Source organism: Ranitomeya imitator, chromosome 8, assembly GCF_032444005.1.
Source record: "Ranitomeya imitator isolate aRanImi1 chromosome 8, aRanImi1.pri, whole genome shotgun sequence".
NCBI lineage: Eukaryota > Metazoa > Chordata > Amphibia > Anura > Dendrobatidae > Ranitomeya > Ranitomeya imitator.
This window is the reverse complement of record NC_091289.1, coordinates 16,188,995-16,477,352: the sequence shown is the minus strand read 5'-3', so window position 1 is coordinate 16,477,352 and position 288,358 is coordinate 16,188,995. Positions and strand designations below refer to the sequence as shown.

The window sequence follows — 288,358 nt, the reverse complement described above, 5'->3', positions numbered from 1 at the left end:
ATTTTTTGAACAGTGCCAATACTTTTGTCCACCCCCTTTTTTATGTTTGGTGTGGAATTATATCCAATTTGGCTTTAGGACAATTCTTTTTGTGTTTTTTCATTTAAGACAAATTGAATGAAGATAATAATAACAAAGAATTTGTGTTTGCAATCATTTTCAGGAAGAAACTGGGTATTATCTGACAGAATTGCAGGGGTGTCAATACTTTTGGCCATGACCATAAGAATCCGAGGTGGGACAACTCTATGTCACCATTCCACCAGTAGTGGAACCACTGCGACCCGTGATTGGCAGCAGCTATCAGGTGATCGGAGAAAAACATCCCATGACGCGCTGTTCAAGTTACGTGACCGCTGCAGCCAATCATAGGTCACAATAGTCCCACTGCTGTTGGAACAGCGACATTACCTGTGCGTCAGTGCAGACTACGAAGCCTCCTGCGCTGGATCCAGGAGGGTACTTGTATCTTATTTTTTACAGATCCAAGCACCTGGGAAACTATTCTTTTTTTCCCAGACATTCCCTTTAAAGGTTTACACTACTTGGACAACTGTTTCTCATTCCCAGTAATATAATAGCACATATACTCACCTCTGGTGTCGGTACTGTTCAAGCGGTGTCAGCACTGGTTCGACTGGGGATCTCGTGACATTGGAACAACACAACACCACTGGAACAACAAGAACACCACTGATACAGCACCGACACCGCTACAACAGCACCAACACCACTGGTACAGCACCGACACCGCTGGTACAGCACCAACACCACTGGTACAGCACCGACACCACTGGTACAGCACCAACACCTCTGGAACACGACCACATCACTGGAACAGCACCAACACCACTGGTACAGCACCGACACCGCTGGAACAGCACCCACATCGCTGGAACAGCATCAACACCACTGGCGCAGCACCAACACTGCTGGAACAGCACCATCAGCACCGACACAACTGGAACAGTATCGACACCACTGGTACAGCACCAACACTGCTGGTACAGCACCAACACCACTGGTACAGTACCAACACCACTGGAACAGCACCGACACCGCTGGTACAGTACCAACACCACTGGAACAGCACCGACACCACTGGAACAGCACCAACACCGCTGGAACAGCACCAACAGCACCGACACTGCTGGAACAGTATCGACACCACTGGAACATCACCGACACCACTGGAACAGCACCAACACCACTGGTACAGCACCGACACCACTGGTACAGCACCGAAACCGCTGGAACAGCACCAACTCCACTGGTACAACACCAACACTGCTGGAACAGCACCAACACCACTGGTACAGCACCGACACCGCAGGAACAGCACCGACACCGCTGGAACATCACCGACACCAATGGAACAGCACCGACACCAATGGAACAGCACCAACGCCACTGGTACAGCACCGACACCACTGGAACAGCACCACACCACTGGTACAGCACTGACACCACTGGTACAGCACCGACATTACTGGTACTGCACCAACACCACTGGTACAGCACTGACACCACTGGTACAGCACCGACATTACTGGTACTGCACCAACACCACTGGTACAGCACTGACACCACTGGTACAGCACCGACATTACTGGTACTGCACCAACACCACTGGAACAGCACCAACACCACTGGTACAGCACCGACACTGCTGGTACAGCACCGACACCACTGGTACAGCACCAACACCGCTGGAACAGCACCATCAGCACCGACACCACTGGAACAGTATCGACACCGCTGGAACATCACCGACACCACTGGAACAGCACCAACACCGCTGGAACTGCACTGACACCGCTGGAACAGCACCAACACCGCTGGAACAGGACCAACACCGCTGGAACAGGACCAACACCAGAGGTGAGCATACAGAGGGAAAAATAAGTATTTGATTCACTTCTGATTTTGCAAGTTTTCCCACCTACAAAGAATGGAGAGATCTCTCATTTTTATCGTAGGTGCACTTCACCTGTCAGACAGAATTTAAAAATAAAATCCAAAAAATCACATTGTATGATTGTTACATAATTAATTTGCATTTTATTGCATGAAATAAGTATTTGATACAATAGAAAAACAGAACTTAATATTTGGTCCAGAAACCTTTGTTTGCAGTTACAGAGGTTGGACATTTCCTGTAGTTCTTTACCAGGTTTGCACACACCGCAGCAGGGATATTGGCCCCCTCCTCCATACAGATCTCCTCCAGATATTTCAGGTTTCTGGGCTGTCGCTGCGCAACGTTGAGTTTCATCTTCCTCCAAATATTTTCTATTGAGTTCAGGTCTGGAGACTGGTTAGGCCACTCCAGGATCTTGAGATGCTTCTTACGGAGCCGCTCCTTAGTTGCCCTGACTGTGTATTTCGGGTCATTGTCACTCTGGAAGACCCAGACACGACCCATCTTCAATGCTCTTACTGAAGGAAGGAGGTTGATGGCCAAAATCTTGCGATACATGACCCCATCCATCCTCCCTTCAATATGGTGCAGTTATCCTGTTCCCTTTGCAGAAAACCACCCCCAAAGTGTGATGTTTCCCCCACCATGCTTCACGGTTGGAACGCTGTTCTTGGGGTTGTACTCATCCTTCTTTTTTCCTCCAAACACGGCGAGTGGAATTGATACCAAAAAGTTCTATTTTGCTCTCCTCTGACCATATAAGCATCTCCCATGCCTCTTCTGGATCACTCAGATGGTCATTGGTGAACTTTAGGCAGGCCTGGACATGTGCTGGGTGAGCAGGGGGACCTTGCGGGCACTGCAGGCTGTTAATCTATGACGGTGTAATGTTTGAGACTGTGGTCCCAGCTCTCTTCAGGTCAGTGACCAGGCCCTCCTGTGTAGTTCTGGGCTGACTCCTGACCTTTCTCAGAATCATCCTTACCCCACGAGGCGACATCCTGCATGGAGCCCCAGACAGAGGAAGGTTGGCAGTCATCTTGTGTTTCTTCCATTTTCTAATAATTGTGCCAACAGTTGTTGTCTTCTCACCACGCTGCTTGCTTATTGTCCTGTAGCCCATCCCAGCCTTGTGCAGGTCTACAGTTTTGTCCCTGGTGTCCTTACAGCTCTTTGGTCCTGGCCATGGTGGAGAGGGTGGAGTGTGATTGTGTGGACAGTTGTATTTTATATAGGTAATGAAAGGGGGACCCCAGCTGTAAGTTTTCTGTCTGGAATACCCCTTTAAATTAAAGGGGCTTAGCCCATTGTGGCCCTTTTTATAGATCGTTGTACCGGATCAGATTGGAGCATCTATAGGAAAAGTCCTTTTCATGTGAGTTGGAGCGGCGAGATCCTATTTGTTTTCTCTAATTCATGGACTTTTACCACAAGTTGTGATCAATAAGATGCCGCAGTTCTGGAAACTTTGTCTCCCCCAAAACCCAATGTACAAAAAAAAAAACTTTAAGAGGGAAACTTTGCAAACTTGTACACACTGGGGGGCTTCAAGGGGGTATCACGAGTCGTACATCATCGCCCACATCCAGTCACAGATACAGCTTGTCACCCTGAATCACCTCGTGGCCCGGGAAATATTTTCTAAACCGCCTGTAATAGAAATAACGGCTCATCCCGACTGTGCCGCCATTTTTTCTCCGCTCTCCCGTCGTCCCTCCGCCGTCCCTAGTGTCACCCCGTTTCCACGCCAGGATGCGGCATCACGTGGTCATTAACGACGGCAGATTCGTCACGTAAAATATTATTCTTTCTGAAAAGAATAATCAAAATTCCTTGGTAAAAAAAAAAATTCCTGGAGGAGAATCGATGTTTTCTAACAGATACAGATTTTTTTTCGGGGGCAATTTATAATACAGGGGGAGGAGACGAATCTGCCGCGAGTGGCGCTGTGAGGGGCTGAGTTTACACGGGCAGGGCCGCTGCTCCCTGAGGAGACTCCATTGTTTCCCGCGGCTCGGAAGGAGCGTCCCGGGCTCGGTACCGGCCCCTGACTGCTCAGGACATCGTGTAGGCGGCCCCGGATAGACCTGGTGGTGCCTGAGGAGTCTATCCGCCGGAGCGGCCACACCCCACAACCGAGAGCCCAGACTCGGGGCCTAGTCGTCCGTTCCTGGCACCGGAGCCTCCCGGCAGCCCCGGTGTAGCCTTCTGCAGTGACTGGCGATGACACACAGCTGGGTAAGTGTCTGTAGCCCTTCCCCCCACGGCCGTGTAGAGATTTTACCTTTAATTAAAGGGATTGTAGTAAAATGTTATGAAATCAAATCACATAACATCCATCAGTCGTGTGACCACTGCAGCCAATCACTGACCTTACTGGTGATGTTTAGCTATTGACATGTGACCTCTCTCTACAGGGGTCTGTGATTGGCTGCAGTGGTCACGTGAACGGGTGGCTTCCCTCTACGGGGGTCTGTGATTGCATGCAGTGGTCACGTGAACGGGTGACTTCCCTCTCCGGGGGTCTGTGATTGGATGCAGCGGTCACGTGAACGGGTGACTTCCCTCTACGGGGGTCTGTGATTGGATGCAGTGGTCACGTGAACTGGTGACTTCCCTCTCCGGGGGTCTGTGATTGGATGCAGCGGTCACGTGAACGGGTGGCTTCCCTCTCCGGGGGTCTGTGATTGGATGCAGCGGTCACGTGAACGGGTGGCTTCCCTCTCCGGGGGTCTGTGATTGGATGCAGCGGTCACGTGAACGGGTGGCTTCCCTCTGCGGGGGTCTGTGATTGGATGCAGTGGTCATGTGAACGGGTGGCTTCCCTCTCCGGGGGTCTGTGATTGGATGCAGTGGTCACGTGAACGGGTGACTTCCCTCTACGGGGGGTCTGTGATTGGATTCAGTGGTCACGTGAACGGGTGACTTCCCTCTCCGGGGGTCTGTGATCGGATGCAGTGGTCACGTGAAGGGGTGACTTCCCTCTCCGGGGGTCTGTGATCGGATGCAGTGGTCACGTGAACGGGTGACTTCCCTCTCCGGGGTCTATGATTGGATGCAGTGGTCACGTGAAGGGGTGACTTCCCTCTCCGGGGGTCTGTGATTGGATGCAGTGGCCACGTGAAGGGGTGACTTCCCTCTTTGGGGGTCTGTGATTGGATGCAGTGGTCACGTGAAGGGGTGACTTCCCTCTCCGGGGGTCTGTGATTGGATGCAGTGGCCACGTGAACGGGTGGCTTCCCTCTTTGGGAGTCTGTGATTGGATGCAGTGGTCGTGTGAACGGGTGACTTCCCTCTCCGGGGGTCTGTGATTGGATTCAGTGGCCACGTGAACGGGTGACTTCCCTCTCCGGGGGTCTATGATTGGATGCAGTGGTCACGTGAACTGGTGACTTCCCTCTCCGGGGGTCTGTGATCGGATGCAGTGGTCATGTGAAGGGGTGACTTCCCTGTCCGGGGGTCTGTGATCAGATGCAGTGGTCACGTGAACGGGTGACTTCCCTCTCCGGGGTCTGTGATTGGATGCAGTGGTCACGTGAAGGGGTGACTTCCCTCTCCGGGGGTCTGTGATTGGATGCAGTGGCCACGTGAAGGGGTGACTTCCCTCTTTGGGGGTCTGCGATTGGCTGCAGTGGTCATGTGAACGGGTGGCTTCCCTCTTTGGGAGTCTGTGATTGGATGCAGTGGTCGTGTGAACCGGTGACTTCCTTCTCCCGGGGTCTTTGATTGGATGTAGTGGTCACGTGAAGGGGTGACTTCCCTCTTCGGGGGTCTGTGATTGGATGCAGTGGTCATGTGAACGGGTGGCTTCCCTCTCCGGAGGGTCTGTGATTGGATGCAGTGGTCACGTGAAGGGGTGACTTCCCTCTCCGGGGGTCTGTGATTGGATGCAGTGGTCACGTGAAGGGGTGACTTCCCTCTCCGGGGGTCTGTGATTGGATGCATCGGTCACATGACCGGGTGACCTCCCTCTCTGGGGGGTGTCTGTGATTGGATGCATCGGTCACAAAACTGGGTGACCTCGCTCTGGGGGGTCTGCGATTGGCTGCAGTGGTTACGTGACTAGTGGACGTGACGTCATTGCCGCAGGACTGAAAGAGAAAGGAGTCATCCACTTTCACAAAGCTTTCACCTCCCCAACATGAAAAAAAAATAAAGCTTTCCTCACCCTTACCAGGTTCCGTTGCTGCTCCCGATCTCCATTACTTGGCGTCACGTCATCGCTGTTGTCAGGTACTGAGCTCAGTATCTTGTGCCATCTACAAGGGCTGAACTCAGTGATTGGCTGCAGCAAGGTGACAGACGGGTACTAGCGCTGGACCTGGGGTGGGTGAGTAAAGGACAGTCATTAGTGTGGGTGTTGCAATGAGTTGTATTGCAAATATATATATATATATATATTGTGTCCTGATGTGTGGTAATGTTTGTTGGGGCTAACACCTATGACCATGCAGGTGGGGTGAGGGACCCTACGGTTGAAGGATGACCCTGTGCACTGACATAGACCACAGTGGGTCCCGACATTAAAGGGTTATTCTCATAAATGGATATTTGATACAAGCAGTTTACCAATTATTCACATTTTAGCTCTTCTTTAGATAGTAACACTTTTGTTTGCAGTTCATTTCCTTGGAAACCGGCCACTGCTGGTGGACAGCACACTACGCACAGTGCTTAAAAGCTCTTTTTTCCTACTGCGCTTTAAGCACTAATTTAAATTTTAAAACCCTGAAGAACTTTTTTTCCATCATCAGACGATGACCGCTTCAAATCTGCAAGGAAAAACTAAACAACGTGAGATTTCCGAAATCACATTCACTTGACTGGTACTGTCAAATGCTGCTTTTTTCCCCTCAACAAATTGGGGGGGGGGGGGGATCGCGCAACCTGTGAACATGCCCTTTTGGTCCTTTGTGACCTATTGCTCCAATATTTTGGGTCTGGAGATGTTACCAAGTATTGAATTTGCATTTGCTAGTGACAGTGGTCTATATAAATGTCTAATAGGAGTGGGCTCCATCACTAGGACCCTCATCTGTCTGTGATATAGAGCGGTACCTGCACATGTTGCTGTCTCTAAGGCCATGTGCACACGTTGTGGATTTTGCCGCGGATTTTTCTGCAGCGGATTTGGAGAAACCGCAGTGCAAAATCACTGCGGTTTTCACTGTGGATTTTCATGCGGTTTCTTCTGCGGATTCCTCTGCGGGTTTTCAACTGCACTTTCCTATTGGTGCATGTTGAAAACCGCTGCGGAATCCGCAGAAAGAAGTGACATGCTACTTCTTTTTTTCCGCAGCGTTTCCGCGCGGCTTTTTCCGCAGCGTGTGCACAGCGGTTTTTGTTTTCCATAGGCTTACATGGTACTGTACACCGCATGGAAAACTGCTGCGGATCCGCAGCGTCAAAACCGCTGCGGATCCGCAGCAAAAACCGCAACGTGTGCACACAGCCTAAAGGTGCAGATGGCCGTATTACTCGCGCAAAGATCACAGTCCTCCTCGGACTGTCTGCTTTCCTGACCTGAGTGTGACCGCTGAGGTCAAGAGAGCCGATGGCCAGTCCGAGGATTGTGATGCGATCCTTGGATGAGCAATATGACCGTTTGATTGCTCCCTAATTCTTATTTTGGGAGCTCCGAAAATTACCGAGTGTCCTTGTTTGGCAAATTTTGTAGCGTCCTTATAAAATGAAAGGAGAGATGCACCGTCCCTCCGTTCACATGAACGTGTAACTGGGCTCCCTTGTCAAGATGTCTTCAGGATTTGCATCTCTTGGATATTATGGCATATCCTGCCTATGATGCCATACATGTCCCAGATGAGACACAGGGTGCCTACGTTAGATCAATGGGCGTCCATGTCCTGAGATCCCCACCGATCAAGAAAAATACTACAAGGGAAGAAGTCCTCCAGCATGAGTGTGCACACATAGAAAGTAGGAGCCCTTACACCACTATCTGCTCGCTCATGCAGGTGTTGTCTGATGCCAATGTTAACTCCGCTATTTATTGGTCCCACCTATATGAAAACTGGGGGTCACTTGCTAAGATAGCTGCCGCCTCCAGGGGAGCAATGCAAAAGTTAGGGTTATCTGTGCGAGTGCTTGTATTCCTCAGTAACTTCTATGGACGTTGCGCAGATGGCAGAGCGCATTTTCTTGCTTGTTTCTGCAGGGTGACCCCTTCGCCTCTGAGACCCTCGCCTATCAGACATTAATGCATTTATCTTGTTCTATTTTTCATTGCAGATGTAACATAATGGGTATGGACTTCGATGTCAAGACATTTTGCCACAACTTGAGGGCCACTAAGCCTCCTTATGAATGTCCAGTGGAAACCTGCAGAAGGATCTATAAAAGCTACAGTGGCATTGAGTACCACCTGTACCATTACGACCATGACAACCCACCACTCCAACAGCAGACCCCCATCAGAAGATCCAAAAAGAAAGGCCGGCAGCCTCGCTCTGCCAACAAGCAGTCACCTACTCACTCCGAACTGTCCCAGTCGCCCAACCGAGAGGTGATGACGTACGCGCAGGCCCAGCGGCTGGTTGAAGTGGAGCTCCATGGACGGGTGCATCGGATAAGTATCATGGACAATCTGGATGTGGTTTCAGAAGATGATGATGTTCCAGAGGAGGCGCCAGAGAATGGAAGCAATAAGGAAAACAACGAGACTCCAACAGCAACTCCGAAATCTGGAAAGCATAAGAATAAGGACAAAAGAAAGGACTTCAATCATCACCACAGCTCGTCCACGGGTACCACCCCAAAACTTCCTGAGGTCGTCTACCGGGAACTGGAACAGGAGACGCCAGATGCTCCTGCTCGTCCTTCCTCTTATTACAGGTAAGCTGCAGCAAAACCTTCATTATTCCCAAGACTTTAAGTTGATGTCTTGGTTTCTTCATTAATTTCTAAGCATTGTTTCGCTAAGATATTACCGTACATTCTCGCCACTACTTCATTTCTTCTCTATGGGCCTGCACTGTACTCGACGATGTTCAGCAGGTCCATAGAGGATGAATGGAGCAGTATGGATCATGCACGTCCACCGCCTCATTCTAAGGGGGCATTAGAGCCCTGTTCTTGGGATTGGTAGGAGTTGGGGGGCCCTCACTGATCCACAAGTTATGACCGCTCCGTTAGATAGACAATAACGGTCATTGATGGCTACTACTCTTTAATGAGGGTTTCCCACCAATGACATCTGTGGCATTTCCATAGGATTTTCTCAACCCTTGATCCACCATGTGAGGTGACTGCTACATCTGTGCAGAGGTTGAATGGACTGGTGGCTCCATGTGTTTAGTGGTTTCTTACTCTAGTCTATGGAAGTTGAAGGAATTGATGCAACCATTTCCATAACTGCACTAGTTTTGCTTGCGCTGCCATTTTTTTTGGATCATTTCTCAACTCTTGTGTACAGATTTTACTCTTGCAGGTTCATTGGCTCATCTAAATATTTTAAGATCCTCGTTGCATCCTACTAATATTAAAATGTATTTCTTTATCGCCTCTCATTGGGGGACACAGGAACCATGGGTGTATGCTGCTGCCACTAGGAGGCTGACACTATGCAAATAAAAAAGTTAGCTCCTCCTCTGCAGTGTACACCCCACCGACTGGCATTAAACTCTTCAGTTTAGCTTAGTGTCAGTAGGAGGTGGACACGGGTCTTTCATTAGACCCTTATCTACCTCAATGTGCGTCGTTTCCTTTACAGGTTTCCCTCCGGGAAACAGGGTGAGCAGTCACACCTGTAGTCCCAAAAAACGGACTATGAGTACGGCGTGTACTGCCACCCCGTATCCTCATAGATCCCTTTCCAGGACCAAGATCCTAGCACAGAAGCGTGCTCAGAAGTCCGGTCCTGGTTCCGTCCCCCACCCACTCGCCCACCAGAGCCTGTCGGTCGGCGGAGACGAGGACGTCCATTAGCCCCTGGACGTCTCACCCCCTTTTAAGGTTAGTACCGGCGTGGGATGTTTTTAGGTGAGTATTCTCCCTTCCCATCCCAGATCTTTGTTAGGGGGGTTCTTGTTAGAGGCTCCCTGTCGTTTTCTTACCCGGTCATTGACTGTATCTTCCAGTGACGGCCGGTATTCTTTCTCCCTTTCTGACAGGGGCCTTCTGTCTCACGGGGCCCCTTTTAGGCCACCGCGCTCTTATCCCCTGTGGCCGGATCCCTAGACCGGAGGGGACACATCCTCAGCAGCCCTGCAGGCGGTCGCGCCGCTTCTCGCTGCGGCGCATTGTTCTGGCGCCGCAGGGGGTTGTTATCTGCGGCCCCTTCTGCGGCGCAGCTCTGCAGGCGCTCGTGCCGCTTTCCCCTGCGGCGCATCGCTCTGGAGGGTGTTTTTCTGCGGCGCCCTTCAGCGGCGCAGCCTAGCTGGCCGCGGCGCCTGCGGCTCAGCCTTCCTCTCGCCGCATCGTTCCGGTGCGCTATTTCGGCGCCGCGGCTTCTTTTCTCGGCCGCCGGTGCCTAATTTAGGCCCCGGCTTCGGCCGGGGCCTACTTCCGGTTTGTCGGCCTCTCCATTTCCGCCTTCCTGCAGGCGGGTTTTTTCCCGCCCGACATTCTGCGCCCTGCCCACCGGCGCCTCTGCGTCTGGCTCCACCCCCTTCCTCGTGGATCTCTCGGCCGGTGTGCACCGCTTCTCTCAGCCCTCGCAGTGCCTCACACAGCGCGCCACGCTCCTTCACTCGCATCTTCTGTGACTCAGCATCGCAGAATCAGCACCTCAGGGAAGTCCTCCGCCGAGGACAAGTGGGACATCTTCCAGGACCGGGTCCGTGAGTAGCTGCACTGCAGACTGACACCCTTCTCTGCCCCACTGTCCCCTAACCCACTGGCATCTTCAGGGATCTCTCAAAATGTCTTCTAAAGGGGGCCGCTCTCGTCCCCCTACTTCTTCATCTTCTACCTTAGTAACGTACTTTGCATGTTCGTCCTGTAACAGCAAACTTCCCTCAGGTCAGTCCTCCCCGCTGTGTCAGTCCTGCAGCAACCCAATTGTTCCCACCGCCCAGGATCCTCCGGCTGTTCCGCCCGAGAGTGATCCCCCCATCCCAGGCTGGGCCGCCTCTCTGTCCCAATCGGTGGCCGATTTAACACGGGTATCTCAAACCCTGGTGTCCGCGCTGGATCGGTTACCCCTGCAGACCCCTGCCGTGGCCAGCGGGTCGCAGAAACCGCCGCCCGAGACCTCCTTGCTAAGCTACAAAAGGTCCAGACAGGAACGTCGGTCTGAGTCCTCTTCGCGTTCCATCTCGCCGCACGGCCCTCCCCCGCGGTTGGTGTCCCACCGATCCTCCTCCCCTGAGTCAGGCGAGGCATTATCTGATGCGCCCTCAGAGGATATTTCGGAGCTGGATCCTAACCAGATCGCCACCATGAGTGAGACGGTCCAGAACCTCATTCGGGCTATAAACCAAACCTGTGGCATTCAGGATCCCGCTACGGAACCCGCAGATCAGGCGGTTTCGTTTAGACGGGCCAAACCACCTTCAAAATTTTTCGCTCCTCATCCTGAATTCGAGGAAATCCTGGCCAGAGAGAGAGAGAATCCAACCAGACGTTTTCAGAGGGGAAAACGCTTGGGGGTGTTATATCCGTTTTCACCAGAACTTACCGCCAATTGGACGGTCTCTCCCTCGGTGGATCCCCCTGTTTCCAGGCTGTCCACCAACACGGTGCTTCCACTGTCCGGCGGAGCATCTCTGAAGGATTCTAACGACAGAGTTATAGAATCCTTCGCGAAATCTGCCTTTGAAGCGGCTTCAGCAGCGCTATGCCCAGCCTTTGCTTCCACCTGGGCTTCAAAATCCATCTCAAAATGGGCCAAGGATCTACGGCGAGGTATCCTTGACGGGGCACCTCCCGCGCAATTGGCGGAACTTGCCAACCAGATTTCCCACGCTGGTGAATACCTGGTTTCCGCCTCCCTGGATGTCGCGTCGTGTGCGGCTCAGGCTTCCAGCAATGCCGTTGCCATCCGCCGGACCGTTTGGCTCAAGGCCTGGCAGGCGGACTTGTCCTCCAAAAAGTCCCTCACTAGTCTGCCCTTCCAGGGCTCTCGTCTCTTTGGTTCCCAGCTGGACCAAATCATTAAGGACGCCACCGGGGGTACAAGTTCTCTTCTCCCCCAGGCTAAACCTCGTCGCCCTCCTCCTAGACGGCAGTTTCGCTCCTTTCGGCCTTTTCGGCGTTTCGCTGCGTCGAACTCCTTTTCCCAGCAGCAACAGAGGCCACAGGCACGTCAAGAGAGGAAGGCGGTGTCCTTCAGGCCCACTCCGTCCTGGCGTCCTCGCTTTTCCCAGGGTAGATCGTCCAGGCCCAGGACTGGAAGATCCACCTCCGCATGACTCTTGGCAAGACTCCAGCCCAACTCCCAAGTTGGGGGGCCGTCTTCTCCGTTTCAGGGACGTCTGGATTTCCGCAGTAGAGGATGCATGGGTCAGGGAAGTTGTATCCTCGGGATACAAAATAGAGTTCGCCTCCCGACCCAGGGATCGTTTCTTCCAATCCCGTCCTCCAAAAGATCCCGCTCTGGTTCCGGGCTTCTTCGCAGCCATCGCTTCTCTGCTCAAATCCGGGGTAATCGTTCCCGTCCCAGAAAAGGAACGGTACACGGGTTTCTACTCGAACCTCTTTGTGGTACCGAAAAAAGACGGCAAGGTTCGTCCCATTCTGGACCTCAAATTGTTGAACAGGAGGGTTCGCCTGAGACACTTCAGGATGGAATCCCTTCGTTCAGTAATTGCTTCCATGGAGGCTCAGGAATTTCTATGCTCTATAGATATCCAGGACGCCTACCTACATGTTCCAATATTTCCCGGACATCACCGTTTCCTGCGCTTCGCAGTGCAACAAGATCATTTTCAGTTCGTCGCCCTGCCGTTCGGTCTCGCAACCGCGCCAAGGGTGTTCACGAAAATCATGGCGGCGCTGATGGCCATTTTGAGAGTCAGAGGTTTGGTTCTGTTTCCATACCTCGACGACATCCTCATCAAGGCTCCGTCCTTCGCTCAGGCCCACGAAAGCTTGTCCATTGTTCTCGACACCTTATCCCGTTTCGGATGGCTGGTCAACCGGAAGAAGTCCTGCCTTATTCCTTCTCAGCGCATCATCTTTCTGGGCATGCTCTTCGACACTCGTCAGTCCAGAGTCTTCCTTCCCAAGGACAAGAGATCCACCCTTTGTCGGGACATTCTCTTGCTCCAGGGTCCTCGGCCTCCCTCCCTCCGATCGGCCATGAAGGTTCTGGGGAGGATGGTAGCTACCTTGGAAGCGATTCCCTTCGCCCAATTCCATTCTCGACCCCTTCAGCAAGCCATTCTGTCTCAGTGGGACAGGTCGGTCTTCTCCCTGGATCGGCCGATCAGACTCTCCTTTCGGGTCAAGCGGTCTCTCAACTGGTGGCTGACGTCTCCTCTCATCTCCCAGGGCAGGTCCTTCCTTCCGGTTCACTGGCAGGTGGTGACAACGGATGCCAGCCTGATCAGCTGGGGTGCGGTTTTTCGCCACCTGACGGTTCAGGGCCGTTGGTCGCTGCAGGAGTCCGCGCTGCCGATCAACGTCCTCGAAATTCGGGCCATCTTTCTGTCCCTCCGCCATTGGGAAAGGATTCTCAGGGGCCTTCCAGTCCGGATCCAGACGGACAATGCCACGGCTGTGGCATATGTCAACCATCAGGGGGGGACTCGGAGCTCCTTGGCCCTTGCCGAGGTGTCCAAGATCCTCCTTTGGGCAGAGGCAACGGTTCCGGTGATATCCGCGGTGCATATCCCCGGCGTAGAAAACTGGGCCGCCGACTTCCTCAGCCGCGAGGGTCTCGCGGCAGGGGAATGGTCCCTGCATCCGGAGGTCTTCCATCAGATTTGTCTTCGATGGGGAACTCCGGATGTGGATCTCACGGCGTCTCGGATCAACAGGAAGGTTCCACAATTCGTCTCCAGGTCACGCGATCCTCTCGCAGTGGGCGTCGATGCTCTGGCCATTCCTTGGTCACAGTTCGAGCTGCCCTATCTGTTCCCACCCCTTCCATTACTTCCCAAACTGTTGAAGAAGATCAAAGCGGAAGGGGTGCCGGTCATCCTGATCGCCCCGGATTGGCCCAGGAGAGCTTGGTTCGCGGAGCTCGTCAACCTTCTCGCGGACGCTCCCTGGTGCCTTCCAGACAGGCCCGATCTGCTGTCCCAGGGTCCGATCTGCCACCCGAATTCTCGGTCGCTCAGTTTAACGGCGTGGCTGTTGAGACCGCGGTTCTAAGAGCGTCCGGCCTTTCGGACCGGGTCATTCACACCATGATTCAGGCTCGGAAGCCTTCGTCTTCCAGGATCTACTACCGCACCTGGAAGGCCTACTTCCGTTGGTGCGAGTCCAACCGCGTGCCGCCTATGGTTTTTTCCCTGCCTTCTCTTTTGGCCTTCCTTCAGGCAGGACTGGATTCGGGCCTGGCTCTTAGTTCCCTGAAGGGTCAGGTCTCTGCGCTTTCCATCCTCTTTCAGAAGACCTTGGCCTCTCGGCCACAGATTAAGACCTTCTTTCAGGGGGTAGCCCACGCCGTCCCGCCGTACAGGGCCCCTGTGGAGGCATGGGACCTAAACCTGGTACTGGACGTTTTGAAGGTTTCTCCCTTTGAACCTCTTAGGGAGATTCCTCTATCAGTTTTATCTTGGAAGGTGGCCTTTCTTGTGGCCATCACGTCCATTCGCCGCGTTTCCGAGCTGGCGGCACTGTCTTGCCGCCCTCCGTTTTTGGTCATTCACCAGGACAAGGTGGTCTTCCGACCTCCACCTTCTTTTCTTCCTAAGGTGGTTTCCACCTTCCACCTCAACGAGGACATCGTTCTACCTTCCTTTTGTCCAGCTCCGACTCATCCTCTGGAGCGATCGTTGAACAAGCTGGACCTAGTCAGGGCAGTGAGGATTTATCTGGATAGAACATCCTCTTTCCGGAAGACGGATTCATTTTTCGTCATTCCTGATGGCACGCGCAGAGGCCAGCCGGCTTCTAAAGCGACTATTGCTCGCTGGATCAGAACGGCAATTTTGGAGGCTTACCGGGTCAAGAACAGAGTGCCCCCACCTGGGATTAAGGCTCACTCTACCCGGGCAGTCGGCGCCTCCTGGGCGGTGCACCACAGGGCTTCCGCCCTACAGCTTTGCAAAGCGGCAACTTGGTCTTCCATCCACACGTTCGCCAAATTTTACAAGGTCCATACCTACGCATCGGCGGACGCCAGCCTAGGCAGAAGGATCCTGCAGGCGGCAGTGGTGAGTCCTCTGACCTGATGGAAGTCTGTTTTCCCGCCCTTGGGACTGCTTTGGGACGTCCCATGGTTCCTGTGTCCCCCAATGAGAGGCGATAAAGAAAACAGGATTTTTGGTTGCTTACCGTAAAATCTGTTTCTTGAAGCCTCCATTGGGGGACACAGCACCCTCCCAATGTTTTTGTTATATGTTCTCTGACTGTTCTCACGTTTACAGTTCTCAAGTTTGTGGTTATGGTTTTTCAACCTTGTTCTTTCTCCTACTGCTTTCTCACTAACTGAAGAGTTTAATGCCAGTCGGTGGGGTGTACACTGCAGAGGAGGAGCTAACTTTTTTATTTGCATAGTGTCAGCCTCCTAGTGGCAGCAGCATACACCCATGGTTCCTGTGTCCCCCAATGGAGGCTTCAAGAAACAGATTTTACGGTAAGCAACCAAAAATCCTGTTTTTAATGTGCAATAACTATATTGTAAGTCTTTTAGTGCATTTATATTTTGCTGTAGTTTTTATCCTGGTTGGCGAACACCTGATCTTTTGATTTTTAGCAATTTATTTTTGTTATCGCCTTTTTAAGGTACATCGAGAAGTCTGCAGAGGAGCTGGATGAGGAAGTGGAGTACGACATGGACGAAGAAGATTACATCTGGCTCGATATCATGAACGAACGTCGAAAGGCCGAAGGAGTCAACTTCATCCCACAGGAGATCTTTGAGTACCTAATGGACCGACTGGAAAAGGAGTCTTATTTTGAGAGCCATAACAAAGGAGACCCAAACGCGTTAATAGACGAGGACGCCGTGTGCTGCATCTGCAATGATGGGGAATGTCAGAACAGCAATGTGATATTATTTTGTGACATGTGTAACTTGGCGGTGCACCAGGAGTGCTATGGGGTGCCTTACATCCCGGAGGGACAGTGGCTTTGCAGGAGGTGTCTCCAGTCGCCATCCAGAGCCGTGGATTGTGCGCTGTGCCCCAACAAGGGAGGTGCATTTAAGCAGACAGATGACAGTCGCTGGGCCCATGTGGTCTGCGCCCTCTGGATCCCTGAGGTTTGTTTTGCAAACACGGTCTTCCTTGAACCAATAGACAGCATTGAACATATCCCACCGGCCCGCTGGAAGCTAACGTGCTATATCTGCAAACAGCGTGGCTCGGGAGCCTGTATACAGTGTCACAAGGCGAACTGTTACACGGCCTTTCATGTTACGTGTGCGCAGCAGGCTGGACTCTACATGAAGATGGAACCTGTGCGGGAAACAGGGGCCAACGGCACATCCTTCAGCGTACGCAAAACGGCCTACTGCGATATCCACACACCCCCCGGCTCCGTCTGTAAGCTTCCTGCTCTCTCCCATAGTGAAGGGGAGGAGGAAGACGATGAGGAAGAAGAAGAGGGGAAAGTTTGGAGTTCAGAAAAAGTGAAAAAGGCAAAAGCCAAATCAAGGATTAAAATGAAAAAAGCTCGGAAAATCCTTGCTGAAAAAAGAGCTGCGGCCCCGGTTGTCTCCGTTCCTTGCATTCCCCCACACAGGTAAATGAGTTATTACAAGCTAAACTTGGCGTTTGCCAGTCAGGTGTAATTTCTGTAATCCATGTCCCTTTGGCTTTTCTCCTGCACAGCAGCGTTCCCCCGACACCCGCAGTGCAGGGTCCCACCAACCGTCATGTACTATGATGGGGGAACACCGTTAATTATGGATTTCCAGATTAGTTTTCGTTCTTCATCCAGTGTATGCAATGTTTGAATCTAGAATTTTATTATTTTTTTTTTATTTTTTTTTCCTTCTTTTTTTCCTCTTTCCTTTTTTTCGTCTTTCTTTTTGTCTATGTTTTTCGTCTTTCTTTTTCGTCTTTTTCTTTTTCGTCTTTTTTTTTTTCTCCCTCCTGTTTAATTTACTCCAAATAACCGGTCTGTTTCCATAGCAATCTAACTCCAGAAATGCAGCTTTACTACAGTAATGGCTCGCTGTAGTGATTTGTCGTAACGACCATTACTGAAAATGTCATTTAACTATTTACTGCCAGGCGTCTTTTCTCTATACTTCCGGAAAACTGTTTTTCATTATTCATGGATTGTGCAGTGACATTTCTCGCTCTGCGGCGGGTCCTCTTTGCCACCTGCATCATTTATTTATAAAGCCTTCATTAATATTTTTTTTTCTTTTATGATAATAAAAATAAATAAATTATTCTTTTAGAAAGAGCAGCTACATGGCTTTACATGTGCATCTCCCTGCAAAAAAAAAATTATTTTAGACACCTATTTCACCGTAGAGACTCTACTTTATCTGATATAATACAATATAACTTTTAATAGTGAATTAAAAAGAAAGCACATATGTGAACAATACATAAATAGAGCCACCCCCATAAAATGCTGTGGAGTCGGAGCCCGTTTTGGTGGAGTCGGAGGTTTGGCTTACCGACTCCACAGCCCTGTCGAACAATGGCAAAAACTATCCACACCTGGAGGGCAGTTCCTCGCCCTATTCTATCACTGTCATATACCTGCCTTGCCGCTGGGGTTGGCACCCTACAACATAGCAAATGGAGCCATCAGACACCCCGCTCAGCGATGGCTGACCATTCTGGCCCTATTCGGCCCTGATGGGCGTGACCAAGACCACAATGGTCAAACGCTGCAAAAGAATAGGTAAAGTGCCAAGTGCATCCATATACATCAATTAATTCTATATACTTTATAAATGCTGGAACAAAAGGAAAATACAGAAGCAATGACGTGTTCATTCAGCCAGAATCTGTCTGGCCAGGACAAAGCAAATTGGCACTGACAAATAATTCACATCCAACACAAATTAAGGTATTTTTTTCAAGAGTAATTAATGTTAGAAGCTTTTTTTTTTATCATAACACTAAATTGCTATAATAACACTCAACGTATTTCCTCTTTCTTTAAAAGGTTCATCAGGAGTAATGCAGAAATGGTAATTTGGTATGAAAAAAATACTAAATTACTTATCTGCTAGTTGTCGTTATTTATCGCAAAACGATGTGATTTGTATGGCTGGTGTAATAAGGTCCTGAGCGCACGAGGTCCGTATCCTTCCGATAATGTGCACATTTCTGTATCACTCCTGATGAACCTTTTAAAGAACGGGGGAAAGTGTTGAGGGTTATGGTAATAGTGAGATGATAAAAAACCTTCTAACATTCTGCCTAATTGAAGACATCATTGTTTCTGTATTTTCTTTTTGTTCCAGCATTTATACAGTATATAGAATTAATTAATGTATATGGATGCACCTGGCGCTTAATCTATTATTTTGGAGTGTATCATCTAGCAGTTTGACCCATCAGGGCCGAATAGGGCCAGAAGGGTCAGCCATCATTGAGCGGGGGTGCCCGACAGGCCATTTGCGCTGATGGGTGCCGACCTCCACGGCATGGCAAAGATATGACAGTGATGGAATAGGCCGAGGCGCTGTCCCCCAGGTGTGTATAGTTTTTGCTGTTACTTCTGCATTTTTTGGTGGTGGTTCTATTTATGTATTGTTCACATATGTCTTTTCTTCTTAATTGACTACTAAAAGGTATATTTTATTATATCTGATAAAGTGCAGTGTCTCTACGGTGAAATATATCTCCCTGCAAACTGGCTAAGCGACATAGTAAGGAGCGAACGGCTCTGACAGATTTTGCTTGGAGCCAAACGGCTGTCACGACATGTGATTTGTCCGCCTGTATATAATGGCTGCCTCCTTGTACAATGTCCCCGACGAGTTCATGGAGGGCCTGAGTGGATGGATTGGAACATGGCCTGCCCGGGACTAATCAAAGAGCTAAACAGAGTCTATCAATATTGGACCATGGGGGCCTGGCACCACCATATATCAGTTGGCTGGTCTCCATACACTATACATCGGACCGTGGGGGTCCGGGACCACCATAGATAGTCTGGCAGGGCTCTGTACACTGTACATCAGACGTGGGGGTCCGGCACCACCAGAGATCATCTCACAAGGCTCTGCTCTTATTTGCTTCAATAAGAGCAGAGCTCATTGCTCGGGAACGGTGGGTAAAAAGTTTACAGAGTTATGGTGTGAACAGGGTATATGCAGCCGCCATGGGATCTGGTCACACTGAATCGGGGGCGTCTGTTTTCTGCGTCCAATAGAGACCACATCTGTAGAACGGCTCTGAGATTGTACCGTGGGTTTGTGTCAATGTGTCTGGTTCTTGTAGTCCTTCACCCGCCTACTGATGGATCTTTGGTTCCTGCTCGATCTCTAACATCTCCGCATGTTTTTCCCCTACAGACTCAGTAAGATCACGAATTGCCTGACCATCCAGAGGAAGAGCCAGTTCATGCAGAGGCTGCACAGCTACTGGACATTAAAGCGACAATCCCGCAACGGTGTGCCCTTGTTACGCCGCTTACAGACGCACTTACAGTCACAAAGGAACTGTGAACAGGTCAGAAAGCAGTGTGGGGTTTTTATTACAATTTGCAGCAGTTGACCGGAATCAGAAAAGCGGGACCCCGCAAGGGACGTGTAGAGCGACTGATTGTAATTGTGTCTTAACGCCCCCCGTTGTCCTTCTGCAGCAGTGTCTGGTAGGCAGCCGCTTTCCGGGCTCGCAGTGACCAAAGTCTGTTTTGTTTTGTGGTTTTTTTTTTTTGTCATTTCCAAGTTTAAAGTTGCAAATTCTCCCTTTTATTTTCCTGCTCATGTTGTAGCACCTGCAGGGGCAATTTTAATTACATTTTTATATTTATTTATTTTTTTAACTTGCCAATAAAATCACCAGTAAGTATAAGTCATGGAGTCGTCCTCTTCTGTTGGATTGTTGCGTATTAGATCTAGCTGCTCGCTGGCTATATCTGTTCCCAAGAAAGCTGAGTGTCACTTGGATTTCCTAGTTTTCTGAAAAAGTAAAAGTAGTTATTCAATTTCTGAAAAATATATAGCGGAAAAAAATATACGCTGGCGTTTTGTTTTCTGCGGCGATCCAATGAGGACTCTCGCAGCCAGTCGGGGGACCCCAGGGAACTACTGGTATCACGGCTCCACACCTGGGGAAACTGAGTGAGAACCCCAGGGGCAGATATAACGCCAGTCAAATAGATGGCTACTAAAAAATGTTTATTTACTGGGATATTTTTTTTTTTTTTTAATTTTAGGGGGAAAGGCTCATCCCAAGTATTATGGCCCATGCATATAATAAACTCTAATGGCTGCCTCTCTGGAGGAACCGGGGTTATGGCAGCCACGCTTGTCATAGATTTTAAAGGGGTGTTCCCATCTTGTACACTTATGGCGTATCAACCGGATATTTGAATAAACGTCAGCGGAGAGGTGGCCACAAATGCACAGCTCTCTCCATTCAGTGGCCCTGGCATTGTGCTCACCTCTCCGCTGACCACACTCCTGGGGGTATATCTGCTTACATGTCACCATGCAGCTCGTCCATTAAATTCTATGAGATTTCCGGAAGGAGACCGTTATGCCATAAATATTAGGATGGGGATAGAGCCTAGAAATGAGAACACAAAAGTGTGTTATGGTTGTCGGGGCAGATAAAGGCGACGGGCGCCGTGCATCCATTATAGTGTCTGCATATTACCAGGAGTGTACATCCCACCTGTAGGTAGAGTGAAACGGGGGAGTTTTCATGGACCGACCGACCAAGAGTAGATAATAAAAGCGTTTACTCTCCCAATAGGAGATGAAGTGGAAAATACCGAAGCCAGACGATCTCTCTGTTCACCCAGGGGCAGTGCCTAAAGCAAACGACGAGAAGGGGGACCAGACATTGAAGGTGATTATAAGGTGGCTGCACCGCAGTGATGGCTGCACTGACCCCTCCTATATGTGCTTTATGTACAGTACAGGTCAGGGATCGGCGGCCCTGACAGCCAGGAATGCTGGGAGTTGTAGTTTTTCCACAGCTGGAGAGACCATGGTTGCGCACTTCTGCCAAAAATGTCTATTGATCATGTGTCTCGACTGTCTGGCCAGTCCTATCAATGCCGTATTCCGTCCTCCATTTGTGCGCACTGCATCCAGTGAATGAGATTATTCTTGTTTTGTATACAATGGCTGAGAAGCCAAAGAAAATATGAAGCTGCCGTCAGGACAGGGTGTCAGTCTCTCCGTGTAAACGATATTTTTATTCCCTGACAGCAAGCAGAGATCTTGTAAGTGGTGAGTAGAGAGTTGCACAACCTCTCATTACCTTTCGCCTCGTGAGGCGTTTCCTGAAGACCCTTGTAGAAAATCGAAGTGCAGTGAAGGAGGAGAATGAAACAGGAAACCAATAGAGATTGGATATTTGATAAGATAGGGAGAAGTTACTGACAGATGAGCGTTCAACCATCGGGACCCCCAACGATCCCGAAAACGGGGCTCTGCAGAGGTGGAGTAGATGCATCTCTGCGCCATTCAGTCTCTGTGCTCTCTCCCATGGAGAAAGTATAGAGAAGAGACCCGTACTCTGCAGTGCCATTTAGCGGGGTCTCTGGGGGTTGAAGTAGATGCACACCCCCTCTAGCGATCCTGAGTTATCCCTAATCTATAATGGACGACTTTAAAATTTCGCCCAAGCCAGGAGAGGCTGCGATGGATCTCTGTGTGTGGATATAGGAAATCAAATATATAATATCTGACTAGTTAACCTTAAAGGGGTTGTCCATTACTAATGTAAATATGTAAAGAAACAAAATACTGGTCTCCTTCCCCGAGGTCGTGTGACCTTTTTATGCAGCCGGCATTGAGCTGCCGCGCTCTCAATTCCTTCGGAAAAACATTGGACGTCCAGGCAAGGTGTGAGCGCTGCAGACCATTAGCGACCATGATTGACTGCAGCATTCACGTGGTACAACCACATCACACACGTAAGCTTCAGCAGACCCAGCACTGAGATCTCTGAAAAGGCGCCTGTACAGGATGTGGTGGTTTTATTTTACTTTTAGGAAATATAGCGTTTAAGGAAGAGGGTTGTCTGAGGTGTAAATCCCATTTTGTAGCTCTTATTGACAACCAAGAAAAATACATTTGGCCCCATCAAGGCTTTGCCCACATTTCAACTTTTTTTTTCTTGCTCCATTAAACCCCAAAATAAAAACAAAACTTGCTTGCAAGCAATAGCAATGGGATACAAACTTTTCTCTTTCCTGGGGTGTATGTTAGGAAATTGCTGCTTGTGCTATCCCCGTTTAGGAATATAGACATGCTTGCAGTTTTCTTTTTTTAACTCCGTTTATCTCTCAACAGAAAGACTCCACGGATAAAAACTGGATGCTGAAAGAACAATTAAAATCTTGGCAGCGGCTCCGGCACGACCTGGAGCGGGCGCGTCTTCTGGTGGAATTAATACGCAAGCGAGAGAAGATGAAGAGAGAAACGGTAACGATCCGACGTCTCGATCGCAAGATCCGTGTCGCCTTGCCTTCGACTTTTTTATTTCTTTTTCTTGTCTCCATTACAGATTAAGATGCAGCAGTTGGCCCTCGAGGTCCAGCTAACGCCGTTTCTTATTCTCCTGAGAAAGACGCTAGAGGTATTACAGGAGAAAGACGCCAGCAATAGATTTACCAAGCCGGTCCCTCTGTCTGAGGTAACAGAACTGTACGAAGTAAGAAGCCGATCTCCCACCACATCTTGTGTGCCTCTCGTAACCATTGTGTCTGTACGCACTCGACTGTACCGGGTGTGGGAGATTGCATTTAGGAATATTAAAGACTCCCGTATGTATGTGCGGATGTAATGCATGTGTTCAGTTGTACAAAAAGAGGTCGTCCACCCTTTGGGGACACTTTTTGCTTAAATGCATTTATTTGGGGCCGAAAATAATCTTTACTATTTTGGGTTTCATTAAAAAAAATGTTGCACCGTTCTGGAATTTACCTGCAACATTTTACTTTGTTGTAGTAGCGATGAGCTAACGTGCTGGGATAAGGTGTTATCTGAGCATGCTCGGGTGCGAAGAGTGTCTTCGGCGTGCTCAAATAATATGTTCGTCTCCAATTGCTCGTTGAGGCGGGACACCACTGCAGCTGATGATTGAGTGTAGTGGGACCTGAGAGGAAAAAATACTGCAATGCTCGTTGATTCAGGTGGAGTCTTTATATTTATAGTCGACATATAGGGGTTAAACTGCAAGCAATCATTTACTGATCGAAGGTAGAGGAGGAAATTTAGAAAAAATATTGAAGCAAAAAAATGTAGTCAGTTCTGTACTAATATCCCATATCCTGGTATTTATGGTCCCCTCATCCCCATCCTTGTATGCATGTCCCCTCATCTCTATCCTGGTATGCATGGCCCCCTCATCCTTATCCTGGTATGCATGTCCCCCTTATCCTGAGCCTGGAAGCACAGACCCCTCATCCCTATCCTGGTATGCATGTCCCCCTTATCCAGAGCCTCGTAGGCATGGCCCCCTTATCCCTAGCCTGGAAGGCATGTCACTGTTATCCCGAGCCTGGTAGTTATAGCCCCCTCATCCCTATCCTGGTAGGCATAGCCCCCTCATCCCTATACTGGTAGGCATGGTGCCCCTCATCCCTATCCTGGTATGCAGAGCCCCCATCTCAGTCCTGGTATGCATGGCCCCCATCCCTATTCTGGTATACATGGCCCCATCAGAGAAATATAAAAAAAAAAAATCCACAACCATTATACTTACCTTCCCGCACTCCCTCGCAGCGTCTTGTTCCTATGCCAGCAGCTTCCTTATGCTTGTAAGCAGCACGTGGCAGTGACGTCATGTGCTGCTTACAAGCCGAGGACAGCTGCCAGAATACTCACTGCTCTCCACGCCGGGACTATGTGCGTGGAGAGAAGTGAATATTCATTGCTCTTTAATAGCGGGCACAGTGTTAGCCTTAGCTGCCGGTTTCCTGCAGCTGCCGGGTGTTCACGTGTGTCCGCTACTAAAGGGAACGAATATTCCCTGCCCTCCATGGGCGTGGAATGCAGTGAATATTACTTTCTCTTTAGCATCGGGCACAGGAGTTAGCCGCAGCAGCTGTCTCCTGTGACCTGCTGCTCCGCCGCTGCCGTTCCCCCACAGGCAGAGCAAGTACATCTGGACTATAGGACGCCACTCCCATTTTCTTCAATATTTTTGAAGGAAAAAAGTGCATCTTATAATCCAAAAAACAGGGTATATACTCTGCCATCAGCACAATCTAACCGAGTATTTATATCAAACTGATGGTATAATCCAATTTATGTCATTCATCCCAGTAATGCAGGAATCGGCATTAAGTTGTGTAATGTTATCGTGCTCTTGGCAGCTCTTTTACTTTTAGCCTTTGGCTTTTTTTTTTCTTTTCTTCTTCAAAGGTCCCGGACTACCTTGAACATATCAAAAAGCCCATGGATTTTCAGACGATGAAAGCCAACCTTGAAGCGCTCCGCTACCAAAACTTTGATCAGTTCGAGGACGACTTCAACCTCATCGTCAACAACAGCATCAAGTATAACGCTAAAGACACCAGCTTCTACCGGTCCGCCGTCCGGCTGCGGGAGCAGGGAGCGGCGGTCATCAGACAGGCTCGACGCCAGGCAGAAAAGATTGGCATCGACTTTGAGACTGGAATGCACTTGCCCCAGGTCGGCATGGGAAATGAGCTCCCACGTCACAGCAAAGAGGCCGGTGAGTTGTGCCACCAAAATGGGGATCAGTATCAGGATTTCAGAAAAAAAAAAATGAAGAGCAAAGCCTTGGTTGGGGTCTGTGCAAGGTTTTTTTTCTCTCTTTTAAGGGGGCTCGAATAGCTTTTGGTTCATCAATAATTTGGTTTATGTTACGTCTTCACTAGATATTGAAAGAACGCCTCCCTCTGACAACCGCAAACCTCTCTCTCTGGAAGAGCAGCTTAAAATCCAGCTGGCCCGTCTGGACGAGGTCAATACTGGCAAGCAGAGCATCGGAAGAGCGCGCCGGGCCAAGACGATCCGAAAAGAGATTACATCCATCCGTCGCAAGATGGCTTACCAGCAAGAGTCCAGAAGGGACGGAGCCACGGAGCGCCACAGCTCATCTGGGAGAGGCAACTTGCCATTACGTGGCCCTTCCGAGAAGGATGGACAGACGGACAGTGCTGCAGAAGAGAGCAGCAGTCAGGAGACGGGGAAAGGTACTAACCTGTGTTAGTTCACTGCTTTCTGATTGCAGCATGGGCCTCTTCTGCAGCTCTGTATGGTTTCCACATCTGTTTACAATCGTTTGTGTGTGGTGTTATGCTGCGGCACTTTATTTTATGTTTTTACAGATTTTTTTTATTTCCTAGGCTAGCCAACATAGCTATGCCGCCTTCTTTTTATGCTGCTATATATGTTGAATTGGGCAGATCATGCAATGTAAAATGCTGTGACCTTCTCACGCTAGTCAGGCCTTTTCGAGGGCTTCAGCACTATTTACCAGGGTCCGATATCTTTTCATAAAATCACCTCTTCGCCTTGACGTTGCAACGGTTGTCAATGCTTGCAGCCAGCACAATACAAAAAACTGCTTTTATTGGGAGGTTATCCACGGAGCGTGACTCCTGTGTCCGGTTTTCACGCTCGGACCTTCAGGATCTGCACTGTGGGTTCCAGTTTTACTTAAGGCACCATCACATTTAGCGACGCTGCAGCGATCTAGACAAGGATGCCGATCGCTGCAGCGTCGCTGTGTGGTCGCTGGAGAGCGGTCACACAGACAGCTCTCCAGCGACCAACTATGCGAAGTCCCCTGGTAACCAGGGTAAACATCGGGTTACTAAGCGCAGGGCCGCGCTGAGTAACCCGATGTTTACCCTGGTTACCAGTGTAAATGTAAAAAAAAAAAACACTACATACTTAAATTCCGGTGTCTGTCCCCCGGCGCTCTGCTTCCTGCACTGACTGTGAGCGCCGGCCGGCCGTAAAGCAGAGCGGTGACGTCACCGCTGTGCTTTACGGCCGGCCGGCGCTGACAGTGCAGGGAAGCAGAGCGCCGGGGGACAGACACCGGAATTTAAGTATCAAAAATAGCACACCCTCATAGAAATAAATGAGATCCCTTCATATGTTATATAGTTAAACCAATAGAGAACCCATGAAGACACTGGATCAATGATAAAAACACCAAACACTTTATTAGAACAAATCGATAAAAAATACATATAAGACAATATAACAAACTGGTGAGATATGATATACCATAGATACAGGGTCATAGCAGAAGCACAAGACTGATCCGACTCCCTAACATAATGACTTATATAAAATAGCTACCACAGATGTGTAGGTATCATGTAAACAGAAAGGCTCATAAATAGTACTGGGAGTATGACTAATCTGCAATATATATGCAATATATATGTGACCAATTCCACATCAGATAACAAAATCACATGAAGGTAACGATATAGCAGTCACACATACCTGTAGACATAATGGAGCCCAAAAGAAGGGAGTCGTACAGACTAGGCACACCTCGACGCGCGTTTCGCTGCAACGGCAGCTTCGTCAGGAGGTACAGTGGCCTGTCTGCTGAAGCCCTTATATATATAGTCCCCCTCATGTGTGGATGTAAACCACCTGTGACGCGGCGCATCGGCGTCATGATGCGGCATCACCGCGGGGACGGCGCTCAGTGTGCACGTCATCCGGTCACGTGCTCCGGTCACATGACCGGGCACGTAACCAGGACGACTGAGCATCACAAGAGGCACCTCCCCACAGCAGCGCCGCAGCGCATGCGCGCCGTGCGCACTATGACACTTGTAACCCGGCGCATCGGTGCCATGATGCGGCCACACCGCGGGGACGGCGCTCAGTGTGCACGCCGCCCGGTCACGTGCTCCGGTCACGAGACCGGGCACGCAACCAGGACGACGGGACACCACCAAAGACACCTCCCCACAGCGGCGCCGCAGCGCATGCGCACCGTGCGCACCCAAGTGTAAACTGGAAAATGGGATATAACAGTGCTCCCATAGTAGATAACCTAACCAGAATAGAATACCCATCCTTAACCCCCCCATACCCATACAAAGGATCTAGCTAGCCATGGCGGCAGGTAAGTAAACAGGGCCACGACTGGCCGTACACAATCCAAGCAGATAATATACAAATAAATTAACAAATCTAAGTCCTGCCAGTAGACTAGACCTGAATATCCGACACAGTGGCACATGATATACAGAATCTAAGAGTATACACAACTATTATGGTGATACAGCGGTGATAGAACAATAATGAGAGTAAGAGATACTAGAATCATGAATAATTTCTCTGTTCTCTGCTTGACATGCCACTGGTGTTTCCAGGAACCGCCGTGTCCTCCGTACATCCAAGAGGCAATCTATTATAAAGGTGGGCATCGAAACAGGATCCAAAGATGTTGTTACTAACTGTAGCTAGAATGGGGGTAAAAAGAAAAAGGGTAAATATATAATACAGAGTGGCGTCCTAAGACTCCATCAGCCGTAAGACTATAAATACACCATCATGGGCCAACAGGTAGAATAAGGAGGACATAAGACTAAAGGGAACAGAAGAAAACCTAAAGGATAGGCAATAAAACCAAAGTAGTATATGAGCACAAGGACAACAGACAAACAACAATGAATAAAATTCGCGCTAGTCCAAGAAAGATTTAAAGCTAATATATTCGTTAAGCCCATTGGGGGCCATCGTGTCCAGATCCACCGTCCATCTAGTTTCCTTTTTTAAAAGCTCTTTTTTATAGTTACCACCTCTGATACCTAACTGCACCCGATCGATCCCTCTAACTTTAAATGTTCTGGGATCACTATTATGGTGTTGCCTGAAATGCCTAGGTATCGTTTTTAATGTATCGATATCCACTGCCATGGCCGCATTCTTGATGTCTCGTACGTGCTCCAACACCCGCACACGTAGCTCCCGCGTGGTCATGCCGATGTATATCAAATTGCACTCGCATTTGGCATAATATACCACATTGTCTGTTCTACAATTAATAAAGTGGGTAATAGAAAAACTTCTATTACCACTACTATTGGCAAATGTGGAAGTTCTCTCCAGGAAACGGCATGCAGAACAGCTACCACATTGAAACGATCCCCACCTAGGGCCAGTTCTCTCAGTAAAGTATGTTCTCTGGGGTGCAACATAGTGGCTCTTTGTCAGTATATCTTTTAAATTTCTAGACCTACGCCAGGTTACAGATGGATAGGTCGAAATGTGTGGTGCCACATCCTCATCTGCCAAGAGCACCGGCCAATATTTACGTAAGGTACTCGATAGCCCCTTCCATTCGGAATTGAAGGAGGTAATAAAGCGGACCAGTGAGTTCTCTCTACCTTCCATTGGAGTCTTATGTCTGGATTGGGCCAGGAGTGCGTCACGTGAATTTAAGTATGTAGTGTTTTTTTTTTTTTACGTTTACGCTGGTAACCAGGGTAAACATCGGGTTACTAAGCGCGGCCCTGTGCTTAGTAACCCGATGTTTACCCTGGTTACCAGGGGACTTCGCATAGTTGGCCCTGGAGAGCTGTCTGTGTGACCGCTCTCCAGCGACCACACAGCGACGCTGCAGCGATCGGGATCGTTTTCTATATCGCTGCAGCGTCGCTAAATGTGACGGTACCTTTAGACTGTTTTTTTGTTGTGTTTTTTTTTTTAAGCTGCAAATTAGCTCCTGTGAATGGGGAGAAATACCAGTTTTTCCTGTTGTGGGAGAGGAAGACCTAAATCTCTGCCGTAAATTACTGTGAAGGGTATATACACTGAACTCTGGGCACCTTATATGATGCTCATTGAATGTATAGAATTAATCCCATTTTTTTGGTTTTTATTTTATATGCTCCCGGAGATGAGGAGTGTACTTTTTTTTTTTCCCTTTCTTGTATTAAAGTGTGTGGTGGTCACATCTGATTTACTGATGTAAAACTGTTCACCTACGACTAGTGCTCCCTACTGCCCCAAGTCCCACATGACTGGGGCAGAACCGATATCTTTCCTATGGTGTAGCCGCTGATTTGTAGGTTTTGCATGCAGCTCTGGAGGGAAAAAAAAAAGTTTACTCAGTCGTGGGTGAAATTATGTCTTCCAGTTTTATATGAATTTTACATTTTGCCTTTCGCTGATGAAACGTTTTGCAACTTTCTTATCCTTGCAGTCAGTGAATATAAATATTTTTTCATTTAACTATCCACAACCTGGATCAAGTAGTCCAGGTTAATGGTAGCAAATTATGAGTTAGGTCAGATCGGTTTTCCATCCTTTTGTATGCCAGTGAAAAAGGCAAACCAACAAATGTTTCCACTTACTGGCAGCAAGCGGAGATGGTAAAGAATAAAAGCCTAGTTTATTGAAAAGTTGCTGAATTTTTTTATTTTATTTTATTTTTTCTTTCAAATGGGAAGATCCCTTTGGTTTACAGCAGTGACTATTTGTCGGCACTGAATTGTACTTGTCTGTGTGTTGGGTACTGCAGTTACGGCCCTGCTGTGCTGAGCGCTGGGGTCCCATCTGGTAAAGTGATTGCCTGTTATTGGGATAGGCCATCACTTTGTTGGTAGGGGGTCCGACACATGGAAGCCCAACTGATCCTGAGAATGGAGAGGCAGCTACTCCAGTTTAGCGCTGCGTCCCCTTGACTGTTTCTTCCTGCACAGCGGCGCCCGGACCCCACTGCGCAGGGTGCTGCATTCACTTGATGGGATCCACTGCAGTTCCCTGACACCTGGGCGCTGCCATATACTGAAAGCTTCAAAGAGCGCACAGTGTGGCATACCCTTTATTCCTGGACTGTGGGTCCCATGCTGCATTATATATATATATATATATATATATATATATATATATATATATATATATATATATATATATATATATATATATATATATATATATATATATATATATATATATTATAAAATATATATGAATTGGCTTTCCCCAGGATCGTCTCCATACATAATGAACATGTCATGTCTGCTCGTTTTTTCATCATCTTTGTTTCGCTGTTTTTGCGCAGTTTTTTTATCATTGTATTGAGCACTGTACTTTTTGGAACTTTTTTTATTTTTTCTTTTTCTTTTTTTTTTCAATAAAGCGTGTTTATCTAAAACTCCCGATTTTGGCGTTTTTGTGTTTAGTGTGCAGGAAGAGTTCTGTCTCTGTGCTTCATCGGTGAACGACTTTCCTGATTTTTATGTTATTTATTTTTCCTTTTATTAGGCTGTTCTTATTGTATTGTCCAGAGAAAATAAACACTTTTCCTTCCTTCTCCTCCTCCTATTTGTCTCGTCCTTTTTCCGTTCTTCTCCACCTTTTTGAACGTGCCCCGCTCTCTCTTTTCCTTCGCTATCTCTACCTGTCTCTTTTTATCCTTCTCTCAGGACTTGGCCCAAACACTTCTTCCACTCCTGCACATGAAGTTGGTAGAAGGACCTCTGTTCTTTTCTCAAAGAAGAATCCCAAAACTGCGGGACCTCCAAAGAGACCAGGGAGGCCTCCCAAGAACAGGGATAACCAACTGGCGTCAGGGAAAATCAGCAGTCCCATTGGACCCCCTCAGCTCTCCATTATGGGGGGTTCCCAGAGGCAGCGGAAAAGGGTCCGGAGTCCCCGTCCTACCTCTAGCTCCGACAGTGAGAGCGACAGCGACAAGTCTGCAGACGACGCGTCTCTAGGTGAGTAGTCGGAGGGGCTGTAGCTCCTGCAGAATGGGGGTCTCTTCCATTTTGTCTACCAGGAAATAAAATGCTGAAATAGGACACAGGAGAAAACTACATGAGGGGGTTACCACTTACTACAAAGGGTGCTAAAGGGAAGAGGTTGTTTTTGGGGGATATATAATATGAAGTTCGCTCTGTTGCTTTCAATGCATCTTTCTTTTCTTTTTATTTTATTTTATTTTGTTTACTTTTAAGATTTACCCACAAATGGCTTCAGCAACCAACAGGTGAAGAAAAGTTTTTTAATCTACCGCACTGACTGTAATCTTCCCCGCAGCAGCTCAGACTCTGAATCCAGCACGACCAGCAGCAGCAGCGCCGCCTCCGACAGGACCAGGTAATGCATAATTCGCAACTGTTAAACGCCAAAACGTTTGATTAAAGGGGTTACACAGAACCTTTATAAAATAAACTCGCTGTGACTTGCCACTTAAATCCCTCGTGAACTCTGCCAGGACCAGAATTGATCACATCCTGACCCAGCGCTGAGTCCACTGATTGACCAGGATGTCCTCACTTCGGGTGGTCCTGGTAATCAATCCCCTGACCCTTCCAGCCTCCTCAATCAGGAGAAAAAAAAAAGACTTGCAAAAAGTCTCTACTTTATATATGCCGCTTTTGCACAAACTTATGTTACAGACCTGTGTGTAGTCTTCTTCATACCCCACAGACGATGGAAAGCGGCCGCCGGAACGGGGATTGTACTCAGCAGTTGTATTAACCTTTCTTATTTTTCTCTCTCTCCTAGCACAACTCCCTCTAAGCAAGGACGGGGAAAGTCATCGTTCTCCAGAGAGAATTACCACGACTATAGCAGCGAGGACACGTCGGGCACAGAAAACGAATCGTATTCCATAGGAAGCAGAGTAGGACATGGCTGTAAGTGACTGACCGCAAATCTTACATACGGGGAAAGAACATGTTACCCTCTAGTGACCAGGGGTATAGCCGCTGCCCGATATTTTATTGTATTTACATACCAAATTTTGAGCTTCGTAGAAGCACTTGGCCCACCCAGTCTGGTCTCTAACACGCACATCTTGGGGTATAAGTCGCCTGATAAAGTGAAAGGGGAAACGCACAGTTGATTCGTCATGTTTTGCTCAGAGATGGCCGGTTTCTAATATTGGCTGTTGGGGGTCTGCATTTACACCGTGCAGATCAATAATTAAAGTTTCTCAGCTTTTATCTCTACGTTAAGAGATGAACATTTCCTCTTTTCGTTAGAGTGAAAGAAATAATAAAATTCTTCATTCTTTAAAACTTTTTAAAATTTTAAGTTTCTTTTTCTCATATTACATTTTAAAGTTGCCTCACACCAAAATGTAAGCAGCCATTAAATGAACCGAGTCGCTATTCACGAGAATTCAGCGTCTGATCAGGACGATGCTTTTCTTTATGATTTTAGCTCTGAGCGCTCGCGTTCTCATGAATACACCGTGTTCCAAATTATTATGTAAATCGGATTTAAGTGTCATAAAGATTTAATTGTTTTGTTTTTCAAATAAACTCGTGGATGGTGTTCTGTCTCAGGGCTCAATAGATAGCTGAAATCAGTCTTAAACACATGTGATAATTAGTTTTCCAGTTGATTCTAATTAAAGGAAAAACTACTTAAAAATGATGTTCCACATTATTAAGCGGGCCACAGTTTTCAAGTAACATGGGAAAGAAAAAGGATCTCTCATCTGCTGAAAAGCATCAAATAGTGCAATGCCTTGGTCAAAGGATGAAAACATTAGATATTTCACGAAAACTTAAGAGTGATCATCATACTGTGAGGAGATTTGTGACTGAAACAGAGCACGGACAGAGTTCATGCAGATAAAGGCATAATGAGGAAGGTTTATGTCAGACAAATTCATTGCATTAGGAGAGCAGCTGCCAAAAAGCCATTACAAAGCAGCAAACAGATATTTGAAGCTGCTGGTGCCTCTGGAGTCCCTCGAACCTCAAGGTGTAGGATCCTTCAAAGACTTGCTGTGGTGAATAAACCTACTATTCGGCCACCCCTAAACAGTGTTCACAAGCAGACACGGTTGCAGTGGGCCCAGACATACATGAAGACTAATTTCCAAACAGTCTTGTTTACTGATGAGTGTCGAGCAACCCTGGATGGTCCAGATGGATGGAGTAGTGGATGGTTGGGGGATGGCCACCATGTGCCAACAAGGCTGCGACGTCAGCAAGGAGGTGGACAAGTCATGTTTTGGGCCGGAATCATGTGGAAACAGCTGGTGGGGCCCTTTAAGGTTCCTGAAGATGTGAAAATGACCTCTGCAAAGTAAATAGAGTTTCTGACTGACAACTTTCTTCCATGGTCTAAAAGCAGAAACCAGGAGCAAAATCATCTTCATGCTGACAATGCCCCATCTCATGCTGCAAATAATACCTCTGAGTCATTGGCTGCTATGGGCATAAAAGGAGATAAACTCATGGTGCGGCCACCATCTTCCCCTGACCTAAACCCTATAGAGAACCTTTGGAGGATCATCCAGCACTAGATCTATGAGGGTGGGAGGCCGTTCACATCAAAACAGCAGCTCTGGGAGGCTATTCTGACTTCATGCAAAGAAATACAAAAACTCACAAGTTCAATGGATGCAAGAATTGTGAAGATGATATCAAAGAAGGGTCCTATGTTACATGTAACATGGCCTGTTAGGAGGTTTTGGAGTTAAATAGCGTTTTTGTTCAGTGAATGTGACCTCCTAATGCTGCAAATTCCACAAATGAGCATCTTCAGTTCTTTATATCAAATGTTTAGAAATTCTACTGTGCCTAATAATTTGGAACAGCGCATTGTGAGTTTTTACTCATTTTTGAGATTATACTGTTATCATTGGGAGGTTTCTTCAATAAAATTCGATGTATAATCTAACGGGTGATGACTTTTATTAGACTGACTCATTTGCACCGATCGTTTAGGAAAATCCGAGAAAAATGTAATTTGCATAATAATTTGGAGCACGGTGTATTGTCCACGTTATATGGCTGCCGACGTCGCTGTATCAGACGCTAGGATCTGTGCCGAACTGTATGTCAGGCCTGTGACTTGTGACCTTTTCTGTTGTTTGATAGTGGTACGCAAAGGAATGGAGGGACGAGGGGCGGGGTGGCTGTCCGAAGACGAAGACTCCACTCTAGAAGCCTTAGACTTGGTGTGGGCCAAGTGTCGGGGATATCCCTCCTATCCGGCTCTGGTAGACATCAGTTCCTCCCCTGTTATATTTTTCCATGTTGTCTTAGCTGTTTTGGATTTAATTGTAATCTGCACATGATCACGATGGGTCCAAATAAAACCTGGTAGAGACGAATCATCTGTGTGTCTAAAAGTAAATGTCACTGATGACCACAAAGAGCGGCACAAACTTCATTGCATCTCTCCTTTCTTTTAGATTATCGATCCAAAGATGCCCCGAGACGGAGTGTTTCACCACGGCGTTCCAATTCCTGTGCCCCCCGTAGATGTACTCAAGCTGGGAGAGCAAATGACGCAAGAAGCACAAGAACATCTCTACCTCGTACTGTTTTTTGATAATAAACGTACATGGTAAGTAACCGCCTGTGGGGGTGGGCAAAGGTGTAGGATGGGTGATGACACAGTGACTGCACCAGCAGAATAGTGAGTGCAGCTCTGGAGTATAATACAGGATGTAACTCAGGATCAGTAATGTAATGTATGTACACAGTGAGTGCACCAGCAGAATAGTGAGTGCAGCTCTGGAGTATAATACAGGAGGAAACTCAGGATCAGTAATGTATGTACACAGTGACTGCACCAGCAGAATAGAGAGTGCAGCTCTGGGGTATAATACAGGCTGTAACTCAGGATCAGTAATGTAATGTATGTACACAGTGACTGCACCAGCAGAATAGTGAGTGCAGCTCTGGGGTATAATACAGGATGTAACTCAGGATCAGTAATGTAATGTATGTACACAGTGACTGCACCAGCAGAATAGTGAGTGCAGCTCTGGGGTATAATACAGGATGTAACTCAGGATCAGTAATGTAATGTATGTACACAGTGACTGCACCAGCAGAATAGTGATTGCAGCTCTAGGGTATAATACAGCATGTAACTCAGGATCAGTAATGTATGTACACAGTGACTGCACCAGCAGAATAGTGAGTGCAGCTCTGGAGTATAATACAGGAGGAAACTCAGGATCAGTAATGTAATGTATGTACACAGTGAGTGCACCAGCAGAATAGTGAGTGCAGCTCTGGAGTATAATACAGGAGGTAACTCAGGATCAGTAATGTAATGTATGTACACAGTGACTGCACCAGCAGAATAGTGAGTGCAGCTCTGGAGTATAATACAGGATGTAACTCAGGATCAGTAATGTAATGTATGTACACAGTGAGTGCACCAGCAGAATAGTGAGTGCAGCTCTGGAGTATAATACAGGAGGAAACTCAGGATCAGTAATGTATGTACACAGTGACTCCACCAGCAGAATAGAGAGTGCAGCTCTGGGGTATAATACAGGCTGTAACTCAGGATCAGTAATGTAATGTATGTACACAGTGACTGCACCAGCAGAATAGTGAGTGCAGCTCTGGGGTATAATACAGGAGGTAACTCAGGATCAGTAATGTAATGTAAGTACACAGTGACTGCACCAGCAGAATAGTGAGTGCAGCTCTGGGGTATAATACAGGATGTAACTCAGGATCAGTAATGTAATGTATGTACACAGTGACCGCACCAGCAGAATAGTGATTGCAGCTCTAGGGTATAATACAGGATGTAACTCAGGATCAGTAATGTAATGTATGTACACAGTGACTGCACCAGCAGAATAGTGAGTGCAGCTCTGGAGTATAAATCAGGATGTAACTCAGGATCAGTAATGTATGTACACAGTGACTGCACCAGCAGAACAGTGAGTGCAGCTCTGGAGTATAATACAGGATATAACTCAGGATCAGTAATGTAATGTATGTACACAGTGACTGCACCAGCAGAATAGTGATCGCAGCTCTGGGATATAATACAGGATGTAACTCAGGATCAGTAATGTAATGTATGTACACAGTGACTGCACCATCAGAATAGTGAGTGCAGCTCTGGGGTATAATACAGGATATAACTCAGGATCAGTAATGTAATGTATGTACACAGTGACTACACCAGCAGAATAGTGAGTGCAGCTCTGGGGTATAATACAGGATGTAACTCAGGATCAGTAATGTAATGTATGTACACAGTGACTGCACCATCAGAATAGTGAGTGCAGCTCTGGGGTATAATACAGGATATAACTCAGGATCAGTAATGTAATGTATGTACACAGTGACTGCACCAGCAGAATAGTGAGTGCAGCTCTGGGGTATAATACAGGATATAACTCAGGATCAGTAATGTAATGTATGTACACAGTGACTGCACCAGCAGAATAGTGAGTGCAGCTCTGGGGTATAATACAGGATATAACTCAGGATCAGTAATGTAATGTATGTACACAGTTACTGCACCAGCAGAATAGTGATTGCAGCTCTGAGGATGTGACTCCCTAGAAGTGACTTTTCCTGTAGGTGATGTGGATATCACTAGTAAATTCTGGTTATTCTGTGTTTTCCATCCTACATATGGCACACTGGTATCGTTTCCGTCCTGCCATCTTGGTGCTGATACATTCGCTCTTTGTCTTCAGGCAGTGGCTTCCCAGAACAAAGCTGGTTCCTCTGGGGATGAATCGGGAGCTGGATAAGGAAAAGATGCTGGAAGGAAGGAAGTCCAACATTCGGAAGTCTGTGCAGATCGCCTACGACCGCGCCGTGCAGCATCGCAACAAGGTTCAGGGGGCTCCGAGCAGCGACACCAGCGAGAGCGATTAGCCGCTGCTCTTCCCCCAGCGGCCGCGTTCTTATCGATTTTTCTATTTTGCTGCTATTACCATGAGCAAAAAAGGAAGAAATAATGGTAATTACAGAAGTTTCCTTCACATCTGTCGCCTTTTATTCAAGGAACATAATGGAGGGGCTCAAGGAAGGATGCTGAAGCCCCTTCTGCCTCTGGTGGGACCCTCAGTGGATGGGCGTCATGGTCGCTGGCTGACCATCTGAACACGAGCCGTCTGCTGCCGACCTGCTCATACGGATGAGGTTTTTTTTTTATGGCTGACTGCTGTATGTGAACTGTGACTTCCTTTCTTCTCACCGAGGCATTAAATCTACTTCCCGTCTCGTGGAAGGATGACGATGTGGCCAGTTTAATCACCTCGGGGTTTTTTTTTTACCATCGGCCATTTGTACAAGAAAACAAAAACAGAGTGAATTTGGAGGTCGGGGAACGCTCGTTAGGGCGGCCATATCTCATGGATGTCTGGCGTGTGGCACCGGCCTTACTATGGGTATTTAAAGGAGACGTGTGTGTTTTACTAAATTCTTGTATTCCCTGTCAAATACAAATTCTGCTTTGTTTTTTTCTTCATTCCTCTGTTATTCCTCCTGTAATTGATGAATGATGGAACTTAGTGTTACAAGTTCCCTTAGTCAGTGTCAGTTTGCAGGGACAACACAATTCATATGTTTCCAAGAGGAACAACAGAGGGATGGCCGAACTCAAAAGGGGGGGGAAAAAATGGCTACAGAATTATTAGGAATTTATTAAAGCAGACGCGTCAAAGAGTGACTATACGGTTCAAGTTAAAGGGGCGTTCCAGGGCTTATAGCTGAGTTACGCTTTGAATTAGTTTGGAGGGGATCGGACACCCGGCGCCCCCCACCAGTCCAGCCATCATGGGTGCACGCTTCCCGTAAAGGGCACCTGCCCCTAGCACTATCAGAGCCATATTGTGAACTGCGTCAGGACCCACAAGTCCCAGTGATGTGGTTCAGTTTTGGGGGGCACACGAATATACGTTACTATGTAAATGATGTACATGGAGGAGAATGTAAATGATTCTCATTTGTAAACTTTTTGCCACTGTTTCATTATGAGGGTTCTTTTTTTTTTCTTCCTTTTTTACTTTATATCTTGACAGTTTTACACAGTAGAATTAGGAAGGGAAGTATCGTAATCCAGATATCATGTACCGACACGCGGGCGCCACCCCGACACGGGGGCGCCGCCGCCACCTCCTGGAAAATGTTCTCCTTTATTCTTTTTACCCTATTTCTTTTCTTTGTTGTTTCTTTTTTTTATGACTTACGTCCTGCGTCTCGTGTATTTCTGTTTTGTATTTATTTCGCAAGGAAAATTTTATTGTTCTTAGAAAATAAATCCGTCTATACGGAGCGGCCGACTCTCGCCGACTGGTTTTCTTCACTTTCGCCTTCCCGACACGTTTCAGTAAATGATTTTATTCCCTGTGAAGTACCGATTGCGGATGCAGCTTTTGCGGTTGGATGTTCCTCTGTTATTGATCCTGGAAATGTATGACGACGTTCATCTAATGTGTATGGGATCCTTTAGGACAATGGAGGGGACACGTTCTACCGACAAAAGCGGATGATCATGTTCATCGACTAATCTATTCATGTATTTCCAGGAGGTATAACGGAGGAACAATAACGAGTTCTAAGGTAAGATGCTCCCAAAATTGTGATTTCATTGGAAATAAAAGTAAAATGGACCCAACAGGCGAGGTGGCTGATCCCTTGCTAAGTAATGTATGTATGAGCTGCTGAAAAGGAGCGGGGGAAGGGAAGTGACAACTGTTCTCAGCACATATCTGGCTCAGGAGAATGGTTGTCACTCTTCACACCCACAGAGCAGAGTTGGGACTACTACACTGCCCCCCAGTGGTCATAGAGGGAATTCACATCTCATTAGAAATGAATGGATTTTGTAGTTCATTGGATCCGTTTTAACCTTGTTGATTACGGTGCCAGTGCGCAGCATAAAGCCACGTTCACACGATGCAATTGTGTTGCGATTTTCCTAGCAACTGCAGAAAATCACATTAAAAAATAAGACAGAGTGCAATTGCAACTTGTGGGATTTTTTGCTTTGTGCCAGGAACCCCTTATTTGCTCGTGGAGAAAATACCAACATTGACATTAGGACTATGGTCTGCAGTGATAAATGAATGTAGAACAACCACCTGATGGGCAATGTCCTAAATATTACATTTCTAACCATGACCCGCTCTCGGGTGTTATCTATGGCTACATTTGTTGGACTGAATGGAGAAAAACACCAAGGAGGATGCGGCCGCTGCTTCTTTATCAGTGGTCATACTGAGCTCTGGCACCAGGGGGCGCTGAGGACAATGGAATACGGAATACTGACTGTTGGCTCTGTGCCCGGCGGTCACTGGTCCGGCTCTGCACACTTGATGCTGTTGTGTTTTTTTTTTTTTTTTTTTTTGCAAACTCTCTTGACCTGATTGCAACATATTGAACTGGTAGGATGTGTTGCATTGAGGTTAGTCGGATTTCGCTGTGGATGGCTTCAGTATGCAGCTGCTGCCCAGCTTTCAGGGTTCCTGTATGGCAAATGGGTCTTCAGCAGCGCTCCGTTCATTACCGGCGTCGTTTTCCATCTGCTGCTGTTTCGCTCCTGATTCACACAAATATATTTTACCCATCCATCTGGCGGCATCCGCCATGTGCTTCCGTGCGCACTCTGTGCTCGTCTGTTTCATACCCTGTCAGGACATTTAAAAGGGTTGTCCGTTACTTAGACATTGAGGTCTGGCACCTATTATTCCCACAAATCAGCTGTCTGTATCTCCTGTGGCGGCCAGACGGGCACAGTGACCGTTCTCAGATACTGCAGCATGGCTCCTATTAAGTAAATGAGGGCTAAACTGCAGTACCTGAAAACGACCACTATGCTGTGCTGTTGTTTGATTACATCCGCCAGCCCCTCCAAAGCTCAAAATGGCTTATCGGTGCTGTTTACTTAAAGCTGGACCACCACCGATCTGTTGTTTATGACCTATCCTAAGGATAACCCATGGTGGACAATCCCTTTAAATGATTATCCCACTATTAAATATCACTTGCTGTTTACATAGTGAAAAAAAATCAACACTTGTTCGCCTTTTACACGCTGTTAAATGATCCAGTGAAGAGTTAAAACGTTTAGGTATAGTATGGCGCCACCTGGTGTTTACAGCGGGCAGCAACGTACAGTCCACTTAATGAGATCAGAGCTGATGGATGCACGCGCTCAGTCACAGCCAGGTGTCTGCAGAGAGAGGGCGCTACAGGTAAGGAGCGGAGAGTGCAATATATGGCGGTGTAGGAAAGAGGTCGTCTCCTGCGGGGGCAGTAAGAACGGCACTGACAACAGGTTCATGGCGCAGTGTTGGCCGCTTCTCCCTATGTGCGCTGTCAGCGAGTATCACTGCAGTCCTGTACTGTCTGTATTGATGTGCAGACACCTTCAGCACCTCTCGTTCCAGCACCTCGCGTCACTCCAACACCTCTTGTTCCAGCACCTCCATCACTCCAGTGCCTCCCGTCACTCCAACACCTGTCGTTCCAGCTCCTCTGTCGTTCCAGTGCCTCTGTGTCGTTCCAGTGCCTCTGTGTCGTTCCAGCACCTCCGTCGTTCCAGCGCCTCTGTCGTTCCAGTGCCTCTGTGTCGTTCCAGCACCTCCGTCGTTCCAGCGCCTCTGTGTCGTTCCAGCACCTCTGTCAATCCAGCGCCTCTGTCACTCCAGTGCCTCCCGTCACTCCAACACCTGTCGTTCCAGCACCTGTCATTCCAGTGCCTCTGTGTCGTTCCAGCACCTCCGTCGTTCCAGCACCTCCGTCGTTCCAGCACCTCCGTCGTTCCAGCACCTCTGTCAATCCAGCGCCTCTGTCACTCCAGTGCCTCCCGTCACTCCAACACCTGTCGTTCCAGCGCCTCCGTCACTCCCACGCGTTTTTAAAAATCATTAAGGATTTATAGAAGGTGCACGTATTTCCAGAGCGTCCTTTGAAGTCAGTCACACTCTGGAGCCTCCTACTCAGTTTTTTTTTTTTATATATATGTTTCTTTGATATATTTTGGGCATAATTTGGAGAAAAACCCTCTGGGGAAACGTTGCAGGAGAATTTGTGTGTTCCACAAGAGATGAGACACTGCGGTCAGGTTCTGTGTATATTCTCCCCCCCACCCAATTATTTTTTCTGATCACCTTTTGCATGGGGAGAATAATAAAAAAAAGGGTGTGTATACTTTTGGGATCACCAATGTGCATCTGAAAAGACTTGAAAACGCTAAAAGTATCTGGCCGTTTTATGTATACAGCTTCTGTGCAATCAGATTTCTGTAGTTTGATTCCACAGTCATGTACTACATTAAATAATTATTTTATATATATATATATATATATATTTTTTTTTTTTTTTTGTCAATCACGAGACTGTGCCACCATTTGTTCTAATCCTCTACAGGCATGCGTACTGGATCAGGCTATATTGCACTCGGAGCCAGTTTAAACTCGTCACTGCATTTATAAAGAGTTGCAAAAGTCTGCACGCCTATTTTTTTATATACCGTAATATTTATGAAAAAAAAAATGTCTCTTTCCTTAATGACAGAAAGTTGTCTAGTGTGCACCCGTGGCCAAAAATAATAGGTATTTGGTTGGTCATAAGTTTGGGGAATGGTTCGGAGGATCTCGCAGTGATCTACTAGGTTGACGCTGCAGATCTTATTAGTCACAAGACGTGTCTTCCAGTCATGTGTTTCTGTAGTTTCCATCCGTCATTCTGGTGTCACTAATTAGTGTTCCACAGTCATTGTCATCATCGCGTGACATTCGGGCCCTTTCATTCCCTAAAGGAGGAGGGCAGTGAACTATGGGGTAATTAATATTGGGGGGGCTAATTAAAAGTTTGCTATGGGGTCAAGTGTTTTCTGGTTATACCTGCAGAATCGGTGCACGCCAGCCGCTCCCATTGGTCGTACAGCAGAGCGATGTCTACCTGGCCCATAGGGAGGATAAGTCCGATGGGTTCTCTGTTGCCCGATGCTCCATCTTCTGTGTCGTCTTTACACGGCGTTAATCCATTTCCACAAGTCCTGACTTGCACAGGAACCAAAGTCAAACCTTTAACAAATACGTCTCCCATTAATCCCTGCGATAATCAATAATAGATCCGGTGAGTGGACGCGCGGCCGGATGCGACCGCAGTGGAGTCCTATGTTGGACCTTGCGCCCGCTGCATTTATAGGACGTGTGCTGATTATGTTATTGCTGCAGTTCATCGAAAAGAAAAGGATGCATTGTATTAAAAAAAAAAACAACAACTTTTGTTTTGGGTATTCAGTTTCCCTTCCAAAAAAAGTTAGAACCTTGTAAAATAGCATTGGGGGACCTATATATAGAGGATGCATATAATTCCATAAATTATATTAATATAGAGGCTTCTTATTAAATGGACTCCTTTATCAAAACAGCTCCTCATCTGTTTATGGCTTTTGTTTCATATTGCAAGGAATCTCCAGCTTTGACCATCGAAATCTCCTCTATAGACAGAGCTGAATGATTGCGTTCTCTCTGCTAGTAGTCACCACTAGGGGGAGCTCTCTGCATGCAGATTATACACAGTCTGCAGTGAGCTCCCCCTAGTGGTGACTGTTATATATTTATCTGGATTTAAACAATTGTTTCATTCATTGACAGCAAGCAAGAAAGTAACACAGAATACATAAAAAAATGGTTGTAAGCTTTATTCACAAACCCTGTCCATACTAACTTAAAGGGGTTGTGATGATTAAGAAAAACATGGCTGCTTCTTTCCAGCGCCACATCTGCCCCCCAGATTGTGTCTGGTACTGCAGTACAGCTCCATTAAGGTATATAGAACTGAAATGCAATATTTCTGTGGTTAGGCGCGGTGCATGTAATTGTATTTTTTTAAGTGCAAAGGCGATGCATGATGAAAAAAACTATTGAACCCCTATGTGTCCTCTGTGGTTGTAGTGACTGTCACATGCTGTGTCTTCAGGGGTTGCGTTCTTTAGGTAATGGACCTCTAATGTTTACCTGTCATTGACCTATAATTACATTTTTTTTTTTTTGTTTGTGTCGGGAGTCAACAAGTTCGACCTGTTCCTAAATCAGACAATGTGTATATGGTGGATGGGTTGCCAAGAGATGGATAACGAGGAGCCTGACCCAACTGCACCACCCTTGTCTCATCCAATCACGAGGATACTGTCACTATGGGCACCGCTCGAGCTTCCCATACACGGCCGTACGTCCACAAGAGAAAAAAATAAATGCCCACCCTTCACCAAAATCTTGGGATGTCCCATACATGCCATGGTGGGTACCCAAGCTGCCAAGTTTAGGTTTGGCTTGCCCATAAGGAGGATGCAAAGGTAACACACAACCCCCAGACTATCTGGAGATAATGGAAATGGCCTTCACCATGTCCAACCATCAATATGGGACACGATAATGCCGACACTGGTGCGGCCCCGATGAGTGGCAATGTATAGTCAGAGATTAGGCATTAGCGTTGTGAGGACAGTCTTCATGTCTAGGAGAATCTTCGGACAGACCCGGCTTTCTGACCCCCGGGAAGATCTGCTGACGTAGGTTTTAGGCCACTGAGAATTTGACCCCTTGCCTAAGACAATGCTGGTGTTGAGCGCACCTTCTAGCAGACCAGTAATTTGCACGACCTTAGGTAATAATGGGTCTTTCAGAAAATCTTTCCTCAAGAGTTTGGTGTAGATTCCCTCAGGGCTAGAAGTATTTCTCCATGGGGAGGACACCAGGTCTTCTGGTTCGGTACTAAGGCTTTGTAAAACTCTGGTAGGGCTCATTCAGATGAGCGTATAATGGGAGCTGTCCATCTGCAAAATCAATAGCAAAATAGTTTTTCTGGATTAAAAGTTGATTTTGCTCATATTTGAGCCCTTTGGCAAAAATGAGGGACAAAACTCGTCAGTCTTGGCTCCTTCTCTTTGATCTGGCTCTCTTGGGCCGTATATGTCGGCTCAGGTGGCGGGATGCCACTTGAGTATTCAGGTAGTTGCCATTCTTGCCTGCACTTGTATTGAGATCGATTACATACCCATCTTTGCTTCTCTTTTCTCACATTACTGGGTAACTCTTATCGCTGGGCCTGCTGGTTACTAGGACTCTGTTACCAGCTAAGTTCTGCTGCCTTCATTGCTGAGGCAACTCTGCTACTTCACTGTGCCAGCTCTGCAATATTGGACTCGCCTTTGCTACATCACAGCGTCAACTCTGCTCTATATTCTGTCTCTGAACTTTCTCTGCAGATCAGCAGATTTGCTACTTTGGCTCCTCATCGCCGAGTCTACTCTGCTTCCTTGTGGATCACAAATCTACGTCTAAGACTACTTTCACACTAGCGTCAGACTCGGCCCGTCGCAGTGCGTCGGGCCGAGGTTCCGACGCTAGCAGTGAAACGGAGGCACAACGGAGGCAGCGGATGCATTATTCCTGCGCATCCGCTGCCCCATTGTAAGGTGCGGGGAGGTGGGGGCGGAGTTCCGGCCGCGCATGCGCGGTCGGAAAAAGCGGTCCGTCGGTAGCAAAAAACATTACATGTAAGGCTACTTTCACACTGGCGTTTTTTGCAATACGTCGCAATGCGTTGTTTAGGGGAAAAAACGCATCCTGCAAAGTTTTTTGCAGGATGCGTTTTTGCTCCATAGATTAACATTAAAGACGCATTGCGACGTATTGACACACGTTGCAACCATCGTGCGACGGTTGCGCCGTGTAGTGGCGGACCGCCGGGAGCAAAAAACGTTACATGTAACGTCTTTTGCTGCCGACGGACCGCTTTTTCCGACCGCGCATGCGCGGCCGGAACTCTGCCCCCACCTCCCCGCACCTCACAATGGGGCAGCGGATGCGCAGGAAAAATGCATCCGCTGCCTCCGTTTCACTGCTAGCGTCGGAACCTCGGCCCGATGCACTGCGACGGGCCGAGTCTGACGCTAGTGTGAAAGTAGCCTAACGTTTTTTGCTCCCGGCGGTCCGCCACAACACGGCGCAACCGTCGCATGACGGTTGCAACGTGTGTCAATGCATTGCTAATGTTAATCTATGGGGCAAAAACGCATCCTGCAAAAAAACTTTGAAAGTAGCCAATGTGAAAGTAGCCAAAGTTGCTAAGCTTCATCTCTGCTTCCTCATTTTCCGTTGTGCCCCCTCCAGTTGCCGTCTTTCCATATCTGCCTCTGCTGTTCCAACTGGATCATCCCATTGCACCAACCCTATCTGTCCGCCCTGCAAGACAGCCGCATGTCTGGACCAAGACCTTGGAGCATCCACCTTGAGACATATTCGCTTTCATCTGTTTCCTACTTCTGGCTGACATCCCGATTAGTGTAAAGGTTCATGTACGCGGATTTATTACAGTTCTGGACAAGAACCCTAATATGGAGTCCATACTTGTACGTGGGACTTTACATCCCCTCCGTATGCCGCTGACAACACACAAAATTACACAAAATCAGACAAGGGGATACCTTGTACAATGATATCCTCTGCTATACAGCAGTGCATGGTGCCATAGGGGTCCGTATGAAGGAGTTGTGCATGAGACCTTAGAATGCAGGATCAGACTACAGGTGGTTTGTTTGTAGTCTGTTACCAATGGAGACACATTTTCTCATTTTATCACAATTTCAGACACACTAGGTCAATAAAAGAAATTGCAAAACTATACAGCGTTTTATCGTTTGAAGTCTGGGTCGGTATAATCCTCCGTAGTTGGATTCTTATCTCGGACTCCGACCTGCATTATGTGAATCCTAGTCTCAGGGCAACAAGAAGTTATGTATGTCAATAGTTTTATCTGTCTGCACCTCAAGCAAATATGGGGTGAAGGTAATCGGCAGAAGAACATGTACGACTGTGGACTGAAGGGAGGATGTTGTTTGTGTTTGCAGCTAGTTATTTTCTACCCTTGTGACAAGCATGTACCTAATCAATGGGACATCATGGTCTCCATTGTTTTCAGGCATGACTGACTTATTCATAGCCGAGCAGATTAGTCTTTTTGAAAGGTACAGATTATCTCCTTGAACCTGTTCCAATACCTCCTCTCCAAAGATGACTCAAGATTACGCAGAGTATTTAAGGGCAGGATGACCAGGACGAGCTCATACCTGCAGACTCTCCTCCAACGAGACACGAAAGGCAAGAAAAAAAGACTACGTTGGATATGGTCAATGACCGGGGGACTAAAGCCTCTGGTTCCTTCTTTTCCACATTCGTTTCCGGTTTGGTACTCATGCAAAGAACCAGCCAGGAAAAAGGAAGACCATCTGCATGGCAGAAGACCAATGTCAACATGACTTCCAAAACTGCATCAACAGGGGCAAAAAATTCTGGAAAAAGTCCTAAAAAGGCTGAAGATTCTGGAAAACATAATTTCAGATTTCCTTCTCTACCAATGGTGAGTTCCTCCACCCCAAGAAGGGCAAAAGTTTCCTTCCCACCTTCCCAACAGATGGTGGTTCCCAGAAGACGCCTCTCCGTCCCGGAGGAGTCCATAAACAGACTGCCCAAGTCCATCTTAAAGCAAAGGCATTCAGTTTCGGTGGAATATCTACCACCAGCTCCTCAAAGTGACCACGTGAACTTGTCGGTGTTTTCGAGACTTCCTTGGGAAAGAGAGTTGTATTTCCCACCCATCACCCAAGACGGGATGTTGGTTTATCTCGAAGAGGATGGGTCCCTTCCACCGATGCTTCGCCGACTCAGTAACACCGACACCTACAGTTACAGCCAAGAGTTCCTACAAGCACTCAACGATTTATAGGCGGACAGTTCTGGAGAAGTCACGGACAAAAAGTCAGGACAGGTCCTCCAAGATGGACTTGTGAAGTGGTGACGCTCTGGAGGAATCTCATCCTTGTTCCTTTATTTGATTTTACCGTAAAGGACTAAAAATGCTTCTAAAAGAGGCGCCACACATCTCCGACAGACTCCCAAGTGGCAAATCCACCTATTCATGCGACAACTTGGAAGCAGAAGGAGTGAATCCCTTCATAACTGAAACGTGTAATACCTCATTTCTCCTGCGGAGGAGCTGCAGGGAAATTAAACACTTGCAGCAAGGTTGCTCTGTTTTATAGGTGATTTTTGAAGGTTCCAAGTATTGGACACCCTATAATCGATGTTCTTTCAGGTGACCCTTTAAGAAGACAAACCCTTTAAGCACTGTGATTTATTAGCATGCCTTTTCTGATCAGTTTGGGGTCCATCCTCTAATCCTGAGAATGGAGGGGGTAAGAGTACTGTACTGATTCAGCTTCGTACCCCCTTATTTAGCATAGCTGTCCCTCCATTCTCACGATCTGGTTGCCGGATCACCACTGATTATAAATATATATATTTTTTTGCATTGCTCTAATACATATTTTTCATAATATTATTTATTTATGATAATGAAAGTGCTATGTAAATTAATTAAGGCTTTATTAAGAAAAAGAGCGGGGAAGTTTCCTACAGTAACCAATCAGGACCTTACTTTCATTTTGCAACCTGAGCTAGAAAAATGAAAGCTGTTATTTGATTGGTCCACATCACTAAGCAACAACAACAACCAATCAGAGTTAACCTTTCATTTTTCTTTTGTGGTTCAGTGCAATCTCTGGTTGCTCATAGCGACCTATCAGACTTCAGCTCTTATTTTTCAGAGGGCCTTTGGAAAATGAGAGCTGCCACCTTATTGGTTGCCGTGGGTGATGGCTCCATTTTTTTTCCCCTTGCACTTGTTTTGTAACCCTTCTTTGTGTGATTGACACCTGTATGTGGATAACTATGTTAGGATGAATTTAATGTTGACTTGGGTGGGCCGTCCGCCATTTCAAGCCTAAATGTATGTAAATTTTATTATCTAGTTTGAACTAATGTCACACTTCATTTCATGAATTTCGGATAATTTTCTATATTCATCATGTATTTCGGATTGTGAAATGTAATTTCGGTCCATGGTTTTCTCAATAAACTCTCTATCCGTCTTCGCAGGGATTTTGGTTTTTTTGGATTGGTGCATACAGGCACCCGTACAATAGATGTCCACATTGCTCATCAGACCCCACTACTCATAATGGGGCTTGTGGGGCTCCAGGACACTGGCCGCCGCCTGTGAGACTGTTCACACGTCCCTTTTGTCACACATCGTGAATAATATCTCGTTCTGGTCTGATCGGCCCATTGAAGTGAATGGCTCCGTTGCTTGGAGACGCATCAGACCTGTATTCTCAAAGCAATAAAAAAAAGGCGCCTGTGTGGTCATGTGACCTTTCTATGGGCGATGTTGATAGCTTGGGACCAAATTAGGCATCGTATTTTTCTAGAGCGCACAAAGCCGGGTTCTGGATATTCTTACTGCTGGAAAAGGAGTTCAAAAGGAGTCAAAAGTTTTATATTTTGGACTCCATTTGCCTCATTGAAGTCAATGGACACGTCTCAATCCAAATCCAGGATTTAGATGAAAGCCGTGAACGCAGTCCTTACTGGCGCATGTGCTCGTGTACGCACCGAGCATCGCGGGTGCTAAAGTGACATGTTTCACAGCTGATAGCCACACAATATGGGGGGAATTGCCTAACAAACATGGGCAATCACTGCATGTTTTGTGGCTAACAGCTGCGAGGACTTGATCCTGTCACTCGAGCACTTGCACTCATCACTAGTCCTTACGGTTTCTGGGTAGATCAGTAATACCACACCCATAGAAGTCTACGGGGCCTTGGGGTGCCCCCAGATGCTCCAGATTTCATGCACAGTCACCAAGTCCATGTTTCTGGGGAATATCATATAGAGGAACTAGAGTGCTAGAGTCCAGTGCTGGCGGCTTTACACCACTCCGTCCGACGCTCGGCATTGTGCTTGGTGATGTACGGCTGCATGCAGCTGCTCGGCCATGAAGCTTCCAGCACAGCTTTTATGCTGATGTGAACTACCAGGCAACCCTTTATGAATGGCTCCAATGGAGGCTCCGAGCCCGGTGTCCCCTGGTGATCTTGTGGCATCTTCGGCGTTTTGTCTGAATGTAGCCTCAGTTTGCGCTCTCTGTCATGGCGTCACCTGTGTCTCCCTGAGCTGCTCTGACATGTTCGGACTTTCTTCCAGACCCCCCTCACTTAGGGTTTTATGTTACTCTCCAGATCTTTGCTCCCTTCTTTCTGCCACGGTCATAGTTTTATTGACAGCCTGTAACCTACAGCTATGAGCGAACCTGCCAGGTGCACCGAGGCCTAAACGCACATCTGTCATTACTCTGTATGTCCACCATTACAGCTCTTGGACGGATGGCCACCTAGCTTTCCTATGGTTCTGAATGGCAAATATCCCTGACTATTCACTAGCAGCAACACGTACCCTCTTAATTAGCAATTAGTTCCCTAATTATTCATATACAAAATCATCCTTTAATGTCACGTTGGTGTAAACGCCGCTGTTCTCCTGAATCCGGCGATGTTTTTCTTTTGCTTTTGCTCCTCTCCGTTCCTGAGATATGGCCTCTTCTTCCCCGTATATAAATCTAGTATTGTTTGCCAAGTGGGCCTGAACTTCAATATTTCTTTCTGTGCTTTTAAAAATTGGCTAAAAAGACTAGATTTATCTACAGGGAAGAGGAGGCCATATCTCAGGAACAGAGAGGAGCAGGAACAAAAGAAAAATGTCGCCGGATTCAGGAGAACGGCGGCATTTACACCAGATTTTAAAAAATACATATTTATGGCAAGTGACAGACACCCTTTAAATAATTTTACCCCAATTAAAGAATCCTACCCCCCCAACCTGTGACCAAAGGCTCCTGAGTCCTGACTACGCTGATTGACTAAACATCCCCATCTAGTGGCCATGGTACATAATTACACTACGCACTCGCCCTATGACATTCCTCGTTGCATTCTTACACATTGCCCTGGGGTGAGGGAATTTTAAGTGCAAGTTTACAGATTCTTGCATTACAGAGTAGACAGAATCAGCAATGACGACCCCTGACCAGAACCACAAATATTAACAATAAGAGGATGTAGATTTGGATCCAAAACTGGTTTTGACGCATTTGGAGAAATCTGGACACTACCAAGGTCCGTGCTGGCTCCGTACTGATCCGGCGGCGTCTCCTCTGCTGCCGCCCACCTGCCATCATCCAGGTAATGTGCTCATATCTGAGGCCGGACGGTTGTCACTACATTGTCTTATTAATGCCATAATACACGATACTGATTATCGAGTGCTGGATTATGGGGGCCCTTGGGCATCAGAGTCTCTGGGGCCCATCTGGCCTTTTCATTTTTTCGCTCTAATTTTTTTTTATTTTTCAGTCGATAGAGCTGTATATTTTTTATTGTTACATTTTACAACTTTTTTTTCTCATTTTATCCCATGTTTTTGTACGGCAAAGTCACCATAAAACAGCGACCCTGGCACTTTAGATTTTTCCTTTGGATATGTATATAGCAATATTAGTTTGGACAGTTATGTACTCGGTGATACCAAATATGTTAACTTTTTTTTTTTTTTAGATTTTATTTACATTTCTGGAAACAGGAGGGTAATTTTAACATTTTTAAATTTTTAGATATATTTTTATTAGATTCACTCGAATGTAGAATGCACTGAATACTGTAATGTTGCAGTGTTCTAAAATTACCGATATCCTATAATTATCTTATAATTTATAATATCATTATAAAGTACAGTGATGGGTGTCGAGTTGGGCCCTTGGTGCCAATGGGACCCCATTTCCAACCTTTTAAATGTCGCTGTCACAATTGAGAGCAGCTACTAAAGGGTTAAATTGCTGAGATGAAAGCCGGCTCCAATTGCAGTAGTTAGGGCTCGCTTACATAAGCGAACAAATCAGGCGAGTGCAATCCGATGAAATATCAGTATATATAGTATAATGTTATACAATGATTCACTCCTCATCTGTAATTTTTTTTTTTTTTTTTTATCAGCACGGATCATATTGCGATCGGACTGGTAAAAAATTGTGGCATTCTGTGGATTCAAATTTCGATTGCAATCGCCAATGGAAGTCAATGGGTAGGAGAAAAAAAAATATCGCACAGCACACGGACCATGCATGTGCCGTGTGATTTTTTTTTTTTTACGCACTAATCTAATAGGAAACTTGACATTTCATCAGCGCAGTACAGTAAATTCACGGACCAAACCATAAGAATAGAATTGATATATACAGTAGATTGAATAAAAACAAAAAATGGCTTGGAGTCCCCTATATTTTTCTTAACCAGCTGAGGGAAAGCCGACAGCTGGGGGCTGATATTTCTAGTCTCGGAAGGGGGGTAATAAACATGAAGCTTCCCATGTTATTAATATGGTCTACTTAACCTTTACTGGTTATTAACAAATGGGTGACCCCCCCAAAAATACGATGTGGGGTCCACCCTATTATTAATAACCAGCAAAGGTTAGGCAGACAGCTTTGGGCTGATATTAATAGCCAAGGTAGAGCTGCAATTCCAGACACAATCCATGGACAGGTATGGCACTGTTTCCTAAATAAGCTGCCATTATTTCTAATAATGGACAACCCCTTTAAAGGAAAATTATAAGAGAGGGAAAAAGAGTGGACTGCATTCATCACAGCAGCGACACCTCCGTCAGCATATGTTACCCTTTACAGACATAGGTGGAATTTGAAGATTATGGGGGGTGTAATGTAAAATCTGTAACAAGTCCCCCACCTGCCATGGAGTAGGGTCACAGACTACATAGGTCACCCCTAATTTGTGACACATATGCAATGGGAAAACGCCACAGCTCAACTCTGCGACCACCGCAGGTGTTATCTGAGCATGCTCAGGTGCTAATTGAGTGTTTTCAGTGTGCTCTAATTATATGTACGAGTCCCTGCGGCTGTATGTCTTGGGGCTGTTCAACAACCGCAACGCATGCAGGGATTGCCTGTGTTGTGGCTGTCGAGCAGCCATGAAACATACAGCCACGGGGACTTGAACATAGTATTCGAACACGCGGAAGACAGTATATTAGAACACCAGCATGCTGAGATAACACCTTATCCCAGCACGCTCACTCATCACTAGTGATAACCCCTAATTTGCCATTGCAGGAAATAGCGGTTGTCGGTACGTCCTGTTAGTTTTGAGAACAAACGCACAACTGGCCACTTAAAGAGAAAATAGCCATTTTTATGGGATGTTGTTCTATAGAGTACAGCTCTATGTGTATGTTGATTCTTTGCTTTCTTTCAGTAAATTAGAATTTTATATTATTGTAGTTATTATTATAGAGCAATCAGGTTTATTTTTTTGTTAAGCAGCCCATTTATCTTCTGCGGTCATACTATGCTATATAATTAGGGACATAGCTGATGGGATCAACAAGCTATTTTGACTTAGCCAGGGTATTTAGACACAGGGTAAGGAAAGCTTAACTACTGATATTGTCATAAATCCCCCTAAGAAATAATGGATGAATCCACTACTATGGGCACTGCTGACAATAATATGAGTAGAATGCTTCACTGGTCTGTACCATTTTCTGCGGGACGGGGGAGGGGCAGTATTTATATTGAATTTCAAGGGTCCCTTGCAGCAGAGGTATATCTATAGGGTTGTACCAGAAACCCAAGAAGACCCCAATGGCCCCTCTGCAGCATACACAGCACATGATTGATGTGGCCCCTGCTATAGATCTTGGATTGGGGCCCAGGGGCTTCAAGTTAAGTTTCTGATTTGCAGTAAAATGGTTTGAAACAAGTGGAGAAAGCCTGTCCTATCCTCCCAGATTCCTAAGTTATCTGTGCCAAGTAGGTTTCCATTGCTCTCCCTCCTTTGGCAGAGTTGTGGGTAAAATTTGGAAGCTCCTCGCCTATTTGCTGCTCCCATTGCAGTCCCTTTTTTTTTTTCTTTAATCAGTAAAATATGCACTTTTTTATAGACAAAAGTGGGAGGGCGGATGATGGGGCTCCTATTACACTCCAATCCTCAATAAGTTTGCTGCCTGTCAAGACCATCAGAAGCAACATGTTCCAATGTAAATGGAGATTTCTTTGTCTCCACAGGGTCCTCAGTCGAGGAGGAGAGTTCTCGAGATGCTTCTGTAATTCTGTAGGAAAGGTTCTACATTCTGGAGGCTGCGAAACGGAACGGGCTGAAAACTGATCTGTCCTGTTTGCTCAGGAATTTGCAGTCGATTGAATGGACTTTAATGAGCGGCAGACTATTTCCCCCCCTTCGCACGGAGAGTCTCAACATCACACAGACCCCAGAACGTGTTCCAAACTCAACCACAAGTATCTCGTCTCGTGCTGCCTAGGAGGGATGGAGTGAGGAGCCAGGAGTGGATGCCAAAAAGGGTGACCTAGGACACAAAGAGACTTCTCTCCTATAACCTGGTGGAGAAGAACCTTCTACATCCCATGGGTGGTCCACGTTTGGCTGGTCGACACTAAGCATATCTCCGAAAAGACGAAGAAGACGTTGACTGATCTCAGGCTTTCCTTCGCGTTTGCAGATCCTTTGGCATTTGCTCTTGACATCTGGAGCCATTGACGAGTCGGCTCTTTTTCGAACGTCCTTGGGTAGTTTGCCAAAATTTATCCAGAGGAAATCCAGGGACGGTAAAGAGCTGACAAAATGTTGCTCCTCAGGCTCATTGTGGTTGGTGCCATCACGCTTGGTCTTCTTGAAGGATGCCAGATGCCTCAAGATTGGAGACCGCAGACTGAAGCCTGCCGAGCGGAACTGGTGGAGACGGTGGTGTTTGCCAAGGTGTTGGCTCTTTATCAGGACAGCTACAGCGTCTACAACTACCTGCCCTGGCAGTACAACTCCGACCTCTTCTACTCTGCGGAGATTGAGCTGCTGTGTGACCAGGGCTGGGGGAGCATGTTGGAAGTTCCTGCGGGATCCCGACTTAATGTCACGGGACTCGGCTACTTCAACTGTCACTCGTACACGGTGATGGAGAACAACTCCTATTATTTCTTCCTAAGGTAACGTAGGTCTGTGACATGCTCACCTTAGCGCTATTTTTTTCCACTATTTCACTTAAGAGGGTATGTATACTTTTTACTTTTGCAACCATTTACTTCTGTACCAAATTCCAAAAAAAGAAGCAACTTTGCAAATCATCATTATTTTAAAAAAATTTTAAAAAAATCTACCGTTTTGTGTATACAGCTTCTCTGCAGACCTATGTGCTTCCAAGGTTACAGTCTACAAAAGCAAATCTGATCCTGTAACCTTCTGTCAGAAAGTTCTTACTAACTGAATGCCAAGTTTGCATTGGAGCTGCATACACAAAACGGAAGGAGATTTGCAAGAGTAAAATATAAAGTCAAAAAATACTTAAACAACAAATCATGAAGCACAATGTTAGTATGTGGCCGAGAGCAAAAAAAATCGAGCTCTCCCAAAATTAATACCCAGTCTCACTGGGTTACTAGGACAACTCCATCCAACATGAAATACAGCGAAAAAACGGAGTATACAAATCCCAAAGATCATAGTAGTCATCAGAAAAAAAGACTTTATTTTTACAAAAATACATATCAATAAAAGGGCTTTTGAAAAAGCTTGACTGCGAAACGCGCGTCAGGGGGCTGCTGGGGCACGTGGGAAAGCCGTCCGTGTACGTTATGGGTAAGCATGCATAGATAACTAAACGGACGGCTTTCCCACGTGCCCCAGCAGCCCCCTGACGCGCGTTTCGCAGTCAAGCTTTTTCAAAAGCCCTTTTATTGATATGTATTTTTGTAAAAATAACGTCTTTTTTTCTGATGACTACTATGATCTTTGGGATTTGTATACTTCGTTTTTTTCGCATATTTAAAATATAAAGTCAGTCCAGGAGTCGTCCTCTTCTTCTATGTTCAGTTCCTCAGCTGCATCTCTTTTTTGGGAAAAATGTGTGACGTCCAATATGGTGACTATTAATGTCCTCACGAGGGAACATGCAATGCTTATAATTTCAATTGTTATTCAGGGGTCTGGAAACGCTGGCTGACAACCCTTGCAGTGACTGAATTTTAAGTCACATTGGTTGTCACCCAGCTTTCCCAGAAGCAGACGTGACTTTGCAATGTGTTTTGGGAAATCACTGCCACTTACTGGTGAATAATGCAAATTAGTGTAGAGTTGCTTTGCAGTGCGATGGTATGTACTTTCTTTCTATTGTTTATCACCTCAAAGTGAATATTTGCCATTCAAGATCTAAGCTGATTAATTATAGTTTTTCAGTTCTCAGATGCAGAGCCCCAAATCCCTAATATTGGGTAACGAATATTGTATCTGCAGCCACCACTAGAGGGAGCTCACTGCACACAGATACATAAGATCCTGTCTGCAGTCACCACTAGGAGGAGCTCCCTGTATACAGAGATACATGATAAGATCCTGTCTGCAGCCACCACTAGGAGGAGCTCCCTGTATACAGAGATACATGATAAGATCCTGTCTGCAGCCATCACTAGAGGGAGCGCCCTGTATACAGAGATACATGATAAGATTCTGTCTGCAGCCACCACTAGGGGGAGCTCCCTGTATACAGAGATACATGATAAGATCCTGTCTGCAGCCACCACTAGGGGGAGCTCACTGCACACAGACACATTATAAGATCCTGTCTGCAGCCACCACTAGGGGGAACTCCCTGTATACAGAGATACATGATAAGATTCTGCCTTCAGGCACCACTAGGGGGAGCTCCCTGTATACAGAGATACATGATAAGATCCTGTCTGCAGTCACCACTAGGGGGAGCTCCCTGTATACAGAGCTACATGATAAGATCCTGTCTGCAGTCTCCACTAGGGGGAGCTCCCTGTATACAGAGATACATGATAACATCCTGTCTGCAGCCACCACTAGGGGGAGCTCCCTGTATACAGAGATACATGATAAGATCCTGTCTGCAGCCACCACTAGGGGGAGCTCCCTGTATACAGAGATACATGATAAGATTCTGTCTGCAGCCACCACTAGGGGGAGCTCCCTGTATACAGAGATACATAATAAGATCCTGTCTGCAGCCACCACTAGGGGGAACTCCCTGTATACAGAGATACATGATAAGATTCTGCCTTCAGGCACCACTAGGGGGAGCTCCCTGTATACAGAGATACATGATAAGATCCTGTCTGCAGTCACCACTAGGGGGAGCTCCCTGTATACAGAGCTACATGATAAGATCCTGTCTGCAGTCTCCACTAGGGGGAGCTCCCTGTATACAGAGATACATGATAACATCCTGTCTGCAGCCACCACTAGGGGGAGCTCCCTGTATACAGAGATACATGATAAGATCCTGTCTGCAGTCACCACTAGGGGGAGCTCCCTGTATACAGAGATACATGATAAGATCCTGTCTGCAGCCACCACAAGGGGGAGCTCCCTGTATACAGAGATACATGATAAGATCCTGTCTGCAGCCACCACTAGGGGGAGCTCCCTGTATACAGAGATACATGATAAGATTCTGTCTGTCTGCAGCCACCACTAGGGGGAGCTCCCTGTATACAGAGATACATGATAAGATTCTGTCTGTCTGCAGCCACCACTAGGGGGAGCTCCCTGTATACAGAGATACATGATAACATCCTGTCTGCAGCCACCACTAGGGGGAGCTCCCTGTATACAGAGATACATGATAAGATCCTGTCTGCAGTCACCACTAGGGGGAGCTCCCTGTATACAGAGATACATGATAACATCCTGGCTGCAGCCACCACTAGGGGGAGCTCCCTGTATACAGAGATACATGATAAGATCCTGTCTGCAGTCACCACTAGGGGGAGCTCCCTGTATACAGAGATACATGATAAGATCCTGTCTGCAGCCACCACTAGGGGGAGCTCCCTGTATACAGAGATACATGATAAGATCCTGTCTGCAGTCACCACTAGGGGGAGCTCCCTGTATACAGAGATACATGATAAGATCCTGTCTGCAGCCACCACAAGGGGGAGCTCCCTGTATACAGAGATACATGATAAGATCCTGTCTGCAGCCACCACTAGGGGGAGCTCCCTGTATACAGAGATACATGATAAGATTCTGTCTGTCTGCAGCCACCACTAGGGGGAGCTCCCTGTATACAGAGATACATGATAAGATTCTGTCTGTCTGCAGCCACCACTAGGGGGAGCTCCCTGTATACAGAGATACATGATAAGATTCTGTCTGTCTGCAGCCACCACTAGGGGGAGCTCCCTGTATACAGAGATACATGATAAGATCCTGTCTGCAGTCACCACTAGGGGGAGCTCCCTGTATACAGAGATACATGATAACATCCTGGCTGCAGCCACCACTAGGGGGAGCTCCCTGTATACAGAGATACATGATAAGATCCTGTCTGCAGTCACCACTAGGGGGAGCTCCCTGTATACAGAGATACATGATAAGATCCTGTCTGCAGCCACCACTAGGGGGAGCTCCCTGTATACAGAGATACATGATAAGATCCTGTCTGCAGCCACCACTAGGGGGAGCTCCCTGTATACAGAGATACATGATAAGATCCTGTCTGCAGTCACCACTAGGGGGAGCTCCCTGTATACAGAGATACATGATAAGATCCTGTCTGCAGCCACCACTAGGGGGAGCTCCCTGTATACAGAGATACATGATAAGATTCTGTCTGTCTGCAGCCACCACTAGGGGGAGCTCCCTGTATACAGAGATACATAAGATTCTGTCTGCAGCCACCACTAGGGGGAGCTCCCTGTATACAGAGATACATGATAATATCCTGTCTGCAGCCACCACTAGGGGGAGCTCCCTGTATACAGAGATACATAAGATCCTGTCTGTCTGCAGCCACCACTAGGGGGAGCTCACCACATACTGTCATACATTGAAATTATCATTGTGTGCAGTGAGCTCCTGCTAGTGGTAGATGAAGGTAACGCAAATGTGATCACTGAATTTTATATCTATGCAGGGGATTTGGAACCTTGTATCTAATATATAATTGCCTAGAATACTACTTCCTGCAATTTGTGCCAACTTCCGTGGCTTTGTCCGGAGCTAATGTCCGGAGCTAATGTCCGGAGCTAATGTCCGGAGATAATGTCCGGAGCTAATGTCCGGAGCTAATGTGCGGAGCTAATGTCCGGAGCTAATGTGCGGAGCTAATGTCCGGAGATAAGTGACGTCAACAGTGTCCAGTGTCTGATTGGTTGCCGCCTGCTGTGAGCGACCAATCAGAAACGTGCCGTACTGTGACACACTCCGCCCGCCATTTTGGTGTGATTTTTGAATTTTTACCTCACAGCAAGTTTCTACTGCGTGGAGGCGGCCCAGTGACGTTGCTCTTCAAGCTCCTGCCGAATTTCGTCAAAAAAATGATAATACCATTTACCAAAACTATATATATTTAGTTGTGAAGTGGTTCAGTGACATTTTCACACCAATTTTGAACTTTTGTTTGGTGTTTTCTCCATATACTGCCTATTATTTTTGTTCTTTCTTACTATTATTTATTAATTGTATTATTCTTACATTTGAATAAATAAAGTATATATGGATTCTAGACTCCCGATTCTTTAGAATCGGGCTGCCATCTAGTAATATAATAAAACACTAACTGAAGTAACGACAGGGAAAACTTCCTTCATAGATGCCAAGACAGTTTTTGCGGTAGAGGAGACCAGTGAAAATGGCAAGTAATCTGATGTATTTCAAGGGTTCACAAAATCGACACACCCATGTAAGGACCTCTACTGGTTTAGTTAAATAAAACTCATGTTTAATGTGGTTCTCCGGCACATGTCACTTCTGAGTTGGGGGTTAGAGATGCTGATGACGCTGCGTTCAGAGGAGCCCGGCCAGCAGGTATCATGCATCGTGAACGGGACACTGAGGGTTAGGTGGAGGCCGGGTGGGGTATGTGGGGGGCACTTCATCTGATGATCGGGAACCCCTTAGTGAAGCTGAGAGAGGGGTGTCCTATCAAGAGGCAGGACTTACTGAAACACAATGAGGCCAGAAGGGGGATGCAAAATCCAAATGCTGATGAGGGAGTGATGCACTAAAATGACCATAGTTGTCCTGGAGCTGTGTAAACTGGTTTACAGGCTAATGTCATTTGGAAATATTCAAGCTGAACTGCCCTCCTATAGAGCGATGATCAGATTAGGTTACAGTGAAGTCCAATCATTAGGACTGTATATGATTAGTGATAATCATATACAGTAGATAACACAGGATCCACCATTCACAATAGGTGATGTCACAGCTCACCTCCTCCTCCTGTACAATGACTGATAACACCTCTATATACAGTAGATAACACAGAATCTACTATTCACAATAGGTGATGTCACAGCTCACCTCCTCCTGTACAATGACTGATAACACCTCTATATACAGTAGATAACACAGGATCCACCATTCACAATAGGTGATGTCACAGCTCACCTCCTCCTCCTGTACAATGACTGATAACACCTCTATATACAGTAGATAACACAGGATCCACCATTCACAATAGGTGATGTCACAGCTCACCTCCTCCTCCTGTACAATGACTGAATACACCTCTATATACAGTTGATAACAAAGGATCCACCATTCACAATAGGTGATGTCACAGCTCACCTCCTACTCCTGTACAATGACTAAATACACCTCTATATACAGTAGATAACACAGGATCCATCATTCACAATAGGTGATGTCACAGTTCACCTCCTCCTCCTCCTGTACAATGACTGAATACACCTCTATATACAGTAGATAACACAGGATCCACCATTCACAATAGGTGATGTCACAGCTCACCTCCTCCTCCTGTACAATGACTGAATACACCTCTATATACAGTTGATAACAAAGGATCCACCATTCACAATAGGTGATGTCACAGCTCACCTCCTCCTCCTGTACAATGACTGAATACACCTCTATATACAGTAGATAACACAGGATCCATCATTCACAATAGGTGATGTCACAGTTCACCTCCTCCTCCTGTACAATGACTGAATACACCTCTGTATACAGTAGATAACACAGGATCCACCATTCACAATAGGTGATGTCACAGCTCACCTCCTCCTCCTCCTGTACAATGACTGAATACACCTCTATATACAGTAGATAACACAGGATCCACCATTCACAATAGGTGATGTCACAGCTCACCTCCTCCTCCTCCTGTATAATGACTGATAACAACTCACCATAGTGATATAAAAAAAATGCTAAAATATAAAAAAATATATATTTAACATAAAAACCTGATTTAACAATGTGTAATTTTCTGCCCTATCAGCACTGAGCCGCTCCTACTCTGCTGTGTCATATAACGTGCCGTGCCTTTTATAATTTGCTCCACTATGAGGGCACTGAAGGTGACTCCCGCCATGGTGACGTCCCAGAGAGAGGAGACCCCGTACAGACATCGGGAGACCCCCGCAGACCGTTATCCATCTACACATTTGGTTTCCAGACAGCAGATGACTGACAGATCCTGCACAGATCCCCGTATGTGACCCGCCCGGTGGAGATGATCTCATAAAAAGTGAAAGCAGAGATTTAATGAGGTGCAGCCTATAACGGGGGGGGCGATAAATCTGCAGACGGCACTGGGACTCCCAGTACAGTAAACGTCGGGACATAACTCAGAGACACTTGGAAAGTTTTAAGGCTTGTTAACTTAATAGGTCTGCAGGGAAGCCTGGCGGCCAATATGGCTCTGCGGTGGGTACGGTGCTCGCTGTCTTTGGTGGTCGTCCATTGTTGCTAGTGTAATGCATTCAGGAAATCCCAATCCGGTAGTAGACGCTCCCCTCACAGTCATAACAGGTGCAAGAAATTCCTGGGGTTTGATAGTTTTCTACATGTTACCGGCCCTTTTAGTGTTGAACTATCAGGATTACAGAAATGCCCATGAGACGCAAGAGATTGGTGCTGCAGCGCAGGTTGTGGTGCTGCAGCGCGGGTTGTGGTGCTGCAGCGCGGGTTGTGGTGCTGCAGCGCGGGTTGTGGTGTTGCAGCGCGGGTTGTGGTGCTGCAGCGCGGGTTGTGGTGTTGCAGCGCAGGTTGTGGTGTTGCAGCGCAGGTTGTGGTGCTGCAGCGCAGGTTGTGGTGCTGCAGCGCAGGTTGTGGTGCTGCAGCGCAGGTTGTGGTGCTGCAGCGCAGGTTGTGGTGCTGCAGCGCAGGTTGTGGTGCTGCAGCGCGGGTTGTGGTGTTGCAGCGCGGGTTGTGGTGCTGCAGCGCGGGTTCTGGTGCTGCAGCGCGGGTTGTGGTATTGCAGCGCAGGTTGTGATGCTGCAGCACCGGTTGTGGTGTTGCTGCAATATTCTCGCACCTCGCAGGCAACCCCATATCAGAATGACTTGGTCATAAGAACCCCATTACATGCCATAATATAAAGCTGTTACAAAGAATGATTCCCACCCTGTAGGGATTTAAGAATAAATTTTTGCAGCCTTGATGGAACACCCCCTTTAACTTCTAAAAGGGAGAGTTACATCCTAAGCTCCTTTCATCTCTCCTGACATGTCTGATTTACTATGTACTTGTATTCACCATCGAATCACAGTTCTGGAGCAAAGAACTCTTCATTGTGCTTCTCCTCTGTTGTTCCTCCTGAAAATGAACAAATCCATTAAATTCTGGGTGTTACCATTCTCCCTGTAAGTAGGACGTATCCCATACTGTGTAGGTACACCCCACATTGACCAGAAAGAAGACTAAAGGTACCTTCACACTGAACGATATCGCTAGCGATCCATGACGTTGCAGCGTCCTGGCTAGCAATATCGTTCAGTTTGACACGGAGCAGCGATCAGGATCCTGCTGTGCCATCGTTGGTCGGAGCAGAAAGTCCAGAACTTTATTTCGTCGCTGGACTCCCACAAACATCGCTGAATCGGCGTGTGTGACGCCGATTCAGCGATGTCTTCACTGGTAACCAGGGTAAACATCGGGTTACTAAGCGCAGGGCCGCGCTTAATAACCCGATGTTTACCCTGGTTACCATCGTAAAAGTAAAAAAAACAAACACTACATACTTACCTTCTGCTGTCTGTCCCCGGCGCTGTGCTTCTCTGCACTGGCTGTGAGCGCCGGCCAGTAAAGTCACCGCTCTGCTTTCCGGTCGCTGTGCTCACAGTCAGTACAGGAGGAGTGCAGAGAAGCAGAGCGCCGGGGACAGACAGCGGAAGGTAAGTATGTAGTGTTTGTTTTTTTTACTTTTACGATGGTAACCAGGGTAAACATCGGGTTACTAAGCGCGGCCCTGCAATGTTTACCCTGGTTACCGGCATCGTTGGTCGCTGGAGAACTGTCTGTGTGACAGCTCTCCAGCGACCAAACAGCGACGCTGCAGCGATCGACATCGTTGTCGGTATCGCTGCAGCGTCGCTTAGTGTGAAGGTACCTTAACCCTACCAGCTGTCAACTTCTGTCTCCAGCCACCACTAGGGGGAGCTCCCTGTATACAAAGATACATGATAAGATCCCGTCTGCAGCCACCACTAGGGGGAGCTCCCTGTATACAGAGATACATGATAAGATCCCGTCTGCAGCCACCACTAGGGGGAGCTCCCTGTATACAGAGATACATGATAAGATCCCGTCTGCAGCCACCACTAGGGGGAGCTCCCTGTATACAAAGATACATGATAAGATTCTGTGTGCAGCCTCCACTAGGGGGAGCTCCCTGTATACAGAGATACATGATAAGATCCTGTCTGCAACCACCACTAGGAGGAGCTCCCTGTATACAGAGATACATGATAAGATTCTGTCTGCAGTCACCACTAGGGGGAGCTCCCTGTATACAGAGATACATGATAAGATCCTGTCTGCAACCACCACTAGAGGGAGCTCCCTGTATACAGAGATACATGATAAGATCCTGTCTGCAATCACCACTAGAGGGAGCTCCCTGTATACAGAGATACATGATAAGATCCTGTCTGCAGCCACCACTAGGGGGAGCTCCCTGTATACAGAGATACATGATAAGATCCTGTCTGCAGCCTCCACTAGGGGGAGCTCCCTGTATACAGAGATACATGATAAGATCCTGTCTGCAGCTACCACTAGGGGGAGCTCCCTGTATACAGAGATACATGATAATATCCTGTCTGCAGCCACCACTAGGGGGAGCTCCCTGTATACAGAGATACATGATAAGATTCTGTCTGCAGTCACCACTAGGGGGAGCTCCCTGTATACAGAGATACATGATAATATCCTGTCTGCAGCCACCACTAGGGGGAGCTCCCTGTATACAGAGATACATGATAAGATCCTGTCTGCAGCCTCCACTAGGGGGAGCTCCCTGTATACAGAGATACATGATAAGATCCTGTCTGCAGCCACCACTAGGGGGAGCTCCCTGTATACAGAGATACATGATAATATCCTGTCTGCAGCCACCACTAGGGGGAGCTCCCTGTATACAGAGATACATGATTGTTATGTTTGCTAATGACAGGTGTTATGAAGGCAATCCAGAAACACAGTGTGCTTAGCGATCAGAGCGCACACAGTGATCTGACAAATACCCAAAAATACAAGAACGAGCTCTGAGACGTGGAAACTCTGTAGACTGCACACCTGATCCTATCCTAAACACAACTAAAAGCGGCTGTGGATTGCGCCTAACAACTACCTAGGCAACTCGGCACAGCCTAAGAAACTAGCTAGCCTGAAGATAGAAAAATAGGCCTGACTTGCCCCAGAGAAATTCCCCAAAGGAAAAGGCAGCCCCCCACATATAATGACTGTGAGTAAGATGAAAAGACAAAACGTAGGGATGAAATAGATTCAGCAAAGTGGGGCCCGATATTCTAGGACAGAGCGAGGACAGTAAAGCGAACTTTGCAGTCTACAAAAAACCCTAAAGCAAAACCACGCAAAGGGGGCCAAAAAAAAACCCACCGTGCCGAACTAACGGCACGGCGGTACACCCTTTGCGTCTCAGAGCTTCCAGCAAAACAAAAGACAAGCTGGACAGAAAAAAAAGCAACAAAAAAGCAAAAAGCACTTAGCTATACAGAGCAGCAGGTCACAGGAACAATCAGGAGAAGCTCAGATCCAACACTGAAACATTGACAAGGAGCAAGGATAGCAGCATCAGGCGGAGTTAAGTAATGAAGCAGTTAACGAGCTCACCAGAACACCTGAGGGAGGAAGCTCAGAAGCTGCAGTACCACTTGTGACCACAGGAGTGAATTCAGCCACAGAATTCACAACACATGATAAGATCCTGTCTGCAGTTACCACTAGGGGGAGCTCCCTGTATACAGAGATACATGATAGGATCCTGTCTGCAGCCACCACAAGGAGGAGCTCCCTGTATACAGAGATACATGATAGGATCCTGTCTGCAGCCACCACTAGAGGGAGCTCCCTGTATACAGAGATACATGATAAGATCCTGTCTGCAGCCACCACTAGGGGAAGCTCCCTGTATACAGAGATACACGATAAGATCCTGTCTGCAGCCACCACTAGTGGGAGCTCCCTGTATACAGAGATACACGATAAGATCCTGTCTGCAGTCACCACTAGGGGGAGCTCCCTGTATACAGAGATACACGATAAGATTCTGTCTGCAGCCACCACTAGGGGGAGCTCCCTGTATACAGAGATACACGATAAGATCCTGTCTGCAGCCACCACTAGGGGGAGCTCCCTGTATACAGAGATACACGATAAGATTCTGTCTGCAGCCACCACTAGGGGGAGCTCCCTGTATACAGAGATACATGATAAGATTCTGTCTGCAGCCACCACTAGGGGGAGCTCCCTGTATACAGAGATACATGATAAGATCCTGTCTGCAGCCACCACTAGGGGGAGCTCCCTGTATACAGAGATACATGATAAGATTCTGTCTGCAGTCACCACTAGGGGGAGCTCCCTGTATACAGAGATACATGATAAGATCATGTCTGCAGCCACCACTAGGGGGAGCTCCCTGTATACAGAGATACATGATAAGATCCTGTCTGCAGCTACCACTAGGGGGAGCTCCCTGTATACAGAGATACATGATAGGATCCTGTCTGCAGCCACCACTAGGAGGAGCTCCCTGTATACAGAGATACATGATAAGATCCTGTCTGCAGTCACCACTAGGGGGAGCTCCCTGTATACAGAAATACATGATTAGATCCTGTCTGCAGCCACCACTAGGGGGAGCTCCCTGTATACAGAGATTCATGATAAGATCCTGTCTGCAGCCACCACCAGGAGGAGCTCCCTGTATACAGAGATACATGATAATATTCTGTCTGCAGTCACCACTAGGGGGAGCTCCCTGTATACAGAGACACATGATAAGATCCTGTCTGCAGTCACCACTAGGGGGAGCTCCCTGTATACAGAAACACATGATAAGATCCTGTCTGCAGCCACCACTAAGGAGAGCTCCCTGTATACAGAGATACATTATACTATTCTATCTGTAGCCACCACTAGGGGGAGCTCCCTGTATACAGAGATACATGATAAGATTCTGTCTGCAGCCACCACTAGGGGGAGCTCCCTGTATACAGAGATACATGATAAGATCCTGTCTGCAGCCACCACTAGGGGGAGCTCTCTGTATACAGAGATACATGATAAGATCCTGTCTGCAGCCACCACTAAGGGGAGCTCCCTGTATACAGAGATACATGATACTATTCTATCTGTAGCCACCACTAGGGGGAGCTCCCTGTATACAGAGATATATGATAATATTCTGTCTGTAGCCACCACTAGGGGGAGCTCCCTGTATACAGAGATACATGATAAGATCCTGTCTGCAGCCACCACTAAGGGGAGCTCCCTGTATACAGAGATACATGATAATATTCTGTCTGTAGCCACCACTAGGGGGAGCTCCCTGTATACAGAGATACATGATAAGATGCTGTCTGCAGCCACCACTAGGGGGAGCTCCCTGTATACAGAGATACATGATAAGATTCTGTCTGCAGCCACCACTAGGGGGAGCTCCCTGTATACAGATACATGATAAGATCCTGTCTGCAGCCACCACTAGGGGAGCTCCCTGTATACAGAGATACATGATAAGATCCTGTCTGCAGTCACCACTAGGGGGAGCTCCCTGTATACAGAGATACATGATAAGATCCTGTCTGTAGCCACCACTAGGGGGAGCTCCCTGTATACAGAGATACATGATAATATTCTGTCTGTAGCCACCACTAGGGGGAGCTCCCTGTATACAGAGATACATGATAAGATCCTGTCTGCAGCCACCACTAGGGGAGCTCCCTGTATACAGAGATACATGATAAGATCCTGTCTGCAGTCACCACTAGGGGGAGCTCCCTGTATACAGAGATACATGATAAGATCCTGTCTGTAGCCACCACTAGGGGGAGCTCCCTGTATACAGAGATACATGATAAGATCCTGTCTGCAGCCACCACTAGGGGGAGCTCCCTGTATACAGAGATACATGATAAGATGCTGTCTGTAGCCACCACTAGGGGGAGCTCCCTGTATAGAGATACATGATAAGATTCTGTCTGCAGCCACCACTAGGGGGAGCTCCCTGTATACAGAGATACATGATAAGATCCTGTCTGTAGCCACCACTAGGGGGAGCTCCCTGTATACAGAGATACATGATAATATTCTGTCTGTAGCCACCACTAGGGGGAGCTCCCTGTATAGAGATACATGATAAGATGCTGTCTGCAGCCACCACTAGGGGGAGCTCCCTGTATACAGAGATACATGATAAGATCCTGTCTGCAGCCACCACTAGGGGGAGCTCCCTGTATACAGAGATACATGATAAGATCCTGTCTGTAGCCACCACTAGGGGGAGCTCCCTGTATACAGAGATACATGATAAGATCCTGTCTGTAGCCACCACTAGGGGGAGCTCCCTGTATACAGAGATACATGATAATATTCTGTCTGTAGCCACCACTAGGGGGAGCTCCCTGTATAGAGATACATGATAAGATGCTGTCTGCAGCCACCACTAGGGGGAGCTCCCTGTATACAGAGATACATGATAAGATCCTGTCTGCAGCCACCACTAGGGGGAGCTCCCTGTATACAGAGATACATGATATGGAAATATTGAGAAGTGAATCAGAGCAGAATTTAAGATTTATTGACATTAGTAAAAATCATAAGCACATAGTGGATATTTTCATCACAAGGGGTCCTCAGGCTGCTACAGTCCTTTTCTGGCTTTGGGAGATCTTTTGCAGGACATTGTTCTTCTCCTTCCTTGTGCGCATGTTTCTCAGCTTACCTCATTTGTTATGTTTAGTTTATGACTATATTCTCTTAGCTTGGCCTTAGAAGTTATCGGAGAGCCCCCCAGTGACCCCTCGGGCAGGTTTTCCTGCCGTATCCGGGTGCCTTTAATCATGGCCTGTGTATATGTTGTATATTTACAGTAGGGGGAGGTTTATGTTATACGTTGTGCGGTACGCTGCGGTGGCCCCCCATGGCGGTGAGACCATTATCAATCCTATAAGTGGTCAGTAGCCCGGGCCTGATGAAGATTATTCACAAGGTATAACCTCTCTCTCTCTATTGTACTGATGCTTTGCTACAATGTATCAGCGCAGGTACAATATATATCATATCGATAGGATATGCCGTCACTTAATGATCTGTGGGGGTCTGTCCTCAGGGACCCCCCACTGGTCTCCACAATGAAGGAGTTGGAAGCATACTGTAGGTTTGCAGTGAGGAAGTAGCTGTCTTCATCGTCAGCCATGTCGGCTTTTATGGGGCGTTTCGGTCACCCAGTCATATAGCGAACCCTCCTCCTCCTCCTCCCTCTCGTTGCTCCTCCTGTCAGTCAATAAAACTGTTCTTTCTTTATACTCTCATTGATCTAAGTCATGGAGGAAAAAGGAACAAGAAAAGCTAGAAAATGTCATCTATTAGCGACCTGTAGGAAGTAGCTAACTTCTTCCAATGCAGCTGAAGTTAAGGTACCTTCACACTAAGCGACGCTGCAGCGATACCGACAACGATCCGGATCGCTGCAGCGTCGCTGTTTGCTCGCTGGAGAGCTGTCACACAGACCGCTCTCCAGCGACCAACGATGCCGGTAACCAGGGTAAACATCGGGTTACTAAGCGCAGGGCCGCGCTTAGTAACCCGATGTTTACCCTGGTTACCATCGTTAAAGTAAAAAAAACAAACGCTACATACTTACCTTCCGCTGTCTGTCCCCGGCGCTCTGCTTCTCTGCTCTGGCTGTGAGCACAGCGGCCGGAAAGCAGAGCAGTGACGTGGGACAGACAGCGGAAGGTAAGTATGTAGCGTTTGTTTTTTTTACTTTAACGATGGTAACCAGGGTAAACATCGGGTTACTAAGCGCGGCCCTGCGCTTAGTAACCCGATGTTTACCCTGGTTACCAGTGAAGACATCGCTGAATCGGTGTCACACACGCCGATTCAGCGATGTCAGCGGGAGATCCAGCGACGAAATAAAGTTCTGGACTTTCTTCCCCGACCAGCGATGTCACAGCAGGGGCCTGATCGCTGCTGCCTGTCACACTGGATGATATCGCTAGCCAGGACGCTGCAACGTCACGGATCGCTAGCGATATCGTCTAGTGTGACGGTACCTTAAGAGTCAGCATTGGGGCTGTTTCCACAATTGCGGTATTTTTATTTGCACAGCTCAGATCTGTAGCAATAACTGAAAGCCATTAATGTACATAATAAGTTATCTGCCGTGATGACTGCGGAGCGTGCAGACGTGCCAGTGACTGAGTCCAGCTCACTGCCCCCATCCTGGGATCAAAGATATAACAACTCTGCCATATAAAAGCTTAATAAATCCCCCAGGAATGCTGCAAAATCCGCCGGAGGGTGCACAGGAAAAGAGCGCCATACAGATGTACAGGAGGCTACTATGCAAGGACTGTCCACCTGCGGCTTACTCAGGTCAGGGATTGTCAACCAGCGCCGCTCCCAGGATAATGAACAGGACTAGGCATATAGTCGTAGTTAAACTATTGTCCATAAGGGGCAGTATTATAGTAGTTATATTCTTGTACATAGGGGGCAGTATTATAGTAGTTATATTCTTGTACATAGGGGCAGTATTATGGAAGTTATATTCTTGTACATAGGAGCAGTATTATAGTAGTTATATTCTTGTACATAGGGGCAGTATTATAGTAGTTATATTCTTGTACATAGGAGCAGTATTATTGTAGTTATATTCTTGTACATAGGGAGCAGTATTATAGTAGTTATATTCTTGTACATAGGGCTTAGGGGGCAGTATTATAGTAGTTGTATTCTTGTACATAGGAGCAGTATTATAGCAGTTATATTCTTGTACATAGGGCCAGTATTATAGTAGTTATATTCTTGTACATAGGGGCAGTATTATAGTAGTTGTATTCTTGTACATAGGAGCAGTATTATAGTAGTTATATTCTTGTACATGGGAGCAGTATTATAGTAGTTATATTCTTGTACATAGGAGCAGTATTATAGTAGTTGTATTCTTGTACATAGGAGCATTATTATAGCAGTTATATTCTTGTACATAGGGCCAGTATTATAGTAGTTATATTCTTGTACATAGGGGCAGTATTATAGTAGTTGTATTCTTGTACATAGGAGCAGTATTATAGTAGTTATATTCTTGTACATAGGGGCAGTATTATAGTAGTTATATTCTTGTACATAGGGGCAGTATTATAGTAGTTATATTCTTGTGCATAGGAGCAGTATTATAGTAGTTATATTCTTGTATATAGGAGCAGTATTATAGTAGTTATATTCTTGTACATAGGAGCAGTATTATAGTAGTTATATTCTTGTACATAGGGGCAGTATTATAGTAGTTATATTCTTGTACATAGGAGGCAGTATTATAGTAGTTATATTCTTGTACATAGGGGCAGTATTATAGTAGTTATATTCTTGTACATAGGAGCAGTATTATAGTAGTTATATTCTTGTACACAGGGGCAGTATTATAGTAGTTATATTCTTGTACATAGGGGCAGTATTATAGTAGTTATATTCCTGTACATAGGAGCAGAATTATAGTAGTTATATTCTTGTACATAGGGGGCAGTATTATAGCAGTTATATTCTTGTACATGGGGGCAGTATTATAGTAGTTATATTCCTGTACATAGGAGCAGAATTATAGTAGTTATATTCTTGTACATAGGGGGCAGTATTATAGCAGTTATATTCCTGTACATAGGAGCAGAATTATAGTAGTTATATTCTTGTACATAGGGGGCAGTATTATAGTAGTTATATTCTTGTACATAGGGGCAGTATTATAGTAGTTATATTCTTGTACATAGGGGCAGTATTATAGTAGTTATATTCTTGTACATAGGGGCAGTATTATAGTAGTTATATTCTTGTACATAGGGGCAGTATTATAGTAGTTATATTCTTGTGCATAGGAGCAGTATTATAGTAGTTATATTCTTGTACATAGGAGGCAGTATTATAGTAGTTATATTCTTGTACATAGGGGCAGTATTATAGTAGTTATATTCTTGTACATAGGAGCAGTATTATAGTAGTTATATTCTTGTACACAGGGGCAGTATTATAGTAGTTATATTCTTGTACATAGGGGCAGTATTATAGCAGTTATATTCTTGTACATAGGAGCAGAATTATAGTAGTTATATTCTTGTACATAGGAGCAGTATTATAGTAGTTATATTCTTGTACACAGGGGCAGTATTATAGTAGTTATATTCTTGTACATAGGGGCAGTATTATAGTAGTTATATTCTTGTACATAGGGGCAGTATTATAGTAGTTATATTCTTGTACATAGGAGCAGTATTATAGTAGTTATATTCTTGTACACAGGGGCAGTATTATAGTAGTTATATTCTTGTACATAGGGGCAGTATTATAGTAGTTATATTCCTGTACATAGGAGCAGAATTATAGTAGTTATATTCTTGTACATAGGGGGCAGTATTATAGCAGTTATATTCTTGTACATGGGGGCAGTATTATAGTAAAAGGACACAAGAGAAAAAGTAAAGGTCGTACAAATGGGGATCACCACAACAAGGATTCAGCTAGGATATATACAATCTTTATTAGTACACTACAGTACACATGAAAACAGGTAATAAAGTGAACACACACTTAAAAACAATTTAAAAAAGGCAACATTCTTGTCCCTTGTAACTTCAGCCCGAAATAGGGCTAACACCTGCACCATAGACCATAGATCAATACCTTATGAGGCAATACCTATGTGGACATCACCACAAAAATACACACAGTTCAATAAAACAGGCTGGTTATATGTATAACAGAAGACAGAGTAAAGGGCAACTTTACCAGAGTATCACATAATACCATGAATACAATAACTAATGCAGCCGTAAAGGGCTGCCCCTAAATGAAAACAAGTCCCTGTCTGGCATAGCATAAGAGCAATAATGCTAACTTGCATCACCACAAGGGGTTAAATGCAAGTGAAAAAATATCACGGAGCCCTGAACCCAGCCCTGCAGTAACAATACCATGGGCTATAATGCTAACTTGCATCACCACAAGGGGTTAAATGCAAGTGAAAATATCACAGAGCCCTGAACCCAGCCCAGCAAATACAATACCATGGGCTAGAAGTGTGTAACTGGTCAAAAAATGGCGCAGGTGAAGCGGAGACCCAACGCGTGTCGCCCCACTCAGGAGGAGTATTATAGTAGTTATATTCTTGTACATAGGAGCAGTATTATAGCAGTTATATTCTTGTACATAGGAGCAGTATTATAGTAGTTATATTCTTGTACATAGGGGGCAGTATTATAGTAGTTATATTCTTGTACATAGGAGCAGTATTATAGTAGTTATATTCTTGTATATAGGAGCAGTATTACAGTAGTTATATTCTTGTACATAGGGGCAGTATTATAGTAGTTATATTCTTGTACATAGGAGGCAGTATTATAGCAGTTATATTCTTGTACATAGGAGCAGTATTATAGTAGTTATATTCTTGTACATAGGGGGCAGTATTATAGTAGTTATATTCTTGTACATAGGAGCAGTATTATAGTAATTATATTCTTGTATATAGGAGCAGTATTACAGTAGTTATATTCTTGTACATAGGGGCAGTATTATAGTAGTTATATTCTTGTACATAGGAGGCAGTATTATAGCAGTTATATTCTTGTACATAGGAGCAGTATTATAGTAGTTATATTCTTGTACATAGGGGGCAGTATTATAGTAGTTATATTCTTGTACATAGGAGCAGTATTATAGTAGTTATATTCTTGTACATAGGGGGCAGTATTATAGTAGTTATATTCTTGTACATAGGAGCAGTATTATAGCAGTTATATTCTTGTACATAGGAGCAGTATTATAGTAGTTATATTCTTGTACATAGGGGGCAGTATTATAGTAGTTATATTCTTGTACATAGGGGGCAGTATTATAGTAGTTATATTCTTGTACATAGGGAGCAGTATTATAGTAGTTATATTCTTGTACATAGGGGCAGTATTATAGTAGTTATATTCTTGTATATAGGGAGCAGTATTATAGTAGTTATATTCTTGTACATAGGGGCAGTATTATAGCAGTTATATTCTTGTACATGGGGGCAGTATTATAGAAGTTATATTCTTGTACATAGGGGGCAGTATTATAGCAGTTATATTCTTGTACATGGGGGCAGTATTATAGAAGTTATATTCTAGTTATTTCTCTTACATAGGAGCCGTCCGCGATTTCCCCGTTGTGGGTATATGAGGTCACACTTTGCGTCTCCCTCCTTCTTGCAGCCCTCCACGTTCTCTGCTCCCCCTTCGGCTCCTGTATGTTTCCCATCTGTATAGAATTGCTGTACGTTTTCAGTCTCTGGGCAGGAAGCTGCGCTCGGTTCCCTCCGGGACTCTTTATGACTTACAGGTTGATACAGAACACATTTTCTCGCTCGGAGTTCTGCGCCTTTGTTTGCCGGCCGCGGATCTCAGGCTTCACTTCTGTGCCAGACAAAATAAAGAGCAGGAATTACCCGAAAGTCTATAATTCTTTACATCTATACTTTAAAATATTCCGGAAACATGGACTATTATTGTGCAGCTAATTTTGCATCCAATTGTGGATCTGGAATCCAGACTGAACCGTGATTAACGGATCCTGGATTCGGGCTTATACAATTATATACATTTGGCGGCAGCCGCACCAATTTGCTACAGTGGATCAGTCTGGAGGCCGTTTAGCTCACAGAGCATGGTCTGCTCCAGATACAACTGTATCCAGTTCTCGGCTGAGAAAAGGGCGAGTTATGGATTTGGTGCTCCTTCTAGATCACGTATGAGGAGCACTTGTCATGTTGGTTTTCCCAAGACTCTTGGTTGCCGGTGCTGGAATTCGTTTCCTTGGAGCGTTTGTTTTCCAAGAGATTTAGTCCTTGACGCAACTGAACTACCGGGATGAGCGCAGGGTGAATCCTGAGACTGTTTCATGGCACTTACCACCCAAAATGAATAGAAAAAAAAAATCACACCCAAAAAATACACGTTCTGCTTGGTCAAAAAGTCTTGTTTCTTTCATGGATCTTCTTGACTAACCTCTTCTCTTTCTTTTCCCACAGGATGGATGAAAATTATAATCTCCTTCCACACGGCGTCAATTTTCAAGATCCCATCTTCCCCAACACACCGGAAAATAATCGCATATTTGCAAATATATTCCAGTTTTCTAATTGCGCAGCCGGAATAGATCCACAGATTTACTCCCCGGACTGGGAAGCTCAAGAGGACAGCAGGGTGAGTGGACAGTCGTCTGGTCTTGAGGAACCTCCTTGAGTCTCGTGCCATGTTGTTTTCTTTCTGTAGGTCCTTCTGTTTCTGAGCTTCTTCTGATTTTTTTTATTTCTTGTCTGACACATTTCATGTTCTTCAACCTTTTCAGATCTGGTCACAAATGTCTATACCTGGGACAAGTCCTGGCATCTGCTCCAGCTTCTCCTCAATTTTCCTACCAGGTTCTCCAGCTCCGTGATATTTGGATTTACAGGCATATTTCACAGGAGTCTTTCACTCCTTGTTAACATTTGTCATTCTTCTTGGAGTCTTCTCAAAAAATAACTTCCACACCCTCACTTCACCAACATCGTCCTCTTCAGCTCCTTAATATCTGAGACCCTTGTCAGCGTCTGCTCCACCATTTCCACCAATCATGTCAAGTTTCGTAACTTCTCTAAAAGTTTGACCCCTTTCGCACAGTTTTCTCCGGGATTCTTCTTACCTGACACATATCTTGGAATCATCTCAAATCAACCATTATTAATCACATTTTATAAAGCTTTCGTAAAATTTGTGATGCATTTTTTTGAGGTCCTGGTATTTCGTAGAATCTTGCCAACTTCTGAAGAAGCTTGTCCAAAAACGACATCTTTTGAAGTATTTGCTAACTATATCACAGATATTGTACATGTGATTCAGTTTCTTAAAGGGAATCTGTCGGTAGGATCACCCTTCCTAAGTCGTCTATATCGGCATGTAGGTCATAGGAAGCTGGATAAAATGATACCTTGATATCTGCGATCCGATATCTAATTCGAGAGAAATCCACATTTTTCTTAATATGTAAATGAGCCATTAAGATCTATGGGCCGGACATAGATCTCTCTGAGGATCTACCCCCCGGAGCTAATTATAGATAAAAGGAGGCATTACCAACGTGAGACATGTAATGACCGACAATCTGCTCTTCTGGTCTACATGTCTCCCACCGGTAAGACCCCCTTTCACTATGACCTCCACGTTCATGTAGACGACTTAGGAATGTTCCTCCTGACAGATTCCCTTTAAAACTTCACACCATTCGCTTTGTCATCTTTGACCTGGTTCTCCTGATTCTTAAACTTGACAGATCATGGTAACATCTGACGTCTTAGTATTTCACTGTTCGCTTCTTAGCACGCGACACTCTGGATTCTTCTTGGGCAGCAAATCTTTGACACATATCAGAGTCTTCTCCAAATTTTCTGGTTCATTTAGTAAAGTTTTCCCGATACCCTAAATGTGACGCATTTCAAGGTTTCTTCGTCAGCATTTGATAACATCTGTAGATCCCATCCAGCCTCTTAACCATTGACCCTTTGTGTATGTTCATTTTTCACCTGTCCCAGCACGTTACACGTCTCAGCGAGGTTTCTGACTTCATCATAACTGGTCGATTTCTTCACCTTCTTCTCCAGCTTCTTAAAACTCTGCTAATTTCCTGCAGTTTTTTAGAACAACCAGAGTCTTGTCCAACAACTCCGAGTTCGGCACCTTTCTTCTACGGCAACATAACTTAGAAAAAAGTTTGTAGAATTTTATCCGGATTATTACTTTGTTCTATTTTTTTGTGACTTCTATTATTATCACTTTTTTTTTTTTGCAGAATCTTCTCCGACTTCTTAAATCTCAAAACCAAAAAAGTTGTAACATTTTATGGAATGTTCTACGAATACAATATGCATTGTTTTAGATTCTCAGACTCTACGTTTCATAGGATCTTTTCCAACATCTTTACAACATTTTATCCAAAGCTTCAAAGTTTTTACTTTCTTAAAAGGTTTTCTTTTCTCATCATCATAAATAGGTAAAATTGCAAAGTGCTTATAAAAACCAGCAACTTTGTAATCTACCTCTTTATTAAAAATCCTCTTCATGGTCAAGGAGAGAGGGATTTTTATTTCTATTGTGTGCTCTTTGCCTAGATTAGTGGCCACCGCTGCAGTCTATCAGAAGGGTCGGTGTCTTAGGCAAGGAGCACGTGGATGGATCATTGGATCCATCCAACTTCGGTTCCCCTGCGCTCCACCGATGTTGCACTAAGGCAAAACTACCTCTGCTTGTATCATGGGAGGGCGCAGAGTCCGGGTTATAAGTGCGACAATGCCACTGGTCAGGTGTGCACAAGCGCACTGTTACTGCCCTGGGAGACTGTGGAGCGGTGCGCTCTTGAAAAGAGATCATGAGAGTAACCTTCTCTGATACATGCAGTAGAGTTGTGTCCAACCTAGTATGGTGACATCACTCCGGCTTCTTAAAACTCGACACACTTCATGGAGTTTCTCAGATAGGAGTCCTGTCCAACAACTCCAAAGTTTGACCCCTTTGTTCTACAGCTACTTAAGCTCCACACAAACCTTAGCTGACCTGTCAGCCATCTGTTGTACATAGGGGCCTCCAAGGCTCCTCCATCAGATGAGGTCATCGGAGATAAGAATCGGACAGCTTGTCTTCATCACTCGATCCTTTTATTCTCAAGGCCGATACGCCGCAGCCAGAGGCGTCTAGAAGCTGCTAACTCCTCGTTCTCCAATAAAAGCACAAGAGTGATCGTCCGGGGCGAGAGGTGTCAGCTGAGCATTCGCCCGTCTCGTGTGTACGGTCACCTTTACTGGTTATAGATCTTATCTAGATCAGCACTTGGCCCGGTTCCATACGTCTTCAGTCTTCTCCGGCTTCTAAAAACTGAATATTCCTGGAATCTCATCTTTTCCACCACATCTTAAGATACAAGATGTCTACAATCGCCTCCAAGTTGGCGCCGTTCATTGTATCTTCAACTTCTGCTTCTTAATACCTGACTCGTATCATTGAGTTTCATCGTCTTATTAAATGGAACGTCTAATCCGAAAACGACCAATTGTTAAAATACAGATTTTTTAAAATATATTTTGTCTTTTTTTTTTCAGATCACGATCTTTATTTAAAAAAAAAAAAAGGCCAAGTCAAAATTTCAAGATTACAATATTTTTTTTTAACCCATACTTTGCTGTTTTCAGCAGTTTCTTTATCGGAGGCAGGAGTACAAGTGTGAGTAACACCTATATACCCAGCTGATGACACATGATCGACCAGTCACAATAGGTGATCTCATTTGTTTTGTCCGTTCCAGAAGAGTTTTCAGCAGTCTCATTATCATCAGAGGCAGGATTACAATAAGAGATAACGTCTGATAAGACAGGATCCACCAATCACAATAGGTGATGTCCTTTGTCCTGTCCTTTCAGGAAGAGTTTTCAGCAGTATCATTATCATCAGAGGCAGGATTACAATAAGAGATAATGTCTAATAAGACAGGATCCACCAATCACAATAGGCGATGTCCTTTGTCCTGTCCTTTCAGGAATAGTTTTCAGCAGTCTCATTATCATCAGAGGCAGGATTACAATAAGAGATGACGTCTGATAATACAGGATCCACTAATCACAATAGGTGATGTCCTTTGTCCTGTTCTTTCAGGAAGAGTTTTCAGCAGTATCATTATCATCAGAGTAGAGTAGGTATTGGTGTGCACTCAAGGTCACTGTAGAAGCGAGGTGCTGGTAGAACGGACCGTTGTGGTCCCTGAAAATAAATAGCAAAAATTCACGGCACACTCTAATGGAATGATTTGCAACCATCTGTGGAATTTTATTTTAGACAAAAAAGTGTCAAGTTACAAAAATTGGTCCAAAACCCAGTAAAGTAGAGACACCCGACGTTTCGACCCTCCCGGGTCTTAATCATGGGGTTTACTTGGGTTCAAAAGGAATGGGAGCCAGGGTTAGGGAACGGCTGTATATAAGCTTCCATGCGGATAATGGTAGGCTATAAGTAAATGGTTTCCTTTGGAGGATATGAAATGTACCAGGTGATGATAATAAGTCAGAGGTAACCTTAACAGGCTTTGAATGGAGGCCCGGTAGAGTCCTGTGTAATAAAAAGTTTTGCTTTTTGTATGTGATCTATTTTCCGTATCTGGTAGGGTAAGGTATACGTGCTGCTTTGTACTTATAGTCAGAATAGTGCCAGTCATTGGTGGCCAATGGTCGTACCTGCGTCCTGGGGCTGTAGAACCGTCCGGGATATGCTGGCGTCCTGCTCCCATGGCCGGCAGGACAGAAAAAAATACGTTCAATACAAAAAATTAATTAAACAATTGGTCATTTTCAGATGATGTTAAACTGCATGTCTGATATCTTGTATCCTCTTTCTTGAAGCTGATGTGTGACTCGGTACAGAGGGCCTTACTAGAGGAAGAAGAACGGTCAAAAACTTTATCCCAAAAAGTCAGATTCCTGGAAAAAGCCAACGCACATCTTCGAGAGAAAGTGAAGAACCTAAAACGAGCCTTGCGCCAGGCAACCGAGGACATCAAGAAAGAAGTTCTGTCCAAGCAGCTTCTGGATAAGGACAAAAGTCTGGATATAGATCACCCCAAACAGAGCAAGAAGATCATATCGAGACCAACGAAGAAAGCAACTGGGAATCGGATGGACTCGTAATCCCGTCTATTCCTCTGGTTATGGAGGATGCTAAAAGGACACAACAGTTTGGACAAATCTGCTGCTCTTTGGTTCTTTTGACTCCAATGTGTTAAAGTCAGTATTATATACAATGAGTATACGTCATGTACCATGAAAGCGCCAATATTCTAGGTGCCGCCGTAGATCACCATGGACTTCTGATCGGACCGGGGTAACATTGACTTCAAATCCAATCGTCCGTTATCAGTCCACTTCTTGCTATTGTATATGCAATGTATATAAATGTATCAGCAAATATCCCGAAATCTCAATAAACAAATATATATCATAGTTAAATGAACAATAAACATGAATGTTAACAGTTTCGTCATATTTCCGTAATTTAATGCATTAAAGGCTAAACAAAAAAAAAGTCCAGATTCCACCCTGATGACTACTTGCATGAGTTCCAGGGATGTTTCAGGGTTTGATGAAACCATATAAAACACCGTCCCTTTAACTAGGAAGTCACCGAGGTCTTTAAGCTTCTACTGATGGACTGACATTTTCTCTTCTTTTGCTTCTTGGTAACTTACAAATTGTAGGAACAAAGGCTGAGAAAGTGGAAAAATACATGTCGGAATGTCCAGACTACAAAGCGTTCGTTTGTAGTCTGTCACCATGGAGACACATGGATGTGCCTAAAAGCTGCATACACAGGATTTTTAATGAAATTTCTTTAAAAAAAAAAATGAAGCAGATTTGCTAAGTTTAGATGTATTGGAACAAGAGAACCGTAAATCTTTTAGTGGCAGGTAATAATAAAAAATTGAACATGTGAAATGGAAAAAACTGGAAATGATAAAGCCTAAAATTACAGGTTAAAAGAAGGTGATGGTTTTTCATGGAAATTTTTCATGGCCTAAAAAATAAATTTTCTACTAACGTGAAGCGAGAGAACTGAGGAAATTGGCTCCGTTGTTACAGTGTATAATATTTTCATGTGGTCATACAACCTCAGTTATCATTATATTACTAAGAACCGGGCGTTTCATGCCGAGGAAACCGGATCTCACATTCTTTCCTCTCATAATGGATAATGCAGAACCGAGGTAGAAGTGAAAGGGTCGAGAAAATAGGTCAACGCTACCTCTATAATGGGACCACAGACCTTACTGAGAATGTTGTATCGCTTCATATAGATCAGAGCCAAATATATATATACTAGATGGCAGCCCGATTCTAAAGAATCGGGAGTCTAGAATCCATATATACTTTATTTATTCAAATGTAAGAATAATACAATTAATAAATAATAGTAAGAAAGAACAAAAATAATAGGCAGTATATGGAGAAAACACCAAACAAAAGTTCAAAATTGGTGTGAAAATATCACTGAACCACTTCACAACTAAATATATATTGTTTTGGTAAATGGTATTATCATTTTTTTGACGAAATTCGGCAGGAGCTTGAAGAGCAACGTCACTGGGCCCGCCTCCACGCAGTAGAAACTTGCTGTGAGGTAAAAATTCAAAAATCACACCAAAATGGCGGGCGGAGTGTGTCACAGTACGGCACGTTTCTGATTGGTCGCTCGCAGCAGGCGGCAACCAATCAGACACTGGACACTGTTGACGTCACTTATCTCCGGACATTAGCTCCGGACATTAGCTCCGGACATTAGCTCCGGACATTAGCTCCGGACATTAGCTCCGCACATTATCTCCGGACATTATCTCCGGACATTATCTCCGCACATTAGCTCCGCACATTATCTCCGGACATTATCTCCGGACATTAGCTCCGGACAAAGCCACGGAAGTTGGCACAAATTGCAGGAAGTAGTATTCTAGGCAATTATATATTAGATACACACAAATATATATACTTCCTGACCAGAATGATGTATGGTGACAGCAGTGGAGTTTCCATATTTCATTTCATTCTTGCCCCTACAGGAGCAGTATTATAGTAGTTATATTCTTGTACATAGGAGCAGTATTATATTAGTTATATTCTTGTACATAGGAGCAGTATTATATTAGTGATATTCTTGTACATAGGAGCAGTATTATAGTAGTTATATTCTTGTACATAGGAGCAGTATTATAGTAGTTGTATTCTTGTACATAGGGGCAGTATTATAGTAGTTGTATTCTAGTACATAGGGGCAGTATTATAGTAGTTGTATTCTTGTACGTAGGGGCAGTATTATAGTCGTTGTATTCTTGTACGTAGGGGCAGTATTATAGTAGTTGTATTCTTATACTTGAGGGCAGTATTATAGTAGTTGTATTCTTATACATGAGGGCAGTATTATAGTAGTTATATTCTTATACATGAGGGCAGTATTACAGTAGTTGTATTCTTGTACGTAGGGGCAGTATTATAGTAGTTGTATTCTTGTACATAGGGGCAGTATTATAGTAGTTGTATTCTTATACTTGAGGGCAGTATTATAGTAGTTGTATTCTTATACATGAGGGCAGTATTATAGTAGTTGTATTCTTATACTTGAGGGCAGTATTATAGTAGTTGTATTCTTGTACGTAGGGGCAGTATTATAGTAGTTGTATTCTTATACTTGAGGGCAGTATTATAGTAGTTGTATTCTTATACTTGAGGGCAGTATTATAGTAGTTGTATTCTTGTACGTAGGGGCAGTATTATAGTAGTTGTATTCTTGTACGTAGGGGCAGTATTATAGTAGTTGTATTCTTATACTTGAGGGCAGTATTATAGTAGTTGTATTCTTATACTTGAGGTCAGTATTATAGTAGTTGTATTCTTATACTTGAGGGCAGTATTATAGTAGTTGTATTCTTATACATGAGGGCAGTATTATAGTAGTTGTATTCTTGTACGTAGGGGCAGTATTATAGTAGTTGTATTCTTGTACGTAGGGGCAGTATTATAGTAGTTGTATTCTTATACTTGAGGGCAGTATTATAGTAGTTGTATTCTTATACTTGAGGGCAGTATTATAGTAGTTGTATTCTTATACTTGAGGTCAGTATTATAGTAGTTGTATTCTTATACTTGAGGGCAGTATTATAGTAGTTGTATTCTTATACATGAGGGCAGTATTATAGTAGTTGTATTCTTGTACGTAGGGGCAGTATTATAGTAGTTGTATTCTTGTACGTAGGGGCAGTATTATAGTAGTTGTATTCTTATACTTGAGGGCAGTATTATAGTAGTTGTATTCTTATACATGAGGGCAGTATTATAGTAGTTATATTCTTATACATGAGGGCAGTATTACAGTAGTTGTATTCTTGTACGTAGGGGCAGTATTATAGTAGTTGTATTCTTGTACATAGGGGCAGTATTATAGTAGTTGTATTCTTATACTTGAGGGCAGTATTATAGTAGTTGTATTCTTATACATGAGGGCAGTATTATAGTAGTTGTATTCTTATACATGAGGGCAGTATTATAGTAGTTATATTCTTATACATGAGGGCAGTATTACAGTAGTTGTATTCTTGTACGTAGGGGCAGTATTATAGTAGATGTATTCTTGTACATAGGGGCAGTATTATAGTAGTTGTATTCTTGTACATAGGGGCAGTATTATAGTAGTTGTATTCTTGTACATAGGGGCAGTATTATAGTAGTTGTATTCTTATACTTGAGGGCAGTATTATAGTAGTTGTATTCTTATACTTGAGGGCAGTATTATAGTAGTTGTATTCTTATACTTGAGGGCAGTATTATAGTAGTTGTATTTTTGTACATAGGGGCAGTATTATAGTAGTTGTATTCTTATACATGAGGGCAGTATTATAGTAGTTGTATTCTTGTACATAGGGGCAGTATTCTAGTAGTTGTATTCTTGTACATAGGGGCAGTATTCTAGTAGTTGTATTCTTGTACATAGGGGCAGTATTCTAGTAGTTGTATTCTTGTACATAGGAGCAGTATTATAGTAGTTGTATTCTTATACATGAGGGCAGTATTATAGTAGTTGTATTTTTATACATGAGGGCAGTATTATAGTAGTTGTATTCTTGTACATAGGGGCAGTATTATAGTAGTTGTATTCTTATACATAGGGGCAGTATTATAGTAGTTGTATTCTTGTACATAGGAGCAGTATTATAGTAGTTGTATTCTTGTACATAGGAGCAGTATTATAGTAGTTGTATTCTTATACATGAGGGCAGTATTATAGTAGTTGTATTCTTGTACATAGGAGCAGTATTATAGCAGTTGAATTATTGTACATGAGGGCAGTATTATAGTAGTTGTATTCTTGTACATGAGGGCAGTATTATAGTAGTTGCATTCTTGTACATGAGGGCAGTATTATAGTAGTTGTATTCTTGTACATGAGGGCAGTATTATAGTAGTTGTATTCTTATACATGAGGGCAGTATTATAGTAGTTGTATTCTTGAACATAGGAGCAGTATTATAGTATAATAATAATAATTAATAATAATTTTTATTTATATAGCGCCAACATATTCCGCAGCGCTTTACAAATTATAGAGGGGACTTGTACAGACAATAGACATTACAGCATAACAGAAATACAGTTCAAAACAGATACCAGGAGGAATGAGGGCCCTGCTGCTCGCAAGCTTACAAACTATGAGGAGAAGGGGAGACACGAGAGGTGGATGGTAACAATTGCATAGTATTATAGTAGTTACATTCTTATATATAGGGGCAGTATTATAGTAGTTGTATTCCTGTACATAGGGAGCAGTATTATAGTAGTTATATTCTTGTACATGGGAGCAGTATTATAGTAGTTATATTCTTGTACATAGGGGCAGTATTATAGTAGTTATATTCTTGTACATAGGGGCAGTATTATAGTAGTTATATTCTTGTACATAGGGGCAGTATTATAGTAGTTATTCTTGTACATAGTAGCAGTATTATAGTAGTTATATTCTTGTACATGGGAGCAGTATTATAGTAGTTATATTCTTGTACATGGGAGCAGTATTATAGTAGTTATATTCTTGTACATGGGAGCAGTATTATAGTAGTTATATTCTTGTACATAGGGGTAGTATTATAGTAGTTATATTCTTGTACATAGGGGCAGTATTATAGTAGTTATATTCTTGTACATAGGGGCAGTATTATAGTAGTTATATTCTTGTACATAGGGGCAGTATTATAGTAGTTATATTCTTGTACATAGGAGCAGTATTATAGTAGTTATATTCTTGTACATAGGGGCAGTATTATAGTAGTTATATTCTTGTACATAGGGGGCAGTATTATAGTAGTTATATTCTTGTACATAGGGGGCAGTATTATAGTCTGTGTACGATAAGCTGCTGTTATACTCACATGTTGCTTGATGTTGGTGAGGGCGCCACGGACACATAAATGACTTTTCAGCCATAGGAAAATCCCCAGTTGCTCAGAGGATTTGTTTTCGCACATCCCTCGCTGTCCACTTTTATTACATCAAAAGAGAAGTTCAATGCCACTTGTAGGAGGCCGTTACCACAACAGAGCAAACAAGAGCCGACTGCATTGGAGCCAAATGATAGCTCAAATAAAGAGAAAATATGTTTCCAGGACGGGCGGGTAACAATGCTTGGCAAGCCTCGATATCTGCCCTGGTCCTGACACACATGACTGCATTCAGCAGAATGGATAAAATGGAAATGACGACATGACATCGAGGGGGAGTTCTCAAGACTGGCACTAGATCAGAAGGATCAGCCTTCTTATACCAACCAGTTTTGCAGCTTCCCTTTTTCAGAGAACATTTGGAAAATTAAAATTATTAAATTAGAAAATGATTAATTTATTTATTTTATGGGAAAATCTCCTGTAGTGACTTTTACTAACTTCTCACTGACCAAGGCTCTGTCCAATATTGTAGCTAACAGTCACCACTAGGTGGAGCTCCCTACACATGGATTTATGTGGTTACTGTAGACACCTGTGTACAGTGAGCTCCCCCTAGTGGTGTCTGCTGGTATACAGAATTTTCTAGCCAGAAAAGTCGATTTTCATATAATTTAGCACACGTTTTTAAACCTTTTTACTGTTCAGTTCTAAGAAATGTAAAAAAAAAACAGGTTAATTATGGTCAAGTAGTAACAATGCTTGTAAATCTATATGTCATTCTGTTAGAAATTGTGAGAAAAGCTGCAAAATCCCTGGAATTTAGGGCAAATATGAACCATATGCTGATCTCTCCATCTTCGAAGATGTTTTTTCTTAGCATTTGGGGTCTTGATTTATTTAAGGTTTTGGAGCAAATATTCAGCCCCCTGCTCGATGCCTCATGCATAACACAATATTAAGAGCCATATTATCTTTTTTTCTTCCAATAAATGGTTAAAAAACTTGAAAACTATGATTATTTATATTTTTTGAATATTCATAAATAGACTTAGGTTTTTTAATCTCTGGAATATTGTTTAATTTCTTATACTTTTTGGAAAAAATCCCTCTATAAAAGGTGATATTTTTTTTTGCACACTATATAGCGGTGTTATTTATTTGGCCACTGCTATTTTAAAGTGATAGCGCAAAGGTGTAGTGGTGTTTATACACTAGTTGTGATGTTTTGGGGAGGGGGGGATGTTGACGGTTGTAGATTTTGTATTAGAGCCTAGGCGTCCTGAAGTGGCAGACTAGGGGTTAAAGTCCTCCTGGGCGGCCTGAGCAGGTGGTGACCACACAGTGAAAATAAACAGCGATAACAGAGCAGGGACCTGCGCCATTCATCCAGACGTCATCTTTTATGTACAACATAACAATCAGCAGCAAAGAGCAAAATGCAAAATAAGGTTTTATGTAGAGCGGAATAATAAGAGAGATGTCATTTGTAGGTTTGGTGAAGACCCTACAGCAAGTAAGACCCCAGAGACACAGAACGAAGCCCCCACTGCACTATAAATGGGGTTGTCTTTTCACACACCGTGATGTCACAGTACAGGATAATACACACAGTGATGTCACAGTACAGGATAATACACACAGTGATGTCACAGTACAGAGATAATACGCACAGTGATGTCACGGTACAGGGATAATACACACAGTGATGTCACAGTACAGAGATAATACACACAGTGATGTCACAGTACAGGGATAATACACACAGTGATGTCACAGTGCAGGGATAATACACACAGTGATGTCACAGTACAGGATAATACACACAGTGATGTCACAGTGCAGGGATAATACACACAGTGATGTCACGGTACAGGGATAATACACACAGTGATGTCACAGTACAGGATAATACACACAGTGATGTCACGGTACAGAGATAATACACACAGTGATGTCGCAGTGCAGAGATAATACACACAGTGATGTCGCAGTGCAGGGATAATACACACAGTGATGTCACAGTGCAGGGATAATACACACAGTGATGTCGCAGTACAGGGAAATACACAAAGTGATGTCGCAGTACAGGGATAATACACACAGTAATGTCGCAGTACAGGGATAATACACAGTGATGTCACAGTACAGGGATAATACGCACAGTGATGTCGCAGTACAGGGATAATACACACAGTGATGTCGCAGTACAGGGATAATACACACAGTGATGTCGCAGTACAGGGATAATACACACAGTGATGTCGCAGTACAGGGATAATACACACAGTGATGTCGCAGTACAGGGATAATACACACAGTGATGTCGCAGTACAGGGATAATACACACAGTGATGTCGCAGTACAGGGATAATACACACAGTGATGTCGCAGTACAGGGATAATACACACAGTGATGTCACAGTACAGGGATAATACACACAGTAATGTCGCAGTACAGGGATAATACACAGTGATGTCACAGTACAGGGATAATACACACAGTGATGTCACAGTAGAGGGATAATGCACACAGTGATGTCACAGTACAGGGATAATACACACAGTAATGTCGCAGTACAGGGATAATACACAGTGATGTCACAGTACAGGGATAATACACACAGTGATGTCACAGTAGAGGGATAATGCACACAGTGATGTCACAGTACAGGGATAATACACACAGTGATGTCACAGTAGAGGGATAATACACACAGTAATGTCGCAGTACAGGGATAATACACACAGTGATGTCACAGTACAGGGTAATACACACAGTAATGTCGCAGTACAGGGATAATACACACAGTGATGTCGCAGTACAGGGATAATACACACAGTAATGTCGCAGTACAGGGATAATACACAGTGATGTCACAGTACAGGGATAATACACACAGTGATGTCACAGTAGAGGGATAATGCACACAGTGATGTCACAGTACAGGGATAATACACACAGTGATGTCACAGTAGAGGGATAATACACACAGTAATGTCGCAGTACAGGGATAATACACACAGTGATGTCACAGTACAGGGTAATACACACAGTGATGTCGCAGTACAGGGATAATACACACAGTAATGTCGCAGTACAGGGATAATACACAGTGATGTCACAGTACAGGGATAATGCACACAGTGATGTCACAGTAGAGGGATAATACACACAGTAATGTCGCAGTACAGGGATAATACACACAGTGATGTCACAGTACAGGGATAATACACACAGTGATGTCACAGTACAGGGATAATACACACAGTGATGTCACAGTACAGGGATAATACACACAGTGATGTCACAGTACAGGGATAATACACACAGTGATGTCACAGTACAGGGATAATACACACAGTGATGTCACAGTACAGAGATAATACACACAGTGATGTCACAGTACAGGGATAACACAATAACACACAGTGATGTCACAGTACAGGTGGGCACACCATTGTACAGGGAGAAGTGAAGCAGACCCCTCCACCCCCAATAGCTCTGATTTCAGCTCTCTGGACCTTTACCTGTGACATGCCAGGAGATTAGGGTCAACTTCAGTGGGAGAAAAAAAAAGTTCTGCATGTTGGGTTTTAGGTTCACACTGATGTCATCCCTGTCAGCGCGGTGCACCGTCCTATGTATCAGCTCCAGATGTGCGCTGTCCGTAATGCACCCAGCAGGCGAGGGTGGACAGACTTCCTGACACCGTATTTAAGGGGTTAACCACCATCCACTAATGGGTACAACATGTGGAGGAGGAAACCCCGGCATTGTTATGTTATTAGATGCCTGAAACTTGTGGTGTGTTTAGAGAAGAACCAGGGATTTCTGGAGAAATGGAGTCAGTGGAACAAGCTTTTTTTTTTTTTTTTTGGGGGGGGGAAATCGATTCATCATCATTTGCATTTTTTTTCTAATTCTTCAAAGAGGCGCTCGAGGTCCATGATTTTTTTTTTTTTTTTTTTGCCCCAAATCAAAGTCGCTCTTCATTTTTAAAAGAATTTTTTTTAACAATTTAGAGCCAAAAATTCACATTCACAAAATCTGCACAAAAACAAAAATCAGACGTAAAAACCCCTCCAGGAGACTAGAAACGTGTTCATTTTTTATGCAGATGTTTTCCAAAGACTTGGAACAGATGAATCGGCCACCAACATCTAGAAACAACAAACTCCGACCAGAATGGTGAATATATATATATATATATATATATATATATATATATATATATATATATATATATATAATAAAAAACACCAAAAACTTTACGAAAGTAGAATAAACTATTGTTAAAGGGGAACTCCATCCAAATGCAGGACCTTTTAGGACTGCTAGAAATTGGGGTTCTGCCCAGTTTTGCTCCACTTTATGGACATACTGGAGTCTGTGGTCCTGAATGGAGGGACAGGATGCCCCAATGGCCGCAGTCACCTGTACCAGGACCCCCGGCTTTGGGGTCATCTTTTATAGCAGGTTTATTACAGTACTGGGGTTGGCGGCTCCAGGATATTTCCTAACTGGATCCTTTGGATTATTCTTTTCCGCATGAAGCACATGTATGACCTCACTCCTGGGGAATGGGGGACGCCAATAATCCCAGTGCAAACAAGATTGGAAAATTCTGTGTTCTGTAACCTATTCAACATTATAAGAAACAGCTGATGGATCGGTGTAAAGCGAGGAAACGATATAAGGTCTGATTGTTATTGTGGATGGAAATCTTCACCACATGTTCCCCATAATGAGGCCTTTACTCAACGGAAAAACCCTACAGGACATTAATACATATGGTGGAGGGTTCAGAAAGGTAAGTAAGGACAATAGACTATGTTATACCAACTGCAGAGCTGCAGTCACTATTCTGCTGGTGCAGTCACGGTGTACATACATTACATTACTGATCCTGAGTTACATCCTGTATTATACCCCAGAGCTGCACTCACTATTCTGCTGGTGCAGTCACTGTGTACATACATTACATTACTGATCCTGTATGTACACAGTGACTGCACCAGCACAATAGTGAGTGCAGCTCTGGAGTATAATACAGGATGTAACTCAGGATCAGTAATGTAATGTATGTACACAGTGACTGCACCAGCAGAATAGTGAGTGCAGCTCTGGAGTATAATACAGGAGGTAACTCAGGATCAGTAATGTAATGTATGTACACACACAGTGACTGCACCAGCAGAATAGTGAGTGCAGCTCTGGAGTATAATACAGGATGTAACTCAGGATCAGTAATGTAATGTATGTACACAGTGACTGCACCAGCAGAATAGTGAGTGCAGCTCTGGAGTATAATACAGGATGTAACTCAGGATCAGTAATGTAATGTATGTACACAGTGACTGCGCCAGCAGAATAGTGAGTGCAGCTCTGGGGTATAATACAGGATGTAACTCAGGATCAGTAATGTAATGTATGTACACAGTGACTGCACCAGCAGAATAGTGAGTGCAGCTCTGGAGTATAACACAGGATGTAACTCAGGATCAGTAATGTAATGTAAGTACACAGTGACTGCACCAGCAGAATAGTGAGTGCAGCTCTGGAGTATAATACAGGAGGTAACTCAGGATCAGTAATGTAATGTATGTACACAGTGACTGCACCAGCAGAATAGTGAGTGCAGCTCTGGGGTATAATACAGGATGTAACTCAGGATCAGTAATGTAATGTATGTACACAGTGACTGCACCAGCAGAATAGTGAGTGCAGCTCTGGAGTATAATACAGGATGTAACTCAGGATCAGTAATGTAATGTAAGTACACAGTGACTGCACCAGCAGAATAGTGAGTGCAGCTCTGGAGTATAATACAGGAGGTAACTCAGGATCAGTAATGTAATGTGTGTACACAGTGACTGCACCAGCAGAATAGTGAGTGCAGCTCTGGAGTATAATACAGGATGTAACTCAGGATCAGTAATGTAATGTATGTACACAGTGACTGCACCAGCAGAATAGTGAGTGCAGCTCTGGAGTATAATACAGGATGTAACTCAGGATCAGTAATGTAATGTATGTACACAGTGACTGCGCCAGCAGAATAGTGAGTGCAGCTCTGGGGTATAATACAGGATGTAACTCAGGATCAGTAATGTAATGTATGTACACAGTGACTGCACCAGCAGAATAGTGAGTGCAGCTCTGGAGTATAACACAGGATGTAACTCAGGATCAGTAATGTAATGTAAGTACACAGTGACTGCACCAGCAGAATAGTGAGTGCAGCTCTGGAGTATAATACAGGAGGTAACTCAGGATCAGTAATGTAATGTATGTACACAGTGACTGCACCAGCAGAATAGTGAGTGCAGCTCTGGGGTATAATACAGGATGTAACTCAGGATCAGTAATGTAATGTATGTACACAGTGACTGCACCAGCAGAATAGTGAGTGCAGCTCTGGAGTATAATACAGGATGTAACTCAGGATCAGTAATGTAATGTAAGTACACAGTGACTGCACCAGCAGAATAGTGAGTGCAGCTCTGGAGTATAATACAGGAGGTAACTCAGGATCAGTAATGTAATGTGTGTACACAGTGACTGCACCAGCAGAATAGTGAGTGCAGCTCTGGAGTATAATACAGGATGTAACTCAGGATCAGTAATGTAATGTATGTACACAGTGACTGCGCCAGCAGAATAGTGAGTGCAGCTCTGGGGTATAATACAGGATGTAACTCAGGATCAGTAATGTAATGTATGTACACAGTGACTGCACCAGCAGAATAGTGAGTGCAGCTCTGGAGTATAACACAGGATGTAACTCAGGATCAGTAATGTAAGTACACAGTGACTGCACCAGCAGAATAGTGAGTGCAGCTCTGGAGTATAATACAGGAGGTAACTCAGGATCAGTAATGTAATGTATGTACACAGTGACTGCACCAGCAGAATAGTGAGTGCAGCTCTGGGGTATAATACAGGATGTAACTCAGGATCAGTAATGTAATGTATGTACACAGTGACTGCACCAGCAGAATAGTGAGTGCAGCTCTGGAGTATAATACAGGATGTAACTCAGGATCAGTAATGTAATGTAAGTACACAGTGACTGCACCAGCAGAATAGTGAGTGCAGCTCTGGAGTATAATACAGGAGGTAACTCAGGATCAGTAATGTAATGTGTGTACACAGTGACTGCACCAGCAGAATAGTGAGTGCAGCTCTGGAGTATAATACAGGATGTAACTCAGGATCAGTAATGTAATGTATGTACACAGTGACTGCACCAGCAGAATAGTGAGTGCAGCTCTGGAGTATAATACAGGATGTAACTCAGGATCAGTAATGTAATGTGTGTACACAGTGACTGCACCAGCAGAATAGTGAGTGCAGCTCTGGAGTATAATACAGGATGTAACTCAGGATCAGTAATGTAATGTGTGTACACAGTGACTGCACCAGCAGAATAGTGAGTGCAGCTCTGGAGTATAATACAGGATGTAACTCAGGATCAGTAATGTAATGTATGTACACAGTGACTGCACCAGCAGAATAGTGAGTGCAGCTCTGGAGTATAATACAGGGTGTAATTTAGGGTTTCATCCAGCACCAAGAGACTTGATCTCCGGTCATCTTCAGATGGTGTCGTGTTGTCCAGTCCTCGGCTGGGATGTTATCATATAAGACTGAAGCCCAGAACACACATCCCCACAAATAAAGAGGCAAAGACCAGTGAGTCCAGAAAACCGTCATTTATACATATATGTACATATACAAAGAACGCAAAATCTAAAACCGAAGTATCAGCAATGAAAACTCCATTTTAACTCTTTGCTGCCAGCAGTGGCCTACAACACAACGCACTGCGGGATTTAGTTTTGCAGCAACAGGGTTAGTACAAAACGAGCCATAAAATATACATTTGTTAACATTTTTTTTTATATATATATATATATATATTTTGCTTTTATTGAAAAAAAAATCCTCATTACACATGCTTTTACATGAAACCGGGTGAAAACAGGCAAAACGGTTTATAGTATTAGCTTTTCGGGTTAGAATTGGCCGATACGTCAGTCCGATCAGATTTCATGTGACCGGGGGTCTTACCTTCACTTTCACTGTATCACCATATATATTTTTAGTTGTAACGGGCGTTGTGCAAGTTTAGACAAAGCTTTTAGAAACAGCGCCCCCACCTGCCCACAGGTTGTACGTGGTATTGCAGCTCAGCCCCACTGTAATGATCCGTGTACAAGTTTGGTGCCATTTCTCAAAGGAAGTAGCCATCGTTTTGTTTTTTTTTTATCCTGGACAACCCCCACCCCCATTAAATAAAAGCATTATATATATACCTTTTTTATACAAGGTAAAATGATTTAATACTTGGAAAATGTAAAAAAAATAAAATATTAAATGGAAACTTCAACTTGTCACATAACATTATCCTTACGACCGCCCTGTTGCAAGCTAATGACAAGAAGGCTTGAAGATTGCAGAATAGAAATTATATATTTGGCCCCTGGAATATTTTAAATTGATATTTTTGTTTTACATTTTTATTTTATTTTTCAATATCACGATCTTTCAATTAAAAAATAAACACAAAAAATTAGAAACTATTCACAATGGCTAAAAGTATTTTTTTTTTCTTAATATATACATAGACTTTGTAGTTAATGTACATGTATTGTTTCCTGAAACAAAGAACAAACTCCGCCCCTATCTTATGTATTGAATCAACCAATGAGCTTGTGCAAAGTTCATTGGGAAGGGAGAGGAGAAGGTGACATCGCCCATTGTGATTGGTGGATCCTGTGTTATCAGCAGTGTTGCCTCTCATTGTAATCCTGCCTCTGATAACGAGTCTGGTGAAAACTCTTACTGAAAGGACTATACAAATGAGTATAAAATAGCCCATTTTGCCCCTGAATATGGCAAGTTTAATATATATATATATATATATATATATATATATATATTTTTTTTTTTTTTAATAAAGATCGTGATAGGAAATTTAAAAAAAAAATGGCAATAATTATAAAAAAGTACATGCAACTCAAATCTGAATAAAATAGGTAATTTTCTGAAGAGGAATTCGTGATTTTCATGCGATTATTTCTAATTTCCTATTTGTTCGGCAGACAAATAAAAGGGTCTAGAGAAGGGAATAAGTTATGAGAACCTAGGAATGAACACTATAATACAACAGACAACTGGGGGACAACCAAGGACCCCTTAACCCGCTATTTGGCTCCATAAAACCCCCAAAATACAGACATAGAAACTGGCTGCAGATGACCCTAAAACTTGGAGATAGTTTCCGGTGGTCCCAAGCCCAAAAATAGGACTTCAGCCAAGTGCAAGAAAAAAAGTGACTAACCTTTGCCAACTGTCCGAGTCAGAAGACTACAGTGAGGGTCCGGAATCGGTGGTCTGACGTTCTCTAAAAATGGCCTCAAACTCCCTTTAATAACATTGGTCAAGAAGTAGAGGTGAAAGTTACAGCTTCACCCGCAGCTTTCAATGGAGGTCCCCCATGGGTCTCCCCCGCTGCCAGGTAGAAGAATAAAAACACAAAATAGTAATTTATAGGACAATTCTATTTACAACACACACAAGGGGTTCATTACTATTTAGTATTGGTCTAGCGGTCAGTGGCCTCCCACTTGTCTCTGTTGCCTCCCACTTGTCTCTGTGGCCTCCCACTTGCTCTTTTGCCTCCCACTTGTCTCTGTGGCCTCCCACTTGTCTCTGTTGCCTCCCACTTGTCTCTGTGGCCTCCCACTTGTCTGTTGCCTCCCACTTGTCTCTGTGGCATCCCACTTGTCTCTGTGGCATCCCACTTGTCTCTGTGGCATCCCACTTGTCTCTGTTGCCTCCCACTTGTCTCTGTTGCCTCCCACTTGTCTCTGTTGCCTCCCACTTGTCTCTGTTGCCTCCCACTTCATGTCACGGTCTTGATTAGATGAAGAACTTTCCTCACCGATATTTTGGGTCAGCACACCGCTCCCCTGAAATCCTCTGTTCCGCCGGGGACCGTGACCCTTCTAGTTGTCCTTTGTTGCATCATGATGCCACCTTCTCACATCTTATTTGCCTCATGAATTAAATCCGAGAGACAGACGTGTCACTACCCCCCTCACAAGGTCAGGACTATCCTCTCCTTAAATACTCTGTGCTGCCGGGGACCAAACTCCATCTGCACCCAGTTGACATCATTCACGCTTGAATCCCTCTATTCACACTAACAGTCACAAGACGGCAGCGCATTACAGACTCCTCCCCAGCTGACATCCTCCATTATTCCATTGTCAGCTGGGTACCTGGCCTTTGGCCTCCCTGGTCTGTAATCCCGTCACGTCATGACCATTCTCTCCACTCCTCACCATCAAAAAAAGAGTGAAAAGGTCCCTTTCCCCTACAAAAATCAGCACACTCCACTTCTGCTGTTGTCATTCTTCCCGTGATCCTATCGGGAACTGGGAACCTAGTCTGTGGCCTCCCACTTGCCTGTATTCCCATCCTCATGTCATGACTGTTCTCTCCACTCCTCACCATCTAATGAGTGAAAAGGTCACTTTCCCCTGCAAGAATCAGCACACTCCTCTTCTGCTGGTGTCATTCTTCCCGTGATCCTATCGGGAACCTAGCCTGTGGCCTCCCACTTGCCTGTATTCCCATCCTCATTGCCATGACTGTTCTCCCAACTCCTCAGTATTATCGAGAGTAAAAAAAAAAGTCACTTTCCCCTACAAAATCAGCACACTCCTCATCTGCTGGTATCATCCTTTCCATGATCCAAATGACTATTGGGATTGACGAGTCTGTGGCCTTCCGCTCGTCTTCACCCGCCTTCCCACATGATGAGCTTGCTCCAGTCACATCACATCATAAAAAGAGGTCACTTTTTCCTACATAATCAACACACTCCTGTAACGCTGCGGTTATCAATGCTATGACCAGATTTGACTGAATAGTCATTCTACCCCAGCAGAGGATACGGGGCAAAACAGAGGCTGAGTGACGGGATTAATGCTCACTTCTTGGCCACTAGTGTTGGGTACGGCACGTAATTTACATTTCTTCTGATGATTATTCTTTGCAGCCAGAAGTGCCATGTGATAATAAAAATAATAATTACAAAATATATTACCATAAAAAAATCCCTGCTGGCAGTAAAAAACAAAAATCTAGAAACAACTTGCAATAATGAAACATACTTGAAAAATTAATCTACGCCCTGAACAGGTTGAAACAACGTATGTGAATTCCACTGGCGAGTTACCAACGCCTCGACGCGCTCCGTACGGTGGAGACATGCTGCGCACCCATGTGCACGAAAACTGCAGGAAACAGGCTGCCAGAGCCACAGACCAAAAGTACAGATGGAGATCTGTAACACCGCATGCACATTTGGTGCCGTTTATCTTCAGGGAACTCTATCAAAGCCAACCGTATGTGATGAACCAGTGGATTGTTGGTAGATTTGGCTCCAATTAATTGTTTTTATACTCTGTATTTTCTGATACAGAGATCCAAATCCACAGCATAAACAGTCACATAATTAGAATCTATTTACCTGCACCCACCACTAGGGGGAGCTCACCGCAGACAGTTTTATTATGGATTCCAATGTACAAACAGTATTCAGTGAGCTCCTCAGCTCCCTCTAGTGGCGGAAGAATTATTTCATTTAATAGGTCTCCGCAGGGGATTTGGAGCATTGCATCAGGAGAAACAAAGCTGTGACAGCTACAAGGATAAACTGAGAAATCATAGAGGGGATTTGAAGGTAGATGATCAAGTTAAAGAGGTTTGGCGCACTGTGTCTAGTCCAGGACAACTCACTGTGGGTAATAGCCTTGAAGATATATATATTTATTTATTTATTTTTATACATAAGAGAGCTCCGATTCAGGTCCTTTAAAAACTGGTCCTTAAAGGGGATGTCCAGATGTGGCCCTAAACATACAAGCTGCCACCACTGGGAAATGCTTGCCTTTTTTCTATGGCCATTTTTTATCCCCATTATTGGTCTGCTGTAATCAATGACTTCAATGTAGTCTAAAATCTACCTCTTCGCCTCCATGCTTTACACTGCAGCTCCGCCTAAACAGACTGGTTGCCATCGAGGAGCACGAGCCCTCCACAAGCCCGGGATCGAATATCCCTATTACCGCACGGATAAAATGATTATAACCTACAGAAAGTACGCCATAAAATGGTGGCGCACATACGCGGCCCTGGAGCTCCACCTACAGTACCGGCCAATCTGGTTGACATATGTTAGCACCAGACTGTAACTAGGGGCCCCGGCAGACTAGCCATTACTGGCCCCGGGAGGGGTGATACTGGCCCCAGGGGCTTAAGGGGTCTTATTACATTGGCCTGTAGTAAAATACATTCACAAATCCACCATAGCATCCAGTAATATCATCGCCCCCGTGTTGAGTTTCAACACTACAGATGTGTCCTCAGAATAAAAAAAGCAAACAAACAAAAAAAACATTTTGCAAATTTTCCACCACTTAAAAACAAAAACAACAAAAATGAGCAAAAACTGCGAAAACGTTTCCCCAGGAGACCTCATGAGACGTATCGGGCGCTCAGTATTTGTGTTATTCGCAATGCGATGTTATGAGACAATAAAGCCGAGAATCGGCTCCAGACCTGGAAGAACACGGAGAACCTTCACCATCATCCATCCCTCTTGTCCACCATGACTGGACATGATCTACTTTAAAGGGCTACCCTTTCATCTCAGGGTCCCACCGCCATGGAGACTCGGTGGTGTCCCACCCCACGATATTTCATGACCTCAAGCTCTTCCTATATTAGCGACAAAGAGTTTTCACTGGAACTGGAAGCCAAGTAACACAGCAGCAAAAAGAGTCTTCACCTCGAGACATTAAAATGTACACATTCCCTTCCCCTACGTACAATGTGCAGGCAACATTTTACATCATTTTTTTTTTTTTAAACGAGAAGGACGTCCTCGGACAATCTGTAAACGTTTCGGTCGTTCCATCAGGCCCATGCTTCTCCCGTCGTACATAGGTATAAGCATACGTACAAGGCCTGCCCTTCCCCCCTTCATTCTGCATCTCTCTCCACCCAAGTCCCTCCCCCCGTTTGATAGGTAAGGTCTATCCTGGCTTGAAGATCCGCCCTTTACAGTCGGCCCACCAGAGTAATGCTTAGCACGGCCTCCTCCTTTGTTTCCAGTGACATCACATCCCAGGGTGACGACATTAAACCCGATTTGATTGGGGGCAGTGGTGGGTGCTGTAGGCCAAGGAGTTGTTCTCTGGGGTCTTCTGGGAACAGCGGTCCTGACAGCTGTCGGAAAGGGAGCCTGGAATGGAGCAGAATAATAAGACACTTATCAAAACAGATCATAGTCTAAAAGGTCTTCTTAATCTTCACCCATGTGGCCCCACAATACTAAGTTTTCTATCTTTACCCAAGTGGCCCCACAATACTAAGTTCCCCATCTTCACCCATGAGACCTCACAATACTAAGTTCCCCATCTTCACCCATGTGACCTCACAATACTAAGTTCCCCATCTTCAACCATGTGACCTCACAATAGATCACAATACTAAGTTCCCCATCTTCAACCATGTGACCTCACAATAGATCACAATACTAAGTTCCCCATCTTCAACCATGTGACCTCACAATACTAAGTTCTCCATCTTCACCCATGTGACCTCACAATACTAAGTTCCCCATCTTCAACCATGTGACCTCTCAATACTAAGTTCCCCATCTTCAACCATGTGACCTCTCAATACTAAGTTCTGCATCTTCACCCATGTGACCTCACAATACTAAGTTCCCCATCTTCAACCATGTGACCTCTCAATACCAAGTTCCCCATCTTCAACCATGTGACCTCTCAATACCAAGTTCCCCATCTTCAACCATGTGACCTCACAATACTAAGTTCTCCATCTTCACCCATGTGACCTCACAATACTAAGTTCTCCATCTTCACCCATGTGACCTCACAATACTAAGTTCCCCATCTTCAACCATGTGACCTCTCAATACTAAGTTTTCCATCTTCACTCATGTGATATCAATACCAAGTTCTCCATCTTCACCCATGTGACCTCACAATACTAAGTTCCCCATCTTCAACCATGTGACCTCACAATACTAAGTTCCCCATTTTCAACCATGTGACCTCACAATAGATCACAATACTAAGTTCCCCATCTTCAACCATGTGACCTCACAATAGATCACAATACTAAGTTCCCCATCTTCAACCATGTGACCTCACAATAGATCACAATACTAAGTTCCCCATCTTCAACCATGTGACCTCTCAATAGATCACAATACTAAGTTCCCCATCTTCAACCATGTGACCTCTCAATAGATCACAATACTAAGTTGCCCATCTTCAACCATGTGACCTCACAATACTAAGTTCTGCATCTTCACCCATGTGACCTCACAATACTAAGTTCTCCATCTTCACCCATGTGACCTCACAATACTAAGTTCTCCATCTTCACCCATGTGACCTCACAATACTAAGTTCCCCATCTTCAACCATGTGACCTCGCAATACTAAGTTCCCCATCTTCAACCATGTGACCTCTCAATACTAAGTTCTCCATCTTCACCCATGTGACCTCACAATACTAAGTTCTGCATCTTCACCCATGTGACCTCACAATACTAAGTTCCCCATCTTCAACCATGTGACCTCTGAATACTAAGTTCCCCATCTTCAACCATGTGACCTCTCAATACCAAGTTCCCCATCTTCAACCATGTGACCTCTCAATACCAAGTTCCCCATCTTCAACCATGTGACCTCACAATACTAAGTTCTCCATCTTCACCCATGTGACCTCACAATACTAAGTTTCCCATCTTCAACCATGTGACCTCTCAATACTAAGTTTTCCATCTTCACTCATGTGATATCAATACCAAGTTCTCCATCTTCACCCATGTGACCTCACAATACTAAGTTCTCCATCTTCACCCATGTGACCTCACAATACTAAGTTTCCCATCTTCAACCATGTGACCTCTCAATACCAAGTTCCCCATCTTCAACCATGTGACCTCTCAATACCAAGTTCCCCATCTTCAACCATGTGACCTCACAATACTAAGATCTCCATCTTCACCCATGTGACCTCACAATACTAAGTTCTCCATCTTCACCCATGTGACCTCACAATACTAAGTTCCCCATCTTCAACCATGTGACCTCTCAATACTAAGTTTTCCATCTTCACTCATGTGATCTCAATACCAAGTTCTCCATCTTCACCCATGTGGCCCCACAATACTAAAGTTCATGTTTCCAAGTATAAGTTAATAGGGATGTCCAAGATTACAAAACACAGCCGCTTTCTTGGTTGCCTATAATAATTTCTGTTCAGGCAAATTTATTTTATAAAAGGAGTTGGAGCTGCAAAACCACACGCAATGCATAGGAGGTGAGATGCCATTTTTTGGAAGATAGCAGCTATGCTTTTGCAAGCCTACACAATAAAAATAGGGCTATATCTAGGCCAGAGTTGCCAACCTCTTTTTTTTTTTCTAGACCACTATTCAAAAATGGCCTCATATTTTTTTACAAACTCCACCCTTTTTGGAGACCACATCCCACTAGTTCCTTTGAAAAGTACTATATTTGATCCCAAGATCTCTGCATGCTGCCAATGAATGGAAAGATGCCCACTGATCCCTTTATTGATTCGCTATGACGGCGCATCCCTCCTATAGCCTTATAATCGGCTGCCCTCATCACGTCTGGTACAGCTTAGCACTCCGCTGCCCAAGTAAACGAGACCCGGCGAAGGGGGACAGCAATAATTTGGAAAAGTCCTTTAAGTTTCATTCTGCTAAACTTTATACTAACTAGGGCACAATGTACAGGTGCTGCCCCCTTGTGGGGCAAGATTACACGCACAGGGAGGAATTCCCACAGCAAATTCAACAGCATGTTTTTGATGCAGAGTCTGCAGTCATGTCATGCAGATTTCTGAATTTTTATGGAAAAGTCCAGATGATCATAAGGCAAGATAAAAGTTATTTTACTGCGTGAGATTATTCTTTTTTATCATTTCTTTTGCCGTAAGGTTTGAGACCATTCTCACATGTTGCACAATGGAGGGGAGGTTACACCAGGACAGCAGCTGAGCCAGCAGAATCATCATTCAGCTACGTATATGAACATTAGGGTAAATTCCCTTTCGCTCCAGTCTTGGAATCACACAAAACGTATATTCCCATTGGTGGCCACCTCTGGCCTAACCTCAAATTCACATACATATTCATGGGAAAAATCCTGCCGGCCGGGACACGCTTGTAACGGATGACTGCCGCGCTGAGCATTTCACTGTGTTGTTTTAGGTGTGAGCCACTCAAACAAACCGTGCCCGAGACAATAAGCTCTTTTCAGTGCTGTGAGCGTGCACTTTTCTGTGCACAATGAGTTCACACGTTTGCAGCTCATCGAGGGGCCACAGGGCAGACGTAAAATGGGGGCTTTGTTCGCTGGCCGCACGTGCAGTGCCATAGTCTTTTTACATCTCCGTGCACAAAGCTGAAACCCACTTTTATAACTGAACAGCGTTCTTCCGTATCAGATAAAAGGACCCTTTTGTCTACATTAAAGATGTGAAATCCATTTTTTAATATTTCACTCCTAGGCTAAGATATTCCAGCTTGAAGTTACAGGCCCATAAGCTGAGGCTGCACCACTGAGGCATTCCGGCTCCAACCGGTTTTGATTATGAACAATCCACCTGGATCCAGATTTTCAAATGTTACAAATAAACAGTTACCGGTCTCCATGACAACGCTGCACATAGTGACCAGAAGCCCTTTCAGTGGTGCAGCCTCTGTCTTTGAGCCGGCAACTTTAAACGATCGTATCTCAGCTTAGGAGTAAGATATTCAAAAACCGATTTCACATTTTTAATGTATAAAAAAGGGTCTTTAAAAAGGGATCAGGACACGGGATTTACCCCTCGCAGGCAACTCGAGTTAACCTGTCAGCTCAAGGCAGTAAATTCAACATAAAAAGAAGACCAACTAAGAAGTGTTTCCTTAAAGGATTCTTTTTTTTTTTTTTTTGGCAAGTTTCTCCTGCTGGTAAGAAAAGCGCACGGCGTCTGACGTTCGGCTACAATAACGGGGCTTAATGGCGGGCTCATTAGACGTGTCACAACATCTCTTTGCTTTAATCAAACGATCATAAAAACAGTTTACAGAGCACGAGCGAGGAAATAATTACACATAATCTATCCTAGTGCTACAAGCGCCAGCTACGAGCTCTACCCAAGAAAAGCTCATTACTGCAATTAGCCAAACCTTAGGACGCTAGCGGACGTTCAGAGGGGATCAGCTAATGCGCGCCACCTTATTATGCCATGTCCGTGAACACTCTGCCTAACTACAGTAATTCCACATATAACCAGATGTGGAGGTTTATAGGGACCCCCTCTTGTACCCTCCTTAGGAGTCTGTTCAATTTAATACACTTTAATAAAAGTAACTCCAACTATGAGCATCATATGTACCAATTATTGCTTTAATGTAGTATTGTAATATTTTATACTTTAATATATATTGATTATCTATATTACATTTTTATATTTATATATTTAATATTGTAATATTTTATACTGTTTATATATTTATTATTTTATTGCTTTTATATTATATATATTAAAGCAATATAATATATCGTATATATATATATATATATATATATATATATATATATATATATATATATATATATATATATATATATATATATACACACACACACACACATGTTATATTGCTTTAATATATATATTTAATATATTGTGTATATATATATATATATATATATATATATATATATATATATATATATATATATATATATATATATATATATATACATATATACATATATACATATACATATATTATATTGCCTTCATATATTATATTGCTCTAATATATATATATATTATATTGCTTTAATATATTTATTTAATATTATATTGCTTTAACCCCTTTACCCCCAAGGGTGGTTTGCACGTCAATGACCGGGCCAATTTTTACAATTCTGACCACTGTCCCTTTATGAGGTTATAACTCCGAAACGCTTCAACGGATCCTGGTGATTCTGACATTGTTTTCTCGTGACATATTGTACTTCATGATAGTGGTAAAATTTCTTTGATAGTACCTGCGTTTATTTGTGAAAAAAACGGAAATTTGGCGAAAATTTTGAAAATTTCGCAATTTTCAAACTTTGAATTTTTATGCAATTAAATCACAGAGATATGTCACACAAAATACTTAATAAGTAACATTTCCCACATGTCTCCTTTACATCAGCACAATTTTGGAACCAATTTTTTTTTTGTTAGGGAGTTATAAGGGTTGAAAGTTGACCAGCAATTTCTCATTTTTACAACACCATTTTTTTTTTAGGGACCACGTCTCATTTGAAGTCATTTTGAGGGGTCTATATGATAGAAAATGCCCAAGTGTGACACCATTCTAAAAACTGCACCCCTCAAGGTGCTCAAAACCACATTCAAGAAGTTTATTAACCCTTCAGGTGTTTAATAGGAATTTTTGGAATGTTTAAATAAAAATGAACATTTAACTTTTTTACACAAAAAATTTACTTCAGCTCCAATTTGTTTTATTTTACCAAGGGTAACAGGAGAAAATGGACCCCAAAAGTTGTTGTCCAATTTGTCCTGAGTACGCTGATACCCCATATGTGGCAGTAAACCACTGTTTGGGCGCATGGGAGAGCTCGGAAGGGAAGGAGCGCCGTTTGACTTTTCAATGCAAAATTAACAGGAATTGAGATGGGACGCCATGTTGCGTTTGGAGAGCCACTGATGTGCCTAAACATTGAAACCCCCCACAAGTGACACCATTTTGGAAAGTAGACCCCCTAAGGAACTCATTTTGATGTGTTGTGAGAGCTTTGAACCCCCAAGTATTTCACTACAGTTTATAACGCAGAGCCGTGCAAATAAAAAATATTTTTTTTCCACAAAAATTATATTTTAGCCCCCAGTTTTGTATTTTTCCAAGGTTAGCAGGAGAAATTGGACCCTAAATGTTGCTGTCCAATTTGTCCTGAGTACGCTGATACCCGATATGTGGGGGGGAACCACCTTTGGGCGCATGGGAGGGCTCGGAAGGGAAGAAGCATCATTTGGAATGCAGACTTAGATGGATTGGTCTGCAGGCGTCACATTGCGTTTGCAGAGCCCCTAATGTACCTAAACAGTAGAAACCCCCCACAAGTGACCCCATATTGGAAACTAGACCCCTCAATGAACTTATCTAGATGTGTTGTGAGAACTTTGAACCCCCAGGTGTTTCACTACAGTTTATAACGCAGAGCCGTGAAAATAAAAAATCTTTTTGTTTTCCAATAAAAATTATTTTTTAGCCCCCAGTTTTGTATTTTCCCAAGGGTAACAGGAGAAATTGGTCCACAAAAGTTGTTGTCCAATTTGTCCTGAGTACGCCGATACCCCATATGTGAGGGTAAACCCCTGTTTGGGCACACAGGAGAGCTCGGAAGGGAAGGAGCACTGTTTTACTTTTTCAACGCAGAATTGGCTGGAATTGAGATCGGACGCCATGTCGTGTTTGGAGAGCCCCTGATGTGTCTAAACAGTGGAAACCCCCCAATTATAACTGAAACCCTAATCTAAACACACCCCTAACCCTAATTCCAACGGTAACCCTAACCACACCTCTAACCCTGACACACCCCTAACCCTAATCCCAACCCTATTCCCAACTGTAAATGTAATCTAAACCCTAAACCTAACTTTAGCCCCAACCCTAACTGTAGCCCTAACCGTAGCCCTAACCCTAGCCCTAACCCTATCCCTAACCCTAGCCCTAACCCTAGCCCTAGCTCTAACCCTAGCCCTAGCCCTAACCCTAGCCCTAACCCTAGCCCTAGCCCTAACCCTAACCCTAGCCCTAACCCTAATGGGAAAATGGAAATAAATACATTTTTTTTTTATTTTTCCCTAACTAAGGGGGTGATGAAGGGGGGTTTGATTTACTTTTATAGCGGGTTTTTTAGCGGATTTTTATGATTGGCAGCCGTCACACACTGAAAGACCCTTTTTATTGCAAAAAATATTTTTTGCAATACCACATTTTGAGAGCTATAATTTTTCCATATTTTGGTCCACAGAGTCATGTGAGGTCTTGTTTTTTGCGGGACGAGTTGACGTTTTTATTGAAAACATTTTCGGGCACGTGACATTTTTTGATCGCTTTTTATTCCGATTTTTGTGAGGAAGAATGACCAAAAACCAGCTATTCATGAATTTCTATTGGGGGAGGCGTTTATACCGTTCCGCGTTTGGTAAAATTGATGAAGCAGTTTTATTCTTCGGGTCAGTACAATTACAGCGATACCTCATTTATATCATTTTTTTATGGTTTGGCGCTTTTATACGATAAAAACTATTTTACAGAAAAAATAATTATTTTTGCATCGCTTTATTCTCAGGACTATAACTTTTTTATTTTTTTGCTGATGATGCTGTATGGCGGCTCGTTTTTTGCGGGACAATATGACGCTTTCATCGGTACCATGGTTATTTATATCTGTCCTTTTGATCGCGTGTTATTCCACTTTTTGTTCGGCGGTATGATAATAAAGCGTTGTTTTTTGCCTCGTTTTTTTTTTTTTTCTTACGGTGTTTACTGAAGGGGTTAACTAGTGGGACAGTTTTATAGGTCGGGTCGTTACGGACGCGGCGATACTAAATATGTGTACTTTTATTGGTTTTTTTTTTTTATTTAGATGAAGAAATGTATTTATGGGAATAATATTTTTTTTTTTTTTCATTATTTTGGAATATTTTTTTTTATTTTTTTTTACACATTTGGAAATTTTTTTTTTTACTTTTTTACTTTGTCCCAGGGGGGGACATCACAGATCAGTGATCTGACAGTTTGCACAGCACTCTGTCAGATCACCGATCTGACATGCAGCGCTGCAGCCTTCACAGTGCCTGCTCTGAGCAGGCTCTGTGAAGCCACCTCCCTCCCTGCAGGACCCGGATCCGCGGCCATCTTGGATCCGGGGCTGGAGGGAGCAGGGAGGGAGGTGAGACCCTCGCAGCAACGCGATCACATCGCGTTGCTCCGGGGGTCTCAGGGAAGCCCGCAGGGAGCCCCCTCCCTGCGCGGTGCTTCCCTGCACCGCCGGCACATCGCGATCATCTTTGATCGCGGTGTGCCAGGGGTTAATGTGCCGGGGGCGGTCCGTGACCGCTCCTGGCACATAGTGCCGGATGTCAGCTGCGATAAGCAGCTGACACCCAGCCGCGATCGGCCGCGCTCCCCCCGTGAGCGCGGCTGATCGGCTATGACGTACTATCCCGTCCAGGGTCAGATAAGCCCAGGGCACCTCGACGGGATAGTACGTCTAAGGTCACAGAGGGGTTAATATATGTATATATTATATACACATGCAGTTTTTCTAACACTAAACTACAAAACCTCTCCATAGACACGTAGGCAAATTATAACATTCTTCTGACAGCAGCCGCCACTAGAGGGAGCTTGTTGTAAATCAGTCTACACTTCGCTTGTAAGCTCCCCCTAGTGGAGGCTGCTGGTAGCTCTAATTTCAACATTTAAAGGGAACCTGTCACCCCAAAAATCGTATATGAGCTAAGGCCACCGGCATCAGGGGCTTATCTACAGCATTCTATAATGCATTCTGTAATGCTGTAGATAAGCCCCCGACGTAACCTGAAAGGTAAGAAAAGCAGGTTATATTATACTCACCCAGGGGCGGTCCCGTTGCGGTCCGGGTCCAATGGGCATCGCGGTCCAGGTCCTCCTATCTTCATACGATGACGTCCTCTTCTTGTCTTCTTGCCGCGGCTCCGGCGCAGGCGTACTTTGTCTCCCTGTTGAGGGCAGAGCAAAGTACTGCAGTGCGCAGGCGCCAGACCCGGACCGCGACACCCATGGGACCGGATCGCAGCGGGACCGCCCCTGGGTGAGTATAATATAACCTGTTTTTCTTATCTTTCAGTATACATCGGGGGCTTATCTACAGCATTACAGAATGCTGTAGATAAGCCCCTGATGCCGGCACCCTTAGCTCATATACGATTTTTAGGGGTGACAGGTTCCCTTTAATTCTGTATCCGTGCAGAATATTCGGAGCTCTGTATCATTAAAAAAAAAAAAAAAAACAACAAAGCTCTAAGCGGTGCCCTGATTTAATAAAAATAGTTTTGGCTACACAGGCTGGACTGGGAATTATGCCTTTATTAATCATTCTGACCGAGTCAGCAACATGACGTTATTGCACTGTCAAACCTCATAAAAGAAAAAAGTGAATCAGATTTTCTGCCAGAAATCTTAAGTCTTTATCACACACACAAAAAAAATGTCAGATTCAGCATAGGAGGGAAAAAATTTGTTTCCTTTTATCCTGGATTATAACAGTATGTGACCCTCTAACTTCTACTGGGCGATTGCACTCTCCTTCTTAGTTTATTTATTTATTATTTTAACCCAGGTTTCCATAAACTATTCATGAGAAGCCATGTGAAATCCTTTCAGTCGCCACTAGGGGGAGCTCATCACATTCTGTTTTATTATAGGAACAGTGTACAGCTCTGAATGCAGTGAGTTCCCCCTAGTGGTGACTGTAGACAAACAGAATATTATCACTTATCTCTAGATTTGAAGCTCCGGATCAAAACGGCTTTTATTCCAAATTTTGGGCCAATTTTTAAATTAAATAAAATGAAAATTCCTCTATTAATTTAACCCTTGTAACTCCTAATTCTGTAATTTGTTAACTATGGTCCCCAATCTTTTTGTATCTTTTACTTTTTCCACCGTGTGCACCTATTCACCAACAGGTATTAACCCTTGCATGTCCGCGAGATACAAGATCTACCAGACCAGGCTCCTTTTCACCTCGCCCGCAGATGATGCCCTCTGGTGGAAGCTTCTAGCTACCTACTCTATGTTACCTCCACGTCCGAAGCTCTTGACTCGGGCCAAAATACCCGGCTGCGGAACCAAGTCAAAGGGTTTCGTAAAATCCAAGTAAATGACTTCCGCTCCGACGACGGCTGCGACAGAAACGTTACAATGGAGGAAAAAAAACAAACAAAAAAAACACAGAAATACACAAATGGCCCCGATTCATTATTTCATTTGCGCCTTTTTTTTTGTCTAGTTTTCCATTTTTATTTTTGGGTCAAATTAAATTTGCACTTTTTTTTTTTTAAGTCTAATTTATAATTATTATTTTTTTTTTTACGTTCGCTAATGTCTCCTGGGTTTTAGTTTTCTAGATGTTTGCAGCAAATTAATAAAGTCGCAATACTTTGGTGCAAATATTACCCTTGGAATTATTTTAATGTACTATCAAAAAGAAAAAAAAAAAAAATATGGTGAAAGTTTGGGATAGTTTTTCTAGGGGGATCATGCTACTTTTTGCACTAAGAAAAATAAAAATTTAGAGCATTTTTAATTTTGAGCACCGTTTTGAAGACTTCGGCGCAAAAAAAAAATAATGTCAGTAAATACAATACAAAAAAAAGAAAAGTAACCTAAAAAAACAAAAAAGCAGATGATGAATCGGACCCATAGACTTTTTAGATTGAGCCCTGTGTAGTTGCTCGAGGATAGAAGTTTCTACCCACTGATTTGAGCGATCGGTGGTGGTCTCAGCATGCGGGGCCCCCATTGATCAACAAGGGGCTACAAGATATTTAAAAGTTTGGTTATCCCTTAAAGGGATGACGTGTACTCCGTGACATCACTGTCCGCAATATTTTTGAGCGACCCTATATGTACCCACCATGATTGTCTCCGGGCACCAGTAAGTTCCCATGGCATGGACTGGTTGGGGTGGTCTGCCCGGGTCCTTCCTGGCTGGTGCCTAGCTGCAATTTGCGCATGTGACGTACCACGGCCGTGGCATTGAAGGCTTGCTGTGGAAAAAAAAAAAAAAGAAGGAAAAAGACGCCATCAGGATTTTATGCAAATGGGAAAATAACACTATATGGCGGTATAGTATGGCCGCGAGGGGAGCGAAAATATCAGTAGCGGAGTGCCTCCTACTGGCTGCATCATTAACTGCAACTGAGTATTGTCCACGTTAGACCATAACGTAATGTGATGAGAGGTGCAATGCCTGCCCCTATGACAACACTTCTTGGCAGCCTGAGGATCGAAATCTTTTTTTTTTTCTTCCAAAATCGTGGTACATGCTGGTAGGATATCGATATTCTGAATCCTCACAATATCCCTGGGCTGGAAGTGCCGTCATGGGGGACACAGGGTCAAACAAACGTACCTTCCATCGGCTTTTGGCGAAATTCTTTCTGATTTGCTCGCTGACTGATTCGTGAATATTCTTATCCAGGGCTGTGTCTCCGGCAATCCTGCGACAGATACAATGGTCGAATATTATACAGGAAGTCACAATTCCTATATTAGGCCTCCAAAGGAATTTTGGAGGGCAGTAAAAAGAACCCACCTTTAAGGAGCACATTCAGCTCAATATTTGCCGTTCAGTTCAGTAAACCCCCTAACAATAGCGAAACGTCCACAGTGGATTCCTCCTCTACAGAACGCTCTGGGAAAGCTGGGTATTTATACTGCAGATCGCTACCTCTGGATCACTCCTATGGTGTACGGACCCATTACAAGGAATATAGGGGTGGGGTTGTTTAAGGTTCCATATCTGGGCTAGGTGGACATTACCGTATAGTCGAATTATATCACCGGCTAAGTAAATCTTACCAAGGGTGCTGCAGGGCCTGGTCACACGTGATCCGCTTATTAGGATCTTTTTCCATCAAGTGCTGAATAAAATCTTTTGCTATAACGAAAAAAAAAGTTGAATTCAATGGGAGTTTTAGGCTGGTTTCACATTTGCGTAAAAAAACGCATGCGTTTTTTTAATATACCGTACTTAACATTAAAAACGCATGCTTTTTTTGCATGCGTTTTGCCGCGTTTTGACGACGCATGCGTCGTTTCTATGCTTGCGTTTTGTTGTGGAAATGCAACATGTAGTAATTTCTAGAGGCTTTTTTTGCGGCAAAAAAAACGTATTACTGTCTATGTAAACGCATGCGTTTTTAAGCACATGCGTTTGCTTGCGTTTTTAAACGCATGCGTTTCAATAGAAAAACACAAGAATACACACTGATAAGCCACCCCGCAACCCTAACCCTAAAGGGATCCTAACCCTAACCCTAGGGATCCTAACCCTAACCCTAGGGCTCCTAACCCTAGGGATCTTAACCCTAACCCTAGGGATCCTAACCCTAACCCTAAGGATCCTAACCCTAACGATCCTAACCCTAACCATAGGGATCCTAACCCTAACCCTAGGGATCCTAACCCTAACCCTAGCTATTTCTGTTTATAGTGGGTTTTCTAGTTGATTTTGATGATTGGCAGCTGTCACACACTTGTCATCATGCGTTTCAAAAACGCAAACGCAGGAAAAAACATGTAAACGCGTCAAAACGCTATTTTTTTTACCACATACAAAAACGCATGCGTCTAAAAAACGCAGCGTTTGCACGCTTTTTTTCACCACCTGCGTTTGCGTTTAAAACACTGCATTTTTAAACGCAAATGTGAAACTAGCCTTATAAATCTGTCATCAGTGAGCTCCCCCTAGTGGTGGCTGTACACTCCAGCCATCAGTGAGCTCCCCCTAGTGGTGGCTGTACACTCCAGCCATCAGTGAGCTCCCCCTAGTGGTGACTGTATACCTCATCATCAGTGAGCTCCCCCTAGTGGTGGCTGTACACTCCAGCCATCAGTGAGCTCCCCCTAGTGGTGACTGTATACCTCATCATCAGTGAGCTCCCCCTAGTGGTGACTGTACACCTCAGTCATCAGTGAGCTCACCCTAGTGGTGACTACACATTATCAGTGAGCTTCCCCTAGTGGTGACTGTACACCTCGTCAGTGAGCTCCCTCTAGTGGTGACTGTACAGTCATCAGTGAGCTCCCCCTAGTGGTGACTGTACACCTCATCATCAGTGAGCTTCCCCTAGTGGTGACTACACATCATCAGTGAGCTTCCCCTAGTGGTGACTGTACACCTCGTCAGTGAGCTCCCCCTAGTGGTGACTGTACAGTCATCAGTGTGCTCCCCCCTTGAGGTAACTGTACACCTCAGTCATCAGTGAGCTCCCCCTAGTGGTGACTGTACACCTCATCATCAGTGAGCTCCCCCTAGTGGTGACTGTACAGTCATCAGTGAGCTCCCCCTAGTGGTGACTGTACAGTCATCAGTGAGCTCCCCCTAGTGGTGGCTGTACACTCCAGCCATCAGCGAGCTGCTCCTAGTGGTGGCTGTACACATCATCATTGAGCTTCCCCTAGTAGTGGTTGTACACCTCAGTCATCAGTGAGCTCCCCCTAGTGGTGACTGTACACATCATCGAGCTTCCCCTAGTGGTGACTGTACACCTCAGTCATCAGTGAGCTCACCCTAGTGGTGACTGTACACCTCATCAGTGAGCTTCCCCTAGTGGTGACTGTACACCTCGTCAGTGAGCTCCCTCTAGTGGTGACTGTACAGTCATCAGTGTGCTCCCCCCTAGAGGTAACTGTACACCTCAGTCATCAGTGAGCTCCCCCTAGTGGTGACTGTACACCTCATCATCAGTGGGCTTCCCCTAGTGGTGACTACACATCATCAGTGAGCTTCCCCTAGTGGTGACTGTACACCTCGTCAGTGAGCTCCCCCTAGTGATGACTGTACAGTCATCAGTGTGCTCCCCCCTAGAGGTAACTGTACACCTCAGTCATCAGTGAGCTCCCCCTAGTGGTGACTGTACAGTCATCAATGTGCTCACCCTAGTGGTGACTGTACACCTCATCAGTGAGCTCAGCCTAGTGGTGGCTGTACACTTCGTCATCAGTGAGCTCCCCCTAGTGGTGACTGTACAGTCATCAGTGTGCTCCCCCTAATGGTGACTGTACACCTCATCAGTGAGCTCACCCTAGTGGTGACTACACTTCGTCATCAGTGAGCTCCCCCTAGTGGTGTCTGCAGGAAGTAAGAATTATATTATTGGATTTGAAGTTTTGGGAGAATCAACTAATATTAAGACTTATTGTGAAATTAATCAGTACTCCAGTATCCCTAAAATAAGGCATCCAATTTTTGAGCGATTTTTTTTTTTCACTTTACTTGCATTCATGTATTTGAGGCTAATCATTTTTTTAAGTTGTGTTTTATTGAAAAAGAAAAAAAAAAGTTTCACTGTTCGTCTTGTACAGTCTGTTTCCCTACACATTGAACTTTGATGTGGTCTGTGGTCAGAAATCGGCTGAAGAGGAGCTCAGAAAGCAAAAAGGAGTTACAAACTCTCAAGTCAGAATGAGCTCACCGACAGATCCTCAGTTAACTCATTTTGCAGTCAACAATAGACCGTGCCACACAAACTACAGAAGGCAAACGGTAAAACTTTTTTTTTTTTTTCATGAAAAAAACATGACTGGTCATGAACTGGTTAAACGGCGGACCGGTTTCAACGAAAATCCTTGAACATTCACTTACCCGAGTCCGAAATGTCGTCCCAATACGGGGAATCGAACTCGTATTCAGCTTTCAGGATCTGCTCGAAGAGTTTGGCGTCATTTTCGTCGTAGAATGGGGGGTAACCGCACAGCCTGCGGGGGAGCGGCGAAAGAGTTACCAGGTGTAGTTATCTGGATGAACAGAGCTGAACACGCGGGGTTTAAAGGGGTTTACCATTACATAAAGCTATACATCTCTATGGATGGGATATGCCATGGGCCCGATGCTGGAGGAGTTTGGACTTACAAAATGTAGGCGATCACTCCGATCGACCAGCAGTCCACGGCTTTACTGTACGGCTTCTGGGCCAGAACTTCTGGGGCTGAGAGAGAAGAACACAGACGGGGTCAGATCCCCCTCCCGTCATCTAAGGAGGAAGAAAATGGAGTTCATCCTCACCGACATATCCCGGTGTCCCACAGGCGGTCGACATGACGCTTCCAGAACCTTCGATCTTCGACAATCCAAAATCGCTGATCATAATTTTGGAATCTTCATCCAGGCTGTAGTATAACAGGTTCTCCGGCTACGAAGTCAGAAAACGCCAAGTTAGGGCATGTTCACACGGCGTTTTATAGTGCCAGCAAAAACCAAGGAGATTTCTGACATTTCTTGTGTGTACTTTTTCTGTGTGTGTGTATCCGTATTCTTTATGTGTTTCGGGCAAAATAACAGCTGAATTGTTCAAAAGTTTTTGCAGCACTTTTCACCAATTCAAATATAAAAGCATCAAAAACGCAATAAAAAAAAGCTATTTTTTTTTCTGCTAAAAGCTGTGCTTTCCATGCTTAAAAAAAGCTGCAAAACCTGTGTGAACAGACTCTTAGGCAATGTGCACACGTTGTGGATTGGGGTGCAGGAGAATTTTCTGCACAAAATCCACATCTCCTGGCAGAAAATGCAGGTGCAGATTTGACGCGTTTTTATGCGGATTTTGTGCATTTTTGTTGCGGATTTTATGCGTTTTTACCCATGCAGATTTCTATAATGGAAGGGTGCAGAATCCGCACAAAAGAAGTGACATGCTATTTCTTTTGATCCACAGCTTTTTTCCATGCGGAATTTTCCGCACTATTAGCACAGCATTTTTTTTTCCTATTGATTTACATTGTATTGTAAATTACTTTGCGGATCTGCAACGTTTCTGCGCAGAAAAAAACGCTGCGGATCCGCACTAAATCTGCATCGTGTGCACATACCCTTACAGCAGAAATAAAATGCACAATAAAGAAAAATGTTCCCCAGAAATCTTAAGATTTTTTGGACAACTTATTTAAAAATAAATAAAAGTTACTTCTGTAAAAAAAAAAAAATATACTAAAAAAAAAAAAAAAAAATCCAAAACTTGTTTCAAAGTATTATATATAAAAAAAACCAGCCCATAATCGGTAATCACACGACTAATAACCTGGAGAATTCATTTAACAGGTTATTTGGAGAGAATCATTAACAGTAAAAAAATAGAAACGAAAACTAATACAAAAAATGTTTGTGTTTTTTTCTGTATATGCGTGTCTGGCAAGTTGTATGATGTAACCCAAACTAGAGTTTAAAAAAAAAAGAAAGAAAACAAATTGTCCTGGAGAAAACAAAATCGTCATACATCCACATCAGCGGGGGAAAAAAAAGGTTATGGCTGCTTAAAAGCAAAAAAAAAAGGCAAAAAACAGGGTGAAGGGGTGGGGACATGTCCGATCATTATGAGGTCAAGCTTTACACAAAAAAGAGGAAGACTCCTATCATTCTGTGCCATCGCTGCAGCCATTCTCCAGCAGTGCACACGGCGGGCACAGGCCCCCCATGTCACGTACCTTTAAGTCCCGATGCACGATCCCCATATCATGGAGGTATTTCACAGCGTCCAGGATCTGCTTGATGAGCTGGCTGGCATCTTTCTCCGTGTAGAACCCCTTCTCTACAATCCTGTCAAACAGCTCGCCCCCCGACACCCTGCAACAAAGGAAAGGAGCACGTTCTACACATATGGGGTCTTTATAGGGGGAATAAAGGAATTTTTTTTTTATAATAATCTTTATTTTTATATAGCGCTAACATATTCCACAGCGCTTTACAGTTTGCACACATTATCATCACTGTCCCCGATGAGGCTCACAATCTAAATTCCCTATCAGTATGTCTTTGCAATGTGGGAGGAAACCGGAGTACCCGGAGGAAACCCACGCAAACACGGAGAGAACATACAAACTCTTTGCAGATGTTGTCCTGGGTGGGATTAGAACCCAGGACTCCAGCGCTGCAAGGCTGCTGTGCTAACCACTGCGCCACCGTGCTGCCCAATGGAATTGTCAGCCCCCAATCGTGACACTAAGGCTGTTCTGGATCCAAGAGTGATAATCCAGGATTTGGGAAGTGGTCCCGTTGTCCTGGGAGGTCGGTGGCATGATTTCAACAGTATCTGCATCCTGAGAGCGGTCAGCATTATATAGTGTGGGGGCATGAAAGGGTTATCATACTGTGTGGGAACACCAAGGGGCAACATTTCTGTTTTGGCAAACCAAAGGGACAGGTTAGGGGTGTAGCTTAGCATAAACAAAGGCTGTGTCCCCTTTTCCGGTCTGGAGGTGTTGGCTTCTGCTTGACAAATTTTTATCTGTATTTGCAACCCCGAGATGTTGGCTGCTCTAAAAATACCAAAAGTTGTAATTCTGTATTACCACCAGTAGGAGGCATCAGACACTTCCAAAAACATTTACTTTGCGAATTCTTATTGCACTCACAGTTGCATGATGAGGTACAGGTGACTGCGGCTCTCATAGATATCCTCCAGAGACACGATGTTTGCATGTTTGATCCTTAAAAGAAATGAGAGCAATAATTACTACATAGATAATGCAAGAGAACGGGCGCCACAACTAGGGAAACAGACAGATCCGAAATTTCAGACACTTCCAGCCTTAGCGCAGATCACCAGGTGGATGCGTACAGATGGGCTATGCCAGGGGGTAGATGCCATCTCATACCTCACCCTATTAGCTAATCATCAGTGGTCCCTCTTGGGTCTCATGTTGAGCTGTGATCCCACTGATTAAGTTAGGGGAGCATTCGGCGAGTGCAGAGGTTACTGTTCTAGCATCCGCTACCCTTTAAGAATATTTCTGATGAATAGCAATGCTGTAAATATATAATATATATATATATATATATATATATAGCCTTTTATAAGCTGACTGTCAATTCCAATGTTCTTATGAACTGTGAACACAGCGACTAGAGCGGAGAACATCATGTAACAAATAAACTGGCTGCAAAATAAGTAAAGAGGATTCATGGATGAATGGAGCAGCAAAGGACTTTTGGAGGTAAGCGATAACATGTAACGGTGCAGAAACCGCTGATACAATGTATCCAGCGAGCGTGCAGAACGAGGCGCGCGGCTGAGTCATGCCGCTGCATGCAGTGTTCTCTCCGCGCAGCCCACGTACGCGAAAGTTGGAAGGGATGAAAGGTTTGGAGTGGGTGAGCCGCAAGACAAAATACAAGAGTCAGGGTTAAATTGACAATGCCCACCTTACACCATACCGAAGGGATAACAAAAGGGGCTTCTGCAGTTGCGGGGGCTCACAGGAGGATTTGCATGTGTGTGGAAACATGTTCTGTTCTCCATCATGCATTGTTACTACCATTCCCATAGAGGATTTCAGGGAAAACGCCAACGATCGGCTGTTAACAAAGGTAAAACATGCCCGACAATTACAAGGGTGTAGACGAGGTGGACCAGGATGTATTACACATGTTCATCCCGCACTTTCGCCCACTGGCACAATCATTAGACAAGGTCCAGTGATGGAGCTGGAAGGAACACTCTGCCCCCACCTTCCCCATGGCGCCCACTGACCAGGATGGCATAAAAGGTGACAATAATAGTAGTCAGGCCAGGAGGTCCAAGCACTGACCACGTAACATTACAGAGCGTGGGCAGAAAAGTCACCACCGCTCTACTGTCCCCATAACTGCAGAGTCCAGACCTCCTCATCAGCACAAACACTGCGTTCCCCGCTGAAAGATTCATGGCCAAGCCGCTGCATGCAGCCGTACATCACCAAGCACAATGCCGAGCGTCGGATGGAGTGGTATAAAGCCGCCACCACTGGATTCTGGAGGAGACGTGTTCTGTGCAGTGACGGATCGCACTTCTCTATCTGGTGTCAGATGGAGGAGTCTGGGTTTGGCAATTCCAGGAGGACGTTACCCCCTGACTGCATTGTACCCGCTGTACAGATGGTGGAGGAGGATAATGCTAAGGATTGTTATCAGGGGTCGGCCTCCGCCCATTAGTTTCAGTGAAGAAAAATCTTAATACTTCAGCAGAAGACATTGTGGACCATTTTAGTTTCCTGCTTTGTGGGAACAGTTTGGGGAACATCCTTTTCTGTTCCCCATGACTGTGTAGGGTAGGCTGTAATATGTGGGGGGCACATACTTTTCTATAAAGTGTAGATAAACAGTAGACCCTGTATCTATAGTAAAAAAAACAAACATACATATAATTTGGGGGTTGGGGGCCAGACGGACCACCAGCTACGTGGTCGAAAAAGGCCAATCCCTGCAAATCCCTACAGACTTCGGAGATCAGGGCATTAGAGGGGATCACGCAGACATTTGGGCCATTACCGCTGCTTTGGTAAATGAGGGATTTCTTAATCATCCTCAGGTTTAGAAAAGAGAAAGGCAGAGATCCCGCAGCAGATAACAGGATGGAGGCAGCAGATTAAAGCTCCCCGCACCGAAAGATGCTGCACAGATGTCACGGCTATTCTTAGTTTGCAGCAGGATTTTACAATTCTGGGTATCACTCAGTATTTTAACAAGGGCTCCAAATTACAGGCTGCCCGTCCAGTGACCCAACAATGAACGCAGGTACTATATGGGTCATGTATTGTGAGCCTTTTTTAATTTGGACACTTTTGGGCCCAAATTAGCCGAGATGGCTTACGAAAATTCCTATGATTCTTATGCAAATGTGTATGAAAAATCCCTTTTCTGAAACGTTTTGTTCAGTCAGATCATATGCAGATCTTAATATCCAAATATAATAATGAATATATATATTCACTGACATCAAGTAGATTGTATTTGGTAGTAAGGAATTCAAGCCCAAAAGGCCTTAGCAGTATTACAGAAAAACTAGGCCCCGTTTCCCATAGCAACCAATCACAACACAGCTTTCATTGCTTTAGAGCAGTTTCAGAAAAAAAAGCTGCTCTCTGATTGGTTGCTATGGGAAACCAAGGCCCTGTGTTTATGTTGGACACTTTTGGTAAATTAGGCCCAAAATCTAGAATATTTTACAGAAGACTGGAATGGCCCTTAACAAATCTCTATGGCGGGCACCTACGCAGAATTATTTGTAGCTGCTCCTGGCTGTCACCCTCTTGTGGTGGTCCCTACAGCTACTTGGCAGTACTTACTGAAGTGATTCATTAAGGCTGTAAGCAAAACTACAACTACTAGCATGCTGCAAGTTGTAGTGTCGCAATAGGCTTTAGAATTACATATTGGCTGCCATATTTGCGTGCACTGTATGACAGTCAGATTTATCGGTCATCTATCACATCATTTATCTCTGTCACTATAATGCCATTTATTGCCAAAGGCCAATGATGGACGCAGCGCCCACAATGCCTGAAGTGACCTGTTACAACAGAGCGCTCAGGGTTTACAGCGTCGCTATGGAAATGTGTGTAGGAGGACGCGATGCTTCGGTATTTTATTCACACTGGAGTTTTATATACTTGAAAGCAGAGTTAACCATTTGCCATCATTCTAAAATCATGGTGGGGATCATGTGACGCCAAAGTCAGATATCCACCAAATCCTCTGCTTAAAGGGGGTTTTCTCGTTTGGACAGCCCACTTTTAGGGGATCAGTATCCTGCTTATCTGACTAAAGTGGGCACTACGGTACCACTACAATCATGAAAATTAAAGAAATGTTCATACAGTGCTCTTGATGGAAAGCGGCCATTTGCAGCCACTGTCCACCACACTAGAAAATATAGGGTGGTTTCATGCTGCGAACATTTCCTTTATTACATCAAAATACTTTTATAGGTCATATGAAGACGTTTAAATTATCTAATTGTCATATGAATAAATCATATAAACCCCATTAAATGATCAATAATGGCTGCCTACAGCTACCACCAGGAGGGGTTTACTGCTGCTTCGGTGGTCCGCATCCTCCACCAATGAAGCCACATACATCTAAGTAAAAACTTCACTCAATCCCTGGCCTTAATGGTCTTGTGCCACATATGAAGACATGAAATCTGAAACCAGTGATTGGCTGCAGCGGTCACGTGGACCATGATCACCACAGCAGCAAAGTAATCAAAGGCTGGTGAGCACTGGTGGAGCAGCAGAGGAAAGGATTTTTGGAAAGGGAATAAAGGTTGTTTCCTATTATTTTATCACAGCTTGTCCTGGACATCCCCTCTAAGTCACATGACCATAAATCATGGTCAAGACAGAGCATTAAAGCATTGGGGCAGTAGGGCGGCCATTACTACATTTTTGCATTATAATTTTTTTTCCTCTTACAAGACCCAAAACTTTTTTTCTTTTTCTGTCGACATAACTAATTTTTTTGCCAGACAAGCTGTAGTTTTGAATTACATCGTTCACTTTACCATACAATGTACCGAAAAGCAGGGAAAAAAAAAAACAAAACACAACTCCAAGTACAATAAAATGGTGACAAAAATAACGTCATTATTTTTGGGGTTTCGTTTTTGCGGTGTTTATTGTTCGATAAAAATGACCTGGTAGCATGGTTCTCCAGGTCAATACGATTGTAGGGATACAAAACTTGAGTGTTTTATTATTTCAGTTAAAAAAAAAAAAATTCCAAGACCCATAACTTTATTTTTTTAGATATGTAAGGGCTTTGTTATTTGCCCACCGAGCTGACGTTTTCAGTGATACCATATATTTTGATCACTTTTAATTGCATTTTGCAGGAGGTGAGAACAAAATAGGACAATAACGGCATTTCAATTTTCTGGTTTCCTTTGTGGCATTTTTCTTACAGAGTGAATAATTTTAGAATTTGATAGATCAGACACGTAAATACAGTGGCATTTAAAAGTTTGGGCACCCCTGGTCAAAGTTGCAAGCTGAAGATGAAATGATCTTTAAAAGGCCTAAAAGTTAAAGATGACACAAAGATGACACATTTTGTTTTGTATTTTAGGCAATAAATTTTTTTTATATTTTCATCTTTTACATTTTCAAAATAAAAAAAAAAAAAAAAGGGGCCGATGCAAAAGTTTGGGTTGGGCACCCTGCATAGTTAGTACGTATCACAGCTTGTAAATGCTTTTTGTAGCCAGACAAGAGACTTTCAATTCTTGTTTGACGAATTTGTATCTGTTCTTCCTTGGACAATTCCTCCAGTTCTCTGAGATTCCTGGGTCGTCTTCCATCCTCTGCTATTTTGAGGTCTAGCCACAGATTTTCAATGATGTTCAGAATAGGGGACTGTGAGGGCCATTGTAAAACCTTCATCTTGCGCCTTTTGAGGTCATCTGTTGCGGATTTTGAAGTGTGTTTAGGATCATTATCCATTTGTAGAAGACATCCTCTTTTCACCTTCAGCTTTTTTACAGATGGTGTTATGTTTGCATCAAGAATTTGTTGAAATGCAATTGAATCCATTCTTCCTTCTACCCATGAAATATTCCCCATGCCATTGGCTGCAACACAACCCTAAAGCATGATTGATCCACCCCCATGGCTAATGGTTGGCGAGATGGTCTTTTCCTGAAATTCTGTGACCTTTTTCCTCCACACATACATTTGATCATTGTGGCCAACAACTTCTATTTTATCCTCATTGGTCCACATGACTTGTTTCCAAAATGCCTCAGGCTTGTTTAATTTTCTTTTGCCCACTTCAGATGCTGAATTTTATGGTGAGGACGCGGGAGAGTTTTTCTTCTGATGACTTTTATGAAGATCATATTTGTGCAGGTGTCTCTGAACAGTAGAACAATGTACCACAACTCCACAGTCTGCGAACATCTTTCTCAAGGTCTTTTGGAGTCAGGTGGTGGTTCTGATTTGCCTCTCTAGCAATCCTACGAGCAGCTCTCACCCAATTTTTGCTTGGTCTTCCAGACCTTATCTTAACCTCCACTGTTCCTGGTAACTGCCATTTCTTAATTACATTTTAAACTGAGGAAAGGGCAACTTGAAAACGATTGCCATCTTCTTACAGCCTTCTCTTGATTTGTAGGCCTTTAACATTTTCATTTTCATAGTGCTGCTTAGAAGAACCCATGGCTGCTGGTTTTTGGCACAAGGTTAGAGCTTTTATAAAGCTAGAAATCTGCATCACCTGGCCTAACCTAACTATGATAGTGAACAAGCCATAACCCTAACAGGCTAATGAAGGTTTGAAACCTTGGTCAACGTTATCTGAGCACACAAATCTCCAAGGGTGCCCAAACATTTTCCTTTTTGTGTCATCTTTTCCTTTAGCCCTTTTAGAGATCATTTCATCTTGCTTAACTATTCACAGTAACAGTAATTTTGACCAGGGGTGCCCAAACCTTTACATGCCACTGTATGTGGACATACTATCTAGTCCTGGGGAGGGAAGGTGTATAGATTGCAAGCTCTTGTGCACATGACATTGTTATAGAACTCTCAGTAATTCATTATAGAACAGATGTGACGCTGTCGATTACCCCAAAATGTCTTAGATGAGTCAACGGAGAAGCTGCTGATGCAGGTTGTGTAAAAATAAGGATTCTTCCAGAACACCATGGTGACAGTATAGAAATGCGGCCACAGCTCCTCGTACATCATATGACATATAATGCACCCCCTCTCCTCTGGGGATGTTCTGTCACCTGAGTAATCACGTCACAAGGTATAATCAGCATGGAAAAATACATATACATTACCAGGCCTAGGAATAGAAAAACGGTAATGCAATGGACTCCCTTAGTGCTTTTTCGCACTGGCTATATAGTTGCTTGCCTTATAGAGTTCAGAAAAAAAATTTTTTTTGCCAGAAACTGGTCCATTGTCCACAAGGGTAGCTCGTAGCCACAGGAGTGGAATATTGCAAACATTCTCCTTCCTGACGACCTCCCTGGCGCCTCTTCTGATTAGTAAGCTGCAAAGACGCATCGAGGATCCAACTAATCGGAAGAGGCACCAGGGATGCCGGCAGAAAGGATGAGGGTCGCAGCGATCTGGTCTACTGGTCTAAGTGGTTTGCTGCCACTTAGCCCAAGAAAATACGAGTACAGTGCCAGGGATAGTCATCGCCCTCTAAGGGCCAAGACTGAGGGATCGGCCGATAATCTCCAGGGTTCACATCATGGTCCTGCCATGGTAGGAGATCACAGGTAGCTCATCCATAGTCCGCCATGGTCCGCCACTTACTTTCTCAGCACCGCGATCTCATTCTCGATGCTCGTCTCCTTCCCCTCCAGGGCTTTCTTCGGGATGCATTTTATTGCTACTAGTTTCTGGGTTTTCTTCTCCTCGGCTAGGACCACCTCCGAAAATGCCCCACTGTGGACGAGAATGGAAAGAAATATAGGCTGAAATGTAAAGTCAAAAGGACTCAATAAATGTAAAGGGGATGATAAAAACATGACTGCTGTCCTCCAGAAACAGCGTCACGCCGGTGTACAGGCTGCATCTAGAATAGCTAATCTGGCTGAGCTGAAATACCACAAGGGACATGTGGCCCTGTTTTGGGGAAGGGGTCTGAAAATTCCACCCGATATATTGATATCTGATATTGCACCTACCACTGCCATGTCTTGGGTTAGGGAATTCCACAGTCTGATTACTCCAAATGTAAAGAACCCTTTCCTGTTTAGGTGGCGGTATAGGAAATGGTTCTTTACAGGTAAGAGTTTTCTATAGTTAGAGTTGTAAATTCCTATACGCTGCAATGAGATAAATTTGGCTAGTTATCTCTCAAGATGGAGGCCTACTCTGTCTGAAGGTATCATCATGGCATCACCGCTTCATGGCCCAGATTTCTGGCATCAGCTAAATGAAAGTTATCATTTTTTTTTTATTACGATTTCTATTATCATAATCTCATCCCCCTTCCTCAATTATGTAAAAGTGATATTCATGTATTTGGGGCATATGCAATACTGTAAAACATATTCTGTCACAGATTTAAAGAGACATATCATGATGATTTTACTACTAATGCCAGTGCTATGACTGTATAGGTTTTAGTACAACAATAAAAATGATACCTGTCTTGTAGTAATCCGATGTGTCATTGTCGAGAAATCGAGCTTGCAAAACTGCATGCAAATGAGCCATGTCTATGTGAATTGGGGGTGTTTTTTTGTGGGCGTGTTCTGCGAAGTGTAGTGACACACCCCCAATTAACTTCCTGTTTAATTTATTAGTGGCTTCAAAGCTTGATTTCTTAGGACTGACACATCGGATTAATACAAGGCATATATCATATTTATTGTGGAAAAAGGACCTATACAGCCGTGCCACTAACTCCAGCATTAAGGTCATCATGACATATCCCTTTAAGTGAAACTAGAGCAGTCAACCTTGGGCAATACAAATAATAAACAATATACACAGATCAATTATCGCCGGCTGTCAAGTATAAAAGGAGTAAAGATCCATTGTCGCCTGTAACGAGCTAATTACACAGGATGGAAGAAGCTCGAATCCTACATCTGGAGACAGACGAGGACCGAGATCTATTCTATAGTCATATGCTCTGTGACACCGAGCAGTGCGGCCCCCCAGACGGCGCATTCATCCTCCGCTGGATATGCACAGCCATAATTATATGCTCTTTAAATCAATGATGAATGATGCCCCTCGCGGTCTGAAAGACACTTACTTTAGGACAATCACGGCACGGCTGAGTGAAAACCTTTTGGATCTGGGGAGGGGGACATTGTAAAGAGGCTTAATGATCTGAGGAAGCCGGGTGGTCCGGGCAGCTGCCTCAGTTCATGACCACGCTGTTACATTAGAATAACATGGAGATTTATTTTTTTCCCAATTAAAAACTTTTTTTTTTTACTGATAAATCTATTAAAAAAAAAAAAAAAAAAAGGAAAAACAACTTTTTTTTGTCATGGAGGACACAATACACATTTTTCACTTTCCTCCAGACCCCCCATTACGAGCTGAGCTTCTCTATGAGGGAACGTGCACACTGAATGTTTTAGCTGAGTTTTTGGTGAAGAAACTGACTTTTTTTTTTAAGGATTTGGAGAGTTCCCACTCCAAAAGTAGGATCCCCTTAAGAGCAGCACAAGATCAGATATTTTTGGCTAAAAAAAAAAAAAAAAAAAGATTTGTAATTGGGTTTCATTAAAATTTTTTGCACCGCTCTACAGTCCTGATAATAATAATAATAAGAATAATAATAATAATTTTTATTTATATAGCGCCAACATATTCCGCAGCGCTTTACAAATTATAGAGGGGACTTGTACAGACAATAGACATTACAGCATAACAGAAATCACAGTTCAAAACAGATACCAGGAGGAATGAGGGCCCTGCTGCTCGCAAGCTACAAACTATGAGGAAAAGGGGAGACACGAGAGGTGGATGGTAACAATTGCAAAAAGTCCTGATGGCTGCAGATTGAGTTACCTGAGAATCAGTCAGTGAGCTTCAGATAATTTTATAACGCTCATTTTCCTTCTTGTACCGATTTATGACCACATGAAAGTTGAGCAGAACTTTGTGATCTGAAATGAGCTCAGACGAAGGAAGACTACTCCATCTCTCCGGCCAGAATGCGCTCACCTGTGGATTCTCCGTTAGCTCATTCTGCAGCCAGTAACTGACAGTGCAGAGACTGTAGAAGCCAAAATGGTGCAAAAATTTTTAACGTAACCCAATTGCAAAAAATATGCAGGAAGGTGCCGTGCAATACCAAATTAAGCCATCAGATAAGAGTGGCGCCATTTCTGGAAGAAAGGGGACATCTCCTACGACCCTAGGAATTTTGGTTACAGTTAATAAAGAGGTGTTATTTTTTTCTGGTTTCCATTCACCCAGTCATCCCAAGAGGAGGCACTGTCCCTGGTAACGAGGCGGCGGGGGCCCAGATTTCCTCATGTATATGGATGAGCCTCCCCTGGTGCTACCTTGATGCCGGCTCACTAGTTCTCTCCAGGGTCTTCCATCTCTCCGGCTGAGCAGCAGACATCTCTATTATAAGAGCAGGCAGCTATGACTACCGGTCCATATGGTGAGGATGAACGCCGCAGAGATTTTATTTATAGCCGTCTGCTCAGAACGATGTTGTGCAGCAGCTGAGGCTGAACTCTCCGAACTGTAATAGGTGCCACGCATTATAATCTCCAGCACTAATATAAGCTCTCGTGTCATCCTCGCCCGTCTAGTTCCAAGCAGATTATTTGTAGGATTGCAGCCTGCCTTTCCTGGTATCCTGCCATGTGATATGGATGCATCATGTGTAATGCATGAGCATTTCAGGGCTCTAGAAAAGCTGGGTGGGTGACAAACCATGTGACATCCTTCAGGTGACCATAAAGGGGTATTCCAGCCGCCATCACCTATGGTATATACATAAAATAGTGTTCCACCGCGAGGCTCCCCATTTATTAGAATAAGGGTCCCCTTGACACCAAATGGAAAACTGGCCCCCATCAGCTGATCGGTAGGGGAGCCGTGTGTCGGACCCTCGCTGATCTAATAACGATCACCCATTAATGTCATAAGCCTGGACAACAACTCGAACAGTCGTACAGTTTATTCCATAAATCGGATGAAACTCACACATTAAAGTCTATAGGTGCGTACAGTGTCGGACTGGGTTGACAAAAGGATCACTAATAACTGACCATTGGGGTCTACTGTTCAGCTACATGCAATAAGGACCAGACCCTAATAGGCAAATTTATTTTTGCTTTTATGTAATATTAATTTGGCTACTTTATTTACTGAATGATTAGATTATATATTTTTCCTCAATAAGTGAATCAAGTGTAATAGCACTGATCTTCAGCACTACTTCACAGAGGCCTACCAGAGGATTCTCCATCTCCCCTCTGGCCAGTCCAAGCCTGAGCTCTTCAGCACTACTTCACAGGGGCCTACCAGAGGATTCTCCATCTCCCCTCTGGCCAGTCCAAGCCTGAGCTCTTCAGCACTACTTCACAGGGGCCTACCAGAGGATTCTCCATCTCCCCTCTGGCCAGTCCAAGCCTGAGCTCTTCAGCACTACTTCACAGGGGCCTACCAGAGGATTCTCCATCTCCCCTCTGGCCAGTCCAAGCCTGAGCTCTTCAGCACTACTTCACAGGGGCCTACCAGAGGATTCTCCATCTCCCCTCTGGCCAGTCCAAGCCTGAGCTCTTCAGCACTACTTCATAGGAGCCTACTAGAGGATTCTCCATCTGCCCTCTGGCCAGTCCAAGCCTGAGCTCTTCAGCACTACTTCACAGGGGCCTACCAGAGGATTCTCTATCTCCCCTCTGGCCAGTCCAAGCCTGAGCTCTTCAGCACTACTTCACAGGGGCCTACCAGAGGATTCCCCATCTCCCCTCTGGCCAGTCCAAGCCTGAGCTCTTCAGCACTACTTCACAGGGGCCTACCAGAGGATTCTCCATCTCCCCTCTGGCCAGTCCAAGCCTGAGCTCTTCAGCACTACTTCACAGGGGCCTACCAGAGGATTCTCCATCTCCCCTCTGGCCAGTCCAAGCCTGAGCTCTTCAGCACTACTTCACAGGGGCCTACCAGAGGATTCTCTATCTCCCCTCTGGCCAGTCCAAGCCTGAGCTCTTCAGCACTACTTCACAGGGGCCTACCAGAGGATTCCCAGGAGTCTCATTACTGGGGCGGCCACAGCGGACCGATCACTAGAACACAGGTATCCCAATGGAGCAGGACTCAGCTCCGGTATTGGAAAATTATTATTAATAACAGCTCCTTTCCTGGGGAACGCCGGGCGCAAGATCTCAGGCTGAAAAGTTGCTTGATCTAAGAACATATCTCTTCTCAAGGAAGTGTTAAGATTGTCGCTTTCCAGACGTGAGCAAATGCAGATGAAGCAGAGACAAATTTGACGTTTAACTCTGCTTGTTTTCTGGCAGCCCAATGAAAAAAAAAAAAAAAAATAATAATAATAATTGCATATATCTCAAAGACCTGACAAACAGCTATAGGAAGCTTTTATATGCCAAAACTACATTGCATCTACCCCATTACCTCCAGGATGGCTAAAATGGGTGCTGTAGAGATAATCCAGAGTTAGGTTAAAAGATTTGTGCCGGACTGGTCCAGTGTCCAGCCTGGTCCTCCATAGCAGCCTCACTTCTGTCACTGTGGCCAGCATCCTCGGCGCCTCTTGGCTCACTAGGCCCCGCAAACGTTTTTCGGTGTCCCGCCATGATCTCTGACCAAATAAACCCAGTAATCTAAAAAAATGGTCCTACATCTATGTATAGTGTGGTAGTCCGGGAGGATTTTAGCTGACATACGTGCCCGCTCCGATGCCCAATTGTATGGTTGATCCACTATCCAGTAGATGCCGGATTATCAGATGCCGCCTCTATGGCCTTTCACATCTGAGGAATTCAGATGCAGCCTCTTGAGATGATCAGATCTTGGAGTGAGAGGGGTTAACGGTCGTCTTCATCGCGTCCTGTTTACTCCATTTTCCCGCAGCCTCTCCCCGTCGAGTTCTGCCGGATTGGAAGACTGACAAAGCCATCTGCCTCCATGGAAACAGAGAATAATTCTCATTTATTTTTAGGAAAGCATCAGAGTGATTCCAATGCATGTGAAGGCATCGCGTGGCAGTGATAGCCTGGAAGGCCCTAGTTACACATGCGTCACACCATCTAACGGCGGCTGTGCTAATGAGCGGCTTAACCGCGGCAATGCCAGGAGGTGAAGAACATTCCACCGGAGATGCCAAAAAAAAAAGTGTGACAAGTGACAGACGGAAACTGCAGATCGATGCGATAACAAACATGGCGCCCAGAGCTTGTCACCGGACTGTGCGCTACCATATGGAATGACGGAAATCTAGACGTGCCACCTAGCGCTCCGACAATGCACAATCTCCAGGTCGCCATCTGTTGCAGAGTCACAGCCAACTGTAAACGGGTCGTGGTGTCGGGGTGACACGAAGCCTCTTTCTAAAATGTAATCAGGACGACAGTCTCCTCCAATACTTCAGTCCCGGTCAGACATCATGTCATACAGTCCTGGCAGCAGGGATCCGAGGAACTGTTTGGTAAGGTCCGTACACTGCCGTAGTCTTCCTACCAACAATGTAACCCAAAATGAGGAACATTTAAAGGCCTCACCCCGATTCTAACTGGAAACGTCACGCCTGAAAAAAAAAAAAAAAAATAGATCTTTTACAGTTTAAGCTCATTTTTTTCTTTTCACCCAACTAAAAAAAAAAAAAAAAAAAGTTTCCCTTCCCCATCTGCAGATGATGACCCCAACATACAGCTCCTGAGATCCCAGCTTCCTGGACTATTTCATATGTAACACGCAGGGCCGGCTCCAGGCACATGTAGATACTTGAGTCCCAGTGGCCCCTCTATGCTTTTGATGTGTCCTCTTCTTGAAAGAGTTAGAACTTTGTTATTTTTTCACCCCCAGGGCTTTTTTTTTTTTTTTTCCGGGATCATTTTACCACATATAACGTCAGTCCTCAATACCCCAAGACGCCCCCAGGAAAACACTTCCCTCCCAAAGGTGGGAACGTCTCACTCAGGCTGAACCCCATCACCTGGGATTGCATGGGAGACACCCCGTGGTATACAGAAAATCCAGCCTGAATGTCTTCCTCTGCTTGCTGTCACTGAATGGAAACATTGATTCCTGAGGATGAACTGACCAGCAAGCAAATCTCCAATAAAACACAAGAATAATATCTATGTAACCGGTGCTCCATGCTGGAAAAAGTCTGCATCCCATAGAGCCGTGGACTCTGCTCCACGTCCATTGGTCCAATAGTCCATAGTCAGCTCCTCACAGGGGCGACAAACTTTTTTTTTTACATTTCTACTTTACTTTTAGCCCTGTTTAGACATGAACCTGCGATTGTTCGCTTATTCTATATACTGAAGTATAATACCACCTATAAAGCTCGAACTAAGCCTGGGCCACGAATGGAGGTGGCGACAGGAACCTTTGTCTGGCCCATGGCCGCCAGGATAACTGTACAAGCGGACCCCAGCGTGGACATATACTGAGGTCCATATGTGCCATGGGGTCTTAGGTATTATGTAGTTTAGAGTCAGTGCCAAAATAGTCCTGGTCCATCAAGGCCTGGACTAAACAAGACCCCGGCACCAAGATGTTAGCAGCAGATGCAGTTGCTCAGTGAGGCCTCCATTGGTTGGACTGGGTTTTTCCAGGACATCCCAAAAAGATCATTGTTAATAAGGAAAAAAAATTAAATTTAAAAAAAAAAGAAAAAAAAAAAGAAGATCGGCCTAATCATTACTGCGGAGCCGGGGCTGATTTTCTACATATATTTTCGACACAATGAATGATGGAAAGGGTTAATGTGATAAACGAGAAGGCGTGGAGAGGGAGAGTGGTAAAGCGGAAAAAAGAATCTAATTATTAGAATGTGCAACGGAATGTTCCTCCCGATACCTGGTCTAATAAGCGGTATTGAAAGGGGGTCGCTAGGCAACCGGCCTCTTGTGTTTGACACCGGGGTCTCACTAGATGATGGGTGACCTGCAGAGGAGCCGGATCACGAGGATGGAGATAATAAATATATATTTTATCACGCAACACAAAAGAAAACAGGACATGGAATGGAATTTAGGTATAAAGATGTAGAGGAGAGGAAAAAAAAAAAATCTGCAATGATCGCTGAAACCACAGTGTAACCACTGAGAAGGACGGAATAAATAAATGCACGTAGTACATCAGAATGATCGTGGTGGGGGGAGAAAAATAAATAAATAAAAATCGCACGTCTTCAGGTGGGTAAAAAAAATAATCATTTTACGGATGTTGCGCACCACTCGGGTCGTGGAGCACAAAGGTGCAGAAACCTTTGCGACATTTCCAAGAGTCGCAAATGAGGAGATAAGCGAATATATCTGGATAAGCAAAACCTCACCCATAATGTAGGGAAAAAAAAACAGATAAACCAAGTTAACGTAAATGAGGCGCAAATTAAATGAAAATGTAATTATAATGAATTGGGACCAGAGGTTTGTTTTTTTACATGGAATTTGGAATAGATTCTGCTTCAAAAGCCACATAAATAAGACCATAATCTCTGAATAAGATCCACATTTTAATAAGAAAACATGGATAGAGTTCAATACCTTTGAAGTTTCTGCTTGAAAAAAAAAATGCTCTAAGTGTGATTATTGAAGCAAGAGAAGCCGGAAAACAAAACACACAATATATCACAAAGTGAGTACATCTGTAAGTAAAAATGTCCAAATTGTGCCCAAAGTATCAGTAATTTGTGTGGCCACCATTATTTTCAAGCACTGCCTTAACTCTGTTGGGCATGGAGATCACGATAGCTTCACAGATGCCACTGGAATCCTCTTCCACTTCTCCATGACGACATCTCGGAGCTGGTCGATGTTAGGGACCTTGCGCTCCTACACCTTCAGTTTGAGGAGGACCCACAGATGCTCAGTAGGGTTTAGGTCAGGAGACATGCTTAGCCAGTTCAGCACCTTTAGGCCGGCTTCACACTTGCGAGTTTTACGGACGTAAGAGCGCAGAAACTACGTCCGTAAAACTCGCAAAAAATACGGCACAATTATTCTCTATGCCCCTGCTCCTATCTGCCGTATTTTACTGATCAGTATTATTCGGCTTTCTACGGCCGTACAAAATCGCAGCATGCTGCGTTTGTCACCGTACTGCGCAAGAAATACGCCAATGAAAGTCTATGGAAGCGTGAAAAATACGGATTACACACGGACAAGCAGTGTGACTTGCGAGAAATACGCAGCGCTGTTAGAGAGAAAAGCCGGCAATTCAGTGCGGTGTACAGTAAAATCACACTGACAGCTTACAGTAGAATAGGCAGAATAAATGTGTACACATAGAATAGGTGTATATTATATATATACGGTATATATATATATATATATATATATATATATATATATATATATGTATGTATATGTCAGTGAGACACATATATGTATATATATTAATATTTATTCCAGCGCTATACAGCTTGAAAGCCGGTAATTCAATTACCGGCTTTTTCTTTCTCCTTCCTAAACCCGACATGATTTGAGACATGGTTTACATACAGTAAACCATGTCTTCTCTCCTTTTTTTTTGCATATTCCACACTACTAATGTCAGTAGTGTGTATCTGCAAAATTTGGCCGTTCTAGCTCTTAAAATAAAGGGTTAAATGGCGGAAAAAATTGGCGTGGGCTCCCGCGCAATTTTCTCCGCCAGAGTAGTAAAGCCAGTGACTGAGGGCAGATATTAATAGCCTGGAGAGGGTCCACGGTTATTGGCCCCCCCCTGGCTAAAAACATCTGCCCCCAGCCACCCCAGAAAAGGCACATCTGGAAGATGCGCCTATTCTGGCACTTGGCCACTCTCTTCCCATTCCCGTGTAGCGGTGGGATATGGGGTAATGAAGGGTTAATGCCACCTTGCTATTGTAAGGTGACATTAAGCCTAATTAATAATGGAGAGGCGTCAATTATGACACCTATCCATTATTAATCCAATTGAATGAAAGGGTTAAAAAAAAAAAACACACACATTATTAAAAATTATTTTAATGAAATAAAAACAAAGGTTGTTGTAATATTTTATTTAACGCCCAATCCAGTCACTGAAGACCCTCGTTCTGTGAAAGAAAAAACATAGTAAACCAACAATATCCTTACCCTCCGCAGATCTGTTATGTCCAACGATGTAAATCCTTCTGAAGGGGTTAAAACATTTTGCAGCAAGGAGTTCCGCTAATGCAGGCTGCTCCTCGCTGCAAAACCCCGGGGAATGAGGCTAAATATAGATCAATGATCTATATTTAGCTTAATTTGCGGTGAGGCGCCCTCTGCTGGCTGTTCATAGATCGTGTGAACTTACCTAGAAAGCTCCCAGGCTTATATATATATATATTTTTTTTTTCTTTTTGGGACACATGGATCACTTCTATAGCGGTATGTTGGTTTTGCAAGCCTGCGAGAAAACCACGCAGTACGGATGCCATACGATTACATACGGAGGATGCCATGCGCAAAAAACGCTGACACACCCTGCCTACGGAGGAGCTACGGACAACTATTTTCGGGACTTTTCAGCGTATTACGGCCGTAATATACGGACCGTATTTTCATACGCTGAGTGTGAAGCCGGCCTTACCCTCAGTTTCTTTAGCAAGTCAGAAATCTTCTTGGAGGTGTGCTTGGGGTCGTTATATTGAAATACTGCCCTGCGGCCAAGTTTCCGAATGACCATGCTCTGGTTCAGTACATGTTGGCATTCATGGTTCCCTCAATGAACTGTAGCTCCCCACAGCTGGCAGCTCTCATGCAGCCCCAACCCATGACACTCCCACCACCATGCTTGACTGTAGGCAAGACACACTTGTCTTTGTACTCCTCACCTGGTTGCCGTAACACACATGCTTGACACCATCTGAACAAAATAAGTTTATCTTTGTCTCAGAACTCAAGATATGGTTTCAGTAAGCCATCGTCTTCAGCAAACTGTTTGCAGGCTTTCTTTGGCATCATCTTTAGGAGAGGCTTCCTTCTGGGATGACAGCCATGTAGATTAATTTGATCCAGTGTGCGGCGTATGTTCTGAGAACTCACAGGCTGCCTCACCACCCATGTAACTTCTGCAGCAATCATACGTCTATTCTGACAAGACAACCTCTGGATACGATGCTTAACACATGCCCTCAACTTCTTTGGTCGACCATGGCGAGGCCAGATCTGCGTGGAACCTGACTTGTTAAACCGCTGTATAGTCTTGGCCACAGCTGCAGCTCAGTGTCAGGGTGTCGACAATCTTCTTATAGCCTCAGCCATTTTTATGTAGAGCAACAATTCTTTTTTTCAGATCCTCAGGCAATTCTTTGCCATGAGGAACCATGTTGATTTCCAGTTACCAGTATGAGAGAGTGATAACACCAAATGTTACACGTCTGCTCCTCATTCACACCGGACACCTTGTGACACTACTGAGTCACATGACACCGAGGAGGGAAGACGGCCATTGGGCACAATTTGACCATTTTCACTTAAGGGTGTACTCACTTTTATTGCCAGTGGTATAGACATTAATGGCTGTGTGTTGAGTCAGAGGGCACACCAAATTTACACCGATATACAAGCTTTGCACTGACTACTGTACATTGTACCAAAGTGTTACATCTTCAGTGTTGTCCCATGAAAAGCTAAAATATTTACAAAAATTTGAGGGGTGTACTCACTTTTGTGATATACTGTATATATGGGTTTTGTTTTTTTCTGCCTCTCTTGATTCAATAAGTCACATTTATATATAAAAAACGCAGCGACAGAAGAATCTACAGAAAGAAAACGGTGTGACCATTCGCTTTGGGTGGGTCAGCTCCACGCACAGGGGCGGTGTCAGCACCCGGGCAAGTACCGGGGTCCTGGTGAGACGGGGGGCCCATTCATGGTACAGTAAACTGAGGCTCCGGGGGGTCCCTGCAGGCAGGGTCGGCGTTAAGGGCAGGCAGCTTCCTATGGCTCCCGCTCCCAAAGGGGCCCCCAGCTAGCGGCACATCACGCAGCCGCTAAGGGGCCCCCTGTGAGGTGTATGCCGGTACAGCTCAAAGAAATGATGGAGGAGAGAACATCAGCTGACGCACCCTCTCCCATCATTCCCCACTCTGCCTCTGACACTGCAGGTGCACTCACTGTGTGCCAGGCAGTGCGGTCACTGAGACAGGAGCATGGAGCAGCGCGAGCACGTGGAAAGGTGAGGAGCTTGTTTTTTTTTACTATAACAGTGAGTACTGGACTCTGGTGCCATTCTCGTGATGGGGGGGGGGGGAGATGCGGGCTGTGCTATATACTACATGGCTGCGCTATATGCTACATGGGCTGTGTTATATACTATATACTACGTGGGCTGTGTTATATACTACATGGCTGTGCTATATACTACGTGAGATGTGCTATATACTACGTGAGATGTGCCATATACTACGTGGGCTGTGTCATACTACGTGGGCTGTGTCATATACTACGTGGGCTGTGTCATATACTACGTGGGCTGTGTCATATACTACGTGGGCTGTGTCATATACTACGTGGGCTGTGTCATATACTACGTGGGCTGTGTCATATACTACGTGGGCTGTGTTACCGTGGGATGTGCTATACACTACATGGGATGTGCTATATACTACGTGGCTGTGCTATATGCTACGTTAATACTTTCTAATGTTTACTTTAAAAAGTTCTCCATTAAAAAATTTTACTTCAACGTATGCATTTTTTTCTTTGCAGCAAGTTCAGCTAACAATAAAATGACTACTGGTAACTGAGGAAAATGGAGTAGGTCACAAAAATTGGCATATAAGGGGTTGACTTATATAAAGCCCCTCTGCTATATGGTATTGTAGAACTTAAAATAGCAATCACTCATGTAAGAAGTGAAATCTGGCATTGTACTATACCTATATTTCTCTGCTGTATCTGTGCATCATGAATCATGGTATGTGTTAAAGGGGCCCACTGAGACTCTTTCGCTCGGGCCCTGTCCACGCAAGTGGAGGACATTGCAGAGTTTACCTATGGATGTGTATTTTTCAATGGATCCTTGCAATGAGCAAGGATTCATTGAAAAATTTAATGATTATGTGAACCAAGATTCGCAACAAAATCCATAAATGTGGATAATCGTAGGAAGAAAAAAAAAAAAAAAAAATCGGTACGTGGAGGGGGTACATACTTTTCTCCATGCGGTAGTTCTGTATAGCACTATTGGTGGATGTATATCTCTGTGTTAAGTTTTGTTGGCTGGATCACTCAGCAGGTTGCCAGAACAATCACATTTGGTTCTTGGTCAGGTTCCTGGATTTCGGGGTCTGGAATTTGTGAGGTGAGCCCTTTCCAGCTGCCGGCCTGGTCCTTATATTGTGAAAATGCCATCACTATCATATTGTGTCTTTCTGAGGGACACAAAATATTTCAGGAATTTCTCAGGATGGAGAAGTCTAAATATAAAGCCCTTCTCTCTTGTAAGGTTGTGACCCGCTCTTCCACTACACCTTGGTCTTGTCATGTGCACGTATGATAAGGACGCGGCATGGATGATAGCGTCTCTCCGCGGAGGTTACAGTGGCGGTGATGACGGTCTGATATTCCGGTGTGTAACCCAATCCTGCTACGGCTGTCAGGATCAGGACGGTCTCCTCTGTCCCAGCTGAACGAGTGACCTCATCTAAAAAAAAAAAGTTTTAGCTACAGTAATAAAATTAAAATTTGGAAAATTATTGCAATTTGATAATTAAACCACCATTGGAGCCACAGACAACTTTTTATTGTTTACTTCTCAGAAACTTCAGCCACTATGGAGACTCCACTAGTTTGTAGTTGAGAACTATTAGAGCCTACGGTGATGCTATCCCAACTTTTTTTTTTTTCCATTGTTGGCACAGGGTCTGGCTTAGCATTTGGGTGCAAAAAAAAAAAAAAAAAAAGGGCATGGTCTACGGGTAAAGGCACTGCGGATATGCAAACAAAAACCAGGGAAGTGCGTTGCGTGCCACAAACTTTGCCATTAGGACATCCAAAAGGACCATGCAGGTGGCAGAAACAAGCAACGAGCTACCGAAAAGGGCCATGTGTCCCAGAAAACAAAATTTTAAAAATTTGGTAAGTGTGCACCAAACCTGTTGGATGCAACGCATCCAGTAGTGGGTCCCAACTTTACTTTTTAAGTAAATAAGGCAGCACACTGCAGCGCTAAAACATGTAAACTTGAAAACACGAAATTTGAACTGCATTACTACACTAGAAATATGAAAAATGAGAGCTTTTAGCGCATAAAAATGGCCAATTTTATGTGTACCTGGTAGCCCCTTTACGGCATCTCTCTTATACCAGGTCCTAAACTTGCCTTACCTCGCTGAGAATAAACGTCACCAGAGAGAGAATTTTAGTCTAGGAAGAGGTTTTCACATGTACCCATTCAGATGGAGACGTTTATTCTCAGCGAGGTAAGGCAAGTTTAGGACCTGGTATAAGAGAGATGCCGTAAAGGGGCTACCAGGTACTGTAAGACTCATGCTGGTGTGGTAGATGGAGGCAGGTATATCTCGCCCAGGTGTTTGTCCTATGTGAATTAGGCCACTCAGTATCTTCAGGGTGCTAATGGGTTAATGATTGCAGGAATAAAAGATGACCAGCTGGGTGTTTCCAGTGTCTGCCTGGGGCACACAGATTGCCTGCCTGTGTGAGACAAACGTGAGTGAAGAGCTCTGCTCAAGATCTGTATGATGTTAGCTGGGTGGGAGAAGCCCCCCCCAGTTGTTGAGATAGCAACGTATTTGTTTAGTTAGTGCCGGACAGGCTAGGATTTATTTTTATGTTTTGTTTTTTGTGTTGCTTTCACGTTAATAAATCTGACCTGAGGTCAGCCCGCTCAGAAACCTGCTGTACGCCTCAGATTCAATGCACAAACCACGTGTCCTTTGACCCCAGCAAAGGCGATCCCAGAGTGTTTTGTCACATTGTGGTGGAGAACGCGGGCATACCGTGGCACAGGCGACAGCATGGAAGACGTGGTGAAAGCCTTAGTAAAGTCCACTGCCGTACAGCAGCAGGCCACTGCCGCACAGCACGAAGCTAATCGCTTGATGGCCGCACAGCTGAAGGAGTTACTGGACATGACGGTTGCAGACCGCCAACTTCTCCAACAGGTGGCGCAGCGCCTGGTGAGCATGCCTGACGCTGACCCGGAAGCAGAGTCCAGAAGGATCCATGTGAGTCGATACTGGCAAAAGCTGACTGCAGAAGATGACGTCGAGGCATATCTGACAACGTTTGAGCGGACGGCATTGAGAGAGAAGTGGCCGAAGGCACGATGGGCCGATTTGATTGCCCCGTTTCTCTCCGGCGAGGCCCAAAAAGCTTACCATGATTTGGACCTGGAGGTCGCTCAGGACTTTGAGAAGCTGAAAGCTGAGATCCTGGCCCGGCTGGGTGTGACGACGGCTGTCCGTGCACAGAGGGTACATCAGTGGACATACCAGCAGGATAAACCAGTGCGGTCTCAGATGTTCGACCTGATCTACTTGACAAAGAAATGGCTGCAACCTGAGGTACTGACAATACCCGAAATAATCCAGCGGGTTGTCCTGGACAAGTACCTGAGAGTACTACCCCCAGCGCTGAAAAGGTGGGTAAGCCAAGGAAATCCCACGACAGCGGATCAACTTGTGGAGTTGGTCGAGCGTTATTCCGTGGCAGAAGGACTTCCCGACGACACCACCAACCCCCGGTCTGTGCCTCCTCCTCGTGGAACCGGTAAGACTGTTCCAGGGACCACGGGTGAAGGAAAATCGCTTAAAACTGTGGGGGAGGAGTCCGGGACTGCTCGCACTCCGAGACCAAGAGTATTGGACGGTGGTCTCAGTAGGGGACCTGTTAGGTGTTTCCGCTGCCATGAGAAGGGTCATGTTTCTGCGAACTGTCCTGTTACCGCTGAACCCATGCAGTGCGACGTTATAGACTCTAGAAAACGCATATCTTTGGTTACACACCTAGTGAGTGTGAATGCGGGTCAAAATGATACAGTGAAACACCTGTGTGAATTATCTGTTGATGGGAAAAATGTTGTGGCATTACTAGACTCTGGGAGTGTGGTGACTCTGGTGAAAGCTAGTCTAGTGGCACTTCCGTCTGGTCCGTCTGACAAGTTTTCTGTGACGTGTGTGCATGGTGACACCCGCTCGTACTTAACAGCGGTCATATGGATTTCTACTCCCTATGGGTCAGTGCAGCACAAAGTGGGACTCGTTCCCGCATTGTTACATGATGTAATCCTGGGCAGGGATTTTCCCTATTTCTGGCAGTTGTGGGAGAATCAGTTGCTCCTTCACGGTAGCTGTACCCGTGAATCTTCTCCCATGCCATCTGGAGGTCCCGAGTCCCTAGAGGAGACCCCACAGGAAGATGTTGCTGGGGAGGTTAGTGAATCTAACCTTCAGTACCCCTTCTCCGTCATGGCGGGGGAAACAGAGGAAACTGAGGAACCTCAGCGAGAGGCGGAGGCAGACAGCCATCCGGCACCCTGCCTGCCAGATTTGGGAGTCCAGGTGGATGACTTCCACAGCGAGCAAATGAAAGATCCTACCTTGACTCCGGCTAGGAAAAATGTAAAAATGATAGATGGGGTACCCGTAGAACCTGACACTAGGCTAGCGTACCCGTATATGGTTCTTGAAAATAATTTGCTCTACCAGGTAGAAAAAAAAGGGGAAGACACAGTGCAACGGTTAGTGGTACCCAAACCTTATCGGCAGAAGGTACTGGATTTGGCCCACGGACATATAATGGGGGGACATCTGGGGGTACAGAAAACCACAGAAAGGATATTGCATTGTTTTGTGTGGCCTGGAATACATTGTGATGTGCGTAACTATTGTGAGTCCTGTCCAGAGTGCCAAATCGCGGCCCCTAAATCTCAGTTCCGTAGCCCTTTGGTACCCCTTCCTATCATCGGGGTCCCTTTTGAGAGAATTGGGATGGATTTGGTTGGGCCCCTTCCCCGATCCGCACGTGGGCACCAACATATCCTCGTCATCGTGGACTATGCCACTCGTTACCCGGAAGCCGTCCCTTTGCGTAACACAGCTACCAAGACGATCGCCAAGGAATTGGTACAAGTGTTTAGTCGGGTGGGAATTCCAAAACAGATACTCACCGACCAGGGGACTCCCTTTATGTCGAGGGTAATGAAGGAGCTCTGCAGGCTCTTACAAATAGACCCGTTGCGTACGTCTGTCTATCACCCTCAAACAGATGGCCTGGTTGAGCGCTTCAACAAAACCTTAAAACAGATGCTCCGGAAGGCGATAGACAAAGATGGGAAGAACTGGGATTACTTGTTACCCTATTTGCTGTTTGCCATTAGGGAAGTTCCCCAGTCTTCCACAGGATTTTCGCCTTTCGAACTGTTGTACGCCCGTCGTCCCCGGGGACTGCTGGACGTCGCAAAAGAAACCTGGGAAGGTCAAGTCACTCCCTTTAAAACGGTGATTGACCATGTAACACAAATGCAGGATCGTATTGCCGCTGTCATGCCCATTGTTAGGGACCATATGTTACAGGCCCAGGGAGCCCAGAGGCAAAGTTATGATAGAGGCGCTAAGGTCCGTACATTTGCACCCGGCGATAGGGTGTTGGTCCTAATCCCTACGGTGGATAGTAAATTCCTGGCGAAATGGCAGGGCCCGTTTGAGGTCCGAGAAAGAGTTGGTGAAGTGAACTATAAAGTGTACCAGCCGGGTAAGAGAAAACCGGAACAGATTTATCATGTGAATCTGATAAAATCCTGGAAAGACCGCTCTGCCCTAACGGCGGATCTGCCCCGTCCGGTTTGTTCACCTACTGTACCAGAGGTGCAGGTTGCTGAGACTCTCTCAGAACGACAAAAATCTGAGGTTAAGCAATTTTTGTTACAGAACCGACAGTTCTTCTCCGAAAAACCTGGCCGGACGAAGTTGGTGAAACATGAGATTGTCACAGAGCCTGGCGTCACTGTTCATGTGAAGCCCTACCGGATTCCGGAAGCCCGCCGTGAAGCCGTCTCCCGGGAAGTGATGGCAATGTTGGACTTAGGAGTCATTGAGGAGTCACACAGCGCCTGGTCCAGTCCAATTGTGTTGATACCTAAACCGGATGGCTCCATCCGGTTTTGTAATGACTTTAGGAAACTGAATGCAGTTTCTAAATTTGATGCGTACCCTATGCCCCGGGTCGATGAGTTGATCGACCGGCTTGGTAAAGCCCGATACATTACGACCCTGGATTTAACAAAGGGGTACTGGCAGATTCCTCTGGCCGAGGCGGCCAGAGAGAAGACGGCATTTGCTACACCGGAAGGTCTGTTCCAGTATGTCTATATGCCGTTTGGACTTCACGGAGCTCCCGCAACGTTCCAGAGATTGATGGATCGAGTCTTGAGGCCTCACAGACAGTACGCTTCTGCCTACCTGGATGACATCGTAATTTACAGCATGGACTGGGAAACTCATCTACAGAAGGTACAAGCCGTGATTGATGACCTGCGAGATGCATGTTTAACGGCAAACCCCAAGAAATACCACATCGGGCTTGAAGAAGCCCGATACTTGGGCTACGTGATTGGCCGAGGAGTGGTTAAACCCCAGATCGACAAAATACAGGCAATTCAGGGCTGGCCACAACCAGTGAACAAGAAACAAGTGCAGGCTTTCCTGGGGATTGCCGGCTATTATCGCCGGTTCATACCCAATTTTGCAGCCATGGCTACTCCCTTGACGGATCTTACCAAGGGGAAGGGTTCCGTCATGGTAAAATGGACCTCAGCTGCTGAAGAGGCCTTCCACAGCCTGAAACGGGCTTTGTGCTCTCAGCCCGTACTAGTGACTCCTGATTTCAGCAGCGAGTTTGTGGTACAAACTGATGCCTCTGATACTGGTGTCGGAGCTGTACTTTCCCAGGTGAGGGACGGAGTCGAACACCCGGTCCTCTATCTCAGTCGGAAACTGAATGTACATGAGCAGAGGTATGCGGTGGTTGAAAAAGAGTGCCTAGCCATTAAATGGGCTCTCGACTCCCTCAAGTATTACTTGGCTGGTAGGAAGTTTAGGCTGGTCACAGACCATGCCCCTCTCAAGTGGATGCACCTCCACAAGGACCGTAATAGTCGGGTAACCCGGTGGTTCCTTGCCCTGCAGGCTTACTCTTTTACGGTGGAGCACCGACCTGGGGTGCAGATGGGGAACGCCGATGCCCTATCCCGAGTGCACTGTTTCAAAAGTGTTCTTGCTCGACCGGAGTGGTCTGAGCAAGGGGGGGGGGGGGGGGGATATGTAAGACTCATGCTGGTGTGGTAGATGGAGGCAGGTATATCTCGCCCAGGTGTTTGTCCTATGTGAATTAGGCCACTCAGTATCTTCAGGGTGCTAATGGGTTAATGATTGCAGGAATAAAAGATGACCAGCTGGGTGTTTCCAGTCTCTGCCTGGGGCACACAGATTGCCTGCCTGTGTGAGACAAACGTGAGTGAAGAGCTCTGCTCAAGATCTGTATGATGTTAGCTGGGTGGGAGAAGCCCCCCCAGTTGTTGAGATAGCAACGTATTTGTTTAGTTAGTGCCGGACAGGCTAGGATTTATTTTTATGTTTTGTTTTTTGTGTTGCTTTCACGTTAATAAATCTGACCTGAGGTCAGCCTGCTCAGAAACCTGCTGTACGCCTCAGATTCAATGCACAAACCACGTGTCCTTTGACCCCAGCAAAGTCGATCCCAGAGTGTTTTGTCACAGTACACATAAAATTGGCCATTTTTATGCGCTAAAAGCTCTCATTTTTCATATTTCTAGTGTAGTAATGCAGTTCAAATTTCGTGTTTTCAAGTTTACATGTTTTAGCGCTGCAGTGTGCTGCCCTATTTACTTAACTATATACGAGTTGGCGACTCTAGGTTCAGCACCTGTTCACACTTAGTCTATGTTTGAATGTGTCGGTCAGGTTTTTGAAATGCCAACTTTACTTTTTGTCACGCTCACGCCCTGACTGGTAAGCGTGAGCTCGGGGGTTTGTGGCCCCACTGTGCCACAAACCAGACTACCCTGGAAGGGGCGTGACTATGACAGCTGCCTGGGTTTTCACTGGAGCCTCTGATGGTGAGGTCAGGCTTGTGCAGTAGGCAGCTGCCAGGTGCTACTCCAGGGTGGTGTCTGGCTGTGGCTGCTGATCCCACTTGGGAGACAGGAACACTAAGATTGGTGCGGGCATCAGGCAGGTCTAGCAGATGAGCACGGATGAGATCCAGATGAGTAGGCTGGCACGGCTGAGACACAGAGCTGGCAGAGACACGGAAAAGAACACAGGGCTGGCAGAGACACAGAAGAGAACACAGGGCTGGCAGGGACACGGCAGAGAACACAGGACTGGCAGGGACACAGGACTGGCAGGAACGGCAGGAACACAGGACTGGCAGGAATGGTGTATGAAGGTGTGGTGTATGAAGGAACAGGTAGGGACCTGTTCACACAGGAGGTGCAGATATGGATAGGATGTAAGAAGGAACAGGTTGGGACCTGTTCACACAGGAGGTACAGGAACGGATATGAAGTATGGAGGAACAGGTAGGGACCTGTTCACACAGGAGATGCAGGAAAAGAAACAAGCAGAAAGGAATGAAATATGAAGGAACAGGTTGGGACCTGTTCACACAAGAGAAGAGCAAGGCTGCAGATAGGAGCGGAAGAGCAGCAAGAGATCGCGTAGCAACAAAAGCTAAGCAGAGCAGAACCGCAAGGAATGCGGAGAGGAGCTGCAGCAAGAGATTTCTGCAGAAGCAAAGCAGAGCGGAGCCACAAGGAATGTGGAGAGGAGCTGCAGCAAGAGATTACTGCAGCTGCAGAAGCTAAGCAGAACGGAGCCACAAGGAATGTGGAGAGGAGCTGCAGCAAGAGATTACTGCAGCTGCAGAAGCTTAGCAGAACGGAGCCACAAGGCATGTGGAGAGGAGCTGCAGCAAGAGATTTCAGCAGCAGCAAAGCAGAGCAGAACCGCAAGGAATGCGAAGAGGAGCTGCAGCAAGAGATTACTGCAGCAGCAGAAGATAAGCAGAGTAGAAAGGAGCAGAACCGCAGGAGTGTGGAGCAGAGGTAAAGCCACAAAGGTACAGAGCAGGCAGAGCCGCAAGAGTGCGGAGCAAAAGCAGACTGAGAACACAAGGAAAGAGACAGCAGGGAAGAAAGCCACAGACAAGGAAATCAAGATGACTAAGTACAGACAAGGCAATGGAACAAGACACAAGGACAAAGACACAGGGACCAGGATATTCTGCCTCCTGGAGGGAGGAAAACAAGATCAAGGAAAGAACACTGAGAAAAGCCTCTAGAGAGGGAGTAACACAGAGCAAGGCCTGGCAAACTCAGAAGCTAAACACAAACTGAGCTAACACATTGCACAGGCCCAGTCCACTGGGTGGAGCTGCACTAAATACTGGAGGCCTCTTGGTAATTGGTCAGGAACAGATTAGACAGATGCACCTGATTCCTATAAGAACCAGAGAGTTCAGGCGCCGCCCCCCTATACACACAGCCAGGAAGCATGCAGAGAGCAGAGACACAGAATATGAAGCTGGCATGAAACAGAAACCACATCATGGCCTGGAGCAGTGGGTAAGATAGTGTGAGAGATGAGAGGCCATGCTGTGATGCCAGCAGAGTTGTCACACTTTTGAGTCATCAGACTAAGTGGTTCCGCATGAAGCTTTGACCCTTCAATTGTCTATATCCAAGCATCCATGGCCCCTATAGGCAACCCAATTCAGACTGCTAAACAAAAGCAGATCGGCTACATGCAACATGCAACAAGCCGATCGGTGTTCATTTACGAACCTGTCTAGATCGTCCAACGAACATTCTGTGCCCATAGAATACTATGCTCGAAAATCATCACACCCAAAGAACGAGCATTTTGCTAGTTTGCTAAGTGATTGCTGGCCTGTTTAGACAGGCCACTAGTTGGGAACACTTTTCCAATTAGTTTCTAAAAATGGTCCAAAAAAGAATTACCATTCTCAAAAAGTGTGAGTGGCTAAAAACAGTGAAGAACTTCCCGTGCCATGAGAACATCCAGAGGAGCTGCAAGAAATGTAGTATGGTCTACCAGTAAGAAGGCATGGTTATGCACCACCACTGGTGCCACTAACCTACATCTTCCAGAAAGATAGCCTCCCAGCCGGTAGTAGGACATGTCTGCTTTTCTCTGGAGCTAGTCCTACAGATGGAATGATTGATACAATCCCGACATGAAGCCCGCAGCTGCCTCATCCGGCTCAGTGTGCGTGAATGAGAATGCACGTTTGGGTGGGAGTCTTTAATGATGTGTTAAGACGTGTATTTATTCATAGGGTACAGTGTGTTCGTACCGTATCTTACTTTTGGCAAGCAAAATCGTGGGCCAACTATAAATATTTTTAATCACGTTCTCAATGTATTCTAAAGTCATTTCAATCATCGGCAGTGAACATGTGGTACGACAAGCAAAACATGCCGGTGAGCGAGTATGCAAAGTTTGCCAGCCATAGCCCAAGTCTTGATGTAACTCAGGAGTGGATAATTTTAGCATTTCTATGTTGGTGCCTATAGGAAAAACTCCACAGCGATATTCATTATGCCTCATGTCCTAGAATAACCGGCATTTATCACATAGAGAGGATCGGCCTCACAATGTCTATATGAAAGAGCTAGGAGGAGGAATTGGGTGAGGCTCCTGGACCCAAGTGCAAGATCTGTAACAGGCCTGGATCTATCCTGTGTTATTTAGAATACCGTTTGGACGATGGACTTTGGAAAAATTCTACCTCTACAGCTACAAGTCCACAGGTTTATTAAATCATTCTACAACATAAGACATTTCTTAAAAAGGACACTATTGACTTTAGTTCTAAATTGCTGGAAAAAGTGTGAAATCATGGAAACCAAATTTTTCTGAAGGGTAATTGAATACTTGTTGCTGCTTTCCCCCATCATTTACAGCAGCAGACTGAGGGTGCCAACAAAAGGACTGACAACTAGGCATGAGCGAATGTGCTGGGATAAAGTGTTATCCAAGAATGCTCGTGTGCTAACAGAGTGTCTTCAGCGTGCTTGAAAAACATGCTAGAGTCTTCGCGGCTGCATGTCTCTTGGCTGTTAAGCAATCAATGCCAGTGTTGCACCTGTCGAGACTCAAACCTATTTTTTTGAGCACGCCGAAGATAGTCGGTTAGCACACGAGCATGCTCGGATAACACCTTATCCCAGCATGTTCGCTCATCACTAAAGACCTCCAAGTCATCCAAAAGAACAGGTTGTCCACCTTACCGACCTAAGGATCTCATCCTGCGACAACACACCAGAGCTAGCACCTTCTATCCTTCCAACTTTTAGGAAGAGGAACCTATAGTTCTGGGGCTTCTAGTCCAAGATCTGAAAAAGGTTTGTTTACTACTGGAGAACACCCTTCTTAAAATGCAACTTATCCCCCCAAAAAAATTAACACATACCCAAGTATCGGACCGGCACTGTTCCAGCAGTGTCGGCACAGAGTTTTCCCATCGGTCATTTGAAATTAAGTTATGTGACCACTGCCGCCAAACAGTGGATGCTGATTGACAGAAGTGTGAAATCTGCAGCATTCATGAGACAATGTCCTATGATCTCCAGAAGACTAGGCTGAGGGTCATCATCTTTGGAGATGTGCTGGTCCGGGAGGTGAGAACTTGTTTTTATTTTGTTTGCAGCATTTTAGAAAAGGTTCTCCAGTAGTGACCATTATATAAGCGCACGAATTAGGCAAGCATCATTATCCATCGCATTATATACGGTACTTTTGGGTTGCCGCGACAAGGTCCTTTGAAATAACACTGAACATCTGTTGAAGATGATGATGTACGACAACACTTGTTCATCGTCCAGGTTATCTTGCGTTCTGGTTATTTTTTTTTTTTTTTACTATCTACTATCTGTCCGACATGTCAACAGGAACAGAAAGTTCTATGCAGAAGAGAAACAACATGTTCAAGCAAAACACGGACACCGATGCAAAACTCTAGGGCAATTACATTGCGTTAGAGGAACCCCAAGTTAACTTTCCTGATTTGTTTCCACCAATCTAAGAAAAGGTAATCAATGTCAGATCCAACTACTCAGTTATTTGCAGCTCCTTTTGCGGGCAGATGAACACTGTATATTTACTTCAATGGGAAATGATCTGCAGTACCAGAGAACAGCTACTATGAGATGTTTGGAGCTGTGCAGTTCCGGAATCCCAAAAAAGTCAATGAGGTCTGTGGAGCAAAGCCCAAAATCTAATCTTCCCAGGTCATTGGATTAGGAAATTTCATGACACCCTAGAACTGGACTTGGTAGTCAGAAGAGCTGAAGGTCTAATATTTGTTTACCCAGATACGTCCATACAGTGTGGAGAGAATTCTACAAATCTATGATCTACCCGACGGCACCGAGTAACTACAAGGATTATAGAAGGAAAGTAAACAATTATAAAAAAGGGTTCATAATTTTTGAGGGCTGTTCTATGAGAGTATTGGAGTCCATTAAGCCATGGACAAACATGGGCCTGGGGATCAAGACACCAGAAAACCCAATTTTTAGAGGAAGGAGAAACTCTAAAAGATAGCAAGTAGTAGGAAATACACCAGATAACCCCACATCTTCCGTCGTAAGAAAAAAGCAGAAGCAAAATATGTAGAAGAATCAGAAAATGCTGATTTTAGTGATACGGCATATCTATCAGTCATGAGAATTTGAATGAAAAAAAAAAAAAAACAAGAAAACCTCAGACGTTAACACTTAGTGCTGTTTTTTGCTTGGAAGCCTTAATTAAAAAGAGGTTTATAAGAATTTGAGACATTTGGAATAGTCTTGTCCACTGGTTGTACGCGGTATCGCAGCTCGGGTGGCGGGTTTCGGAAGGAAGCAGACGTTTTTCTCATTCTAGAGGATTCCTTAATGTTCTGGCACTTTGAGAAGAAATAGCAGCATGTATGTATACGGCAGTTATGTCTCATGGGTGGATATCGATATCATCTGCTTAACTGACTGTTCTGCCACTAAAAGATAATTCAGAACTCAGATAATCGGAGGTGATGTACATCTCTTCTCCTAGCAAAGTTAGAGCAAGCCATGTAAAAATAAAAGATGCAAAACTAACGATAAATACATTTTTACCATACATAGGCAATAAAATGGTGAAAACAAAGTGGACACACTTATAAGCAAGTTGTGTGTGTGGTTGGGTAGTGTTACTGTGTGATTACAGTTTGCTCCTCCTGTTGCACTTCTGCCACAGCAGCTTACGTTGTTGCATTGGGATCTCTTTGCTGCACCGACATCCCCTGTCCATGTTGCACAACAACTACTCATTTGGACCAAGAGCTTGGAAGATCCACCTCTCCAGGTGAGACATCGCAATTAGACGGTGATGGCTTAGAGCATTTATTCTTATAAAATATTTTACTCAAGGTTTATATTACTTCAACATGCACGGAATTTAATTTCTGGTCGTTCTATCACGCAAAAGTCCATTTTGGTCATTTTAACATGGTGTAACCGTGAACCAGATCATTACCCACTTTGCTCATCTTATATGGGTTGTATGAGATTATAAATATGGTTATCTATTTGTCCCCCCTCGGAAAGAGCGGCACCTTTGTCCATAGGCAGTCGTTGGTATTAAAGCACTGTCCCATCCCCTTAAGGTTAATTCTTAAAAAGTAGCTCCACCTCTGAACATCATTCATACTAATGGGTATGTACAGGGAGATCCAATATGACCACCTTCTGGTGGCCGAATGTTAAAATCTGTATTACGCTTACGAAATCAGGACTTCCTTGGGTATAAATGAGCCAAAACGTAGATTACTACAGGGTTTTACCGTAGGTGGTCCGATACTATGGTCATAATTTATCATTATTTAACTGCCTTCAGCTTGACCTAGAGCCATTACAACTTGATGAATGAACGCTATGTAGGAAAATCGATCTTGTGCAGCCTAGATAGGTCCACCAGGGTCATCTCCACAGTTATCTTGATATTATCAAGCCATCAGATTTCTGGTCTTCCACTTTCCACTTCGCATTGTTCCTTCTATTCTTCAGACCATGATGTTCTTGTCCAGTGTTTGCTCTCTTCGTATGATGTGTCCAAAGTAGGGAAGTCATAGCTTGGTGATCCTTGCCTCCAGTGGCATGTCCAGCTTGATTTGTTCCAAAATGGATTTCTTTGTTTTAACTCCATTCATGGTATCGATAACCTTCTCCAGCACATTTCAAAAGTGTTGATTCTTCTTCAGTCTTTGCTTCTTTTGGTCCAGGAATAGCACCCATATGTCATTACAGAGCAGACCAGACTATGTACGAGCCGTGTCTTTGTCGCCAGTGAAATGTTCATCGATTTGAAGACCATGTTCAGTAACTTAATTGTTGATTTGCCCATATTCTCTGTTGTGAGTTCCGTTCTGGAGCTCCCTCCTGTGGTTGCTAATGGTATTTTTGCGGGTTCTGCCCTTGGGCTCCCTCTGGTGGTTTCAAGTGGAACTGCTGCTCCGTTGGGTTGCTGTAGCAGCTGCCTTCACTAATCGCCTTGCCTGGGTTTGTTATTTAAACCTGCTCTGGGCTTTAGTCCATGCCTGCTGTCAATGTTCTTGGTTGGATTTGATTCTTCCCTTGGATTTCTCATATGGCCAGTCCTGGTCTGCAAAAGATAAGTTTTGCTAGTTTTGTTTGTCCATTTGTTTGGACTCTATTGCTTTGCATTTTGTCTCTTTTGTCCAGCTTGTCACTATGTCTTATTCAGGCTAGCTGGAAGCTCTGGGAAAGCAGATTTGCCCCTCCACACCGTGAGTCGGTGTGGAGTTCATTTTTGTAAACTCTGCGCGGATTTTGTAGTTTTTAATACTGACCGCACAGTATCCTTTGCTCTCTGTCTATCTAGTTTAGTTTTGGCCTCCCTTTGCTGAAATCTAATTTCATTTCTGTGTTCGTCATTTCCCTCTCCTTTCACAGTCAATATTTGTGGGGGGCTGTCTTTCCTTTTGGGGGTTTCTCTGAGGCAAGATAGCTTTCTATTTCCTTCTTTAGGGGTAGTTATATCTGAGGCTGTGACGAGGTGTCTAGGGAGAGTCAGGAACATCCCACGGCTATTTCTAGTTGTGTTGTTAGGATTAGGGACTGCGGTCAGTAGAGATACCAGCTTCTCAGAGCTCGATCCATGTTGCGTTTTAGCCACCAGGTCATTTCAGTGTGGCCTCTTAACCACCAGGTCATAACAATTCTCCTATTGACTTCTGATGTCGCTGCATCTTGAGGGATCATCAATCCAAGAAGGTTGAAGTCCTTTAGAATTTAGTTCATCGCCATCCATCTCAAAAGTGCCCTGGTCGTGCCTGTCAGTAGTCAATATCTTTGTCTTTTTGTGTTGAGTAGCAGTCCCATGTTCAAGCTTTTCCATCTTGACACTCCGTAAGAAGTCCTTCATTACATCTACGCTTGTTACCATCAAGGTTGTATCATCTGTGTACTTAAGTTTGTTGAGAATTTGTCCAGCTTCCTTTTTTTTTTTTCCATCCAGCCTTCCTGAAAATAGCTTCTGTGGCCACAATACAGACATTAAACTGTTCCCAGTACTATGGCCTTCTTAAAGTCACCTAACAATGGCTATTAAGGCTTCCTTTCAGATTGGGTGAAAGTTGATCAAACAGGTTGATTTCTGCACCACCAGTCATCAGCCATCTAACTTGTATGGGTGCCTAAAGACTCTTCCTCAACAGATTATTATGCCGGAGAAAATAAGGATTGGGCAGTTGGCATTTCAATGCCCGAGCTTTTTGTTTTGAGGGATGAGTTGTCTGGCACTAGATTTTCCCTTTTCTTGTAAAACCAGGAAGAACACAAGGACGAGACGAGTGCTCATGGGTACTAAGGATTCGTGAGAGATGGTCATCTCCCGAATGAACGTTCTAGACAAGGTAGACAAACATTCTAGAACGTTCTAGAACGTTCTAGACAAGGTAGACAAACATTATTCAAAGCACGATGAGCGCTAAGAATTGTTTGCGTGGGTTTATATCAAGTTCTTCATCTTCCCACACACCAAAAACAATTCTGACAGGTTAATTTGACGCTATAAAAGCGTGTGAGTGAAGGAAAATAGACTGAGGCCCACTGGGAGGAGAGAAGACTGGTTACATACATTCTACCCTGCGGAAAATGTTCAGCTGCTCAACATTAATACTTGACAGGGTCAATAAATCAGTTACATACATTTGGAGGCCACTGCCCTTCCACCATTGTCAATCACAAAGAATACAAAAAAATAAAAATCTTCTGCCCCGGAGCGTAAGCAGTTAAAGAGGCCTCCGCCTCCTGTTGTAATTTCTATTTGCTTAAGCTATTTGCATTGCAATCATGTAAAAAAAAGAAAAAACATATCAGCCAGAAATAGCACAAATGTCAGACTTCTGAATAATGATCGCGTTACACACAGATACAAGGTACAAAAGGTTTCCTCGGAACGAATGATCTACCAACGGAAAGAGCAATGTCTCCAGGCTGCCTCTGTCATCCATTCCACAATGTACGGAAGGTCTCCCAATTTCTAAATTACTCCAAAATATTCTATTATTTTTTCACTGAAGATTACCACTGCTGACCAAAAATTTCCTCTTGGTGTTCATGAAGGAAAACCCAAAACCGCAATCTATCCTTCACTAACAAATTGTAGGCCAAGACTACACGGTTTCCAAATTATTTAGAAATTACTAAAATTATGGTTCTTTTAAATTCTGTTCAGCCAACCATAGGATTAGGGTTTATCCAAAACATCCAGTCTTTAGACTGCTTATTTGATGACCATCAACAATATCAACGGCTACATTCTCTCCGCTCTTCCCTGAGATCCCTAGGTTGGAACTTTTGGATTCATTTGGTCAATGACTTGTTTATTTTACATAATGTGCCCATACAAATAAGATCAATGTTGACCAAAGCCAACAATGTTGGCAAAACCAACAGACCCTTTAATGTATAAAGAGTTGTTCCAACCACAAAAAATAGAAATTAAGGGAATATGGAACCATACGTGTTGTACTTCAACACTCCCAATGCTTTGATCTTACAGATTAGGCATAGCCACAGGTAACTAGCAGAGACTCATCCCCCTTTCCTAATTGAGAACATATACATGCTTGGATGAACTAAGCGTAAGATATGGGTTTGGAAGGAAGGGCTGAAAACCGAAGGAGTTCGCCCAACATGCCTTTGAGGTGGACAGTCAATGAATATCTCAAGCCTTCAACTCCAAGCCTTAAAAAGCATAATTACTAAGTCTTTGTTTCAACAGTGAGAAGTAGGAAGACTTCAGAGACTTTCCAATATTTATCCAAAATTTGAGTTGTTTTTTTTTTATAAATCTGACATTACAGCTCCAAAAAGGTTACTAGCTCAACCCTGTGGAGCAAAGTTGGCGGATGTTCCTGGTTTCCACAGCTACTGCATCCATTACTGTGCAGAATCTGTGGTCACTCACCTTGGAAGCTACTGAGAACTAGATATTGGGAGGCCACCAGAACGTATAGAATGGTGGCCCGGAGTGGATAACACACAGAAGCACGGTGCTCGGTCATTCATGGTCATCAACTTACAGAAAAGTGGCTTTGCAAGTGAAGGCAAGACCAACATGCACGTAAAAGAAAGTCAGCAAAACCAGCTATGTCAGTAGTCCATGGCAGCCCGTCTAGAGCCTTGTCAACCTCTTCCTACCTGCGTGATCCCCAGCACCTCTTCTGATTAGTAGGCTCCTGCAAAGTCCAGCTCCTTAAGAACATTATTTTGTGACGTACACAGGACATTCAAAAGAGGTGCAGGGGAGTCCACAGAGTTTTGGTGCGGCAGCCACAGACTACCGAGGTGGCCGCTGGACCAAGATCCTGTAAATCTTTTTCCCAAACTCTAGTACAGGGGGCTTCCTTACTCTCCCCCCGACAGTGATGGATCTTACTGTTGAAATTTCAAAATTCAATCATCTCATTTCTTGGGTTGAGAAGCTGCTGCCAAAAAGAAATCTGCCAGCAGCTTTTACCTTTTTCTTGCTGAAAAGACATGAATACTTGATTGAGCATTCATGTAAGGGAAAGTCAGGAGGGATGGCCGTCTGCTGAATGAACAGTGATATGTATGGGCAGCTTTAGGTTTTCAGGTGTAATGTTCGCATTCGGATGCCATGTAAAAACATCACGAGCCAACAACTGTAATTAACAGTGGCGCAATGTTGTGACCAACTACAGTAAATGGTAATTTGACCTTGAAAATGTGGCACCAAGTGTCCTGCTGAAATCAAGGATGTCGGCACAATTTTAAAATCCAAAATACTAAACATTAGTAGAAACTTATTAACGTGTATTAAAACAGAGTCTAAAAGAAGATACACACGTCCGGCAGGCTCCATCCACGGCACAGTCCAAAACCTGATTACAAAGATCCTGTTTCTGTAAACAGGAGGTGGAGAAACCAGAACATGTTCATTAAGGCAGACATCTCGGTAAAGTCCGAGGATAATCTTATATCGTGGACCTTAATTTCTATATATCACGCACAGCTTTAATGGATTGCATAAGTGAACAGCCGAGAAGAACCAATCCTTCCATTAAACTCTTCCAGATACCACACCACATAACCCAAGAGTAGTGCTAGTGCTGGATGGGGCCAATTCTAGACTTCTGCAACATACGATACAATACATTTATTGATCCCGGGGGAAATTACAGTATTACAGCAGCAATACAAACAGCAGTACATAAAATATTTGGACACAAATCTTGCACAGGTATACCAACATTACATAACAAATAAATGTGGGTGTTTCAGGTATAAAAATCACTGTTAATTGACATTAGTACACCAGCAATCGATCATTATTGTCTACCACCCTTAGGAAATTATTATACACTAGATGGTGGCCCGATTCTAACGCATCGGGTATTCTAGAATAAATATGTATGTATGTATGTATGTATGTATGTATGTATGTATGTATGTATGTATGTATGTATGTATGTATGTATGTATGTATGTATGTTGCGCTTAGCACAGCCACGTAGTATATAGCACAGCCAGTCATGTAGTATATAGCACAGCCACGTAGTATATAGCACAGCTCACGTAACACAGATCACTGTTAATTGACATTAGTACACCAGCAATCGATCATTATTGTCTACCACCCTTAGGAAATTATTATACACTAGATGGTGGCCCGATTCTAACGCATCGGGTATTCTAGAATAAATATGTATGTATGTATGTATGTATGTATGTATGTATGTATGTATGTATGTATGTATGTATGTATGTTGCGCTTAGCACAGCCACGTAGTATATAGCACAGCCAGTCATGTAGTATATAACAGCCCACGCAGTATATAACAGCCCACGTAATATATAGCACAGCCCACACAGTATATAACAAAGGCCACGTAGTATATAACACAGCCCACGCAGTATATAACACAGCCCACGCAGTATATAACACAGCCCATGCAGTATATAGCAGCCAGGCAGTATATAACAGCCCATGTAATATATAGCACAGCCCATGTAGTATATAACACACGCCACATAGTATATAACACAGGCCACACAGTATATAACACAGGCCACGTAGTATATAGCAGTGTGGGCACCATATCCCTGTTAAAAAAAAAAAAAAAAAGGTTACATACTCACCCTCCGGCGTCCAACGAAGCTGTCCCGATGCGCGCGATGCTGCCGCCAGCTTCCGTTCCCAGTGATGCATTGCGAAATTACCCAGATGACTTAGCGGTCTCTGGGTAATTTCTCAATGCATCACTGGGAATGGAAGCTGGCGGCAGCATCGCGCGCATCGGTGGACGTCGGAAGGTGAGAATAGCACAATCAGCGACGAAGGATTTCCGTTACAAACAGACAAAGACAGACAAACAGACGATTATATAGATAGATCCCCATAGCAGTAGGTACCAACAATTTCCTGAATTTCTCCTTCTTGCACCTTAGTAGGATTAGGCGGCTGCTGAATGTGCTCTTCTGCTTCAAGAACAGCTCATATAGTGGGTGTGTATTATTGTTCGTTATAGCCCTACACTTCTTCTGAATTCTATCCTCCAATACCTCCTCAAAAGAGTCCAGATGGAGGCCTGCTTTCACCGTCTCCCAAAGCGAGGTGAGAAGACAGTTTGGTAGACTTGTTATCGGCAAAGCAGCTGGGCCCGATGGCCTCCGTCCACGTGTCCTCCGTCCACGTGTCCTCAGAGCGTGTGCAAACCAACTGTGTACGGTCTTCCAGGACCTGTTTAACTGGAGCCTTCAATCACAGGGGGTACCAGAACTGTGGAAGACCTCCTGCCTGGTGCAGGTTCCTAAGACCACTTTTCCAACTTCCCTATAAGACTATCGTCCAGTGGCCTTATCACATGCTATGAAGTCCTTGGAGAGAATAATACTCGCCTACTTGTGTCCGAGGGTGAGGGCTTTTACTGACCCCCTGCAGTTTGCGTACCTGCAGAGATTGGGGGTGGATGATGCTGTAGTGTTAAGATCCAGAATAGGAGGGTCTCAGGACAGGAGAATTTCATGGACCCCCAAATTCAATGGGAGGAAATGAAGCGTGCTCTCAGCACGTTGGTGATTTCAGAAGAATTGTCAGACTATCCGATATGTATTGGGGTCTCCCGACATGCCACTATTCTCATGGGATATCAGCTGTTGTGAAAAGGTGTCGGATTATTTGTGTATGGGGATTTGGGCCACTCGAAGGCGGGTTCAGCCATCGGATACCTCATGTGTTTGGCCACCCATACTTGCCAAAAAAATATAAAAGATTTTTTGCCAGGACAACCCCATGAAGCGAACCACAAAAGGGTGGGCTTTAAATGAAACCTAAAGAGTCAGTTGGTGGATAAGCGAGGGGGCAGGCCGCATGACTGCACTGTCCAAAATTTGGATTTCCGAATGTTTTAAGCCATGAGACAAGGAGACACCTCAGGCCACAATCCTTCCCCGACTGCCGTGAGGGGAAATTTTGGCAGATATACAGTACACTCCATTCTTTCATTAGTTCATCTCAAAAAGGGGCATTTTCATCTTTAGTGACAGCATATGACTAGAATATTCATTCACGTTCACGATTGGTGGGGTCCCAACCAAGGTGAGCCTCTTCAATCCTAAAAATAAAGAGGCCGCAGCACTTATACAGCCCAGTCTTTCCTGGCATAGAGATATGCCATCATTTTACAAGATACCCCTTTTAAAAAGTGTACTCGATCCTTGCCATAAATCTGATTTTTTTCCCCCCCTGATGCAAGTGTCGCTGTTCTCCTAAATCCGGTGATGTATTTCTTTTACTCCTGCTCCTCCTAAATCCGGTGATGTATTTCTTTTACTCCTGCTCCTCCTAAATCCGGTGATGTATTTCTTTTACTCCTGCTCCTCCTAAATCCGGTGATGTATTTCTTTTACTCCTGCTCCTCCTAAATCCGGTGATGTATTTCTTTTACTCCTGCTCCTCCTAAATCCGGTGATGTATTTCTTTTACTCCTGCTCCTCCTAAATCCGGTGATGTATTTCTTTTACTCCTGCTCCTCCTAAATCCGGTGATGTATTTCTTTTACTCCTGCTCCTCCTAAATCCGGTGATGTATTTCTTTTACTCCTGCTCCTCCTAAATCCGGTGATGTATTTCTTTTACTCCTGCTCCTCCTAAATCCGGTGATGTATTTCTTTTACTCCTGCTCCTCCTAAATCCGGCGATGTATTTCTTTCACTCCTGCTCATTTCCTTACTGGAGATATGGACCTATAGTTTCTCTATTTAAATCTTGTCGTTTATAGCCAACTGGGCAGTCCAAAAAAAAAAAAAAAAAAAAAAGATGAACACAGAATAGCTCATAGTCACGCCCATTTGGCTAAAGAGGGTAGGTTTATATACAGGGAAGAGGAGGCCATTTCTCAGGAACAGAGAGGCACAGGAACAAGAGAAAAACATCGCCAGATTCAGGAGAACAGCGGCGTTTACACCAGGGATAAAAATACATTTATGGTAAAGCGACAGGTTTCTTTACTTTTAAAAAAGCATGGGGCGATTTTTGACATTTCATCTGCCACCTACAGCGTAGTTCACTCACAGAATGTCATTTCTTGACAGTGATAATGTCACTAATAATCCACAGACTGGTCAAAAGATCAACTCCTCTGCTGAAATACTCTGTCCTGCAGGAGTAACCCACGTGCCTCATTGCTCTCCTGCCAGGACACTACCACCTCCCATATGGATGTTGGCTGACAGCTGGAAGGGCGACTTTATCCCAGCGGCATCTATCACAAAAATATAAAAAATTTTCAGCAAGTCATAAAACGCCCGGTCATAATGTTGCTGCCTGTATCCGGAGATGGGACTGCGGCCTTTATCTTTTATGTTCTGTTTTTACAGTTATAAAAGCTTAATACGAGCAATAAATCCATGACCCTATAATCCAGTTTATAGTAAATGCTTCCTTATCACGCTCTTAAAGAGAAGAGTTCTTGGGAATCTCACTTTTCAGTTTCTAAAACTTCCTCTATTTTTGTGGGGAACCAATCCCCGTAAGTGTTCTCGAAAACATATGAGGCCGACTCGTTATTGCATTTGCGCCTCTTTATTTTGTCTAGTTTTGGGTTTTATTTTATCTTTTAAACAAAAATTTGGTCAATTTTATGTTTTTTTTTGCTTTTTTATTTTAAAAGGTCAGTAGTCATTGTGGGCAGGGTTTGGAGTTTCCAGATGTTTATGGCTGATTCTAAGAAAGTTTTTTATTTTATTTTTTAAATTTCACAATTCTTGCACAAATCCACGCCACATTTCCCTGGAATGATTTTATGTATTATAGGATTTTTGGAGCAACATTTTAGCAGGATATGCGACTTTTGATCTATAAAAGTTGCAAAACAAACTTAAAAAGACAAAAGCCAGGAGCATTTTTTTTATTTTGTGCAATATTTATGAAACGTGAGAGCCATTTTAAATAATTTGGTACAAGAAAAAAAAAAAAAAAAAAAATCAACAAATACAAGACAATTATGAATTGGGCCCATGGTTTCTAGCCGTAAAGTGTCAAAATGTCTGATTCACTGCCATATAAAATGTGGGTGACTCCATACGGAAACCATGCTGGACGGCTACGTAGAGAAGTTCTAATTGCAAATCCACAGCAGAAATCCAAGGGTCAGGGACAATTTCTACCATGCATTCCCCAGCACACAATGAAAGTACCCTAAAAAAAAAATAAAAAAAAGGCATTTCTACCCAGTTTTTAGAGAACAGGTAGCCTTTCGCCCAATGGCAGGGTATTAAATTGGCATGGATGTAAAGTTTTGCAGCTGCTCTCATTGCTGTACTACAGTCCCAAAAACAGGCAAGAGTCAAAAGTCTGGAACCGCTAAATTACTAAATATTAGTGTAATCTCATTTGAACCATTCCATGTTTGATAAGGTGTACACAGAAAGCAGAAAGAACGTAGGCCGCTACAAAAGGTCACCCAAAAAGAGTTCCAGACGTACACACTCAAAAGGAAAAAAAGAGGAACAACGAACACCTAAATGGAAAGAAAAGGCGATAAGACCAAAGGTTGACATAAAAACTAAGAGAAAAGACAGTGATAAAAAAAGAGAGGGAGAAACGAAGCAAATGAAAGAGATAAAGCTTGAGAAAGATTGAAAACAAAAAAATGAGAGCGAGAATGAGAGAGCACAAAAAGAATAGAGAAAGAATGAGAATATAAAAAAAAAAGAAAAAGAAAAAAAAGGTTGGATCAAAGAAAAAAAGATACAAAGAAAAGGAAAATGTGCATTGCAAAAGAAAGAACAAGAAAAAAAGAAAAAAAAGGAGAGAAAAAAGCTGGAGTGTGAGAAGAAAAACAAGGGAATGTGAGAGAAAACAAGAAGAGAAAAGAAAAATGGGGAGAAAGGGAACAGAGACAAAAAGAAAAAGCGAAGAAAAGCAAGAGAACATAAGAGAATAAACAGAAAGAGGGTAGTAAAGGGGAAAGACAAGTAGAAAAAAAAAGTAGAGAGAAGGTTAAAAAGAACGTGAAAAGGGTAAATAAGAGAAATAAAAAGGAGAGAGGGCGAGCAAGAGCAAAAACAAAGAAAGGCTGGGAGTAAGGGAGAAAGTGAGCAGAAATGAAAAGAGTAGAAAAAAAAGGGATACAAATAGAGAGCAAGAGAAAAAAATAACAGGCAACAGAAAGAGAAAAGCTAATAAGAGAAAAGGAAAAAAAGGAGGGGAAAGAAAAATAATTAAATAGAAAATGGGAGAGAAAAGTGGGACGAAAAGAAAAAGAGAAAGAATAAAGGCCACCAGGGGATGTGAATGGAGAAAGCACAATGTTCTTGGTTTCCCATTTTCTATTGGGTCCAGCAGTGACAAGGTTAACAGCAGCCAAGAGATTATAGAACACATTCTGAGACCTAATTTCAATAAACATGTTCACATCTATTCACAGGGCAGCAGTAGCTGGAGGACAGCTCATCAGTCAATCAATACCCCTCATCCCGCAGGTCATCTGTGTGCGATGCTGTTAGTAGCAGCGTTCTCTATGACCTGCACCACCTGGGGCACGGATGACAGGTTAAGACCGGTGACAGAATGAACCAAAAACAACCCAAAAAGTTTCAAAATTACTATTTATAGACAGAGTCAGTGTCCATGAACCATCTTTGTAGTGGGAAAGCAAGGCCACATGTGTCCCTAGTTTGAGGCTGGTACTGTAGCTCAGCAATGGGGTGATCTGCAGTACCACACAACCTATGAGCAGATATGGCGCTGGTTCTCACAACCTCAGAAAGTCCCTCTAAGTACACGACCTACTTCATGGCCACCTAGACTAGAAACGTTACCCGTTCTCCCCCATTAAACTCTGACTTGCGGGAGAGATGTCGTTGGCCAAGTTAGCACTAATTATGCCCTTCTGCCACAGTAGGGGGCAATGCGATGGGCAGATCCAGGATGAAAGGGTGTTGTACAGAAGGAAGAGCAGCTGTGCCATGTCCACCCTACAACCAGCTGCGAGATGGATAAACACATGAATGTTTCCTTCAGAACGAGAGTTCTACATACGGAACCTCTCAACAAACGTTGCCATGGAAGCAGATGCTTTATGTCAGCCACCAAGAACAAAGACCATTTTCTATTTTTTTTTTTTTTTACCATAACGCCCCCCTTCTTCCCATACTGATTTGCAAACTTCTCCTCACTGTAGGCATGCCACAAATGTGCTCGGTTCAGACTACACATCGAGTCTTTGCCAGGCCACAGCGTTCCTCTTTGCCAGTTCCGATCAAGACAAACATTAAAAAAAAACACCAATTCCCGGGCAAACTGGGATTTTTTTTTTATACGTTTCAAGGAAGTGGATCTAGGGGGCTTTGTAACACCGAAATCCTGCAACCATGTAGTGCACTCTAGGGTTACATCGCAAGACTTCCTCATATATCAGTATCAGAGGGCACAGACCGGGCAACAGTGCAGAGATGCTTCCGGACTGAACTGTCAATCAAGCCGGAGCTCACCGCCCCCCAGCAAGTAGGAAGCCGGGAGGCAGGAGCGAGGTCTACTCCTGCTTCAGTAGACTTTATGGTCCCCTTATTAGCAGTTTGATATAAGATCTAACCCTTCCACCATCTCTGCAGCTCCTCAACATTACCAGCTATAGGTTGTGCTTCACCAACTTACTTGGCTCCTAAAAGGGATATTATAAATTTCAGCTATTGATTTCTGAAACGGAAATATCTTTTTCCATGAAACAGCCACAGGAGGCCTAGATCCCTGGAAACACATTTGACCTCCTTTCCAAAGTTCACAGTTTCATATTTTAGACTGTTTGCCTTATTGAAGAAAATGGCTTCATCAGGGGAACATCTGAATACTGGTTTATGGGTATTTGACAGAAGGCCCTGGTGAAGTGTTGATTATGGCGAAACCTTAGTTATAAATGAATGCACGATTTCAGGGGGCAGAAACTGGCGCACTACGGGGCATAAGGTGGGTGTAAAGCGGCGGGCTGATAATAGAGAACAACAGATATCTGTTTGCTGGGAAGTTTCATGCAGACTTTCCAAAATTAATACAAAAAGTAGCATAGCACATTGGCTGCAGCAATAGGACAGGAAGGACTGGTAGGGACATTAAACAACGAAATCATTGTTCCAGTGTATAGGTCGCCTGGAAATCTCCCCCATCCCCCCAGGGCTCTGGATACAATTATATCAGTGCTGTATCCCAGCGATCAGCATGTCTCATCATCATATTCCGTCTGTGCCGAGCAGCCCAGCCGGAGGAACATGACTCGTGTGCAATCCCGGCAGATTTTCAGATCTGCCTCTTCCAAATAGAGTTTTGGCCGACGATCAACAAGCACCTAAGAAACACAAACTTGGAATATTCTCAACGTCAACTCATGATAACATCCCTGTTACTGTCTGGTTGCTATAGTAAAGCAAGGATATAGTGATAGCAGCCATCAGACGTATCGCAATGACAAGACGTTCCAAGGATTCTGCCTTCGTTCTCGGATAATTCTCCCCCCCTCCTCAGTCTGATCCATGAACTTAATTAACGCAATAATCCAGTGTAAGAGACTTAGACCGTCTCAGAGCTGTAAAACAGGAATTGCTTTCACTGTCAACGAGCCCCAGACGCTGAAAGGTTGGAAACACTGCAACACGATTATCCAAAATACCGGTTCTTTCATAGAACTGTGGAAAAAAGCCCAAAAGTGATGCTTAAAGGGGGATTTACACCCAAAATTTAAAATTGACCATATATTAGTTTACTATGAGATGGATCAGTAGGCAAAATTTGGCCACTATGTTATATTTGCTTTAAGAGATATAGGCATCTTTCTGTTTTGCTGTAGCCGCCATTTTGCAAAAGGAACCTCGCCCTTATCACCTGACATCGTTGACGTAGCCTCTTTAGAACTTCTGGTAAAGGTTTATTCTTTTGATATGTTTTATTGAAAATTATATGATAGTTTATTAATTTACTATTTTAATCTAGTGGGTGCACTTCCTGTTTCCATTTTAGCAAAAATGGCCGACGACAGAAAACAGAAAAGAGGCAATATGTCTGTAAGTAAATGCAGCCTAACCCCAAAACTTTGGCACAACCTCTAACTTCTAGTTTACTCATATATAGCCACTTTTATATATCTTGGGTGAAAATCAAGTTAAGGGTAAAAATGCTAAAAATGACATGCCGATAGTAGACATACTGGAAAAAGCATTGCCTGGCATATTCAGCATCTTTAATAAACGTGGATTTGACCTTTTTTGATATTGGGGTTCGTCATGGTCACCAATGTCTTGATGAGAATTGCAGGGGTGCGTGCAAGGCAATTCCTCCCATCACGTCTGCTGGGATATAAGTATATAAATATAGATAAGATCCATCAACAGCAGATAACCTGCTTTGTGATGGTTTCCAGGTACCGAAAAGTTGTGTCTACACTGCAAAGAGTATAAATGAACTGAAAATTAAATTCACAAACAATGTAATGAAGTTCTATGACAGATGCTATATTTGAGAACGTTAAAGGGGTATTGCTCCTCTAAAACCATACGATATGCCATCACTTTATGATCGTTGGGGGTCCGAGCTCTGGGACCCCACTGATCATGAGAATGAAAGGGATGAGTTTAGTGCTGTGTCCCCTTTCCTTTTTTTCACCGTATATGGCATTGCTAGGACTATACTCCATTCATGTCCCTCGACCGGAAGATAAGAGTCCGTAGCTCCACATGTCGGACCCTTTAGGGAAAAAAAAAAAAAAAAAAGTACCTCCTGCAGCAGAATAAAAAACAGCAGTGAAACAAAGACGTCACAAACTTCTCACCATCAAATAAAAGCATCAGGAGAAGAAGAAATCCCATTATACATTAATAAGCATTTTCAATCATAATAACCGTGATACCGGCCCTTAAAATTTAATTATGTGCAGTGTCCAAAACTAATTCAATAGGAGAGGACATTACGTTCTATTCCTGGCACATAAAACATACCGCCATCTCTCACCGGGTACAACTCTGGGCAAAAGTCCGCCATCCGTCTTACTTATTATACATACACATATGCACACACACGGCGAGTGAAATAAGTATTTAATACATTGTCAATTTTCTAAGTGATTGGCGATGAAGCTTCAAGCTTCCTGTATGGAGAAACTAGTCGCAGGCATTGCTCAGGTGTGATTCTGGCCCATTTTTCCACAAAAACACTCTTCACATCCTGAAGCTTCCGTGGGTTCCTTCTATGTATTGAAGCTTTAGTCCCTTCAATACATTTTCTATTGGATTCAGGTCTGATAATTTACTCGATCATTATATCCGCTTTATTTTCTCTGAAACTAATTGAGAGTTTCCTTGTCTGTGTGCTTTGGATCATTGTCTTGTTGAAATGTCCACCCTGGTTTCAACTTCATCATCCTGGTAGATGGCAGCAGATTTATATCAAGAATGTCTCGGTACATTTATCCATTTATCTTTCCTTCAATCATATGAAGGTTGCCAGTGCCGTATGCTGAAAAACAGCCTCACACCATGATGTTCCCCCCTCCAAACTTCACTGTTGGTATGGCGTTTGGGGTGATATGCGGTGCCTTTTGGCCTCCAAACATGATGTGTATTATGGCATCCACGGAGTTCAGTTTTGCTCTCATCTGACCAGACTAGATTCTCCTGGTATTTCACAGGATTGTTTAAATGTTGTTGAGCAAACTTGAACATGCTTTTTGTCTAGCAATGGAGGCTTGCTTGATGTGAGTGCATAGAGGCAATAGCGGTTGCGTGGTGAGCGTGCATACAGGCCATGGAGGTTGTGTTGTGAGTGTGCATACAGGCCATGGAGGTTGAGTGCATTACTTCTAGTCTTCTTAGAAACAATTGTACCTGCTCATTCCAGGTCTTTCTGTAGATATTCACAGATGGTCCTTGGCTCTTGGACAACTCTTCTGATAATTCTTTTCACTCTTGAGTCTGAAATCTTATGGTGAGCATCTGGTCATGGCCAGTTTATGGTGAAATTATGGTTCTTTCTGCTTCATGATTATGACCCTAACAGAGCTCAAGGGAATCTTCAGTAGTTTAGAAATTCTTCTGTAGCCATCTGTGGCACCATCATACTATATACAGAGGAGCCGTGGGACCATCATACTATATAAAGAGGAGCCATGGGACCATCATACTATATACAGAGGAGCCTTGGGACCATCATGCTATATACAGAGGAGCCGTGGAACCATCATGCTATATACAGAGGAGCCGTGGGACCATCATGCTATATACAGAGGAGCCGTGGGACCATCATGCTATATACAGAGGAGCCGTGGGACCATCATGCTATATACAGAGGAGCCGTGGGACCATCATGCTATATACAGAGGAGCCGTGGGACCATCATGCTATATACAGAGGAGCCGTAGGACCATCATACTATATACAGAGGAGCCGTGGGACCATCATACTATATACAGAGGAGCCGTGGGACCATCATACTATATACAGAGGAGCCGTGGGACCATCATACTATATACAGAGGAGCCGTGGGACCATCATACTATATACAGAGGAGCCGTGGGACCATCATACTATATACAGAGGAGCCGTGGGACCATCATACTATATACAGAGGAGCCTGTTGTGAATTCTGTGGCTGAGTTCACTTCTGTGGTCACAAGTGGTATTGCAGTCTCTGGGCTTCCTCCCTCAGGTGTTTTGGTGAGCTCGTTGGCTGCCTTGCTATTTAGCTCCACCTGAGTCTGTCTTCCTTGCTCCTTGTCAATGTTCCAGTGTTGGATCTGAGCTACTGCATCTTTCCTTGGGCCTGCTGCTCTGCTAGATAAGTGCTTCTAGTTTGTTTTCTGTTTTTTTCTGTCCAGCTTGCTATTGTCTTTTGCTGGAAGCTCTGAGAAGCAGAGGGGTGCACCGCCGTGCTGTTAGTTCGGCACGGTGGGTCTTTTTGCCCCTTTGCGTGGTTTTCGTTTTAGGGTTTTTTATAGACTGCATAGTTCTCTTTGCTATCCTCGCTCTGTCTAGAATATCGGGCCTCACTTTGCTGAATCTATTTCATTCCTACGTTTGTCTTTTCATCTTGCTAACAGTCATTATATGTGGGGGGCTGCCTATTCCTTTGGGGTATTTCTCTGAGGTAAGTCAGGCTTGTATTTCTATCTTCAGGCTAGTCAGCTCCTCAGGCAGTGCCGAGTTGCATAGGTAGTTGTTAGGCGCAATCCACTGCTGCTTATAGTTGTGTGAGGATAGATCAGGTACTGCAGTCTACAGAGATTCCACGTCTCAGAGCTCGTCCTATTGTTTTTGGTTATTGCCAGATCTCTGTATGTGCGCTGATTACTGCACGCTGTGTTGCCTGATTGCCAGCCATAACAGTACAAGGAGCCCCACCAATGATTCCCAATAGAGGGAAAAAAGAAATCCTGACATCATTTTTTTTTCTTAGCTCTGTCTTCAGTCTTTTTTTTCCCCTAGACATTAGAGTGCTTCAGGACACAGCTGTGGACATGGATATTCAGGCTCTGTGCTCCTCAATGGATAATCTCGTTGTAAATGTACAAAAGATTCAAGATACTATTGATCAGAAATCGATGCTAGAACCAAGAATTCCGATTCCTGATTTGTTTTTTGGTGACAGAACTAAGTTCCTGAGCTTCAGAAATAATTGTAAGCTATTTTTGGCCTTGAAACCTCATTCTTCTGGTAATCCTATTCAACAGGTTTTGATTATTATTTCTTTTTTGCGCGGCGACCCACAGGACTGGGCGTTTTCTCTTGCACCAGGAGATTCTGCATTGAGTAATGTTGATGCATTTTTCCTGGCGCTCGGATTGCTTTACGATGAGCCTAATTCAGTGGATCAGGCTGAGAAAAATCTGCTGGCTTTATGCCAGGGTCAGGATGATGTAGAAGTATATTGTCAGAAATGTAGGAAATGGTCAGTACTCACTCTGTGGAATGAATCTGCACTAGCGGCTTTGTTCAGAAAGGGTCTCTCTGAAGCTCTTAAGGATGTAATGGTGGGATTTCCTATGCCTGCTGGTTTGAATGAGTCTATGTCCTTGGCCATTCAGATCGGTCGTCGCTTGCGCGAGCGTAAATCTGTGCACCATCTGGCGGTATTGTCTGAGAGTAAACCTGAGCCTATGCAGTGCGACAGGACTATGACTAAAGTAGAACGGCAAGAACACAGACGTCTGAACAGACTGTGTTTCTATTGTGGTGATTCTACTCATGCTATTTCTAATTGTCCTAAACGCACTAGGCGGTTCGATAGCTCTGCCGTTATTGGTACTGTACAGTCCAAATTCCTTTTGTCCATTACCTTAATGTGCTCTTTGTCATCGTATTCTGTCATGGCGTTTGTGGATTCAGGCGCTGCCCTGAATCTGATGGATTTGGATTATGCTAAACGTTGTGGATTTTTCTTGGAGCCTTTGCGGTGTCCTATTCCGTTGAGAGGAATTGATGCTACACCTTGGGCCAAGAATAAGCCTCAGTACTGGGCCCAGCTGACCATGTGCATGGCTCCTGCACATCAGGAAGTTATTCGCTTTCTGGTACTGCATAATTTGCATGATGTGGTCGTGTTGGGGTTGCCATGGCTACAAACCCATAATCCAGTATTGGATTGGAACTCTATGTCGGTAACCAGCTGGGGTTGTCAGGGAGTACATGGTGATGTTCCATTTTTGTCTATTTCGTCATCCATTCCTTCTGACATCCCAGAGTTCTTGTCGGACTTTCAGGATGTATTTGAAGAGTCCAAGTCTGATGCCCTACCTCCGCATAGGAATTGTGATTGTGCTATCGATTTGATTCCTGGTAGTAAATTCCCTAAGGGTCGTTTATTTAATTTGTCCGTACCTGAACACACCGCTATGCGCAGTTATGTGAAGGAGTCCCTGGAGAAGGGACATATTCGCCCATCGTCGTCACCATTGGGAGCAGGGTTCTTTTTTGTAGCCAAGAAGGATGGTTCGCTAAGACCGTGTATTGATTACCGCCTTCTTAATAAGATCACTGTTAAGTTTCAGTATCCCTTGCCATTGATTTCTGACTTGTTTGCTCGGATTAAGGGGGCTAGTTGGTTTACTAAGATTGATCTTCGTGGTGCGTATAATCTGGTGAGAATCAGGCAGGGAGATGAATGGAAAACGGCATTTAATACGCCCGAGGGTCATTTTGAGTATCTGGTGATGCCGTTCGGACTTGCCAATGCTCCATCTGTTTTTCAGTCTTTTATGCATGACATTTTCCGTGAGTATCTGGATAAATTCTTGATTGTTTACTTGGATGACATTTTGATCTTCTCAGATGATTGGGAGTCTCATGTGAAGCAAGTCAGAATGGTTTTCCAGGTACTGCGTGCTAATTCCTTGTTCGTGAAGGGATCAAAGTGTCTCTTCGGTGTGCAGAAAGTTTCATTTTTGGGGTTCATCTTTTCCCCTTCTACTATCGAGATGGATCCGGTTAAGGTTCAGGCCATCCAGGATTGGACTCAGCCGACATCTCTAAAAAGTCTGCAGAAATTCCTGGGCTTTGCTAATTTTTATCGTCGCTTCATCTGTAATTTTTCTAGCATTGCCAGACCATTGACCGATTTGACCAAGAAGGGTGCTGATTTGGTTAATTGGTCTTCTGCTGCCGTGGAAGCTTTTCAGGAGTTGAAGCGTCGTTTTTGCTGTGCCCCTGTGTTGTGTCAACCTGATGTTTCTCTTCCGTTCCAGGTCGAGGTTGATGCTTCTGAGATTGGTGCAGGGGCGGTTTTGTCACAGAGAGGTTCTGGTTGCTCAGTGTTCAAACCATGTGCTTTCTTTTCCAGGAAATTTTCTGCTGCTGAGCGTAATTATGATGTAGGCAACCGAGAGTTGCTGGCCATGAAGTGGGCATTCGAGGAGTGGCGTCATTGGCTTGAGGGTGCTAAGCATCGCGTGGTGGTATTGACTGATCATAAGAACTTGACTTATCTCGAGTCTGCCAAGCGCTTGAATCCTAGACAGGCCCGTTGGTCGTTATTTTTTGCTCGTTTTGATTTTGTGATTTCATACCTTCCGGGCTCTAAAAATGTGAAGGCGGATGCTCTGTCTAGGAGTTTTGTGCCCGACTCTCCGGGGTTATCTGAGCCGGCGAGTATCCTCAAGGAAGGAGTCATTGTGTCTGCCATCTCCCCTGATTTGCGGAGAGTGTTGCAGAAATTTCAGGCTAATAAACCTGATCGTTGTCCGGCCGAGAAACTGTTCGTCCCTGATAGGTGGACTAGTAAAGTTATCTCTGAACTTCATTGTTCGGTGCTGGCCGGTCATCCAGGAATCTTTGGTACCAGGGAGTTGGTTGCTAGATCCTTCTGGTGGCCATCTCTGTCACAGGATGTGTGTGCTTTTGTGCAGTCCTGTGGAATTTGTGCTAGGGCTAAGCCCTGCTGTTCACGTGCCAGTGGGTTGCTTTTGCCCTTGCCGGTCCCGAAGAGGCCTTGGACACATATTTCGATGGATTTCATTTCTGACCTTCCCGTTTCTCAAAAAATGTCGGTCATTTGGGTGGTCTGTGATCGCTTTTCTAAAATGGTCCATCTGGTGCCCTTGGTTAAATTGCCTTCCTCCTCTGATTTGGTGCCTTTGTTCTTCCAGCATGTGGTTCGTTTACATGGCATTCCTGAGAATATTGTTTCTGACAGAGGTTCCCAGTTTGTCTCGAGGTTCTGGCGAGCCTTTTGTGGTAGGATGGGCATTGACCTATCTTTCTCCTCGGCCTTCCATCCTCAGACTAATGGCCAGACCGAACGAACCAATCAGACCTTGGAAACATATCTGAGATGTTTTGTTTCCGCTGACCAGGATGATTGGGTGTCATTTTTGCCGTTGGCTGAGTTCGCCCTTAATAATCGGGCCAGCTCGGCTACCTTGGTCTCTCCATTTTTCTGCAATTCTGGGTTCCATCCTCGTTTCTCTTCAGGACAGGTTGAGTCTTCGGACTGTCCTGGTGTGGATTCTGTGGTGGACAGGTTGCAGCAGATCTGGACTCAGGTAGTGGACAATTTGACCTTGTCCCAGGAGAAGGCTCAGCTTTTCGCTAATCGCAGACGCCGTGTGGGACCCCGACTTCGTGTTGGGGATTTGGTTTGGTTATCTTCTCGTCATATTCCTATGAAGGTTTCCTCTCCTAAATTTAAACCTCGTTTTATTGGTCCGTATAGGATTTCTGAGATTCTCAATCCGGTGTCTTTTCGTCTGACCCTCCCAGACTCCTTTTCCATACATAATGTATTCCATAGGTCGTTGTTGAGGAGATACGTGGCACCTATGGTTCCATCTGTGGAGCCTCCTGCCCCTGTTTTGGTGGAGGGGGAATTGGAGTATATTGTGGAGAAGATTTTGGATTCTCGTGTCTCTAGACGGAAACTCCAGTATCTGGTCAAATGGAAGGGTTATGCTCAGGAAGATAATTCCTGGGTTTTTGCCTCTGATGTCCATGCCCCAGATCTTGTTCGTGCCTTTCATGTGGCTCATCCTGGTCGGCCTGGGGGTTCTGGTGAGGGTTCGGTGACCCCTCCTCAAGGGGGGGGTACTGTTGTGAATTCTGTGGCTGAGTTCACTTCTGTGGTCACAAGTGGTATTGCAGTCTCTGGGCTTCCTCCCTCAGGTGTTTTGGTGAGCTCGTTGGCTGCCTTGCTATTTAGCTCCACCTGAGTCTGTCTTCCTTGCTCCTTGTCAATGTTCCAGTGTTGGATCTGAGCTACTGCATCTTTCCTTGGGCCTGCTGCTCTGCTAGATAAGTGCTTCTAGTTTGTTTTCTGTTTTTTTCTGTCCAGCTTGCTATTGTCTTTTGCTGGAAGCTCTGAGAAGCAGAGGGGTGCACCGCCGTGCTGTTAGTTCGGCACGGTGGGTCTTTTTGCCCCTTTGCGTGGTTTTCGTTTTAGGGTTTTTTATAGACTGCATAGTTCTCTTTGCTATCCTCGCTCTGTCTAGAATATCGGGCCTCACTTTGCTGAATCTATTTCATTCCTACGTTTGTCTTTTCATCTTGCTAACAGTCATTATATGTGGGGGGCTGCCTATTCCTTTGGGGTATTTCTCTGAGGTAAGTCAGGCTTGTATTTCTATCTTCAGGCTAGTCAGCTCCTCAGGCAGTGCCGAGTTGCATAGGTAGTTGTTAGGCGCAATCCACTGCTGCTTATAGTTGTGTGAGGATAGATCAGGTACTGCAGTCTACAGAGATTCCACGTCTCAGAGCTCGTCCTATTGTTTTTGGTTATTGCCAGATCTCTGTATGTGCGCTGATTACTGCACGCTGTGTTGCCTGATTGCCAGCCATAACAGGAGCCGTGGGACCATCATACTATATATAGAGGAGCCGTGGGACCATCATACTATATACAGAGGAGCTGTGGGACCATCATACTATATAAAGAGGAGCTGTTGGACAATCATACTATATACAGAGGAGCTCTGGCACCATCAGACTATATACAGAGGAGTTGTGGGACCATCATACTATATACAGAGGAGCTGAGGGACCATCATTCTATATGCAAATGAGCTGTGGGACCATCATACTATATACAGGGAGCTTTGGGCCATCATAATATATCTAGAGAGGCTGGGGGGGCCTCATTATGCATGTACAGAACTTTGGGGTCCATCACTATATAGGGAGCACTCAGATGACATTGTTTTAAATGGAGACATTTGAGCTTTGATTGGAGCACTACTAATTTTTTGGGTAGCATTATTACTTCCAAAAGGGAACAAGCAAGTGTATTATGACCTTCAAAAGAAGCATAGGGGTCCTTAATACTTTCTATGTAGCACAGTGGGGGCATTAATACTTTGTTGGACAACATTTTTATTTTGGGGGGAAGGGGGCAATCATAGAAATAACACAATATTTGAAGTTTTGGGGTCACTGTTCCACGCCACAGGTGCACACAAAACCGGTTGTTACTTACACCCAAGCATCGGTCACTGACATAGGTCTGAGTAGAGAAAACCGTGGTCTCCTGGGCCAGAAGGGGGCAATTAGAATTACTCTCGCCCTTTCCTCCCTGATCTTCCTGAGAACTAGAGGAATCAAGCACATTGGGGGAAACGCATATGCTAGAGGAAAATCCCAACGGACTTGAAGGGAGTCTACTATGCATGGCTTGTCTGCTACCTGAAGCGATGCAAACTCCCTGACCTGTCTGTTTCTCCTTGTGGCAAACAGATCTATAACTGGTAATCCCCAGAGCCTGACTATTTGGATATTTGCCGGTCCAGAGACCATTCCCCCTGGCGTAGGCAATGTCGACTGAGATAGTCTGCTTCCACATTGAGTTCCCCTTTTATGTGAACTGCTGAAAGGCAAAGGAGGTGAGCTTCGGCTAAAGTGAGTATTTTTGCCGTGGTGGACATTAGAGATTGTGATCTTGTCCCCCCTTAATGGTTGAGATAGGCGACTACTGTCATATTGTCAGCCTGCACTTGTACATGTGAACCACGCAGGGATGGTAACAAGTGAAGGAGCGCGTATCTGACTGCTGCGAGTTCTTTCAGGTTTGACGAACTTTGGGATTCCAGAACTGACCACCGCCCTTGGGCCAGAACATCTCCCATGTGAGCTCCCCAACCAAATGGGCTGGCATCGGTCGTGACTACGTTGTCCGGTATGATTCTCCATTGAACCCCCTTTCTTTATTTTTTTTATATAGCGCTAACATATTCCGCAGCGCTTTACACACATTATCATTGCTGTCCCCATTGGGGCTCACAATCTAAATTCCCTGTCAGTATGTCTTTGGAACAAGACATACTGACAGGGAAATGACAAATGGTACATGTGCAGCCACCACTTTAGGTCGTAGAGAGTAGCCGTGGATAGCCGGAGTTTTCCACTTAGGCGACCTTGAAGCTGTCTTTCTGCCTCGAGGATCTCGGATTGCAGTACCCGAGTATGGGATTGAGCCCATTGAACAGCCGGTATGCATGATGTCAATGACCCCAGGAGGGACATTGCGTCTCTTAATGTTAGATTTGGATTTTTCCTCACTACCCTGACTTTGTGAATAATCCTTTGTTTTTTGTCTTCTGGTAGAAAACATGACTGATCCTCCGAGTTTAGAAGAATACCGAGGAAAACTTGACACGTTGAGGGTTCTAGTTTTGACTTCTTTAGGTTGATCAGCCAACCAAGGTCCTGCAGAGATGATATTATACAGTTTAAGCGGACCTTACATTGGACAACCGAATTTCCAACTATCAGGAAATCGTCCAAGTAGGGTACAACGAGGGTATCCCTTTCTCTGACCAGAGCCATTACTTCCGCAATTATTTTAGTAAATACCCTCGAGGCCATGGACTGGCCAAAAGGCATTGCTGTAAACTGAAAATGCCTAACCTGACTGGATCCCAATCTCGGTCTGAATGAGGTCTCCGGAAAGGCATTAGTCTTCTGAAGGCATTTCTGAAAGCAGGATTAAATACCTTAGGAAATCCTTTTTTCCTATCCTCTGCCTTCGCAAGGATATCATCCAACACAGGGCCAAATAAGTACTCACCCCTGCATGGAATAGTACACAATTTTGCTCTGGCTTGAGCATCATCTTTCTAGGTTTTTAGCCTTTAGTGCTCGGCGGGCAGCATTCGAAAGACCTGCGGATCTGGCTGCTAATGTCAAAGAGTCTACCGATGCATCCGCCAAGTATGCTACCCCTTCACAGATCTGGGATAGAGAGTCTAGCAATTTATGTCTAGGAATTTTAGCTTTAAGTTGGTCCTCCAGCTGACTTACCCAGACCATAATAGATCTGGGGGTACAGGTGCTGGCAATCGCAGGCTTAAAAGCTGCAGAGGACGATTCCCAAACCTTCTTTAGGAACATGTCTGCTTTCCTGCAGGATGGGTCCTTAAGAAGGCCTACATCTTCCAGAGTGGCTGACTTTGATGTGGAAGCCACAGCAGCGTCCACTTTAGGGACTTCTACCCATTGAGACAAGAGTTCATTATCAATGGGGTATCTCCTTTTTGCGGCTGATGGTAAAAACCCCCTTATCCTGTTTATCCCATTCACGTCTGACCAGATCCTTAACTGTCTCTACTACCGGGAAAGATCTGAGATTTTTTTTTACATAATCCTGCAAGCATAATATCCTGTGTAGATCTAGGTTCTTTATTCTCTGCGACCCTCATGGTGGTGCGAACCGCCTTCACTAATGTATCCATGTTTTCTATAGAAAAGCACGGCCTTCCCTCCTCATCCGAGGAGGATGGTGATGAAGAGTCTGAACATTCACCCTCCTGCAGAGATGGGCTGGAATCAGACAATAAGACAATACACGGTTTTTCAGGCCGTCTAGTTTTAAGGGAACATCTGATTTCTTCCCTGATAACCGCTCTTAAGTCCGATGTACGGAGGGGAGCCTCTTCCTCTAAAGTACGGCAAATACACACCTGACACAGCTTTTTTACATAATTGTCTGGCAAAAGGTACTGTGCATAATGAACACTGCTTGTGTTTGGTTTTTGTTGTCTTTTTAACCTATTAAAGCACAAGAAAACAGAACACATCAGCTACCAGGTGTAGATCACACACTCACCAAAGGCTGATCAATTGGTACCGGTTCCGGAGGAGGTGATTCGCCACGTGACGTCGGGGTGTTAGAACTCTGCTGCCCCCGTACCACCGCTCTTCCTGTGCTGCTCAGGCACCTCCGCCTGAAGGTGGTCCCCTACTGAGGACATCTTACCGCACACTGCTCACCATCAGCGGCTCTGTTTTAAGCAATTTGCCGCGCGCCTCCTCCCGGCCTCCCCCGGAAGTACTGCATCTACTTCCGAGTCACGAGCGCTTGTATTCCCGGATAAGCACGCACGCGACCCAGGGCGGCATTCCCCGGCCCCTGGGATCGCGTCCTCCTTCCGCCCAGACGAGGGGGGGGGTCTGCGAGCAGTACACCCCCGACGCTGCTTCCAGTGCCCCCCCGTCTCTGCCGTTCCCGCAGAGACCGCGCAGAGGCTGGATGGACTTGGGTAAGCTTCTTAACCTGCAGGGTCCCGTGCTGGACAGGAACCCAAACTGGAGAGGCGAGGGGGACCGCCCCTTTTTAACCTGTAGGTTCCCGTCCTGATGGTGGGCAGATCCCTCTCTCGTAATGGGTGCTCTCGTGGCGATAGGAAAATGGGAAGTTTTTGTAGGTTGGGAATAAAAGGGAACTGGGCGGCTTCTAATAAAGAGTCGTGGCAGGAAGAGGACATGATGTCAATCTGGACAACATGAAAAAGATGAGGGACGTGAATGACCCCAATAAGATGAGGGACGTGAATGACCCCAATAAGATGAGGGACGTGAATGACCCCAATCAGACAGAAGTGGAGAGGAGTCGGTGACTTCTTCTGTGACCGGTCCAGAAACAGAATGTGAATTTGGTGAAGAGTGGGAGGGAAGAAGAGTCATACTATAGGGGATATTCCAATCTTTATAAATAACCTAGAATGGATCAAAGTAAAGGACAAATAAGAAAAAAAAAATTTTTGTAGTCTGTTACCATAGAAAAGCATAAAACTTGTACAATGAAAAGTGAGATCATTTTTACATTTAAAAAAAAAAGAAAAGAAAATAGAAAAAAGGATTCAAGAATAAATGTAAGGGTGGACAATTTCTTTGTAAATTGGTCCGGTATCAGGTAAGGAATGAGCCCCCGATCTCCGGCCAGTGAAGCTGGAATGGAATATTATGCAAGAAAGTGGATAAACATTTAGTTAAGAATGTAAAATGTTTACTGCGTCCGCTCTGTATTCACAACAAACCGATCAGGAGCCGAAATACAACATTCTGGAGTCTCTCACATTCCAACCAGCTGACAGCACAGAGCGTCCACATCTGGAAACGGGGGTCTGCAGGAGTCCAGGGGTCACCAGTGATGGAAACACAAACCAAAATCGATGGCATGTCCCCAAGAGACATCTCATTATGTAAACAGTGCAGGCCAGAGAGGAAATCAGGAGACCCCACCAGAGGACAACTGCACCAGAAATGAAAAATGCAGGAATACTTGTGAGTGCAGCTCTGGAGGATAATATAGGATGTAACTCAGGATCAGTACAGGATCAGTAATGTAATGTATGCATACAGTGACTGCACCAGCAGAATAGTGAGTGCAGCTCTGGAGTATAATACAGGATGTAACTCAGGATCAGTAATGTAATGTATGTACACAGTGACTGTACCAGCAGAATAGTGAGTGCAGCTCTGGAGTATAATACAGGAGGTAACTCAGGATCACTAATGTAATGTATGTACACAGTGACTGCACCAGCAGTATAGTGAGTGCAGCTCTGGAGTATAATACAGGATGTAACTCAGGATCAGTAATGTAATGTATGTACACAGTGACTGTACCAGCAGAATAGTGAGTGCAGCTCTGGGGTATAATACAGGATGTAACTCAGGATCAGTAATGTAATGTATATACACAGTGACTGCACCAGCAGAATAGTGAGTGCAGCTCTGGAGTATAATACAGGATGTAACTCAGGATCAGTAATGTAATGTATGTACACAGTGACTGCACCAGCAGTATAGTGAGTGCAGCTCTGGAGTATAATACAGGATGTAACTCAGGATCAGTAATGTAATGTATGTACACAGTGACTGTACCAGCAGAATAGTGAGTGCAGCTCTGGAGTATAATACAGGAGGTAACTCAGGATCACTAATGTAATGTATGTACACAGTGACTGCACCAGCAGTATAGTGAGTGCAGCTCTGGAGTATAATACAGGATGTAACTCAGGATCACTAATGTAATGTATGTACACAGTGACTGCACCAGCAGTATAGTGAGTGCAGCTCTGGAGTATAATACAGGATGTAACTCAGGATCAGTAATGTAATGTATGTACACAGTGACTGTACCAGCAGAATAGTGAGTGCAGCTCTGGAGTATAATACAGGATGTAACTCAGGATCAGTAATGTATGTACACAGTGACTGCACCAGCAGTATAGTGAGCGCAGCTCTGGAGTATAATACAGGATGTAACTCAGGATCAGTAATGTATGTACACAGTGACTGTACCAGCAGAATAGTGAGTACAGCTCTGGAGTATAATACAGGAGGTAACTCAGGATCAGTAATGTAATGTATGTACACAGTGACTGCACCAGCAGTATAGTGAGCGCAGCTCTGGAGTATAATACAGGATGTAACTCAGGATCAGTAATGTATGTACACAGTGACTGCAGCAGCAGAATAGTGAGTGCAGCTCTGGAGGATAATACAAGACATATTGTATATAGACACACTCATCATAAATTAACCTGATGCAAACATTACAATACTTAGAGGTGAACGTGTCCTTCAGGAGAAATTAGAAGGAATTCCTAGAAACAGATCTTACAAGTCCCTTCATGTTTCTTTTTATCAAACGTTTCCACAGAAAAGGAAGTGATAGGAGCAGGTAAAGCAGTTCTTTTCTGTCACTTCATCTCTCTCCCAGCTGGTAGATTTCTCACCTGAATGCAAGAGAGTCACACATGCAAATACCTGCAGGAAGCCGGGATCACTACATGCAAACACATCATTTCTGAGAACGGGAGAAAGAACATTCTAAAAAGGAACCAACCCTGAATTACATGCCAAGGATTTTCCTAGGAAAAAAAAAAACATCTTGTGACAATCTGAGAGCCATTATTCTATAAAGGGTTCAATCCTTATGGGGGAAAGGGGTTAGTAATCACCACCAGTGATGTGGAGACCCTGCCGGGCCAACTGGAGGGGGGTGTCCTGCTGTGACTACTGGGGAAGTAAGAGGTTGGTTGGGACTAATAGTGAAGTGGAGGCCTTGCTGTGACTACTGGGGTAGTGAGAAGCTCTGCTGTGACTACTGGGGCAATAAGAGGTTGGTTGGGACTAAGTGAAGTGGAGGCCCTGGTGTGACTTCCAGGGAGTTTGGAGCTCTGCAATGACTAATGAGGAAATGGAAGTCCCTTTATTGGGTAATTGATGGGGGGGGGGGACAGAAATTAAGAGGTTGGTTGTGACCTATAGTGAAGTGTAGGCCCCGCTGTGACTATTAGGGAGGAGACCAAGGTCTTCTGGGCCTAGTAGTGAAACGGGAGGTCTTCTCAAACACCTAGGATAGTGGGGAAAACTCCATACCCCTGAGGGGGGGAATATTTAGACAGAACTATGCAATCTTTGCCCCCACGTGTCATGGCTGCTCCTAATTATAAGGGCTCCCTGTAAATCAGACTGATACAATCGCCCACATTGGAAATTCATAGTAAAAAAAAAAAAATAAAAAAATTCTTAAGTATAATAAAAGAAAAAAAAAAATGTGAAAAACCCGGGCAGTGTTATTTTTCCTGTCTACGGCCGCCGGCAGGTGCAGTAAAGAACTTCAGATGACACTGACATTGGATAGAAGGCAGACGCTGGAAAATTGTAGATAAAAAGGGACTTTGTTCTGGGTCCCTGGGGGGCTACCAGTCTCCGGTCAACAAAAGCCCAGGGTTGGGCCAAGGAGGGGCTTCCGCTGTATCTGTGGCCTCATATCAGGGACGCCAAGTATGTAATAAAGTTGTCCAGTCCCAGACTCCGCGCTTCTATATACTCTGCGCTAAGTATATCCATCACACCCACCATCTAAGGCTACAGGGTGACCTAACGGCAAAGTTGTAATGGCCTCTATTACCTGTCTGCGGTCTCAGAAGGCGGAGGCCAGCCACATAGCAGTTATGAGCAGCCAGCCCCCTTCTCGGTTATGGACGATGCATAGACAGAAGAGGGGGGCTTACCTACTGAAATATGGGGCCAGACCCCTTCTTCGCCACAGCTCTGGCATAAACAAATACGGGGCTGGCTTAGCTATTTAAACAGTCAGCCAGCCCCCTTCACACACATTTCCGACTGACAGCATGTGACAAGTATTAAGTGTGCTAAAGGTTAGGGTCTCCAATTCTCTGTAACGTGTCAGGACCCTCCAAAGTCCGGGTGGGCAGTCAGTCATTTGTACAAAAACTTTACATAAGGAGTCACAATTTTTACGGCTGTGATGTTATTACCAGAACCATCGCCGGTCCGTTCCTGGGCAGATGACCGTTTCCTATTGCAGCAACGCCAGCGCCGCGTCCAATAATTGATTGTACAAAGCTCACTGCAGTCTGCGCCGCGTCCCAGAAAGAGTTCGGATGAAACACGAGAACCCGTCCCGATCAGCTACAATCATATCAGCCGCCAATAAATCCCTGCCCAAATTTCTCCAATTCAGTAAATCTATATTGTAGCAGTACACCAAAAACGGATTAGGGCCCTTTAAATGGCATCTAGTCTGACATTCTCCTGCCGTTTTGTGTATACAGCCCCTCTGCAGACCGCTGCGCCTCTCTTGGTTACAGACTGGAATTTAAAAAGGATTGTACGAGATTGGAAAAAGAAAAAGAAAAAAAAGGCTATGACCATTTTTGCACCTCATAGTCAAGAGAAATTAGAATGAGCTGCAATACCAGACACAGCCATGGGCAAGGAAGGAGCCGCTTTACAAATAATTTGCTCCTTTTGTTGTTTTGTTTTGTTTTTTTCAAAAGTTTAATTTTCCTGGTTCTGCCCTGGAGGACTCAACCCGACCTTATATGATTTGATCTGTTTATTTGAATAGGGTATTATGTAATACCGCACTTGGCCAGCAGTGGCCACTGTAGGCGAAATGTGGAGCCATCTACACCTCTCTCCAGGCGATCACTGAGGATTTCTCCCTCTACAAGGGCCGTGATCCACTGGTAGCATCAATTATTACATAATAGGAGACAAAACATGGCACGGATCGGGCAGAACGAAACTGAAACACATACGGAAATGCCCTTTAAATAAATATATTTTTTTTACTCCCAGGTATCCAGACTGGCGCTGAAGCTGGGACATTGGCTGGTCCCTTTCTATCCTCGGCAGATACATGGCGTCTTATCTGAAGCCAGAGGTTAAAATACAGGAAGGAAGCGGATTTCAGGAATAGAAGTAATAGAGCGAGGAGGTCAAGTTATGAGACAGAAAGAGAGGGAAAGACGCTGAGGGGAATTTAAAGAAACACTTTGCTGCTATGTCAGAACTTTCCGCCAGCGAGAAGCGGAGAAGAAGAAGAAGAAGGAGCCGTTTATAGAAGCGCTGGATATATACGGAAACATGGGAGAATTCTCTGCTGACCGCGGTAGGATTCTGCCGAGGGTCATGAGCTGCAATACCAGACACCACCTATATACAAGAGTGGCGCTCTTTCAGGGGTGGGGTGGGGTGGGGGGAGAAACAAAAAAAAAAAACTTTGTAACTAATCCCATAAGATTTGAAAACCTTTACTCAACTGTACAGGTCCCTAGTGTAAAATTTCAACAACAAAAAAATAATAATAATAAAAAAAAAAGCGCTATAATCTTTTTCATAAGTTCTGCAACTTTCTAATATACTTTATGCTCGAATTTCCCACCAATTTAAAGAGCTCTGCTTGCTGTCAACTAATTATTATTTTAGCGCCATTTATTCCATGGCGCTTTACATAATAAATAAATTAAATAAAAATAAATAAACCAATGTGAACCCGAGTACAGACATAAGTTGGGGGTTTGCTACAATGACATTCTATTTAGACAAGTGACACAACCAGGACTCCAGACAGATACAATGTATCAGTGCTCGGAACATTAACAGATTGGTGCACTGTCTCCTAGGATACCGGAATGTAACACATCCTTTTCCTAATCCGTTCCATGCCGAGTAGAACTCCGATGGGAAACTTTTCAATGTAAAAGTTACTAATGAACTTTCCGAAAGTTTTTTCGAGAAAACTTTTTGTTGTTGTTTTGTTTACCCCAATACATGTAGCGGTGTAAATAAAGATGGGCGGAGGTTGCAGAGGACGGCGCACGGTTTACACACAAACATCAGAGGCGGATCAGACAGGGAAGCGGCGGCCGCAGATTACACAGCGTTCCTGTCTCAGATAACAGGAGTTCACGGGGTTTTTGCAGCAATAAGCGGATGAAGCTCGTAAGATCCTCTCATCCCGATATTAAAAAGGTCGGAATTATGACGTTTTCCGTGTGAAAAAAGAAAAAAAAACATATATATACACAATCTAGTGATTTCCTTATGAATGGAAAAACACAGCAGACAGGCGACAGGGCAAAGACCGCCATATTTAAAAGGGACAAGGCAATTCATATAGGGTGTGTAGACTTTTGCAACTTATTACTCTGAACAAAAATGTATCAAGAAGTTGCTTTAAGTCTTTTTTTAAAGAAGAAAGTTCAAAGAATAATTATTAGCGATGAGCGAACGTGGTTGGATAAGGTGTTATCTGAGCATGCTCGGGTGCTAACTAAGTGTCTTCGGCGTGCTCGAATAATATGTTCGAGTCCCCACGGCTGCATGTCTCTCGGCTGTCCGACAGTCTAACAAACAGGGATTCCCTGGATGTGTTGTAGCTGTCGAATAGCCACGAGACATGCAGCCACAGGGACTCGTACATAATTTTCGAGCACGCCGAAGACACTCTGTTAGCACCTGAGCATGCTCAGATAACACCTTATCCCAGCACGTTCTCTCATCACTACTAATTATGTCTCCATTGACTTAACATTAGGTGTTAAGACAGACAGCAGAGCATAATTGCATTTTCTGACTGCTGAGTCTAAGTTTTTGTTGTTTATATACTACATATAATTGGTAATTCCCCATCCTTGTGTGTGGGATATTTTGTTTTTCAGTCAACTTTTTTTTGCTTTTTTTAATCCTTAACTGAGAAAGTATGAAAAAAATGCCAAAAAGGTAATTTAGAACGCAATTACATTATTTTTTTTAAAAGAATTGCTATCGCTTACTTAGGCAAACACACTGGCATCACTGGGACCTCCGGGATCATCGTGTCCAACCCCTGCTCAGTGCAGGGTTCACTAAACCATCTCAGACAGATGTCTGTCCGGCCTCTGTTTGAAGACTTCCATTGAAGGAGAACTCGCTACCTCTCGTGGCCGCCTGTTCCTCTCATTGATCAACCTCACTATCAAAAAGTTTACTTTGTATCTTCTCCCTTTCAGTTTCATTCCATTGCTTCTCGTGTTTCCATGTGTAAATGAGAATGATGATGATCCCTCTACACTGTGACAGCCCTTCAGATATTTGTAGTTGGCTATTAAGTCTCCTCTTAGCCTTCATTTTTTGGAAGCTAAACATTCCCAGATCCTTTAACCGTTCCTTATAGGACATACTTTGCAGTCCGCTCACTGTCCTGGTCGCTCTTCTCTGACCTTGCTCCAGTTTTTCAATATCTTTTTAAACATGTGGTTCTCAGAACTGGACACCGTATTCTAGATGAGGCCTGACCGAGGGGGAGAATTGCTTCACGTGATCTAGACTCTATGCTTCTCTTTATACATCCTAGAACTGTATTTGCTGCTGCATCACACTGTTGACTCATGTGCAGTCTGTGATCTACTAGTATATCCAAGTCTTTCACACGTGCTGTTGCTTAGTTCTATTCTTCCCATTCTGTAGATGTAATTTTTGTTTGTTTTTCTTGCCCAGATGTAGAATCTTGCATTTCTTACAATTCTATTAGTCGCTGCCCATTGTTCAAGCTTCTCTAGATCCTTCTGAATCCTTTCTCTGTCTTCTCTAGTGTTAGCTATCCCTCCTAGATTTGCATTGTCTGCAAATTTGATCAGCTTACCTTCAGTTCCCTCATCTAGATCATTTATAAAGATGTTGGGGCCAGGACAGAGCCTTGTGGTCCCCACTTGTAACACTGAGGCCGGGACAGAGCCTTGTGGTCCCCACTTGAAACCCTCTTCCAATTGGATGTGCACCACTCTGAATGAATCTACCTAACCTCAGCCTTGTCAATCCCATACTTGTTGTTAAATGGTAGGCTTGACAAATGTCATGGCGTGCATTTCCACCCTCCTTCGAACGACGTCCGGAGGCCAGTTACGAGCCTCAGCGCTTGAATGGACCGAAGAGTCACCAAAGAAAATAAGACTGATGCCTCAAAGCTGCGACAGGAACAACAGGATAGATGCGGAAAGGAAAGTATAGAAGTTTTTTTTTTTTTTTTTAAATCCCTCTCATCACAGCACGTTTAATTGGGACCGAATTGGCTCATCTCAATATCCGTTCATTGACAAAAAGCAGAGATCTGACAATGGTAAGCATTTTCAATATAAACCTGATATCAAACTGCGGGTATCACATAGAAAAAAAAATAATAAAAAATAAAATATTATAACAAAGAAAATAAAAAATAATGAAAACATAATAATTATTAGATTTGTTATTAGTAGTGAAAATATAATTACATTTCCATTATTATATAATAATTATAATAAATAATAATAAAAATATAATAATGAATACCATTATGGGGTCCTGGTTATGGGGGACTTTAACTACCCGGATATTAACTGGGAAACAGAAACCTGTGAAACCCATAAAGGCAACAGGTTTCTGCTAATAACCAAGAAAAATTATCTTTCACAATTGGTGCAGAATCCAACCAGAGGAGCAGCACTTTTAGACCTAATACTATCTAATAGACCTGACAGAATAACAAATCTGCAGGTGGTTGGGCATTTAGGAAATAGCGACCACAATATTGTGCAGTTTCACCTGTCTTTCACTAGGGGGACTTGTCAGGGAGTCACAAAAACATTGAACTTTAGGAAGGCAAAGTTTGAACAGCTTAGAGATGCCCTTAATCTGGTAGACTGGGACAATATCCTCAGAAATGAGAATACAGATAATAAATGGGAAATGTTTAAGAACATCCTAAATAGGCAGTGTAAGCGGTTTATACCTTGTGGGAATAAAAGGACTAGAAATAGGAAAAACCCAATGTGGCTAAACAAAGAAGTAAGGCAGGCAATTAACAGTAAAAAGAAAGCATTTGCACTACTAAAGCAGGATGGCACCACTGAAGCTCTAAAAAACTATAGGGAGAAAAATACTTTATCTAAAAAACTAATTAAAGCTGCCAAAAAGGAAACAGAGAAGCACATTGCTAAGGAGAGTAAAACTAATCCCAAACTGTTCTTCAACTATATCAATAGTAAAAGAATAAAAACTGAAAATGTAGGCCCCTTAAAAAATAGTGAGGAAAGAATGGTTGTAGATGACGAGGAAAAAGCTAACATATTAAACACCTTCTTCTCCACGGTATTCACGGTGGAAAATGAAATGCTAGGTGAAATCCCAAGAAACAATGAAAACCCTATATTAAGGGTCACCAATCTAACCCAAGAAGAGGTGCGAAACCGGCTAAATAAGATTAAAATAGATAAATCTCCAGGTCCGGATGGCATACACCCACGAGTACTAAGAGAACTAAGTAATGTAATAGATAAACCATTATTTCTTATTTTTAGTGACTCTATAGCGACAGGGTCTGTTCCGCAGGACTGGCGCATAGCAAATGTGGTGCCAATATTCAAAAAGGGCTCTAAAAGTGAACCTGGAAATTATAGGCCAGTAAGTCTAACCTCTATTGTTGGTAAAATATTTGAAGGGTTTCTGAGGGATGTTATTCTGGATTATCTCAATGAGAATAACTGTTTAACTCCATATCAGCATGGGTTTATGAGAAATCGCTCCTGTCAAACCAATCTAATCAGTTTTTATGAAGAGGTAAGCTATAGGCTGGACCACGGTGAGTCATTGGACGTGGTATATCTCGATTTTTCCAAAGCGTTTGATACCGTGCCGCACAAGAGGTTGGTACACAAAATGAGAATGCTTGGTCTGGGGGAAAATGTGTGTAAATGGGTTAGTAACTGGCTTAGTGATAGAAAGCAGAGGGTGGTTATAAATGGTATAGTCTCTAACTGGGTCGCTGTGACCAGTGGGGTACCGCAGGGGTCAGTATTGGGACCTGTTCTCTTCAACATATTCATTAATGATCTGGTAGAAGGTTTACACAGTAAAATATCGATATTTGCAGATGATACAAAACTATGTAAAGCAGTTAATACAAGAGAAGATAGTATTCTGCTACAGATGGATCTGGATAAGTTGGAAACTTGGGCTGAAAGGTGGCAGATGAGGTTTAACAATGATAAATGTAAGGTTATACACATGGGAAGAGGGAATCAATATCACCATTACACACTGAACGGGAAACCACTGGGTAAATCTGACAGGGAGAAGGACTTGGGGATCCTAGTTAATGATAAACTTACCTGGAGCAGCCAGTGCCAGGCAGCAGCTGCCAAGGCAAACAGGATCATGGGGTGCATTAAAAGAGGTCTGGATACACATGATGAGAGCATTATACTGCCTCTGTACAAATCCCTAGTTAGACCGCACATGGAGTACTGTGTCCAGTTTTGGGCACCGGTGCTCAGGAAGGATATAATGGAACTAGAGAGAGTACAAAGGAGGGCAACAAAATTAATAAAGGGGATGGGAGAACTACAATACCCAGATAGATTAGCGAAATTAGGATTATTTAGTCTAGAAAAAAGACGACTGAGGGGCGATCTAATAACCATGTATAAGTATATAAGGGGACAATACAAATATCTCGCTGAGGATCTGTTTATACCAAGGAAGGTGACGGGCACAAGGGGGCATTCTTTGCGTCTGGAGGAGAGAAGGTTTTTCCACCAACATAGAAGAGGATTCTTTACTGTTAGGGCAGTGAGAATCTGGAATTGCTTGCCTGAGGAGGTGGTGATGGCGAACTCAGTCGAGGGGTTCAAGAGAGGCCTGGATGTCTTCCTGGAGCAGAACAATATTGTATCATACAATTATTAGGTTCTGTAGAAGGACGTAGATCTGGGGATTTATTATGATGGAATATAGGCTGAACTGGATGGACAAATGTCTTTTTTCGGCCTTACTAACTATGTTACTATGTTACTATGTTACTATCATTATATTGTAATAGTTTCATTCATTATAATATTTTTATTATGAATGATAATATTCATTATTGTAATAGTTTCATGTATTACAATATTTTATTATATTTTTATAATAAATATAATGTAATAATAATCTTCACGTAGCACAAGGAGCCAGCAATGAGTGAACCCAAAGTGAGAGTTTCCCTTTAAAGCACAGATATCCGATCGGACGATACGTAAAATATAAATCTGGATAACGATTTTGTCCAATCCCCGGAGATACTCACGTTCCCAACACGTCCCGGAATTCATAGATATCCCGGATGTCTTCTGCTCTCTTTTTCCAGCTTGGCCCATCCTCTCCCAAGGGCATCCTGAGAGGTTTTCCTGAACCACCAAGTGCTGATAGAAATTCCGCCAAGTCTAAAGAGGGAAAGGAAACAAAGAAACATCCATGAAAAGAAGAACGGAACTTTAGATCAGCAAATTCCGGAAGGAGATAAATAAACCGCTGACATCGCCAATAACTCCTGTCCAAGACCAGCGATCGGCAGTAATGAAGTTTTATTTTTTTGGTACAAAATACATGTATATAAGAAAAAAAACAGATCCTAAAAGGTGGACTGGACAACCCTTTAAGGGGGATGTGGAACGGGAACGGGGGGCTCCCAGCGCAGGGCACCGCATCCCAACAATCCACTCCGGGGGCCCATCTTGGCCCGTTGGGGTTCGTACATTCCCACGACGATGATTTGTACTAATTGAGAATTCTATTCTTTCAATTTAATTACTCGTAGCCGATGAAATAAAAGTCACACGTTCTAGAAGACAGCGGAACATTACAGACACCCTGACACCTCTGTAACAAACACTTTATCTTTAGTGTATCCGATGGCTGCAAATAGACAGACTCGCCATTACCAGTCGGGTACTGATCATTAAAAAAAAAATTAAATCCCGGCCATGATGAAAACCCCAAAAATTAGAAGAAGTGTGACTGATACATCCCATCCTATATATCCCACGCACAAACATAATACTAAGAAATATTATAGCTTTTTTATTATTTATTTTTCCTAATTTAAAAGGGGACCTGTCACTTGCCCTAAATATGCAACTTTTTTTTTTTCCCCTGGTATAAATGTCGCTGTTCTCCTGAATCGGACGATGTTTTTATTTTGTTCCTGCTCCTCTCCGTTCCTGAGATACGGCCCCTTCTTTCCTGTAGGTAACTATTTTTTTTTCTTTTTAGCCAAGTGGGAGAGAGCCTGAGCTGTTCTCTGTGGGTGTTGCCTCAAAGACCACACCCACTTGTCTAAATGGACCACAGGGAAGGGGAGGCCATATCTCAGGAACGGAGAGGCGTAGGAACAAAAGAAAGACCAAGTCGGATTCAGGAGAACAGTGGCATTAACACCAGGCAATAATAATAATAATAATAATAATAATAATAATAATAATAATAATAACATATCTAAGGGTAGTGACGACCGCTTTAATATAATTTTTCCCCTTTAATACATTCTTTATCTTTATAATAAATAGATTTTAGTTTCTTATACAGAACAACTCTAAAAAAACTGTTTCATAAGTACCGTACATTTTGTCTGCCTGCAACCGCCACTAGAGGGAGCTCACTGCAATCTGTTTATGTATGCAGTGAAGTCCTGAGCGCCCTCTAGTGGCGGCTGCAGGCAGACCTATTTATCATTCAACGCTACAAATAGGACAGATTAGAAGTACAGAGCAAAGGTTGCTGTAATTAAAAAAGGACATTAAATAAGCCAAAGAATATACGGATTAAAGAAGAAAAAAAAAAAAAAAGATATTTGCTTTAAGTCAGCTGAAGTTTACGGAAAATGTGGAAAAATATACTGCTGGGATTACAGGGAAGTAACATGAATCACCTTGCAGAATCCTTAAAAAAAAATCCTTATTCCAATGAATACTTATAACCATATAGAAAACAAGCCGAGCAGGTTTACACAGAACAATGGACTAATCCCCGATATGAAGCCGGCCAAATTACGCGACCTTTCCGACAAGGACCGAAAATACTTAGTATAGCTATAGATGTATCAAACAAAGCACTGCAAGCTGTTCTGCAACTACAACTCCCAGCATGCTTTCATATCGTTTTGGCCAAACGTACATTTGGTTGACAGCTATTCTTCCCGATTCCTGAGCGGGCATCGATTTCCAATGGGGAGAGGGGGGATAAACAGCTGCTGGTGGAGTATCTCCAGTGGTGACAAAGGATCGGGCAAGCTGAAACTCAACATGTCCCATCCTTATTTTTTGAACACCCCTATAAGCATTGGGTAGTAACCGGAAAAAAAAAAAAAAAAAGTAGCTGCCCATGGGAGAGAAATCGGGAAGCAAGTTTTAACAAAATGTCCAAAGAAATTGACCTTGGGTGCAGATTTTTCAATTCGCAGCAGATCTGATCCCCATTGAGACATCAAAATCTGCAAAAAAAAAATCCCTAATTAAATGTAACGTTGGGAATTTTGCTGTGGATTACCTGCAGATCTGCTGCAAAACATGTAATTGTAGATTTCAAATCCATTTTTTTTTGTTGTTTTGCCGAAAAGAATTTGCCGAAAATCCTTAGCGGCAGTCCAGCACCATTTGCTTCAGATTTGCTTGATTTCCCTGCATTCAATTTTTCTCTGGCAAATCCAATCCGTGCGCATTTATCCCAAAACCATCGTAGAGGGGAGCAGCACATTAGTCCCATCACAAAAGGTGGAAAAAGCGGCATTTTTACTTCTCTAAACCTTCATTTTCCCAAAAAGATAAGTGGAACCAGATGTCTCTGGCAGCAACTTTTCTCGCAGTCCCGAATGTCATACACGGCTAAAAAAGTTAATATTTATGGGGGAAGTCGGAGAAGAGAGTATTGGAAGATTGCACAAAAAAACACGTTGCTTGAGAAAAAGAAAAAAGGGGAAGCTGAGACGGAAGGAGATTTTTTTTTTAAACCTATTTAATTTAAAAAAAATGTAGAGGTGCACCTGCTGTGCCATTCTCTTAATTCTAGAGCATTGGCCATAATACACCTCCTTTTATATTTGTAGGGATCCAGAGATTTAGTGTTATCCCCTATTCATAGGATATAAGATATGGTAAGTTGCTGGTCACAGGGGGTCTGACCACTGGAACCCCCAGCAATTCCGAGAATTGCACGCGAAGGAGATGTGGATGTCCAACCTCTACTTTATCTATTCTCTTCCCCCCAGTTCCATAGACAATGACTAGACAGATGTCGAGCATCGACATTCCAGGCCGGGCTAGTTCCCAAATTCCAGAGTGCCCTTCTCAGGATCACTTGGGGCCAAAGCGGTCGGACACCCTGCGATAAAGCTACCCTCTGGATGACCTGTTATTTTGGGAATAGTCCTTTAAAAGGGTTATTATAACATTGCAAGTTATCACCAAAATACCAGGATAGGTCATAACTTACTAATCGGAGGGGGGATTGGATTTCTGGGACCCCTACCAATCTCCGGCAGCCCCAGCTAATGGAACTCACCCCTGCTCCTTTCATTGTTCCTTTCTCAGAATTGGTGGAGGTTCCGGCAGTCGGACTTCCCCCATTGTCAAGAATAAAGTGGATGGGTAATTACAAGTAGTGTTGGAAGTAACCCTTTAAATAGGTTGTCCAGGAACATGGCCGCTAACCATAATCCATGGGTTGTGTCTTGGGGCGAGGGTGGAATATCACAAAGAACCCGTGGTCAGACATAGCAGGATTTGTTAAGCACCAGTTTACTTCACTTCTAAAATTCTTCTTGACCAAAGAGATGAAGTTTCGCTCAATCCTCGAGAATTCCAATAATTCAAAATTTGACAAATCAAAAATTCCAACCGCAACTCAATGTTACGAGAAGACACAAATCTGAAGGAATCAGATCACTTGGCTCGATTTCCAGGATCTTCAAGTATCAGGCAGGGTTTTTTCCCACCTTTCTTTCCGAACACATTTAATCAACTTTTTTTTATTAAATAACATCTCACGGGTAACCATGAGAACAGCAGCAGCTCATAAGTGTTCGTAGAGATCCCCCCTTATCCTCCCACCCATGAGAACACCTCTGACACTTGTTAGAAACCTCTGCAGTTTGCGTGTAGCATCCGCCCCTCCAGAAATAGTCTACCGACGAAGGCTCTGCGCTGTAATCCTCAACGCTTTACAGGAACCCATCCAAGTGTAAAGAAAAAGTAGGGCTCCCAATGTAATTTTAGACGCGAAAACTAGGGCACTCTCAAACGATGGTTGCCCCATATAAGTCTTGTGAAGGCGGATGTCCCGATTTCTCAACAAGATCCAATTTAGTCTCTCAACCCAAAAAGGAAATATTTGTAAAAAAAAAAAAATCTACGAAGACCTGTAAGATTATCAAAGAAAAGTATTGATATGAAACCGAAAAAAAAAAATTCCCACAAGAGCTATAGTTTTACATGGTCCATAAAATTGATCAGATACTTCAGCAAGACAATTCCATTGGGTTTTATGGATTTGAGGTTAGTGAGAGTGAACATACGAGAAGCAAAGGAGGCGAGAACAAAGGCCAACAGAAGACAAGTGTAAAGAAATTGGATGGCCAACGAGATTGAAAGATACAATGAAAAAAAGCAACTTAAATGTCTGAAGACCCTAAACAGAAGTCTATGATTGGAAGTGTTCCTATCTTACAAGACATATCAACAGGTCTTGTCACTTGTGAAGACCACCTGCCCACAGGAGATGAGAACAAAAGCCAGAAGAATTCAAGTCAAAGAGTGAAAAGAAAATGGATGGCCAGCGAGATTGAGAAACTGAAAAGTCTGAAGACCCAAAAAGGAAGCCTATGATTGGAAAAGTTCCCATTTTATAAGATGTATCAACAAGTCTCGTCACCGGTGAAGACTCCTGCCCACTGAACAGGTTGACAGAAAATGACCAAATATAAAGAGTTCACTTTCGAATAAAGAGATGATTGGCGCAGGCGACGTCATGATACTTGCTGACAATCCGAGCGACTCATCAAGTGTTAGTAGAGGTGCCATCACCAGCCCTTCTCACCGCTCATAAGTGAGAGGAGCAGGACCAACCTTTATCGACTGTGGTACCCAGACAACATCTAACAATTTTTCTAAGTTGACTCGCCTCACTAATGCAGACCATATCCCCTCCACTGAAGAGAACTTTAAGAAAGATTTTCGGGAACTTTCAGAACAATTTGTGGGCTTTCCTGAGAATTTTACTTTCCGGCAGTCGTCTCTCTTTTTAGGCAACATCCAAACTGTCCCCTGACGGATGATGCTGGAGGAAAGAAAGATTCAGTCATAGAAATGTCGATGGACGATACTTTTGTTCTGTGCAGAGTGAAGCTGCTTCACGAAAAACTCAACATCAGCTTTCTAATAAAGAATATAGGAGCACTTAGAAGAACCCAGCGTTCTTTATATAAAGGGATATCGGGAGAGATAGCCGTTGGCCAAGGTTTTCATAGGAATACTCTAAAAACGTGAGATTCGGCCTGAGCAAGCAACGTAAAGCACATACTGTTGGTCGTCCAACCCAAGCTCGACAGCCTCATATGGGACTGTCGAGTTTGTCAGGCGACTGACCACAATGTACGGACTGCGTGATCGGACCAAGTTTCATGGACGTCGGCCGTGAACCCTAATGTGTACGGAAGCCTTAACAAGGGGCAGCACAAGATAGATCCCGAACGTATTTTTTGACTATCTGCTCGAAAAGCATCAGTTCTCATCAAAGGCCCAATTTATCAAGGACACTTTGGTAGAATTCTGGCGTAAAACTGAGATATCACAAAATGATTGCGACTTTTGGCCTCTTTTGACATCTCCACCCATTTAAAAGAAAAAATAGTCACAATGGGGTGCGAGCAAGTACTCACTACAGATTCAACATAATTTCCGCCCTTGATTGGCGTTCATTGCCAGAGGTGGCGCAGCAGTTAAAAAGATGAAAGATGGGCCAAATTAAATAAAGAGGCCCACGCCTCTTAATGCATCCAGCACAACTTATTCCAACTTATTCAGGTCCAAAAAAAAAAAAAAAAAAAAAAAGAACTCTTTAAAGCATAGACATTTTCAGTTGGCGCTCGTTCTCCTGTTTTAATTGCCGCTGCATCAAGAGGAAGGAAATGAAGCCTTTGATCTCAGTCCAAGTGATGAATATTCAGTGATCAGTCTTGGCGTCCAGACATCTACCTGAACTCTAGGTGGAAACATTTCTCTATACAATCATCTTCGAAAATAAATTTGGTTTTGTTGGAAAAACAAAAAAAAACAAAAAAGAGCAAAACAGAAGAGGTGTAAAGAATTAGCGACTAGAGAACAACAATGAAATGAGCCCTTTAAACCTCAGACTTGTCAATTCACCTCACTTCCTTAGGCCGGCTTCACACTCAGCGTATGCAAATACAGTCCGTATATTACGGCCGTAATACGCTGAAAAGTCCCGAAAATAGTGGTCCATAGCTCCTCCGTAGGCAGGGTGTTTCAGCGTTTTTTGCGCATGGCATCCTCCGTATGTAATCCGTACTGCGTGTTTTTATCGCAGGCTTGCAAAACCGACATACGGCTATACAAAGGATCCATGTTTAAAAAAACCCCCCAAAAAACACATATATACTGATAGATAGATTATATATATATATATATATATATATATATATATATATATATATATATATATATATATATATATATATATATATATATATATATATATATATTAATATTTCATCCAGCGCGATATAGCAGAAAGCCGGTAATTCACTTACCGGCTTTTGCTTTCTCCTTCCTAAAACCCGACATGATATGAGACCTGGTTTACATACAGTAAACCATCTCATATCACCATTTTTTTGCATATTCCACACTACTAATGTTAGTAGTGTGTCTATGCAAAATTTGGCCGTTCTAGCTAGTAAATTAAGCGGTTAAATGGCGGAAAAAATTGGCGTGGGCTCCCGCACAATTTTCTCCGCCAGAGTAGTAAAGCCAGTGACTGAGGGCAGATATTAATAGCCTGGAGAGGGTCCATGGTTATTGTCCCCCCCCCCTGGCTAAAAACACCTGCCCCCAGCCACCCCAGAAAAGGCACATCTGGAAGATGCGCCTATTCTGGCACTTGGCCACTCTCTTCCCATTCCCGTGTAGCGGTGGGATATTGGGTAATGAAGGGTTAATGCCACCTTGCTATTGTAAGGTGACATTAAGCCAAATTAATAATGGAGAGGCGTCAATTATGACACCTATCCATTATTAATCCAATACTAGTAAAGGGTTAAAAAAAAACACAAACACATTATTTAAAAATATTTTAATGAAATAAAAACAAAGGTTGTTGTAATATTTTATTTAACGCCCAATCCAATCACTGAAGACCCTCGTTCTGTAACAAAAAAACATAAACCAACAATATCCTTACCTTCCGCATATCTGTAAAGTCCAACGATGTAAATCCATCTGAAGGGGTTAAAATATTTTGCAGACACGAGCTTTGCTAATGCAACGTTGCTCATGTCTGCAAAACCAAGGAGAATGTAGGTAAAGTAGGTCAATGACCTACATTTACCTTCATTTGTGGTGAGGCGCCCTCTGCTGGCTGTTCCTAGATCGTGGGAACTTTCCTACTGTAAGCTGTCAGTGTGATTTTACTGTACACCGCACTGAATTGCCGGCTTTTCTCGCTAACACCGCTGCGTATTTCTCGCAAGTCACACTGCTGGTCCGTGTGTAATCCATAGACTTTCATTGATGTTTTATTTGCGCAATACGGTGACAAACTCAGCATGCTGCGATTTTCTACGGCCGTAGAAAGCCGTATAATACTGATCAGTTTAATACGGCAGATAGGAGCAGGGGCATAGAGAATATTTGTGCCATATGTTTTGCGAGTTTTATGGATGTAGTTTCTGCGCTCTTACGTCCGTAAAACTCGCAAGTGTGAAGCCGGCCTTAAAGTGACCTGATCCCCTTGTACACTCCTCTTTAAGGGAGTATGGCAAGTATAACGTATATGAGAATACAACGTGATACAATATTGTTTAAATGCAGTTTATAATAATGGTGATATTTGTGTACTATATGATGGTAATATTTGGAAGAAGATGCCAAAATGTTTTCTCCAAACCCATACTCCTTTTTCCAGGCCACACACCTCTTTTCTCTTCGAAGCCCCCTTCTCGTTCTGTTTCAAAGACCCCGGAGCACGAGCCCTTTTGCAATCGTAAAGGGATATTCCCAACTCCTAACGATAAGAAATGGGATCATTTGCCGATGGCTGGGGGTCCGTCGGCTGGGACTCCCATTGTCCTGAGAACAGACAATGAATGGAGAGGCGGTCTGTGTCAGTCAAGCAGATCCCCGTATTTGAAGTTTTAGACCCCCATTCTTGTGATCGCTTGTGGTCCCAATGATCAGACCCCCAACAAGTGATCCCCTATCTTATAGGTAGGGAATAACCCTTTAAGGGTATGTCCACATGGAACAGAATTGCTGTAGATTTCCCGCCAGGATTTTGTTCACAGATAATCTGCAGTCGATAATGGTCCCAGCCCTGTGCATCAGCCAAAGAGACATCCACATGTAATTCACATTTCCAAGAGGTTTGGCGCCCACTTAAATGTATGAAGCAGCCACTAAAACTAATTATAAAAACTTGAGAGCACATTAAGCTTGTAGGCTTCATTCCCATAAATATCTCATGAGATCCAAATACATTTTAACATCATGTATTTTTCAGGACTCATCAAAATTTGTTTTAGTGCAAGGAAGCAAAAAGATTTTACTGCATCAGTAGGTAAAGGAACGTCGTATGAAAATCTCCATGGGAATAAAAAGAGGAAAACAGCAGGTTCCGATACACCAGATACAGGCACCCTTCAGCATAGCTCAACACCCTACAGCAGACCCTCAGCAACCTGATGGCCCCTGGGTCACAACTTAATAGCACAAACCTTGTAATTCTACGCACTCACACTTATTTAAAACTCATCAAATGCAGCGCCACACCCTTCAGAAAATGCCTTGCATCCTCCAGCAGAACCTCCGCACCATCAGCAGCCACCTCATATCCAGCTGCAGAACCTCCACACCATCAGCAGACGCCTCGCGTCCACTAGCAGAACCTCCGCACCATCAGCAGCCACCTCATATCCAGCTGCAGAACCTCCACACCATCAGCAGACGCCTCGCGTCCAGTAGCAGAACCTCCGCACCATCAGCAGCCACCTCATATCCAGCTGCAGAACCTCCACACCATCAGCAGACGCCTCGCGTCCACTAGCAGAACCTCCGCACCATCAGCAGCCACCTCATATCCAGCTGCAGAACCTCCGCACCATCAGCAGATGCCTCGCGTCCAGTAGCAGAACCTCCGCACCATCAGCAGCCACCTCATATCCAGCTGCAGAACCTCCACACCATCAGCAGACGCCTCGCGTCCACTAGCAGAACCTCCGCACCATCAGCAGCCACCTCATATCCAGCTGCAGAACCTCCGCACCATCAGCAGATGCCTCGCGTCCAGTAGCAGAACCTCCGCACCACCAGCAGAACCTCTGCGTCATCAGCAGCCACCTTGCATCCACCAGCAGAACCTCTGCATCATCAGCAGCCACCTTGCATCCACCAGCAGAACCTCCTCACCATCAGCCACCACCTCGAGTCCTCCAGCAGAACCTCCGCACCATCGGCAGACGCACCGTCCTCCTCAGCAGAACCTCCGCACCATCGGCAGATGCGTCGTGTCCTCCAGCAGAACCTCTGCACCATCGGCAGACGCACCGTCCTCCTCAGCAGAACCTCCGCACCATCGGCAGATGCGTCGTGTCCTCCAGCAGAACCTCCGCACTATCGGCAGATGCCTCGCGTCCTCAAGCAGAACCTCCACACCATCGGCAGATGCCTCGCGTCCTCAAGCAGAACCTCCGCACCATCGGCAGATGCCTCATGTCCTCAAGCAGAACCTCCACACGATCGGCAGATGCCTCGTGTCCTCCAGCAGAACCTCTGCAACATCAGCAGATGCCTCGTGTCCTCCAGCAGAACCTCCACACCATCAGCAGATGCCTCGCGTACTCCAGCAGAACCTCCGCACCATCGGCAGACGCGCCGTCCTCCCCAGCAGAACCTCCGCATCCTTACAGCCCCTAGATCATTCTCATGCAACACATAACAAGGGCAAAAGTTCCACGTTCCTTCCATTTTTTTTCAAGAGTTTCTTGGAAATTCCCAGAAAGAATCCAACCCTATATATTAACTTCCAGTCTGTGGAAATTGTATTTACAATTATTCTCTAAGTGTACCACCCTGTGCACCTCCCTCCTCTTCTGGAAAACCCACTGAAAACAGCTAACAATTCCGAAATCTATCCTGGAACTTTCCACATATCCTCCGACTTTGGCCACAGGAAGGGTCTGCACAGAGGAGGGGGTCCCATAAGAATTGCAGATGAAGGGGAATGAAAATCAATTGCTACCAAGTATAGGAAGTCCCCTGAAGGCATTAATATGATCGCGGACCGGTCAGGATGCAGAGAGAGGTCTATGGGGGACCGGTTCCGGGAGCTCAGGAAGCGCTCATTAACAGCACTGAATATTAGTGATGAAACGGAGAAAAGACGACAACTGACGCCTCAGAATATGATAACGCATAATTGGGAGAACTGACAATACTTCCAGGAAGGACGACTGCACCAGTTACTAAGCAACAGCACAGAGGAAAACGGCGAGGCCTACTCACTTTTGTACCTTGAAGTTTTCTGTATCTGAAAATTCTACATGAGCTCCAAATATAATAAATTTAAGGGTTATAAAAACATAGAAATTGCCCCCCCCCACCTCTCACACACCGCCTCCGGAACATAGCCCCCCAGACTAAGCTCCAGAAGGACTGTCGGTGAGGTGAAGCAGCTCGGCACGCCCTCGGGAAGCAGCACGGCGTGCCTCTCTCAGAGCAAGAAATCCCAGCACCATCAATCTGGTCATGTGACCTCCGCTCGTCTGTATTGTGCTATGGACAAGATCATGTCTCGCCAGTTGGTCACATGGTATACCGCCCCGTCCCCTAGGACACGACCATGTAAATGGGAGACCGGTGACGGACACAATACAGAATGTGGAGGAGCAGCGAGTATGTGTTAGTATTCTTTTTCTTTTTACCACCACCCTGGCACAATCATGAAATGTAGCAGCCAACCCCTACACAGTAGGATAAGTCATGAATATCTAGGTTTCGGACAACCCCTTTAAAAGTCTAACTGAGGATTATATTTTTTGTTTAGTTTTTGGAAACAGGAAACGACTTTAAATACTTGTTCCTTCTGCTCTATAAACAGTTGCTGAAGTCTGACAGTCAGGAGGCAGCGGAGCAGTCGTCGCAACGCGTTTCATATCCCCCTGTGGAGAGCGATTCCGTGCAAAACAGCTTCTATTTATCTCCTCCGATGAGCGCTCCACACCAGGATTTGTTCTGACAGCAGCTCTCCCTCGTACAGATTTAGGTCAGGAGAAGAAAAAAAAAAAAAAAAAGGAGGAGGAAAGTCCTGGCAGAAGCTTTCTACAAAGGGTTATCTCTTGCCATCTCCGGCATCGCTCCAGGGTCTCTATGTGGCACAATTGCAAAAAAAAAAAATAAATAAATGACAACTCCCCACCACGCTCCTTTAAAAGAAGAAAACAAATAATACTCGTGAACTGTCTGCTGAAAATTTACGCATTTGTATACTAAATTTGAGTAGCAATTTCATGTGGTTTTCGACAAGTCTGCGTGCTACAACCGTACAGGGAGATATAGCTACAACCATACAGGGACTCTTTAGACCATTACAATTTTTTTTTTTTAATGAAAGCCGCAGGTGATTTTTTTTTACCACCAATTTCTTTTAAAAAAGTAGACAAGGCCATGGCGAGCCGCCTTCATTAAAAAATGTAAGTTCCTACTCCGCCCCGCGAGCCACGGACGACACAAATAATGAGAGAAGGTGTTGGTGCGGTTACATGAGGTAGTAATCGCCGGAGGGAGGGAGCGGACTCTCCCCAGAATGAGAGGAGCGCATTCCAGGGTGTTACTGGTCTGAAGGTATGAAGTCCTGGGACAGAGAGCAGAAGTGGCGCGGCGAGATTACTACATTTGCCTTAGGCCCCAAACTGTGTGGAAACAATTTTATCCTATGGGTTGAGTTACTTTAAAAAAAAAAAAAAAAAACGCTTAAGGTGTGATCACCAGGTGCAACCACCGGCCGACTGTCCAAGGGCCTCAGAACAGGACTCACCCAAAGGTCCACACTACATTCCGATCTAATTGTCGTGGGACGACGCTTTTTGAGAAGCTTTTGTGTCTTATTCAATGGTCGATTTGATCGTTTTTACAGTCGCTGAGGCAATGTTTGGACCATCTGAGTGGAGGCGGACATCACCTTTCTTACAGTGCCCATACACGTAGAAGAGAGGTCTGCTGAACTCGACAATTTTGGCAGAGCTGAGTGACCACCTAATGCATAGAAAGGCCACTACAGACATTAAAGAGCTTTTCAGCAGACAACTATTGCCCCCGACTCTTCCATGTACAAGAACGACAACTGTCCCTTTATTCTCTATGAGGAAACAGCTGCTGGCCTCCTGTGTGTCCTGCAGAACCCCTTCCGCGTCCTCCAGCCACCCCCTGCGTGTTCCCCAGAATTCAGTGTTTCCTCCAGCCTTCCCCGAGTGTCCGCCAGCCTCATCTGTGTCTCCCAGCTTACTCCTGCATGTCCCCCAGACTCCTCTGTGGTTCCCCAACCTACCCCTGCGTGTCCCCCAGACCACCCTTGAGTGTTTCCCCTAGAGTCCTCTGTCTTTCCCCCAGCCTACCCACTAGCCTACTCCTTGTGTGCCCCCCAGCCTCCCCCTGTCTGACGCCCTCCCCAGCCTACCCCTGGTAAAAGCTTATCTCCAGTTAGAACAAAAGGATTAGCAACTTGAAATCCAACATCATCTATCAGGGGAGATTTGGGAGACCCTCTACACAAGACTGTCCACGGGTTCAGCCATTGTTAGGGTATGTGCACACGTCAGGATTTCTTGCAGAAATTTTCCTGACAAAAACCGGACATTTCTGGCAGAAATCCGCATGCGTTTTTGACGCTTTTTTTGTGCGTTTTTTCCCAAATGCATAGAATTGCGGGAAAAACGCCGAAAATCGGCAAAAATAATGAACATGCTCATTTTTACCGCGATGCCTTTTTTTTTCGCGAAAAAAAAAACGCATCCATGTGCACAAAACATGCAGAATGCATTCTAAATGATAGAATGCATAATGTATGCGTTTTAATGAGTTTTTATAGCATTTTTAGCGCGAAAAAACCTGAACGTGTGCACATGGCCTTAGTCTAAGGGTATCTGCACACTTTCCAGATTACTCGCGGATCTTTCGCGTTTTTTTGCTTGTTTTTTCGGCGGCAAAAACGCTTAAAAAAACCATACATTAAGCATCCCATCATTTTTAATGGTTTCCACAATTTTTGTGCACATGTTGCGTTTTTTTCCGCATGCAGAAAAATACGCAGCAAGTTCATTAATTTTGCGGATTTTAAGCGGATTTCTCACTATATTATTGCATCGGGAACCTCCAGAAAAAAAAGTGAAAAACCCGCGCAAAATACGAGTGCAGAATTCCTGCGGAAAACCTCAGGATTTTCTCATGAAATTTCTGCATACTTTCTGGACGTGTGCACATACTCTAATACATATGGGGGCCTTTAGATCCTCCCGACTCTTCCCCTGATGATGTCAGAAGAAACATTGGCCATGTTGAATTTCAACGCCTGATTTTTTTTTTTGTTGCAAGAGCAGATAAGCTGCCACCAGATGTATCTCGCCGCAGTTTCTTTCCTCTCCCAACTGAAGACACGTGCATGCTCAGCCAAGCGAGCGTGCATGTACACGGATTAGTCGTGAGATATTCTCCAGCAGACTGTTGCACCTAGACTGGGAACAATGGTGTCCAACCCTCTGCTGTGTGAACTTTCAGGTCACTACAGGTTTTCAGCTTCGGAGCAAGTTCCCGTTCATCAAACAGCAAGCAGAGATCTTGTAATTATTAAAGTTTAAAAAAAAAAAAAAAAAAATGAATGATGAACTTGTTAAGTAAAAAACAAAAACCCTCAGCAATAGACATTCCACATTCTGCCACCAGCAGGGATTTACATGCCGCTCCACACGACCACCTGGAAGATGTTTGGCCCCAAAGCATAAATTTTCGAAATACATTGTAAATCCTGGATTACGTCCCGTTTACATGTTTAATGCTTGTGTCAAACAAGTAGATTTCAGCTGCTAGTTCTGAAAAACCATTAAAAAGCAAAGCAGATGAAATCACATCCTGAGCCTTAAAGGATCCAATCGCGACTCCCCCTCCCCACTCCTATGGCATAAATATCGGATTTACAGCACTGACCCGCACCGATCACGAGTAAGGGGGTCCCAACTTGTGCCGCCAGCCACCTCTCCATTACCAGCCGCACGAGACGGCATCCTGAGGCGCGACCTGCAATTTCCAAGATGTAAATATAATAATAATTATTATTATTATGAATGAAAAACTTAACTTTTTTTTATATATTGCTGTTAAAGGGTTGGGGGGTGTCCTCAAACCAAAGCAAAACGGGAAGGGGATTAATTATATATATATATATATATTTATTTATTTTTTTTTAGAAAAATGACACTCAAGCTACTAAGGACATATAGATTGCAGGAAGTGAACCAAGAGGTAGCGCTTGCACCTCGGGAAGTAAAAAGTCTTGACAGGTTACCTTTAAAAGGGGGTTGCGCGATTTTGATAGTCCTTTTTTGGAAAAAGGGTACTCTGACTATAAACTGCTCAGGAAATCTAGCTGTCGAGACCCCTAGAGATCAGCTGCGATCAGTGGTGAATCTTGGAAGCGAGTGTTTAATTCTACAACAGCACTCCCGCAGGCGAAAAGATGCATTACACCGTTTCCAGAAAACAAGGACAAGCTGGGTCCTCCAGAGTGAAAGACGCTCTTTTTATCTGCTTTGTGGCTAATACATAGGTGTTTTCCAAATTAAATAGTTGGTTATGTGATCATTAATCCCCCACCACCACCCAAAACGCAAAAAAAATTAGTGATTAAAATAAATATTAATTTATATTAATTTCCATTGTACCGTTCCTGCAGCAGTATTGGAAAAAAAGTCCACTTTGGATGTGGATTTTCTGCGCTTTTATGATGGTTATATAAAAGGTACGTAGGTGTAAAGGAAAATACAATTACTGTAACATCTCTGCTGATGACACATGCACAAAAACATACAATACCATCTATGCCATTTGTAAATCATTTCTATCAGAAAAACAATATAAAAAAAGAAGGTACTATAATTAAAGTGGTTCCAAAAATTTATTTCAGAAACAGCGCCACCCCTGCCTATGGGTTGTGTGTGGTATTGCAGCTCAGCTCCATATACTTCCATGAGGATGAGCTACAATACCAGACAATCCACAGTCACGCATTTTTTTTTTTAAAATCCTGGACAATCCCTTTAAGGATACCAGACCGAACACACTGTCATCTATCTACCCTAGGGTCTGTTCACACAGTCAGTATGATATGCGGATTCCAGAGTGGATAGGTTCACCTCCAAAGCACAGGGATCAACAAACCTTAAAGGGGTTGGCCACTACGAAAAAATATTAGTTTGGCAAAGAGAAGCGTTGGATAAAAGAAAAGAAAGCGCCCTCACCTGTCTAATCCCACTCCACTCTAGTTTTGATGTTTATCGGGTCCCAATCTGTCTCATAATGCCGACCAACAATACCATCCCAAAGCGGGTCTCATTAAAGGGGCTGTCAGCACAGTATGACTGTTCAAACCAAGTACAGGCGCTCGGTGCATCATGGTGGGGCCAATCCTTTATATCCACCTTCCCACCTGATTCGTTCCCATCTCCATCCTTCTCTTGCTCTATGAAGCCAGAGCTGTCAATCATAGAAGGGGGAGGAGACTGGCGGAAAAAAGGAGGTGGGAAGGTGTATAGAAATCACTGGTCCCACCGTAAGGTTCAGAGCGCCTGTACTTGGTTTGAACAGTCATTCTGTGCTGACAGAGCCCCTTAATGAGACCTGCCCCATCCTACCCACCAACTGCAATGTTATGTCACGTGGAATGGCATGGGGTTGTCACTTTTGTTAGGAGGGTTCACAAATAAATGATGATCACAGGAAGTTCTGGTACACATATGTCAATATATTATTACTGATCCTGAGTTACATCCTGTATTATACTCCAGAGCTGCACTCACTATTCTGCTGGTGCAGTCACTGTGTACATACAATACATTACTGATCCTGAGTTACATCCTGTATTATACTCCAGAGCTGCACTCACTATTCTGCTGGTGCAGTCACTGTGTACATACATTACATTACTGATCCTGAGTTACATCCTGTATTATACCCCAGAGCTGCACTCACTATTCTGCTGGTGCAGTCACTGTATACATACATTACATTACTGATCCTGAGTTACATCCTGTATTATACCCCAGAGCTGCACTCACTATTCTGCTGGTGCAGTCACTGTGTACATACATTACTGATCCTGAGTTACATCCTGTATTATACTCCAGAGCTGCACTCACTATTCTGCTGGTGCAGTCACTGTGTACATACAATACATTACTGATCCTGAGTTACATCCTGTATTATACTCCAGAGCTGCACTCACTATTCTGCTGGTGCAGTCACTGTGTACATACATTACATTACTGATCCTGAGTTACATCCTGTATTATACCCCAGAGCTGCACTCACTATTCTGCTGGTGCAGTCACTGTGTACATACATTACATTACTGATCCTGAGTTACATCCTGTATTATACCCCAGAGCTGCACTCACTATTCTGCTGGTGCAGTCACTGTGTACATACATTACATTACTGATCCTGAGTTACATCCTGTATTATACCCCAGAGCTGCACTCACTATTCTGCTGGTGCAGTCACTGTGTACATACATTACATTACTGATCCTGAGTTACATCCTGTATTATACCCCAGAGCTGCACTCACTACTCTGCTGGTGCAGTCACTGTGTACATACATTACATTACTGATCCTGAGTTACATCCTGTATTATACCCCAGAGCTGCACTCACTATTCTGCTGGTGCAGTCACTGTGTACATACATTACATTACTGATCCTGAGTTACATCCTGTATGCTCCAGAGCTGCATTTCAGTCAGCCAGCTTGCTGACTGTCTCCAGTAACCAGCAGCACAATGGATCAATATCAGGATGGGTACGAGTTAAGTAAAGATTAGCTATAATAAAAACTATAATAAACCTGAACACTGGACCCTGTAAATCTGGCACCTAGACCTCACCCATTACTGAGCCAGAACTGGTCATACTGGAAAGTCCCCCTTGTCCTGTGATGGACGACCCCGGGGACAACTATTCTATGGACAGTCCGGGCCGTCCCACCATGGGCCTCGCTCCCGGCGTACATTCTTCACTCCACAATAGGAGCAGATACATCTCACCTATATTTGAGGCACAATGTAAAAATTTGTCGTGTACATCCAGTTTTTCCCCACAGGCGGACATGAAGCCACAAGACTGTCCACCAGCACAGCTCACTACTCACCAGCTTCACATTCACTTGTCTCCCAACACATTCAGCTTTGGTCAGAAATCAGAAAAAGGCAGATAAAAAGATTTATAAACTTTCCCATAGCGCTCACTGACAGACTCTCAGTTAACTCATCCTGGAGTCCGAGGCTACAGGAGGCAAACGGTGGAAATTTTTTTTATGAAATTCAAATGCAAAAATTAATTTGTAGCCCCAATTATAAGCATTAGAGAATGCCCTCACCCCGTTAACTCCTAATGTCATGGATGGCAAGAATGTATTGATTATTGAAATAGCCCTTTAAGCCATAAAGTTGCTTCTTTGCAGCAAAGACTCCGCACAGAACCTCATAGATACAGGGAAGGCTCCAGAAAGTCACGTTTGCACAGGTGGCCGACACATGTGGATTGTGGATCCAGCAAGAGAAAGGAAAGTCCGATCCTAAATCACAGAAAGTCCCGTTATTCCACATAAGGCTCCGTTCACACTTTGCTTTACAGCGGTTATTAACGCAGCAGAACCATGGTAGAACTACAACTCTCAGCAAGCACTGAAAATGAGGTTTCACCCACGCCCCCCAAAAAAACAAAAAAATATTGGTGGCAAATATTTGACCACTGGCGTAACTAGAAATGTGTGTACCCCAATGCAAAATGTCCAACAGGACCCCCAATTATATAGGCCGGCTGCCCCCGCATCTACTGTAGTTGTGCCCCTGTTCCTTCATCTATGGGGGTCCCAAGTCTCCATTTTTGTAATGGGGCACAATAGAGGAACAGTGGACGATGAACCATCACCCTGATGATTGGAGGGGTCCCAGAATTGGGGTCTTTTCAAACAGGCCATTTAACTAGCAGATGGCATGATGCTGGGACTTGTAGTTCTATCACAACCTCAAAGAGGCGCAGTGCTTCTTTTAGGTATATCTGACGCAGGATGATGGGGGTTGCATTACTGTAGGGGAGGGGTGGTCGTATGTAACTTTATAGCGGAGACCCCGATACTTTTGCAATTGTTATCGTACAATCTTACACATTTCTAGCCGGCAGGTTTTTCCACTTTCTGGCGCCAGTGTAATAAATAATAAGGACGGAGTCGATCACAGAATATTCAGATAAAAAGAAATTAAAAAACAATCTCTAATGAAACACCTGAAGCTGTTTGGGGTTAACGACGCAGCGATCATCACAAATCTGCACCATATGGCGGCATACAGAGCAGGACAGACTCTTAGTGACAGATGCTTTCCAAGAGATTCTGCAGCAGCTGTGACTGAGCCCAGCGACACGGATGTCACATTATCTGGGCCGCTAGGTATAATTTGCCCCGTAGTGAGAAATCTGTCAGCCGCCCCGGGAGAGGGTCACCCACAGACACGGGCGCGGGGAGCGGAGGGCGGCGGGGATCACAGGTGCAGCAGGTACAAGGTGCAACCTACTGAACCCAGGATTAATGGGGGACATCCTATAAGAAGCCTACAGAGGAGCCATCACACATGCATCACACATATGTACAAGAATACAACTACATGTATAGATATAACCTGCAGCATCACACACTGCACCATATACATTACACATACATCATACATAATACACTACACATGCATACATCACACACACACAGATATACACAGTACACATTCATATATCATACACACTACACATACATAATACACTACACATGTAGACATCACACACACAACCCACATACATACACAGTACACATACATACAGCACACATTCATACATCATACACACTACATATACATCATACACACTACACACACATTCATATATCATACACACCACACATACAACATACATACATACATACACACACGGTATTACAAATATTGCATACCTACAGCATCATACACACTACACATACATCATACACCACACATACATCATACACTACACACAAATTCATATATCATACACACCACACATACAACATACACACACATACATACATACACACACGGTATTACAAATATTGCATACCTACAGCATCATACACACTACACATACATGCAGTATTATAAATATTACATACCTACAGCAGCATACAAATTACACATTACATACTGAACTATACACACACACACACACACACACACACGCGTAAGGACACATACTACATATAGTAACATGTATACAAATAACACACACTATACATTATATACAGAGTACATGCATGATACACACTACACATTATTAAATGCATCATGATACACATCACATACAGAATTTATACATTACATACCTACAGCATCATACACATTACATACACCATACACTACACGTACTTACATGCAGAATCATACACATTATATACCTATAGCATCATATCCACTACACATAACATACATACAGAGAGAATTATACACATTGTATGCGTGAAACATACACATAGGACACCATCACACACACATTACACAGGACATGTGGAAATAAACATGACATACCTCTAGCATCACACACAGGCGGTGTCATCACTCATGCACACATGATCATCCCCCATATGTGCAGGGTACATGCAGCACCACACATGATGCAGCATCATCCGCGCACACATACCGCCCGTGACATGCAGCCAGCATCCTGCGCACTGGCAGCGGCCCCGCCGGGCATTGGTCGGGCAGGTGTTACCTGGGCAGAGGTGGCAGCACTGGGTGGCAGAGCCGCGGTGTCCTCCTGCTGCTGCCGCACGGTGTCTGTGCCTACTGTCGGCCCAGCCCAGCACTGATGTCAGCGGAGCCGGGAGGGGAGGGGATAGAAGCTGCTCTCAGCCAATAGTGTCGTGGATGGGCGGGGTCTTGGCTCAGTATAAATACCGCGCTGAGGTAAGCGTTCATTCACAATCAGGGCGCGGAGCTGTGAGGGCGGGAGGTCGCGGGACGGATCCGATGATGATTTCCTCTCAGCCGTGCACAGTTCACTCCAAATTAGTCATTACTTTTCTTGGCCAAAAGACAAATGTCCTCCATCTACTTGTTGGTGGACGCCGTCTGGGCGGATAATGCCGAGGTCCGTTAAGTTTTCGATAGAGGTCGTTACAGCTCGTCGTCTTTCTTTTGGCTGTACACAGACTGTTGTTTAGGAAAGCTGATAAATTTCCACCATAACGAATGCTCACCGGGACAAATAGAACAACGGGCGATTGTTGTAAGCGGGTCCGATCTGAAAATGCCGGAAAATTCTCCCTCTCAAAAAGAACCCCCCACAGATGGAGCGTTTCTTGAAATGGTCTCCAGTAGAAACCTCGTCCACCTTGAAAAACCGCCCGATCGGTGACGCCATCCGCCTAGAAAAACTGGTCAACTGCTCAAAGTTTTCAGTCGACGGTCGGACGAAAAATCATCTTACAGAAATTATCTTTCTTTGAAAAAACGTTCCGAATAAGACAGTTCCTTTTTCGCCCAAACCTATATGGCCGTTGTATGTGGAGTGTTCCTTAAAGGTTTTTTTTACCATCTTCATAGATGGATATTGTTGGATAGTGCCTGCAAAAACAAGCGATTATGCAATTTACTGCTTATTACAATTCTCAGCCGTTCTTGAGATATTAACACTTTTGTTTACAGCTCGTTGCCCTGGAGACCGACCACTGCTGCTGTCCAGTTTGTAAGCAATGTGCTGAAGCCCACCAGGATTAGGGGATAACATCGTGCTCCTGCCATCCCATCCAGCTTCAAAATGGTGCTAACCAGCTGAATAGAAAAGGGGTTTACGCATACATCTAGCACCGTTGGTCGGTCTCCAAGGCAACGAGGTGTAAACAAAACAAAAGTGTTCAATCTCTCAAGAACGGATTAAAATATTAATAAGAAGTAAATTGCAAAATTGCTTGTTTTTACAAGCACTATCCAACAATATCCATGTGTGATGATTGGGAAAACCCCTTTAAGTCAAGGGTGGTTCAACCATAAGCATCACCATCTTAAAGGGTAACAGTAGTCCCTAGCAATCGCTTAATTGCTAAAACCCCTGCACATGCTTACTGCCACTCCATGTACTTTGGGACCCCTGTATTCGTGATCATAAAGGGAAGACTGTGGCTGTAGAGTGATAACTATCGATCATATTGACTGTTTTCCCAGTCACCGGCTACTAATTATCCCCTTTCTCCTCTGCAAACTGGTGACATTAATTAGAATAGAGCCCGTGCGACTATCGAACACTAGCATCTCTTCACGTCCAATCACATCCGGCATAGGTCTGCCTGGGTATGCTGTTAGCTGTATTCTCACAACAGCCACAAGTTGCAGAACTCTGACGTATAGCGATAGATCCAGTAACCGTAGTACCGGCAGGATAGACACAGATCACAACAGCCACAGGTTGCAGAACCCTGATGTATAACGATAGATCCAGTAACAGTAGTGCCGGCAGGGCGGACACAGATCACAACAGCCACAGGTTGCAGAACCCTGACATATAACGATAGATCCAGTAACAGTAGTACCGGCAGGACGGACACAGATCACAACAGCCACAGGTTGCAGAACTCTGATGTATAATGATAGATCCAGTAACAGTAGTACCGGCAGGACGGACACAGATCATCACACCACAGGTTGCAGAAACCTGATGTATAACGATAGATCAAGTAACAGTAGTACCGGCAGGACGGACACAGATCACATCAGTCACAGGTTGCAGAAACCTGATGTATAATGATAGATCCAGTAACAGTAGTACCGGCAGGACGGACACAGATCACAACAGCCACAGGTTGCAGAAACCTGATGTATAACGATAGATCCAGTAACAGTAGTACCGGCAGGATAGACACAGATCACAACAGCCACAGGTTGCAGAACTCTGACGTATAATGATAGATCCAGTAACAGTAGTACCGGCAGGACGGACACAGATCATCACACCACAGGTTGCAGAAACCTGATGTATAACGATAGATCAAGTAACAGTAGTACCGGCAGGGCGGACACAGATCACATCAGCCACAGGTTGCTGAACCCTGACATATAACGATAGATCCAGTAACCGTAGTACCGGCAGGACGTACACAGATCACATCAGTCACAGGTTGCAGAAACCTGATGTATAATGATAGATCCAGTAACAGTAGTGCCGACAGGACGGACACAGATCACATCAGCCACAGGTTGCAGAACCCTGACATAAAACGATAGATCCAGTAACAGTAGTGCCGGCAGGGCGCACACAGATCACATCAGCCACAGGTTGCAGAACCCTGACATAAAACGATAGATCCAGTAACAGTAGTACCGGCAGGGCGGACACAGATCACATCAGCCACAGGTTGCTGAACCCCGATGTATAACGATAGATCCAGTAACCGTAGTACCGGCAGGACGTACACAGATCACATCAGTCACAGGTTGCAGAAACCTGATGTATAATGATAGATCCAGTAACAGTAGTACCGGCAGGACGGACACAGATCACATCAGTCACAGGTTGCAGAAACCTGATGTATAACGATAGATCCAGTAACAGTAGTACCGGCAGGACGGACACAGATCACATCAGTCACAGGTTGCAGAAACCTAATGTATAACGATAGATCCAGTAACAGTAGTGCCGACAGGACGGACACAGATCACATCAGCCACAGGTTGCAGAACCCTGATGTATAATGATAGATCCAGTAACAGTAGTACCGGCAGGACGGACACAGATTACAACAGCCACAAATTACAGAACCCTGACATAAAACGATAGATCCAGTAACAGTAGTGCCGGCAGGACGCACAGAGATCACATCAGCCACAGGTTGCAGAACCCCGATGTATAACAATAGATCCGGTAACAGTAGTACCGGCAGGACGGACACAGATCACATCAGCCACAGGTTGCAGAACCCTGACATATAACGATAGATCCAGTACCAGTAGTACCGGCAGGACGGACACAGATCACATCAGCCACAGGTTGCAGAACCCCGATGTATAACGATAGATCCAGTAACAGTAGTACCGGCAGGACGCACACAGATCACATCAGCCACAGGTTGCAGAACTCTGACGTATAACGATAGATCCAGTAACAGTAGTACCGGCAGGACGCACACAGATCACATCAGCCACAGGTTGCAGAACTCTGACGTATAACGATAGATCCAGTAACAATAGTACCGGCAGGACGCACACAGATCACAACAGCCACAGGTTGCAGAACTCTGACGTATAACGATAGATCCAGTAACAGTAGTACCGGCAGGACGCACACAGATCACATCAGCCACAGGTTGCAGAACTCTGACGTATAACGATAGATCCAGTAACAATAGTACCGGCAGGACGCACACAGATCACATCAGCCACAGGTTGCAGAACCCCGATGTATAACGATAGATCCAGTAACAGTAGTACCGGCAGGACGCACACAGATCACATCAGCCACAGGTTGCAGAACCCTGACGTATAACGATAGATCCAGTAACAGTAGTACCGGCAGGACGCACACAGATCACATCAGCCACAGGTTGCAGAACTCTGACGTATAACGATAGATCCAGTAACAATAGTACCGGCAGGACGCACACAGATCACATCAGCCACAGGTTGCAGAACCCCGATGTATAACGATAGATCCAGTAACAGTAGTACCGGCAGGACGCACACAGATCACAACAGCCACAGGTTGCAGAACCCTGATGTATAACGATAGATCCAGTAACAGTAGTACCGGCAGGACGCACACAGATCACATCAGCCACAGGTTGCAGAACCCTGACGTATAACGATAGATCCAGTAACAGTAGTACCGGCAAGACGTACACAGATCACAACAGCCACAGGTTGCAGAACCCTGACGTATAATGATAGATCCAGTAACAATAGTACCGGCAGGGCGGACACAGATCACAACAGCCACAGGTTGCAGAACCCTGACATATAACGATAGATCCAGTACCAGTAGTACCGGCAGGACGGACACAGATCACATCAGCCACAGGTTGCAGAACCCTGACATATAACGATAGATCCAGTACCAGTAGTACCGGCAGGACGGACACAGATCACATCAGCCACAGGTTGCAGAACTCTGACGTATAACGATAGATCCAGTAACAGTAGTACCGGCAGGACGCACACAGATCACATCAGCCACAGGTTGCAGAACTCTGACGTATAACGATAGATCCAGTAACAATAGTACCGGCAGGACGTACACAGATCACAACAGCCACAGGTTGCAGAACTCTGACGTATAACGATAGATCCAGTAACAGTAGTACCGGCAGGACGTACACAGATCACAACAGCCACAGGTTGCAGAACCCTGACGTATAATGATAGATCCAGTAACAGTAGTACCGGCAGGACGTACACAGATCACAACAGCCACAGGTTGCAGAACCCTGACGTATAATGATAGATCCAGTAACAGTAGTACCGGCAGGACGCACACAGATCACATCAGCCACAGGTTGCAGAACTCTGACGTATAACGATAGATCCAGTAACAGTAGTACCGGCAGGACGTACACAGATCACAACAGCCACAGATTGCAGAACCCTGATGTATAACGATAGATCCAGTAACAGTAGTGCCAACAGGATGGACACAGATCATGGTAGAAGATGCCCGATGCCTGTTTGTTAAATGGCGATATTATTGATTACCCCCTTGAAATTGATACAAAGGCCAAACTACGGCCCCCGCACGTCTCACTTCCTGCGTCTCTGGGTTTCTGCTTGTATCATGTATAATGTATGAATTATTGATTGCTCGGGATATCGCTATAGTATTTCAATCACGTCCTGGAGCCTGAGAGAGTGGGGGTTGTCATCCACTGGGGCCATTATTGATCAGCGTATAGATCCTCTTAATATATGCAGCCCAGCACCGTAAATAATCATTACCTACTGTTCTGAAATTTTAATCATTTGCCTCTGACCTTTTTTTATGGGTATGATAGTGACCACCGTGGGTGGCAGTGTCCAGAGGCGCCCACCCAGCTCCCTGCAGTATGGAAATATTCCCTCCCTCTTCTACATCAGCTTATATGTCAGTCTGCACTGCAGCTCTAGCACTGTATCCATGAACCAATCAGTGCATGTAAACCGAGACCACCAAGTGGAATATATACGGACACACTCTAGAAAAAAACTCTTTAAGGACGCGATCAATCTCTTTTTCTTTTTTTTTTTTGCATTTTTAGTCTTCAATTACATAATTCACTTTACCATATAATGTATGGAATAATGGAGATTCACACAGGCACGTGGAGGCCACGCACACTACTGAGCATCATTTCCTTGTCTTGAGGCTTTTCCACTGAAGTTGGATCAGCCTGTAATTTCATTTTCCACTTTGATTTTGAGCATCATTCTAACTCCAGACCTCCGTGGGATATTAGCTGTGATTTACGTTGATCATTTTTAGGTTTTATTGTTCTCAACACATTCCACTATGTAATGAATAAAGATTTACAACTGGAATATTTCATTCACTGATATCTAGGATTTGGGATTTTAGTATTCCCTTTATTTTTTTGAGCTGTGTATATAAGTAGTAAAGACATAGAACGCACGTATAACACAAATAAGATTAAAAGTTTATCTAAAACTTTAAACCTGTATTGTTAACCTCATTACAAACTTTTCCAACTTTTGCTGCCAAACTTTTCTCCATACTAACATCAGATCTTATCATGGCATAAATACCTGTACACACCTGTGCCCGGACTCACTCGCCCCTGGACTCGCCCCATCTATATAATGAGTTACACCCCGTCCCTTCCACCACTTCTGACTTTAATCACAAGGAGAAATAGTGAGATATGAAAAATTCCAAATTTTAGAACATTTTAATTGACATTCTCTAATTTGATATACTGTTTTTATATTTTACATTTTGATAGAAATATGATTTTGTATATACATTTCTTTATATCTAACTGGGAAAAGGGAGTGCGATTCCGATTTTTTAATTTATTTATTTTTATCACTTTATTTTTAGTCGCCTTAGGGAACTTGAACCTGTGATCTCTGTATTATACTCTGCAATGCCGCATTATATGGGAGAAATACTCCGATGGCCGGGATAAAAGTGTTCTGCCAATAGGTGCGGGTCCCAATGCTCAGACCCCCATTAATTATCACCTCTGTAACTTATCTTCACTGGACATCCCCCTTTTAAAGGGTTTGTCCCAGAAACAACATTTATGGTAAATAAGGATTCCCCAAGCTCGCTGTGTGAGAGGGTAGAGCCTGACCACAGCTGCATTGACTTCTATGGATCTATGTAAGTGGTAGTGCGCATGCGTGACCACCGCTCCATTTACTGTGCATGCGCACTACCACTTCCATAGAAGTGAATGGTGTGAAGGTCACGCGTGAGGATTACCAATCCATTTACATTGACGATTTCGGGACTGGAGTCTTTGCTCTCACTGCTCCATACATTACCCCCCATATTCGCAGGAGGTCTCATTTCCCCTTATTAAAGGGGATGTAACCAGCTCAGGGGTCCCATAGCTGTACATGGTTCATAGACACTAAATACATAAAAATCAGGAACTAACTAAAATAGAAAGTGATGGGTGCAGGGAGGATATAATGAGTGGGTGGAGGGGCACTTCCTGCACGCTGCGCATTTCCTGTCCAGTACAAACCCAACTGAAGCGTCCGCCGACTGCTCGTCATCACAGCAATAGGAAGGACTGACACCTGAAGAGCCCCCCGGTGACCACAGTGCACCCCCCCAAGCCTTATCAAACTCCAAACAGCACCCCAAATCTCAGCTTCAAAGCATTTTTATAGGCTTCAATGGGTGTGCAGACTTTTGCAATCTATCATTAGTTCACTCCAGTGCATTTAAAAGGCAAAATGAAGCAACTTTGCAAATAGTCCTAATAAAAAATCCGCTACCGTTTCGTTAATGCAGCTCCCGTGCGGAGCTATGTGTCGCCAAGGTGACAAACCCTGTGTAATCTGACCCCGGGTCACTACCCCACCATTGACTCCTTTTATTCCTAACCAGCAGACAGAAGAAATGGAGGGATATGGACAGGAGTAAGGCACGACTGCAGAATCGGGGTTTGTTTGTAGTCCATAACCTTGGTCACACTTAGCTCTGCATGTGAGCTGTATACACAAAACAGTAGGTGGTTTTTCAAAGTTTTCAATGTTGCTTTATTTTGTATTTTAGATTCTCTAGAGCAAAAAAACAAACAAATTAGTTTTTGAACTTTTTAAAAAGTTGGATCCCCCCCTTTACACATCATTTGCTTACACTTTAGCTGTTTGCAGTAATTACTGTTATGTATCTGTACAGTAGGACGCAACATGTCATTTATTTTAAGTTTTGTGCTTTGTACCTTTGGGTTACATTGGATTCACACTTGTAGACAGCAATAGCAACAGCGACACCTACAGGCCGGTTACCAAAGCAAAACTCACCAATAACTGCATTAAGGGGGGCTCTGTACCAAAAAGAGCAAAGGTATTAATGGTAAAAAAAGTTCTTCTTCAAGACCTCTGCTTGCTGTCAGTAAATGCAGGGACGAAGCTCTTGGACTGCAATGCAAATCTGTAACACGTGCCATTCATGCTACTGGTGTCTTCTTTTATGGCACACCCCCCCCCCCCCCCGCCAACCTCTCAGTGCAATGGCTGCCACTGCTATGTCTACACCCCTGAGTAGATTGCTGCAATTAATGGACATGAAAAATCAAGAGAAATCCCGAAACGTCACCTCCCAACTGTGAAAGATCGGCCACATCCCTAACTTTGCCCGTCCTTGTGTATCTGCACAGAAATAGCCCCCCATAGTGAAGCCCCTTTGTGTTTTCACAATTTAATATCCCTTTTATGGCCATTACACGGTATGATGCCCCCACAGTACTCCTACAACACAGTATGGTGCCCCTTACACACAATGATGCCCCCAACGTGCCTCCCCACATGTTTCCAGCGACCTCGACACAGTACGATGCCACCACATGATGCGTCCACATTGCCACTAACTCAGTATAATGCCCCCCCAAAGAAACACATTATGATCCCTCATTTAGAACCTAAACATTATGATGCCTCCAGTGCCCTTTGACACAATATGATGCCCCTACAATACCCCATCTCAGTATGATGCCCCTACAATACCCCATCACAGTATGATGCCCCTACAATACCCCCATCACAGTATGATGCCCCTACAATACCCCATCACAGTATGATGCCCTTACAATACCCCATCACAGTATGATGCCCCTACAATACCCCATCACAGTATGATGCCCCTACAATACCCCATCACAGTATGATGCCTCTACAATACCCCATCACAGTATGATGCCCCTACAATACCCCATCACAGTATGATGCCCCTACAATACCCCCATCACAGTATGATGCCCTTACAATACCCCATCACAGTATGATGCCCCTACAATACCCCATCACAGTATGATGCCCCTACAATACCCCAATCACAGTATGATGCCCCTAAAATACCCCATCACAATATGATGCCCCTACAATACCGCATCCCAATATGATACCCCTAAAATACCCCATCACAGTATGATGCCCCTACAATACACCACGACAATATGATGCCCCTACAATATCCCCATCACAGTATGATGCCCCTACAATACCCCCATCACAGCATGATGCCCCTACAATACCCCATCACAATATGATGCCCCTACAATACCCCCATCACAGTATGATGCCCCTACAATACCCCATCACAGTATGATACCCCTACAATACCCCCATCACAGTATGATGCCCCTACAATACCCCATCACAGTATGATATCCTTACAATACCCCATCACAGTATGATACCCCTACAATACCCCATCACAATATGATGCCCTTAAAATATCCCCATCACAGTATAATGCCCCTAAAATATTCCCATCACAGTATGATACCCCTACAATACCCCATCACAGAATGATGCCCCTACAATACCCCATCCCAGTATGATGCCCCTATAATATCCCCATCACAGTATGATGCCTCTACAATACCCCATCACAGTATGATGCCCTTACAATACCCCCATCACAGTATGATACCCCTACAATACCCCATCACAGTATGATGCCCCTACAATACCCCATCACAGCATGATGCCCCTACAATACCCCATCACAGCAAGATGCCCCTACAATACCCCATCACAGCATGATGCCCCTACAATACCCCATCACAGCAAGATGCCCCTACAATACCCCATCACAGCATGATGCCCCTACAATACCCCATCACAGCAAGATGCCCCTACAATACCCCATCACAGCATGATGCCCCTACAATACCCCCATCACAGTATGATACCCCTACAACACCCCATCACAGCATGATGCCCCTACAATACCCCATCACAGCAAGATGCCCCTACAATACCCCATCACAGCATGATGCCCCTACAATACCCCGTCACAGCAAGATGCCCCTACAATACCCCATCAAAGCATGATGCCCTTACAATACCCCCATCACAGTATGATACCCCTACAATACCCCATCACAGTATGATGCCCCTACAATACCCCATCACAGCATGATGCCCCTACAATACCCCATCACAGCAATATGCCCCTACAATACCCCATCACAGCATGATGCCCCTACAATACCCCATCACAGCAAGATGCCCCTACAATACCCCATCACAGCATGATGCCCCTACAATACCCCATCACAGTATGATGCCCCTACAATACCCCATCACAGCATGATGCCTCTACAATACCCCATCACAGCAAGATGCCCCTACAATACCCCATCACAGTATGATGCCCCTACAATACCCCATCACAGCATGATGCCCCTACAATGCCCCTATCACAGTATGATGCCCCTACAATACCCCATCACAGTATGATGCCCTTACAATACCCCATCACAGTATGACACCCCTACAATACCCCATCACAGTATGATACCCCTACAATACCCCATCACAGCAAGATGCCCCTACAATACCCCATCACAGCATGATGCCCCTACAATACCCCATCACAGTACGATACCCCTACAATACCCCATCACAGTATGATGCCCCTACAATACCCCATCACAGCATGATGCCCCTACAATACCCCATCACAGCATGATGCCCCTACAATACCCCATCACAGTATGATGCCCCTACAATACCCCTATCACAGTATGATGCCCCTACAATACCCCATCACAGCATGATGCCCCTACAATACCCCATTACAGCAAGATGCCCCTACAATACCCCATCACAGTATGATGCCCCTACAATACCCCATCACAGTATGATGCCCCTACAATACCCCATCACAGTATGATACCCCTACAATACCCCATCACAGTATGATGCCCCTACAATACCCCATCACAGCATGATGCCCCTACAATACCCCCATCACAGTATGATACCCCTACAATACCCCATCACAGTATGATGCCCCTACAATACCCCATCACAGTATGATGCCCCTACAATACCCCATCACAGCAAGATACCCCTACAATACCCCATCACATCATGATGCCCCTACAATACTCCATCACAGCAAGATGCCCCTACAATACCCCATCACAGTATGATGCCCCTACAATACCCCATCACAGTATGATGCCCCTACAATACCCCATCACAGTATGATACCCCTACAATACCCCATCACAGTATGATGCCTAAAAGTGCCCACTATACACAATGATGCCCCCATAGTTTGTTCCTCCACTGTGCCTCACCACAAATGATGCCTCTCCAGTGCCATTAACAGTATGATGCCCCCGAAAAGTTGATGATGATCCCAGTGTATCGCCCAAACATTATGATGCCTCCAGTGCTCTCTGACACATTATGTTGTCCCCCGACACAGTATGATGCCTCCACAGTACCCCCCATCTCCACTCCTATGTCCTAAAATTGCCTCGAGACATTGCACCAACCCTCTGGGACAGAAGGACAGCTCCCCGAATCCGAGGCTTCCGTGAAGCTGTGACCCAGCCATGCCCATCCCACACCTCCCTAAATGAGAAACCTCCTGAAATGCTTTTAATTAGGTTTTAGGCATATTCTTTGGTGCCTGGAAGATTTGCTGACTCTTGGGTTAGTCCTAGTGGTCGATCTCTATTCGAGGGGAGTTGGCGAAAACCGAAAGAGCCCAAAAGACATTTTCAGCTAGACCTGGGGCATATGTGGGCAAACGCTGATGAAGCTACTCAAACTGAGGGAAGGGGTCCATTGTGACCCTCAAGGGCCAAAATCCACATGGAGCCAGAAGTGTCTGCAGCCGCCGTTCTCTAAATGGTGCATGTTCTTTGGGGGGACGGCACCTGTTATGGATTTTCCACCAGAGCCTTGGGGCTTTCTCGTGGCGGGCTATCCACAGGTGCCGGTGCGGCCGGGACCCAGCCCACTGCCACGCTGATGCCCTTTCCTAGCGATTCAATCATTTTGATGAGGCTGCACAATGCACGGTACAGACCCCACAGGGGACAGATATAATTAGACTTCAGACTGTGGTGATTACAGGCAGCTCGTTTCCATCCGGCCTGCCGCAATGCCACCGTGCCAAGCCAGGGCCGGCCGCAGCTCTGTGCCTGGCGATGGAGCAGTGTGGGTACAAAGAAGCCCCCTGTCACCACCGCCTCCTCCTTCCCCACCAGTTACTGGAAGACCCTCCTCTCCTGACCCTTGGCCGGATTTAATAATACATTTATATATCAGCGCCTGCAGCACAACAGAAGGAGACTGTCCCTGAGAGAGGAATTATTTATCATGGCGCTGGCAGCGGCGCGTTCTGCCGCTCATTATCCAGCACACAATATGGTGATCAATGTACCGGGAGAGGCAGAAACATTCATCTACCGCGGCTCTACCGTCACGTTACGCGTTTACCGTCATTCTGAAACCCAGCGGGATGTGATAACGGGGGGAGCAGGCGATGGAAGGAGAGAAGGGGCGCAAAAATGGGGTATGGGTGGTCCTGCGGGTGCACAGAGGAAGATCATTAGTCTACTACGGGGTCCACACACAGGGGATCAGAGTCAGCTGCACCCACCAATATCTTATGTGCATAGAGACCCCCAAAACTACCCCCAATAGACCCAGCAAAAGTGCAAAATCACAGTGCCCCCATATCAGTACAAATTCACAGTGCCCCCATATCAGTGTCCGTCACAATACCTTTATATCAGTGCACACCTCAGTGCCCCCATATCAGCGCCAAGCAGAATATTTCCCTATAGGTGTAAAACAACAGAGCCCCAATATTAGCATTGACCAGAGAGTCTCCATAACAGTGTGAACCTCAGTGACTACGAATTAGTGGCGGACATATAGATGCAACATGACAGGGGCTCCAAGTTAGCATCAGCCATGGCACCCCCATATCAGCGCGAGACACAGTACCCCATAACAGTGCAAAACTACAGTGCCTCCTGGTTAGCACCAGTCACAGTTCCCCCATAGAGGTACTAGTCACAGTACCCCATAATGGTACAAAACCACGGGACCTTCGTAATAGCACAGGGCACAATACCCCCAAATTAGTGCAAAGCCATGATACCTCCATATCAGCCCCAGCCACAGTGTCCCCATGTCAGTGCAAAACCACAGTGCCCCCATATCAGTGCAAAACCACAGTACCTCTGTATCAGTGTCACAGCACCCCCATATCAGTGCAAAACCACAGTACCTCGGTATCAGTGCAAGACCACAGCACCCCCATATCAGTGCAAAACCACAGTGCCTCCATATAAGTGCAAAACCACAGTGCCTCCATATCAGTGCAAAACCACAGTGCCCCATATTAGTGCAAAACCACGGTGCCTCTGTATCAGTGTCACAGCACCCCCATATCAGTGCAAAACCACAGCACCCCCATATCAGTGCAAAACCACAGTGCCTCCATATCAGTGCAAAACCACAGTGCCTCCATATCAGTGCAAAACCACAGTGCCCCCATATCAGTGCAAAACCACAGTGCCCCATATCAGTGCAAAACCACAGTGCCCCATATCAGTGCAAGACCACAGTGCCCCATATCAGTGCAAAACCACAGTGCCCCCATATCAGTGCAAGACCACAGTGCCCCATATCAGTGCAAAACCACAGTGCCTCCATATCAGTGCAAAACCACAGTGCCTCCATATCAGTGCAAAACCACAGTGCCCCATATTAGTGCAAAACCACGGTGCCTCTGTATCAGTGTCACAGCACCCCCATATCAGTGCAAAACCACAGCACCCCCATATCAGTGCAAAACCACAGTGCCCCATATCAGTGCAAGACCACAGCACCCCCATATCAGTGCAAAACCACAGTGCCTCCATATAAGTGCAAAACCACAGTGCCTCCATATCAGTGCAAAACCACAGTGCCCCATATTAGTGCAAAACCACGGTGCCTCTGTATCAGTGTCACAGCACCCCCATATCAGTGCAAAACCACAGCACCCCCATATCAGTGCAAAACCACAGTGCCCCATATCAGTGCAAGACCACAGCACCCCCATATCAGTGCAAAACCACAGTGCCCCATATCAGTGCAAAACCACAGTACCTCGGTATCAGTGCAAGACCACAGCACCCCCATATCAGTGCAAAACCACAGTGCCTCCATATCAGTGCAAAACCACAGTGCCCCATATCAGTGCAAAACCACAGTGCCTCCATATCAGTGCAAAACCACAGTGCCTCCATATCAGTGCAAAACCACAGTGCCCCATATTAGTGCAAAACCACGGTGCCTCTGTATCAGTGTCACAGCACCCCCATATCAGTGCAAAACCACAGCACCCCCATATCAGTGCAAAACCACAGTGCCCCATATCAGTGCAAGACCACAGCACCCCCATATCAGTGCAAAACCACAGCACCCCCATATCAGTGCAAAACCACAGTGCCCCATATCAGTGCAAAACCACAGTGCCCCCATATCAGTGCAAGACTACAGCACCCCCATATCAGTGCAAAACCACAGTGCCCCATATCAGTGCAAAACCACAGTGCCCCCATATCAGTGCAAGACCACAGTGCCCCATATCAGTGCAAGACCACAGCACCCCCATATCAGTGCAAAACCACAGTGCCTCCATATCAGTGCAAGACCACAGCACCCCCATATCAATGCAAGTCTACAGTGCCCCATATCAGTATCACAGTGCCCCCATATCAGTATCACAGTGCCCCCCGTATCAGTATCACAGTGCCCCCATATCAGTATCACTGTGCCCCCACATCAGTATCACAGTGCCCCCATATCAGTATGACTGTGCCCCCACATCAGTATCACAGTGCCCCATATCAGTATCACTGTGCCCCAAATCAGTATCACAGTGCCCCCATATCAGTATCACAGTGCCTCCATATCAGTATCACTGTGCCCCCACATCAGTATCACAGTGCCCCCATATCAGTATCACTGTGCCCCCATATCAGTATCACTGTGCCCCCACATCAGTATCACAGTGCCCCATATCAGTATCACTGTGCCCCCATATCAGTATCACAGTGCCCCCATATCAGTATCACAGTGCCCCCCGTATCAGTATCACAGTGCCTCCATATCAGTATCACTGTGCCCCCACATCAGTATCACAGTGCCCCCATATCAGTATCACTGTGCCCCCACACCAGTATCACAGTGCCCCCATATCAGTATCACTGTGCCCCCATATCAGTATCACAGTGCCCCCATATCAGTATCACAGTGCCCCCATATCAGTATCACAGTGCCCCCGTATCAGTATCACAGTGCCCCCATATCAGTATCACAGTGCCCCCGTATCAGTATCACAGTGCCCCCATATCAGTATCACAGTGCCCCCATATCAGTATCACAGTGCCCCCGTATCAGTATCACAGTGACCCCATATCAGTATCACAGTGCCCCCGTATCAGTATCACAGTGCCCCCCGTATCAGTATCACAGTGCCCCATATCAGTATCACTGTGCCCCCACATCAGTATCACAGTGCCCCCATATCAGTATGACTGTGCCCCCACATCAGTATCACAGTGCCCCATATCAGTATCACTGTGCCCCCATATCAGTATCACAGTGCCCCCATATCAGTATCACAGTGCCTCCATATCAGTATCACTGTGCCCCCACATCAGTATCACAGTGCCCCCATATCAGTATCACTGTGCCCCCATATCAGTATCACTGTGCCCCCACATCAGTATCACAGTGCCCCATATCAGTATCACTGTGCCCCATATCAGTATCACAGTGCCTCCATATCAGTATCACTGTGCCCCCCGTATCAGTATCACAGTGCCTCCATATCAGTATCACTGTGCCCCCACATCAGTATCACAGTGCCCCCATATCAGTATCACTGTGCCCCCACATCAGTATCACAGTGCCCCCATATCAGTATCACTGTGCCCCCATATCAGTATCACAGTGCCCCCCGTATCAGTATCACAGTGCCCCCACATCAGTATCACAGTGCCCCCACATCAGTATCACTGTGCCCCCATATCAGTATCACAGTGCCCCCATATCAGTATCACTGTGCCCCCATATCAGTATCACAGTGCCCCCGTATCAGTATCACAGTGCCCCCGTATCAGTATCACAGTGCCCCCGTATCAGTATCACAGTGCCCCGTATCAGTATCACAGTGCCTCCACATCAGTATCACAGTGCCCCCATATCAGTATCACAGTGCCCCCATATCAGTATCACAGTGCCCCCATATCAGTATCACAGTGCCCCCATATCAGTATCACTGTGCCCCCGTATCAGTATCACAGTGCCCCCTTATCAGTATCACAGTGCCCCCATATCAGTATCACAGTGCCCCCATATCAGTATCACAGTGCCCCCATATCAGTATCACAGTGCCCCCATATCAGTATCACAGTGCCCCCGTATCAGTATAACAGTGCCCCCTGTATCAGTATCACAGTGCCCCCATATCAGTATCACTGTGCCCCCACATCAGTATCACAGTGCCCCCATATCAGTATCACTGTGCCCCCACATCAGTATCACAGTGCCCCATATCAGTATCACTGTGCCCCCACATCAGTATCACAGAGCCCCCATATCAGTATCACAGTGCCTTCATATCAGTATCACTGTGCCCCCACATCAGTATCACAGTGCCCCCATATCAGTATCACTGTGCCCCCATATCAGTATCACTGTGCCCCCACATCAGTATCACAGTGCCCCATATCAGTATCACTGTGCCCCCATATCAGTATCACAGTGCCCCCATATCAGTATCACAGTGCCCCCGTATCAGTATCACAGTGCCCCCATATCAGTATCACTGTGCCCCCACATCAGTATCACAGTGCCCCCATATCAGTATCACTGTGCCCCCACACCAGTATCACAGTGCCCCCATATCAGTATCACTGTGCCCCCATATCAGTATCACAGTGCCCCCCGTATCAGTATCACAGTGCCTCCATATCAGTATCACTGTGCCCCCACATCAGTATCACAGTGCCCCCATATCAGTATCACTGTGCCCCCACATCAGTATCACAGTGCCCCCATATCAGTATCACTGTGCCCCCATATCAGTATCACAGTGCCCCCCGTATCAGTATCACAGTGCCCCCACATCAGTATCACAGTGCCCCCATATCAGTATCACTGTGCCCCCACATCAGTATCACTGTGCCCCCATATCAGTATCACAGTGCCCCCATATCAGTATCACAGTGCCCCCATATCAGTATCACAGTGCCCCCCGTATCAGTATCACTGTGCCCCCATATCAGTATCACAGTGCCCCCCGTATCAGTATCACAGTGCCCCCACATCAGTATCACAGTGCCCCCATATCAGTATCACTGTGCCCCCACATCAGTATCACTGTGCCCCCATATCAGTATCACAGTGCCCCCATATCAGTATCACAGTGCCCCCACATCAGTATCACAGTGCCCCCATATCAGTATCACTGTGCCCCCACATCAGTATCACTGTGCCCCCATATCAGTATCACAGTGCCCCCATATCAGTATCACTGTGCCCCCATATCAGTATCACAGTGCCCCCATATCAGTATCACAGTGCCTCCATATCAGTATCACAGTGCCCCCCGTATCAGTATCACAGTGCCTCCATATCAGTATCACTGTGCCCCCACATCAGTATCACAGTGCCCCCATATCAGTATCACTGTGCCCCCACATCAGTATCACAGTGCCCCCATATCAGTATCACTGTGCCCCCATATCAGTATCACAGTGCCCCCCGTATCAGTATCACAGTGCCCCCACATCAGTATCACAGTGCCCCCATATCAGTATCACTGTGCCCCCACATCAGTATCACTGTGCCCCCATATCAGTATCACAGTGCCCCCATATCAGTATCACTGTGCCCCCACATTAGTATCACAGTGCCCCCATATCAGTATCACAGTGCCCCTGTATCAGTATCACAGTGCCTCCATATCAGTATCACAGTGCCCCCATATCAGTATCACAGTGCCTCTATATCAGTATCACAGTGCCCCTGTATCAGTATCACAGTGCCCCATATCAGTATCACAGTGCCCCCGTATCAGTATCACAGTGCCCCCGTATCAGTATCACAGTGCCCCCATATCAGTATCACTGTGCCCCCATATCAGTATCACTGTGCCCCCGTATCAGTATCACTGTGCCCCCGTATCAGTATCACTGTGCCCCCATATCAGTATCACTGTGCCCCCGTATCAGTATCACTGTGCCCCCGTATCAGTATCACAGTGCCCCATATCAGTATCACAGTGCCTCCATATCAGTATCACAGTGCCCCCATATCAGTATCACAGTGCCCCCATATCAGTATCACTGTGCCCCCGTATCAGTATCACAGTGCCCCCATATCAGTATCACAGTGCCTCCATATCAGTATCACAGTGCCCCCATATCAGTATCACTGTGCCCCCATATCAGTATCACTGTGCCCCCGTATCAGTATCACTGTGCCCCCATATCAGTATCACTGTGCCCCCATATCAGTATCACTGTGCCCCCATATCAGTATCACAGTGCCCCCGTATCAGTATCACTGTGCCCCCATATCAGTATCACTGTGCCCCCGTATCAGTATCACTGTGCCTCCATATCAGTATCACAGTGCCTCCATATCAGTATCACAGTGCCCCCATATCAGTATCACTGTGCCCCCATATCAGTATCACTGTGCCCCCATATCAGTATCACTGTGCCCCCATATCAGTATCACAGTGCCTCCATATCAGTATCACAGTGCCCCCATATCAGTATCACTGTGCCCCCGTATCAGTATCACAGTGCCCCCATATCAGTATCACAGTGCCCCCATATCAGTATCACAGTGCCCTCACCGCAGTCATTGTGATTTCTGGCAGATATATTCCATGTTCAGATTGTGGATGAGGAGATTATTCTTGTACAATGTTATTATTATTATTATTGTTATAGCGCCATTTATTCCATGGCGCTTTACATGTGAGGAGGGGTATACATAATAAAAACAAGTACAATAATCTTAAACAATACAAGTCACAACTGGTCCAGGAGGAGAGAGGATCCTGCCCGCGAGGGCTCACAATCTACAAGGGATGGGTGAGGATACAGTAGGTGAGGGCAGAGCTGGTCATGCAGCTGTTTGGTCGATCGGTGGTCACTGCAGGTTGTAGGCTTGTCGGAAGAGGTGGGTCTTCAGGTTCCTTTTGAAGGTTTCGATGGTAGGCGAGAGTCTGATGTGTTGTGGTAGAGGGTTCCAGAGTAGGGGTGAATGTCAGCTATTCTCCTATAAAGTGACGGGGGGCCGCTGCAGCTCCGTGCCCTCCCCTATTACTGTTTCTTTCCGTGTCAGACATGAAGGGACAGAAGTATCTGAGCGATTCGTTGTTGTCCCCGGCCGCCGGCTATTTATTATTCCGCTATAATCTCCATTTTCTCCGTCGGCATAAAGGATATTTATGGCGTTCGCCGTTACGGCCCGGCGGGGAGCGCCTTCATGTGGCATATGGGCCTGCTAAAACCATAACGACTTTCTAACGTGTGGAGCCGCCGTCCCACAGTCACACCTGGCGCCAGCTGCCCGCGCGCAGGAACGTGCACAGTGTCGCTAGCACCCGGCACCGCAGACGTGTGCGTCACACCTTCCCGCCACTGTTGTGGCCTCGTGGGATCCACATAATCGTTGGTTCATTGCTCTCAACAAAAGATGATTCTAAGGCCGGCCTCACACTCAGCGTATAAAAATACGGTCCGTAATTTACAGCCGTAATACGCAGAAAAGTCCCCAAAATAGTGGTCTGTATGTCATCCGTAGGCAGGGTGTGTCAGCGTATTTTGCGCATGGCATCCTCCGTATGTAATCCGTATGGCATCCGTACTGCGAGATTTTCTCGCAGGCTTGCAAGACCAACATACGGACATACAATGGATCCATGTTCTCAAAAAATCGTAAAAACATATATACTGTCTATATATATATATAAATATGTCAGTGGTCAGTGAGACACATATATGTATATTGCTCCCACGCAATTTTCTCCGCCAGAATGGTGAAGCCAGTGACTGAGGGCAGATATTAATAGCCTGGAGAGGGTCCATGGTTATTGCGCCCCCCTGGCTAAAAACATCTGCCCCCAGCCACCCCAGAAAAGGCACATCTGGAAGATGCGCCTATTCTGGCACTTGGCCACTCTCTTCCCATTCCCAGTGGTGGGATATGGGGTAATGAAGGGTTAATGCCACCTTGCTATTGTAAGGGGACATTAAGCCAGGTTAATAATGGAGAGGCGTCAATTCTGACACCTATCCATTATTAATCCAATTGTATGAAATGGTTAAAAAACACACACACACATACATTATTACAAAGTCTTTTAATGAAATAAATACACAGGTTGTTGTAATATTTTTATACTGGTAATCCACCTGAAGACCCTCGTTCTGTAAAAAAGGTGAAATAAAAAAACAACAATATCCCATACCTTCCGTCGTTCTGTCACGTCCCACGATGTAAATCAATCTGAAGGGGTTAACTAATTTTACAAGCAGGAGCTCTGCTAATGCAGCTGTGCTCATGCTAGTAAAACCCCAGCGAATGAATGGATTGTAGGTCAATGACCTGTAGTTACCTTCAGTTGCGGTGATGCGCCCCCTGCTGGATGTCCTCATATGAACTCGAGCGTGGGAAAATATTCAGAAAAGTTCCCACGCTCGAGTTCATATGACGAGCGGTGGATGCCGCGTCCGCACAGCACACCACCGGCGCCAAGTGTAGCCTGCTATTTATAGCTGTACCAGCCACAAGCAGAGGGATTAATCTCCTATTAAAACGTCAATCTATGAAATACTCTAAGAGAGGTACATTGATAAAGGTCTAACCTGAGACCGAAACGTCAATATTGTATGCACTCTCTTTCAATTAAATCTCACTTTCATTTGACCACGTGTGCCAAGTTTATCTACAACATAAGTATGGTTTGGGCACCTACTTGTGCACCACAATTTATAGTAGTGCCTACGGCTATCTTCCACAATGGGCAATATACTACGTGACTGGGCAATATACTACGACGCTGGGCAATATACTACGTGGCTGGGCAATATACTACGTGGCTGGGCAATATACTACGTGGCTGGGCAATAGACTACGTGGCTGGTCAATATACTACGAGACTGGGCAATATACTACGTGGCTGGGCAATATACTACGACGCTGGGCAATATACTACGTGACTGGGCAATATACTACGTGGCTGGTCAATATACTACGAGACTGGGCAATATACTACGTCGCTGGTCAATATACTACGTGGCTGGGCAATACACTACGTGGCTGGACAATATACTACGTGGCTGGTCAATATACTACGTCGCTGGTCAATATACTACGTGGCTGGGCAATACACTACGTGGCTGGACAATATACTACGTGGCTGGACAATATACTACGTGGACATGCATATTCCAGAATACCCGATGCGTTAGAATCGGGCCACCGTCTAGTATATATATATATATATATATATATATATATATACCCCTATACTATGTGTACACATTTATTCTACCTATTCTACTGTAAGCTGTCAGTGTGATTTTACTGTACACCGCACTGAATTGCCGGCTTTTCTATAGAACACCGCAGCTGTGCAATCCGTATTTTTCTGGCTTCCATAGACTTTCATTGGCGTATTTTTTGCGCAATACGGTGACAAACGCAGCATGCTGCGATTTTCTACGGCCATAGAACACCATATAATACGCATCAGTAAAATACGGCTGATAGGAGCAGGGGCATAGAGAAGAATTGTACCGTATGCAATCCGTATTTTCTGCACCTCTCTTACGCCCATAAAACACGCTAGTGTGAGGCCGGCCTAATCTGAAACTAAAGGATCGTCCGCCCCGATCATTCATTTTGCAAATGTCAGGATAATGAAGGATCAGACATGTTGAATCTCAACATGCCCGACCCTTTAAAAATACAAATAAGTGTAGGGGTGTTGCATAAAGCAGCAAATAAGTTTGAAGGCGTCTTAAAGGGGTCCTCCGCTGAGCCATTTTGTAGTTCATGGCTGATGGGACAAGAGCCCAGTGGACCTTCCTCTACCCCGGCGCCTCTTGATTAGCCACCCGTATAAAGTCATGACTTCATCACGCCGGATCTACTAATCGGAAGAGGTAGGAGATTCGTAGGTCTCTCCGTGGACACCAAAGTGGCCGCTGGACCAGGATCCTGTTAATTGTTTTGCCCAGCTCTGACTACAGTATTTTCTGCTGCAGGAACCCATCGCAGTTGCTCAGTTTTCCTGCAGCGCCTCCAGAGGAGAAATGAAGAATGGACGTGTCGGATCCTCCAGACTCGGGAATACTCTCTGCTCTCCTACACAGAGACCCCCAGCCCCATGCGAACATATAGTATTCCACTTCTGAAACCTCGACCCCGCCGCTAGCACGGCACAATGGACATTATAGCACTATAGTGAAGCTCCACCTGTGCGTATAATAATCAGCAGATTTCCATTAACTTTTTATTTCTGGTTTCTTTTTATGCTACCCTGAAACCGTCAGCGAGCTGCTGTTGCTGGATCTTATCCCGGCCTGCTCTAGACCATGTGGGTCATTTACACAAGGACATCCGAAAAAGACTGAAAGTGCCATCTACACAATAGTAATGTGAGTGCGCCACCTGGTGGCAGATTCTGGAGGTTACATGTTGGCTGACACCGAAGAAGAATATGATTATAAATGGCCGCCATCATCCTCTGGTGTATATATTATGTACATTCACACTGCGGGTCCATATTACATCGCAGTACGTAATCACGAAGACGCTTCTCTCTGCAGAGGAGCTGCATACAGAAAACGGTAGCAAGGTCGTGTCATTTTTCTTTCAAGTACATATCCCCTTCACCTACACCCATGTGGCATACGGTCACAGCAGTTCTGTCAGAGGTACACTAGTCTGCCTCTCTATTCTGCACAGACCTGTCCCATTCACCTATATTATCAGGTCTGTCTGCTGTACAATACACTGCATCTCTAGTCTGCACAGACCTGTCCCATTCACCTATATCATCAGGTCTGCTGTACAATACACTGCATCTCTATTCTGCACAGACCTGTCCCATTCACCTATATCAGGTCTGCTGTACAATACACTGCATCTCTATTCTGCACAGACCTGTCCTATTCACCCATATCATAAGACAAGCAATGGGATGACGTACAGATTGTGATCAGCGGTGTGGTGTTCCCCCATAGACCCCCACTCTCGGCACCGCAGCCCCCTCCTTCTCTATATACTGTATTTACCTCCTGGACAGAAACAATGAGACAATCCGTAGGCAGAATTACAATAAAGCTGTATGTACATACGGGGAATGCACAGATGGCGGTATGTATGTGCACAGGTTCAGGTTTTTCACGATAAAACCGCATTAGAAACTGCAGACATATGCATCCTATCATTTAGAATGCATTCTGCAATTTTTGTGCACATGATGCGTTTTCCACGAAAAAAAAACAAAAAAGTGGCATGTTCATTAATTTTGCGGATTTTCTGCGTTCTTCCCGCTATTCTATGCATTTGGGGAAAAAAAATGCACAAAAACGCATGCGGATTTCTGGCAGAAATATCCGGTTTTTGTCAGGAAAATTTCTGCAAGAAATCCTGACATGTGCACATACCTTAAAAGACAGCGACAGACGGCCAAGTGTGTCACTATGTACTCCGTGCATAAAGGGACGGCGGGGAGGTCCCGGATCAGAGTCTGCAACATCTCTCACCCAAGTGATCCACACCGTTCATTGTGGGAGGCTCAGCGTCATCAGGAGTCGTTCTGGCCACATACGGGAGCGCGGCTCGTCAAAGTAGGGCATGGGCAGGACAGACGTCTGTCCATCAGAAAAAAAAAAAAAATAATAATAATGAAGCTTCCTATTTTAATGACAGAAAGCAGAGGTCTTGGAAACTAAAGTATATTTATAAAAAAAAAAAAAAAAAAAAAAAAAAAAAAAGGGGTCCTTATGTAGAATGGATGCCAGGACATCCATCCCAACCTGACAGTGGGCACAGACACAGTGTGCACCTTCCCTGACTCATGCACAATACTATCATGGTGGGCAGCAAACGTTCAGTATAAATGCCAACAACATGCAAACTGCGTGTAGACCGAACAACGCCATCACATGGTCAATCGCTGCTCAGCACGATCCGTGCTTTAAGAATCGCCAAAAGTAAAATGCTTCTCAAAAAGTAATTTTTCTGCTGCTAACACTGAATGTGTGCACATAGCCTTAAGGTACCGTCACACTAAGCGACGCTGCAGCGATACCGACAACGATCCGGATCGCTGCAGCGTCACTGTTTGGTCGCTGGAGAGCTGTCACACAGACCGCTCTCCAGCGACCAACGATGCCGGTAACCAGGGTAAACATCGGGTTACTAAGCGCAGGGCCGCGCTTAGTAACCCGATGTTAACCCTGGTTACCAGCGTAAAAGTAAAAAACAAACACTACATACTTACCTTCCGCTGTCTGTCCCTCGGCGCTCTGCCCTGTGTAAGCAGAGCGGTGACGTCACCGCTCTGCTTTCCGGCCGCTGTGCTTACACAGGGCAGAGAAGCAGAGCGCCGAGGGACAGACAGCGGAAGGTAAGTATGTAGTGTTTTTTTTTTTTTACTTTTACGCTGGTAACCAGGGTAAACATTGGGTTACTAAGCGCGGCCCTGCAGTTAGTTACCCGATGTTTACCCTGGTTACCAGCGAAGACATCGCTGAATCGGCGTCACACGCCGATTCAGCGATGTCAGCAGGAAGTCCAGCGATGAAATAAAGTTCTGGACTTTCTGCAGCGACCAACGACATCACAGCAGGATCCTGATCGCTGCTGCCTGTCAAACTGAACGATATCGCTAGCCAGGACGCTGCAACGTCACGGATCGCTAGCGATATCGTTTAGTGTGACGGTACCTTTAGACCATTACTTTTTTTTTTTACCTAAAAGTTCAGGTACTTTAAAGTGGACCACGTGTCAGACAAACCCCTTATCTGCCATGAATCACTTTATTTTATCAATATCCTTTGAAGCACAATAAAACAAAAAATACAACAAAACACTTGTAAAAAGTTCCTCCTTCTGAAAAAAAAAGTAGTGATAAACAGTTACACTTCCACAATGGCGGAGCGTCCGATGCTTCGAGTACACGCAGCGTCCTCGGGTCGTTCCTTTTCACCCATCCAGCAGTTTTAATATGCTTTCCCGTTCCTTCAGGGCCTTCCAAGCCTGGTCCTTCTCCTTTTTAGTCGGAGTCCTTTTCTTCTGCCGTGCGGCCATGATTTTTCGGAACGCCTCCATGACCTCGTTGTCGGCCATGCGCACCCTGTGCCGCAGCTCCTGTTTGTGCATTTCTTCCTTTGCTAATCTGAAGGGAGGAATAATGGGATTAGGATTATTGCAGGTCATGTAAGGTGCAGAGACAGCGAGACTCTGCTGACAACTCGCAGCCAAGTAATGGACGTGCCCCCCATTCTCCCTTCAGTAGTCACAGCAGGGTCCCCCCTTAAAATAATCTACTGATACCATGTACCTCCCCGGGATAAAAATATGTACAGCCGCTTTCCTTTCCTTAGAAGCCCTAACAGCTGCCGCCCCTAATTAATCACAGTGTGCCCCTCAGTCCCACATCACAAAAGTGCCCCTATAATAGAAATAGCAAATTCTGCCCCCATAGACAATGGACAGACCCTCTTACCTCCCCAGTACACAGAGCAGCAGCCCCTCCTCCGTAGCCACAGAATCCCCCATTAGTCAAAGCATTCCCTCCAGTAATGATAGTCGTAGATTGTGTCCCCATACTCCTTTTATTTTCCCAAAAAGCAGCCCCTTTAAAAAAGGTCCCTAGTAGTCATATCACTGCCCCCGATGCATCAGGTGTCACCGCATCCTAATGTAATTTGAAAAGCTGAACAGCGACTGTTCACACATCGGGAGAGACCTGTCAGTCAAAGGGACCTGGGCGGGGAGAAGCTGCAGGGACCCGCCTCTTGGACTAGTCCTCTGAGACACCCAGTGCCCGGACATCTTTCCAAAGGAAAATGCTGCAGCGATTCAGAATTAACCATACACGGCTGCAGTAATGCCGCCAGACTCCATGCTGCATAAATCAGATGACAGGTTGCCTTTAAGTGTCAGACTGACACGTACACTTAACCCCCTCTTAGCAGGCTCCACTCAAGAAAGCCCCATATCAAGAAACCATTGTCCGATAATTTGGCAAGAGACCATGAAGTTCCGGACTAAGACTTAATCCATCACCTGAGCAGCTCTTGTTTCTTGGCCCGGTTGTGAGCGCTGAGGGCCTTCAGCTCGGCCTGTGTCTTGAGGATCTCGGCCAAGACCTCATCTTCAGAGTCCTCCGCCGGCCGGTCCTCCGACTCCAGCAGACCCTGCGCTATCAGCTCTTCCTTAATTCGGACCTCCAACGACTTTGTGTGGGGGGCACTGAAAGAAACATTACCCAGGACCAATTACTACCATAAAGTAACGCACGGCACCGAACAGAGGCCTGCGGCACGTACCTGAACGGCTTCATCTGACTTCTGGGAGACGTGCTGGCTCCATCCGTTCCCGACTCCTTCCCGGATATCTCAGGAATTGGGGAGTCTTCAATGGGGGAAATGATGTTTTCCTGCAGCCCAGACAGAGAGCAATAGTTTATAAAGAAGACATCTAACCATCGTGTGATACCGCAGGGTAAAAGGTGACCGTACACACTCCTGACCCCACCACTATGGCGGGACTGGCCAGCCACCCATTCAAGTGTGGGGACCAGCCATACAAGTGTCGGGGACCGGCCAGCCATACAAGTGTGGGGACCAGCCAGCCACACAAGTGTGGGGGACCAGCCAGCCACACAAGTGTGGGGGACCGGCCAGCCACACAAGTGTGGGGGACCGGCCAGCCACACAAGTGTGGGGGACCAGCCATACAAGTGTGGGGGACCAGCCAGCCATACAAGTGTGGGGGACCAGCCAGCCATACAAGTGTCGGGGACCGGCCAGCCATACAAGTGTCGGGGACCGGCCAGCCATACAAGTGTGGGGGACCAGCCAGCCATACAAGTGTGGGGGACCGGCCAGGCATACAAGTGTGGGGGACCAGCCAGGCATACAAGTGTCAGGGACCGGCCAGCCATACAAGTGTCGGGGACCAGCCAGCCATACAAGTGTGGGGGACCGGCCAGCCATACAAGTGTGGGGGACCGGCCAGCCATACAAGTGTGGGGGACCAGCCAGCCATACAAGTGTCGGGGACCGGCCAGCCATACAAGTGTCGGGGACCGGCCAGCCACCTATACAAGTGTCGGGGACGGGAAGGAGCTTCTGATCCTTTATTCAGGTAGGAGCTGTCAACCTGACAAATGGCGCTCACCTTAATGTGTAAAATAGCTGTCCTAGATCTCTATTAAATAAATGAAAGGACTAAAGTCATTTACCTCAACGAGAGCCTGCAGGAGGCGCTGCGTCAGGTGCCCGAATGGGCAGCCGTCCTCAGGCTGGTCGTGCTGGGATTCTGACTTTTTCAGCATGGAGTCCACATCTACAAATAGCAAAGAGACAGTTACATGGTGCGACCACTAGGGGGAGACACATGTAATGCTGGGACTATAGAGGCGTAGTTTATTTGCCTCTTCATTATCAGGCAATTATTTTATTTTTTTTTTTTGGGGGGGATCACTTTTGTCCCCCCCTCCAGCACCCATTCTATAGACATAACCGTATAAGAAACCCAAAACGTCTTGTTTTCTGCATAGTGAGCTGCACGGCGGAGACGCAGATCCTGCACATCACATTTGGAAGGGGTTAAGTAGTTTTATCTTCTTACGCCCCCAGTAAAAGTGTTGGACTAGGCAGTCAGGAGTCCATTTACCTGCAGCGCCCACTACAGGGGAAATGTAGTATTACATGTGTAGTGTGAGCAGAGCAGAAACTGCATTGATTAACAGGAGCTGGTATGGGCGACCCTGTGACGTTGGCAAAAAAAAAAAAAAATGGCGGCTGCAGCAAAGCTTGATCCTGCACTCCGTAAGAAGAAGTGGTCAGGATCGGAGCTGGATATTGCGTCTGGGAGGATGGAGCTGGGTCAGCAGCTCAGGGGACTGCTACCTTTGGAGTCCAGCTCGGTTAGAGGTCCTTGAGGTCCTTTCTTCTTGTCTCCTGCCATAGACACCCGGGCTCCATCTTTCTGCTCCTCCAGCAAGTCCTCTTGCGCCCAACGCAGGGAGTAATGTTTCCCGAGAGGAGGAATCTGAAAGAAGAAGTGTCAGAGATCACTAAGAGGAGAAGCAAGTACACCTGCCTCATCTGTCGCCTTCCATGCACCAATGTCTGCCATAATTTACTATGTACCAAGTACAGCGCCTTGAGGAGGCCTACAGCCGCCATGACACCTGAACGGTCACATCATGAGATCGGTGTGTGTGTATCACAGAGACCCCCAGACTTGTGTTAGTCCTATAATAGCCATCTAACAAGTCTGGGGTCTGTACAGATGAGGGGTCTGCAGGGTTGGGTGGTCTACATTTATTATCCTGTATGTAGAGGATGATCGGACGTCTACTGATGAACTAGCCTTCAGTAACAGATTGGTGGGGGTCCGACACCCGGCGTTATCGATGTTGGGGGTAGTAGTACAAGTTCTAGCAATCAGGAGGGCAGGAGGATTGCTCTATGACGGAGGAGCGCGCAGCGTGATCGTACTTTGTAGTACTCGGCATCGTCCTCTGGCGTCTTCAGCAGATCCTCCAGGACCTTGATATCTTCTGCGGTTATGTCTGAACAATATGGTTCAACAGACGCCCAAAATCTGAAACACAACACAAGACGATGAGACCTATGCCCCTGTTCATCCTGATCAACCTGGTTCATGTCATGTTGGAAATGGCCAAAGACAGAAGATTCAGGGGTTTTCACTACCTGTTTGGGGCATCGTTTTTGGGTACTCTGGGAACATCCACCGGATCGTCTGTGAACTCGTACTCCTGGATTTTTGTCTGTAAGTTTCTGGATTTGGGTCTTCCCGGGCCGGTCCCGGAGGCGTGACTTACTTTACCTTCCACCTTTGGCTTTTTGGGTTTGTGTTTTACGGGGGTCCCGGGTTCAAGCTCCTTTCCAAGCTTCAGAAACCTTCGGTCTCCTTTCTTATCCTGCCAGTCTGTGAGGATCTGGTGGAAAACGAGAAGAAGTCAGACACCGTCTCCTGGGCAGGCGACGGCGATCGTGTGCCCCGTCCGTACACAGTGATACCAGATAATGCCGCGTTACCGAATATTTCTAGAAGAAACAAAAACAAGAATTATAAAGAAAAAAAAGTGATCAGTAACTCTGTGCCGGCCGCATGCAAAGGGGCAAAAAGTTAGCTCAGCCTCTGCGCCTAGCCCAGCCCCTGCACCTAGCCAAGCCCCTGCGCCTAGCCAAGCCCCCGCGCCTAGCCAAGCCCCCGCTTTTTTCCTTACCTGTGTCTCTGCCTCTAACACCCGCAGCCGGCGGCTGGCTGAGGACAGCAGGGTTTCTAGCTCCAGCTGCAGCGTGTCCAGCTCCTCGATGCCGATCCCATCGTCTTCTGACCGGGAGAGAACGGCCGTGTACCGGGGGCACAACTTCACGTGGTCCACCGACTTAAACTCGTGGAACTGCAGCGGGCAATCTTTTAACTCACTCATGATGGCAACTGGTGGTCTAAAGGGATAAAAAAAAAAAAAAAAAAATGGATAAAAAGGATCTACCCACATCCCATAATGCACAATGACCTGTGCCATCAATCACCATCACTGAAAAAAATAAAGAGGGCGGCAAGTTGGTAATATTCAAGACCACTGCTTGCGGTTAGTGAATGATCTGACAGTTTGTTACAGTAGTCTCCAGTTTAGACCAAACACGGCTGCAACTCCTTAAGGCTGTGTGCACACGTTGCTGATTTTTCACGTTTTTTTTTTTGCGATATAAAACCACAAAAAAAAAAAAAAAACATACAATAAGCATCCCATCATTTAGAATGAATTCTGCAGGTTTTGTGCACATGATGCGTTTTTTTCCGCAAAAAAAAAACGCATCGCGGTAAAAAACGCAGCATGTTCATTAATTTTCCTTTTTTTTTTTTTTTTTTTTTTTGCAGATTTACCACTATAAAATGCATTGGGAAATGTCCGGGAAAAAAAACGCATCAAAAAACGCATGCAGATTTCTTGCAGAAAATTTCAGGTTTTTCTCACAGAATTGGTTTTAGTCTTTGCCTGATGAAGAGACCTGAGTAGTCTCGAAAGCTGCAATTTGTTACCATCTTTAATGGGTAACTGAAAAAGGTATCAACCACTGAGGACTCTCAATTCTAAAGGTTTTTCTCAGGAATTTTCTGCAAGAAATCCTGAACGTGTGCACATAGCCTTAATGGTACAAACATCTCTACTCGCTGTTATCTGCTGCCTACCATCCTGCAACATTGCCTTTAATGTGCCTGCTGAATGTTTGCTAAATTCACGTATTGTATTAAATACTTACTGCTGCTCATCCATGCCGGGGTCACAGGACATATTATCTTGTGCAAGGAGGTGTTCAAGCATATGGTTGTAGCCAGGCTCAGTGCCTTTGATCATGTAACCTCCCCTGGGGTGTTGTCCAATTTATCCCAAATAAGGACCCACAATCCTTCTCACCTGATCCTTTACTCGGTCCTATAAATTTAGTAGCTTCCTGTGGAGTCGGGCATGCGCATTCCTGCAGCAAAGCATTACACAGCTAAGCATAAGGACGCCGCAGTTATTTCAACCCAGGACCCCACTCTATGTATCTGTCTGCTGAGTAAGCACTTCTTATTACTTGGACCTAGCTTTTCTACTAACCCATCTTACTCCTTCACCATGTGTACCTATGCCCTTACAGTGTCTGCTCCACTAATCCTCTCTCTCCTTCACTATCACAAACCCCAGCACCCTCTAACCTAATAATCCTCTTCCCTCCCCACCTGTCCTGCTCCTCAACCTCAAATCTGTCTTAACAAAACAAGTGGGCCACTCTCTTTCTCCCTCCCTCTGCTTCTCCTCACAGCTGCCACCCACACAGACGGACACACAATAGACCTGGTCTTCACCCCGCCTAATCCACCTCTCTCCTCGCTACTCCTCCGCTTCCCCCCTCTGCAAATCTCTTCACTGGCTCCCATCCCCTCAGCGTATCCAGTTCAAATTACTAACACTGACCTACAAAGCCGTGCATAGGCCATGTGCACACGTTGCGGATTAGGCTTAGGAATTTCTGGTGCGGATTCGCCTCTCCTGGCAGAAAACGCACCTGCGGATTTGTTGCGTTTTTTGTGCGGTTCCACAACATTTATTGTGCTTTTGCTGCAATTTTCTTGCAGATTTGCGGCAGTTTTTCACCCCTGCAGTTTTCTATAACGGAATGGGTACAAAAACACTGCAGAGTCACAAAAAAGTGACATGCTGCTTCTTTTATACCGCAGCGGATTTTCCGCAAAGTGTGCACAGCATTTTTTTTTTCTCATTGATTTACATTGTACTGTAAATCAATTGCGGATCTGCAGCGTTTCTGCACCGCAAAAAAACGCTGCGGATCCGCAGAGAATCCGCAATGTGTGCACATACCCTCAACCTGTCTCCTCCATATATTTCTGAACTAATCTTCAGATATCTTCCCTCACGTGACCTCCGGTCCTCCCAAGACCTCCTTCTCTCCTCCACACTTATTCGCTCCTCATCCAACCACCTCCAAGACTTCTCCCGAATATCCCCCATCCTCTGGAACTCTCTGCCCCAACACGTCCGACTATCAACCACATTCGGATCCTTCAGACGGAACCTGAAAACCCATCTCTTCAGGAAAGCCTACAGCCTGCACTGACCCCGCTGCTGCCTCATCACTACCGGAGCTACCGCCTCACCAACACCGGAGCTACCGCCTCACCAACACCGGAGCTACCGCCTCACCAACACCGGAGCTACCGCCTCACCAACACCGGAGCTACCGCCTCACCAACACCGGAGCTACCGCCTCACCAACACCGGAGCTACCGCCTCACCAACACCGGAGCTACCGCCTCACCAACACCGGAGCTACCGCCTCACCAACACCGGAGCTACCGCAATCCCCGACCTACTGTCTCCTTCCCCACCATCCTGTAGAATGTGAGCCCGCAAGGGCAGGGTCCTCGCCCCTCTGTATCAGTCTGTCATTGTTAGTTTACTGTATGTGATATCTGTAATTTGTATGTAACCCCTTCTCAAGTACAGCACCATGGAATCAATGGAGCTATAGAAATACCGTAAATAATAATAACTCCGACTGTCCGCAGCGCCTCCACGATTCTGACCGAGCAGATTTTACGACCTCGTGGAGGGCAGGATCGTTATCACGCCACTACTTTTTTTTTCCCCATCCCTTTTTCCCCCATTGCTGTTTTACCTGCCGAGTTCATGCACCGAGAGCGGCTGATTTACAAATATCCGGACCCCCGTGTGAGCGTCTCCGCTGCCCCCTCCCCCCTCATCCTGCCTGATGGGAGCAGAGAAGCTCAGACAGGGGTCCGGACATTTGTAAATCAGCCGCTCTCACATGAACTCGGCAGGTAAAACAGAGATTTCACCGCAGAGTCTGAGAAGAGATGAAGAAAAAAAAATAAATCAGGCACCGGCAAATAAAAACGGATTCATAATAAGTGGTTGCACACACACCCTCCCCCGGTCCAGTGCCGCCGCCTCCCTGTGTATTGTCTCAGTGATTGGCTGCAGCGGTGAAGTGTGCTGTAATCACGCCAAAGACTAGAGCAATGGCGGAGGGTCGGCGCAGGACCAGATTACTACTTTCAAACCCTGCGACCCCCCGGTAAAGTGAATGGATCCTGGACTTTACGATTCACAAACAGATCATGAAAGGAAAAATAAAAAGCGCTGCCTTAAAAGGGTTAAAAAAAAAAAAACAACCATCACTCAGTGATTGGCTGCAGCGCCGCTGACCGGGAGCGACCAATCAGATTGCAGCTCCGCTCTCCCGCTGCTGCACTGATCCCCCAGTGCAGGACGCTTCTCACTGCACGTGTCGGTCCATTCACCGGCACAATGCCGCCTACTTACCCTTATTCACAGCACACCGCGGCCCGCACTACGCCTGGGGGGGGGGTCTATACAAATAAAAGCCTATAAGTGAGGGAACGACTCCGCCGCTCAATGTAAATTATATAGAGGAACGAATTACATGGATCCCTGACTCTCAGCACCGGAGCGCGTGTAATTTCGCGGCTGATTGTGTGAGAGAGAAAATGGTACAGTCCAGCAACACCTCAGCGGGGCGGGCTCGGAGTAAGACTGGTCCATAGTAGCTAAGGGGGGAGTCTGATTTCACTCCAATGCAACAGTCATTTAAAAATACGCATTACGTAATATTACATCCGTAACGTGCATTTAATAAAACATTTCCTATACAATTAAATGTAAATATATGGTGAAATTATGAAAAGTGGTCAGTTTTTGTCCGTTTAGGAAAATGATCACCCCTATTTGTTCACGATGGTTTCCTCTTCATGCATTCCATATGTCCTAATATGGTGAGAAGCTCTAAAGGCGCAACCATTCTCTCTTCAGAGGGTGGTACGGTCTAATATGTATCTGTCATTCCGAAACTGATCGTAGAACTTAATGTAAACTATGAGGGTGGTAACATGTGACAGGGGCAGGGGGAGACGTGCTCGCGGGCAGGGTGGGATCTGTATACGTTTGTGTAACGTGAAACCAGTATCTCGTCTTTTACACCCCCTGTTTTAATAATGGTTTGGCCGGATGGCTGACTGTCTCTCAGAGGGGGGAAGCGACCGACTGCGCAGGTGCAGAGCTGTCACTTCCGCTATCGGGAGATACCGGAGCGATGGTGAGTGAGTCGGGGAGGTTCCCCGGGAGGTCACCGGCCGGGATGTGTGGACGGTGGTTACACGGCGGGGAGGAGCCGGTCACGGTTCGGCCACTGTCGGGGACTGGGAGCGGCTCTGGGGAGGGTGAAGCAACCGGTGGAGGGCGGAGGCCGCCCGGGAATGTGCACAGGTCCGCGCCGGAGCCTGCCCCGTGTTATCTCTGGGGAGTGCGGCGCCCTCTGCAGGTGTCCCCCAGCATTGCACAATACTAGGAGGCGGCTCTCCTGGTTATATGGCGCCGGTCACACCATGCGATTCTCTGCACCCCCATAGACCGCAGTGCAGGAGGGTCTTACCATTGGCCTCTATGGAGCAGTGTAAGGGGGGAATCTGCGAATCATAAGGGTTTCATATAGACTACAGGGCACATAATGGGGTCCTGGTGGACGGAGCTGCAGTCTCTGGGGGGCAGCAGTAATGGCGGGCTCAGCTGCTGCAGAACTTCATATGGGAACACAAGACCCTTCTGGAGATCGATGGTGGTCTCGGTTATATCCTAGAAGTTAGAAATGTGTTTGTTTTTTAGTTTCAGGAAAAACCTTGTTTCCTATTTGCAAAAGAAACAAACTGCTTTACTCGCCGTCCCCGTGTCCGGTGCGGAGTCTCTGCCGCTGCTCCTGGTGTCTGTGGGGGGTGCGTCACCTCGGGCTGAGCTCACTGACTGGCTGCAGGGGTGGCGTCACCTCGGGCAGAGCCGCTGAGCTCACTGACTGGCTGCAGGGGTGGCGTCACCTCGGGCAGAGCTGCTGAGCTCACTGACTGGCTGCAGGGGTACGGGCAGATCCGCTGAGCTCACTGACTGGCTGCAGGGGTGGCGTCACCTCGGGCAGAGCTGCTGAGCTCGCTGACTGGCTGCAGGGGTGGCGTCACCTCGGGCAGATCCGCTGAGCTCACTGACTGGCTGCAGGGGTGGCGTCACCTCGGGCAGAGCCGCTGAGCTCACTGACTGGCTGCAGGGGTACCGTCACCTCGGGCAGAGCCGCTGACCTCACTGACTGGCTGCAGGGGTACCGTCACCTCGGGCAGAGCCGCTGACCTCACTGACTGGCTGCAGGGGTGGCGTCACCTCGGGCAGAGCTGCTGAGCTCACTGACTGGCTGCAGGGGTGGCGTCACCTCAGGCAGATCCGCTGAGCTCACTGACTGGCTGCAGGGGTGGCGTCACCTCGGGCAGAGCCGCTGACCTCACTGACTGGCTGCAGGGGTACCGTCACCTCGGGCAGAGCCGCTGACCTCACTGACTGGCTGCAGGGGTGGCGTCACCTCGGGCAGAGCTGCTGAGCTCGCTGACTGGCTGCAGGGGTGGCGTCACCTCGGGCTGAGCTCGCTGACTGGCTGCAGGGGTACCGTCACCTCGGGCAGAGCTCACTGACTGGCTGCAGGGGTACCGTCACCTCGGGCAGAGCCGCTGACCTCACTGACTGGCTGCAGGGCTCCCGTCACCTCGGGCAGAGCTCACTGACTGGCTGCAGGGGTACCGTCACCTCGGGCAGAGCTGCTGAGCTCACTGGTTGTCTGCAGCGCTGTTGACATGGTGTAAACGTTGCAGACAATAACACACCAGTAGCAGCGGTGGACCCCAGGAACGTGAGTATATATATATATATATATATATAGCCTAGAATACTACTTCCTGCAATTTGTGCCAACTTCCGTGGCTTTGTCCGGAGCTAATGTGCGGAGCTAATGTGCGGAGCTAATGTCCGGAGATAAGTGACGTCAACAGTGTCTGATTGGTTGCCGCCTGCTGCGAGCGACCAATCAGAAACGTGCCGTACTGTGACACACTCCGCCCGCCATTTTGGTGTGATTTTTGAATTTTTACCTCACAGCAAGTTTCTACTGCGTGGAGGCGGCCCAGTGACGTTGCTCTTCAAGCTCCTGCCGAATTTCGTCAAAAAAATGATAATACCATTTACCAAAACTATATATATTTAGTTGTGAAGTGGTTCAGTGACATTTTCACACCAATTTTGAACTTTTGTTTGGTGTTTTCTCCATATACTGCCTATTATTTTTGTTCTTTCTTACTATTATTTATTAATTGTATTATTCTTACATTTGAATAAATAAAGTATATATGGATTCTAGACTCCCGATTCTTTAGAATCGGGCTGCCATCTAGTCTAATATAATCCTGTTTGGCCTGATAAAGCTGAGACAGAGCTCGGACCCTCAGTGATCTGCAAGTTAGGGGGTAGGGGATGTCTTACTGATCGCTGGGGTCCGGGCACTGTACTCGTCGGCAGCCTCGTACACAAGGAATGGCGCTGAGGACCAACATGTTCATCTACGCTGCACACAAGCCTGGGCTGTGCAGACCCCAGCGATCAGCACGGTGTCCTACGGATAGTCACCCATCCCGTGTGTCCTACGGATAGTCACCCATCCCGTGTGTCCTACGGATAGTCACCCATCCCGTGTGTCCTACGGATAGTCACCCATCCCGTGTGTCCTACGGATAGTCACCCATCCCGTGTGTCCTACGGATAGTCACCCATCCCGTGTGTCCTACGGATAGTCACCCATCCCGTGTGTCCTACGGATAGTCACCCATCCCGTGTGTCCTACGGATAGTCACCCATCCCGTGTGTCCTACGGATAGTCACCCATCCCGTGTGTCCTACGGATAGTCACCCATCCCGTGTGTCCTACGGATAGTCACCCATCCCGTGTGTCCTACGGATAGTCACCCATCCCGTGTGTCCTACGGATAGTCACCCATCCCGTGTGTCCTACGGATAGTCACCCATCCCGTGTGTCCTACGGATAGTCACCCATCCCGTGTGTCCTACGGATAGTCACCCATCCCGTGTGTCCTACGGATAGTCACCCATCCCGTGTGTCCTACGGATAGTCACCCATCCCGTGTGTCCTACGGATAGTCACCCATCCCGTGTGTCCTACGGATAGTCACCCATCCCGTGTGTCCTACGGATAGTCACCCATCCCGTGTGTCCTACGGATAGTCACCCATCCCGTGTGTCCTACGGATAGTCACCCATCCCGTGTGTCCTACGGATAGTCACCCATCCCGTGTGTCCTACGGATAGTCACCCATCCCGTGTGTCCTACGGATAGTCACCCATCCCGTGTGTCCTACGGATAGTCACCCATCCCGTGTGTCCTACGGATAGTCACCCATCCCGTGTGTCCTACGGATAGTCACCCATCCCGTGTGTCCTACGGATAGTCACCCATCCCGTGTGTCCTACGGATAGTCACCCATCCCGTGTGTCCTACGGATAGTCACCCATCCCGTGTGTCCTACGGATAGTCACCCATCCCGTGTGTCCTACGGATAGTCACCCATCCCGTGTGTCCTACGGATAGTCACCCATCCCGTGTGTCCTACGGATAGTCACCCATCCCGTGTGTCCTACGGATAGTCACCCATCCCGTGTGTCCTACGGATAGTCACCCATCCCGTGTGTCCTACGGATAGTCACCCATCCCGTGTGTCCTACGGATAGTCACCCATCCCGTGTGTCCTACGGATAGTCACCCATCCCGTGTGTCCTACGGATAGTCACCCATCCCGTGTGTCCTACGGATAGTCACCCATCCCGTGTGTCCTACGGATAGTCACCCATCCCGTGTGTCCTACGGATAGTCACCCATCCCGTGTGTCCTACGGATAGTCACCCATCCCGTGTGTCCTACGGATAGTCACCCATCCCGTGTGTCCTACGGATAGTCACCCATCCCGTGTGTCCTACGGATAGTCACCCATCCCGTGTGTCCTACGGATAGTCACCCATCCCGTGTGTCCTACGGATAGTCACCCATCCCGTGTGTCCTACGGATAGTCACCCATCCCGTGTGTCCTACGGATAGTCACCCATCCCGTGTGTCCTACGGATAGTCACCCATCCCGTGTGTCCTACGGATAGTCACCCATCCCGTGTGTCCTACGGATAGTCACCCATCCCGTGTGTCCTACGGATAGTCACCCATCCCGTGTGTCCTACGGATAGTCACCCATCCCGTGTGTCCTACGGATAGTCACCCATCCCGTGTGTCCTACGGATAGTCACCCATCCCGTGTGTCCTACGGATAGTCACCCATCCCGTGTGTCCTCTAGTGCGGCCGGATTCCTTTTACTCCCAGTGTGCGCCGCCATCACTCATGATCTGCACACAGAACAGGTAGCGCAATCCTCTGGTGATGTCGGGCAAGGAATTGTAGTTTTGAGGTCTTAAAACGTTTTTGGGGCACTTTGAAAGTAGAAGTGATGCCCTTTCCATCCATCTCTTGTCTCTAAGTCTGAGGGCAGATCTCGCACTTGTTTGCATCCAGAGGGAGAAATCTGACGCAGACTAATGTTTCCCGTTGCTGAAAGTTGGTACAAGTGTAGACAATGCCCTGCACATTGCAACAAAGTATCTGGGTCAGGAGGCCTCTGCGCTGGGTCCTCTGCACTACTCATCTGTTTGGTTTGTTGACACTTGATACATTGTCTAGACACCATATTTTAGTGTTAATAATCTTCTACTATAGATGCAAACATGCTTCTATTCACTGACCGCAAGCATGTAGCCTCAAAATGGCAATAAATGAGGAAGAAAGGTTGCATAAAGCTTGCGACAGTCCTGCATGCTGCAAAATCTCTCTTGTACTTGCAGTAAAAATGTGAAATTATCCTCAAATGGGTATTCTGGCCTTATAAAGGGAGGGTATATTGAAGTGATGGGTGGGCTCCGACTTCTGGGACCCCACTGATCCTGAGAATGAAGGGAGCTTAGCGCCGCAGCGCCTTATTCTGGCCGTGCTGGGAATTGCAGCAGGTCCCCTCACATGAACGAGGCTATGCTGCCGTTCACCTGTCCGGGAGGCGGGTGGTCCCACCCATCACCCATCCTGGCAATATACCAACCCGACTGAGATGTGACTGATCCCGTGGATTATTGATGGCGCAGCTTCCTCATGTGTCACCAATCAGTCACATCGTCAGTTGTAGTCCTTAAAGGCATTGTATCAGCGTATAAGGTTGATTTAAAGGGATAGATGGGAATACTATCTATTCGATATGTGACAATCTGATCTCTAGGACCTCCTACAATCGTGTAATTAAAAAGGTGCTAGGTCCCTTACTATGTGCTCTGCTGCCCCTGTACAGCCAGGTGGTCAGGAGCGCTGCTCTGGAGGGAAAGCTTAGGCACGGCGATAAATTAGCTCTGTGGCCCTTTTATTTTCAAGGTTGGGGGTTAGTCATAAAGTGATAATTTTGCTAGTTGGGAATATTCTTTTATAGGGATATTGCTTATGTAGCACCAGCAAAAAATTTTTTAAGGGGAACTGGAGACGCCCTCCCGTTCTCCTTGGTAATGCACATCCTGAAGTCCTGTTGCTTTCCTGCACGCTCGGCCTCTGCTCCATATTCTGGGGAGGTGTCTGTGGGTTTGCGGCAGATGGTATTCCTGCTGTGTCCGGGCTTGTCACATGCCCGGGAGCAAAACTTTGGAAGTTTATCTTCGTCAGCGCACGTGGGGTTTGGTTTGTGAATTCCTCTGTCACCCTCTCGCTCGCCCCCAGCTGATTTGTACGGTTGCGTTCGCCTCAGTTGTGGTTTAGGTGTTGCTCGCCTTTAGCTTCTTTGGTCCTGGAATTGAAGTGCTGCGTCATTTCCTGTGCTCCAGTCACACCAAGAGCAGCATTCTGAATTCTGATCTCCTTGCTGGGTTGTCCTGCATACAGCCCAGTCTGAGGACCACGCTCATCTTCTCCTTACCAGACGGTCATCGGCTTGATCTGTGGACATTTTTTATTTATTTTTTTCCCTTTTTTTCCATTTTGTAACACATGGAAATAAATTGAAAGAAGAAAAAAAATCTCATTCCAGCTGGAATAATTGCGCTCCAGAAATAGACGCGCGCGGTCACATCGCTGCTGCACCGTGCAGTCGATTTTCTGGGAAGATGCCTCTGTGCCGCCATATAATGATCTCTGCAGGGAACTATTACAGGAGCCTTAAACCGATTATTTTTTTTTCCTTCTTTGTACATTAAGGCAGCTAAATGCAAGCTATTGTTCTCTGTTATCAGCTATGTTCTGTTTTCCAGGGGTGGCTGATAACGCTCCTGCACTTTATAATCTGCTGATTTGGATTTGTGCTTCATCTGATTATCACACACAAAATACTAGAGGGAAGCATTCTCCAAATTACGTATTTTCCAGCTGTTGCAAAACTACTACTCCCAGCATGCTATTGCCGCTGTGGGCTGTCAGTGCATGCTGAGAGTTGTAGTTTGGTTGGCAACTCAACTTTATATTTTAGTGGCCCGAGTGACGTCCATTGGTTCCCAGTGAGAATATGGAGTGGATTTTGAAGTAGAGAACAACTCACAACTTCCGTCTGCTAGGGCATGCTGGGAGTTGTAGTTTTACAACAAATGACCGTTTGCTTTCCATTTTGGGGGCTTCATCGACCACCCCCTGGATCCAGGCTGACGAAAGTAGTGATAATGTGTAATAGATATTGGTAGTGATAATCCACTTTTCCGGGGGGGCACTGAGACCACCTGGCTCCTGGGATTAGATAGTTACTGACTGTGCTGCCTTGTAACGATTCTCCTGCCTCCTCTGACGTCACATCAACAGCCGCTTCTTCTGACGTGAAGCCACAGGTAGGAGAGGTCCATCATGGAGAAGCCCTCGCAGGGCAGCACAGGTAGTTAGCAACTACTTGCCAATAAATGCTCAGCCCCATAGGCAAAAAAAAAAACCTTCTGGATAGCCCCTTTAACCTTAGAGCATGGACCAGGAGGCCAACTCTGCCACAATTATTGATTCTGCACTGTGCATAGGCAGAAAGCTGCCAATCAGTATTGTAGGTTCAGTATTCAGATATCAAATCAGTGATTGCATCAAAGCTGCAGCAAGCAGCACAGTAAGTGATATCTCACTGGAATCAGGGTCTCTGCCTCTACATCATGCTGCTCTCAGGAGTAGGAAAAACATGGTGGCGCATTCGGTTCTAAGGAAGCGATCAGATGATCACCACTTCCAGCGACCGGCAGATGTATCCGGGTTAAACACGGAATTCTGTTGTGGGGGGGGGGGTCCCTTCCATGGTGGTGGTCTGTTTGGTAAATCTGCCTAATTACAGAAAGCTGTGGGGTTGCGGATGGATCACTACATGGCCGCACAGATTTTGTTCGGAGTGATTAGTGCCGCCATATCTTCTCTTCTATATAACTGCAGGTTGCCCCAGACGTTCAGTCCTTTAGGGTTAGGAATACAGGAGCTTCTCACAAAATATATCAAAAAGTGAATTTACTTCAGTTTTTCAATACAAAAAGTGAAACTCCTATACTATATAGTCATTACACACAGTGATCTATTTACGTATAAATTACAGTAACTTTTTGGTGGTATTCTAATTTAGTGAGCAGCACCTGTGTGTGTGATCGTAGGGATCAGCAGAGCAGCACCTGTGTGTGTGATCGTAGGGATCAGCAGAGCAGCACCTGTGTGTGATCGTAGGGATCAGCAGAGCAGCACCTGTGTGTGATCGTAGGGATCAGCAGAGCAGCACCTGTGTGTGATCATAGGGATCAGCAGAGCAGCACCTGTGTGTGTGATCGTAGAGATCAGCAGAGCAGCACCTGTGTGTGTGATCGTAGGGATCAGCAGAGCAGCACCTGTATGTGTGATCGTAGGGATCAGCAGAGCAGCACCTGTGTGTGTGATCGTAGGGATCAGCAGAGCAGCACCTGTATGTGTGATCGTAGGGATCAGCAGAGCAGCACCTCTGTGATCGTAGGGATCAGCAGAGCAGCACCTGTGTGTGATCGTAGGGATCAGCAGAGCAGCACCTGTGTGTGATCGTAGGGATCAGCAGAGCAGCACCTGTGTGTGATCATAGGGATCAGCAGAGCAGCACCTGTGTGTGATCATAGGGATCAGCAGAGCAGCACCTTTATGTGTGATCGTAGGGATCAGCAGAGCAGCACCTGTGTGTGTGATCGTAGGGATCAGCAGAGCAGCACCTGTGTGTGATCATAGGGATCAGCAGAGCAGCACCTGTATGTGTGATCGTAGGGATCAGCAGAGCAGCACCTGTGTGTGTGATCGTAGGGATCAGCAGAGCAGCACCTGTGTGTGTGATCGTAGGGATCAGCAGAGCAGCACCTGTATGTGTGATCGTAGGGATCAGCAGAGCAGCACCTCTGTGATCGTAGGGATCAGCAGAGCAGCACCTGTGTGTGATCGTAGGGATCAGCAGAGCAGCACCTGTGTGTGATCATAGGGATCAGCAGAGCAGCACCTGTGTGATCGTAGGGATCAGCAGAGCAGCACCTGTATGTGTGATCGTAGGGATCAGCAGAGCAGCACCTGTGTGTGTGATCGTAGGGATCAGCAGAGCAGCACCTGTGTGTGATCGTAGGGATCAGCAGAGCAGCACCTGTGTGTGTGTGATCGTAGGGATCAGCAGAGCAGCACCTGTGTGTGTGATCGTAGGGATCAGCAGAGCAGCACCTGTGTGTGTGATCGTAGGGATCAGCAGAGCAGCACCTGTGTGTGTGTGATCGTAGGGATCAGCAGAGCAGCACCTGTGTGTGTGTGATCGTAGGGATCAGCAGAGCAGCACCTGTGTGTGTGTGATCGTAGGGATCAGCAGAGCAGCACCTGTGTGTGTGATAGTAGGGATCAGCAGAGCAGCACCTGTGTGTGATCGTAGGGATCAGCAGAGCAGCACCTGTGTGTGTGATCGTAGGGATCAGCAGAGCAGCACCTGTGTGTGTGATCGTAGGGATCAGCAGAGCAGCACCTGTGTGTGTGATCGTAGGGATCAGCAGACACTGCGATCCCTCCAGCACCGACAATGTAGGCTTGAGCCGCTAATAATTAACCACCTCTGATTGTGCCTCGTTTTCCTGCCAGAAAGTTAATGGATCTGTTGACTTGTGAGATTCCCGGCCGGGCGTGTCCCGCGGGTGTAGGGTAACTCCCATCATCTGAGAAGATAATGCTGCTATTATGTGATTCTCAGGATGGCGTCACATCTTTAGTTTTCATTGTGCAGATGACGAAATCTGATGTTATTTAGTGACCGTGCCACTTCCTTTTCTGAGCGACTACCATTTCAGCAGACGTGGCCTCCGTAGACTCATGATGTTCCTTCTCTTCCCAGTCTGCCACACTTCGCCCGTACCTCAACACGGTCCGCGCCACCTTACAGGCGGCGATGTGTCTGGAAAACTTCTCCTCGCAGGTGGTGGAAAGACATAACAAACCCGAAGTGGAAGTCAGGTAAGAAACGGCAACACCGGCCGCACCTACGGATAGTAAAGTCTACCAGGGTTTATAGATGGATTTTCATATGCCTGATCTTTTTGTTATTAGTAGACGAGCCATCACCAAATACAGTAACTACAGTGGGATGTGAAAGTTTGGGCACCCCTGGTCAAAAACACTGTTGTTGTGAACCGTTAAGCGAGTTGAAGATGAAACGATCTCTAAAAGGCCTAGAGTTGAAGATGACACATTTCCTTTTGTATTTTAGGCAAAAAAATATATATTTTCATCTTTTATCCTTTAAAAATTACAAAAAGGAAAATCGGCCGATGCAAACGTTTCGGCACCCTGCGTGGTTAGTACCTAGTAGCGCCCCCTTTTTCAAGTTTCACAGCTTGTAAACGCTTTTTGTAGCCAGACAAGAGTCTTCTTGTTTGAGGGATTTTCATCCATTTTTCCTTGGAGAATTCTTTCAGTTCTGTGAGATTCGTGGGGCGTCTTCCATCCTCTGCTATTTTGAGGTCTAGACACAGATTTTCAATGATGATCAGATCAGGGGACTGTGAGGGCCATTGTAAAACCTTCAGCCTGCGCCTTTTGACGTCGTCATTTGTGGATTTTGACGTGTCTTTAGGATCATTATCCATTAGTAGAAGCCATCCCCTCCCTTTTTTCACCTTCGGCTTTTTTACAGATGGTGTTATGTTTGCATCAAGAATTTGTTGAAATTTAATTGAATCCATTCTTCCCTCTACCCGTGAAATGTTCTCCGTGTCATTGGCTGCAAAACAGCCCCAAAGCATGATTGATCCACCCCCATGATTAATGGTGGGCGACATGTTCTGTTCCTGAAATTCTGTGCCCTTTTTTTTTTCTCCACACGTACCTTTGTGGCCAGAGTTATAGTTTATCCTCATTGGTCCACAGGACTTGTTTCCGGAATGCATCAGGCTTATTTAGATGTTCTTTTGCATACGTCTGATGCTGAATTTAATGGTGAGGATGCAGGAGAGGTTTTCTTCTGATGACTCTTCCATGAAAACCATATTTGTGCAGGTGTCTCTGAACAGGAGAACAGTGTTCTACAACTCCAGACTCTGCTAAATGTTTCTGAAGGTCTTTTGCAATCAAGCAGGGGTTCTGATTTTCCTCTAGCAATCCTATGAGCAGCTCTCACTGAAACTTTGCTTGGTCTTCCGGACTTTATCTTGACCTCCACTGTTCCTGTAACTACCATTTCTTAATTGCATTTAGAACTAAGGAAACGGCAACTTGAAAACGCTTTGCTGTCTTCTTATAGCCTTCTGCTTTGTGGGCCTCCATCATTTTCATTATGAGTGCTAGACAGCTGCTTAGAAGAATCCATGGCTGCTATTTTTTTGGCACGAGGTTGGAGGAGGCTGGGTTTTTATAAAGCTGGAAATTTGCATCATCTGGCCTTTCCTACGATGATCATGAACAAGTCATCACCCTAACGGGGTAATCTTGGTCAAAGTTCTCTGAGCACATAAATCTCCAAGAGTGCCCAAACTTTTGCATTAGCCCATCATAAATGTCATTTTTTACATTTTAAAAGTTTACAGAAACAGTTCTGTAACTTCTAAAATGTAAAAAATGACATATTTATTTATTTTGGTTAAAATGCAAAAGGAAATGTGTCATCTTTAACTTTAGGCCTTTTAGAGATCACTTTATCTTCAACTGGCTTAACTGTTCACAATAACAGTAATAATAATAGTAAATTTACCAGGGGTGCCTAAACTTTTACATGCCACTGCATAGGGACAGTTATACCGGCATTTTAATACGTTGATCCCCAGTGATTAAGAACAAGCATCCTAATGAGCGCTCGTTAGGCCAATTAGTGTCTTAAGTAAAGCTGCAAATTTTATTAAATTTTTTATTAAAGAAATAAATAAGCCGATGTTCTGTGAGTTTCACAAACGCTGCGGATTTACTACAATTCTTACCCAAAAAATTAGCACTGTGTGTGAACGCCGAATACAAGGTTCTTATTTTTTTAAATTGAATGACTTAATGTGGGGGTCCAGTTTGGGAGACCGAGCGCAGAGACCCTCTGTTTTGGAGGCCCATCAGAACATGACTAAGGCCCATTGATCTCAGTGGGCGCCCCCCGCAGTCACACGGCGGAGGACCCTCCGTACAGTTCGTGCCTCCTCTTTCTGTCGGGCGAGGCACCTGGCGTGACGCGTCCGCTAATGACTGTAATTGCCATGTAATAAATCACTGCCGCTCCTCCTACACATTTGTTTCTGAAAAGAACCCAAATGTTCTCGGAACAGATGACGGCTTGTTGCCACGGAAACGGCGACGTGAAGAATAGGGAATTTTTGGAGATTTTTAAAGGGGAAGTGCCTAAGAGGAAAATTACCCCTAGATTGAGGGAAGCCATAGAAGATGAGGGTTGAATGTCGTTCAGTCTTTCCCCGCACGGCAGCGCACAGCCGTCCAGGTGTATTCATGTGAATGGGGCCCAGTGCAGCTCCCCTGCACCTTTGTGACCGAGCGCTGCTCTGCAGGAAGAGACTGACAGGCCGCAGCGTTACGCCAGCAGCGCACTTCCTCCCCCGTGCTTAGGATCTCCATATTCTTTTGCAGGAGTAGTAAAGAGCTGCTCTTACAGCCGGTGGTCATCAGCAGGAACGAGAAGGAGAAGGTGTTGATCGAGGGATCTATTAACTCCGTGCGTGTCAGCATCGCAGTCAAACAGGTCAGTTGCCGGACAGGTAGTCGGCTCTTCAACTACAACTCCCAGCGTGGTTGGGGAGAGGCAGATTTCCAGCGACACCGGTGACCGTTATAACTACTATGCGGCTACCACGTAACTCTGATGGGCTAATTCCTGAACCTTCCTGCTCATTAATCAGAAACACACTGGTAACAAAAGTTTCCTTCTTTCTTTTTAGGCCGATGAAATTGAAAAGATTTTATGTCACAAATTCATGCGCTTCATGATGATGAGAGCGGAAAATTTCTTTATCCTGCGCAGAAAGCCAGTAGAGGTGAGTGATAATCGGCCGGATCGTAGCGGGATCTCGTGATCGGTCGTACGGGACAGTGGTACGTGTTACTAGTCATGGCATCGGTGAGACGGACGTGAAACTCTGTCCAAGCACGGACCTCAGTGTACGAACCGTCCACGGGTCCCCCGACCTGAACGAGACCGCTTCAGTGGCATGTATGGGGCTGTAGCGTTCAGGTCAGGAGACCCGCGGATGGTCTGAAGGGGCTGTAGTGTTCGGGTTAGGAGACCTGCGCACGGCCCGAAGGGGCTGTAGCGTCCTGGTCAGGAGACCCGCGCACGGCCCGAAGGGGCTGTAGCGACCTGGTCAGGAGACCCGCTCACGGTCCGAAGGGGCTGTAGCGTCCTGGTCAGGAGACCCGCTCACGGTCCGAAGGGGCTGTAGCGTCCTGGTCAGGAGACCCGCTCACGGTCCGAAGGGGCTGTAGCGTCCTGGTCAGGAGACCCGCTCACGGTCCGAAGGGGCTGTAGCGTTCGGGTCAGGAGACCCGCTCACGGTCCGAAGGGGCTGTAGCGTCCTGGTCAGGAGACCCGCTCACGGTCCGAAGGGGCTGTAGCGTCCTGGTCAGGAGACCCACTCACGGTCCAAAGGGGCTGTAGCGTTCGGGTCAGGAGACCCGCGCACGGCCCGAAAAGGCTGTAGCGTTCGGGTCAGGAGACCCGCGCACGGCCCGAAGGGGCTGTAGCGTTCATCCATTGGGTATGTGATGGGTTATGGCTGGAGTACCCCTTTAGGTCTGGTGTGGTTCATGTTCCTGGATGCTGCTGCTCACATGTAAGATTTTCCGCCGTCATCGGTGTGAATCCAGGCTGTGCGGCTCCTGCCGGGTCCGATCCTTAATCGCTGCCTGATGCGTGGGAGTAATTGGCGTTGCCTTTAGCAGGAACGTGTATCGACACCCCTCTGATCTGCAGCTATGTTTGAAGATCTGTTCTTTTATCTTGTGCTTTTTGTTCCCAGGGCTACGACATCAGCTTCCTGATCACAAACTTCCACACGGAGCAAATGTACAAACACAAGCTGGTGGACTTTGTCATTCATTTTATGGAGGAGATCGACAAGGAGATCAGTGAAATGAAGCTGTCAGTCAACGCTAGAGCCCGTATCGTAGCCGAGGAATTCCTAAAAAATGTAAGGACACACGCCGCACAACACGTCAGGGTGGATTCCTGTACCGCAAGGTTACAGCCTCCCCCTGTATAAAAATGGCCTGATCTGATTGGCCGCTGAGACCCCAAAGATAAGGGGGGAGGTCTGTGTTCAGTTGAGGTGGTCTCGCCATGTGTAGTCACTTTCACATTGAACTTTAAAGTAGTTATAAAGCTCCCCGCACTTCCACATAAAAAGTGAGCAATGCTGATGACGTTACCTGTCAAGACACGACCGCGATCCCTGCAGATCATATATGGTGTGACCAGGCGTTGTGGGGTCAGATTATTGCCCCCTCATTGTCATTGCGGAAGTGAGCGGCGTCTGATAAGCCCTTTATTGGGACTTGGGTAAACCACTTCATCTACTAACAGTTGGAACTATCCAGAGAGGAGAATGGGGGACGCCTATATCGGTCACCCAGCAATTGTTCTCTACCTTAAAGGGGGTTTCCAGGCAAAATACACATTTCTGCAGGTGCCTGACTGTGCCTAATATGCTCGCTGTCAGGATTCGCCTCTGATTTTTCTGTTCAAGCCTGAATATCAGCTGACTGCTCCTAAGCAATTTATAGATTTCCAGATTTCCAATCACATGCCGAGTAGTTTCTCATACACTTCTCTCCAAAAAACAGGAAAAAATCAGGAAGTGTTGAAGGCTCGTCGCTGCTAGCATCCAAATTGCACGCAAGCGGTTACGTGACGACGGCTCAACAAGGCAATCAGAGCCAAATCCTGACAGTGTGATAAAGACGCTGCAGAAATTTGTTTTGCCGGAAAAACCCTTCTAAATCCAGATGGGTTCTAAGTATTGTGGATTTTACCTACAGATTTGTGCAGCTAAAATCCACGGTGATTACAGTAGCAGGCAGTTGGATGAGATTTTACATATCTTACACAACTGCTGCGGTACTTTTCCATATGGATATTGACCTGCGGTGCAGATATTCAGACCCGCAGCACGGCACCTTCTGTGTTTGGTTCGCATACTAGAAGAGTTGGGGCTTGTTTTTTATATCACAAACTGAATATTTTTTATTTTTTTAATACCAATTTTGCGTGCAGCCACCACTAGAGGGAGCCCAGGAGCTTGCTGTATACTGTGCGCTTTCTAAAATAGTCTGTATGCAGTGAGCTCCCTCTAGTGGTGACTGCAGCTCAGCAGCAATTAGGCAGATTGCCTTATCAGAACCGTCGTCCCGTGACCTGTCTGTACACCAAGTTCTGGTTCATATTCTGCCCTAACTATTGTCCCTTTTTTCTCTTTGTTGCAGTTTTAAAGAGCGGTTTTGGACAGCGGATGTGACTCCCTCGTTTTGCTCCTGGATCTCTGCATCACTGCCCAGCGTGGCGGGGAATAAAAGGGCGGAGGGAGGGGGCTTGCATTTAGGTGCAGAATTAAGGAAATGGTGAATGTCTGTCAGGTAGACCTCAGGGGGAAATGTACATGGCATGTACCTTCATTCCAAATTCCCCCACAGGATGGGACAGAATATTTTTTATTGTTATTTTGAGAGAAGATTTATGTGCTTGTCTGAACCTGTAATTTTTTTTTTTCTTTTTTTCCTTTTTTTATTATTGTTTTAGATTTCTTTTTTTTTTTTCTGCAGTTTCTATATAAAGGTCACTTTTAAAGTGATTTTCAATAAGTGCCCCAAACTGGAACCTTCAGTGGCACTGAAGGGGTTATTCTCGAGTGCATTACCGGCTCTCGCCCTCTTTCTTTCCATTCCTCTCTCTCCTAAATTTTTTTTCTTGTGGGGGAGGGGTGGAGCAAAGTTGACCAAGGATTTGAGGGCACAATATACCGCCTGGTGCGTGTATTGTAAGCTGCAGGCGTTCCTACTGCCCTACGACGAGCCTGTCAGCGAGACGTTTATGGTTGTGGACAACACCTACATATGGCAGCCATCCTATCCAGAGGTACTGTAAGGCTTGCCGTACTGGCCGGCCTCATCACAAGATCGTGAACCCGCAGCTTCAACACGTCAGGAAGCTTCTCGTCTAGATTTGCACTCCATATGGACTTATGCCAAACCACAAGGTTCATCTAATGACAGTGGAAATGAGTTTTAAGAGCACTTGTCTCCTCTCCCCACCACCTGCATCTTCAGAATTGGCAATCTTCAGAAAGTAAAAAAAAAATTCATATTCTGTATCTTCTGCTTTTTTTGCACTTAATGTAGATTTTTCTTATTCAAAAATAAAGCCTTTTTGTCCTGTCTACGCTTGTTTTGTTGTACATCATTATGTATGTAGCAAAATAGTAACTGCTGTAATACTGCCCTTAGTTACAAGAATATAACTACTATAATACTGCCCAATATGTACAAGAATTTTACTATAATACTGCTCCTATGTACAGGAATATAACTACTATAATACTGCCCCCTATGTACAAGAATATAACTACTATAATACTGCTCCCTATGTACAAGAATATAACTACTATAATACTGCCCCCTATGTACAAGAATATAACTACTATAATACTGCCCCTATGTACAAGAATATAACTACTATAATACTGCCCCCTATGTACAAGAATATAACTACTATAATACTGCTCCCTATGTACAAGAATATAACTACTATAATACTGCCCCTATATACAAGAATATAACTACTATAATACTGCTCCTATGTACAGGAATATAACTACTATAATACTGCCCCCTATGTACAAGAATATAACTACTATAATACTGCCCCTATGTACAGGAATATAACTACTATAATACTGCCCCCTATGTACAAGAATATAACTACTATAATACTGCCCCTATATACAAGAATATAACTACTATAATACTGCTCCTATGTACAGGAATATAACTACTATAATACTGCCCCCTATGTACAAGAATATAACTACTATAATACTGCTCCTATGTACAGGAATATAACTACTATAATACTGCCCCCTATGTACAAGAATATAACTACTATAATACTGCTCCCTATGTACAAGAATATAACTACTATAATACTGCCCCTATATACAAGAATATAACTACTATAATACTGCTCCTATGTACAGGAATATAACTACTATAATACTGCCCCCTATGTACAAGAATATAACTACTATAATACTGCCCCCTATGTACAAGAATATAACTGCTATAATACTGCCCCTATGTACAAAAATAAAACTACTATAATACTGCCCCTATGTACAAGAATATAACTACTATAATACTGCCCAATATGTACAAGAATATAACTACTATAATACTGCCCCTATGTACAAGAATATAACTACTATAATACTGCCCCTATGTACTAGAATACAACTACTATAATACTGCCTCCGATGTACAAGAATATAACTACTATAATACTGCCCCTATATACAAGAATATAATTACTATAATACTGCTATATACAAGAATATAACTACTATAATGCTGCCCTTATGTACAAGAATATAACTACTACTAGATGGTGGCCCGATTCTAACTCATCGGGTATTCTAGAATATGCATGCCCGCGTAGTATATTGCCCAGTCATGTAGTAGTATATAATACAGCCCACGTAATATATTGCACAGCCCACACAGTATATAGCAATGTGGGCACCATATCCCTGTTAAAAAAAAAAAAAAAAAAAAGAATTAAAATAAAAAATGGTTATATACTCCCCTTCAGTTGGCCCCCGGATCGAAGCGGTTACCGACGCTTCTCGCGCGCTTTGGTCTGAAGAGTGCATTGCGGTCTCATGAGATCGCAATGCATGGAGCGGTCACCGGGGCGTCGCGAGGAGCGGGAAAGGCCGGTTCCTGATCCGACGGACGGTGAGTGTATAACTATTTTTTATTTTTAACATTAGATATGTTTACTATTGATGCTGCATAGGCAGCATCAATAGTAAAAAGTTGGTCACACATTGTTAATAGCAGCGTTAATGGAGTGCATTACACCGTGGTCAATGCTGCCATTAACCCTGTGAGCGCTGACTGGAAGGGAGTACGGAGCGGGCACTGACTGTGGGGATGAAGGAGCGGCCATTTTTCTGCCGGACTATGCCTGTCGCTGATTGGTCATCGCTGTTTTGCCACGACCAATCAGCGACTTGGATTTCCATGACAGACAGAGGCCGCGACCAATGAATATCCGTGACAGAAAGACAGACGGAAGTGACCCTTAGACAATTATATAGTAGATAATACTGCCCCTATGTACAAGAATATAACTAATATAATACTGCCCCCATGTACAAGAATATAACTACTATAATACTGCCCCTATGTACAAGAATATAACTACTATAATACTGCCCCTATGTACAAGAATATAACTACTATAATACTGCCCCCATGTACAAGAATATAACTACTATAATACTGCCCCCATGTACAAGAATATAACTACTATAATACTGCTCCTATGTACAAGAATATAACTACTATAATACTGCCCCTATGTACAAGAATATAACTACTATAATACTGCCCCTATGTACAAGAATATAACTACTATAATACTGCCCCCTATGTACAAGAATATAACTACTATAATACTGCCCCTATATACAAGAATATAACTACTATAATACTGCTCCTATGTACAAGAATATACAGTTGTGGCCAAAAGTATTGACACCCCTGCAATTCTGTCAGATAATACTCAGTTTCTTCCTGAAAATTATTGCAATCACAAATTCTTTGGTATTATTATCTTCATTTAATTTGTCTTAAATGAAAAAAACACAAAAGAGAATGAAGCAAAAAGCAAAACATTGATCATTTCACACAAAACTCCAAAAATGGGCCAGACAAAAGTATTGGCACCCTCAGCCTAATACTTGGTTGCACAACCTTTAGCCAAAATAACTGCGACCAACCGCTTCCGGTAACCATCAATGAGTTTCTTACAATGCTCTGCTGGAATTTTAGACCATTCTTCTTTGGCAAACTGCTCCAGGTCCCTGATATTTGAAGGCGCCTTCTCCAAACTGCCATTTTTAGATCTCTCCACAGGTGTTCTATGGGATTCAGCTCTGGACTCATTGCTGCCACGTCAGAAGTCTCCAGTGCTTTCTCTCAAACCATTTTCTAGTGCTTTTTGAAGTGTTTTGGGTCATTGTCCTGCTGGAAGACCCATGACCTCTGAGGGAGTCCCAGCTTTCTCACACTGGGCCCTACATTATGCTGCAAAATTTGTTGGTAGTCTTCAGACTTCATAATGCCATGCACACGGTCAAGCAGTCCAGTGCCAGAGGCAGCAAAGCAACCCCAAAACATCAGGGAACCTCCGCCATGTTTGACTGTAGGGACCGTGTTCTTTTCTTTGAATGCCTCTTTTTTTTCTCCAGTAAACTCTGTCGATGTCTTTGCACAAAAAGCTCTACTTTTGTCTCATCTGACCAGAGAACATTCTTCCAAAACGTTTTAGGCTTTTTCAGGTACGTTTTGGCAAACTCCAGCCTGGCTTTTTTATGTCTCGGGGTAAGAAGTGGGGTCTTCCTGGGTCTCCTACCATACAGTCCCTTTTCATTTAGATGCCGACGGATAGTACGGGTTGACACTGTTGTACCCTCGGACTGCAGGGCAGCTTGAACTTGTTTGGATGTTAGTCGAGGTTCTTTATCCAACATCCGCACAATCTTGCATTGAAATCTCTCGTCAATTTTCCTTTTCCGTCCACATCTAGGGAGGTTAGCCACAGTGCCATGGGCTTTACACTTCTTGATGACACTGCGCACGGTAGACACAGGAACATTCAGGTCTCTGGAGATGGACTTGTAGCCTTGAGATTGCTCATGCTTCCTCACAATTTGGTTTCTCAAGTCCTCAGACAGTTCTTTGGTCTTGTTTCTTTTCTCCATGCTCAATGTGGTACACACAAGGACACAGGACAGAGGTTGAGTCAACTTTATTCCATGTCAACTGGCTGCAAGTGTGATTTAGTTATTGCCAACACCTGTTAGGTGCCACAGGTAAGTTACAGGGGCTGTTAATTACACAAATTAGAGAAGCATCACATGATTTTTCCAACAGTGCCAATACTTTTGTCCACCCCCTTTTTTATGCTTGGTGTGGAATTATATCCAATTTGGCTTTAGGACAATTCTTTTTGTGTTTTTTCATTTAAGACAAATTAAATGAAGATAATAATACCAAATAATTTGTGTTTGCAGTCATTTTCAGGAAGAAAATGAGTATTATCTGACAGAATTGCAGGGGTGTCAATACTTTTGGCCATGACTGTAGCTACTATAATACTGCCCCTATATACAACAATATAACTACAATAATACTGCTCCTATGTACAAGAATATAACTACTATAATACTGCCCCTATGTACAAGAATATAACTACTATAATACTGCTCCTATGTACAAGAATATAACTACTATAATTCTGCCCCCTATATACAAGAATATAACTACTATAATACTGCTCCTATGTACAGGAATATAACTACTATAATACTGCGCCTATGTACAGGAATATAACTACTATAATACTGCGCCTATGTACAGGAATATAGCTACTATAATACTGCTCCTATGTACAAGAATATAACTACTATAATACTGCTCTTATGTACAAGAACATAACTACTATAATACTGCCCCTATGTACAAGAACATAACTACTATAATACTGCCCCTATGTACAAGAACATAACTACTATAATACTGCTCCTATGTACAAGAATATAACTACTATCATACTGCCCTCTATGTACAAGAATATAACTACTATAATACTGCCCCTATGTACAAGAATATAACTACTATAATACTGCCCCTATGTACAAGAATATAACTACTATAGTACTGCTCCTATGTACGGGAATATAACTACTATAATACTGCTCCTATGTACAAGAATATAACTACTATAATACTGCTCCCTATGTACAAGAATATAACTAATATAATACTGCTCCTATGTACAGGAATATAACTACTATAATACTGCTCCTATGTACAAGAATATAACTACTATAATACTGCTCCTATGTACAAGAATATAACTACTATAATACTGCCCCTATGTACAAGAATATAACTACTATAATACTGCTCCTATGTACAAGAATATAACTACTATAATACTGCCCACTATGTACAAGAATATAACTACTATAATACTGCTCCTATGTAGAAGAATAGAACTACTATAATACTGCCCCTATGTACAAGAATAGAACTACTATAATACTGCCCCTATGTACAAGAATAGAACTACTATAATACTGCCCCTATGTACAAGAATATAACTACCATAATACTGCCACCTATGTACAAGAATAGAACTACCATAATACTGCCACCTATGTACAAGAATATAACTACCATAATACTGTCCCTATGTACAAGAATATAACTACTATAATCCTGTCCCTATGTACAAGAATATAAGTACTATAATACTGCCCCTATATACAAAAATATAACTACCATAATACTGCCACCTATGTACAAGAATATAACTACTATAATACTGCTCCCTATGTACAAGAATATAAGTACTATAATACTGCCCCTATATACAAGAATATAACTACCATAATACTGCCACCTATGTACAAGAATATAACTACTATAATACTGCTCCCTATGTACAAGAATATAACTACTATAATACTGCCCACTATGTACAAGAATATAACTACTATAATACTGCTCCTATGTAGAAGAATATAACTACTATAATACTGCCCCTATGTACAAGAATATAACTACTATAATCCTGTCCCTATGTACAAGAATATAACTACTATAATACTGCTCCTATGTAGAAGAATATAACTACTATAATACTACCCCTATGTAGAAGAATATAACTACTATAATCCTGTCCCTATGTACAAGAATATAACTACTATAATACTGCTCCTATGTACAATAATATAACTACCATAATACTGCTCCCTATGTACAAGAATATAACTACTATAATACTGCTCCTATGTACAAGAATATAACTACCATAATACTGCTCCCTATGTACAAGAATATAAGTACTATAATACTGCCCCTATGTACAAGAATATAACTACCATAATACTGCTCCCTATGTACAAGAATATAACTACCATAATACTGCCACCTATGTACAAGAATATAAGTACTATAATACTGCCCCTATGTACAAGAATATAACTACCATAATACTGCTCCCTATGTACAAGAATATAACTACCATAATACTGCCACCTATGTACAAGAATATAACTACTATAATACTGCTCCTATGTGCAAGAATAGAACTACTATAATACTGCTCATATGTACAAGAATATAACTACTATAATACTGCTCCCCTGCTATTTGCTGTTTCAGCGCACAGAATTGCTGCTGATTGTCAGTAATCACCGTTTTCATGAGGAAGTGGTTGTAAAAGTTTCACCACTATTTTCTATGACTTCTGCTGCTTGGAATTTCCTTCTGTGGATGAACTTAAAAAAAATTAAATACAGTAGAAATCCTCTGCAGTCAGGAGGTTTTATTTGATGTGGTGCAATAGACGTCCTATTGATGATGGGGGAGGTGAGATGTTTTGTGGACGGATATTTTGGAAATTCCAATGTCGGTTTTCTGGTTTATATAGAATAAATAATATGGACCTTGGTCACCAGATTTATAATGGCCCCGCTCCACTTTTTCTGACATATTCGTCTACTAAAAAAAAAAAAAAAGGCATTGTCCCTCCCAGAACAAAGTAATTTAACTCTTAACTAATATATTGTAAAATAATTTTTTTCTTTAACGGATGGCGACTATTGTGCTTCGGAATTGCGATCCCAATAAGTGATCCCCGCTAACGTTAGCCTATAGGGGTCACACAAAACAATAGTGTGAACATACGCCCCCTACAGGTGAACATCTACGGCCACTCTGATCTACCAGGATCGAAAAGTACTAAAATCACGGCCTAAAAGAAAACTTAGTATAGTTACCCATAGCAACCAATCACAGAGCAGCTTCTATTTTTCCAGAGTAGGGAAATAAATGAAAGCTGAGCTCTGATTGGTTGCTATGGGCAAGGTGAGTGCTCCTGTCGGTTACTATGTGAGGCCTAGTGAACCGCTTCCTCCTGTCTGCCTGAGACAAAATGACTCCAGAAAGAGGAACTGTCAGCAGGGCCTGATGCTGTGTGACCGCCATATGGGGGTGGGGTGCAGAGAGCGTGGCCCAATGTACAGTAATGTCCTTTAAGGCTGATTATTATTAGGCCGGGGCTTCACTGTGATTTACTACGTGCGATGGTGGCACAAGTATAAAAGGCGGGAACGCTAAAATCACTCTGAAGGTATAATAATAATTTTTCACCGAAGCGCCGGATATGTGACAATTAGGGGATTGCTGTAATGGGGGAGGGGGGATTTGTGCACCCTGTGACCAGCCGGAGCGGAAGAGCGACACAAATCCAGTGCTCTCCTGTAAGGCCACGGCGATGACGATGGTAACAGAGCACCAGAGAGTTTTGGAATTGGGCTGCAGGTCGCCAACACCGCCTGACCAGGATAGAACAGAAGCTAGCCCCATAAATGGTAGTCCCCAGAATAGCCAGAAGGTGGCAGCGCAGCATTGTACTAATACCAGGAAAAAAAAGTGTAAAGTTTTAGATACTGAACAGTGTTTCTTCCTAGAGGTACATCATTATTATTATTTATTATTATAGCGCCATTTATTCCATGGCGCTTTACATGTGAGGAGGGGTATACATAATAAAAACAAGTACAATAATCTTAAACAATACAAGTCATAACTGGTACAGGAGGAATGGGGACCCTGCCCGCGAGGGCTCACAGACTATTCACGTGCCACTAAGTCCCTCTGATGCTCCATGAGGGTGAAGGGATTTCGGCAAACCCCATCAAAGTGAATGGGATAGTCACTGAATAACAAATTTTGACCAGGGGTGCCCAGACTTTTACATACCACTGTATTTTATTCATGTTTTGCACATATACACTTTTTTTTTTTGCTTCTTCCGGTGGTTTTGTACAGGATTATTATTTGAGCTAAAAAGTCAATATATAAAATGACAGGATGTTGCCTCGGACATTTTTTTTTTTTACATTTCTATAAGGTTAGGGACCGTCATCGTTGATTATTGTTGCCCAGATTATGGCGGTGATATGGGCTGAGGTTACACCGAGTTCATACATTGTGATGAGCCGTCAGGTGGATTACGGGGCAGCCGCCATTTACTGCAGGAGGAGACAGATTGTGTTTCCTGGTTTCCCAGGAGATTGTCACCAAGGCAACAGCAAACAGAAGGGGACGGATTACCCCGGGATCCTGCCTTCATGTCATGTGCAGGAGGACAAGGGTGCTGCAGCACAGTGCAGAACCTCAGCTCTGCAAGCAGAGGGGCGGCACAGTCCCCCATGGCGGTGCCTGCTAGATGCACCATGTACTAATGTGCCCGGTAAGATGTCGCCTGCATAGACCGCTGATACATTGTGTCCTGCTATAGACGTGTGATAGTGGATGTCACTGGATTTCTGTGATATGTGTCCTGTCACTTTGTTACAGGGAGTAGTCTTAGTTGTAAGAGTAACTCGGTATCTGACAGATCCCAAATTTTCTTCAAGTTTGCAAGTGACCTCTGGGTCATTCTTCAAGTCGCCCAATGCAATTATCTGATGATTTGTTAAGAGGGACTTTTATTTATGCAACGACCTCATATTTATTGACTGCTGAAATATTATCTTTTTTATTATTGAGTTATTGAGATGCATCTTCTTCATATATTCTCTGCTAATACTTTCACTAAAGAATCAAAACATCTTAAAAAAAAGTGATTGTGGCTTCTGTAGACAGGATTATTATTGATCTTAATGTAAACGCCGTATGCAGTGAGCTCCCCCTAGTGGTGGCTACAGGAATACCAAACTATCATTTATATGTATGCAGCTCCAGATCCAAAAAATATAAAGCTATAAGGATAGGATTGGATAATTGGGGGTGGAAGGGGCTCCATCCATTGTCTAAATGAAGGTGTGCTGCTGCATGAGCTACTTGTAAAAGTTACACCATTTGTGAAATTTTGGTTGGAGATTTTTCCGGATCCACAGAGAGTAGTAGATCTGGAGTGCCTGCAGTGTATTGGAGGTTCACAGATCTGCCTACTAACGCAATCATCTGACCTGACAAGCGCTAGGATGTGTTCACATGTAGCAGAAATGCAGCAGATTTGCAGGCAGAAAATCTTTAGAATATCAAAGATGCAGCAAAGTGGATGAAATATTAACCAGACGCTGCGGGAAAATGTATCTGCGCCCTTGCATTGACCTGCGGTGCAGAGTCTGCAGCGTGTCAATTATTCATGTGGAACTTCACAGTGGAATTTACTTTCAATTGTGTAGGGTGAAATCTGCAACCTTTTTTTTATTCCACGTGAACGTACACAAAGTCAGAGGGCTGACTAATGGTTCCCCCCATATCTCGCCTCTGTGTAGATTGGATACGTTTATACATAGAATTCATACCTCAATATTGGCCCGATCCCACTAAAATCTCCATCATTCTGATTTAGATCAATATTCTTGCCAACATTGCAATGCCATAAACCAAACCCTTTACACCACCAGGACCACCCATCTTGGAGGCAGGGTCTGCATAAATGCCACCCCTTTTGCAGTCATGTTTGTCCTGGTAAAATTAGCACTGTTGGTAGCTATGGAATATATCTGTTTTTGGAAGAAAGGATTGTTTTTAAGTTTCCAATTTGATAAATGATAGAATTTTGGCTGCCTGCAGTCACCACTAGGGGGAGCACACTGCACATGCATTCATACAGCTAGCATTATACTCAATAGGATCAGTTTACATCTGCATACAGCAAGCTCCCCCTAGTGGCAGCTGCAAGTATTGCCAGGGCAGCAGTTCAGTTTTGAGCCTACTCCCGACCATTAGTAGTCGTGCTCCATGTCTCTATAGCAGGTACTGTATGTCACTGATTATATAACATTATTGGCACAATTACAGCTTCCACCCAGCTGTCCCTGACTCCGGTGAGGAAAACTGAATAGCACCGCCATATTGTCTCCCAGATATAACTAAAGAATCTGACGCACACAAGGAAAATGATTTATAAGGTTGGAGCCGCCCTTTAAATCTTCCCATCCCCTGCAATAACCATGTGTCTATCCTGTACACAGCCCCGTCCTCCCGGTTTGGAATCTGATTGACAGATCTGTCGCTGTGAAGCCTTTCCACAAAAGAACAATGGTTGCCGCCAGCGCCGCTGTCACCATGGTAACCCAGGTGAACATTCTTTTATGTTTGTCTATAAAGGATAACAACTGACGTTGTGCTCTGTGATCGCTCGGCTTAAAGGTTACCCGCCACCTACACACTGCGGGGTCCGAGACTTTCAGAACCGGTGGCAAATGGGAAAATAGTCCTGGCACGGAGGCCGACGCCGGCGAGGAAAATCCGATGTTAGGAACTTAATTCTGGCTCCGATATACAGTACAGACCAAAAGTTTGGAAACACCTCATTTAAAGATTTTTCTGTATTTTCATAACTATAAAATTGTACATTCACACTGAAGGCATCAAAACTATGAATTAACAAATGTGGAATTATATACTTACCAAAAAAGTGTGAAACAACTGAAATTATGTCTTATATTCTAGGTTCTTCAAAGTAGCCACCTTTGGCTTTGATGACTGCTTTGCACACTCTTGGCATTCTCTTGATGAGCTTCAAGAGGTAGTCACAGGGAATGGTCTTCCAACAATCTTGAAGGAGTTCCCATGATGCTTAGCACTTGTTGGCCCTTTTGCCTTCACTCTGCGGTCCAGCTCATCCCAAACCATCTCGATTGGGTTCAGGTCTGGTGACTGTGGAGGCCAGGTCATCTGGCGTAGCACCCCATCACTCTCCTTCTTGGTCAAATAGCCCTTACACAGCCTGGAGGTGAGTTTGGGGTCATTGTCCTGTTGAAAAATAAATGATGGTCCAACTAAACGCAAACCGGATGGAATAGCATGCCGCTGCAAGATGCTGTGGTAGCCATGCTGGTTCAATATGCCTTCAATTTTGAATAAATCCCCAACAGTGTCACCAGCAAAGCCCCCCCACACCATCACACCTCCTCCTCCATGCTTCACGGTGGGAACCAGGCATGTACAGTCCATCCGTTCACCTTTTCTGCGTCGCACAAAGACACGGTGGTTGGAACCAAAGATCTCAAATTTGGACTCATGAGACCAAAGCACAGATTTCCACTGGTCTAATGTCCATTCCTTGTGTTCTTTAGCCCAAACAAGTCTCTTCTGCTTGTTGCCTGTCCTTAGCAGTGGATTCCTAGCAGCTCTTTTACCATGAAGGCCTGCTGCACAAAGTCTCCTCTTAACAGTTGTTGTAGAGATGTGTCTGCTGCTAGAACTCTGTGTGACATTGACCTGGTCTCTAATCTGAGCTGCTGTTAACCTGCGATTTCTGAGGCTGGTGACTCGGATAAACTTATCCTCAGAAGCAGAGGTGACTCTTGGTCTTCCTTTCCTGGGGCGGTCCTCATGTGAGCCAGTTTCTTTGTAGTGCTTGATGTTTTTGGCCACTGCACTTGGGGACACTTTAAAAGTTTTCCCAATTTTTCGGACTGACTGACCTTCATTTCATAAAGTAATGATGGCCACTCGTTTTTCTTTAATTAGCTGCTTTTTTCTTGCCATAATACAAATTCTAACAGTCTATTCAGTAGGACTATCAGCTGTGTATCCACCAGACCTCTGCTCAACACAACTGATGGTCCCAACCCCATTTATAAGGCAAGAAATCCCACTTATTAAACCTGACAGGGCACACCTGTGAAGTGAAAACCATTCCCGGTGACTACCTCTTGAAGCTCATCAAGAGAATGCCAAGAGTGTGCAAAGCAGTCATCAAAGCAAAAGGTGGCTACTTTGAAGAACCTAGACTATAAGACATATTTTCTGTTGTTTCACACTTTTTTGTTAAGTATATAATTCCACATGTGTTAATTCATAGTTTTGATGCCTTCAGTGTGAATGTACAATTTTCATAGTCATGAAAATACAGAAAAATCTTTAAATGAGAAGGTGTGTCCAAACTTTTGATCTGTACTGTAGGTGTGTGCTCGATTCAGGGGCCCCATAGAATCAGATTCACTTCTGTCTCTGTTCACTCTGTGCTAAACTTCAGTAATCTCTGTTGCTGCCTATGCAGAGTGCAGCAGTGGAGCGGCGTTTGTCATCAGCTGCTGTACTCCGCATAGGCAGCGACTGAGATGACAAAGCTCACTTCATCGTACTGAGCACTTTTGCCAGCCTGGTCTTGCAATAGTTGGGATTCCTAGCTGGGACAACCCCTTTAAAGGGAACCTGTCACCTCAATTTGGCGGGACCGATTTTCGGTCATATGGGCGGAGTTTTCAGGTGTTTGATTCACCCTTTCCTTACCCGCTGGCTGCATGCTGGCCACAATATTGGACTGAAGTTCATGCTCTGTCCTCCGTAGTACTCGCCTGCGCAAGGCAATCTTGTATTTTGCAGGCCTGATTGAACTACCATCAATCTAGCACTTTCCTGATGTCCTGGGGCCTTAATATAGTGGGCGCGGGGTACAAAAATACCATAAATGTCTCCATCTAGACCCATTAGGTGCAGATCGGGCAAGTTGTAATCGGCATTGGTAACTCTGTATCCCCCAGGTAGAAATATATGACAAATACTTCACAAACTTCCCACCATTAGGTGGCGCAGTTGAGACGACCACTGTATAATATGATCGCACCTGCTGAGGTTTTTGACTCCGCTTCTTACTTTTGTAATTTCTTTCTCTTTCTTTTTATCTTTAATATTTTTTTTTTTTAATAACCTGAATATAATTGGACAGTTTATTGGCATCTTATGTATATATGCAATATGACCGTAGATTATTCCACAGCCGCAGCCCTCGCCTGAAACCCAGGAGCTGGAGGGAGAAAACTTTGAAAAAGCTAAAACTATGGAAGGTAATTTGCTTTAATTAAAGTCACAAAATATATCGTACTTTTAAAAATCTGCAGCCAGGGTCACTTTAAATATTAAAGGGGAACCTATCCTATTTTCTAGACGTCCGCACAACACTGGGTAGTTTTACTTTTTGTTTGCAATGCAAAATTTTGCTTTAACCCATTACTATTATTATTTTTTTTTTTTAGGAATATCCAGAAGACCCCGGACCCAGGGTGATGGGCACGAGAAGTCTAATGGAAACCTTAAAAAGAAACCGCATTCTGCGATTGAGAAGCACAAACAAGACGGTAAATGATCTCTAGGGGTCGGGGTAAATCCGCGGTTCAGTTCCCGTCAGGGCATTAGTGTATGGCCTAGATATGGGCTCAGGGTAATAGACATACATTTCACTGGTGCAGGTTGTAGAAAGGGTCCTGTCTGAATAGTGTTAGTGCCCCTGGCCCTAATGTAAAGGCTTCAATCACTGACTATTCAGTATCCTCCAGAAAAGAGCATCTCGTCCCCTGGAGGACCCGGCCCCCATTGATTATAATAGGATTGGTGTAATACTTCACTTCCCCTGTGGGGGCAACGCTGGGAAATCACTGTGACCTGCAGATCACCAGGGATCATACTTTATAATTATTGTCTAATAAATGAGGATTGACAATGGCAGAGCACCTCGTTCCTGATCTCGTCCTGCCGTACATACACACTGACACCTCTTGTGCGCCCGCAGTGACGGCGGCCGAGGGGCGAGTGCGCAAGATGGTCAATAGCACCATGATTAAACCCGATCGCCTGAAACTTGCCAAGCTCCTGGTGGAAAAAGCAACTAAGGTCAGTGAAAGACATTTACCAAGTAGGAACCTTATTAGCCATTTATTTGTGAATGGGTTTTTTTTCCCCCCCAGAAACAGCGCCACTCCTGACCAAAGGTTGTGTCTGGTATTGCAGCTTAGGATGTTCTCAAGATAAATCTTGAGGATTGTGCAGCTCCTCTGACTTCTTCTTGCTTCCTGGGGCCGATGCGCACTTTTAAATTGGCAATTTGGGCCGGTGGCATGTTTTAGTTGCTGGCCCGGACTGTGCTGTCTCCGATGCAGAGCCCGGCTGAATCATTTATGAGCGGCATAGTAAAGAGGTTGCCTAGGAGACCGACCACCGCAGATAGGTGCCTGGTAATTGGGGTAACAAGCAGAAAAGTATAGATATGGGTTCCCATTAGTGGGACCGGCGTCTACTAGCATGGCCGTCTCTTTAGGACAAAGAAAAGGGGGTCTATCGTCTGGAAACCCACCAATCTTGAGAACGAGAGTAACACTCAGCTACAGCAGCACCCAGGTAAAGTGAATGGGGCTGACAGCAGAGTAGGTGGCTGGGAGCGCCACAGGGCAGGAGTGGAAAATCAGTGGTATAGACCCTTCATTGTCAGCATTAGAGGGGTCCCAGGGTTCAGACTCCCATTAATTAGACCTTACGAGATGGGAGAACCCCTGTGAGACTCAGGTGCGCGATAAGGAGCTCGTATCCCGACGTCCAAGCAAGGGCCCAGACCACCATCAATCCACGACCGTCAGTGTCCTCTGGTGGGCCCAAGTTCTATTTCCATCAGCTAATATTTTAGTGTTTTTTTTTCCATTTTCTTTTAACCTTTGTCATTTATTCCCATTACCCCCCCCCCCCCCCCCCCCAAAAAAAATAGCAAAAAAAAATATTCAGCATTCACGGCCCGTACCCCGTGATACGTCATTGTCTGCGCAGCCGCGGATGGGTGGAGAAGAAGCTGCCCAACGTCACAAAGGCTTCCCGGAAAAAGGGAAAAGATGAAGAAAATGAAGACGATGACGGGGATGGAAGTGGAAATGATGATGACGGTACATAAAATGGGAAAACAAAGGGCGATTCTTATCGGATCTCAGAACACAAAAAAAAGCAAAAACTTTTTTTACAGGAAGGTACAATATATTAATCAGCATTTATCAGACATTATAGCACTGTCACATAAATATAAAAGAAAAAAAAATCAACCGATCCATTCATTGAATGAAGCCCAGCATCTCCTCTGCTTTCATAACTCTGCTGCTTTCCTGTTAGCTCTCAGGCTGCCACCTGCACACGTCTCTGCTGGATTAGTTGCTCTGCTGCGCTGCATTGCAACAGATATAGTTTTTTTAGCTGGTAATATAGAGTAAGGGCCAGCTCCACTGGCAGATAATACGGAGGAGTGCAATGCGAGAAAACCGCATTGCACTCTGACCAATGTTATTAAATGATTCAGTGCTTATTTGCGAGTTTTTTCACAGCTTAGATCATACTGAGCCATGGGGTTAGTAATACAGAAATGTCTGTCAGAATGCCATTTCTGGGGCAGCTGATAGCGTGTCTTATTAGGCTGGTAAGGGGTCAGTATACAAAGATCTTCCCAGTCTATCAATATCAGCGAGCAGCTGCCTGCTAAGCCTTTGCTGTCTATCAATATCAGCGAGCAGCTGCCTGCTAAACCTTTGCTGTCTATCAATATCAGCGAGCAGCTGCCTGCTAAACCTTTGCTGTCTATCAATATCAGCGAGCAGCTGCCTGCTAAGCCTTTGCTGTCTATCAATATCAGCGAACAGCTGCCTGCTAAACCTTTGCTGTCTATCAATATCAGCGAGCAGCTGCCTGCTAAACCTTTGCTGTCTATCAATATCAGCGAGCAGCTGCCTGCTAAACCTTTGCTGTCTATCAATATCAGCGAGCAGCTGCCTGCTAAACCTTTGCTGTCTATCAATATCAGCGAGCAGCTGCCTGCTAAGCCTTTGCTGTCTATCAATATCAGCGAACAGCTGCCTGCTAAACCTTTGCTGTCTATCAATATCAGCGAGCAGCTGCCTGCTAAACCTTTGCTGTCTATCAATATCAGCGAGCAGCTGCCTGCTAAGCCTTTGCTGGTTATTAAAAATAGGGGGAACCCCTCTTTTTTTTTTTCAGGGCACCCCCTTTCTAACTAACCAGTAAGGGCCAAGGAGACAGCTTTGAGCTGATATTAATAGACTGGGAAGCTCAATGATTATTGAGCCCTTCTTCCCGACTCCAGGGTTCAGGACTTCGGGGATTTTTTTTGTTTATTTTTTAGAGAGGGAACTAATGAATAAACTGATGTGCATTCATTCCCCAGATGATGACGTCGAGGAAGAGGAGGAGAAAGATGAGGATCCGGATGGCACCTATGATCTAATGGTAAATGTCAGGGCATGCTCAGACAGCCAGGGGGGAGATAAGCATCTGTATATGCCGTCATCTGAGGCAAAAAAAAAAAAAGGTTCACTCCAATAATGGATCATTTAGGACAGATATTTTCTGGTCCAGCCCAAATGATCCAATGTCCTGGAACAACAGAAGTCAGCGATTGCATCTTGTAACTACGCACTTCTCCCCCTTTACGTTCTGTCGTTTCAGTCGAGACTTGTCCGCAACGAATTGCCCTATTTCATCTGGACAACCAGGCGCGATGCGGTGGACTGCAGGTTCCTGAAGAAGGATCAGATGATGAACCACTACGCCAAAGCTGGCTCCTTCACCACCAAGGTGGGTCCACAGTAGTGGCCGGAGCATCTTAATGGGTGGGTTCCCCTTTGAACACAATTTTACCTATAGATATAACATGTATAAATATTATTTCATGGTTGCCATTGGAAACAGACTACATGCTCGCTGTCAGACACAACCCTTACAGATTAGCTAAGTTCTAATAATGCTTTGAAGTTTTACATAATTACAGCCTTAGCCTCTTACTGACATCGGACGGAATAGTACGTCCAACGTCAGCACCCCCGCTTTGAGGTGGGCTCTGGCGGTGAGCCCACCTCAAAGCTGCAACATGTCAGCTGTTCAAAACAGCTGACATGTGCCTGCAATAGGTGTAGGTGGAATCACGATCCACCCGCGCCTATTAACTACTTAAATGCCGCTGTCAAACTGACAGCGGCATTTAACAAGATCTTCCGGCCATTGGGCCGGAAATGCGTGCACCGGTAACCCCCGTCACGTGATCGGGGGTCATCGGTGCGTTGGCATAACAACCAGAGGTCTCCTGAAGAACTATATGGTTGTTGATGCCAGATTGCCATGAGTGCCACCTTGTGGTCGGCGCTCATAACAATGCTGTAATTCAGCTACATAGGAGCGATCTGAGCATCGCCCCTATGTAGCAGAGCCAATCAGGCTATGGCAGCTTCTAGCCTCCCATGGAGGCTATTGAAGCATGGCAAAAGTAAAAAAAAAGGTTTTTAAAAATATGAAAAATATAAAAATAAATATAAAAAAGCTCAAATCACTCCCCTTTCGCCCCATTCAAAATAAAACAATAAAAAAATCAAACCTACACATATTTAGTATCGCCGCCTTCAGAATTGCTGGATCGATAAAAAAAACGGATTAATCTGGTCGCTAAACAGCGTAGAAAGAAAAAAATTCAAAACGCCAGAATTACGTTTTTTTGGTCCCCGCGACATTACATTGAAATGCAATAACGGGCAATCAAAAGAACGTATCTACATCGAAATGGTATTAAAAAAGTCAGCTGGGCACGCAAAAAATAAGCCCTCACCCAACCCCAGATCATGAAAAATGGGGACGCTACGGGTATTGGAAAATTGAGTTGTTGTTTTTTAGCAAAGTTTGGAATTTTTTTTGTACTACTTAGATAAAATAGAACCTAGACATGTTTGGTGTCTATGAACTCGTAATGACCTGGAAAATCATAATCGCAGATCAGTTTTAGCATTTAGTGAACCTCGTAAAAAAGCCAAACAAAAAAAAACAAGTGTGGGATTGCACTTTTTTTTGCAATTTCACCGCACTTGGAATTTTTTTCCCGTTTTCTAGTACATGATACGGTAAATCCAATGGTGATGTTCAAAAGTACAACTCGTCCCGCAAAAAACAAGCCCTCACATGGCCATATTGACAGGAAAATAAAAAAAGTTATGGCTCTGGGAAGGAGGGGAGCGAAAAACGAAAACGCAAAACTGAAAAAAGCTCCAGGGGTTAAGTTTGAGGCTTCTAACAAGCAATGTTTTTTATGGTACTGATTTTTAATAGGCTCCTTCATACTGTTATTTTAACTTCAGGTCGGTCTCTGCATGAATTTAAGGAACCTTCACTGGTTTGATGAAGCCGACCCGGATTCCTTCTTCCCTCGTTGCTATAGACTGGGTGCAGAGGATGAGAAGAGGGCATTCATTGGTATGGTTAATGGGCTAGTTAAAGTGGTAGTCGCTCTTCTCCAAAATCAGCGCCACCCCTGTCCATGGGTTGTGTCCGGTATTGCAGTCTGCCTCAATTGAAGTTACTAAGGTGAGGTTGCAATACCATACCCAGCCAGTAGACAGGGGGTGGCGCTGTTTTTTGGAAATGTTCCTAATTCTTTATACCCCTTTATTATATAGTAATCTGTATATATCGCAATCATTCAAAGCATATGAACAATTTCACGTGTTGTGTTTTAGAGGATTTCTGGCTGACGGCAGCTCGGAGTATTCTGAAAAGAGTGGTAGGAGGCGAATGGCACCGAACTCCAGACACCCAGGAGAACACGACGAATATGAATGGTGAATAGCGGGATAATAAGGTGCACGGCTTTCGGGTGGAAATGGGGGCAGAGTTTGCCGTTATCTAAGTTTTTAGCCTTTGAATGTAACATAGAATGTTCCCGTTCACTGACATACAGTAGAGATCTTGAAAATAGTAAAGAATTATAACACAGTATGTGAAGGGGCAAAGCAGCCCATTATACACATTCAATTATCATTTATTTTATTCTGCACACGACCCAAGTTCTCCTGCCACCAATAAACCCCATAACGAAAAATGTGCTGAACTTAACTACTACTTATAGATAACAAAAGAGGGAGCAAGAACCGCGGAGGTTGTGTCCCGGCTCACGTCATCACCACCGCCATCAAAGCCTGCGACTTCTATCTGAACAGCCTGGAGCATAACGACATCGACGTAGAAACCGCTTCAACCTCCATAATGACGGACGCATCATGGGAAGAATTCCTGCAGAGCTATTACCAGGTCATTCAGTAAGTGAATCAGAAAGAAATAATGTCATTTCTGCTGGTAAATAAAATACTGCCCCCTGTGTGCAAGAATATAACTACTATAATACTGCCCCCATGTAAAAGAATATAACTACTATAATACTGCTCCTATGTACAAGACTATAACTACTATAATACTGCCCCCTATGTACAAGAATATAACTACTATAATACTGCTCCTATGTACAAGAATATAACTACTATAATACTGCTCCTATGTACAAGAATATAACTGCTATAACACTGCTCCTATGTACAAGAATATAACTACTATAATACTGCTCCTATGTACAATAATATAACTACTATAATACTGCTCCTATGTACAAGAATATAACTGCTATAATACTGCTCCTATGTATAAGAATATAACTACTATAATACTGCCCCTATGTACAAGAATATAACTACTATAATACTGACCCCTATGTACAAGAATATAACTACTATAATACTGCTCCTATGTACAAGAATATAACTACTATAATACTGTTCCTATGTACAAGAATATAACTGCTATAATACTGCTCCTATGTATAAGAATATAACTACTATAATACTGCCCCCTATGTACAAGAATATAACTACTATAATACTGCCCCTATGTACAAGAATATAACTACTATAATACTGCCCCTATGTACAAGAATATAACTACTATAATACTGCTCCCTATGTACAAGAATATAACTACTATAATACTGCTCCTATGTACAAGAATATAACTACTATAATACTGGTTCTATGTACAAGAATATAACTACTATAATACTGCCCCCATGTACAAGAATATAACTACTATAATACTGCCCCCTATGTACAAGAATATAACTACTATAATACTGCTCCTATGTACAAGAATATAACTACTATAATACTGCTCCTATGTACAAGAATATAACTACTATAATACTGCTCCTATGTACAAGAATATAACTACTATAATACTGCCCCTATGTACAAGAATATAACTACTATAATACTGCTCCTATATACAAGAATATAACTACTATAATACTGCTCCCTATGTACAAGAATATAACTACTATAATACTGCTCCTATGTACAAGAATATAACTACTATAATACTGGTTCTATGTACAAGAATATAACTACTATAATACTGCCCCTATGTACAAGAATATAACTACTATAATACTGCTCCTATGTACAAGAATATAACTACTATAATACTGCTCCCTATGTACAAGAATATAACTACTATAATACTGCTCCTATGTACAAGAATATAACTACTATAATACTGCTCCTATGTACAAGAATATAACTACTATAATACTGGTTCTATGTACAAGAATATAACTACTATAATACTGCCCCCATGTACAAGAATATAACTACTATAATACTGCCCCCTATGTACAAGAATATAACTACTATAATACTGCTCCTATGTACAAGAATATAACTACTATAATACTGCTCCTATGTACAAGAATATAACTACTATAATACTGCTCCTATGTACAAGAATATAACTACTATAATACTGCCCCTATGTACAAGAATATAACTACTATAATACTGCTCCTATATACAAGAATATAACTACTATAATACTGCTCCCTATGTACAAGAATATAACTACTATAATACTGCTCCTATGTACAAGAATATAACTACTATAATACTGGTTCTATGTACAAGAATATAACTACTATAATACTGCCCCTATGTACAAGAATATAACTACTATAATACTGCTCCTATGTACAAGAATATAACTACTATAATACTGCTCCCTATGTACAAGAATATAACTACTATAATACTGCTCCTATGTACAAGAATATAACTACTATAATACTGCTCCTATGTACAAGAATATAACTACTATAATACTGGTTCTATGTACAAGAATATAACTACTATAATACTGCCCCTATGTACAAGAATATAACTACTATAATACTGCCCCTATGTACAAGAATATAACTACTATAATACTGCTCCCTATGTACAAGAATATAACTACTATAATACTGCTCCTATGTACAAGAATATAACTACTATAATACTGGTTCTATGTACAAGAATATAACTACTATAATACTGCCCCCATGTACAAGAATATAACTACTATAATACTGCCCCCTATGTACAAGAATATAACTACTATAATACTGTCTCCTATGTACAAGAATATAACTACTATAATACTGCCCCTATGTACAAGAATATAACTACTATAATACTGCTCCTATGTACAAGAATATAACTACTATAATACTGCCCCTATGTACAAGAATATAACTACTATAATACTGCCCCTATGTACAAAAATATAACTACTATAATACTGCTCCCTATGTACAAGAATATAACTACTATAATACTGCCCCTATGTACAAGAATATAACTACTATAATACTGCTCCTATGTACAAGAATATAACTACTATAATACTGCCCCCTATGTACAAGAATATAACTACTATAATACTGCCCCTATGTACAAGAATATACAGTTAGGTCCATATATGTTTGGACAGAGACAACATTTTTCTAATTTTGGTTATAGACATTACCACAATGAATTTTAGACAAAACAATTCAGATGCAGTTGAAGTTCAGACTTTCAGCTTTCATTTGAGGGGATCAACATTAAAATTGGATGAAGGGTTTATGAGTTTCAGCTCCTTAACATGTGCCACCCTGTTTTTAAAGGGACCAAAAGTAATTGGACAGATTCAATAATTTTAAATAAAATGTTCATTTTTAGTACTTGGTTGAAAACCCTTTGTTGGCAATGACTGCCTGAAGTGTTGAACTCCATGGACATCACCAGACGCTGTGTTTCCTCCTTTTTGATGCTCTGCCAGGCCTTCACTGCGGTGGTTTTCAGTTGCTGGTTGTTTGTGGGCCTTTCTGTCTGAAGTTTAGTCTTTAACAAGTGAAATGCTGCTCAATTGGGTTGGGATCAGGTGACTGACTTGGCCATTCAAGAATATTCCACTTCTTTGCTTTAATAAACTCCTGGGTTGCTTTGGCTTTATGTTTTGGGTCATTGTCCATCTGTAGTATGAAACGACGACCAATCAGTTTGCTGCATTTGGCTGGATCTGAGCACACAGTATGGCGGCTCTGAAGACCTCAGAATTCATTCGGCTGCTTCTGTCCTGTGTCACATCATCAATAAACACAAGTGACCCAGTGCCACTGGCAGCCATGCATGCCCGCGCCATCACACTGCCTCCGCCGTGTTTTACAGATGATGTGGTATGCTTTGGATCATGAGCTGTACCACGCCTTCGCCATACTTTTCTCTTTCCATCATTCTGGTAGAGGTTGACCTTGGTTTCATCTGTCCAAAGAATGTTCTTCCAGAACTGTGCGGCTTTTTTAGATGTTTTTAGCCTTTTTATTCTTGATGCTTATGAGTGGCTGCACCGTGCAGTGAACCCTCTGTATTTACTTTCATGCAGTCTTCTCTTTATGGTAGATTTGGATATTGATACGCCGACCTCCTGGAGAGTGTTGGTCACTTGGTCGGCTGTTGTGAAGGGGTTTCTCTTCACCATGGAGATTATTCTGCGATCATCCACCACTGTTGTCTTCCGTGGGCGCCCAGGTCTTCTTGCATTGATGAGTTCACCAGTGCTCTCTTTCTTTCTCAGGATGTACCAGACTGTAGATTTTGCCCCTTCTAATATTGTAGCAATTTCTCGGATGGGTTTTTTCTGTTTTCGCAGCTTAAGGATGGCTTGTTTCACCTGCATGGAGAGCTCCTTTGACCGCATGTTTACTTCACAGCATAGCCTTCCAAATGCAAGCACCACACCTCAAATCAACTCCAGGCCTTTTATCTGCTTAATTGAGAATGACATAACGAAGGGATTGCTCACACCTGTCCATGAAATAGCCTTAGAGTCAATTGTCCAATTACTTTTGGTCCCTTTAAAAACAGGGTGGCACATGTTAAGGAGCTGAAACTCCTAAACCCTTCATCCAATTATAATGTGGATACCCTCAAATGAAAGCTGAAAGTCTGAACTTCAACTGCATCTGAATTGTTTTGTTTAAAATTCATTGTAGTAATGTCTATAACCAAAACTAGAAAAATGTTGTCTTTGTCCAAATATATATGGACCTAACTGTATTTGGACAGAGAGACAACATTTTTCTAATTTTGGTTATAGACATTACCACAATGAATTTTAAACAAAACAATTCAGATGCAGTTGAAGTTCAGACTTTCAGCTTTCATTTGAGGGTATCCACTTTAAAATTGGATGAAGGGTTTAGGAGTTTCAGCTCCTTAACATGTGCCACCCTGTTTTTAAAGGGACCAAAAGTAATTGGACAATTGACTCCAAGGCTATTTCATGGACAGGTGTGGGCAATCCCTTCGTTATGTCATTCTGAATTAAGCAGATAAAAGGCCTGGAGTTGATTTGAGGTGTGGTGCTGCATTTGGAAGGCTATGCTGTGAAGTAAACATGCGGTAAAGGAGCTCTCCATGCAGGTGAAACAAGCCATCCTTAAGCTGCGGAAACAGAAAAAAACCATCCGAGAAATTGCTACAATATTAGGAGTGGAAAAATCTACAGTCTGGTACATCCTGAGAAAGAAAGAGAGCACTGGTGAACTCATCAATGCAAGAAGACCTGGGCGCCCACGGAAGACAACAGTGGTGTATGATCGCAGAATAATCTCCATGGTGAAGAGAAACCCCTTCACAACAGCCGACCAAGTGACCAACACTCTCCAGGAGGTCGGCGGATCAATATCCAAATCTACCGTAAAGAGAAGACGGCATGAAAGTAACTACAGAGGGTTCACTGCACGGTGCAGCCACTAATAAGCATCAAGAATAAAAAGGCTAAAAAACATCTAAAAAAGCCGCACAGTCCTGGAAGAACATTCTATGGACAGATGAAAACAAGATCAACCTCTACCAGAATGATGGAAAGAGAAAAGTATGGTGAAGGCGCGGTACAGCTCATGATCCAAAGCATACAACATCATCTGTAACACCCGGCGGAGGCAGTGTGATGGCGCGGGCATGCATGGCTGCCAGTGGCACTGGTCACTAGTGTTTATTGATGATGTGACACAGGAATTAATTCTGAGGTATTCAAAGCCGCCATACTGTGCGCTCAGATCCAGCCAAATGCAGCCAAACTGATTGGTCGTCGTTTCATACTACAGATGGACAATGACCCAAAACATAAAGCCAAAGCAACCCAGGAGTTTATTAAAGCAAAGAAGTGGAATATTCTTGAATGGCCAAGTCAGTCACCTGATCTCAACCCAATTGAGCAGCATTTCACTTGTTAAAGACTAAACTTCAGACAGAAAGGCCCACAAACAAACAGCAACTGAAAACCACCGCAGTGAAGGCCTGGCAGAGCATCAAAAAGGAGGAAACACGGCGTCTGGTGATGTCCATGAGTTCAAGACTTCAGGCAGTCATTGCCATCAATGGGTTTTCAACCAAGTACTAAAAATGAACATTTTATTTAAAATTATTGAATCTGTCCAATTACTTTTGGTCCCTTTAAAAACAGGGTGGCACATGTTAAGGAGCTGAAACTCCTAAACCCTTCATCCAATTTTAATGTGGATACCCTCAAATGAAAGCTGAAAGTCTGAACTTCAACTGCATCTGAATTGTTTTGTTTAAAATTCATTGTGGTAATGTCTATAAACAAAATTAGAAAAATCTTGTATCTGTCCAAATATATATGGACCTAACTGTAACTACTATATTACTGCCCCTGTCTACAAGACTATAACTACTATAATACTGCCCCTGTGTACAAGAATATAACTACTATAATACTGCTCCTGTGTACAAGAATATAACTACTATAATACTGCCCCTATGTACAAGAATATAACTACTATAATACTGCTCCTGTGCACAAGAATATAACTACTATAATACTGCTCCTGTGTACAAGAATATAACTCTATAATACTGCCACCTATGTACAAGAATATAACTACTATAATACTGCTCCTGTGTACAAGAATATAACTACTATAATACTGCCCCCTATGTACAAGAATATAACTACTATAATACTGCTCCTATGTACAAGAATATAACTACTATAATACTGCCCCCTATGTACAAGAATATAACTACTATAATACTGCTCCTGTGTACAAGAATATAACTACTATAATACTGCCACCTATGTACAAGAATATAACTACTATAATACTGCTCCTGTGTACAAGAATATAACTACTATAATACTGCCACCTATGTACAAGAATATAACTACTATAATACTGCTCCTATGTACAAGAATATAACTACTATAATACTGCCCCCTATGTACAAGAATATAACTACTATAATACTGCCACCTATGTACAAGAATATAACTACTATAATACTGCCTCCTATGTACAAGAATATAACTACTATAATACTGCCCCCTATGTACAAGAATATAACTACTATAATACTGCCCCTATGTACAAGAATATAACTACTATAATACTGCTCCTATGTACAAGAATATAACTACTATAATACTGCTCCTATGTACAAGAATATAACTACTATAATACTGGCCCTATGTACAAGAACATAACTACTATAATACTGTCCCTATGTACAAGAATATAACTACTATAATACTGCCCCTATATACAATATAACTACTATAATACTGGCCCTATGTACAAGAACATAACTACTATAATACTGTCCCTATGTATAAGAATATAACTACTATAATACTGCTCATTATTGATACTGATACGTGTGTTGATTCAGACTTCCCATTTATCGTCCTGCAGTGACGGCGCATCCATTGAACATTCGTCCTCCTATATGGATCAGTGCGGTTACTTATTGCAGCAGTTGTCTGACGTAAATCCGCAGTTGGATATTGAAGGAGACAGAAATATCTGGATTGTGAAACCAGGTGCCAAATCCCGGGGAAGAGGTGAGACCTAGTTATTAACACCCGGGGGCACTGGGTGATTGGATGTGGCCACCATTAAAGCTTTCATAAGACTTGTCACCAACTTGTCAAATGTGGAGCAAAGTAGAGCAGAAACATTTCCATAACGAAGCAGATTTCCATATAGTGGAATAACAAGGCACGGGAGAGCGTTAATGACGGCCATATTGTCCCAAAGTGCACTAATTTCTAATGTACGTATCTAAATTTGGTTGAGTTGGATACAAGCGTTCTGTATACCCGGGACGTCTTCTGGTCGTACAGGTCCTCCTGGACGCCTCTACCCGCCGGTCATGTAACGTGGCATCTTCTCCACAGGTATTATCTGCATGGATCACTTGGCGGAGATTCTGAAGTTGGTGGATTGTGATCCCATGATTGTCAAGGACGGAAAGTGGGTGGTTCAAAAATATATCGAGAGACCGCTCCTCATCTTCGGCACCAAGTTTGACGTGCGTCAGTGGTTCCTGGTGACAGACTGGAACCCTCTGACTATCTGGTTCTACCGGCAATGTTATGTGCGATTTTCATCACAACCATACTCCCTAGATAATCTAGACACGTAGGTTAGCTTGATATACCAGTTCTTATTTCTTAAGATGGTTCGCTATGGTGTCTCATCACCACCGAGATGTTATCACTTGCACTGCCTAGTAAAAGGGTTTCTCAAGAGTGTCCTGTCTTTTGCTCAGGTCTTCATTCCTCTAAAATGTCGTCTTCATTATCTTTGCACTAGTCCTCGCTCTTGTTGCCCATCTTGTTTTCCCTTGGCATGCTCCTATGTTCTCCACTTGACAGGGTCATCTCAAAAATATCTCCAAAATATGCTGAAACTTTAGCCTGGCCCATATGTGCCACAAGTAGAAGGATCGCGTTTCCAACTTTCTCTTGTAACTTCTCATTTATGATAACCTTGAGTCTTCACCAGTCATTTATGGAAAGGTCAGGCTTGTAGACATAAGGTTGCACAGAGCCTTGACATCTCATGAGTGTTGCTACAGAAACAGACATTATCATAGACCATGAGATGTCTTGTAGGACATTTCTCTAAGAAGGATCGTGATTGTCTCACATGGTCATTATCTCTTCTGCAGATCCATCCACTTGTGCAACAACTCCATACAAAAGAACTTTGAGAACTCCCGTAGTCGTCACCCTCAGGTGCCCGCCGATAACATGTGGTCCAGCGACCAGTTCCGGACGCATCTCCAACGGCTGGGAGACAAGAGAGCCTGGGATGAGGTCATTGTGCCCGGGATGAAGGCGGCCATCATCCATGCCATGCAAAGTGCCCAGGATGTAGTAGAGTTCAGAAAAAGCAGTTTTGAGTTATACGGAGCAGATTTCATGTTCGGAGTGAATTATCAACCATGGTTGATAGAGATCAATGCCAGTCCAACCATGTCACCATCCACAGTTGTGACCTCCAGGCTTTGCGCTACGGTTCAGGAGGACACTTTGCGAGTAGTGATCGACCGGAAGTACGATCGCAACTGTGACGTTGGCGCCTTCGACCTCATCTTCAAACAGGTAAATCTGATAGTCTCGATGGGAAAGGCATCACTGCATGGCAAGCCAATAGTCCAAGTTGGCAATTTGCTAGCATTGGGCTACATTGACCTTCAGTGGCACATGAATGGGGTTAACTTTTCCCAAATGGAGAAGAATAAAGGGTGGAGTTATATTCTGTTGGTTGGTAGCCTGGGTGAAATGATAAGCTGGGGGTGGATCGGTATATCTCTACAAGACAGATCTGCAGTGCAGGCTTTCATAGCGGCCATATCTCAGAAACATAGAGGAAAATACTACATCTTATCTCAGTCTTATTTCAGCCCGCGGTAGATATGCCTCAATATGTCGGAATCAATTTATTGGTGGAAGGTTACATGGTAAGAAAGCCTCGTGCTCCTCTCAAGAGACCTCTCAATGGACCCATCAATGTCGGCTTCTCTCAACCGACCAACCAAAGATCCCTCTCCATGATACACAGCAAGACGTCAAACGCAACCTCGCTCGTTGGGAACCAAGATACTTCAAGACAACGAACAACAATTCCATATTCCACATCGAAGTCCTCCTGGAGCACACAACATCCTCACATGCTAAAAAGGGCAAAGACCACAGTGGTCGGGAAAGAAAACATAGCCATAGCGGAATCAAAATGTGGACCGGACAGTGTGGAGCTTGTAAGACTGTCCAGCAAGTTGAGGTCAGAGAATAAGGAGATGACCAAAGCGCTGGTGCATGGGAAGAGTGTGTCCAAAGGAGCAGTGTCCCAGCTCCATCAGCGTCTGCTTGCTGCTCCTAAACTGGGATTCTCGGAGAAGCCGCCATTAGTGAAGAACCTGGCCAACCAAAGGGATGGGATACACCTCAACTTGAAGCTCTCCAGCCTTGACCTTGGAGAAATCCAACTCCTTAAAAGCTTAGCAAGGACAGGTAAGGAAGGTTTTCCTTGGAAAAGTGATTAATGTATTTACTTAATGGGCTCCATGGTGATATTCAGGCTACCTCTGACTCCAATACACAATTCAGCTCACTGATCATAGTGATGTCCCTCAACTGCAGCCAATTGTACCGCACACAGCGCACGTAGTATACACTATACTGTCTGCAGGATCACAGCAGGTAGATACAGGATAGAAGCCATATGAGTAGCTACTATATCATTTATTTTTTTCTTACTCCATATCAGGACTGGAACACCAGCGGATGCCATGTTTGTTCTGTAAGGGAGCTTCTTCAGTAAGCACTACCCTGCGTGCAATGTGCAACTGTACCCGGGCCTCCAAGCTCCTAGCCAAGCCCCTCCAATTCCAGCTCAGCAAAGGAAGCAACCTCAGCAAGTTCCACGAAGGAACAGAACCTCTCACAGCCCGGGGTACGGCCATCCTCACCTCACTGCTGCTCTGATCACTATGGACATACAGACACTAAATGGCTGAGGCGTATATCCAATCTGTGCCCCGAGTGTTATTTCACAATCAACCATTCTGACAACCATTTCTACTCCTAAGTTCTATTTGTAATAAAATGTATTCCAGAGCTGCACTCACTATTCTGCTGGTGCAGTCACTGTGTACATGCATTACTGATCCTGAGTTACATCCTGTATTATACTCCAGAGCTGCACTCACTATTCTGCTGGTGCAGTCACTGTGTACATACATTACTGATCCTGAGTTACATCCTGTATTATACCCCAGAGCTGCACTCACTATTCTGCTGGTGCAGTCACTGTGTACATACATTACTGATCCTGAGTTACATCCTGTATTATACCCCAGAGCTGCACTCACTATTCTGCTGGTGCAGTCACTGTGTACATACATTACATTGCTAATCCTGCACTGATCCGGAGTTACATCCAGTATTATACTCCAGAGCTGCACTCACTATGTAAATACATTACATTACTTATCCTCTATTATGCTCCAGAGCTTTTTCACAAATCCAGCTAAATCTGCTTTTTGCACAAGGTAGAATTGTGAATGCAGCTCTGGATTATAATACAGTGTGTAACATAGAATCGATAGAATGTATAAATCATACAGTGTTTAGTAAGGATGAACATAGTGAAAAAAAGTCATTTATTTACAAAGTGAAAACATAAATGACAAGTATATATGACATGATAAAGCAATTTAGATTCAGAATATTTACAAATATAAGTAAAACGTTTCATCCACCAAAACTTTTCCACATTTTGGTCGTATACAATCCTGTCCAGCATTGTAAGGAAGCTTTCTGCAGCGGGAGCCTCCCCCCACCTGCCTCTCTGTACTATAGGGACCCAGCACCAGGAGCCATCTTTATACTAAGAGTCCACCAGTCAGCCCTCTGCTAGCCAAAAGTGGTGGTGGTGGGGTCTCCGAACCACAAGTCCACTTCTGCCTTGACCATTCGTTATTTTTGGATAAGGAAGGACTATTTCATTTTAAGACGCAAAAGTTCCATTGTCCGCTGGAAATAAGGAGGCGGCGGAGCAGTGAGATGCGTCGGGTGCGCTGCGGAGGGGTCGTCCGGCATGAGCAGCTGCTGCAGGTGAAGGTGCAGAGGGATCCGGTGCACCTTCTGCTCCGGCACACGCATCCTGCGGAGAATCTGCTCTTCTATCCGCTGTCATCAAGAAACAAGAGATACATTCAAATGTGTAGAATCCATACAGACAGCAGAGGGAAACTGTCAGCAAGCAGCTGGTCACAGATCCTAATACTTGGCGATTTCATACTCCTATTACAGAATGTGCTGTGGATCTAATTATCTCACACTCCCTGCAGCCCCTCATAAAAATATATAACATGACATTATAGCCCCCCTATAATGCTGTACGGTTGTATTAGGAGGGGTCTTGTCATTCCTGGACGTTTGTACCCACAGAGTTTGTATTCAGCTTTACCTGAGGTCTTGGAGTTGCGAGATCCAAAGGAACAAAGATGTTCTGCCCTAAAACTTTTGCCACCCGTGAACTGTAAGTGTGATCTCCCAGGATCGGACAGAACTGTAAGGTGCAGTGGACTAAAAGCTGCTCCCTAAAAACTACAGAGAAAAGAAAGGTAAAAAAAAAAAAAAAAACACAAAATATCGAGAAAGATGGAAAAATAATTCAGTTGTCAAAGAAGATTTACAGAAATTTGAAGGTTTGTCCATCTCTGATCACAAATTTACAATATGCATATATAATCTAGTGTACATTACCTATCCTGTACTGTACTCCAGAGCTGCACTCACTATTCTGCTGGTGCAGTCACTGTGTACATACATTACATTACTGATCCTGAGTTACATCCTGTATTATACTCCAGAGCTGCACTCACTATTCTGCTGGTGCAGTCACTGTGTACATACATTACTGATCCTGAGTTACATCCTGTATTATACCCCAGAGCTGCACTCACTATTCTGCTGGTGCAGTCACTGTGTACATACATTACATTACTGATCCTGAGTTACATCCTGTATTATACCCCAGAGCTGCACTCACTATTCTGCTGGTGCAGTCACTGTGTACATACATTACTGATCCTGAGTTACATCCTGTATTATACCCCAGAGCTGCACTCACTATTCTGCTGGTGCAGTCACTGTGTACATACATTACTGATCCTGAGTTACATCCTGTATTATACCCCAGAGCTGCACTCACTATTCTGCTGGTGCAGTCACTGTGTACATACATTACTGATCCTGAGTTACATCCTGTATTATACCCCAGAGCTGCACTCACTATTCTGCTGGTGCAGTCACTGTGTACATACATTACATTACTGATCCTGAGTTACATCCTGTATTATACCCCAGAGCTGCACTCACTATTCTGCTGGTGCAGTCACTGTGTACATACATTACTGATCCTGAGTTACATCCTGTATTATACCCCAGAGCTGCACTCACTATTCTGCTGGTGCAGACACTGTGTACATACATTACATTACTGATCCTGAGTTACATCCTGTATTATACCCCAGAGCTGCACTCACTATTCTGCTGGTGCAGTCACTGTGTACATACATTACATTACTGATCCTGAGTTACATCCTGTATTATACCCCAGAGCTGCACTCACTATTCTGCTGGTGCAGTCACTGTGTACATACATTACATTACTGATCCTGAGTTACATTCTGTATTATACCCCAGAGCTGCACTCACTATTCTGCTGGTGCAGGCACTGTGTACATACATTACTGATCCTGAGTTATGTCCTGCATTACACTCCAGAGCTGCACTCACTATTCTACTGGTGCAGTCACTGTGTACATACATTACATTACTGATCCTGAGTTATGTCCTGCATTACACTCCAGAGCTGAGCTCACTATTCTGCAGGCTTCAGAGCTGAACTCCCACAACTCTTAATTGTAGCATTTAGTAATATTTCCGTACCGCTCATTGGCTGCAGCTGTAGGAGTGAACATCCCACTGCGGAGCGGAGAACCTGATACCTCGTCTCCGTTCTCTTGACGTCTCTTCTCTCCAAGCTTCCTTTGGATGGATGCATCTCAGGCGCAACCTATACACACAATATGCAATCATGGATTTATTTAGGGCAACTTAAGCGGGAAAATAGAAGCCCCAAACATTGTTTGTCCCAGAAGCTCCACAGATCTGAATTAGGCCGATATCTCACATCCAAGACGCAGCATTTCTTTATCTTACCAGATCGAGGTCTCCAATTGTTTCCACCTTTAGAGCCACTTTTATGTCCCCTTTGGGTGGACTGGGAACACCGAGAGTCACAGCCCTAAAAGAAACGAGGCATCAGCAGCTCAGTGTTATAGGGGTAACCACAAACTCACATAGGACTGGAAATACGAAGGCGAGAGCTCACCAGAACGTAGCGAGCGGCCGCTCCGATCTCCGGCACTCAGAGTAGAAATCTTCAAACTTCTTCGTGGTGACGTGACAAGAAGACAACAGAACCAGCCCCGAGCTCTCCCTGCACAAGACAAGGGGGAGGTAGAGGGAGCGCAGCAAGACCACCGACACCAGCAGGGAAAGGGGTCTCATATATGTGGGTCTAAACAGGGCCGCATTATAGTAGTTATATTCTTGTACATAGGGGCAGCATTATAGCAGTTATATTCTTGTACATAGGGGGCAGTATTATAGTAGTTATATTCTTGTACGTAGGAGCAGTATTATAGTAGTTATATTCTTGTACATAGGGGCAGTATTATAGTAGTTATATTCTTGTACATAGGAGCAGTATTATAGTAGTTATATTCTTGTACATGGGGCAGTATTATAGTAGTTATATTCTTGTACATAGGGGCAGTATTATAGTAGTTATATTCTTGTACATAGGAGCAGTATTATAGTAGTTATATTCTTGTACATGGGGCAGTATTATAGTAGTTATATTCTTGTACATAGAGAGCAGTATTATAGTAGTTATATTCTTGTACATAGGGGGCAGTATTATAGTAGTTATATTCTTGTACATAGGAGCAGTATTATAGTAGTTATATTCTTGTACATAGGAGCAGTATTATAGTAGTTATATTCTTGTACATAGGAGCAGTATTATAGTAGTTATATTCTTGTACATAGAGAGCAGTATTATAGTAGTTATATTCTTGTACATAGGGGGCAGTATTATAGTAGTTATATTCTTGTACATAGGGGGCAGTATTATAGTAGTTATATTCTTGTACATAGGAGCAGTATTATAGTAGTTATATTCTTGTACATAGGAGCAGTATTATAGTAGTTATATTCTTGTACATAGAGAGCAGTATTATAGTAGTTATATTCTTGTACATAGGGGGCAGTATTATAGTAGTTATATTCTTGTACATAGGGGGCAGTATTATAGTAGTTATATTCTTGTACATAGGAGCAGTATTATAGTAGTTATATTCTTGGACATAGAGAGCAGTATTATAGTAGTTATATTCTTGTACATAGGGGGCAGTATTATAGTAGTTATATTCTTGTACATAGGAGCAGTATTATAGTAGTTATATTCTTGTATATAGGGACAGTATTATAGTAGTTATATTCTTGTACATAGGGGACAGTATTATAGTAGTTATATTCTTGTACATATTAGCAGTATTATAGTAGTTATATTCTTGTATATAGGGACAGTATTATAGTAGTTATATTCTTGTACATAGGGGGCAGTATTATAGTAGTTATATTCTTGTATATAGGGACAGTATTAGAGTAGTTATATTCTTGTACATAGGAGCAGTATTATAGTAGTTATATTCTTGTACATAGGAGCAGTATTATAGTAGTTATATTCTTGTACATAGGGGCAGTATTATAGCAGTTATATTCTTGCACATAGGGGACAGTATTATAGTAGTTATATTCTTGTACATAGGAGCAGTATTATAGTAGTTATATTCTTGTACATAGGAGCAGTATTATAGTAGTTATATTCTTGTACATAGGGGACAGTATTATAGTAGTTATATTCTTGTACATAGGGGCAGTATTATAGCAGTTATATTCTTGTACATAGGGGCAGTATTATAGTAGTTATATTCTTGTACATAGGGGACAGTATTATAGTAGTTATATTCTTGTACATAGGGGCAGTATTATAGTAGTTATATTCTTGTACATAGGGGCAGTATTATAGTAGTTATATTCTTGCACATAGGGGACAGTATTATAGTAGTTATATTCTTGTACATAGAGGCAGTATTATAGCAGTTATATTCTTGTACATAGGGGCAGTATTATAGTAGTTATATTCTTGTATATAGGAGCAGTATTATAGTAGTTATATTCTTGTACATAGGGGGCAGTATTATAGCAGTTATATTCTGGTATATAGGGGGCAGTATTCACACTATAGGTCCTGCCTGGCTGATGCTCAGTGCTTTAGTGATGATAGGTTATTTCTCACACATACTTGGGTGCGGCTTTCACCACATGAAGCTCGGACTTGATCTGCAGGGTCCGCTGTAGTTCTGACAGTACAGACATCACTGAATTTCCTTCAGTGTTTCCTGATAAGAAAAAAAGCCGATATTGCGCGCCGTGTGAACGGTTCCTGGAACGTCACTCCATATAACTGTCCTCATAGAAGCGAATGTGCGGCCCACCTACCGGTAATGGGCAGTCCCTGCGGTTTGTTGATGGCCACTAGTGGACCTAAAGATAAAACAAAGCTGTAAATGGGGATTTACAATCACACCTGAAACTGCAGTGTAAAGCATGGCGGGTAAAACAAAACCTAAAGAGAAAGATGTATGTAATAATAAATAACCAGGTAATTGTGGCAGACATAACATGGGATGTGAGCCCCCCATACAATGTGGGTGTCAGAGAGGAGGAATGTGTGACCCCTCTACAGACCTGCCATATACACCACGTTCTTTGCCAGGTGCTCACACAGCGACTCCCGACTCATCGAGTCCACGCTGACCACTCCCGGGCTGTTCAGGATGCTGGGTTTCACCTCTGGGGGACTGCGGGGCGGTTTATGCTGCTTGTTCTCCATCTCCAAATGTTCCTGGTACCTGCAGCCAAAAACCCGTATAAGTTGTGGCGAGCGCAGTTTTCCATGGCTGCACTGATTACAGGAGGCAACGTCATGGGGACAGACATAAGATGGGTCCACACCGCTGGGCCACAATGGGGGGGCACATTGTCACTAACAGGGTCCAGAACCCAATAAAGTATGAATATGGCACATGACCGGGGGCTGAGGATCCCTAACCGTGATGCTCTCTCCTTGCGAAGGGTCCCCCAGAGGCCGGCACGCGCCTCGCCAGGGGTCCCCCAGAGGCCGGCACGCTCCCCGACAGGGGTCCCCCAGAGGTCGGCACGCGCCTCGCCAGGGGTCCCCCAGAGGCCGGCACGCGCCTCGCCAGGGGTCCCCCAGAGGCCGGCACGCGCCTCGCCAGGGGTCCCCCAGAGGCCGGCACGCGCCTCGCCAGGGGTCCCCCAGAGGCCGGCACGCGCCTCGCCAGGGGTCCCCCAGAGGCCGGCACGCGCCTCGCCAGCGGTCCCCCAGAGGCCGGCACGCTCCCCGACAGGGGTCCCCCAGAGGCCGGCACGCGCCTCGCCAGGGGTCCCCCAGAGGCCGGCACGCGCCTCGCCAGGGGTCCCCCAGAGGCCGGCACGCGCCTCGCCAGGGGTCCCCCAGAGGCCGGCACGCCTCGCCAGGGGTCCCCCAGAGTCCGGCACGCTCCCCAACAGGGGTCCCCCAGAGGCCGGCACGCTCCCCAACAGGGGTCCCCCAGAGGCCGGCACGCTCTCCGACAGGGGTCCCCCAGAGGCCGGCACGCTCCCCGACAGGGGTCCCCCAGAGGGCGGCACTCTCCCCGCCAGGGGTCCCCCAGAGGGCGGCACTCTCCCCTCCAGGGGTCTGCCAGAGGCCGGCACGCCTCGCCAGGGGTCCCCCAGAGGGCGGCACGCTCCCCGACAGGGGTCCCCCAGAGGCCAGCACTCTCCCCGCCAGGGGTCCCCCAGAGGGCGGCACGCGCCTCGCCAGGGGTCCCCCAGAGGCCGGCACTCTCCCCGCCAGGGGTCCCCCAGAGGGCGGCACGCGCCTCGCCAGGGGTTCCCCAGAGGGTGGCACGCTCCCCGACAGGGGTCCCCCAGAGGCCGGCACGCTCCCTGACAGGGGTCCCCCAGAGGCCGGCACGCGCCTCGCCAGGGGTCCCCCAGAGGCCGGCACGCTCCCCGACAGGGGTCCCCCAGAGGCCGGCACGCGCCTCGCCAGGGGTCCCCCAGAGGCCGGCACGCTCCCCGACAGGGGTCCCCCAGAGGCCGGCACGCTCCCCGACAGGGGTCCCCCAGAGGCCGGCACGCTCCCCGACAGGGGTCCCCCAGAGGCCGGCACGCTCCCCGACAGGGGTCCCCCAGAGGCCGGCACGCTCCCCGACAGGGGTCCCCCAGAGGCCGGCACGCGCCTCGCCAGGGGTCCCCCAGAGGCCGGCACGCTCCCCGACAGGGGTCCCCCAGAGGCCGGCACGCTCCCCGACAGGGGTCCCCCAGAGGCCGGCACGCTCCCCGACAGGGGTCCCCCAGAGGCCGGCACGCTCCCTGACAGGGGTCTTTAAAGGGCAACAATCTCCTAGCCAGGGGTTTTTGAAGGGTGGCACTCTCCTCACCAGGGGTCATTTGCTGCAGTTCCTCTCCCCACCCCTTTGTCGGTGTTTCCTTCCCCCGCCCCATTGTCTGTGTTTCCTCCATGACCCGCCCCCTCGTACTCACCAGGGCGCCGAGCACAGTCCCCTGGCACAGCCCCGGCTGCCGATCCTGGACACGGTTGTCCATCCGCCCCTGAGCCGCCGGTACACAGCCGCCATCTCCGCCGCTCACACACCGGTTCCGCTCTCCGCAGCGTCTAGATTGGAGTTGATTTCTTGAGGGGGAGGAGTGATGTCACCAGAAGGGGCGGGGCCGAGAGCAGGAAGCTGCGTTATGCTGAGGCAGCTGAGAAGGGAAGCGGGAAATGAGGAGCCGCACCATGGAGGTGTGAGGGGAGGACAGAGGGGCCGCACCATGGAGGTGTGGGGGGAGGACAGAGGGGCCGCACCATGGAGGTGTGGGGGGAGGACAGAGGGGCCGCACCATGGAGGTGTGAGGGGAGGACAGAGGGGCCGCACCATGGAGGTGTGAGGGGAGGACAGAGGGGCCGCACCATGGAGGTGTGAGGGGAGGACAGAGGGGCCGCACCATGGAGGTGTGGGGGGAGGACAGAGGGGCCGCACCATGGAGGTGTGAGGGGAGGACAGAGGGGCCGCACCATGGAGGTGTGAGGGGAGGACAGAGGGGCCGCACCATGG

At 44.9% G+C, this 288,358-nt stretch overlaps 7 protein-coding genes across 24 annotated transcripts; 4 read left to right on the top strand and 3 right to left on the bottom strand.

Moving 5' to 3' along the window:
- The first annotated feature begins 3,843 nt into the window (after positions 1–3,843).
- Positions 3,844–38,132, top strand: BRPF1 (bromodomain and PHD finger containing 1). 8 transcript variants are annotated; one of them, XR_011314970.1, is made up of 15 exons: positions 3,845–4,159; positions 8,171–8,773; positions 15,776–16,735; positions 19,482–19,638; positions 20,890–20,985; positions 22,440–22,571; positions 22,654–22,782; positions 24,516–24,828; positions 24,995–25,312; positions 30,530–30,823; positions 31,146–31,205; positions 31,617–31,747; positions 33,950–34,071; positions 34,267–34,421; positions 36,535–38,132. XR_011314970.1 is itself a non-coding variant. In XM_069736420.1 (15 exons), the coding sequence occupies exons 2-15, from the start codon at positions 8,181–8,183 to the stop codon at positions 36,716–36,718; spliced, it is 3,726 nt and encodes a 1,241-aa protein (XP_069592521.1). In that variant the 5' UTR covers positions 3,855–4,159; positions 8,171–8,180; the 3' UTR covers positions 36,719–38,132. The 8 variants fall into 8 exon arrangements, 5 of the variants coding, with proteins under 5 accessions (XP_069592524.1, XP_069592523.1, XP_069592522.1 ...); XR_011314969.1 differs by having other exon boundaries at positions 22,654–22,800; positions 31,149–31,205; XR_011314968.1 differs by having other exon boundaries at positions 22,654–22,800.
- Positions 38,133–49,758: 11,626 nt separating this feature from the next.
- LOC138647433 (coiled-coil domain-containing protein 3-like) lies at positions 49,759–78,382 on the top strand. 2 transcript variants are annotated; one of them, XM_069736432.1, is made up of 4 exons: positions 49,759–49,940; positions 52,841–53,773; positions 73,363–73,537; positions 77,755–78,382. In XM_069736432.1, exons 2-4 carry the CDS (start codon positions 53,415–53,417, stop codon positions 78,037–78,039), a joined length of 819 nt encoding a protein of 272 aa, XP_069592533.1. In that variant the 5' UTR covers positions 49,759–49,940; positions 52,841–53,414; the 3' UTR covers positions 78,040–78,382. The 2 variants fall into 2 exon arrangements, with proteins under 2 accessions (XP_069592533.1, XP_069592532.1); XM_069736431.1 differs by lacking the exon at positions 49,759–49,940 and having other exon boundaries at positions 52,757–53,773.
- Positions 72,170–202,035, bottom strand: CAMK1 (calcium/calmodulin dependent protein kinase I). Of its 9 annotated transcripts, none has more exons than XR_011314972.1 (13): positions 196,101–196,189; positions 181,928–182,063; positions 120,350–120,481; positions 113,672–113,746; positions 112,745–112,883; positions 111,333–111,459; positions 111,180–111,255; positions 110,913–111,025; positions 108,125–108,203; positions 107,676–107,763; positions 107,178–107,310; positions 93,036–96,652; positions 91,032–92,996 (listed from the first exon to the last, which is right to left on the bottom strand). XR_011314972.1 is itself a non-coding variant. In XM_069736427.1 (12 exons), exons 1-12 carry the CDS (start codon positions 196,153–196,155, stop codon positions 72,669–72,671), a joined length of 1,233 nt encoding a protein of 410 aa, XP_069592528.1. In that variant the 5' UTR covers positions 196,156–196,189; the 3' UTR covers positions 72,170–72,668. The 9 variants fall into 9 exon arrangements, 5 of the variants coding, with proteins under 5 accessions (XP_069592528.1, XP_069592530.1, XP_069592526.1 ...); XR_011314973.1 differs by having other exon boundaries at positions 91,032–93,015; positions 93,076–96,652; XR_011314971.1 differs by having other exon boundaries at positions 93,076–96,652.
- Positions 202,036–226,767: 24,732 nt separating this feature from the next.
- On the bottom strand, positions 226,768–235,064 carry TADA3 (transcriptional adaptor 3). The gene is made up of 9 exons (XM_069736414.1): positions 234,868–235,064; positions 231,238–231,460; positions 230,699–230,946; positions 230,483–230,588; positions 229,889–230,030; positions 229,219–229,322; positions 228,302–228,411; positions 228,039–228,224; positions 226,768–227,145 (listed from the first exon to the last, which is right to left on the bottom strand). The coding sequence occupies exons 2-9, from the start codon at positions 231,442–231,444 to the stop codon at positions 226,953–226,955; spliced, it is 1,296 nt and encodes a 431-aa protein (XP_069592515.1). The 5' UTR covers positions 231,445–231,460; positions 234,868–235,064; the 3' UTR covers positions 226,768–226,952.
- A 506-nt stretch (positions 235,065–235,570) lies between these two features.
- ARPC4 (actin related protein 2/3 complex subunit 4) lies at positions 235,571–251,353 on the top strand. Its single transcript, XM_069736413.1, has 6 exons — positions 235,571–235,657; positions 244,834–244,952; positions 247,557–247,668; positions 247,865–247,960; positions 248,942–249,112; positions 250,404–251,353. The coding sequence occupies exons 1-6, from the start codon at positions 235,655–235,657 to the stop codon at positions 250,407–250,409; spliced, it is 507 nt and encodes a 168-aa protein (XP_069592514.1). The 5' UTR covers positions 235,571–235,654; the 3' UTR covers positions 250,410–251,353.
- Positions 251,354–259,364: 8,011 nt separating this feature from the next.
- TTLL3 (tubulin tyrosine ligase like 3) lies at positions 259,365–280,151 on the top strand. 2 transcript variants are annotated; one of them, XM_069736410.1, is made up of 16 exons: positions 259,365–259,524; positions 261,260–261,365; positions 264,016–264,082; positions 264,272–264,373; positions 264,805–264,905; positions 265,771–265,942; positions 267,226–267,287; positions 267,507–267,635; positions 269,180–269,294; positions 269,558–269,659; positions 269,947–270,136; positions 276,934–277,082; positions 277,419–277,662; positions 278,195–278,630; positions 278,933–279,539; positions 279,796–280,151. In XM_069736410.1, exons 2-16 carry the CDS (start codon positions 261,327–261,329, stop codon positions 280,011–280,013), a joined length of 2,733 nt encoding a protein of 910 aa, XP_069592511.1. In that variant the 5' UTR covers positions 259,365–259,524; positions 261,260–261,326; the 3' UTR covers positions 280,014–280,151. The 2 variants fall into 2 exon arrangements, with proteins under 2 accessions (XP_069592511.1, XP_069592510.1); XM_069736409.1 differs by having other exon boundaries at positions 259,395–259,524; positions 264,004–264,082.
- Positions 280,152–280,676: 525 nt separating this feature from the next.
- On the bottom strand, positions 280,677–287,984 carry RPUSD3 (RNA pseudouridine synthase D3). The gene is made up of 9 exons (XM_069736411.1): positions 287,784–287,984; positions 285,918–286,081; positions 285,669–285,713; positions 285,472–285,568; positions 283,432–283,539; positions 283,260–283,344; positions 282,987–283,113; positions 281,500–281,639; positions 280,677–281,219 (listed from the first exon to the last, which is right to left on the bottom strand). The coding sequence occupies exons 1-9, from the start codon at positions 287,876–287,878 to the stop codon at positions 281,028–281,030; spliced, it is 1,053 nt and encodes a 350-aa protein (XP_069592512.1). The 5' UTR covers positions 287,879–287,984; the 3' UTR covers positions 280,677–281,027.
- Positions 287,985–288,358: the final 374 nt, after the last annotated feature.

What these genes read in the sequence shown, in the direction of transcription:
- BRPF1 (XM_069736419.1), top strand. Translation starts at nt 8,181, where the DNA reads ATGGGTATGGACTTCGATGTCAAGACATTTTGCCACAACTTGAGGGCC. An exon ending in AGAAGATGAAGAGAGAAACG is followed by an intron (nt 22,572 to 22,653) that starts GTAACGATCCGA and finishes TCTCCATTACAG; the next exon opens with ATTAAGATGCAGCAGTTGGC. An exon ending in CAGTCAGGAGACGGGGAAAG is followed by an intron (nt 25,313 to 30,529) that starts GTACTAACCTGT and finishes TCCTTCTCTCAG; the next exon opens with GACTTGGCCCAAACACTTCT.
- LOC138647433 (XM_069736432.1), top strand. Translation starts at nt 53,415, where the DNA reads ATGTTGCTCCTCAGGCTCATTGTGGTTGGTGCCATCACGCTTGGTCTT. An exon ending in TCCTATTATTTCTTCCTAAG is followed by an intron (nt 53,774 to 73,362) that starts GTAACGTAGGTC and finishes CTTTTCCCACAG; the next exon opens with GATGGATGAAAATTATAATC. An exon ending in AAGCTCAAGAGGACAGCAGG is followed by an intron (nt 73,538 to 77,754) that starts GTGAGTGGACAG and finishes TCTTTCTTGAAG; the next exon opens with CTGATGTGTGACTCGGTACA.
- CAMK1 (XM_069736424.1), bottom strand. Translation starts at nt 196,155, where the DNA reads ATGGAGAGGTGGCTGGCGGCACAAGTTGGGACCCCCTTACTCGTGATC. An exon ending in TTCCGGGACGTGTTGGGAAC is followed by an intron (nt 120,482 to 181,927) that starts GTGAGTATCTCC and finishes TCTCGTCCACAG; the next exon opens with TGGGGCATTTTCGGAGGTGG. An exon ending in TGGGACACCGGGATATGTCG is followed by an intron (nt 111,256 to 111,332) that starts GTGAGGATGAAC and finishes CTTCTCTCTCAG; the next exon opens with CCCCAGAAGTTCTGGCCCAG.
- TADA3 (XM_069736414.1), bottom strand. Translation starts at nt 231,444, where the DNA reads ATGAGTGAGTTAAAAGATTGCCCGCTGCAGTTCCACGAGTTTAAGTCG. An exon ending in TCCTGCAGGCTCTCGTTGAG is followed by an intron (nt 228,412 to 229,218) that starts GTAAATGACTTT and finishes TCTGGGCTGCAG; the next exon opens with GAAAACATCATTTCCCCCAT. An exon ending in AGTCAGATGAAGCCGTTCAG is followed by an intron (nt 228,225 to 228,301) that starts GTACGTGCCGCA and finishes TGTTTCTTTCAG; the next exon opens with TGCCCCCCACACAAAGTCGT.
- ARPC4 (XM_069736413.1), top strand. An exon ending in TCAGCATCGCAGTCAAACAG is followed by an intron (nt 247,669 to 247,864) that starts GTCAGTTGCCGG and finishes CTTTCTTTTTAG; the next exon opens with GCCGATGAAATTGAAAAGAT. An exon ending in TGCGCAGAAAGCCAGTAGAG is followed by an intron (nt 247,961 to 248,941) that starts GTGAGTGATAAT and finishes TTTTGTTCCCAG; the next exon opens with GGCTACGACATCAGCTTCCT.
- TTLL3 (XM_069736409.1), top strand. Translation starts at nt 261,327, where the DNA reads ATGGTTGCCGCCAGCGCCGCTGTCACCATGGTAACCCAG. An exon ending in TGGTGGAAAAAGCAACTAAG is followed by an intron (nt 264,906 to 265,770) that starts GTCAGTGAAAGA and finishes CAAAAAAAATAG; the next exon opens with CAAAAAAAAATATTCAGCAT. An exon ending in TGAGAAGAGGGCATTCATTG is followed by an intron (nt 269,295 to 269,557) that starts GTATGGTTAATG and finishes GTTGTGTTTTAG; the next exon opens with AGGATTTCTGGCTGACGGCA.
- RPUSD3 (XM_069736411.1), bottom strand. Translation starts at nt 287,878, where the DNA reads ATGGCGGCTGTGTACCGGCGGCTCAGGGGCGGATGGACAACCGTGTCC. An exon ending in GCAGGGACTGCCCATTACCG is followed by an intron (nt 285,569 to 285,668) that starts GTAGGTGGGCCG and finishes TTTTCTTATCAG; the next exon opens with GAAACACTGAAGGAAATTCA. An exon ending in CAATTGGAGACCTCGATCTG is followed by an intron (nt 283,114 to 283,259) that starts GTAAGATAAAGA and finishes TTGTGTGTATAG; the next exon opens with GTTGCGCCTGAGATGCATCC.